The following is a 239,336-nucleotide window of genomic DNA, read 5'->3' on the forward strand; positions in this document are numbered from 1 at the left end:
TTAAAGAGATGCCCGATAGAGAGGAGTTTTCATAGACTTTTCGGAGAGGTGCAGTTTCTCTTTTTGGACTTTTAAAGCAGTTTCCTTGAGAGCGGACATGAGCCGGCACAGGTTTTGTTCAAATGTGAGGAAGTGAGGACTGGGCCAGAGCTCCACCAGGATTTTGGAAAATCAAGACGGGTCACAGCCTTATGCTTTGTAACAAAAACCTCATGTAAAGGTTTTTTGACAAACAGACCCTACAGTGTTCCTCGGACCAAAATTCCCAAAGACAGTGTGAGCAAAGGATCTAACCACCTGGCCCCTGACAGTCCTCTGCTCACCATGAATGACCTGCGCTCTGAGAGCTCTGAGGAAGAGCATTCTGAGGTTGAGGAGAGGACGCAGGAAAAACGGATGACCAGGCTTCCGATCATTCAGCTCAGGCCCAGGTCCAAAGCCGGCTCACCGGGAGGATCCCCGAGGAGCTCGCCCAAGGATTCCCCACGGGGGTCTCCCCGAAACTCCCCGGTTCTCTTCAGGAAGCTGCTAATGAACCGCAGCATCAACCTCCAGCGGCGCCGCTTCACCCTCGCCCACACGCCCAGGTAGATTCAATAATGCTGAGGTGATGATGACACGGATAACAGATCTGTTCCATCGAACAAATTCAGCTTTACCCTTTTTCCATATTTAACAGCACTCACTTGCTCCTGCACCTGCACTGGACTGCTTGAGTGAATATTATAGACGCAGCTATTAAGTGGTATCGGACAAGGTAGATAACAGCATCAATATACCAACTTATATTAATTTTCCAATATTTTAATGCAAGAATGTTTGTTAAGATCCTCCAATTTAAAATATGTGGAGGATGCTCAATATATACAGTACTGTTGCCGTATTCATTTTGTGGCCCTAACACGTCAATTGCAAGACTTTTGACCCGAGGTTTGATTCGAAGAAGACTAATAACTGGGGTTTTCTTTTTTTTTTCTCTGTCACTTACTCTTCAATTATACCTTTTTAAAAGCTCTGGTTAATGTCTCAGTCGATCTGTTTGTGCTGTTGAAGTAGACGATGGCTCCTTGTTTCATGGCCAACGGTCCCTCAGCTCTAGATGTTATATGTATTTCTGTGAAGGCAGGCAGGCAACAACCTATCACACTGGAGAAGTGTTTACCCTTAAGCTTACGTTATGAAATTGATCGTGACCAAAAGACGCTCATGTACTGCTACATTTCAGTTAAACCCACTGTCCTCTACTGAGAATAAAGTCCCTCCGCTTCAGGCCAAAAATTAAATCCTATTCATTTGAGTATTTTATACGTGCTCTTTTATCCTCTGCAAAATGAATAGGTGATATTGAAGATATTACACAACAGATGCAGGGTTTGTACGTGGGAGTGGGCTTGATTTTCCATTATTTATATAGTTGATCAACATAGTACTCACAGTGGATGCTCAAAAGAAATGGATACGGATATGTGCTGTCGGTTTTATTGCTTCATTTCCTACAGGTGTGAGTGTTTTCACACCTTTTGTCAGTAAACACACAGCTCAGTGACACTGCTGCTGGATCAGCAGTTTGCTGCTCCACCTCCTTGTCAAGCAAATGCTCAGTTACAAAAACAACACGTTTTAATCAACCACACAAAAATGATCCACACTCCTCGAGTGTGTAACAGTTTTTTCCATTTATTCTTAATTTGTCACACTTCTTAGTGCATTTAACTCTTGTTTGTATAGAGCCCAGCTGTCTCACAAGCTCCACTCGGGTTCCTGTTGATAGCTTTAGTTTTATGAGGAGTTGTTGCATCAGGCTCTGCCCGTATTTCCAATGCTAATTAAACATTTACATGGTAAATGATGTCAAGGCAGGAGTCGTATGATCAATTTAACCATGCATGACTCCAACTCCTTGAAGGGAAGAATAAATAGGGCCTTATGTGTGGATGGATATAGAAACAGTCAGATACTGTACGTGTTCTCTTTTGCTTCAAGCACAAAATGTATTTCTTTCTGTTTTAATACGTCTAGGTTCCTTCAAAGGAAGGGTCTGTTATGGACGATTGTAAAATCCTGCAAAATCGATCGCTGCACACATGTTTCTTACCTTCACCTCTTAACATATATACACATTTACATGTAGGCACATGCAACTTGGGGCTGGTACAAGGTGTTTCCAGCTTGTTGAGGTGATGTCAGATCACGTGCACCGTGGTGAAACAAAGTTAAAAGCCTGGAAGAAGCTCCAGCCAGAGCTGTAAAGCCCAACTTTACTTTTATTGGCAAGAAAAGAGTATTAAAAATTCCTAAATAAGCCAGGGCCTACTTGAAAACTTAAAGTGTTTACAAGTTCAATCACCCTTTATAAACATGCAATGGGGCATTTAATAGTCTTGGATTTGAGATTGGTGGACACGTGTAACTGTTCAAGTGTAACTCTGCAGCCAGGGTCTTTCATTAATTTCAGGGTGTTTGTTGAAAATCTAAATATCGTGGAGCAAGAGTCCATTCAAGGGGATTTCAGTCAGATGCTTGAAGACAGATATTCAACATGCCATTATACAGCTCTGAGGTCTGGCCAGGGGAAGTTTCCCTCTGCTGGGTCTGTGCAGAGTCCTATAATGTCAGTGCCGAGATAAATGGACAGGGATGAATTACTGCAGGATGGCTGGCAAGGATGAGGAATTAAACAAACTGGGGGTCAGGCGGAAAATGAATGTCGCAGGCAAGTTCAAATATAGAACGTAGCCATGAAGTTATTTTCACTTAGTGTCTGATTTGATTAAATCTCTTTTTCCACTCAACAGACTCCTCATGTCAAGTGGACTTTCGGATGAAGAACATTTTGTGAAAATTGTTTTTCGTGAGCCAGGTCTGGGGTGACGGACAGTTTTGTTTCCGTTATGTCTTTCATTGATAAATTAAAGAAGATTTTGTGGATTGGCAGAATTTAGACAAACACAATAATCATCGCTTTTATGTGCATCCTCATCTGCAGTCGATCGAGAATGTGGTGTTTTTCCAAGGGGAATACAGCAAAGTTGACATTAGCATACCGGAAATACAAATACAGCACATACCACTATACATTTCCTCTCTCTCTCTCTCTCTCTCTCTCTCTCTCTCTCTCTCTCGCTTTCTCTCTCTCTCTCTCTCTCTATATATATATATATATATATATATTTTCAACATACTATATGTTAAACTATATAGCAGTATGCATTCATATATGTAAATGCCCGAGGCATTCTCCAGCTAACTGGCTAATTTATCAGTTTCATACAATAACAGCCAACTCAGTCTTTGCATGTCACATCTTATATTTACAACGTCAAAATATAGAAAGCAAAATGAGACCCGTTCTACGTCATCTAGACGGCACATAAGAGAGATCCACCTTTGGTCCCATGAATTGATGAAAACACCTGATCTAAGCTAGGCTCGGCTTTTTGGACAGTTTATATACGACATAGATTATAGATATTAAAGTTAAATGTTTCTTAAAGAGTTGCTTGCAAATCCAGTTGTACACTATGTACACTTGTACAGCTCCTGAAGCTGACCTGGATGACTGAGAAGCTCCACATATAGTTCTCTGTACCATATTCCGTTTTGATCCTTGTGGAAATACACCATTTTGGTGGCATCCATATATCGCTGGCCCACTGTCCTTGGCTTTGTGCAAACAGCTCCTCTAAACAAACAAAGATTAAACTTGTCATCGCCATCCCTATATCAGAGAACAATATGTACACATCTGTAGACCAGGAGCCAGGCACTTGTTGGTCCCAGATAAATAGTTGTCTTGTCATCCTGCTTTCTACCGTATCAAGTTACCGATTCCATAACTGAGCTATACATATCTCAGGTCTCACATGATTCCCATCCCATGTCCCCCACTATAGGCAACTTTGACGTGCATTTATGTTCACCTAGTTCTTATAGCACTTTTTTGCACTGATTCACAAAGACCCCACACAGACTTGAAACAGTTTTGCATGTATAGTTTTACTGTGTTGACAAATTCTAAAATAGAATAGAATCAAAAATGATTTACATATGAGATAAGAGGCTGCGGGAGATTTGTATTTGAATGATTCGTTTTGTGAGGGATTAGAAGTTGCTCAATAAATCGAATATAATCTGTGTAAAATGACAATGTGCCAAAGTATAATTCGGCAACATGTTTTTAACTAGCTTTACAAAGTACAATGGTGTTGTTCTAATCAGTGTCAGTGATTATTTTGTATTGTTTGGGGGTTTTACAAAGTGTCATCCCAAGCCTGAAGAAACCAGATTGTAACTCCCCAGTCCGACTCGGGCGCATGTTTCATGTTTAGATTTATTCAGGATGCCGACACTTTCTCCAAAAAAATGACCTTGTATTTGCTGTTGTTCTCCAGTAGAGGCTGCTGTGCTGTGAAGCGTGTGCAGATTCTGTCAGGGGGATGGGTTCAGTTTCTCTGATGGGCCACAGTGGAGGAAAGAGACGCTGTACTTAAGCTCGAGTTTGGTCCTGTGGACTCAAATATTTTATAAATGATCATAATAATTTAGCTTTTGAATGAGAGTTGGTGCAGTTAAGGAATATTAGTATCTTTATCTATATGCTACACCTTTTCTCAGAGTCAGACCGAACTTACTCTTGTAGATAAATAGCAGTTTCAAAAAGTGAAATCATGCAAAGTAACTTTAAGACTTAAGCTTATTGAGGTGAGGTTTTCCAACCTAATTTGTGTCTTTTGGCCAAAAGGTTTAAAAGTGGAGCAAGCACATGCAGCTGAACTTAATACCTTTGATGGACAGTAATAACTTCACATCTGTCCTAACAGACACTTCCTGTTTGCTCCTCCCTGACATTATTAACAATGAGAGGTTCTCATCTCTTTGCTGATCACCTATTTTCTGCTGTATTTTCACAGTCACGGGTTTAGTGGCACCAAATATTTGTTTAACATTGTGAAGGATATTGTGCGAATCTGATGGATTAGAGCACAGCACGAGAGGAGAACTAAATATCAATTACGGGAAATTAAATCACACACACACACACACACAATCACACGCTCACACTCTCACACATTATTGAAGTATTGATTGACCAGAATGCTATTGCTGCTTCTGCCATGGGAGCCGGCTGATAGTGTACACACTATCATTGCATAAAAGGTACTGTTTAAAACGTTGTACTTCTAATATTCTAATGTAGCACAGTGTTAAAATGTTTTTATTTAAATATATACTCCACTAGTCCACTTTCTCATCGCGTCAGTCTGTGTTCGCTCTCTCTCTCTCTCTCTCTCACCCCACCCCTTCTCTCTCTCTCTCTCTCTCTCTCTCTCTCTCTCTCCCTCCCCAATATCTCTTTCTCTCCCTCACTCTCAGGGGAGATAGTGTTGTTGTTTGTTGTTTTAAGCCTGAGCTTGGTCCCACCACTCTCAGGAGAGACGAGAAGAGAGAGACAGAGCACAAGTCTGTTATGGCTCGCTGACGGGGACTACATGGGACGGCCCACTCCGGGGAGCATCTGATGGGATTATAACACTCTTTTCCAGCTCACTTTTTTTCCCTTTCCCCTCCACTAAGAATAACTCAGTGTGTGCTGGTGGTGTAGCATCACAGAGGCAACTCTGTGTTCAGAGGGACAGCTCTGTGTCAAGGTTACTGGACCTGATTTTTGGGGGTTTGCGGCGCATTTGGAAGAATTCAAGTTTGCAGTTTCCTATTTAGGAGTACAAGAAGAGGACAAAGAGAACACACACACATACTCATGCACAAGAGAGCTGCTTATCTTGGCACGTCTGTGATGGTGAACTGAAAGAAGAATGAGAGAGGATCTAGTCCCAGATGAGCACTGACAGCTGACACCATCCTCAATTTGCCTTGATTTGATTTGGCACCATACTTCCACTGTCAGTGAGGTGATATACTAACTCGCTCTGTGATAGGTCTCTAACAGCCTCTTTGCCTTTTTAGGCTGTCCACACACACAAACACACACACGAGCGCACACACACACACACACACACACAAACACACACACACACAAACACACACGCACTGTGCTCTGAACCTTTTGGGTACTTTTTTTCCCTCCCACAAAATACAAAGGACATATCCTTGTTGCCTGGACCAAAATCTGAACTGCAAATCAAATTTCCAGTTTGATGCACTTTTATTCCGCACTGAGCTGGAAGTGAATTGCTTCTAGCTAATAGGTGTTATCTAATAAATACAGAAGGGGGACCCAGCAGGTTTGACTCACTATTGGGTTCACTCTCAGACTTGGTCCTACCAGGTCCAGCTGCAGAGACTCTGAATTGACTTTTGCTGTTTTGGCCCCTGTCACTCTTGGACCTGTTTTTTTCCTGCACCGTCCTCTCGATAGGAACTTTCTCCCCGGTTCCATAACTTGTGACCATAGATAACGTAAAGGAATCCAGACGGTTTTCCTTTCTGATTTATGACAGCATGGGGATTTTTGTTGCGCCACAGATGTTAACTTTGTGCATCTCTCGCCTCCCAAAGCTCCTATTTTGATGCTTCCCTGAACTCAACTCACGTCTTTAAAAAAAAGAACACATACAGCCTAAAAGATGATGAACAAAGACTCTCGCTTCTCAAGGAAGATGCAAGGCAACTTCTCCACGCGCAGACACTCGTGCATTGGGTATGTATCCGGCTGTGTGGCTGTGAATACAGCAGCTGATGTAAAGTGAAGGCAACATAATACATGTGTTGGCAGAAGTCTGCAAGTTTGCAGTATCTGGGCAGTTCTGCCCCTTTTTGTCTTTTACAGACCGTGAACCATGATCAGCTGATGGTTATTATTTGACAGTGCTGCTCTGTCTCTGTGTTTACTGTGGTATTGTGTTGTGTTGTTGTGTTTTCTTTGACTAGTTGCTTTTGTGTTTTGTTAGGTCATGCAGTCTTGATATTTTGAGCCCCTGTCAGAGTGAATTATTTAACACAAAATATAAATATTATTATATTTGCAGTTCTCTGTCAGTTTAAACCCTGAACTCAGTTTGTTTCAGTGATATGAAAAAAACATGAAAACAAATGTCCGCCAGATGATTGGACATGTGCTGTGGTGAAGCCAGTGGCTGTTGCTGTTGGTGAGCTGCGGTTGGCAGAGCAGGCCTCGGGTGGTATTGCGGATCAATGGCCCTGTCCACCAATGTCCCTCCTTAGGGTCCGTGGACCTGAGCCAAGCCGATGCGTCCGTGTTAGGCACGGTATGAGTGTCATGTGGTCCAGGACTTTTGGGTTTCATAAGCAGGCTGAAGAAGTACTGTCTCTCTTTGGAAATGATTCATGAAACACAGATTATTTTGTCCTCTCAGAAATGAAACTGAGAAAAGTAAAGTAATGTTTCAAATGAACTTACTTTGAAGAGGTACATAATGGTGACAGGCTCCCCTGTTGGCAGGCTAATGCAGCTGATTGGCCTAGCTGTAGTTGAAACTTAAAATGACTGTTTGATCAGCAGACCGGTTTATGGGAAAACATCGAATCTATTACAGGTGTCATGAGATCCCTGCAGCACAGGTTGTTACAGAGACTTAAAATAGTGCCAATGTATTAAACAAAAGAGCACAGATAGGAAAGCCCAGCTTATGAAAATGCAATCACGCACACAAACTTTGGAGGCCAACATGACTCCAGCGTGAAAAGCTGCAGCATTCAAATAAACTCACATTGATCAAGGGTCTCTAAAGTCAGATCCCTTGTGGGGTAATTTTCAGTGCAGTGTGCGGTGTGGCCAACTGCTAGGATCTCTGGGCATAAGGCATGTGCCTCGCGAGTGTCATCCGTACTCCTCCAGCCGTGAGCCTGTTTGGATCATATGAGGAGATCAAAGCAGGAGATTTTAGACCACAGCCAGAAATACAGCAGTACAGAACAGATCTCTTTTCTCCTGTTACCTGATTTGTGCATCACACTTCCTAGCTGAACAAAAAAGAGCATATATGGAGTCATTCTCGGGGGCTTCAGCTCAAAGCAAAGTTCAGAATAGTTTTTTTTTTCATTTTCAGTGCCAATAAAACAGCCATCTATTTATTGTATGACGGTGGAGAGGATAACATACTGAACGAGTACTTACATTTGTCAAGGGAGTCGTTAAATTCATTTTTAGAGAATAATCTATCGTCATGCAGCACATCCATACACACCCACCGAAGATACACATACACTCACACACAGATACATACACAGACACACACAGAGACACACACTGACACAAAGCAGTCTCTTGTAATCCAGACGTGTCCATCACAAAAGACAGCTCTCATCTTCACTTGTACTAACAGTACCAGGGCACTATTCATCCTACCTTAAGACTTGTGACACACACTTACACACACATACACATACACTTACTACACACACAGATGTAAACCTACACGAACATATATACATTCACACACATATGCCCAAACGCGCACATATTCACATACACCTAACACACCTACCACAAAGGCACATTCTCACACATATTCAAATACACCTACACATACATACATATTAATGCACATGTACACAGACAAACACAAACACACACCCACTTAGTAACCTTCTCAATGTTTTTTTAAGGCCTATATGTGGTGTCTATTTAAACAGCATAGTGTCAGTGCATTTAGCCGGACACGGCTGGAGACAGGAGCGCTTGGTATCAGGATAAGGTAGTTGATGTTGCTCTGACAGTTTGAGAAGATGCCATTTATTTATCTGAAGTAGAGGATGATAGGAAGAGACGTTGAGAGGAAAGACGCAACAGCCGACTGGCTGGGAGAAGGAGATAATTTGGACAAAGAGGGTGAAAGCGCAGACGAGAGGGCGGTGAAGGAGTGCTGGAGACAACGTGGTTGCGATAGCGCTGCTTTTAGTGCAGAGATAAAGAATGAGTGGAAAGAGAGGGTCAGTCGAAGAGATGGGAGAAGTGGGGGCGTTAACAGACAATTAAATAGGTTTTACTGAAGTGGAGAAAAAACAGAACAATATAGTACTATGTTTAATTCTGTCAAACTGAGAAATAAAACAAAGTTAAAACTTTTTATACATTTATTGTTTTCACTGGGAGGAAGAGATCTTTGCCGAATATGGTTCAATTTCCTTCGTAAATGACAAAGAATGAAGTTGTTTGTAAGTTAACATTTATGAAAGTGTAATTTGGTAAAAAGTAACCAGAATAGAAATTAGAATCATAAGGAAAAATACATTATCGTCTTTATAACTATAACTTTACTGAGATATGACAACATATACAAAGAGTTAAGAGCAAAATCTTAGAGAGAGTTGTAAAAACAGTAAAAAAATTATGAACAGCCTTCCACAATTCAAATGTTAAATCTCAATACCAAAATAAAGCATAGAGCAGGCTGAAATCTATAAAAACATTGTCACCAGCTGAAATGATTTTGTAAAGAGGGACAATACGAAGTATTAAAGGAAAGCAGAAGATAAGTAATGTCAGACAGGTGAAGACAACAAAGTACAAAATATTACTGACTGATATTTTTTTAGGGTTAGGTTTAGAGAAGTCATTGCCACATAGTGTTCCAATTTGTTTTGTTTGAAATTTTCCGTTCATGAATATTTACAAGAAGTAAACATTAGGTTCATAAGGAGAAATGCATCCTCGTCTTCATCACTTTAATCGTCACCAAATATTTAGAGAGTAAAGAGTAATATCTATAAAGATAAATGTTGTCAACTATAAGATAATCAACAACTTTCCACAGTTCACATGTAAAATGAAAAGACCAAAACAAACTTGAGAAGGTTTCAGGATGAACAAAATAAAACATCTTCACCAATCTTTAACCAAAAAAAGTGTCAAGTGAGGCCATCCCACTAAAGGGCAACAGTGTCAATGTCAGAGGTCCTAATATAGCTGCCACCACCCCCTCCCCAAACACACACCCAGATTAGTCAATAGGGCCTGTGTGGCTGTGGCGGGCTGGCTGCTGTGTGCGTCACTGCTGTACTCCATATTTTCAGCATGACTGATTTCACCAATCGCCTCCAGAGCCTCATCGATTCCTGAGGCTGGCAGCAACAGAACAGCAGCACAGCACAGCACAGCACAGCACAGCACTAACACTGCTGAACTCACGAACATGAACGGCTCCACTGTGTGAGGGGACATTAAAAGTGTGTCTGTCCTTTAACCAAAGTTCACAGGGACTGTGGCAAGAAGCAGAAAGACATTAAATGAAGAGGAAGTGAACGTTTTAATTGATTAATTATGATTATTGTGGAAACTGAGCAGAGCGGATAGGCTGCTGCTGCTGAAGTTATTTGTCTTTGCAGAGGATGTGGCTTCAAAAAAGATGTTGTTTGGTCTGAAAGGTCTGATCAGATGTGCTTCAGTTCAATTATATTTCATATGTGGCACCAAATCAAAACTATGAACGATCACAAGACTATGGTAAAGTGGTAGGTTTTATATTTTACAAGGAAACTTGACATATTATTACATGTTAGAATGACACATTTAAAGTTTTTACCATTGATGAATATAGAGTGTTTAAAATTATGTAAAAACTGTGAAAACCATTGTTCTATTTCAAACATCACTGCTGGTTGTTAGCGCTGCCATGCAGTCGAATCAGAACGACTGTCCATTGTGACCACTAGAGGGAGTACCTGACTAAGCTTATGCTCAGAGACGAGCTGATCAGAGAGCTGAGACTTGTTGACTAAGCACCATAGTTGGACATGAGGGGAAAAAAACACAATGTTTTGATTTGGTAGATAATCATTTTATTTTGTGAAAGTGGAAACTCCACATCCTCTCAGCCTCGAGGTTCCAGCTCCTCACAGCACAGCTGTCTTATGATGAGATGTGAAAATACTGAGAAGCACAACATTTAAAGTCTTTCTTCCAACTCGGTGACGCAGACACATAAACAAACTAATAGCTTATTTGTCGACATTGAATGTGTGAAAATAAGTATCAACAAAAGGATAATATTACAAAGCAACATAGATGATATTTGTCACTTTAACTATATGAAATAAAATGACAGCCTAACCCAAACTTTAGCCCTTTTTCACGGGGAGACTGCAAATTTGAGAAAGATCGATGCTCCTCTGCCCCTCCTGAGTTGTCCATATAAACTTTAAAGTTTTTTTTTACCATTTTTCCACTGCCCAGATTTGAACCTTATAACTGTCGTAACAGATTTAGCTTTATAAAGCATTATTTCTAGGTGTTTTATATGCATTTGCTTCAGTGCCCGTGGCCCTCGTAGCATTCATACAGACTGCTGCATTTTGACCGGATCTAACCTTCACCATGAACAATTAATATAACCTTAACCTAACAACAATTCATAACTTACCCCTAAACTCTTCCAAGACCACAGAAATTAAGTTTAGCCTTATTAGTAGCAGGCGTTGATGCCCATGGAGACTACTGTCAAGGTCAGTGTTAGTAATACAAAAGGTCCTGAAGATGTAACAAAAATGTATAAACATACACAAACATGCTTGGCAGCCATCTAACTAACTTGTTTCATAGGTGGGAGTGTGTGTGTATGTGTGTGTCTGTGTGTGTTAAGGTTAGAGTCAGTCTTCAGGAAATTAATGTAAGCCAATGGTAAGGTCCTCCGAAGTTACTGAAATAAGACCCTGTGTGTGGTTGAGTGTGTGTATGTGCATGTGTGCATGTGTGCGTGCGTGTGGCTGCATTTTGCTGCCCACAAGTCTGTCATCCGTGCAATCCCCAAGTCAGCGGAGATCCAAAACCCCACCGTCATGCGGGCAGATGGCGGCCTAATGCATCATGAGGCGACACACTTATAGCCTTTACTATACAGTACATGCTGTAACAAGACATTTGACGTCACTAACTCAGTTAAACAGAGGCTGGTAGCAGCAGCCACATGCTGACACCCGGTGCTAATGCTTTGTTACCTAGACTCAGTGTTATAGACAACGTTTGTTTCACCAAGACATTTGATTTAGTCTGAATTAAGTGCCTTGCTGTGCGGGCAAATGCTGGAAGCCTATTCTTCTCCTATTTCCAATCTGGATACTTTGCATTGTTGTGTTGAAGATTGTTGCAATTTAAACAATGTGTTTTTTTAGGAAAAGGTGTTTTTGGGAATCAGTCTTTTCCTGGAGACTCTGTTACAGGTCTTGAAACTAGAGCCGCGACTATGGGCAGCCCTGCTCCTGAGAATGTGCCTGTGTGCGTTGTATTGCTGTGTTTGTGTACCCTTTTCTTCTGCCGCTGTGCCCAGCACTCTTCTTTTTGCAAACTCACATTGTTTAGTCCAGAGTGGTTAAAACAGACAGTTATTTCTAATTCTAGAGTTTTTTTAAGACCGCAAACAGGCTGAATTTAGAAGAATGCAATGTGTTGGGTTTTGATGTATCAGGCAAGTTTCTACCAAAGTTTTGCCATGCACTTTTAGACTCTTGTGAAATAAATAGTATTTGTTTGTTTTTTATCATGTGGCTGCAGGGAAAGTCTGTGCTGGCATTACATGGGGAAAGCATCACACAGTGTTAACAACTGCATGTTGATGAATTATGCAATATGAATTATGCAATATGTGTTCTATGCAATATGTGTTCTATCTTCTAATGTGAGAGCACACTTTGTATAATAGTTATGTAAGAATTTGGGAGAAGCAGGTGTAAGGTTTGAAAGTGTACTTTGTTGAGACATCACTGTTGTTCAAAATGAGGATGTTTGTAAGTTTCTCTGGTGCATTAGAGCAAACATCTGGAAGTTTGTACATTACTCCAATTATTTAAAAATGATTATTGTGATCAATAACTGTGTTTGACCTACCTGCGTTATATAATCTGCTATTTCTAGACATATTGCCCTGATAAACAATGCTTAATTGTATTCCTAAAATCTATATGTTACTGTTTTATTTAAGATTTCAATATCAGTAGCAGAGGACACTTTCATCTGCACTCTGTTGCTTTTCAGACACAAGCAAACACATCCAGGCTGAACAAGCTTTATTCCTTTGAAACCCGACTGTGATTCATGGAGACACTTTTAGTTAATACAAACGTCATAAAATATTAAGTGTGAAACTAACAGTTGTGAGAACAAGTGTCCAGGAGAAATTCATGTTAATAATCAGTTAAATAATCGACCTTCACTCAGGGAAACTCTTATTTTAGTCGACTGGTGTTAGACAAGGATTTTTGATGAGCAGTTAGTGTGTTTTTTCTCTTTCTAAATTCACATTGTAGTTGTGATTGATTGACATTTAGATTTTTACATTCTTGTGTAATTCACTAACTCGATAATATCCTAGCCCCATTTGTTAATTGATGATTTGGTAAAATCAGAGCTAAAATTGATTGTGTCCTTTATGCAGAAGTTTCTGTCCTTCAGTTTATCAGTAGGTTTTAGTAAGCAAAGTGATACTTTGGAAAAAAAAACAAGGGAACATCGAAAATATTACCGTCAAATCATTATCACGCTGTTGCATGACTTAAAATAGAAGAAACACAAATTGACAGAGCTTTGACCGACAAAAAGTTGTTGCATGTTCTTTCTTCATTAACCCACACGAGCACAGCTAATCCTGTCGTTTCCCAGCTGAAGTCAAATACTTTCATGTAAATCGAACCAACGTGTTTTCGAACCGAGTCCCATTCCCTCCTCGTTATGCTGCTGGAGCGTTTAATTCCAATGTAAATGTTCTTGTGTTTTGATTCTAACCTCACCAGTTGGCAGTGGACAATATGACAGTGGAGATTAATCAGTGTCAGCTCGCTTTACAAAACAAACCACAAACAGACGGTGTGTCCATTGTCGGGCGGCAATGCTGGCGAACAGCGCTCCTTGCTGACTTCAAAACAGCTCGTTAAACAGGAATGCTTACCATGCCTCTGTGTAGCCAACACATGATGTCATGAGGCCCCTTCGCAAATAATGGACTATTAAACCCACAACTTGGGGGTCAGCCAGAATTTATGATGCCTCCCTATTTCATGAGTTGTAAGAGATCACCACATCCAGCTGGCGTCCAGCGCCGCGGAACACGTCTGTCTTAAGATGAGATGTGAAGATACTGAGCAGGAGCAAATGTTTCATGTCTGTCTTTCCTCAGACGTCCGCTCTCTTCCACCACACTGACGCAGACACATGAAACACTGTGAGAGCCTCTGTGTTCCTGCCAAACTACGTGTGTGTGTGTGTGTGTGTGCACGAGTGTGTGTGTGTGCATGTTCACTCTAGATAACAAGGAATACTTCACTTGAAACATGTTATTCCTCTAACTGCACATGCAAACAATTTTCCCGTCATGCAAATGTGTCAAACGTGCAGGTCGCTGTTATTCCCACTGGAGATAAACTCTCCAGTTTTACATATCCAAAGTCAGATTACAGGCCAGTGTTTGTACTGTGTGTATTCACAAAAGATAAGCGTGAACTAAAGCCTGGAAACTAAACAAAGTGAAAGTATTAAGTCTATCAGGTTTCACTTGAAGCGTCTCTTAATCAACCTTAGAGAGGCCGGATCTTGATTCTGATCCTGCACAGTCAATCCTGCTAAACCCAAGTAGCTACCATTTAAGTCATGTAGTCATGTAGTCATGTGATTGGATTTATAATCTGTTCTCCAGAAAACTATAAGACACAGCAGTGTTGTAGGTCTGTTCGGTTAGTGGTTCTGATCTGTGTGCGTGTGCGCCTCTTCAGATTTCCTTACATGGCAGTCTTTTCTCTTGACCACTGCAGAACACAGAGCCTTTGTATAATAGTAGAGGATTATATCAAATCGTTTTATAGAGACAGCACCACAGTTGTGAGCTGCCTTTGTGTTGCAACCAACATAAATATAAAAGTGAGAAATAGAACCATGTCAGATGAAACTACTGCTTCAGATTAATAGTAACAAGGCTTTCACATAATCTAAAGGGCCTTTTTTTATATTCAAGAAACCTGTTGAGCCTCGTCTGTGCATATGTTCCTACTTTTTCTATTCTGTTCTTTGTCTGTTGTTGTCTCTCTGCCTGACGTTTGGTGAATTCCATGGTGATGAAGTGATGCCGTTGATTGATCTGCCAGTTTAATTGAACCGTGTCGTGCAGAATGTAGGTTGGGTTCAAGTCCATTTATGGAGATGTTTTCTGTGGGTAAGAGCAAGCTGGATGGCGATTGATCGTTTGTCCAGCCCCAACACGCCTGTCAATCTCTCTGTACTCGCGAGGCACGTACAGTACATATCAGCTGTAGCTAGCACGCTATATAAAGCTTATATTAGCTCCACGAGTTGGTTAAAAAAGCAGTCTCAAGTTTCCTGCAGCCTTTTTATTAATGGCAGTTCTTTAAAAGGATGTTGAGTACGAACTTGATGAAATAAGATGTCCAAGATAAGCTTCATGTCCCAGAGTTTAAATCCCCATGATGATACTTGTGTAGGACGTGAAAGACAACATTGTTCTTGTGTTGCAGTGTGGAGCTAGTCAGCCCTGGTTTTATTGTGCGAAAAAAAATATCAAACTGTCATTTCATTCTTGCATAACTCTCTTTTGCCGCTTAGCTTACGTACATATTCATATTTTTAACAGTATGTTTTCACTTAGTGTTACACAATGAGGGCAAACTGATGTGTAATTTAACGCTATATTGTGTAACCTTGGCTGGAGTTGTAATTGCTCCAAATGCAATGAAGAGCCGGACGGCTTCTGCTGGGGAAATACTACACAGTGTATATGCTTGTTGCTAACGTGTTGTGCGTAGTGTTATGTGGAACCCGATAAAGTAATGTAGTTTGTTGCTCCTTGGCCTTGGAAGCAATACTTAGTTACTAGTAGTTAGTAAGCACGTTAGCCAGACATGCTAACAGTTGTAAACCCTGTTTGTTTGGTGGCTTTGTTTGTTAGTTATCAGGATCACACTAAAACTACTGAACCGATTTCATGACATTTTGTGGATGGTCGGGGAACAACCCACGGAGGAACCCACCACAGTTTAGTTTGTGAGAGAAGGGCCTTTTACAACATTCTCGTTGATTTGTCATGGTATGTGCAATTTGTTACAGATCCAATAAAACATTTGGATCTAGAGATAAACGTTGGTTAAGAAGGGGAATGTTGGGCCTTGGCAAAAGTATGCACTCTACTGGGAATCATTGTAGTTCCCTTTTATTTTAGTTATGGAAAGACTAAAACCAAACACAGATGAATTCTTTAAATATAGTATAGTCTAGTATAAAGTATCCATCTCATTACAGCCCCATTAACACCAGGAGAGATCTGAAGCTTCAATGACAGGCCTAGTTGTGGTTACCGTGTTTACAGTTCAGTGAACCTTTAATAAGTCAAAATAGATTAGTTATCACTTAATCCTAAACGCACACAGTGCTCAGTGCTAATCACATATTTCACTATTATATCACTCCCCCCTCAGGACTCAAAGAGGTATTTTTCTCACATATGTCTAATTTGAATGAAATATGAATATATGAAAACGTGTTCTCTGCTGAACACTAATCCATGGTAGGACTCCTGGCGCATTCTGCTGCTCAAGGTTTCACATGAAGCATACACAAGGTTTCGTATTTACTTTTCTCATTTCAGGTCTTTAAAAATACACTTCCCCCGGCCACTTGTGACCTTGCACGCTGGTGCCTAAGCCTGTGTGTAAGAACATACTGTATACAAACAAGTGTGTGTCTGTGTATTTGCATTTGTGTGTGGGTGTGCACATGTGTGTTTGCACATGTTCTTCATTCTGTGCAAGCTGTCCCAAGAGCTACTTACTATAATACCGTATCATACTCATCCTGTCATCAATCTCTTTACCTAACATAGACGAGACATACTTGACACACACTCACACACACACAAACACACACACACACACACACACACACACACACACTTAGAAACACACACTCCATCTGGAAAGGATAATGGCACTGTGTACAAAGAGAGAGTGCAGTCCTGCGAAAGTTTCAGGGCTCTGTGTGTGTGTGTGTGTGTGTGTGTGTGTGTGTGTATGTGTGTGAGTGTGAGTGTGAGAGAGAGAGAGAGAGAGAGAGAGAGAGGAGGAGGAGGAAGGGGTTAAAATGGTTCAAACATTTGAAGAAGGCAGCGACCAGTCTGCTCTGACCCCGCCCCCTTTCTCAGCTCTGACCTCACTCTGAAACTTGTTCCCCCTTTTGTGTGACATGCGTGCTCACCGACGTACACACTCAGTGGCTCACACACACACACACACACACACACAAAAACACACATCACATACACTTTCTGTGCACTTTCTGTTGCGCGCTCGGACACACGAACAGTAAGCTCACGCAGACAGAGTGGGGGGGCTACTGTGACAAACTGGCTCAGAGGAGCAAGTTTGCCTAGAGAGAGGAAAGGTCTCTAAAGGTAGAGCGAGAGAGAGAGAGAGAGAGAGAGAGAGGGAGAGAGAGAGAGAGAAATGGAGAGGGCAGCAGTGGTGCGCCACATTTAGACCCGCAGCAAAGACGAGCTGTTCAAGGGGAACCGATTAATGGAGCTCTGCAGGGAGCGATGAGAAGCTTCTTTAAGGCAGGAGGGAGTGAGCAGCTCGCACCAGGTGCCCAGAGACCAACACACAGCCAGCGAGAGAGGACGCCGACCATCACCAGCTGTCAGTGGCACGTCTCACTGGAGCCCCTGGTCCTAGAGCGGGGCGCGCACTCCTGCCAGGGGTAATGAGAAGTCCCGGGAGGCCGTGGAGAGCCGGACAGCCCGACAGAGCGAGACACACGAAGGAGCGGGCCGGGGCTCACAGGGATGAGAGGGGCCACAAGCTGAGAGGAGCCGAGCGAGGGGGAGCGGCGGAGCAGCCCCGAAGAGGAGGCGGGTGAGGGCGCGTTACTGCGAGTATAGGCTGCAGAAACATGAGTGTGCCACCGAACTGTGGGTTCTGTTACTCCGTGGAGCGGAGTCTCACTGTGCGCAGTGGGGACATATGGGGATCTCCGTGTGCTGTCAACAGGCCCATTGACATCATACAGAAACGCAGGCGGTAATTAAGCGCTTCCTCATTCACTCATAACTCGGTGCTTTTGTTTTTGTCTCAGTGTCTCCTTTCATCTCTCTCACTCCCTCCTTCACACACACACACACACACACACACTGTACATCCAGTGTGTAGCACATCATAGATCAAACTCTTTTTACAGAAATGACTTGTGCTGCATCAGTGACAACTTCTTGAATCAGTATAAACTTAAACAATATGGAATAGTTTATCTGGCTTCCCCTGTTTTTTGTAGAATAGTTTAACATCTGAAATCTTTGGACTGCATACTGTTTTTTATCAGCTGCAATATTTACAAAAACATTCTTTTTGCCCTTACCAGTTTTTGTTCATGTCTTTAACTCCCAAAATATTTCTTATCAAGTTTCCTCTTGTACACTTGTGTTACTTTTTTGTAAGACTAGGCACTGGTGGGGGAGGGGGGGGGGTCGTCAAGTTTGTTTAATCAATCATTAGTATAAATTATACTAATGATTGATTAAACAAACTTGACGACCCGTATCATGGCTGTTAACGAGAGTCAATATAATGAAGTGTAAGAGCAAAAGCATTTGAAATGATTGCATCTGCCATTGGAATGTGAATCTTTGAATTGATACTGCAATTTAGAACACAAGGGCATGGCTACAGTTATACTAATCCAAGACTTGACAATGAGGAAACAATCTACACAGACGTATCATTTTAAACCTGTGTGGGAGTCAGAAAAGCAGATGTAAAACTCTTTCAAAGGCAGTACAGCTTAGACAATATGTTGCAGATTATATACTCAAACTGAAATAGGATTTAAAAAATAAATAATAATACAACTAATAAAGCAAGATATGATACAATACGACACAAGATGCTTTATTTATTTTTTGAAGGTTAACTCAATGTCACCTTACACATTGGACAAACAACAGTCAAGAGAAAATCCTACATGTTAGATAAAGAAGTGAATTGAGACACTGATCACTCATGTGTTTTAATTGTTAAATTCTTAATGTGGCTTTAATCAGTGGCCAGTCTGTAAAGTCTTAACAGCAGCCGTAGATCATTGCCCTGCACTGTCACTTGGCATACAGTCCCAATAACGTGAAACAACCACATTCATACACCCTCAATACCAAAAACATTAGTCCTGAATGCGTGTGATTGTGGACTGTTCGCACATCTTGCACATCAGTGCGTGAGGAATCGGGTGTTTCTCATGAAACTATCTGCCGTGTAGCCCTGATGCTGCTGTTCCCGACACACCAATGTTCTCACAGGAAAAGTCCAACATAAGTAGCTTCGCACATAATCCTTAATGCCAGTGGGGAGGCGGCGAGGGAGGACTCTGAGATAAAGTCCTGTTTACATTATGCTCTCTTTCTCAGGCAGGATCCTTGTTTATCAGATGTAATGCAGTACATTTGCAAGCATGGGGGTTTTAAAGGGCAGTTGTCCTTTCAATTTAATTCCCCTCAAGACCCATGCCAAGAAATGTAATTGACTTCTGCTCTTAAACAAGCAAAGCTCCCCTCTGTAGCGGGATCTTGAGGGGTAAGGACGGAAATGTTAGACAACTACTTCATGCACAACTGCTTTGATAACACCCGCCATGTCTAGAAATTCTCTGCCTGCTGGATAATATTTTTAAGGGCAGAGGTAATTGTTGAAGTCGATGTGCAAAGGCCTTGCAAGTCACAGACAGGGAGGGAGACAGGGAGCAGGGAAGGTCTCGTTTTGGGGCACATTGGTGACCAAAAGAGCAAAGTCTGGATGGATGAGAGGGTGTAATTGACCTTGCCAGTGTATATTTGGGAAACTATTAATAACATATTCAAGAAAGAGATAAAATCATTAGATAAAGGTATTCACTGGTGTAAATCGTAAATTGTCAGGCTTCCGTATGCTTTCTTTACTTGCTCTTGGGAAAAGTACCCACTTTGCTTTGCCCTTTCCCCCTTGTGCCAGGCATCGATCCATCCATATAAAGTATAACACAATGCTGCTGTAGTCAAAGTGGTATCCAGAGAGCTGATTTTTGTATCTTTGAAATATGTTTATACTTTAGTGCATCCTCACATAGGACTGAGAAAAAGCTGACAGGATGAACCGTCGAGGAAGGATATAAATCGGAAGCTTTGGACATCAGACACCGAACCGTCTGTGTGCTGCACCGTTAATCACAAAAGACAACAGGCAGACAACACAGGCCCTTTCTCCTTAGATGGACATGTGGAAAGGGTATGCAAACTTTTATGAGTATGTGAGCATAACACGTACCATACATATTGAGACCTCTGCTCTGGATGCTTCTCATACTTACCTAAAAACCCTCTGGATGAGAAGTGATGGTTTGTTTTGCCCAGGGGCGGTTATTGTTTTCTCCTTTCAACTTTCAGGTGAAAAGGTAACACCTGCTTTTCCTTAAAGAGGACGGATAAGGGGATTCTGTGAGACTTCCTGGGCCAGTGGCAGCTTATTGGCTGCGGTGTGTTATGCTGCATTCATTTATCCTTTGATTTCAATTTTATGAACCTAAAATTGCCTTTAGGCTGTGAAAGCCGCCTGGCAAAAATGAAATTTAACTGTATTTGCCAACTAAGAACAACATAATAGAACTTGTCTTTTTATATCAGCAACGTCGCTCAGTGGATGGCAACATCAATCGATCAGCTCACCATTTTGGTTCAGACAAAAATATCTCGTCAGTTGAATGGATTAATGACACTTGTTACAGACATTCACTGTCATCAGAGGATGAATCCTATTGACTAGTGATTCCCCAACCTTTCTTTTGCACAATCATGACTTTGTATTAAATACCAGTAAGTCACATTTAAGTTTATCTAGAGCGCTGGTTCATGACTATATACTGTACCGGCAAAGTGACTCACATTTCCACAAGTCTCTACTTTCTGCTTAGTGTTAATAGGTGAGTAGTTGCATGCTAACATGCCCAGCTACACGGTCACCATGAAACCTGCTATACATGCAACATGTTAGCATTGTTAATTAGCATGCTGCTGTTAGCATTTAGCGCAAAGATCCCATTTAGTAGTTCAGCATAATATTTTAACTTGACATTAAGTATTAGCATAATTTTAAATCAACAAGTCAGTCTTGGATAGAGTTAAACTTTGTAACAGATCAGTTTTCTGACGTCACATTGAAAATTGAATGCCAATTAATTAGCTCTATTGATTTGAGTGACGGTACTCCTCTCCTCGGCTCTCACCATTTACAGTCTCCTGTGGGCCCACATGGCCACTGATCTAATTTTCCTCGGAGCTGTCTGCAGTGAGCCAAGTATCAAATGAAGTGGCACTGACACAGAGCATTACACATGTTGCTACAGCCAGGAAAGGGATGTAAAAAAAATCCTCAAAGATTATTTCAAAATGAACAACTGACAGCAAATACAAGCATGAGCTTTGTTGCAAGCTTGGGGGTGAGAGAGAATGATTCATGCACAGAGTAATTTAATATGAGCCATAAGTCTTACCCAGAGGGTTTTGGCAGGACGCATTTGAGTGAGCTAAGGGTTCAGGTTTATTAAGTGTATTCCTAGAAACCCAATACACTCCCCTGTCAGTTGAACCTGGGAGGAGAGGAGAGGAGAAGTGAAAGTTTTATCTTCCCAATTTATCAAAATTCAAAAAGTGTGAAAGTTGGATTCATTCTTGATATTTAGATGCCACAATTCTATCCGGCAGCTTTTTGCTTTGGATTGTGTTCACAGATCAAATTGTGTATATAAAGTGTCGTCTTTGAGATAAATGAAGTGCGATCGTGCCAGAGGTCAGTCACTTTCTAAATTTGCCAGGTCAATGTGGCCTTGACGAATCAATCCGAGCTTTAAATTTATCTGCAAATATGATAAAGTCATCCCATTGCCCTGCGGCGTAACTCTCACTGGTCCTGGCATAGGAGACGAGGGCGTGGCAGCCAAAAGACATTTTGAAGTAAGAAATGTGACTAAAAGTGTTTCCAAGGCATTTTTCTTAAATCATCAGTGTCATCTAATGGAGGTCTGGGCTGCAGGGATCCTCATGGACCTTCATTTGTCTGCCTCACAGACAGGAGGAACAGATCCCCCGGTGTCGGGTTATAGGCCTCACGAGCAACGACGGTTTACTGTACTTGTGTGGGATGAGATTCATGCACGAACACTCAAACTCAATGTCTGTTGCTGGTTCATTTGTAACCTTCACTCACTCAGAGTGAAGTCATGGCCGAGTGTTCGCAGTGTGACAGGCGTTATGGACTTAATGCTCCTCTAAACCCCATAAATGTACTGTCCAGTGATGAGCTTTCCAGATTCGCACACAGCAATATTTTTCATAGAATGACAGAGTAATTGTGCAATTATATGTGTGTGTATGTGTGTGTATGTGTGTGTGTGTGTGTGTGTGTGTGTGTGTGTGTGTGTGTGTGTGTGTGTGTATGTGCTAAAAGAAAGTTATGGCTTTTTTTCCATTTGACATCCAGACTGCTCTTTACTGTCTAGATACTTTACGCTTTATAGAAGCAGGAGAGCAAGTTTTACATGTTACATTGCTTCACTTGCATTTAAACACAAACATATGGACAACAGGATAAGTTTTTTTTTTTTTTTCAAAATATCCTCCTCCTTAACTTTGTTTCAAAACTTCTTGCTGCATGGCATCTTTGTGACAAAGACAAAATCTTTACCCACAGTTCTAAAAATGTTCACATATGTAAATTTAAATCCACATTATTTTGAAATGTGGATTTAAAAGGCTTTTAAACGTTTTTTGTCATGTCAGAAAAAAATCATAATCTTTTAATTTTGACCGGTACTGTAGGCTAGAATGAAATCACTAATATTTGAAGCAACTGTACCAACTCTGGTTGAACTTTTTTTTTTTTTTAGAATTATTTTTGGCATTTTTATGCTTTTTATTGATAGTGCAGAGAGAGACAGAGTTGAAATGGGGCAGAGAGGGGAGTGACATGCAGAAACGACCGCGGGCTGGAATCGAACCCGGGTCGGCTGCTGGCCTAGGCCCATGGGGGGGACGCCCTACCAACTGAGCTAAGGGCGCCCCTGGTTGAATTTTTTGATGGAGGAATATTTCTTGCAATCAAACATTAAAGTAAGTGAATTGAGCCATTAGGATCATATCTAATTGTGGATAAAATAGCTCTCACAAGCTTTCATAAGCAGTCATCTCTCAGGAAAAACACTGCATCATACGATACAACTACACACATTCATATTGGAAATGTAATGTACTCTCTAGTAATAGTTTTAATATTTAATTTCATATAACATTGTTTTGCTAATATAGCCTCGATAGAATTTGAATAACAAGTTTTGCTATGCTGTCGTGACATATCGAAATGATGAGATGTGAAAAGACCAAGTTCTGAACTTTTCTCCCTCCTTTTTTCCCTCCTCTGTTCATGTGTCTCCTCATGCTCAGACCTTCTGCTCATTTCCCCTCTCCCTCCAGTTCTTCCTCCTCAAACTTCACTGTTCTCTCGGCTGCTCTACTAGATCCTGGAGGATAACACAGACTGAAGTCTTTCATATGTGTGTGTGCGTGTGTTTCTGTGAATGTGTGTGGTCATTTAGGCTAACAACATTGTCGGAGTAAATGACGCCCTTTAATTTGACACATTCAATCTTATTTAGGAATGAATAGTTTTTTAAATATTTGAAAACATACTTCATTAAAAATGAAAAGTTTCTCTGTACTCATGTCAAACACTTCCTGTCCCCAAACTGGCAACAGAGAAACAGTGGAGTCTTTGTCACATCACCACCTCTATACAAACCTAAAACATTGTCTGTTTTTTACGTGGCTCATGTAAAGGTCAGTGACCTGATTCGGTGTTCCTGCCTTTCTGTCGTGTCAGCTCCGTTGTCTCACTTTCTTTTAAAAAACATTTTCATTGCTCGATTGTGAACAATGGGCATACATTTATATCGCAGTTGCATAAGGTCTATACTTAGCTATCATCTTTGTTGGATGTGAAAGGATGCACTGTCTGACAGGTTATTGTTGCTTTTCATGAGTCATTTCTGAAATAATAACAACTAAAATCTACTTTTAAATTCTGTCTGACTTGGTTTGTTGGATGCTTTGAGCCTGATCTGCAGAATAAATGCAGCGTGCAGTCGTCTCCTCCATGTTTTTTAACAAGGGGGATTAGTCAGTAACAGAGACGAGGGCACAAACAGAGAGGACCAGGAGCCAGATCTCGTGTTTTCAGCACGCTGCCGCTCTGACAAGAATCCTGTAAAAGGAAGTTTGACATCTATTGTAAATATAAGTATTCGCTTTAGTTGCAGTTGTTTGAAAACCCAGCTAGTAAATTAATTTTTCATTCATGTAGTGACAGATTAATCTAAAAAAAAAATCCTCACTGCGAAAATTCTGGTGAACGGCAACTCAAGCTGAAACAACTCGGAAAAATGTTTTTTTGTCGTCATCACTTATTAACAAATTAACACAATGTTACAATCAGCTCTAAACAATTGCGTTTAATGTGAAATTTTAGAATGGTTTGTCACTTGTTGACTGGATGTCAATCGCACACAGTCACCTGACATCAAACCTTTTAGCCAATACAAACATTTTCATGACTAACGTGCATACATGTTAAATTATTTAAATGTATTTTTCTTTGTTCCTTTTTTATTACGCAAATACAGTGTCAGAGTGTTGTTTTAAGGCTCCAAAAGCATAAATACAACATATTTTGTTCACATATGCCTGTTACACTTAAACGTGTCACTACTAGTGTGGACCATAGACTGTATGGGTGTGGACATACAAGTGAGCAACTTGTGTGCTACAGAACAGATCAAATACTTGGATACCCTTGGATGGGTTACTCTGAACCCATTGTCTGGCAGTCAGTTCACTTTATACATGAGGTTGCATGACTTCAGTTGACAATTATTTGATGAAAGTTTGATATTGACTAATTGCTGATGACACCTTTAAGGAGGAGGGAATACTTTACAGCAATTTGAAAAAGGGAATGCTTATACTGTCAACAGACACTGCGTACATATCATTTACAGAGAATTTAAAAAAAAAATAGGAACAACAATCCATCAGAAAACTGGACCTACTAAGTAGCACATGAAACAAAGATTACAGCTAATCAGTAAAACACACCATCACCCTCAAGTTTGCCACACGACCAAATAGTTTGATGTCACAGGAAGGGAGAGGAAGGACAACACAGACAAACAGGGTGGTTCTCCCTCTGTGTGCGAGGGGCCGCAGCCAATCACAACCAGACAACTTTCATTGCAGAACACACACTGTCGGGATGAGAAGTAACTGAGACTGAAAATGTCACGTTGAAATAGAAAATTCTCCCAAGATAATACTTTATAATCTCTGATTATCAAGTCCGACCGCCCCTGTAGTCCATTCATTGTTCTTTTTGGTTTGTGTGTTGAGCTGCAGGTCGTGCACTCTGAGCTGCTTGTGTGACCTCTATGGTCTCATCAGGTCAAAGCTAATCCCTCCCTGAGTCATGTGTGGATGCAGCGCAGATACATGCAGCCTAGATTATAAAAGTTTCAACCACAGCAGGAAAAATAAGTTAGAGTTTGACACTTGGGCCTTGCAGTTCTTCTTTTGCTTGTTCCTATAGACTCATTACCAATGGGAACACAATACTCCCAGGCGTCACGACCTGAGATCTGTGTTACGTGTTATAAATGTTCTGCACATCTCCTGAATAAATGGCTGAACCGGTCCCGCCAGTCGGCTCCGGTGTAACCAATTCTACCTCTGGTGGTGTCACAGTAAAGGCTGGGGAATGATGAATGAAGGTTCAGATGACAGCTTGCCCCGGTTTACAGGCCTATCTCCTCTCTCGCTGCCTCGCTCGCTCGCTCACGTGCTGCCCCGTAGCTCCTGTATTTTAATGCTCCCCAGATGGTATTGACGTCGCCGTGACAGGCTGGTGACGCAGGCAGGGTGTCGAGTATCATGGCCACTGACAGGTTACCATCAATCACGCTTCTTAATAGCCAGCCACTTAAATAACACATGCCGTTACACACCTCTGTCTTTATGCTTTTATTTGATTTTGTTATTTTTTGGGGAAATGTTTTTATGATGCCCAAGATTATTGGCTCCAGTTTGGTCTTTAGAGAAGAAAAAGTCATTAGGTGTGTGTGGGTGTGTGTGTATACAGTGTGTGTGCGTGCATGTGTGTGTGTGTATGTGCCTCTGTTCGTGTGCATGAGGCGGATTTGAATGAATTCCAGTGTCTGAATTCAGAGGTCAAACTAGGATGGATGCACTTAGCCACGTTCAATATGAAATAGGTGTTTTATTACATCTTTGTCCAGCTTTTCTGCATCTTTTAATCTGTCTCACCGATCACAAAGTTTTCTAACTTAAAGGGATAGTTCACTGAATTCACCAAATGAAAGAATGGAGCGATGGATGAAGGTTATTGAATTGTTCATTGTCGGTAAGAAAATCGTTTCAATACATCACGTTGGCTTTGGCAAATTCTATTTATTTTTTACTTTTCTATGGTATTTGGACAAAAGATTAATGGAATTATCAGAAAAATATTAGAGAAAAAAGGGTAATTCCAAAACATCTGCTTGAAATAGAATAAAAGAAAAAGAAACAAACAAAACGTGTAAACTTTACTATAAGACAAAGACATTTATGAAGTTTGAAGCAAATAATTCTTTATTAAAGACTTCAGTGTGTGGTCGACGATCACAATTATTTGATGACAAATGTTCTAACTCTTCTAACTGTTTTATCTCCGCAACATAACTTTATTCCATTGTCTATAGTGGGATATCCAGGATGCTCAGCTCTTGCAATCCCCCTGAAGTCCAGTAGAGGGTCCCTCTCCTCAGGTTGAATGAACAGGTTTAATTCAGTTCTCCAGACAACAACTACTCACACACATCAGCCTTCAACAAGTGTGTCTGTTGTATTGTCAAACAACACCCTCCCACTCAACAGGGTTATTTTTAAAAAACGAATTCTGTTTTGTTCTTTTTTGTTTGGTGGATTTGTGGGGAAAAGCGTGAGGGAGGGCGAGAGGGAGGGAGGGTGTTAGGAAAGGAGAGAAGAGGTGGGTGGGTGTGAGAGGCTCCCATGTGAAAGACACAAAGACAATGCAGGCGTTTTTTGAAGACTGACCATTCAAACAGCCACGGAGCTACTGTGGGAGTTTCCTGTCCGGGCGACATGCACGCTGAACGCTGACCTTTGACCTCTCAGAATCACAAAATGCCTCAGTTGACACATTTTGCAAATACTCTGTAAATTGTGTGCTTAAAGCCTGTGCTCAATGGAGATGTTAAAAAGCATTGGATGCAAGTCATTATTCCCTTGGATTGAAAATATACTGCCACTGCTATTCAGTTTGCATCTAAAATGTAATAAGTTAATAGTAAAATATAAGTTTTGTCACTATAAGAATGAAAATCCATATTCAAAGTTTATCTTATCCAATTACTTTATTTTCAATGATCCTGTGACTAGATGCAGTTGGTACACAATATAACATAAATATTATGTAACATTTATAAACTGGAATACACACAAACAATGCATTAAACCAATAACAACAAAACTCTCTGACACAGACATTTTCACTATTTGTTCCTCAATCGTTGTTTCAATGTGCTGCTTATTTGGATCCCCATCAGTTGTAACCTTGGCAACAGCTACTCTGAGGTCCCATGCTACTGCGTTTATTATCCATTAGAGTCTGTTTCATATAAACCCAAAGGGAGAGCACTGCGATTGTGCCAGTGAGAATCATGTGAGGCAGATATATTGATCCAAAAATACAATATCATCGTGCCTGAGTGTGTGCAAGTAAAAGATAATTAGTCCAATGTCGTGAGTAAGTCGGGACTCAATGTTCGCTACCCTGCGCTGAACTCAGCTCAGCGAGCGGGAGAGAGAGAGAGGGAGAGAGAAACTGGAAGGGAAATAGCAGCGAGGGAAAGACGTGGGCTATATTTTGATCTGTGGTCTAATTATAGCTCAGCGTCGCCTTCAAATAGAAACGTCTCCATAAATATTCATGAATGGGGGGAAGAATCTGCTGCTCTGTGATGCAGAGGGAGAAGGCAGGGGAGGGAGGGCTGCTCTGTGTTCTACCTTAAAGTCTATTTTTAGCTGCATCGCTGCCTCATTGGTCTATTCCCCCCATGCACGGGGGAGCTAAAATTAGCTGCACGGAGACAGAAGCGTTGTGCCGAGACAAAAATAGAAACGGGTTTATGGTCAGAGCACGCAGGAACAGCCAGAGGTGCAGCATCATTAGGGTCGACGGGGGGGAGAGAAAGTGTGAGGAGTGGGTGAGGGCTCCGAGCTGTGTGTGTCCTTGTAGTAACTGGGCAGGGATCATGTGTGTGCAATGATCAAAATGCACGCGTTACAGGTGTGTGTTGCTGCACGTTGCACTACTGTGATGCATTTACACACGCAACTTCACCATTTTACTATGTAGAAATACACATTTGCAGGTGTGCACACTACAAACCAACAGGCACACAGTTTGCAGTTAGGACCCCAGACCCCCTTGTGTATGTGTCTCAGAACACGCTGTACTCTTCCTCATCACTTCCTTAAATTTTGTTTACGCTCCGTCTCTCTTTGCCCTATTTTACCTTGGACGTGCCCCCACTCACCCCACAGTCTCCACTCCCCTTCCCTCTGACTCCTCGCCTTGGCTATGTATAGTGCAGTCAGTGTGTCTGAATCAGTCACATTAAAGGAGGGATGGGGACTTCTGTTTGGCTGGTGGTTATGTAACAGCCTGTAAAACAGCAATATCTTGCCCTCACGCGGCATCCCTAGCACGAAGGAGGAATGAATGGGGTGATTTCATGCTGAAGCTGGTACACTCCTCATGTGAGAGCCTCGTAGAGAGCTTTATTTTTGTATTATTTTTGAATAGCGTTCCCCTTGCTGTATTTATTTAAACAATATTTGATGTGTGTATGTGTGTGTGTGTGTGTGTGTATGTGTGTTAGCATCTGCCCATCCAAAATCCTCCACATTCTGCTCGCGGCTGTTTTGCCAAGGCGTGGAGCACTCCATAGGAATACTTCAGACTGTATAGAAAAGCAGAGGTGTGGCATAACGCAGCTCGAGGCTGACAGAGCGTCTCCGGGCTCTCATGTCAGTGTGGGAAAATTGAGATGTAGATCAAGGAAGACACGTGCCGACACTGTGAAGAGGAGCCTCTCTCCCTCTAACTCTCTCTCTCTCTCTCTCTCTCTCGGCCTTTATTTGGTGTTTTTCTTCATCGTCGGATCGTGTTTGATCAGGAGGAACCCCCTCTCACCTGAGCGCCCGCCTATTTTTAGATTCTCACACTCACATGACCCCCCCCCCGTCAATACGCTGATGCTAATTTTATACGCGCTGTTCAGTCCCCAGTCCACCACATGCACACACACGCACACAAACCTTTCACCTCTAATGAAGTGCACATAATCTAGTCCATGAAAATGTGTTAGTTTTCACTTCAGGTAGTAACTCTAATGATCGTGCAGCCACAGTACAGAGACCCACATCAAGCCTTCAGAATTAGAAACCATTCGCTGTCTCAGACTTTCAACACCCTTTCATTGTGGTTCCAGACTCTCTTTTCGTTTCCTTTTCTTGGCACCTATTGTTTGACACATTTCAATACAGTGCTGATTTTTTCTGTTATATCAGATCAGGTTTGATAAGGGCCTTCCTGCATATTTCCCACAGTGATATCCTTTCTGCAGCTCGCTTAAATTTGTAATTTTTAGCTCTTATTGTGGTCTTTACTGCTTTATAATGGTTATTCTTCCTTCCAAATTACACCACTTCCTGTTCAAAAGATAAAAAACGGCTGAATGCTGTTACCCACTGATGAGAGCTTGTGTTATTTTTAGATGTGGAGTATGGTATGTTATATTCCTTCTCTCTGTCTAATTGTTACAGGAGCAGCCATAGTCTCCTATGAGTGGAGGAGAGTCTGGGGTTTTCTTTTCAGCTATGTAGTTCATTGGACAATCTATAGAGGCACATTTCCATTGTTAATTGAAATCGGAACTTTATGGATCTTTGATCATTGTTCCATTTATCACATATTCGCTAGAGTTATTACTGACAACTCATTTAGTCAAAAGGACACCACAATAACAGCTCAAACTGTGTATTTCTTATAACAATATTGACGTTGCTGTCTGATAAAATTTGTCATCGACCTTGAATGAATTTCCTCCCTCTCTCCCATGCTCTTCCTCCACAGTTTTGATGTGGAAAATGGATTATCGGTGGGCCGTAGCCCCCTGGACCCCCAGGCCAGCCCAGGCACTGGGATGGTTATACAGGCCAACTTTCCCCACAGCCAGCGGAGGGAATCCTTCCTCTACCGCTCCGACTCCGATTTTGACCTTTCACCCAAAGGTCCCTCCAGAAACTCCTCCACTGCCAGTGACCTGTAAGTCAGTTTTCAGACAGTGGATGTGTTTTCTTTGTGAAGTATCATATCATGCACAACGGCAAATAGTTTAGGTCTCAACTTAAATTTGATCATTTGGAACTATTCTCTGACATCCGAAGCCATAGGACTACAGTTTAGAGGACGTGCTCACGCTTTTATAGCTTTGTTCACTGATGATTTCAAACTATTCTGTACATGTGCATTTTTATTATTGTAAAAATATTGTGAACCTTTATGCTTTCTTGTCTCAGTATTTCAGTGTTACATGCTCATAGACCTAATTTAAAACATGCCCTATGGGGAAAAAATAAATATTTCCATCCAGCATTTGGCCTCCAGCATTAAAACGCCCTCATGCATGTGTGTGATATGTTTAGAGTCTGATCCAGAGGCTCAGAAAGAGCAACAATTACCTCTGTTTCTCCATCACACAAGGCTTGCATGTTAAATCTGCTCCACTGCGACTGCAAAACATTGGAAAGAAGGAGGCAACTTTTTAGTCGATAGTTCTCTCTCACTCAACCCCCTCCTCAAATTCATATTCTCTAAACACCTTTACATTTGTAACGTAAGCAGTCACAGGTGTCCTCATCGACTCTTACCTATCTGTGTTTGAAGGGAGGAAAGCTTGAAGCACTGGGAGGTCAACTGGTTGTCGACTCGGTGAGAAGAACATGACAAAACTAAACAAAATAGATAAAAACACTGACTGTCTCCCCCTGAAGCCCCCTCCTGCATTCCCTGTAGATGGTTCTGTGGCCATTTCCCCCCACCCTTCTGACATGACTAAATATGAAGCACCTCACCCGTGACCCCTGTGAGACACCTTTAAAACACCCAGTTCTGTTTGGTTTGTTTTTGCATGTAACGCTTAAAATCAACTTAGTATAATAACACCCTGTGGTTTTCTTTTTTTGTGAGTGTTCATACCTCTATCACAAACCTTAATACCCCACCCAGTCTGTTTCCTGACCAAGCAGTGCACTTCACTTTTGTTTTTTCTAACAGCTATGTTTTTAATAGAATAAGGATGACGGGAGTGACAAACGATGATATCTGACAAATAAATGTAAAAACTAAATAATGTCCTATAGATGCCTGGCTGCACAGATAACTGGTTTGATGTGTCATACCTCCTTTGTCTTTATTTTGTCATGAAGAAGTTAAGTATGGTTTTTCTTTTAATCTAACACAGATGAAATATAGAAATTAAGGAGCTTGTAGATTGGTCATCTGCGCAGTGTCTTCGTCTGACGCCCTTTCCACCCGTGTGTTCTCTTTTCTATTTCAGACACACAGAAGACATGATCGTTACACCATTTGCACAGGTGAGTCCTCATGGATATTTTTCCATTCAGCATTTTGAAGCTATATTCCAATCTGAAAAAAATAAAATAATTGCCAGGTGGCCATATAAAAATAAATTTATGTTCACTTGTTCGTTAACGAAAGCAGGTCTTAAAAAAGCTCCAGATGGTTCGAGACCAGGCTATTCTCCGGCACCGGAAAAGCCCATAGCGTTGTGTTGGCCCCGCGACAGGACCAGGCATCCTGCTGCTGTTGCCCGGCTCTTGCGTGGGACGTGCGTCACACTTTTGCTCACTTTACACAGTCGAATAAGCCGCGAATCTGCTCGATCACGCTGTTTAAATTTGCATGCTGGCTGGAAGGACTCGCACACGCGGGGTCGCACACTGGATACTCCTGTGATCTCCCTCTAGGCGCTGAGTCAGTGTTTGGCTGCAAATGGAGTGACAGACATGTGTCAGTGATGTCACCAAAACATCAGACAGGGACAAGGAAGCTACAGGATCTGGTTTCAAGGGGTCTGTCAGCGCTTGATGTAGCGGCAGCTCAATTAAGTGAAGACGTGTGAAGAAGTATTTGTGTTTTTCACTGAGGTGACACCTGTGGTTCTGTTATATGACAGATATATGATGCTAGGTGCGCCACATTTGATGAACTTGTACATTCAGTCTCTTGTTCCTGTCCTGTAGGTCCTCGCCAGCCTGAGGACAGTCCGAGGTAACTTTGCCATTATAACTGACCAGCAAGATCGCCCAGCAAGCAAGTAAGTTATAAGCAAATGTCCTTGGCTGACAAATAATCATGCTGGATATACAGTTTGTCTTTTCACTTGCTGAATGGATGGTGTCTGTCTACAGGACGCGATCCTCAGGCAACAACCCACCATCCATGTGCAAGACCAGCCTTGCAGGTTGGTATTGGTATTAATATTGAATATATATAAATATTATACTGATCAATATCTCATATTCAACATTGTTCAGAAACACACAGAATATAAGCATGTTGCTCTCATGAAATGAGAAAGGAAAGTGAAGTAAATTAAGTCATTTCAGTCCTAGTTTAAACATCTTTTAGATATTTTAAAAGGATATGAATGCATACTACCAGCTGAATCCATCCCATAATGCCCCCCTGTGTTTGTGTGGTGCAGAGGAGCCTCACCAGCAGCTGGCCATAGAGACTCTGGATGAGCTGGACTGGTGTCTGGAACAGCTGGAGACGCTGAAAACGCGACACTCTGTCAGCGAGATGGCTTCAAACAAGGTGCTTCATCATGATACACAATCCTGACACGTGGGTCGACCACAGATCACACACACCTGTCAGAGAACACACCGCAACGCTGTGCGGGTTAACATTTAATACAGAGAGGTTACCGGCAGAGGTTTCAATGCACTGCCTCAAATCTGCACTGTTATTCACCACCTGAAGGGGTTTTCTTTTGTAGTCGGGTGCAGCCATTCAAACTCTAGATGATCCTTAATTCATAGAGGTAAAACTGCACTCTGAAGATGATGATGTACATCACATGGAAAAAGTTAAACCTCCTAACATCAGAGGCAGCGTATAACAAAAGTTCAATCTTAGAACCAAATTAGAGAAATATTTATAAATACCTCAGGATTCGTTCCCTGGTCTCACCCAGCTGCTGCTTCAGATGAGGCCATAGCCGCCAAAATTCAGTTTCCTTTTTTACAGTAAATACTTACGCAGTTTCATGTTAATTAATAGATAGGGGAGTTGTGTTTATTTTTGGCTACATGAATGAAATCACCCCCCCAGCCCCCATCCATTCAAAGCTTTTCCCTCATATCTTCTTCAAACTTGGTGCACATGGTGTTCACTCAACCTCCTCCTCTGACGCTGCCAGCCCCGCCCACTCTGTGCAGCCCCCTGGCCAATGAGGGACAACCGCCTCTCCCAGCCTCTGCTGCAGCGAGCGCCCGATTGGCTGCTATTCTTAGGCTCTTTTTTTTTTTGGAAGGAGGCGGGGATTAGAGTACCTCGTTCTCCCTCTGTTTACACACACGGGCAGCCAGTAACTGAGTGAATGAGGGAGAGTGAAGGGGAGCGAGGGAGTGTGGCTTCTCAGCCTCTGCATCCTCGCATCCCTCGGCGTTCCCACAGCTGTGCGTCCACTCTTTTGTTCGTCTCTGGACTGAAGAACTGTTCCTTTTTTTTTTTGCATCTGTTCAGCTCTCTCTGCTCTGCTCGCTTGCAGTGCAGTGGATTTTGCTTAGAGTCTCAGTTGCAGTCTGATCCTCTGTGGAAACAGGCAGTGTCCCAGGAATGACCAGAGAGCTCAGCTACCTCAGTTTTATTTTTTTGCTCCCATGCTTGATTTTGCGCTGAAATGCCAGAAGTGAGTTATTTAATCTCCGTGTCGTGGATGTTCCTTCAGGTAAGGGGAGTTGAGGGATGAGGGGAGGGGACCGGGGCAGCCCCAGGCTCACACGTTGCTCGTTTCGTGAATGAGTGTGAACCAACTAGTGGTTGAGATCCTCTGTGACTCTCGTCCGTGTAGATGTGTGGATGGTGTATGTGCAGCCTGCTTTGTGAGTAAAGTCAGCCATGCATTTTTGTCTGTGTCCAATCATTAGCCTCTGCACTGTGTGTGACATGCAACACATTTGTGAGCTCCCGAGATCTTGTTGATTCAACAATTCCTGGTAGATTAGGCTGTGGATGTGTTCCTCTTCACAGCTAATGGTTCTCTGTGTTTGAATGAGTTTCTCAGATAGTTAGGCACTTTAATACATTTGCTGGAACAGACAAAAAACCTCTTCAAGTTCTAGTAAGGTTTATTCTAATCTAATATAAAGTGACATTTGCTGCCTTTCAGAACTGGAGAGTCAAGAGTTTGTGTTTTTTTTTGTTGTTGTGCATCCTCAGACATATACTAAGAGCTTCATTCACTTTACACTTTCACTTTTAGTGCATTTTGCTTGCTCAAACTCACGGAATTCTTCATGTGCATGTTTGCCTCTCCAGTTCAAGAGGATGCTGAACCGAGAGCTCACCCAGCTGTCGGAAACCAGTCGGTCAGGAAACCAGGTGTCTGAGTTCATCTCCAGCACCTTCCTTGGTAAAAACCCTTTATTTGATACAATACAAAAGCTGCACAGAAAAATGTAATACATCTTTGATCTATAATATTATTGTATTTGTTTCCATCTGACAGAGAAGCAACATGACATGGACATCATGTCCAACCCCACCAAGGAAAAGGACAACAATAAGCGGCCCATGTCCCAGATCAGCGGCGTGAAGAAGGCCACCCACAGCCCCAGCCTCGCCCCCTCTACCATCCCACGCTTTGGGGTCAACACCGGCCAGGAGGCACTCCTCACCAAGGTACAACCATTTCAGTGCTTCATTTATCATTTCACTGCAACTGGTTCTACATGTTCTCCTTTGTAATGATCTACATCGTTCACCCGCAGGAGATGGAGGATGTAAACAGATGGGGCATCGACATATTTAGGGTCTCTGAGTATTCAGGGAATCGAGCGCTGACGGTCAGCATGTACACCATCTTCCAGGTAACACATGTTAACATAATGTACTCTTCTCCGAGTGTTGTCCTCGTACCACATGACCACGTGCACTCGGTACAGTCAATGAATGAACAAGAGTAAATGAATAAATGAATGAGGCAATGACTTAACAAATGTTAATGAATTATTAATCTCTACCTCGACTGACCCAGAGTGTGATGTGTACTCTCTCTCCTGCTCCCGTAGGAACGCGACCTGCTCAAGTCCTTCAAGATTCCTGCCGACACTTTCATCACTTTCATGATGACTTTGGAAGATCACTATCACGCGGATGTGGCGTACCACAACAGCATCCACGCTGCCGACGTGGTCCAGTCCACACACGTCTTGCTGTCCACACCTGCCCTGGAGGTAGACACTCACTCTTGTTTGTCCAAAAGACGCACAGACAGAGAGAGAGTTAGACAGAGAAACAAACACACACACACACACACACACACACGCACACACACACAGACACATGTACTGACGGTCCCTCCCTTCTCTTGTGTGTTGTCCAAGGCTGTTTTTACTGATCTGGAGATCCTCGCCGCCCTGTTTGCCAGTGCCATCCACGACGTGGACCACCCTGGAGTTTCTAATCAGTTTCTCATCAACACCAGTGAGTTTGCGTGGCTTCACAGTGATTATGTGTGGGTGTCAGGAGTATTTAACGACGTGGATGAGGTGTCCATAAATACGTGTCTGTGTGCGATATGATTTGTTAAACCTTCAGGTGTCTTGCAGTGCTGTCTGTAAACTTTGTTTTTTCAATTTTTCGCCTGCAGACTCGGAGCTGGCCCTGATGTACAACGACTCGTCGGTGCTGGAGAATCACCATCTGGCAGTCGGCTTCAAGCTTGCGCAGGAGGAAAACTGTGACATCTTCCAGAACCTTAGCAAAAAACAGAGACAGTCATTGCGCAAAATGGTCATTGATATGGTGAGACAATTTTGGTAGACAAGACGCTCTTCCTACCCTTTTCACCTATAAACTCAGATTTCTGGTTATTCAATCTTTCTGATATTTCCGCAGGTGCTGGCAACAGATATGTCTAAACACATGAACCTACTAGCAGACCTGAAAACTATGGTGGAGACAAAGAAAGTCACCAGTCTCGGAGTCCTGCTCCTGGACAATTATTCAGACCGCATACAGGTCAGAACCATGTTTCTATTCATACAAAAACAAACAAAATCAGTAAATAGGAATAATCTTCCTTCTACTTTATCTGATAGTCACACACTGTTAATTTGTCACCGCAGGTTCTTCAGAACATGGTGCACTGTGCGGACCTGAGTAACCCCACCAAGCCTCTTGAGTTGTACCGACAGTGGACGGACCGCATCATGGTGGAGTTCTTCACCCAGGGGGACAGGGAGAGGGACAAGGGCATGGAGGTCAGCCCCATGTGTGACAAACACAATGCCTCCATAGAGAAGAACCAGGTACAGTATAACAAACCAAAGTATTTCATTCATAGCACCTATTGTAAATCATTGTAATGCTAAGGATGAGGATAATTCCCTATTACCTACAGTTTATACCACTTTTCCCTTTTTTCTCCAGGTGGGTTTCATTGACTACATAGTTCATCCATTATGGGAGACGTGGGCTGACCTCGTCCACCCAGATGCTCAGGAGATCCTGGACACTCTAGAGGATAACAGAGAGTGGTACCAGAGCATGATCCCCCACAGCCCTTCACCCGAAACAGAGGCCCAGGAGGAGGAGGAGACCCTCCCTGGAGAAGCTTCAGCACTCAGTTCCGCCGTTATCGATAAGTTCCAATTTGAGTTGACCTTGGAAGAAGAAGGAGAGTCCGACACAGAGAGTCCGCATGAGGAGGAGGAGAGCTGCGATCGCAGGAGGGCGTCTCCACTTTCCAGAACTGGATCTGGCAGCAGATTTGATGCTAAGACTCGCCGGTTCCCCAAAATGCTCACCGCCGATTCAGACAGGACGTTTTCTATAGAATCTGATAAAGATATGGCAGAAGAACGAGAAACAGACCAGGAAGACATCTCCGGGGTACCACCCGTCAGACTCGGCACATAGCATAGCACATTGGAGCCTTTTTTGTTTGTTTTTCTTGATTTCGGTGCCTCATCCTCTGTCACTCCCCCTTCTCCCACTCTGACCAAACACCACCACCTCTGGTTTCCGTGGGACAAAGGGCGACAGCCTCTGGGGGGTGTGGAGTACGGAAGTGCACGCAGCTGTGGGAGGTGCTGAGAGAAAGCCTGCAGTTCTACACAGCAGTCACTTGCACTGGAGAGAGACAGATAGACTCAGAGAGGACGGGGAGTCAACTTTCTGACAGGTCCTTTTGCGTTCTGTGTCCTTCAGTCAGACTTACAGAAACTCTGAGAAGTTTATTTAAAGAAAACTTCCCTTTCTACCAGCCGACCTAAGGTCTTCTACTGCCAACGACAGCCCTGTCTTCCTCTTTTGGAGTACTTGTGAAAAAGTGATGAATGATCGTGAAAACATGCAAACAAGGTCTTGTGAGACTCTTGCCAAACTTGCAATTTACGGGGACAATGCTGTTTTACCTGCCTTTTGGTTTTCTGTTGGTTCATTGTGTTATTTAGGTCCATACACCATGGAAGGCAGTAAAGGAAGGTTAAGTACATGTCACTCCAAAGCAGCCTGAGCAAAGTAAAGTCAGAAAGGAGCTCTCCATGGTTTTATCCCGTACTCTTCAGATGTAGCAGACATTTTGAGTGGCTGTCATTATTGTTGTACTTACTCCTATAAGCTAAAAGCCCATTGAGTTATGTTGAACAGGAGGTCGTAGTAGGACATGCATATGCTTATGACGACTGGGCTTGCAGTGAATATTATTTTTGAGATTTCCAGTTGTTTCAGGTTTATTATTTCCATTGTTTATAACCCGAAACTCTGATATTTACAGCAACAAAACTGAGCCAGGGTCAGTGTCACAGTCACGGGATAACATCTGAAGCAATGTTGACTGTGCATATGGCGCCTCCCAGTGACAACAGATGGAACTGAACTGGCGAATAATTTGCGTGGTTTTGCATAGAGGTACATGGAAAATACATTCAAAATGTATTTAACTGTAGGTCTACCCAAAATACCTGTCATGATTCAGTTTTGTTGAGCTTTTTTATGTTTTTATTTATTTTTAAGTCAGTAATTTTTGTTAGCTTTCTTTTTATTTGTCTCCCATTTTATCAATTTGCCTTCAAGTGTAGCACTTTACAGTTTTGTTCATTGCCGGCCCTCACTATGGTTGTTAAGGGCTTGAGCCGAAACATTAACACGTCTGAGGCTGTTGACTGAAGAACAGTTTGTCATTGACTGTAAAGCAAACCAGCACAAACTGCATACAAAGAGCCCTTGCCATTCAAATCCATTATTGTTACTACACAATTTGTCAAACACAGCTACTGAAATGCAGATTTTGGTGACTTGCATAACGTACCAGACTGATAAGGGCCGTGTATTAGATGTGTGAGTGTTGCAAAGAATAATGCTCGCATCACTGTAACTGTAAAAAAAACAACAGGAGGTTACCGAGAGACAGTTTCCTGTGCCAGAACGTTTTTTTTTCTAATCTTTTTTTTCCCTCTCATCGATCAATATTTCACTCTTCACAAGGACATAGTCAATGACAAAACAAGTGCCAAGCAAGCGTGATACAACCCGTACTGTAATTTCCATTTTGCCACTGGCTACTTTCCATCAGTGACTGATAAAGTTGGTTGATTGTAGCACCCTGTGTGCCAATCTGACCCGACTGTCTCTGGTCCTTTTTTTTTTAAAACTCCTGTTCAAACAGTAACTGAAACTGATGTTGTCTTAAACAGTGATGTGGGTTTGTGTGTGTGTGAATGACGCGGTTTCATTTTTTTGAATGTATTACTAAGAGAGAAGGAAAAAAAACCAAAGCACTTTGTATGGTACTTTTACAGTTCTGCACTTCCAGTACAGTTGAACATGTATAATGTGACTGTTTCACTGTTTTTTCTGTCGGCTAAAGGCCTGGTGATCGAGTGGAACAGCACGGGCTGGTACCACTATAGCTCCTATAGTTGGATGTTGGAGGGACTGAAGTTGTTTTTTGCTCTTTTTATAAGTGACTGTACAAAAACATGGATTTCTGTGGAAATGAATGACGTCGGCTGCAGGACGAACGTGAGGAGTATAAACACAAAACTTAGCCTGTGGAGAAACTTTATTTTATTTTATTACCGTGAAACAGAAATAACTAATGTTTTAATGTATGAATGAGATGAATTTTTTCTTTTTTTCTTTAGACGCCTTATTTTGAATTTTGGTCGTAGATGTGTTCGCTGACATGCTGGAGTATAAAACATGTGCAATCCCTTCTGTAGGAACTCAAGGATGCCTTCACCATTAAGGACTATTTAACAGAAGCGTAACCAGCACAACATGCGATGGCTCATTTCTTACTCTCTGTGTGTCACTAATTGTCTGATTTTGTACATTTTCCTCACAGTGCTTCGTGTACAGTTTATTTATTATTTCTTTATTATCTGTCAGAAACAATGGGGCAGTCAACTTTTTTTTGTCTGAGGTTTAGTGCTCATGTGTGGCTCGACGCGTGAGAAAGTCAAACAGGACAGATTTCAACTATTACTTCAACTATTTTTCCTCCTCATTTAATTTCTCTATCTTTGCGAGTAACATTATACATAAGCAAAAAATTATCTGTTTCACGTTTTTCTTGTTTAAAAAATAGTTGAGTGACAGATTTCCGTCTTGGTTTTTCTGAAACACCTCGGAAGACATCTTTTCCTCGTCGTTCTCTGTTTCCATTGATCCACTCAGATCACATATTCATAAAGGATCGTCCAGTCAATGTGCCGATCCAAGACTTCTTGGATTCATAGTGAAGTTTAGTTTAGTCAGACAGCCTCAACAGTCATCCTTGATCAGTATTTCTTTTCCCAGAGATGTTATGAATATGGGTTGTGAACCAAGACTGCAGCTTTGACAATCTAAACTCTGCTGTTTGACTGCGAGAGGGTTAGCCCTCTCTCCAACTAGAACTGTATGCCTTGCAAATAAAGGAAAAGGTTTTCACTCTTTGCCGTCTTCTTCTCTGTTCTTATAACGAAACTGTAAAAGATATCGCCCAAAAATTGCACGCTAGAATGATCATAAAGCAGATACAGTGTTCCCCTCTGAAATGAAGCGACAACATCAGTTTTTATACCAAATAAAAATGAAATAATCTCTAGTATAAGGTCAGTAGAAGTGAGCATGTTTATTATGAACTATTTCAATCTTTTTACAAGCAGCTAACTGCTGATGAGTCGGTCTATCGCGCATAAATGCACTCAAATGTATTTAAAATTCCAATTTCCAAAGGTACCAAATAATAGATTAAGTCCAGAAGTCTTGGGATGTAAATAATTTTCATGTAAACTTAATTAAGAGATAATAGAAGATAATTTAGAAAGAAACGTAAATTATCTCTTTATAAATATACTTTTCATAGATTATGATAATGAGGATGACATTGCGTGATGATATGGAGGCTCAAAATGGGCCATTCTACATACTTTTACTCCATATTGATTAAGATAACTCTCTCACTATCATTCTCAGTGTAGCTGTTTTACATGAACACTTCACATTGTTTTATCACCTTCATACATAGTCACTGACATTTGCATGTTTTAAAGTGATTTTTTCCCAACATTGTGTTAAACCCCTGCATATGTGGCATCACCCTGATAGGACAGAACTTTATTAATCCTGACAGAAATTATTATTTGAGAATCTAGCTATAAATTTATAATAACAAAGAATAATAAAATATTACTAATTATAAGGGAAGTATAAGAGTATTAAGTTTAATAACAAGGAAGAGAGGAGCAGTGTTTGAATATATCAATCAGTCAAACAAATTTCATTTGTTAAGCCGATATTCACAAATCTCAATTTGTCTCATAGAGCTTAACAGGGTGCAACATCCACTGTCCTTAACCCATCAACAAAATAACAGTATTTAAAACACATAATGTAACATAATGGAAAAGGGTTTCAAAGTATTTGTACATAAGAAAATGTCTGATAGAGATGACAAATTAATCGATTTATAGTTACAAAAGTTACAAAATTCTACAAATTTGGAAGAAGAAACCATTTTCTATTTTTCGTTATAACTGCTTAATGGTCATTAAGTATTTTGCTCCATATATATCTAATTCCTAGGTTTTGGCCGGCTTAACAATGTAAGCAGTAATTGATCATAGTAGTATTAGTAGTATTTTATTAGTAGTAGTAGTAGAAGTAGAAGTAGAACTTTATTATTATTTTATCAGTGCTATTATTATTATTATTGGGTGCTTGATTATTTAGCATAACCAATAATACAGAATTTGAACCTGTGAACATTTTACAGAGTGGGCGGTGTCAGGGGCAGTATGGTGCCAATGAGCGGCCCCTCCTCTGTGATTGGTCGGCGGGCCTGTCCCTCATCCTCACGCTCCGGGGCTGTCACTCAGGAGCTGGTGCAGGTGCAGAGCTGAGATCAGCCGCAGAAGGAAGGAGGACCAGAGCTAAACCACATTTCAGGGTAAAGAACTGCGCTTATTTCTCTCCGTGGGGCTGAGTTAGCAACAGACGACTTGTCCGTAATTTATCGCTCCGGAGTTCTTGTGTCCAGACTGAGAATTCAGCCGTAAATAAGGAAGAGTAACCTTCATTTGACATAGCTGCGATGCTTAGCTAGCTGCTTTTTAAATACTGGTAACGGTGCGCCGCGCTAGCATCAAAGGTAGCGGTGCTAGCTTAATAACTCAAATTTGTAAGGGTTAAAGCTGCATTGTTTTTATTTGTGTCTCTTCCGCCTCTTCAACCCATCGCCTGGTGTTTGTTCGAGGTGAGCGGGGCTGGATCACACGGCTCCATGGCTCCGTGAGCGTCCTAGTTGTGTGTCTGCCGCTAACACGAAGCAGGCTGTCCACCGGCCGCTGAGGATGTAAAATGCAGGTTGAGGCCATTTAAAGTGGGATCGTGTTGCGTTCAGGGCGCTACGGTGGTTTGCGGGTTTCCCCTCATTTCCTGTGGCCTACGAGGTAAATTCGGACAAACCATATGGTAATTTCCCGAGAGCCCCTGCTGGCCTGTGGCTCCACGGTGGCTCCCTGCCCTCCCTGGACGGGAAGGGATAGTCCGTTTAGCCGACGCTTAGCCAGCTAAGCCCCGGTGCTTCCGTCCTCTTATCTCGCATCGGGGCGGAGGTGTTCCAGTCCCTGTCCGACCAGTATTATTGACATGAGGCAGAAATACTCCAGGCTGTGAGGTGGTATTGGCTGCTCGTGTTGACACAGCCTCACAGCGAAACGGTCCCATCATTTTATTCCCTGATAAAGAACCAGGCTGTGTGGGAAGCATATGTTGTGTGGCAGCAGATAGTGACGGTATTTAAACACATCACTGGCAGAAGGGTAAACACAAGGGTGGTTTACCCTTCTGTTACGAATTTAGATGTTTTATATCCTGTTCATGACCTCAATGTCTGCCATGATGTATAGCATTCCACTTACACGATTACAAGTTAGGGAACCAACCTTAACCTGTAAATAACAGCAAATCCATTAAGTACATTTTTGAGGGCTGCCAGGTTATCTCATTAGCTGCTTTGTGTCTTTTAAAAAGAAAATCAAATATTTACATTTGTTCTTCATTTCAAACGCATTGCAGGATTATGTAATTTGGTGTATTCCCCGCACACTTTTCTTTCATCTGTCACCGTCTGATTTGAAGCCAATATTTGTTATATGATGTTGACTCAAATACTTGTAATTCAGTCCACAGGTGTTAAAGATCTGTGGAGGTCAGAGGTGTTCGCGTCACCGTGTAGCTCCGGCAGAGGATGTGTCAAGCTGCTGTGTCAGTGAAAACATGCCGGAGGGTGTTTCTATGTGATATTAGTGGTTTGATCGTTCTTTTCTCCCCGTCAGTACTTTCCTTCTTTCATGTCTTTCGAATGTGGTGACACTGTGTGAATACTTAGTCACTTTCACCATCCATCAACCGTTTCCATCCAAAAAGTGTCATAACATGTCACATATCCTAAACCTGAACAGTAACAGTCATTTTCACCATTATATAATGTTGAGTTTATGCAGACACCGCCACAGTATTGGATTCAACTTCTAATTTTGTGTCGGTGGTATTGAATTGGGTTGTATTGTAAGTGTTATTGTTTGGTCCAGCCTCTGTAAATAAGAACATGGAGATTTTTTTATTCTTGTTTCTAACTGATCCCTGTCTGATCTCCATCCCTAATATAGATGGCGTCTGCAAATTCCACATATGGACAGAAGGAGTCCTCAGACCAGAACTTTGATTACATGTTTAAAATCCTCATCATTGGCAACAGCAGCGTTGGAAAGACGTCCTTCCTTTTCCGCTACGCAGATGATTCATTCACACCAGCCTTCGTGAGCACGGTGGGCATCGACTTCAAGGTCAAGACCATCTACAGGAACGACAAGAGGATAAAGCTGCAGATCTGGGTGAGGAAGTGGACACATGCTGTACACATTTACAGATATGTTGAGGTCGTCAGGTGAAGATCGGTCTGGTGGTTCCCAGGGCACGTTGAGCAGGGTGACCAGCAATGCAGAAAATATTTAGGGAAAACTAAGTTCTACTTCACTCTGAGTTGTAAAAGAAATCAAAACTCCTCTTTCTGTGCCTTTTGTTTTATCACTGTTTTGTATTTAACAGCCCAGAACTGTACAGTCTACAGTCAGGCTCCATTAACCAAGTAAGCTAGCACTAGGTATCCTGTGTTGGTGTGTGCCCTACGGCCATACACTTGACTTATTATTATTAAAAAAAATTGTTTTGTTAAATATTTACTACAGATGCCCCAGTCAGTGTTTCCTCACAATCGTCTGTCTTAAGTCTTATCGGATATTTAGATTTTCCTTCGCAACACAGTGCAATTAGAAATGCTGTTGTGTTGTACGTGTGTATGAAAGCTGAATAGGGAAATAAGAAAATCCAGTCTACTCTACATTTCAATTTCTTTCACTTTGTTTTTGTTGTGTTTTTCGAATTGTAGTTTTTAACAAGATTGAAATCGTTTCTGTACATGAACAATGTATTGAAAGTCAGAGGCAGATTTCACAAACATTCCTGATACAATATGAGTTGGTAACTAAACAGGATTTTAGTATCTTTTACTCAAATAATCTTTTAGTCTTTAAAATGCATGTCAATATATTTGGCCAATCAGATGGTGCCCTGCTACCCTAGATAATAAAGTGCAGATATTCAAGTAACAGCGCACACGCATACACACACACACTGACTCTCTCTCACACAGACACATGTAGACTCAGACTGGGTAAAAAATAAGAGCCAGAAACAGGGCGCGCTCGGTTTGGCTTGATGCGGTAGGCAAAGTGCACAGCGCAAATTATGGCGATGCAAAGAGGAGCAGAAATTTACTGACATAGCTTTAAAAAAACTGTTGAAATAATAACTAAATTCACATGTATGAAAAGAACCAAAATGAACACTGTAAGTGGACTCAGTATAGCTGTGCATGGCTTCCTGCATGTTTTCCCCGGACTTGGTGGCGCTGCGGCCGGGCTGTACACCTTCTCCCTCTGCCTTGGAGCTGTCCCTGGTCCCTGCGTCCCGTCGTAAGGTGGAATTTTGTTAATAAAACCATGTTGTTTGAATAGAAATAATGCATTTAATTTTTTCTCAGTGTCTAAATAGACCACTTACTGTGTGGGGTCTATGTTGAAAGTGAAACCAAAGCAGAAAGACTTTAAGACCGTATAAGCATTTGTTTATTTATCGCATATCATATCGTCATCGCAATATTCAACAACGTTATCGCATATTGTCCTAATATCGTGCAGCCCTAATGTGTAATCATTACCAGCTGTTAAACTGGCCTCTCCAGTGTCCAGTATCACTTCATCTGTGTGTAATGGCAAAACCCTTGAAGTGTAGTTAACATCTGCCATAAAGCATGACCCTGGGACCAATTGCTTAAAACATGCGACACCAGAGGAATACCTAATGCTCATTGGAGTTGGGCTGAATGGTAAACCAGCACAATCATTGGGTGGAACATGTGCAGCAGTTAATTGTTTGCAGGTGTTGATTATTTACACAAAAAGATGACAAAACAAACCGCACACTGCTGAGTTGTTAACGGGGCTTCTTAAATTCCATGTGGACATGACAGTCGAAGAGGGTCCGTGATAGAAATCATGTCATCCTTGTTCCCATGGTACAACAGACTTACAATAAAATCATGGAGACTCAAAAGCAACAGTTTAATGACAAAAAGGTATTTATGTGCATTTTTGCAGGACACCGCTGGACAGGAGCGCTACAGGACGATCACCACAGCTTATTACAGGGGAGCCATGGGCTTCATCCTCATGTATGACATCACCAACGAGGAATCCTTCAACGCTGTGCAAGACTGGTGAGTGACAACTGAGTCTGTATGGCTCCTGTGTATGAGGGCAGCAAATGAACACCCTACCATCAATCTTTAATTGGTAATTAAAATAGTACAGTAATCGATGTGAATAATGCTTAGTTAAATGTTTTATTTTTGAAATATGAAGTGAAAGACTGGGACCTTTTGAGGAATAAAGTGGGTCTTTGAGATTGAATGGCTCCATATAGCTGAGCCCCCACTTCTGTATCTGCCGACAGGTCGACTCAGATCAAGACCTACTCATGGGACAATGCTCAGGTGCTCCTGGTGGGGAACAAGTGTGACATGGATGATGAACGGGTGGTGGCTGCAGAGAGGGGCCAGCAGCTGTCAGAGCAGCTCGGTAAGTGAACTGCTCACAAAGACAACCGGACACCACATCTATCATGTGAATTATGTATTATTATGACTCATAGGACTGTTCTGTAAAGATGGGGGATAGTCGTCAGGCTCGATTATGGAAATAAAAATTTGTAATTATCTCCACCAACAACAAAGAGCTTATGTTTTAAACGGCATCTTTAAGTCTGTTTGTTAGTTGGTAGGATTGAACAAAAACTATTGGAGGGATTAACATGAAAGGATGCAGCACGGGTCAGGGAAGGACAAATTATTTTTTGTGGAACTGGATTAGGGGCAGATCCACATTTTTTTATTTTTTTTTAAAGTTAAGTTAATTAGTAATCATACCCTCCCTCCCTCCCTCTGTCACCCCCTCCCGGCAGGTTTCGAGTACTTTGAAGTGAGCGCCAAAGACAACGTAAACGTGAAGCAGACTTTCGAGCGGCTGGTGGACATCATCTGTGAGAGGATGTCAGAGAGTCTGGACAACAACGACCCGTCTGTCACTGGAAATAAACAGGGGCCGCAGCTCAGCGAGCAGCCTCAGAGGTCCAGTCAGGATTGTGCTTGCTAAACACAACTAAACACACACACAAAAAAAAACGCACACTCAGATTGCTATCCTGAAAACCAAACACCTTATTTTTCAGTTTCTCTTTTGCTTTCTCTTTATTTCTGATAAGCTCACACACAAATCACACACACACACACAAGCACTGCCATACAGAGTCACACAACCTGGCTGCTTCAATTCTCCACCCCTCTCACTACATGAAGAGCACCGGCCACATGAGTCCGCTTTCTCTAGGGGGAAAGTGTTTTCTGAGATGCTGTCCGAAGGTTTTTGTTCATTAAATGTGGTAATTTAGTCAAAGGGGTGAAGAAAGTTCAACAAAGGTTTCAACAATCCTGTATACACACATACATACACACACACACGCATGCGCACGCGCGCGTTCACAAGGCTGAGACTCCATCATTCCCTATTGACGTGTCTGAAATGGGGGTTTATCTTTAAAAGGTCCTGAGGGGAAAGATATTGTCCTCCAGGTCCCACTCAGTTCCAAACGCCTCAAACCTGAATGGATTAAAAAAAAAGTCATTGGCCGACGTTTAACTTCTAGTCCCATTGAGAATATATGTTTATTGCCGTGAATAGAGTTGATGTTTCTGTTGAAAGTATTTTGTGTTGGTTGGGTTTGCTTTTTGGAGCATGTGAAATCTCTCGTCCTTCCCAGTGTTGAGTTTCTACGGAGAGTTGTGGTCCAAGTCTGACATCCAAACGGGGTCATTTTGAAAGTTTACTTTTTTTGTTGAAACCTTTGTTAATTTTAGGGCTGAATGCAAAAAATTCCTGCATATCAATTTGTTAGTCATGTTGCATTGTTATAGGATCCATTCTGGGCCCCTTCTTAGATTTTTAAAAACTTTTTAAAACCAGTTATGGTCCAATGTAAAAAGCTGCATAGCCTCTGTAGCTGCTAGATTTTTAATTTCTAGTTCTTTTTTTTTTTTTTTACTTTTCTTACTATTTTTAAGAGGATAAGGGACCTTCATCACAAAGGGAAGAGTGTATAAATGTTTCAAAGTGAATAGATGTGCATTGCGAAATGCATATATAATATATATACATATATATTAACATATTATACAAATCTGAATGATTTAGGATATTGGATTCCTTCCTGTTCTTTAGTGCGAGGTGCATGTGGTTTGTTTTGAACCAGTGATGGTTGCCTGGATGCTTGTCTGAGTCACTGGCTGAATTTAAAACCCATCTCTGACACTTTCAGCACCAAATGGGGGCTCTGGGTTTCTCTTGTTAAGCCCACGGCCCCTTCTCATTATATTAACTTTCATCCATCCACCACTCACTGGAGAGGAATGAGACTCGTGTGAGTCCCACAGAGCTGCCACCTCCATCCCCTTCCAGAGAGTCTCTTACAGACTGTAATCATGAATGCTGTCTTCATCTTTATTTTGGAGGGAACATGTTTTTTTGTTTAAATCACGATTGATGTCAAATTATCAGTTTCATTTGTCTGTCTGATGCGAAGGTGAGGGATTTGTCTGCTCGTGTTCAACACTCTTCAGTAAATCATGCGTTCACAGATGTGCTGAGGCATGTGGAAGCATTTCAAGTTATTCCAAAATATAACTTATTTATTTTGTATTATTTATAACGTAATTTATTTTTAAGATAGTGTACTGCCTAGATTATGCATCGCTTTCTGCACTTGACTTCTTTATGAGATGTTCAATAGTACTCGATCGCTTAAACGGTTCCAGCTTTGACATGAGAAGGAGTATATTTGTGTTTACAGTGAGTACAACTTGACATGCTTCCTCAAGAGGAAAATTCAACATTCCAGTGTAAAAGCCTCTTTATCATGTCCACGAGGCTTCGGAGGCAAGTCTGTTTGTCTTTTGATATCAGTTATGTAACTTTTAAGGCTTGCCGGTATAGGAGCCGACTGTTTCTCGCAGATGATTAGCAGTCGTGACTCTCCACGCCCAAATGTGAGCGGTGTACAACCCTGCAGAAGGTTTACTGTCCTGCCCTGTACCTGGGTGTGTGTATGTACAGTTTGTATAAAGGCGGTGGTAATATTTGTTCTCTCCAAAGAGCTCTTGACAAACACAGTGGGAGCCAAAAAGAGTGCGTGTGGTTACACATTGTTTGACTTGTACTGACAAACTTGTGCTTTTCCTACTCGGCAGTAGCTTCAAAGAGAGGACGATGTTTTAGGAAGTTAACAGAAAACGCTCAACCTTTTATTCAAAAAGTGACGGTTCTCACTGCATTGGTTCACTTTTGACTTGTCTGTTGATTATTTTTGTTTTGTTCCTTTGAATGTTATGTTTTGCTACAGCTGTAAACTTGGCGGTGACTTACGCATCGATCCCGTCCTCCTCTTCCTCTTCCTCCTCTTCCTCCTCCTCCACCTCTCCCTGTCATCAGTAACCTCTGTAAATAGAACTTTTTTCTGACCGTCGGGTATTAGTTGTGTGAATTGTGCTGTAATTCTGTAATGCCAGATTTGCTGTAAATGAGGAATCAATAAACAAAATTTTAAATGCTGGCGTTTTGTGTTGGTTCAACGATTCTTCCCACAGGTCAGTGGGTTTTACAGGAAGAGCACGTGATGTCTGAGAAATGGTTCAGAGTAGATTTTATTGTGCCCACCAGAGGGCATGACACTACAATAATGTCTTGTTTTCTGCCTTTTAGAGAAGTTTGACCATCTATGGTTTTGTTGAGCTTCTCTACTGCACTTAAATGCAACTCCCACAGTGTAGGCAAGGTTTAAAATGTCACATTAGTCCCCTCGAAGTGTCTCTTCTTCCTGTTATAGAAACCAAACCCATTAAGTATAATAATGTAGTGCTTTAATAAATGTCAGGTAGAGACTTGAAAGTCCCTTACACATGGATACATAAGGTTTGTCAGCACGTACACATACATTCATGGGAGTCTGGTGACTGAAGAACTACACAGCGGCCACCATGACGATAAAAATACAACGTTTACTGTACACGAAAAAGCGACAGGACATGCAGTGTTTTTCCTTTTTTTTCAAAAAAATAATAAATGAACAACAACAGGAGATAAGACCATATGCAAAATAAGAAATGTTTCAGTAAATAAAAAATATATATATATTTGTCATTGCTAAGTGCTTGTAAACAAGTAAGGCATTATATTACACAGCGGGTGACAGCACTTGGTGACACCCTGGTGTTTGGTTGCACTCTTTGTTGAGATTGTCCAGCTTACACACACACACACACACACATCATATATGCACATCAGTCCACTGGATAGCACTTTGCTACATGGCTTCCCCCTCAAAAAAAAAAGGATTAGGGCAACAATAGAAGTCTGTTTGCAGTATAACACCGTCAGATGCTGTCTGAGAGGAGGCTGCAGCTCCTACCTGCTGCTGCTGCTGGTCCACCTGCCATGTTCCAGGTGACCTGCAGCTCGGCTCCCATCGAGGCCTGTTCTTCTCTGTACAATGCAAACTGCAAAGGTCTCTCAGGCACTGCATTCCATCTGCAGGGGGCATTGGCCTCACACGGAGTCTTTAAAGAGGATTTTAAGTTACAAAAGGCAAATGTTCATCACCCTCAGAAGAGATTCAGAGCTGGTTAGAAAGGAGCACCACAGGTCTAGTAAGCCTGGACCTGGTTTGGTAAAAGCTGGCACCCACTGCTGACATGGTTCATCACCTTCTGCTTCAGCTGGGCCACTTGTTCCCTGAGCACACTGGCTGTGGATGCCAGCTCGGTGTTCTGCGTTTTCAGGGACTTGACCTTGTCCTCCAGCCGAGAGATCCGCTCCAGCTTTCTCTTGCGGCACTTGGAGGCGGCTATCCTGTTCCGCAGCTTCTTCCTCTCCGCCTTGATGCGCTCCTGGTTGTCCATGTCGATGGGAGACAGCGGCGGGCTGTCCCCGAAGCTCGACATGTCCGGCACCGTCTGCGGCTCGTCCTTCACGCCGCCGGCGGACTGGAGCCGCGACAGAGCAGCCACGGCCGCCGCGTGTTGATGCGCCGCGCTGCTCAGATGGGACGGCGGCGGAGGGAAGGGGATGGTGTCCGTGGAATAGTTGATGGTGGTGCCACCGAGTGGACTGGCAGCGTAGCCGTTCAACGTGGTGTACACGGGGAGGTCCGAGTTCTGGAGCCCGGCGGCGCCCACCGCGTTGGAGGAGGCGAGCAGCTCCAGCCTGTCCACGGAGACGCAGCCCGCCTCGCTCAGCTGGTTCTGCTTGTGCAGGTCCTCCAGCGCCTTGACGAAGCCCTCCGCGAACTCCTGCTCGTCGCTGGCGGACTTCGGGTAGAGGAACTGGGACGCGGGGTTGGCACTGGCCGCGACCAGCCCGTTGGACTGGATGATCAGGCGCTCCAGGTCCGGGGAGGTGAGCTTCAGGAGTCCCAAATCCGGTGAGTTGAGGAGTCCGTCTGCGTCTCGGAGCGGGTTGGATTTGAGCTCGGGGTTCTGGTCCAGGTTCAGGTTGATTTCCTTCTTCATCATGGTTCTCTGGGAGTAGTTGCCGGAGACCCTGGGAGTGTGATCGGAGCCTGGGTAGAGGGTCGTTTCCATTCTACACCCTCACTTGAGGGAGTGTGGAGCGTTACGCATTAACGACTGTTGACCAGGCGCATCCAAACATGAGGAAATCAGCTGATCCTTATTTGAAATCACCCCCCGCTCCTGTATATCCTCTTTATTCGGAGTGAAAGCAGCCACTCGATCGCTTCGTGTGTTGTTGTGGCTCCGGGGCTGTGACGGATCTCTCCTGCGCGCTGCTGATATTGTCTTTTCCCGATGGCACGACTGCTATGCGCAGCGCCAGACCTCGCTCGCTTTCTAGCCCTAAAAATTCCATTATGTCACTCCAGAGCGCGCAGATTGGCCCAAAATGACGTTGGTTTCCGGTTTAATTTGAATAAGGGGCCGAGCCGGTCTTTATTGCCATGGAGACTCTAGGTAAACTACAAACAGTGCAATGCATTGTGGTTTGATGTCATAGCATAAAAAAGCTCGGGGTCGCCAAAAGAGAGCAGAGACTGGGCGGGGAAGGTGTAAGAGGCGAGAGGCAGGGAGAGGAAGAACAGAGCAGAGGGCCCTATAGGAAATATCCCTTCAGCTTAGCGCTTAAAGAAGAATAGAATAGATCAGAATGGAATGGAATGGAACGGAATGGAATAGGTCAGGACTCTAAAGCTTGAGTTTATGATTTGATCCTATGATTATTTTACGGATTGAAGTACAAAGTCCACACTCAGACTCACCAGACTTTGGTTCGAGCTCTTTAAGGATCAGTGGCACAACAGCCGAGCTTCGGATGAACAAGAGAGAGGGAGAGAGAGTTGAAACGAGGTGTGTTACAACAACCAACGCCTATAGAGCTGAAAGGGCTTCCGGGGAAATTGAACGAGCACAGGGGAAGGAGGCCGTGACAGTGGAATGAGGAAACGTGTGTTCGCTTTGATTGAAGGGAAAGGCTGTCAGCTGGGAGAGGTCGATGTACATTTTGTTCCAGAAAATAACGATGGATCCAAACATGGATCTCTCTTAATAAATAAAAGAGATAAGTGTAGATTATAAATGATCAACAATCAGGCAATTTGTGTGTGAAACAACAAATCCACAAGAATACACACACAAAAACGTTACGTACTATTTAAATGGCAGTAGAATCAAATTGAATTTAATATAGATGATAGAAATAATAGGATGGAATGGTCCCTTTCTCTTCAACGTGAATTACAGTATGACCACAACATACTTTAGAAAATAATATCCATTTAAAAAGTCACCAACATGAATTACATTATGACCACCAGGTAACACTCTTTGGAAAATAATATACATATAACAAGTTACCTTCTATTCAATTAGCTGTGAAAAAAAATGGACTATAAAATAGAATAGAATAGAATTATCTCTCTCTTGACAACATGAATATGACTATTAGGCTATAATACAGCGTTCCCTGATTTTACCTAATATACTATAGGTCTCATTGTCGTTTATTATATGCCTATATTATTGCAATGGGTGTTCATGCTTAGGTTGTATTTAATTTACTTTGTGAAGCACTTTGTAACTTTGTGCTATATCGATAAAGATATAGTTATTAATATTATTCCCATTACACGTGCAGTACGCAGTATGTAATGTGCTGGCCCCGTGGTGGAAACTACAGTAGAACATTATTATTCCGCCCATACACAGCGAGCACGTCAGCAGGAGCGTCTGCATCAGCACCACCGAGCAGAGAGGGCATCATTAGTTTCCATGGCAACACCAACATAGCCAGTGACGCAGGCGAGAGAGAGGGAGAGAGGTGAATGGGTTGAGGGAGGCGAGGAGGGGGCTGCGAGCGACTGCAGTGCAGGTTGTGTAGGTGGTTTGTGGAGGTGTGATATTGTGTGTGCTGTGGTTCAGAGGCACACATCTTTGGTGAAGCCGTAACCTCAGAGACTCTCCTGTAAGGACAAAGGTTTCATTTGTCTGAGACGTTCACCGCCGCCTAATATTCTCCCATGAAAAAAAAAAAAATAACTCTCCCCTATATGCCAGCTTTGGAACCTCATTGGAAACCGAATCCAGAATGTGTGAGTCATTTCGCAACCCAGTGGGCGTGTGCTGCAGAGTGCACAGCGAAGGAAAACACAAAAAGGAGTGTTCCTCAGGGATGAAATTAGATTTGCTCGGCCTTCACGACAGCATACTGAGAGGCAGTCCTGTCCTCGACACACTCAGGTAATTAAGTGCGCCGGATGTTGTGTAAGACACGGTTTCGGCTCCCTCGGCCAGAGAAGTGTCCTCTTGACTTCTACTCTCTTGGGAGAAACTATTATGTTCAGGAACGCCCTTGTGTAGCACTCACACCATTGCAATGCATACATTCACACCTGCCCAGCTAAACCAGCAGCACCACTGGGGCCACTGGAGTGGGCGTTACATGTTCTTTTATTAAAGGGAACTGGTCTTATTGAGAGAAAGGAGGCTGTGCTTTTAATTCCCTCATGAGATGGATGGATGGATTCTTTACTTGTCCTTGTGGGGGAATTGGTTATATTATTTATTATACCAGCAATACAAAAACACCATGATGTGACACTGTATCTCCAGCTTCTCTGGATTGTCTGGATTGGTGCAAACTTGTTTTTGTGTATGTTTAAAAACTTAACAGCTAGTGGAGAAAAGGAGATTTTTGATCTAAAGTTTGTTGTTAGAGGGGGAAGAAACATCATAGGAGCAGTTTAAACGCCTCGCATCACCCATAATGATTCTTGCTCTATTCATTGCTCTGTTTATACCAGTACATTCCATACTGGGGAACGTAAATACTAACAGTTTACAGGTTGTTGTAACTGTTATTCTATCATGCTTTTATTCTGGGCTTCACCAGCATTACAATAGAAACCTACATGTCAAACCGAACATCGAAATACTTGCAATAAAAGCGGCAGGGGCGGATCTAGGATTATTCAGGGGGGCCATAAAGGGGCCATTGTTTACACAGAGTGGCCAAATATATGTCCAACATCTAAGTCATTCCTTGTTTGCTTTTGCTCTGAGCTCTTGAGCAAAGCCACACACTAAAACCCACAAACATCTTTCTCTGTGTGTGTGTCTACATGTGACTTGCATATCTCACAAATTCATGTTATCTGCTGCACAATTGGCATGTGTGTGGTTAATGGCCCAGGGAAGTGCTTGGATGAATCTGGTGTGACTTGGACATGCGATGTGTTCAATGATAATAGCGATGATTGAATAAAGTAGCAGTCAGTGGGGGCGGGGCAGTTTACCTTCTCTTCTTCTACGTTCACGGATAAATTACAGCAGAGGTCGGCAACCCGAGGGCAAATCTGCACGTTAAAACCTCTGTCTGACAATTTGATCATTTGTTTTTTAATTCACCATGTCACACTGATGCAGACATTCTCGGATGTTGTTGGTGCTGATCTCAGTCATGGCAGCAACTTTCATACAATCACTTCCTCAAAGTAAAAGCACAATGTTCGTCCAGTTGCTGCAAAAGCTAAAATAGCTTTTATTTTGATTGGAACCTCTGATTGAACAGCAGATGATTGCTTTTCATTTTCTCAGTAAACACATGCAACTTCACTCATAATCTATTTGATCAAATTATATTTAAACACTTGGATTTTCCTCAGAACTGTCAAATACACTGCTTCTTTCTTAAAGGCCTTCTTACAGCGATATTCTTTGGACAGATACATGCCTGCACAGTAGATGGCAGTGTGATCAACCCAGATCGGATGTGCTACTTCCTGAAGAAGAAGCAGAAGAAGAGCAGAAGAAGAGCAGCAGGCAACCGCGGACAATCCTGGGATTCCCGGGCACAGACATTTGTTGCCTCATATTATAAACCTATGAGGGTGTTTGTTGTGAGAGCTGAGGATCATGGCCAATAAGAAGAAGGTAATAGTGACAGGTGAGAGGCCATGTGGGGTGAGAGGAGGAGAGGAGGGGGACAGGTGATGCCCTGAGGATGTTTACTACACTGCTGTGACATGTCAGAGAGTTCGTCTTGTGTGTGAGCTGCACAGACTTGATGTGTGTTTTATTGTCCAGATGTTCTGCAGATAAATAGTGTTGCCGTCTGAGGAGAAGAGTGTCTCTCCTGCTGCAGATAATGAAACATGAAGAAATGCATCTGACTCTAAAATTCAACTTTTTCTCGTAACACAAATCCTCCTACATCTTGTGTCTTTTCTCTGTATCATGGGCTTCACGACTGCAATCAATGTTTAACCTGATGTCACCTTTAGACTCTGAATGCATTTATATAATCTACCTTATCACTTCTCTCCATGCCAGATAACCATCCTCTGTTACTTTTTATTCACCCGGCCTCACCATGCACCATCTCTGCAGCAAAGAATATAGTTGATCTTTTTACTTCTTTGTTTTACACATGTGTTTCCTGCAGGTTTTGAGCCTTTTGGAGCATATGCAGTCAACTCCAGCTGGGTGGCAGTGCAGGTAATCAGTAATCAGGGTGTCCATGTTTAACCAACGTGCCACTTCAGTTGTTTCCTTATCGGTAGCTTCATCGAAATGAAATGTGAAAAAAAAAAAAAAAAAATGCAACGCACTAAAATTAAAGAATAACTTAGAAAAAAAGCCCGATTTAAATTTTTAACTATAATATTATTCCTTTTTTTTTTATATAATTCTTTAATTTTTTTCTTGTGTCTTCCAAACTTTCAGTTCCAAGTTGTGTTTCTTATCATGTTTCATTACAACCGCACCTGTTCCTTATTTGTTATAATATAATATAATAAAACTTTATTTCTATTGCGCAAAGTTGCAAAGTGCTTTATCATATACAAATGAGTAAAACGACACAGAGCTAAACAAGACAAGACCAAAATAAGAAGAAGAATGTTACCTGCAAGTGTGACATTACGACTTGGAGCATAAAGAGTTTGTAGCTCTGTAATATAACTAAGGGTCCGATCATACTGAGCCTTAAAAGTTATTAAAAGAATCATAAAATCAATCCTAAATTTAACTGGCGAGCTATGATCCCAATACACTTGGTGCTGGTGAAAATGTGAGCAGCAGAAAAGAGAGTGCTGATTTGATTAGGGCAAAAATTGTCTTTGCTGAAAGTAACAAAATCTAATAAGGGTTTAAGTTGACATGGCCTTCAAATGATTTGAATGATACAGTTTGTTGATCTAAGCCATATTGTTTGTACATTTGCTAAGTGTTCATTTGATAGAAACCTAAAACTTACTGGGTCTGTTAATGGTCAAGGAGTTTTGTTTTTTGTGTCTGCAGCTGCAGTTTGGAGCTTTATAAAGTGAACTGTGTGTTTGTCTACAGGCGCTGGAGCGATTAGGTCTGGGTGAGGCCGTAGAGCTGCATGTGTGTGAGGTGCCTGTCGAATACCAGGCTGTTCAGAGTCTACTGCCGTCACTGTGGAGAGAGCGCCAACCAGAGGTATCCAAGGAAATGCACAACACTGTACATTTAAAGTGGAGACGTTCAAATACCATTTTTCCTTCCTGACACAGATTGTAATCCCTGGACTTTATAGTTTGGCCTGAGAAAAAAACATGTATATAACATATGTTAACGGCTCTACGCTACTAACCCTGTATGGAAGTGATGGTGTTTGAGCATCTCTCACACACTTTGTCATCATATTGTAAAATCAATCAGTCTAAAAATATAAACCCTACCTAACATTAACCACGTCTGTCTTTTGCGTTCCTCTGAGTAGTTAGTCGTCCATGTTGGTGTTTCTGGATTGGCGACCACGGTCACTCTAGAGCAGTGCGGCCACAACCGGGGCTACAAACGCCAGGACAACTGCAGCTTCTGCCCATCCTCACAGTGCTGCATGGAGGATGGCCCCGACTGCATAAGCTCAGTGTTGGACATGGAGACAGTCTGCAAACGGGTCAACAACTCAGACATCGGGGTGGCTGTGTCAGTTTCCAAAGATGCTGGAAGGTCAGTGATTTAATTTAAAAGTTCATGTTTAGAGGAACTACTCAGTTCACCCTGCTTATTGATAGAACAAGAACTGATATTACCGATAGCATACATTTTTCTAACATGAACAATATCAGGGCTCTGAAATGAAAGCAGCAAAATGGAATGCAGCCATCATTGATTTGATTATTGATTAAATGTTGTGGAAAAAGGCTGATTCTTTTTTACCTAGTAGTTTTAGCTTAATCTTTATTTAGAGATAAACTATAATAAACAATATGGAAATAGCACATTATAAGAAACAACATTACTATGTCTAACCAGGGTTATTTTATACAGGGAAGCCTAATATCAGTCTCTACAATCATCCAAATAAACAGAATCCATTTTCATGGTTGCTCTGATTAAAGTTTAGGAGCTTGGATCTGACGTGAACAATAAATACAAATATAACCATATCTCTTTTTTGATTTTAAACCGCTGGAATTTCATAATTTATTTGGGAAATCTAATTCCATGTTAAGACCCTGTTTGGTTTCGTTCGTCCATAACTACTGTTCAATATCACTTGACCTTGTCATCACAGTTAACACCCACACTAACACATAAGTATACATACTAATCCTTTTCACGTGGGAATGTGTATACAAACATCCACCTCCCATCTCTCACACACACACACACACACACACACACACACACACACACAACAGAAGAAACAGGATATGACAGACATGAAACACAGGGTTGCCTTGAGGAGATCTTGTATCTCTTCTCAATCTACAGGGCTTCATACATCACACTTTAATAAAATTGTTTCTCTCTCAACTAGAGACAAATGTTAAATGACTCATCTTCGAATGTCTTAGAATTTAATAAAGCCAGAGACCTTTAGTTACATGTTTTTCCCACTGGCTCTCAGTGCGCTACACATCGATGTTGAGAAAGCAGGACTGTGATAACACAAACTTTACATAGTCTTAACAACCATCCTTTGCCCCTGGTAGGTATCTGTGTGACTACACCTACTACACATCTCTGTACCTGGGGCAGGGCCATGCTGCCTTTGTCCACGTGCCTCCGCTAGGGAAACCCTACAGCAGCCAGGACCTGGGTCGAGCCCTTCAGGCCGTCGTACAGGAGATGCTGAACCTGCTGGAGCTGGAACATACAGAGGAGGAGACACACAAACACAATCATCACTGAAATCACAAGCATCAACAGCAGCATGAGCACCAATGACCTCTTAACAACCTGAGCCGACTCAGATTCCCATGAGCAAGATGAACCACTGGCTTGTAGTAACGGTTTCCTCAATATAAATGTAAAGGCACATGTTGATTTGGTTGTGATGCTTAGAAAATGTACAAGCTGTGACTTTTACACAACAAACTGACTGAGGACACCATCTGTTATTCTTGTTTTTGTGTGCGACTGTGAGTTTGAATGTGTCTACTACAGTTTAATGAACACAAGTAGTTGGTATCAGTGAGTCTTTGTCAGCCCCAGATCTTCTAAAAGACAGTGAAAATAGACCTCACTACTTAATGTTCATGTTTTCTACTATAATAAAACATGTAGTCACCTGTAGCAGGCAACTAATACGATAGTGTCTAGAACACTAAGTTATATGGTGACACATTGCGGGAATTCTTGCACTAACATGTCTCCACTTTACAAAATCCTCCTGTATGGTTTGGAGTTATGTTGTCATTCACTGTTGTTGTTGTTTGTATTCGCACCAGAGAAATGAGATGACTAAGAAAGGAAGGGAACATGATGTAAAGATTCACACTTGATTATCTCAGGGAATATATTGCACTTGCAATTTGTACTTGCAGTTGGATTAACTGGATATGTCTGTCCCTAGCTGTGTAGTGCAGCTTTGCAAAGCAAAGCCAAATTAAATCTGTTTATAATTAAAACACTTTGCTCACACTTTGTTTTGTTTTTCTTAGTCTAAACTCTTGATTTCCCTATTACAGCAGCATTTATACTTTTTAAGTAATTTGTAACATTCTAAAAGATTATTTTAGTTTACTGTGGTTTTAAGGTTTAAACATTTGAGAAAACTATAAACTATAATCTCAGTCTGTAATTCAGTTTATCAATTACTTTTTTATCTTGGTAGAATGATAATTCCTGATTATAGCTTTACTGTCTTGAAAAAGGAGAAATATATATTTGATTTGTGATTTTCTCCTTTGTTGTTTGAGAATTTATAGGTCTGTAAATTTTAAGTCTGCAGTTATTCAATGTTAAAGACACTTAGAATTATTATCAGCTCTGGAATTTATCCATTGCATCGTCATGTGTGGTTCTTCATTCTGTTGCAGGGTGGATTTAGCTGGGTGTGTACGTGGTTAGACAGACCTGCTGAACTCGTTCTGACCTGTCGGCAGACAGAAGAAACGTGAAGTTAAAAGAGCAAGAAAATCAGTTTGAAAGCCTAAAATGAATAACTTTATTAATCCAAGGTCTTAAAGTAGAAACATGTTTCTACCTGAATTTGAATGAATGAAATTGATTGCAAAGATTCTCAAACTGAATTATAATATTCCTATAATATTTTTTGGCTCAGGAGTAAACCAGTTTTGTAACCTCTCATAACCTACCAGTGCCCATCCCAGAAATAGAGACGGTGCCAGAGCAACATCCAATTAAAAATAACAATACTTGATTAAAGTTAACAAATAAAATCATATATTATTAAATATCTTTAAAAAAGATAATGATGTTGAACAGTTTTTTTTGGATTAATTTTATAAAAGACACATTACAGGGAATAAACATTGACACACAACTAATATATCAATACCAAACCAAATAAAGACAATAATATCATCATAACAATTCAAATCAATCATATTACCTATTTTCTAAACAATATATTTATGAAACAATTATTTGAATTCCCTCACCATGAAATCCAAGGCTCCATAAAAAAGCCTACATTTACAGTGATCATCAGTTCCACGATGACAGTTGTATCTATATTTTGTCTCTTTATGTGATATTTTATCATACAGGGATATTGTTAATCAGTGATAGTGAACCGTATCATTTTGTACACATTTACTATATCTTGTTAAAATTTTACTTTACATGAATAATTCACATTTTTTTAAATATGAAAAGTATCTTTGACTTCCCTTCTACATTAACTGCACAAAAATATGAGTAGAAAATATACGATTTCACCCGGTTGAAATACAAATTTCTCTGAGTTTATAGTAGAGGGCACTTGTGACCATATAAGCTATAAAGTACATGTTATTATGTTGTATTAACTGTGCACAATATATTTTTTTTAAAACAAGTAGATGCACTTCTTCCCTTTCACTCGCCTCCTACATCTGCTCCAAAAATTGTAATGTACATGTTAAAGATGTGACCTTGTGGCATCATAAACCAATAATACAGGACTTTTGTGATTATATCGTTTTCAAGTTCATGTTGCTATGTGTTAACATAAAACATCAGTATTTATCAGTGGCTGTTTTCATAATCGTCGTATTGAACACTCAAACTATGTAGTTTCATCGTGTGAAATAAACTGATAATAATGAATAAATTATTCATTATTTATTCATTAAAGGTGCTGCATAAACATATGAGTAGTATAAGTAAGAAAGATGTGATCTTGTTACATACTAAGCTGTTCACACGTGTCTCATTGTTGCCCTCCCACGCCCCCCTCCAGGTGACTTCCGGTAGGGGGCAGGAGGTAGTGAAGGACGTAAGGAAAGGAGAGGAGCGGGGGAGGAGACGAACGGGACGCAGCCGCAGTCACCGCCTCTGTCTGTCATTTCTCCATCAGCACAGTCTCCGTTATTCGTTCCCTCCAGCGGAGCAGCAGCAGCAGAAGCCTGTGGAGTATCCGTCGGATTGACCGGGAATAAGAAGAGAAGGGCCATGAGTGTGGAGGCGTACGGGCCGAGCTCCCAGACCCTGACGTTCCTGGACACGGAGGAAGCGGAGCTGCTGGGAGCAGACACCCAGGGCTCCGAGTACGACTTCACCGATTTCACCCTGCCGAGCCAGACCCAGACCCAAGGCCAGACCCAGAGTCAGCTCGACGGACAGGTGCGTGTGAACAACAGCGTCCTCCGCTCGAATAGCTCAACGTTAACTCGGCTTACCTGGCGGGTTTAGCACGGCGACGCCTTCCATCTGTCACCATGCTTTTATCCCCACTAATTGGCTAGCATGCTAACTGGCTAACTAGCTCCCATCAACACAGTTAGCGATATTGACACAGCTAGCGTGTGAGGATTCACGACTTTCACAGCAAAACAAAACAAGTGTGTCAGAAATGAGAAAATAAAGAGCCACAGATACACAATACATGACATGTACTTCCACTTGTACGTGTTAACCACTTACACTGTGTAGTGACAACAACAATCACACAGGTCAGTGAACACAACTAGGTTGGTGAAGTCAGTGTGACATATGACAACACACAGATGTGACACCTAGCAGTTTAGACGTCCTGGAACAATATGATCACCAATGCATTTATCTATATGTTTGACTATCTGGTCTTTGTACAATGCATTATTTAACATAAGTTTATCCAATATGAAGCTGACATAAAAGTTTCAGTTTATAAATCTGATTCTTGTCTCCTCAGGTTAATGGTCCTGATGGGATCCTGCAGAATGGAGACGACCCTGTGTTGAAAGCCGGTCATCTGCTGGCAGAGCTGAACTTTGAGGAAGATGAGGAGGATACCTACTACACCAAGGACCTTCCTGTTCATGCCTGCAGGTAAAGGATCGGACTAATATGTCTGGAGCACAGACACTAACCTGTGTTTTTTTGATTGTGGTTCTCTTTTGTTGCATCCATTGTCTGTCAGCAATCTCTGATCTTTGATTTGTTATAACTTCATTTAGACACTTTCTTTACACTCAGTTTCAATGGGTTGTTGACCGTAATGTCTCAATTTATATCTTCATTTCCAATCTTTTGCATTCAATTAAATGCCACTTTGAACATAATGAAATTGTTCAATCGAGCATGCTGAAAGCAAATGCATTTCTGCTTCCATGTGCTGGTCTGTGCTACTTTCCATTACTACAAAGCTACTGTAATTCACTTAAAAACTTTTTTTTTGTATTTTTCGAAAAAGAAAATTCAAATTATTCAACATATGTCTTCTCTTTAGATATGTATGAATCTGCTACAAGATGAATTACTGCTTCTCTTTTTATTTTAGTTTGATTAATGAATGATATGTTTATGACATGAGATACATTTGCTGTCTGTTTTGAGAGTTTATCAAGATTTATCTGATTTTTAACTTGTTGATGGTCTAACGGTCTTGTTTTAATTGTTTTTTCAATCTGACTCTCATTTTGTTGTAGTTACTGTGGGATTCATGATCCAGCCTGTGTGGTTTACTGCAACACCAGCAAGAAGTGGTTTTGTAATGGCCGTGGAAACACATCCGGCAGGTAAGATACAGCAAAGTACACAATTACTTCGATAGCATTTCTTTCTGATATATAACTTCTATATGATGCATAATATATATAAAATATGTATAATATGTAAACAGTCCAGGTTAGCAATATGTCCATTACAAAGAAAAACGTCAGTGGAGTCCCCTCCTGACACAGAAGATAATCATTAAATTAGCAATTACACTCCAAAATATTTGTCTTTGAACTGTTATTATTTTTTGTTTAATATTTATATATATAAAATAAAAAGGATTCAAAACTGGACCAACCGTATAGTAAATCAGAATGATACTTCGTATTCTTTTCACATTAGACAAATTAACAGATGGTAACACTGTTGGTGATGATGTGAATGTAGTTACAATCACTTATAGTCATTTTAGCTGATGATTGTCCCTCATATGTTTTTATAAATTCAACTCATTGCTGCTTCGAGGTTTCCTATATATGTTGATCCATATCAAGCTGTATGGATCAAGCTATTGTAAACACCCTCCCTGTATATAGGACATTAGCTTTTAATGTTTCCTCCAGCAGGGACATTAATTATCATTCTCTTCACTTTCAGCCACATTGTAAACCACCTGGTGAGAGCAAAGTCCAAGGAGGTGACCCTGCATAAAGATGGACCTCTAGGGGAAACGGTGCTGGAGTGTTACAACTGTGGCTGTCGCAACGTCTTCCTGCTGGGCTTCATCCCCGCCAAGGCTGACTCAGTAGTGGTGTTGCTGTGCAGGTGAGGGCACGTTTACGCAGCAGACTGTGCACTCTGATCTCCCTGCTGGTGGAGTCAGTCAAGAAGTTTCACATTTACATTTGACATTTTTGCTCTGGTTGTAACACAGGCAGCCATGTGCCAGCCAGAGCAGCCTGAAAGACATCAACTGGGACAGCTCACAGTGGCAGCCTCTCATCCAGGACCGCTGCTTCCTGTCCTGGCTCGTCAAAATCCCGTCAGAGCAGGAGCAGCTCAGGGCCCGTCAGATCACCGCCCAGCAGATCAACAAGCTGGAGGAACTCTGGAAGGTACAGTCAATACAACTGTCTTTGTACACACCCATCTGTCATTTTACTATGTAAATGCTCTAAACCCACATAACTTACATTCCATCGTGGGTTGGGCTTATCTATGCAGATAACCAGATATACTCATACAGATGTTTCTTACTGCTCAGTTTCAATGCCTGTTTCATTATTGTGGTGCTATTATCTGTAGCTTCCTGTTGTTCCAAGTTCAGATTGGAATTTTCCTTCATTCATTCCTTCCTTTTGTCTGTCCACCCTTATTTTCTTCCTTCCTTTTTTCCATGTTTCCTTTCTTCTCTCCTTCCTTCCTCCATTTCCTCCCGGCAGGAAAATCCCACGGCGACCCTGGAGGACCTGGAGAAGCCAGGTGTGGATGAGGAGCCGCAGCACGTCCTGCTCCGCTATGAGGATGCTTATCAGTACCAGAACATCTTTGGTCCTCTAGTGAAGCTGGAGGCTGACTATGACAAGAAACTCAAAGAGTCACAGGTGAACATACACTTTTAAATAATTTTTTTCTTTTTCCTAATAACATTGTATTTACATGATTTAGTGTTTGTCAAATCAGTAACTGATTAATAATATTTAGATCAAATTATCCTTTAATCAACACATTTTTCAGTGGTAGTTTTATTTAGTTTATTCACCAATACTTTTTTTGTATTGTACCAATGTTTCAACCTTATTCATTTTTTCATTTGAATAGTTTTAACCTCAATCTGGTTTCTCCTTAAGTAATATATTTATTTTGTAATGTTGCTTCCTAACAGACTCAAGACAACATTACAGTCAGATGGGACTTGGGACTGAATAAAAAGAGAATTGCATATTTCACTCTTCCGAAGACGGACTCAGGTACTGAATCGTTGTTTTGCTTCAAGTTTGGTCTAAGTAAACATTTTCATGTTATTCTCATACAATGATCTATAATTGACAACATTTTTATATTGATAATCATTTTACTATAGACCATCTTGTGTTGGATCACTTCAGATGCAATGACCGTCAACACGTTCTGAGCCTTGAGTTCTAGTAAAACTAACCTTTTGAGGTTCCTTTACTTAATGTCGAGGTGTATATTTAACAATGTGATTGTTTTTATGTATATTGTCCTCTAGATATGCGACTGATGCAGGGGGATGAAATTTGCCTGAGGTACAAGGGAGATCTGGCACCTCCATGGAAAGGCATTGGACACGTCATCAAAGTCCCTGATAGTATCCTTATGACTGTTACAATAGACAAACTATATCTAACAATTTACCTGTTATTCACACTATCATCACTTCATCCAAAGTTTCCCTCTTGATTAATTTTTAATTCTTCATAAATTAAGATACTGACATATGGGTCTTTGGTAGCATCTAGTGGCAGCTGCAGAAAACTACAAAAACATTGGCAAACGTTTTTCTCTCTCCACAGTACCATTCAATCTTTTTAAAAAGTAAATTTTATATGTAGATTTCTCATACATTTAAATACATTTACCTTTACTCTGAAATGTATTTATTAATTTTGCACTGAAGTTCATCTTTGTTTTGATGAAACAAAACCTTGTGCAGAGATGTTATCTGTATTATAAAGCTTGAAATGTCTGCAGCAGGTAACAGGAGTAACTGGAGAGTATCAAATATAACTGATAACAGCTTTTATCTGACTTCAAATCATGAATAAAGAAAGGACAGTTTACATGCTGTCAAAGCATTTACCACAGATATGATAATAGGTAGATATAGTACGTATATTCAACAGCCAATATTTCCTTGAATTACTTTATCAGACTATGGTGATGAGATCGCCATTGAGTTAAGAAGCAGTGCCGGGGCTCCTGTGGAGATCCCACACAATTTCCAGGTCGACTTTGTGTGGAAGTCAACTTCCTTTGACAGGTATTTAGACACACACACACACACATTGCCTGCTCCTGGTATTTCATTACGGCCTGATACGATGATGATTTAAAAAATTAACGTGAACGTGACTTTCACTCACGTTCAACAAATTAAAACTGATTCGTTAAGTTCGCGAAAAATATGCGCAACATGCACAACACTGCACAGGGAGCCACTGCAGAGGGGCTGAAGAGCCGCAAAAGGGTCCGGAGCCGCAGGCTGCCGACCCTGCTCTGGAGGATGACGTGAAGCGTTTTTTTACAGTGGTATCGAAATTGGCAAGTATTTTAGAACGTAGAACAATATGGAGAATACCCCTTTTGAAGGTGTACTGCACTTCAACTACAAGTTTATTTTAGCGGATGTTTGCAGACCTCCCAAAGGGGGATCAGACCTGGGTTTGTGTCCCTAACATCTTGGTGCCCGGTTGGGATCTTTCCTAAAACAGTCCTAAAACATTGATTCAGTCAGTAATTTTGAAAATGTTTCCACTCAATGATGGCTCTTGTTTTTATAATCCAGTAAATCCTCTCTCAATATTCCCACCTTTCCATCATCCAGGATGCAGAGTGCCCTGAAGACGTTTGCTGTGGATGAGACTTCAGTGTCTGGTTACATCTACCACAAACTGCTGGGACACGAGGTAGAAGATGTGGTCATCAAGTGTCAGCTGCCCAAACGCTTCACTGCTCAAGGCCTGCCTGATCTCAACCACTCCCAGGTAAGTTAGAAAAACAACCACACATTTGTTTCCTTGATTTGCTTTGGTAAAGTATCATCGGACAAATGTGCCTGTGCCCACACCGGCATTACAGAAACCACAAACATGAAGGAGATAATTCAGAGTTTTAGGATTAATGTCAGTCATATCTCATAAAGCTTTTTCAGGCTAAACCATGTTACTTTATAGTGTCATTATTTAAACGGTTTAATTAGTTTCATTATTAAACATCTTAGTTTTTCAGGAACATTGTCATGGTTTGATGTTATACAGGTGTATGCTGTGAAGACAGTGCTGCAGCGCCCCCTCAGTCTGATCCAGGGACCTCCCGGCACAGGCAAGACAGTAACCTCTGCCACCGTTGTCTACCACCTGGCTAGACAGGGTAACGGGTAAGACCCACACTGAGTAAATGGTTTCAATCTTTTTGTAGTATATGGCCCAGTTCAGACCTGATGGTGACATCAGCCTTTGCTGATCCTGTCACAAATGGACATTTTTATTATCATCAGTTCACACCTGCCATTAGAATGTCCTCATGTGTCTCAAGTGACCACATATGATCAGATCTCACTTCTCTGCTGTATATATATGCAAATAAACATGCATGTCATCTCTCTCTCTTTAGGCCAGTGCTAGTATGTGCTCCAAGTAACATTGCTGTTGACCAGCTGACAGAGAAGATCCACCAGACAGGACTCAAGGTGGTGAGGCTGTGTGCCAAGAGCAGAGAAGCCATTGACTCGCCTGTCTCCTTCCTGGCTTTGCACAACCAGACCCGCAACATGGACAGGTAACACATAACTTACTTTTATCAATTAGACCTTTCATTGGTTATTTAAGTTGCAGTTCTCCCAATAATTTACAACTTAAGTAGGATTTTACGAATTGTGTAGTAATTAACTAAAACATGGGAAGTACAAATAACATCACTGGTGGCCTATGTTTATTCCAGACCTTTAAGTTATACTTGGAAAAAAATACTAGTCATTGCTCTCAAGGACAAAACTGATCTGCTTTCAAACTTGCAGTATGCCAGAGCTTCAGAAGCTGCAACAGCTGAAGGATGAAACTGGTGAGCTGTCATCCTCAGATGAGAAGCGCTACCGAGCTCTGAGACGTACCGCTGAGAGGGAGCTGCTTATGGTATGAACATTTTTTAAATTAAATTTAACGGTTACTATCAAGTGCCAAATCATTCTTATGCTAATCCGACATGCCATTGTATGAGTTTTACCATGAATCTGAAAAAAATTGACATGGACAAGTCTGCTTTAATCCCTCTCTCTCTCTCCCAGAATGCTGATGTGATTTGTTGTACCTGCGTTGGGGCAGGGGATCCTCGTCTGGCTAAGATGCAGTTCCGCTCGATCCTGATCGATGAGAGCACCCAGGCCACTGAACCAGAGTGCATGGTGCCTGTCGTCCTGGGGGCCAAGCAGGTCGGAGACTCATGAGTGAAAATACACGTGAATCATTCTATGACATCAGCTATCTGCTTCAAGTGCTGTCAAACCACAGGCTTTTCCTCTTAACTTTGTAATCATCCGTTGTTTTTTCCGTAGTTGATTTTGGTGGGGGATCACTGCCAGCTGGGTCCTGTGGTGATGTGTAAGAAGGCAGCTAAAGCAGGACTGTCCCAGTCTCTGTTTGAGCGTCTGGTAGTTCTGGGGATCCGACCAATTCGTCTGCAGGTCCAGTACCGCATGCACCCGGCCCTCAGCGCCTTCCCCTCAAACATCTTCTATGAAGGCTCTCTGCAGAACGGAGTCACTGCTGGTAAGTTGCCCATCAAAACTCCTGCCAAATCTTCAGAATACGGCTAAATGTTCTTTCACTTGTTCTTTACTGCTCACTTCACACATATGGCCACAATGCCTGCTGTCAGACTTCCTCATTTGAGAAACATGTTATACAATGTACTTCACTGTACATCCTCCAGTATTGAGCCACATGTATTTGGTTGTTTTCCCTACAGCGGACCGTGTGAAGAAAGGCTTTGACTTTCAGTGGCCGCAGCCTGACAAGCCGATGTTCTTTTACGTCACACAAGGCCAAGAGGAGATTGCCAGCTCCGGAACATCATATCTGAACAGGTATATACATGTCTTGATTCTATTCTTTATCCTATATGTTTAACATTCAATCTCAAAGGATTGTATCTGAAAATTGCATATGTTCTTATTCCTACTTTAGGTCAGGTGTCAGTTTGAGAACCATGTTAAACATTTATCTAATACACAGGCAGCCACTATTCTTTCCTTATGTGTTTAAATATACATCACACTACTATTATGCACATACTTCATGTCCATAACATGTCATAAAATGAGGGTTCTTGTTCATGTAGGACAGAGGCAGCCAACGTGGAGAAAATAACTACAAGGTTGCTGAAGGCCGGAGCAAAACCTGATCAGATTGGCATCATTACTCCATATGAGGGCCAGAGGTCCTACCTGGTCCAATACATGCAGTTCAGTGGCTCCCTCCATACAAAGCTCTATCAGGTACCGTGGTTTATTTTTTGCATTTTAAATACTGAATTGAGAACTTGAAAAGAAATGTCAAATGTATCTCAACCATTTAAAATAAAATACAAACAAAGCTGCTCTAAGAAATGCACTGAATTCCAGACATTTTGCTGAAATTTTCCAAAGGGGCTGTGTGTGAGAACAACAGTCAAGAGTCAGTTGCTCTGGACATTTAGTTGACCCTGATGATCTCCTTCTGCATTTTCATTTGTGAAAGGCCAACTGCAGATGTCAACACCTAACATTCTAGACATTTTCCAAAAAAAAAACGGTTTGGTTAAGCTTAAACTAAGAGGAAAGAGGAGGCAGAAATGATTCCAGAACCTTAAGTCTGTAGCCATTTACCTCAAACAGTCTACCATTTCTAAAGAAAGCACAACCACATTATGTCTCACAATTAGTAAACGAATTATCCTTTAACATCAGTCAGTATTTTCCACTAATTTCTCTTCATTCTTTAGGAGGTGGAGATAGCCAGTGTGGATGCGTTTCAAGGCAGAGAGAAAGACTTCATCATCCTGTCCTGTGTGAGAGCCAATGAGCACCAAGGCATTGGCTTCCTTAATGATCCCAGACGTCTAAATGTGGCCCTCACCAGAGCCAGGTAACACAACATGAAGTGCAATACTGATATTAACTCTTAATCGTGAGGTCTTTGTTATTAATCATCATCTGCTTCTGTCACGCAGGTATGGTGTGATCATTGTGGGAAACCCCAAGGCCCTGTCCAAGCAGCCCCTGTGGAACCACCTGCTGAACTACTACAAGGAGCAGAAGGTCTTGGTTGAAGGCCCCCTCAACAACCTGAGGGAGAGCCTCATGCAGTTCAGCAAGCCACGGAAGCTGGTCAACACCATCAACCCTGTGAGTTTAATACATGAATCTGTCTGTATATGATTCATAAAGAACGCAGAAATCAGGTGTGATGGAAATCTGGAGATACAAGAGGCTGGAAACAACAAAGTTATCTACGTGTATTTAATAAGGGGCTTTCTGCAGAAAGGATCAACACAGGGAGACCACAAGGATCTCAGAGTGAGGATGAAGAACAGTCAAAAACACAGATCTTATATAGGAGGATTTAGGGCTGTCCTTCTGAACCAATCCAGGAAGGATACATGGGTGGGGGAAGGAGAGGAATCTAAACATTAGCAACTGATTCACATGTGTTTCCTTAGGTGATAAGAAGACATCCACTCCTTCCTTTGATGGGTAATTAAGTAACAAATGGTCTCAACGTATTTCAACACTAACAGTCCCAACCATAAAACAGCTCAAGTCATAAAAGTCTCTTGTCAAGGCTTCAAATGCTTACTATCTAAATACAAAATAGTTTGTCAACCTTGCTTAGTTAATTTTTCTACTACACAGGGTTTCTTATCTTGGTCATGAGCTTCTTTTTTTTCTTGGTCAAATTTAACCGAATGAGCAATTAAAAGAAAACTTAGGTTTAAATGCAAGAATTAATGAGCTGCGGGCTAAAAACATTAAATAATGTTTCTTGTCCTGTTTTTTTTTTCAGGGGGGTCGATTTATGAGCACAGCCATGTATGATGCCAGGGAGGCACTCATTCCTGGATCTGTTTATGACCGCAGCACCAATGGTGAGTCATTCTGAAAAAACAAACTTATCCCAAATGTTAGAATGTTTCTTACCAATTGTGAAAGATAAAGGAAGTATCTACTCTGTGGTTTATTGTGAACAGAGTCAATGTTTTTAATAAAGAAATTTAAAATCAAAAATAGGACCCATGAGCACTGTAATGTCAATACAAGCTCTGCAAAGAGTCAAATCATTTAAAGGAGGGTAAAATTAACCTGTAGCTCTTTCCGCTGCAGGACGCATGTCCAACATGTATTTTCAGACCCATGACCAGATCGGTATGATTGGCACAGGATCCAATACCATGACATCAATGAATATCCCTATCCCCTTCAACCTGGTGATGCCCCCTATACCGCCCTCTGGATACATGGGACAGGCCAATGGGCCCACAGGAGGTGAGACACATACAACTATTAGAGCTAACTGCTAACTGCATAGTTCTTGCACCTGTCTAAGCTGTGATACCTGACTCCATTGTCGTCCAGGTCGTGGTGGAGGTATGAAGGGGAGGGCAGGGAGCGGAGGTGGAGGCGGGACTCGAGGTGGCCGTCAACGAAACCGTGGCAACATGGGTAACCATGGTGGAGGGAATGGAGGAGCGGATCGTGGGCATGGAGGACATATGAGCGGCAGCCAGGCCAGTCAGGACCTGGGCTCCCAGTCTTTCTCCCAGGGTCCTCTGACGCAGGGCTACATCAACATGAGCCAGCCTTCACAGATGAGTCAGTCCGGGCTCTCACAGCCTGAACTCTCCCAGGTTTGTTTTCCTTATTAAGAAAGAAATGTTTAATACAAATTCAGCATTCAAGAGGTTTAATGATCTAATAACTAGTTGCACTTAAAGAGGCTAGCTGTTTATTCACTGCATTTATTTTTGTAATGCCATAGCTGTCTGCACATATATTCCAACGTCTTGTCCAGTTTTCCTCCTCAAGTACAGACTCCATCGTGTCCTCCGCCACTTACTCCTTTTTCTGCCTGGAAAGACGTGAGGGAGCAACTGTTGACTGGTCTGTCTCTGTTTGTCCCATTATAGGACAGTTACCTAGGAGACGAGTTCAAGTCCCAGATTGATGTGGCTCTGTCCCAGGACTCCACCTACCAGGGGGAGCGGGCCTACCAACATGGTGGTGTGACTGGACTGTCCCAGTACTAGACTGTAAGAAATTCCACTGTGGACTCAGCTGACTCACAGAAAGTTAAAGAAATATTCTGTCCATTTATTTTCCTTCTGAGAATTACATGAAATTACACAAGGGTTCAGGTTTCTGTGGACTGAGTCCAGCAGCCAGACTTAACTTGTCGCAGCTCAATTACTGTTGGTTGCTTTTGAAGTTTCAGAAAGAAAGTATTGCCAGTGGCCAAAACAGATTTATAAATGATATGAATTAATATGTACTTGAAAATGAGCATATGTCAATAAATGTGTTTATTGATCTTTTTCTTTCAGGTTGCTGGAAAGGAGCTAGGCCTGTGTGAAGCTTAGTTCATCGGTATTTTAATCCGGGTAATAACAAAAAAGAACAAACATGGATACCCGTTTTCGACTGCTACAACCGAAGCACCACTGTGTGAAAGTAACAGGAGAGAGACCGTGAGAAACCAACCAATCACAAGAGTGAGAGCAAAAAACATGGGAGTAGAGCTGGACAGGAAGAGAGCAAGAGACCGGAGTGGGAGGTGGAGGAGAGAAGGCACTGCTGCTCACGTGCAAAGACATGGCGAGGGAGAAAAGCTTGTCGTCGTTGGAGCAGCACAGGTGGAGAGGCACGACCTTGGACAGGTCAAGGAGGGACGGAAGGTCCGATCAATGCTGGAGAGGGGAGTAGGACAACTGTGTCATCTTGTCCCTCTTGTGCCCCTGAACCCTCCGGCGTCTCCGGGCGGTGTGGTTGGGATTCTTGGTCCAAAAGCTGAGAAAGATGGAGAAGAAGAGGTGTCTTACACAAAAGTTCTCCACGCTAACCCAACAGGATGTCCTCTGTGACTTGGAGAGAAAGAGAGAAAAAAGGGGGACACAACCCTTGAAGAGGTTGACATGGCAACTTTTTTAAACTCAAAGCTTGAATCGAGGCTCTGCATTTGATCACATCTAAGCATCCAGGAGAGACGAGTGTCAAAACGCTGTTTGGCTGTAGGAGTGAACTCTAAAGCGCTCGTGGTGTTGTGCCTCAAAGAGCTGAAATGATTATTTGAGGATTACACAACAGCCGTGGATTGTTCGCTTTACTTTCTCAGCTTTGAGTTGGAAAGTTTTCTAAATAGAAGCTGTTTCTATCAAGGCTTTTCAGTGATGTAAGCTTTTGTCGTCGGCCGTCTTACAAGGCTGGTCTGTGTAGGAAATAGCTCTTGAAAATTGTAAACGCAAAAAAACAAACATCTTTGTCTCCAGATCTGAGGACGTCGATGAGTCCAAAGATCTGCAGAGAGGGAGACAATGTTGTTTTTGTTCTGCTAAATGTTTTTCTTTATTGTAGTGCAACAAAGTGAAAAACACCATAACCAGCTTGAAACCAGCAGGTAGGGATCATCTTGAGCATATTCACGGCAGCTAAAAGCATCAATAAAGCCAAATCAAGAGGGAGGTACTCCCCCCAAACCTTTGCCCTAAAACATGCTTACAATTAATGTGCAATAAAAGAAGCTTACTCTTTCAGTGATAAGAAAAAAACGAGAACTTTTATATGGGAGAAATCATGAGCTTGTGTTTTCATGACTCCTTGCTACTAAGACTTCTAACTTCGAAGCCCCCATCTGAGAAAAAAGAGTTGAAGAGAAACTTGGGTTTTTGGTGAAGGATATTTTGAGAAGTATTTGAACTGATATACCTTATATAAGTTATATGTTGTCCACGCACTGTCAAATCAGGCTTGAAGACATCTTTAAATTAAGCAATGATGACCTATGTGTAATGTATATGTAGGTTGGACCTAGTCCAGAAAATGACTTGTGTTTTCGTGTTTGTTAGTCTGTTGTCCTGAAGTTTTGAGCTCATAGAAGAGTGAAAGAGTAGTTCATGTGAAAAACAGAACAGTTAGTTTAGTAAACATAAGTTCTTTTAGTTTCAGTTATATGTTTGTGTTTCACTTGCTATAGACATGTGAAGTTTTCATGTAGCTTGTATTTAATCAGTAACTCTAAATTTGACTATATATAGCCTTTACTTTTTTGGTAATCTAAAGGGCTTTTATTTTCACATCATGAAAGTGTGTGACACTAACCCCTCCTCACTGTCAGTGCAGCTGTTTGTCGTGAACGGTTCTACCATAGCCCGTCATGATTGTTTCATCTGCAGAGAGAACCTAAGCTCCTCCTCAGGCTGCAATATAGACAGAAGGCAACCACAACTATCGGAATATGTTTCAGCAAACAAGTCACTATTAAGTTATTTGTATTTATTTAATTTTTATTTAATTTTAATAATGAATTTTTAACAAACGCAGGTCAGTTTGTTTCCAATGTGCAATGATGATAAATCCCCTTCCTGTACAGAAAAACAGATTCACATGTATACCCCCCCCCCCCCCCCCTTATCTGTGGAGCTGTAGATCATCTATTTACTCAAGCACATGGATGAGATAACCATCAGCATCTGTCTTTAAGAAGACATGCATCTGCCTGTGACCACCTCATCCTTCATTAACACATATTTCTGCATGCACTGTGACTCGAGGGTAACTCTTTGAGTCTCTGCTATACAGATTTTCTTTGCCCTGATTATTTTCGGCTTATTGATTTGGCCTGAACTGTGAATGAAGACATTTTGTGTTTGCCACATGGCCGAACCTGTCCGCCCACTAATTTATGTTTCTAGTAAGGAAATATTACTCACAAAAAAGTCTCTTGTGGATTATGTTGGGAAATTAAAGTTTGCTTCTTTTGCGTGTTTTTAACTTCTTAAACTCTGTTTTTTTAAGGACTCCAAGTCTTTTGAAATGATCGACAGTTCAGCATTTATCTTGAACTTGCGTGAATTGATTCGGCAAATTTAAGCTGCGACTATCAGTAAGTGACATGCTTTACACAGGAGATTGTACCTGCTCACCAGTTACATAGAGCAGGAATGAGCATTCAGAGTGGGAGTGAAAGCAATCACAAAAATCGTGAAGCTGCTATGTTAAAGTTTAGAAACGTTACATTGTGTTGCTTTAAGTAAAGGTCCTGCATTTAAAATTATGCAGACAATGTATGGAAAATCCAGAAAAGGTACCTACGTTTAAAAACTAGTAATACCTGTATCCTGTGAGTGCTAATTTATATACTACATTATGAGATTATTATTTTTAAGTAATGTACCAGCACACATGTATCCTTTTACATGGTCATAGTGGCACCAGTTAAAACTCCTTTACACACAGTTGGCGGAGCTCTTCAGTTCAGTTGGGGTCGACCTCCTTTAAAGGGTCAGAGGATAACCTGTGAGATGATTCATGTTGTAGGAAAGAAGAAAAACAAAGTGATAATGTGCAATTTGGTAATAATTCCAGGCATATTTCCTTCCTCGTAATCTTCTCATCTGTAAAATGGTATTATTACGTCTCTGAGCCTGTAACTCAAACCTTGAGAGATGTTTTAAAGTTACAGCTCCATGGATGCAAGACAACAACAGGTTTTATCTCTAAGAATATATTCCCTTTCCACAGGACAGAACTGTGACTTCAGTCATAGAAATATCTGCTGATCTAGATGTCAGTCTGTTGCAGCTATAGGCTCTGTCTGAGCTGTAGGATGACACTGGATCAGTCTTTTTAGGTCATGACTTCTCCCCCGGGACGATGTTTTCATTAAGCCGCGGAGCTGGCAGCCCCTCGCAGACCTATAAGATCCGGTCCTGCGGTCAATGCACACATGCACACGGAGGCTGGTTGGCTGCGGGCAGACTGACACAGCTCCCCCCGCTCCTCCTCCGCCTCCTGCTGCTGTAGCGGCTGCTCGGAGCCTCTGGAGCCAGCAGGTGGTACTCGACCGTCGGCTGTGTCCCGCTGCTGAACGCGATCAGGCGGCTGGATGAGGAGCTGAGGAGGCACGGAGAGAGAGGGAGCTGTAACAGGAGGAAAGACAAAGAGAGAAGAGGGAGGAAGGAGGAGCTGTTGCGTCTCTTCTCTCCGGGATGGACACAGCCGGGACCGCGGTCATCCAGGTCAGCCGCTCCTCCTCCTCCTGCGCCGGGCTGTGACTCTCCGGCGGACCCCGGTCACCGGCGGGACAGCGTCGACACTTGGCCGCCTGCAGGAGTCTGTGCGCGGCTGTTGGCTGTGAACTCCTCCGGAGCGAAGCGTCTGCAGCGTCACAGTGAACCAGCAGCTTCAGTGTGGAGTTACTGACGGATAACCGACTCAACAGGGTTCTAACACCGACATGGGGTGAGTGTGTCTGGGTCAGTGCGTTTAATTAGCTGGTGTTTAACAGGGGGAATCTTTTAATAACAATTCCTCTATGATTTGTTGAGTTAATAAATCAACTTTTTCTGTTTTTGTAGAAGAGAAGTCTCAGTCACCTTGTAAGATGTTTCCTCACCACAGAGAAAGGTAACAACATTTAACAGATTTGTTCTACATGTGACCTTGATATATAGTCAGGATTATTATTATAATCTTTATTGTATTATAATAAACTTGATCGATATAGCTCATTTTCAAGGGAAACTATGGAAAAGCAGAAAGTTATAATTTAAAATCAAAATACGGAAATAAAATGTTACAGATGAGAAAAGAGTTCAAAAAAGATAAAATTACTGAAATAGACCATTAGTTACTTACTGCTTTACGAGATTATAAAACAACAATAAAAGAGCAATAAAATGAAAAGTATATCTCAAAAACTGCACTGTGCCAACCACTTCACATTCACCTTTCAACAACTTTATTATCTAGGTCTTAATACAAAGGAAATGTTTCTATTGTGATATGTATCGTAATTGTAGTAATGCTGCAATGCAGATTATGGAAACTCGTTTAGGGTCAGTCCTCTGATGCACATGTGCACATCTGGGGCAACGTTCCGGTTTCTTCTTCACGTTGAATGAGCACAGGTTCTCCTGAATCCTTGCAGAATTGAATTAATGTTGATTGTAGACTTTAATCTGATAAATTAACACCATTATCATTCTGTGAAACTATCAGAGTTTTCAAATGATTTCATCTGTAATTCCCGGTCATGACCATGCTGAGGATGTCAAGTCAAAGTCAAGTCAAAGCTTATTCTTATAGCAAGTTAAAAAAAAAATGCAGTGGACCAAAGTACTTAGGCTTAAAATAGAAATAGATAAATATAGAAATACATATAAAAACAAAGAACAAATAACATACATATTTGAGAATTTGAATATTAAACAAATGTCTCAAATTGAAAGCCAGTGAGAAGAAGTTGTGTTTTAAACGTTTGCAGGGTCTGATCGGTTCTGATATGAAGAGGTAAACTGTTCAATAGATCAGGATTCTTTAACTGGAGCTGCAAGTGAAAAAGATGGGCAGAGGTGCAGAGCATTAATGTATGAAGCTGCTAAATCCTTTCAAATGAATGTACAACCTTCAGTGTGATTTGTTCAATTTATTTGATAGAAAGTTAAACTGTCCGCATTTCTTTTGTTTAGTTAGGACGTATTTAACGTGTTAATCTGTAGTAGCACAGCTGCGAACTGCGTTGACAGCTTACTGAAATCAGACCGCGTTGCACCGCTGCCTTTTACACAGATAAGTTAAAAACTATACAGGTTACAAGCAGCCACTTCTTTTCCTTCAGCAGCAGCAGAAGTGGAGCATCTGCACCAAGTGAAAGAAATAACACAAGCATCTCATCAGAGATCAGGGGGCAACTGGAGGAACTGGGTGAAGCAGATTGTGGATATTGTGGTTGGAATTAGTGGGGTTATTCATCCTGAAGTGTCGTCCAATCACTCTCAAGCTTTGTTAGACTTAGACACCCCCATAAGCCCTGGTGGCCACCTCCATCTGCTGAGGATGACGGTCGGGCAACATTACATATTACATATCCTTGAGCTGACGCCTTTATCCAAAGCGACTTACAATAAGGACTCTCAAAACATCCTTGAGAAGTGAATGACTGCTGGACTGTCACACAGACACACACACACACACACACACACACACACACACTCACACACACACACACACACACACACACACACAAACGAAAGCAACATGAGTGCCTCAACAACTATTTTCACACACAGTAAGGAAACAAGTGTTGACAGATATACACACACACATGCAGCCTGTTATTCTCTGTTCCAACGTGTGGTCCTGACTATTTGAAACTCCTAACATTACCTCAGGGGGGTTGAAGGTTTGATTCCTGGTTGATCATGAGTGTCAGACAGCAGACAGACGTGTGGCCACTTCAGACAATGAATGTGACGTGTGATCTAGGTGAGGTGTAATCCTGACGTGAACCTAAAGTGGCCCATGTGGTAAATGGTGACTATGGCCCAAATAGTACAAAACTAATTTTGTGTGGGTTGTTGCTGTGGCTTACTTGTGGCCCGGATGTGGTAAAGAGGAACATATACCCCACGTATGTGGGCCGGATGACAGTGTGGGCAAAATCAGGGCCAACACAGGTTTGCCTTGTGGGATTGGCCCCTCTGTATAAACTGGGGCCCCTTTATAGCCCCTGATTTAAAAAAGTCTTGGATCCACCACTGCTGTTGTTATCAGACTGGAGTGCTGTCGAAATGCCACTGTTCATATCATATCATATCACCATCACCATCACACTGTGCATGCAAGAGTCAATATGATGTTCCGTTTTGTCACCATCTCCAGAAGACCTGCTCCTGGATTTGTGTGCCGCTAACGGGGTCAGATATAAAAGTACAGTGACTGGCCAAAATCAAACAGTACTACAGGGAACAGCCACAGCAATTCACAATACACTATAGAAGAAGAAGAACAGGAAGAGGCCATTTAGAGTCTGTATGTGTTTGGACTGTGGTAGGAAGCCAGTGGAGCTGGAGAAAACCCAAGCAAACACGAGGAGAACATACATAATCCACAGAGAGAGACACTGGCCAAACTGGGATTCTAACAAAGATCCTTGTTCCTTCGAGGCTCCATTTAAATATCCACTGATCTATTAACATAATGAAGTTAATATTTGTTTTCTCTAAGGAAATAAATCTGTTTGAAGGTGACTGGGTGGATGGTGGATTTTTGGCAAATATATTGATGTTAAAAAATAAAGAATAATCAGGTCAAAACTTCAGCAGTGAGACTGGTTGCATTCTTAGATTAACACAAAGTGTGGGGATACACACTGGTGTAAATCTGCTTTCTAAACTCCATCTGGAGAGGAAGAAGGGAGTTAAAAGGAGATCTTTAGCAGTCTTGCTATTTAAACCACATGACTATGGCTAAACCACCTCCCTACACTGGAGACGTTGTTGCTTTATTTACCTTGTATCCAGGAGACATCCCTACAAAACACTGCCAGGAGAAGAGCAGAGGGCGGAGGGTGAACGACTGGGGAGAGGGTTTCAGAGCTTTTAGTCCTCAGCGTCAGTCTCAGCCTGTATATGGCTGGTGAATGACGCAGGGAACAGTGAAGGAGAACGAGCCAAAGGACGAGTCCAACATTCTCCTTGGATGAGGGACACACAGAGATGTCCCATTATGAAAACCGTCAAGGATATACCTTTTAAGCAAAAGCAGGACACATAATGAGGATTTCACAATAACCTTTTCTTCTCCTCATAACTCATCATATCTCCTGCGTCTCCTCCTCCAGGGAGCAGCCGATCTTCAGCGCCCGGGCCCATGTTTTCCAAATCGACCCCACCACCAAGAGGAACTGGATCCCTGCCAGCAAACATGCCGTCAGCGTGTCCTTCTTCTACGACGCCAACCGGAACGTCTACCGCATCATCAGCGTGGGCGGGACCAAGGTGAGAGGGAAAAAACGAAGCCAGAGTTTTCAAATAAACGCCAGATCTTGATACATATCTAGACCATTTGGTCACTCCGAAGTCACATGAAAAAGATGGATCTTTCATAATCAAACGCATATTTCTGAGGGATTTTTCATAAAGCTACACACTGTGAATCCAGTGAAGCTGACGGCCTTGGCACCAAAACAAGCTTTTCATTATTTGTGACAAAAGCCGAAGGTAAAAAGAAAAAATCATAAAACCTGAGAAATATGCAACAAAGCCAAAGCACAGTGGGTGTCAACAACTCAGCAGGCCTGGGGATATAGATTATGAGGAACAGGCCCCATCAAGCATTGGAGTGGAGTGGGGGGGTCTATCTGATCTCTTCTTAGCACCTCTGGTCTGACCCACATTTCTGCCTCCCCGCAGGCAGCACGGGGGGGCGGCTGGTCGCTCAGCAGCCCAATCCTGCCAGGGCTGGTGTCTGCCTCCAGAATAATCTTCACTGCTGCCGCCACCGTCCAACATGTTATGTCAAAGCGTGGAAATGCAGTCCGCCGGGTTCACGTAATCAGTTGTTGGACGGGAGTGAAGGAGGAAAACGCCTCCTCCTAAGCTCCCACTGCCCTGCAATTCTGGGGTTTTAAATCAGTCCCATTATTGTAACCCTGGAGATGACGTAAAAAGGTTTATAAATAGGTCTGTTCTAATATTTTTCTCATGTGCTCAGGGGGGAGAGAGGTGGCTTCATCCACTTCCCTGAGAATGAGGCGCTGAACCTGCCGGATGCGCTCTGTGTCCCTTGGGCACAAATACCATTTTAAGTTGCCCTCTGCTCTCACACTGAACAATAAGAGCTTGGGGTCTGGCAAAGCTTTGGATTTGGATCATGTTCAAAACATTCTTTAAAGAACAAACACGTCTCGAGGGAGAACGCGCTTGTCTGAACATCTGATTGTCAGGAATCCCAGTGGAGAAATAATTTTTCACATATGTCTCAATGAGCAGATGTTTTCCTGTGTTCTTTACATCTGCAGCAAACATGTGAAACGTGAACTTCTTTCTGGGTAGACAGGATTTAGTAAATGCAAAAACCAAATAATGATGCAAAATGAACATTTATTTTAAATAAAGTGACATTTTTAATTTAATTTATTCAATTCAAGGGAATGACGGACTATATATGCCTTCTGGAAGTAAGCATCTTATATGTTAAATAAAAACTCAAAACTCAAAACTGTATTTAAAAAGATCACAAAAGTTTTGTTCCTAGGTGATCTATTTCTTTATCTTTACACTTCTTTTGCTTTCCTGCACCAGACTTGAAAATGAAAAAGAACACAGTGTGTTAGATGCCCCCTCTATGAATTTGAGATAAAAAAGATTAAGATTAAAGAAGGAAAAATACATGATTGTTACCTCTCTCTGACCCTCTCACTCCAAGGATCATTTTAATCTGTGGGGAAAAATAATCAAACACCATAGATCTGCTTAGTCATGCTTCAACTTGTGTGTTTTTTTGTGTTTGCTGCTGAACTCCCAGAATCCTCTGTTTCATTCACATGCTGTGAACCTACTTTATGAGTATGATCACTGATGTCACCTCTGCATCTGCAGGCAATCATCAACTGCACCATTACACCCAGCATGACGTTCACCAAGACATCCCAGAAGTTTGGGCAGTGGGCTGACAGCAGAGCCAACACTGTGTATGGTCTGGGTTTCGCTACAGAGCAACAGCTGCACCAGGTAAATAAGACAACAGAGGTGAAAAACACTCTGCAAATAATTCTGTCACGTATTATGTGCATCTCCTGTGGTTAATTGCTGCATTATTGTCAAGTTTCTTGTCTCTTGTCCTGTTTTGGAAAAGTTCTCCGATAAGTTTAAGGAGGTGAAAGATGCAGCTCGTCTCTCTCGTGAAAAGTCGCAGGATAAAGAACTGGCCCACACAGCACTGACCATCGCCGCTCCTCAGGTGAGTCAACTAAAGCTTTTAGAAAAGACAGCGTGAACGTGAAAGTAGAGCAACCCTCCGCAGGTCTCCGGCAGAAAGTTAAAATGTCATGAAACATCTAGCAATGCAATTTTTTTTAAGGGGCATTTGAGGATAGAGGAAACACCAAGTTTGGATGCAGGCACCTGTGTGATTCTGCAGCGGCTCAGCTCTCAGTGATTGAATCAAAACAGGGGACGGAGGGGAAGGAAAGAGAGACACGAGCTGGGTCACTCGTCTCAGAGGGAAGTGAAAGTGAGGGAAAACTAGGACGATGGTAAAATTATCCCTCGCCGCTCGGCAGCACACCTCATCCGCACACCCTCTCCCCGCTGCTGCCGACAAGCCTCCAGCACACTAATAATAAAAACGTAGTCAGCGTGGGGCTCCTCTGATCAATAGAGACTAATTTCCCATCAGTTACGTCCGCCTGGTCATGAAGAACAGGCCCATTTCCTTTAAATTCTACAGCCGAGCAGATTCCAAGTGTCTCTCACGTCTGTATCGATTAGATGAACACATCAGAGGAGCCAGAGCTGCAGAACATCGGCAACTGCGTCATCCGTTTTGTACGTGACTCTCGCTAAGCATCACTGTGTTGTGTAACTTATCACACAGCCCCGTGTCATGGTCATAATGTATGTTGTGCCTTGTGTTGACATGTTTCTTTGTCTGTTCTTCTTCCTCATGGACTTGCTCTGTAGTTCTCACAGGTGAGTCTCTCCCGCTTGTTTGAACGTGTGAATCCTGTAAAGCCGTTTAAAGAACACGTGATGAAATTGGAAGATAGAAAATAGGAAGCATTTTTTAAAATAGTTCTGTTTTACACTTTAACTTTATTTGTGTATTTTTATTCAAACATCTGGATTCTCATGTCTAAAAGTAGTTCCTCTCTGAATAACACATTTGGCGTTGAGCTACACTGATCTGCTGTCCGGAGTGTACATTTACTGACGTGTCCCTCAGGACCTCGCGGACGAACTCCAGTCTCCACCTGTGATGTGTGTGAACGGACCCGAGGACAAGCTTTTCCGCAGCCAGAGCGCCGACATCACCCTGTCCTCGGAGAAGGAGCGAATCAAAAAGATGCTCTCTGAAGGGTAACAGAGTACACACAAGCACACACACACAGACAAACACGCACACACAAAGACCTTTTTCGGAGCCTAATCTCAACTTCTGTTTGAACACTTTGAGTAAATGTCTGAATTCCCTTTTTTAATTTATTTTTTATAATCGTCAACTCCCTGTTTCTGACTCTTCTGCGGAGTTCAAACTCGACGGCTGATTTAAAAACTAATGAAAAAGTTTTAAGGTCACGGCTTCATCCCTCGCCAACAAACGTGCATCTCCCAGTTTTCATCAGCGGATGCAGTTGAACCAGTTGTCATGCAGACGGCTCAGTTGCCGTCACATGACCGAGAAATGGAACCAGTTGTGATAGTGATAAACAACAGGTGATAACCGTCTCCGTGACTACTGAATTAATCCCCAATGACACTGAAAGCTCCAGTTAATCTTCAGTAAATCAGCTGTGTGCTAAAATAGAATTGTAATTTATTTTACAGTGTAATATCATTGGATGAATAATTCAACATTTGGATAATACTTTCATTCCTTTCCTTGCAGACAGAAAAATCAGATTGATACGGTTGTGTGCTAAATATGAAGTGTGGAATAAGCTTTAAATCTAATTGTATTGATATATTTTGCTGCAGTAATTTAGAAAACTGTACAAACTGGAGTTTATTGAGAGTATTTGACCTCAGTAAATTGAGAACTGGATAAACTCCATGTAGGTTTTTCATTATTTCATGTGCTCGATAATATTGATTGCACTCGAACAGGTAATCTGTAGGCGTTGGCTTCCGTCCTCCCAGCAGTGTTCAGAGAATCAAAATGGTTTAAATGATATGTTGTTCATTAGAGTTTACACGTGTTCGGTGGTTCTGCTTATTAAGCTTTTTTGGAAACGAAGAGGCCATTGTTGAGGGGGAGGCGACTTCACATGAGGCTTCTGAGCCCTTTGAGCCCTTTGAGCCTCCCGTAATGCTTCTTCATCTCACAGTTCAATTTTGCAACAGAAAGCTGCTTCTGAATGGTTGCCATGGTAAACTGTTGCCATGCAACAACCTCAAGCTTTCCAGATGTAGAGGAACACGGTGAAGACGAAGAGGATGAGAGATGAAGAGCGTCCGATCTTCTCTGCAGATTACACAAACCTTAATGGAAATTGATGACATTTAACAATCTCTTGTGTGCATTGAAGAATCAACGATGTTTAAGTGCAGCTAAAAACTGAGAAGAGGATCCTTTTACTGTCTTTATATGAATGAATGATGCATTTTGTTTTATTTAAATTAAAATGTTGATATGAGCTGTGCTCATTAATCAAAATACTATAAATGTAGCAGTTTAAGCTAATTTTCATCTGTTGTCCCTAGCCAGTTTATACAAAGCAACCTGAAATCAAATATAATGACAAATCTTATATATTTACTATTTTCTATGGATATTTCATATCGGGACTTAATACATTATATACACAGTCCCAGGTTAGATCAGCCTTAAGCCACGTTCAGCAGGACTGAATCAGGGTAGGGTCATGTAAAAAATGTATCTGACGAACTACACAAAAGACGCTTAACAAGCAGAACCTCTGTCTTCTTATTTGCTCTGTGAAGCTAACGAATGTCACATTATACTTATACTCATTATACATTTAACTTTCATATTCAGTCTCTAATAAAGACGACTTCCCTCCGGGATCATAGGATTACTGTGTTTAGTTGTGTTTGCGTATTTACATTTGAATTTGTTTTTGTTAAAAGTCTGTCGGTCTAGGACTGTAAGTCTTGGGTGTAGTTGTGCTGTTGTAGATTGTAGTCCATGTTAAAGTCTCTATTACAGTGTTATAGTGACTTGGGGGTAATGCCAGGGTTTTATTATGTTCCAAAGTTTAAGGAAACTTTTGCTTTTCAAATGTTCAGTCTCATGTCGCTCCAGTGGGTTGTCTATTCAACAAGTTCATGACTCAGCTGACTTTTCAAAAAGGCAACATCATGAACAATTAAATTAATCTCTGTAGTTTGGATTAGACACTTGACTACCAAATTAAGTGGTCTACATTTCAGATAGGGGACAATAGTACTGAGTATATAAACTATAGAACTTACTGTCTGTAAGCAGTAACATTAATTCCTGACGTTAAAACAAAATAGTTGACAAAACTGTTTCTCCTCCAGGTAAATTATAAATGATAACAAATATAGCCCTTAAAAGAATTCTTATCTATGTTACCTTTATATATAATTCCATGCCACATTATTATACAGTATTATATATATCATGTGAAATGCATCACTGGTTTACAGTTTTGCGTTGATGTTTTTTTCCCAGGTCTATTTGTGAGATGAACCTGGAGGCTGAGCTCTTCACTCTGCAGGACAGCAACTCCAAGCTGGTGGCAGCTTTGCACGAGGCTAATGCTAACGTGGAGCAGTGGAAGAAGCAGCTGGCGGCGTATCAGGAGGAGACGGAGCGGCTGCGAGAACAGGTGAGCCTCCGCTGCAGAGGACGCTCTGTTTCAGTGGGTTCACCCTGAAGACTGACTTAGCCCTCGTTAAACAGGCTTCTTAGAAACTTTGCCCTTAGAGCTGAGTATTTCATGAATTACAGAGACTATTTAAAGCAACACCACGTAACTTGGCTGAGCAGCCGTGCCCTCTGCAGCCACTCGCAATAATCATTTATTTTGGGTTCCGTGTCCGAGCGATTAAGTGGTTTTCATGTTGAGGAAAAGAACAAAGCCTAAGTGGAGTCCCTCCGAGAAACTGAGAGGCAACTACACAGTGGATATTACCCATGATCCCCGGTTTCCTACACGAGAAGAGCTGCCGATATGACAAATGTACACTATGTATATAATTATTTATATTTGTATCTTCCTCAGGTGAATATCTAGGATAAACACAATTGTTAAAGTCTTTTAAACTGATCTATTGTTCAGCATTAATCTTGAGCTTGCTGATGGGTCTGATTCTGGTGATATAATCTGCAACTATCAGTCAATTACTCAGGAGATTGTACCCAAACACCAAAGTTACATAGAGCAGGAACAGACTTTCAGGTGGCACCAGTCTGCCCTATTCCAAGTCAGTGAACCTTCAAACTAATTTTGCAGCTGGTATTTTAAGGTAAAAAGGTTCGACAGTGTTGCTTTAGCTGTTCATAGCACCAGTTCTGATCGTAGAAAAGTCTGAGGCACAGTTTGTCAGTGAGACATTAATTTAAGCCGAAAAACATTCATGCATTGTTGATTAAAAGTAGTGGATCTTTTGGGCTCCATGGGCAGCCAAGTGCTTGTTTATTCTGCAGGAACTTGCAGAGCTGAAGGTTTAGGTCAGATCTTATGATCAGTGCTGGAGCTGTTCCAAGAACAGACACTCAGTTTGTTGATGGAGGAAAGTTTTTCTCAAACCAGAGCAAGGTGAGGCTGACGGGACTGGGTCTGTCACTCTGTTGCTCTCAGTAATGACAGCTCCCCTGGTTGTACTTTGGGTCGTCGCCTTCAGACACTTCATTTCCTTGGTTTTCCCGCAGCAAGAAATAAAGGACAAGTTGCCCAGGCTGGTTGTACTCTTCATCATTCAGTGACATGAGTTGTGCTGCAGGCGTTTCCCCTGCCAAGCTTTAATCGAGGTGTTCTCTGCTGGCTGAAGTCGTTCACCATAGAATGCATATACAGCAATGTCAAATTTCACCACAGGGGAATTTGGTCTAAATACACAGAGCCTCAGGAGGATTTTTACTATTGAATTACCTTTCAGGTTCCAGTGGAGGCTGATTCCTCCAGGAACGTTCCCACCTCAGGCTGACAATTGCAAACCTCTCTGATTCAACGCTTTAGGAGCTTGATCCCTTTCCATTATAGCCTGACTTCACAGTATCGATCACTGCTTTGTAATTCCCAAGCACTGGATTTTACTTTAGTATTTCACCCCAGTGACTGTTTTAGTCTGAATGAATTCATACAAGTCAGATTTATGTTTCCTTTTAGGCTATAAGATCTCTTTCCCTGTGTCTGAAGAAGGGGACCAGGTGGCTGAAAATGGTTCATGTCTCTGGGGTGGTGTGAGAGGAAGAGGGGTTTGTAGGACAGCAATATCCTACTTTCAATGCCCCAGTTAGGCAGAAATGAAAAATTACCAGAGGGAGCTGGCATCCACTCGCTTCTCTTTTTTTCTTCTTCCTCTTCTTCTTTCTGCTTCTTGTCTCAACCATACATGGTTGAAAATGACCTGTCTCTGTCAGACAGGGGGGGGGGGGGGGGGGGTGGTGGAGGAGACCGGCTGTTTCTGTCTTGGTCACTGCAGTGAGGACGTCTCTCCTGTCAATATGATAATGGTCTCCAGTCGGCCTGTTGATAGATCCTTGCTGTGGACCAAGTCGCAGTCAATGGAAATATGAGTCATGACGAGCAGAGAAAGCACATCAGGCTGAAGACTCTCATAAAGTCATTCAGAAAGCGCAATGTGTTTTTTGTGTTTGAACATGAATACAATGTTGTGCAGACTAGTTTTCATAATATGACTGAATATAATGAATTATGTTGAAATATTATTAATATAATGCTATTAAACACGTGTATTACAGCCAGATTTTACCTTCAGCACAGATTTACAAACTGTAAATCATTTAAAGGCTACATTAAATTCAACATAAGACTAAGAGATGGGTTGATACGAGCCAGGTTTATTTGTAAATGTATGGTAAAGATTTATTTTAAACTTGCTTCACGTTTAAGTAATTTAATGCGAAAATATCAAACAGAAAAAAAAGAGCAATAGATCTTAATAGAAGCAAAACAGATGACTGTTTTATGAGAGAAACAATTTCAGGTTGTTCAGGAACTACTGTTGATAGGAAATAATAATCAGATGTGTGTGTGTTGTCCGAAGGTGTCTGAACTGGAGGCCCATGGGGGCCACGGCCCCAGTGACCTGCTGAAGGACGAGCTGACCCAGTCTCTAGAGGAGCTGGAGGCGCTCCTGAAAGCCAAAGATGAGGTTGGTTCCATTTTCACCTTTGGCTTCAGTCAGAGGTGGAACGATGTCATTTTAGTCCATCATTAATCATTAATGAATGATGCATCTACTCAAACTACTGTGAACCTTTCACTCTGTTGCAGGAGATCCACATCTTACAGAACAAGAAGGCTGACTACCATGAAATGGAGCATGATAGAAATGAGGCCATGCACAGACTACGGGTACGAGCGTGATTATCACAACAGTGTGGCTTTCAGAAGTGATGTGCACATTTGTTGAGTAGTGGAATTAAGTTGTTACCTTTTCCTTGGGTCTCTGCAGGAGATGGAGATGCGTAATTCAGATCTGGAGCGGCGCATCCAGAACACAGAGCAGAACCTGGGGAACTCTCTGGAGGATCGGGATCGCATGGACACTGAGATCCAGAGAGCCATAGAGATTCTGGACATCAAGATCTTTGACCTTAACGACCTCCGCCAGAGCCTGGTCAAACTCATTGACAAATAAGAAAGAAAGAAAACACAAATCCATCAGAGAGCTGGAAAGAGGAGACTGAGTAAAAATATGTGTTGGCAGCAGCTAGTAAAGGAAACAAGATGGAGCTGGTCCCTGTCGTCTTCAAGCACAAGAACCACCTCGGCTGCAGGAAGGCCCCTCCACATGTGCGTTGCGGCGGTGGCTGCGCTGTGCTCACCAACACACTGCCGGTGTTGGCCTTTAAGCAGCGGCATATACACGGTATTGCTTGTCCGATTCACTTCATGTTGCTTTCAAGTTTAACATTCAGTGCAATAAAACCAACATAAGGTAAGTGCTTAACACTGCTAGACATTTACTATTGAGAACTGGTGCTTGTAGTTTTTCATGTATGTTTTTTTTTTTTTTCAAGTATGACTTTTGTATTTAAAAAAAGAACACACAAACAGCGATGCAGTGTCAATATCAACGATAAGAGGCCTTGCTTTTTTCTTTTCTTTTTTTCACTGACAGGGGAAAATTTACCAATGAGATGAGTTAATGAGAAATAAATAAAACAGTGCACAAGACAAAAGTACTTTGAAGAGATTTACCTGTTTAACAACCTGCATTCAACATAGTAAATTAACATTGAGTTTGATTTGTGCAGAGATTAACTTGTGTATGGTCTTGTCGTTGCCTGTGCATACTGTAGCAGCTACAATGTTGTGTCGGTGAAAGACAGAGAGGTTTTCTAAGTAATGACGTGCGTAAAAAAATCTATGATATAGTTGTGTTAATACTGTTCAATATAACAGGGGAGGCATGGACACACAACTTGAACTTGGATCTGCATATTGACACCAAAGATCAAATGTTAAAAGCAGTCCTTGGCAGCAGCTTGTCTCTCAGCCCATCTTTGTTTAAACTTGAGAGGAACCTTTAGATATAAAGTAAATTACAGAAACTCTAAGGTAAATGTTAGTATATGCTGTATTATGCAATTAGAATAAGTGTTTTTAGAATAATATATATCAAATAACGCTACAGTGGTTAACGAGCAAACATAAGAAATAAAATTCATCACTTAGATTAACAGATAAGTTTAACTGACCTTTGCATCATCTCTCAACTTAGCCAATTATTAATGATCGCTGCCCCTCTGAATAAACACGCTTTTAATGCTGTGACACATTCAAGGACACTTAGGAGACATCATTGGCCTTCTGTCGTTTTTCAGCACGTTACCTTTATCTGTGGACATCACCATTTGCCATAGGCCTTGAGAGTGTGGCTCTACTGTGTGAAAAAATACACTGTTTGTATTGTACAACACTGTCTGTATGCTGTTGTATTAAATTATTGTTCAGGCCTTACTGTTCAGTTTAAGGTTGATTGTGGACAGCGACGCCAGCTCTCTGAGCTTTGAACGACGGTTTGGAAATAAAAACAAAGAACACAGTCACTCTATCATCTGAATGTGTTTTTTTTTCACCAACATGTTCCTAATGAATTTTTATTCCAACAATAAAAGTAATATGAATCCTCAGAGCGATTAAATGACGTTGATGTGTATTAAACTTGATTTTCTAGGAGCATTGTAGAGACAGTGATTCAGTGACTGTGACATCACATTCTATTGTAGAAACATCAGCACAATTGTTGCGTTTGCTTTGTTTATTATATTTTCCATTGTAAGGTCAGATTGTGATCGGTAGGTTGTCGGTTCGATCCCTGTGGAAACAGCATGATAAATGTGGGGTGGGAATAGATAATTCCTGCACTTAAAATGCAGCGAAGCATTGATTCCTCAAACTGAATCCTCTTTAAATAGTCCAAATTGTCAATATACAAGAGGCCTACATCACACCGTGCAGCTCAATATAATCGATGGTTTGAACTAGATGTCCTGTTCGCTGGCAGCTACACATGAACATGCAGAAAACAGATTGAACTGAACATTTCTTGCTTGTCAAAATGTTTTTTTTATAGACGTCACTTGAATGTCATCTCATGACATAGGGCCACATGGCCATTTCTAAGTCATGAGATGACATTCTAAAGAGAATAATGGTTTAGTGAGAGACTCAGTGACCCACTGCTTAGATTCAAATTAGAGAAATTAAAACAAATTAGAGTCTGTGCGCTAGAGATTAGCAGATGGATCTGCGGTAACAAGGGGCCACCAATATATTCGCTCAACCAATCCTGAGTCTGTCTAAACCGTCAATCATGACTTCACCTGTTTTTATAGCATCAAATAACTAATAAACCAGTGAAATAAACCAGTAAATACACAATTAAAACCAAACCTACCCGGAAACATGAGCACCGGTGTGATGAGAACTACCTCAAATGACTGAATGATGGGCATCACATGTTTTAGTCTGTTAACGTAAAAATAAAATGAAAAGAGAAAATAAAAAGAAGAAAATCTCCCACTCATTGGCAGGAGGAGATTTTGTATTTGAAGTATTTTGTGGCCACAGAAACAAGCTTGCAGTTACACCTTCCTCTCTGAGATTGAATTTGTCTCACTCATAAAACAGTGTGACACCTTTGTGCAGACCATCTTGTCACAGTTGTACTTTTGAGCCAGCAGTCCCCGGCCAGCAGGCTGTAGTCTCAAAAGCTTTAATATTATATATATGATTTTATCAATATTATCTCATTTAATGCATTTTATTTTTCTACTTTTTGGAATAACAGACTCACAATGTTTGGTGGATTTACACAACATATGTTATTCTTTACTGGACAACGAGACAACATTTATTTAAAAGGCTTTATAAGATAGTTAGATAAATCTGATGTAAAGAGAAAGCTGGACTTAACTCTTAATGGCCGTGAGTGATAAGTGATGAAGTAACTGTGGGATTGGTGCTCTTAGAGCATATTGTTCAATTATAACATGTTACATTTTCCTACAGATAAAACTAGAGATAAGTGTCCAGGCAGCTATTTGTATTTTCCACCACCTGTTTAACTCTATGACAGTTTAACACACTGACAGTCAAAGGAGACAGAACTCCTGCAACTTGCTAGAAATAAGTGCATTTTCCTACATAAAACAACATAAATGATTGTTTTATAGGTTATAAAATGTTCACTTGAACCTGATGATGTGATTTTGTTGTTTGTCTGCTCCACTGATCAATCTGCATAGAAATGGAGACATGTTGTAGATCTCCTGGCACTGAAGAACCAATGTGTTCAAATAATAAGTAAACCAAGCTAAATTAAGAATGAGTCACCACTGTAATCATGTAAAAAGAACGACAATGAAAGGAGTAACGTCCATGCGTGGACTCGAACCACCAACCGTTCCGTTTACGGCAGAGCCGCTTCATCTTGCGCGGCCAGGATGGTCTCTCCGAGCTCAAACCTCTTCTTCAATCGTGGCACTCATTATTATACATGACATTAAGGGTAGACCTATCATTCTTTACGGGATTACATTCGATGGCGTTAACTACTTCACAGCTTAACTCATTCGTAACACAAATAAAATCAGTTTGCCCATTACAGGCTTCCGCGAACGTCTCTGTGGCGCAATCGGTTAGCGCGTTCGGCTGTTAACCGAAAGGTTGGTGGTTCGAGTCCACCCAGGGACGTGCTGTTTTTTTTCGTTTACCTTTGTACCATTTTCTTTTTAGTTTATTATCACGATTGAAAGCAGTCGTCCTAAATTAGTCCTCACGGTGGAGAGTGAAGGTTTAGTCTTTAGTCTCTATTGTTTAGACCAGAGGTCTCAACAGGAGGTACTGAGGGGGAGGGGGGGCGCGAAATAGATTAGGCAATTGTTTTCCCCCACATGTTTAAATCACTTTAAATAAACATTAACATGAATCTGTGAAGTATTTTAATAGATCTGTGTTGTATGTTTTTAAATGGCAGTGGCACGGCCTCCCTGTGCCATGCAAAAACATGAATATATGAACCTGTGTATTATTTGAATAGCTTAGTATTGAATTCACAATAACAGTTAGCTATGTTTATACATGGCACTAGGCCCAGTTTAACATAAAACACAATTTTATGTACTGTATAAAGTAGAGGGTCCCTGCTCCATCTCTCCATCAGCTTGGGGTCCTTGGCCTGAGAACCGTTGCAGACCCCTGGTTTAGACACGATCCTGCGCGAACATCACACTTTTCCAGATGTGCTATGTGTGATGTAGGTGTGTTGTCTGCATGTACACAAGATTTCAAGAGGACACCTAAACACAATACGCGATATAGTATTAACAGATGGGTTTTGCCGGCAATCACGTGGATCGCCAGTGTAGTAGCGCTCCCTTGTGGCAGTGACGACCCACAACAGGTGTTATAAAGCGACAATGTAAATACAATCTGAGTTTAAATTAAAGAGAAACATTACAAGTTAGCGATTACCAAAGTGAAGTATTTATGTTTACAAAGACTGACGTCACCCAGACTGAACAGCCCCTGTTCAGACGAAGTTTAACATGATCCGTATTTAACGTGACACTTCAAATGGTTGTTAATCACAAAATACTACAAAGTAGTACATAACACAATTAAAACTTGTGGTTTGAAATGGGCACAATAACACTATGTACCATTTACGTGTATACACAACTTGTTAACCCGAAGTACAGAACTTGTGGGTTCACCTCTGTGTATTCAACTCTAAAATTATATTATGTTGGGTAAATCAAAGTTAGAAATAAAGCACCCTGCCTATGGATGGAACAACCACCAGATGTCGCTGTGATACAGGAGTTTCACTGACTACACATTTGTTTCCATTTCAATCTTGAGGAATGTTGAGTTTCATTTAAAACAAATTCTTTATAAAGAGATCTTGCTCGAAATGTTGTCATTATAAAGGGTAAACCTTTAGTTTCTAGCTGAGAGTGGTCTCAAACCTGAAAACATGGGGAATACAGCAGAAAACTGCACTGAACTACATATTATAACAGTTTTATTGTTTTAAATGACAACCAGAAAAACAGACAAATAATTTGTTGGCATTTAAACGTCTACCATAAATGTTGATTTTTAGATATTTTAAAACTTTAAATAAAATCTTCTCTCTAAGCTGTAAGTTACTTTTTTGCAAACACTATTTGTTTTGTTTTGTGAAGTTTGCTGTATGAAAAATCCTGTAAAAAATTCTGCAGTGTCAGTTACAATGAGCATCATCAGTTGGCACAGAACAGCGACTTTAAAAGGATCATGTCGTCAGGGTTACTACCACTGAACTCTGACTCGAGTCGTCCCAGCAGTAGCAGCAGCAGCCGCAGCCCCAGTGGGATCTTGAGTCCTGTCAGCAGAGGTGCAGCAGAAACAGCCGGGGCCCATCACCCAGTCGCTGCTGAATCAAACATGTCCTCTGCTTTGTCAGCACTTTTACAAAGATGAACAGTTAAACTCTCACCCACGTCCTCATCTAATGACACTCTTAATTAAAAGTGAAACACGGCCCCATCTGCGTGCCCGATTGTCCTGTCCAGTGTGATGACTCATATTGATGTTATGTCGTTCGATTTATAAATCCCAAGGCCGTTGTAACCTTGAGATGGAGAGAACAGGGCAAAAAGTAAAAAGGTCGAGCCTCTACTGAGCTTTGCGCATCCTGTCGACTGCCGATGCTCTGTGGTTGGTCAAGTTATTCAGGACACAGCTGTTGGTCAGCATAGACAGCTTCGAGTTCAGGGCGTCTTTACTTCTCTCCCAGCAATAATCTCCCCCTTGCTCAGCGGTGTCCTCTCCTCCCTTATCCTCCTCCTCTTCTTCTTCATCGACCTCGCTCTCGTCATCACTGCGCTCATCTTTGTCCATCTGAGGGCGCGAGCAGATACAGGGTTTTAATGTGTACAACAAAGCTGAGGATCCAGTGTAACTACTGAAAGTTCGGTCTAAATTAGAAATGGCCTCTCTGATTCTCACCTTGCCTTTCAGGAACTTGTAGACCATGCGTAAAATTAATCCAGCCCAGAAGATGTGGAGAAGCTGCAGCACCATCAGCAGGATGTTGAAAAAGTAGTAGCCGACAAAGGGCTGGAAGGTCTCCATGGACAGCACCAGGGTGGTGTGGATGAGTCTGTGAGCGGGCAAATAATTACAGTCAACTGGAAAAAGTGTTTAGGACTATAGTCAGTAATGTAAAAGATCCTGTTCACACCTGGCATTAACATGTGTCCTGAATGTGTCTCCCAATTGTGATGGGATCCTTCATATGTGGCCCGGGACCCATTGGACTCCTCATAGAAAAAAGAATGTGGCCCGCACCCCCTCTGAATGTGTTCTGAGAGTTCAGATCTCAGGACGCATTCAGGAGGGGGTGCATTCAGACCTCAACTCAGTGCTGAACACAATGTGATGGGATTACTCAGGATGGATGTTAGTACCAGGTCTGAACATTGTCTAAAAGTCCTCCATGCGGCATTTGAGAAAGTTGTTATAGGCCTCCTAAAATGAACACCTCGGGAGAGAGGAACTTACTTGCTGGGGAAAATCACCAGTCGAGTCACAAGGAAGACCAAAGCAAACACAACAAACAGAGCGTCACACGTTCTCCTCCAGCCTGTGCCGTAGTTGAACATCTTGGCGGACTGCAAAGATATAGATAATAGACTTCTTAGAATAAACAATGCAAACTGTGTGAGGTAACATGTTCACATTAGTGATGACAGGGGACTCAGATAATGGATAAACAGGAAAACATTTACATTTAATAAGGGGGGAGGCATGTGTGGTTATACTGAATATAGATAAGGGCTAACTACATTTAGTCTCTGTGTTGATTCCTTCCACATGTACAGTGTAGTTCAAATATAACCACAACTTGTACTGTTTTTTGTTTTGTTCAGGTAAACAAAGGTCCCCTGAGGTAGAGATCAGGACTCAGTCACAGGACATGCCTGCTCAAGCAGGTTCACTTCCCTGCAGGCGACGACCCAGATCTCCGGCTGGATACTAAGTTTCTAAGAAGAGCCCGGAGCGCGGTGTGAACCTCTGAGTGCAGACAGTCAGCTCCTCTCTCTGTGGTGTTGAAGGGGATGAATCCATGGTGACTTGTTCTGAAGAGACTAATTCTATTTGTGACGTCCACTCTGCCTGTTGAGCTGCGGCTCTAGAGTCTCACATGACTCGCACCTTTTTGGATCAAGCCACAGTTTAAGTAAAAATGTTTTTTGGGGGGGGGGTTTACCTCCAGCAGGATGTCAGAGAGGTCGTGAAGCGCTATGACCAACGTGCCGATGCGGATGTAGTTGGCACAGTAGGAGAAGGTGAGCAGGAAGATGGTGGCCAAATGGTGCATCACCTGTTCTTTAAAATCCTGGAAAAATCGAACGTAGAAACACTCAACAACATGAATGCTTTGTCACACATGTTAGCATCTGTCCTCAGACATCCCATCATAGGTGGACAGCTCTAGGTCTGTCAGTTCAGACCTGGCATTAGAATTTGACTCCAGTGACCATGATCGAATCTGTGGTATGCAAATAAACACAAGGTAATTTCTGTTCACAGGGGGCTGAGTGAACCAATCGTCTCGGGAGAAAAATCTATATGTTGCGGTCAGTGTTGATATTGTGGCTGAAAATAAAACAACGTGTGAGAAATGTGATGAAGTGTAAAAGTAGTTCTGGTTCATTGTGAAACTGTGGCAGGTCAGAGGACGTCAGCGGAAAAGTAGATCCTTCCTGTGGCCCAGGATGCATTTGCACACACACCAAAAGAAAGTGTGTGGTGGCACTGTGGAACAGTGGTTACTCCAGCTCCCTCCCACAGTCCAAAGACATACAGGCTGGTGTAAGGTTAATTGGAGACTCTAAATTGACTGTAGGTCTGAGATCAGTCCGCCTCCCACCCATTGTCGGCTAGAATTGTTTTTTCACCTTTGCCCAGAGCTACCCACTTGTGATTATATCACTGAGACGAATGTTAACTTCACAACCACCTTGATATGTCAACAGTCATGTGAATTTCTATTCAACCACTAGTCAATAATTCACAAAATACCAAAGAGGTCCTCACCTTCCTCTTGACGTCAACAGAGATCCGGAGCAGCAGAGAGCCATAAAAACCCAGCTCCATCATGTAGTACCAGTAGTGAGCTCTCTCCACGGGCTGTGGAGGACGCATATTTAAAAGTCACACAGGTGGAGGAGATACGATTTTTGATCTATAATGCAGCGTACCACCAGGTGGCGATCAAGACACCTTGGCGTCACTTTTGGGGTGCAGTCATAACATCCATTTTTATATGCAGTTTGTGAGAGGCATTTATGATACCAGTGTGTGGTATTTGTGACATGTTTATCGGAGCTTAATTAATACTGCAGGCATCCCAGGACTACTAAAATTTATATTTTACCTGATATTTTAATACACCAGGCAATTTATTGTTTGAGACCTTACTTAGCAGATAATTCTTAATATAAGGAATTATTAGTTGCAGCACTAAGATAAAGTTTTTGTTTGTAGCTACAATAACAATAATACAATAATATTTGTAACAACCTGGAGCTGAGGTAGAAGTCTAATCTAACTCATTCCTTCTTTATCATGACATTCCTGATCATGGGCCTCTATGATTGCCTTATTAGATCTATTACCTAGAAAATAATTAAACTAGTGTAAACAGGGGAAACCTTGCTCTCTGTGATATGAATGCGGAAACTGGTGCGGTTTAGTTTCCTCTTAACAACCAACTTGATGTTCCTTCAAAGTCAGATTTCACTGGGACAAATATTATATATATGTAGAGAACACAGTTAACCACCTCCACATATTTCAAACAAGGCTTTCCTCATTGTTGGACCTGAACATAAATTCAGACCTGTTCACCTACCTGGTGAGAAATAAAGAGCATCCGGAAAAACTATTCTAACAGAACAAACTCGGTGACGCGAGGTAAGTAATATATTCACCTGTAATGGATACTGTCTCCAACATTCCCTGAGGTCCCACAACCAGGGTTTCTGTTGAGAAAAGACGATTCAAACAGAAACCTTTACCAGAGTGAAGGACGACTATAACGTTAATGTTCGAATTATACTCATAAGCTTTAATTCACTTACAATTAATGCATTTTTTATCATAATCGGGTTGTTGTCTAGGTATTGCTTTAACACTTTTTCTTTTCACTCACATGAATCAAGCTGGTGAATGCAGCCGTGAAGGAAATGAGGTAGAAGAAGAATCTCCAGCTGCAAAACAACACATGAGATCAGAAACTCTCGACACTGGAATGAAAAACACTTCAGTGTCTAATCTTCTGCCCACTTTCGAACTTCACTGGGTTCATGAGGATCTACTTTGTCAGTCTGGGTTTAGCAGCGGGTGTTCTTGAGGGGAACTGATCTGTGAACTAAAGAACTCGATGGGCTGTGGAGAGACGGCACTTACGCAGCTTCGCCAAACTTCTTGGTCTGACTCGGCCGGTCTTGGTTCCTGCGACGGTGGAACCAGGTCTCAATCTGTCTCTGGGTTTTGCCGCAGAGCTTCATCAAACCAACGATTTCACTCTGAAACATAGCCAACGCAGGGAGAGAGAGATTCTTTCATCGAAATCAAAATCCTCCCATCTTCACCATCCACAGCTATGACACATAATGCATGAGAGTGTAAGCAGCATTTTACAGTTGTCGCTGGTCGGGGCAGACCCTCAAAACGGTCACAAGATAATTAATGGGGAGAGCGTGGCCTAGGGGATAGAGCGGGTGCTCTGCAACAAGAAGGCAGCCGGTATGAATCCCACAAAAATGTAAGTCGCTTTGGATAAAAGCGTCAGCTAAATGAGATGTAATGTAATAATTCTAGGGGTTTGAGAGATGATTAATGGTGGAGGAGAAAAGAAAAACAAGATTATTTCATATAAATATGTATTCCTTTGTTTGACTTCTTTTTTAAACCAACATTTAAACTTGTATAACTAGTGCAGTGCTCTTTCTAAACAAGGCTGCTCTTTTAAACTCTGGTGATCCTGGGGAGCTACTTTAGAATTATTCCTTGTTATTAGTGAATTCTCCTCAAATAGCTCTACAAATTTACCGGGTGAAACCGCTCTTTGGAGGAACTGCCAAGTAATCACAGACATCCGATATGAGACAGGGGCCCACAACTAGGTGCTGCCTTGTTTCGAGGGGTCATATGACGAAATGAATGGGAACCACCTCTTCTTTCAGCAGCACACTACATTTTGTAATCTTATCATAGGTGTTTGACAAAGGATCTTCTCCGGCACAGAAACTACTACGTTAAATGTCAAAAAGTTACTTTCCACGGGTGCTGAAAAACATCCCCCAAAAGAACCTGAGCATGTTTGACTGAGTGTGAGAGTCCTACAGTCTAACCTGCGTCGGCTCTCTGCTCCTCTGGGTGTAAAACGACTCCAGCCTCGGGGAAGGGGCAGCGATCACCTGCAATCTATTCTTCACCCCCAAACATCTGCCCATTGGTGGGGCAACAAACCTTGGGGCGAGGCGAAAAAAGAGGAGCTCACACGGATGAGGATAAAAACACAAGCAGTGGGACAGTCATGGGGCCAGAGACTTGTTGTATAAACAGTTTTAAGCCACAGGTAAACAATTGAGCTCGACCAGTGTGTGTTGATTTAGTGTCCCTGTGTCCTGGTGTGCAATTAGCATAATGAGAAAGTAAGGTAAATATAATACAATCAGCATATTTGGAAGTTATGTTACTACAGTATATGATGTAAAAGTTAAGATATGTCACATGTAGATACATAACTGTCCTGTGATAACTGAAATATTTATCTTCAAATATCTGACATACTGGGCTGCAAAAATTCTTAGGTTTTTTAAACTCAATATAATGGAAACAAGACTAAACAAAACAAAAACAAGTTTTCACTGGACAGAAAAATGGGGTCATAGAAAAAACCAGACTAAGGCAGTTTAAAGTAAAAACGTTACAATAGTTTAAATAGATTTAACAAACAATTATCGCCTCTTCACTGGTGTGTGTGTGTTTGTGTGCGTGGGTGTGTGTGTCTGTGTGAGAGATAGGCTTGTTATGCTCTAAACAAGCCCACTGCTTTGAACTTAATCTTTTACTTTGGACTAAATACTAAAATTAAGACCTGATGAAAGAATAAACTCTTCCATATGAGCAGGACTTGTTCTACAGCTATAATTGAAAGTATCTGTTGAAAATCCTCATATCAGCACTCTCCTCCCTCTCTTTCTTTCTTTCTGCCGGGCTCTCTCTCCGTTCACGCCCCAAAGGATTTCTTTTCCTGAAGATAACAATGCCTGCTCTGCCACCTGTTCACTCCCCCCAGATCAGATCCTCTTACAAACACAACAGCCACAGTACAGATACGTGAGGATTTGTTGCCACCCAGAAAATGCTGCATGAAAATTTGGGGCAAATTTGAATAATACTGGCCTTTTTCACATGTGATTAAATGCTCAGATAGTCATGTTTGTACATGGCCCCCTCTGCAATACCGACAATATCCCCAGCACATCCCCCAGTTCTGCACAGAGACCGACATCAGGTCTGACACTACCTCTCGAACGGGTAGCGCAGGGCGACAAAGCCCAGCGCCAGTGGCAGACCTAAGAGAAGGTCCAGGGGTCGGGGTCGGTCACAGTCCGCCAGCTGCTCCATGTCCTCCCAGGTCACACCCGGAGGGAGCCAGTATTCCTGCCTCCACAGGTCAGGCAGCAGGTCCATTCTACTGTGGGTGGATGTGGAGGAGAAGAGGTGAGGAAGACAAATCAGGCATCTTGAAGATGAAAACTGCTGCTTCATTTTACTATGTTATATGTTATATGGTATCTCATTATTCTTTAATTTTGTAAAAAGCCTGTCTACTGCGTAGATGGTGCCTGCCATGTCACAAGAATTTCACCAATGACGCTGTCATTGGTGCATGTGAAAATCAACTTTGATTTGATTTGATTTGATGTCTAAATCAGATATGTCCACACATCTGAGCTTTCAGACCAATCAGATATGATTCATCCACTGTTTCAGCGAGGTATTTGGATTTGATGGAATTCAGATTAAGAAGGACAGCATAGTTAAAAAACCAGCCACAGCAACCTGTCTCTGCCTCAACTACAGAAGTACTAAATACGAATAGTAATTATATCATTCATAGGTCCCAGCAAATTGTATTGATAAATATTGTACTTTTGTTACATTACTATTGATGAAAATTATATTGCGATACATGTAGATATTGTTTTATCGCCCAGCCCTATGAAAACAATACATTTAATTGATCATCTCTCAGCTACATAATGTAAATAAATCCATAAAACAACTATTCATGTAGTTTACAAAGAAGTGAAAAGCGAGTTCCTAAAATAACTTTCAACTTCATCGTAAACACCACAGTAAAACCATGGACTCAAATAGAAAGAACCAAAAAATCTAAGTCTTTAGGTTGTGTATTTTGACCACACTGAAAACTAATAGTTGAGAGCAGCTACAAAGTAGAAAGTGAATTCCAGTTTAAGGTAAACTATTTGAAGAAAAGAGCCAGAGAGCATGAACCCACCTGTGTTCAGTGGAACAACCCAACTGACCAGTCTCTGAATCACAAAAATAAAATCCTCTTTATTCGGTGGATTTCACTCTTGATTTGTTGTGGACGAGCGTCAGTCCCGCTGCGTCCTGACGACGACTCAGCACACAAGTCGCTCAGGCATTCATCAAGTTAGACGTGATGACAGGAAGCTGCGGTTACTCAAAATAATAGACTTTGTATATTGGGGTAGGAAAATGACGAAAACAAAATGCAAATAAAACTTTGATATAAATTATTATTCCTCATCTAGAAACACGTTGATTTACTTCAACCGAAGCGTCGTCTCCATATTTATGCACAGCCAATCCTCAGTAATACTACGGCTGACTACTTTATCGACCTTTATTTCGTCAACTTCCGGTGTTTGTCTGTCTCTGGCAGAATGATACAGCTTGATGGTTGACCGGCCGATGAAAAACTAAGGGCGTCTCCTGTGCAGAGCTACAGTTGATGTGAGACATTAACCGAATCATACACCGATTCAGGCTGAATTATAAGCAAGATCAAAGAGTAGGATTTTCAAGTAGAGGTAAAGTGTAGGGGCAGCAACAGAGAAGCCATGAATATGGAGAGTTGTGTTTGAAAGCAGTTACAAAGGCCTTTACTATCCAGTTAGGACTAACTTCTCCATAATCATATTCAAATAGAAGCCTTGATTTTGATCCTTTGAAACTCTACAGCCTCACCAGGTCTGGTTTGAGCAGCATGTGGTGGATCATTGTGAGTTATAAGGTCATCAAACTTAATGGAGATGGGCAACTAACACTGAGTTTATGAACCCTCTCTACTTGTATCTATTATAATGCGACTAATCCTTTAGCATTTCCTGCTATATGAAGCCTGCAGCCTCATTGGCTAAACAGACTTGCTTCCAACCTCACTATTTACATTCAGAAGTTGTATTTTATTGCCTCTGAGAAAGAGGTCACGTTTCCACTATAGTTCAATTCCTTAACTGAACTTCACAAGGTTTTTGGGGCCTTAGCAGATGTGTGCACTCTACTTTACTGAGATCCCATTCTGGCAGGAAACACAGGATATTTGATGCTTCTTTATCATCAGAGTATCTCATTACATTTCCTCAAACTCTATTTGTCGGTTATACTGAAGTGGGAAAGTCTCCTGCACACGCTAAGAACATATACATCGGCAAGGACACCTCCAGGACGTCCTAGTTTGAAGGGAGTGTGTGCACAGCCTGCTATTGAACTCACAAAACCAGGCCCTGGACAAATATGTGTGTACACATCATCCTCTGTGTCAGACTGCATTGACACAAACGCACCACACCATCAGAGAGACACACTTGCACCTACATCCAACACAAACCCCAGACGGGCACACTGATCCTCTTCAGCCCATCCTCCTCTTCAGCCACCACTCTCAGCTGGTAGTATTGTCATGGGGGGAGACAGACAGGCTGTCTGCTGATAGCATCGCCACTGTTATGCAGATGAGCAGCTCTTTTTCTCCATCATGCACATCAGTCAGGAGACTCGGGACTCAAGTGTAGGTGTATTATTGACTCATATATATGTTCAATGTGGGCTTTTTGTGTTGAAAAGGCTTTGTATACATGGTGTGCTGCAGAGCGACTATGCAAATATGATTTGCATGTGCCTCGATGTGGGCTATTTGAGGGTTTGTGGGATTGTGTGTGTGTGTGTGTGTGTGTGTATGAGAGGGAAAGAGAGTGAGGGGGGGGGGGGGACTGTTCTTTGACTCCTGAAAATTTGTCTGTGCACATTCATGGGGGTATTTCGATTCTATACACACCTGCCTATAGTGAAACATACGCCAGCAAGACCAAACATGAAATTTGACATATATCACAACTGGGCCTGCAACCCTTGCTCTCACAGTAACACACTTATTCATTCAATTATTATTACAAAAGTAAATTCTCTGTATTTCTGTGTTAGATTTATGCAATATAAATTCATTATATTGTATTTTTCTGTTTCACATAAATATGGTAACACAGAACATTGGCTGTCATGCATGTCAGGCTGGAGCTTATGTTTTTGGTGACCCAGCCTTATTTGCATTAATGTATGTACGTGTGTGCGTGTGTGTGTGCGTGTGTGTGTGTGTGTGTGTGTGTGTGTGTGTGTGTGTGTGTGTGTGTGTGTGGGAAATGGAAACCGAGGGCCTTTGTTGGTTAATCAAGGACGTGTTATTGTTGGAAGCCCCTGAAGCACAGTCGTGTTAGTTGCTGCACAATGAGGCTGAGGTTTTACTGAAACTGAAAACTGTGGAGGCTTGTTAGTGAAGTTTGTTTCCGGGTTTGTGTCCACAGATGACTGAGCTAAACATTAATTTCCTCACTAATGTACATTTCTTACTAACAGGCCGTCCTTATCCTGTGCTGGCGTCCCTCTTTTGCTAACATGATACTCTAGCTAATATACAATATTAATAGAGGATGGAATGGACATATAGGATCTTTAAAATTTAAATATAAATGTCCTAGTTTTGAAAGAGAAAGTCCAATTACTTTTCTTTCCATATGAAAACATAATAAGTGAGCACTAATTGATCCCACATTGAACAGGTCACTTGTTCATGCAGTTCTCTAAGTATCCAGAAGAGGTCACATATAAACAGATGGTTTACCTCCTATTAGGAAAGTTGATCACTGGATGAAACCACAGGGGAATCTACCAGGAAGAGGGAAGATGGAAAATTCAAATGACATGTCATTAGCGAGTTGTAATTTAAAACTGCACCTGAAACAGTGTTTTTCAAACAATACTCTGTGGTGCATTCGCTATCCTCATAATGGTGACTGATGTGGATCTTTGACAAATGTTGCTCATTAAGTCTGAGCTTATGTTAGTAATTTGACTGCCCCAAATAATCGCAGTGATGAGGTTGTAAATTACTCAGCGTGGGGATATATTTCTTGTGAGTGTATGTGTGTTTGTTGCGTGTGTGTGTTGGCGGGGGGTTGCTCTAACTCTGTGATTGCCGACCCTCGTGAACGAACTCTCTGTGTTTCTTTACGAGCATCCGATTGATTAGTTGATTGATTTAATTTGCTCTAAATCTTCCTGATATTGATCCAATGGGCAGAAGGGAGGACAGCCCCATGTTAATTTTACTGCGGTCAAGCCAGCCGACACAGAAATTCTACTTCAGTCATATACTGACACTTATGGTAAACGCATTCAAACTGCCCAGAAAGGGGATGGCAACGGAGTACTCGGAGTTAGAGGAAGATCGCATGTGGGCCTACGTTCGGTTTTCAATGCATAATTGAAAAATGATTTCTTGGATTAAATTCAAAAGAAGTATATATTGTCTTACATGTGTCATTTTTATTAATAGCATTTTAAATTTTATCAATAGCACAAATTTCTAGCTTCAAGTAGGTAATTTCTGGATACTTCAAAGTACTGTAAAAACATTATGCTCAATAAGTTCAGAGTGAGACTGATATGCCTGTGTTCAGGACCTCTCTGACTACCTACATACAGAATACCAACCATTTGAAAGTTTTTTTCAAAGTAAAGTCCAACTTGTGTACAATCTAATCAGTTCATTTCTGAATATGTGTGTGTGTGTGTGTGTGTGTGTGTAGATCTGTAAAGTAATTAGACTTTGTAAAAGCATCACCAGACAAAAGCTTTTATTTCATAAAAAAATAGCTAAATGCCACTGTAAAGAAACATTAGGAAAATATCATTTTACTTTGTTACAAGCAAACATTTACATCCAGGAACAGTTAAGTATCTTCTCATTAAAACAGTTTTTTAAGGTCATCATTGAGGAATCAAACAACTTTTACACAATCAGCAAAGTATTGTTGATACTTAACTTTATAAAGAGCCTCTCAGAGCCATATTTAAAGGGCTTTAAAAGCACAAAAGTGATGTTACAAAACAAAGGAGCAGACATATTCTCAATATGAAACAGTTCATATTCTCATAGTCCTACAGGCACTGTTGAACATATTTGGCTGTTGCACTGGACAGGGTCTAAAGGCAAGAGCGGGTCAAGGGGGAGGAAACTGGTGTACAAGCGTTTTTTAATCATAACTTCCTATGACACGTATTCATTCGAGAGTCTTGACCCTCCTCATTAAGGATCATAAGCTTCTTAAAGGGATGGCGACATGAAACAGCAACGGCCAAAATAAAATTGACTGTATTAACTGTTCTGTATTATAAAATTTTACACAGTAAACTTGACATGACATACACAGGTACAAAAGTTTCATGATTTTACCTGAGGGTCACCTTAGGGACAGAACAAATGCTACACGATATCCAGCATGGCCAAACAAACAAGAGGAAGGTTTACTGTCTCAGAGAATCTTGTATGACATCTATTAAATGTTTTGGTTCAGCTATACTTTCAAAAATAAAAACATTTTAGATATAACATGTAAAGTTTACTCTCTCCACTGTATATCTCCATTTACAGAGTGTACTAGTTCTGTCCAAACGACTTCTTTGTCTGTTCTAAACTCATTAGATTACTTTTTCTATTCAATGAGGGCCGCAGCTCTGCTCTCTATTTATAATTCGGCCTTGGATTTGTAAAAACATTATAGAAATACAAAACGACATGATCAACATAACGCTACGGTACTGATCATTGTCTTCCTGCAGTGTTTGTCCCGCTGAAAGCTGCAGTGTTACATCGGTAAGTTTTGTTTTAATTAGTTATTTGATCATATAAAAACGGGATAAAACGTCATGATTGACAGCTGACTCGCAATTGGCTGAGTCAGAGTTCCATCTCTCGATCTCTGCTGCACAGACTCTGGTTTTAAATGATCTTGATTGCAGCATTTATATCCGGGATATTTCAAATCATGGCGGGGGTGGGGGTCCTGTCATCCATCGTTATAACCAATCTATTGTTTTGAAGATGACATCTGGCAGCTTCTATGACCCCAAACAAATAACAAATATGTAACGATAGCATCTCGTTACTTTCATTTCCAGGATTCTTTGATTTTTCAGGAGATAAAAAGCTGGAAACAGAAGCTCTTCACTTCCCCCCCCATCTTTACACCAATGCATAATCAAACTGTCCTCTGTCCAGCCCCTCCTTGTGGTCTGTCCACGAGGCAGCCGGCATGCTGCCGTAGGGGTCCAACAAGATACGGATGCAGCGAACCATGAGGACGAGCAGCAGAATCAAGAGGAGGCCCACGAAACACAGGGCTGTTCCCTGCTCTGTGTGTGCCGCCATGGCTGGCTGCAGCACTGTCGGGCCCCTGGGGAATACAGGTGGAGAAGGAGAGGAGAGGTCATAGTCCACTACCCAGTAGTTAGTTTCGCTCATTCTGGACGCTTTGATCGGTAGAAACTGTTCACTGGGCGCGTTTAGTGCAGCAGTCAGAAGATGTCTGGACTGGCATGACTCTGTGGGGTCATGTGTTTATAAACCCAGGAGGAGGATCACATAGTGAAATCTGGCAGCAGATGGAACTAAATGCAAATAGTGTTCTCCCACAAGCCCCAGGGCAAAGCAATAGTTCCAGCAGAAACAACACCGGGCAAATCAGTGGTAAATGAATGAGCCCTCTGGTGAGATGCTCAGTGAGGTTTTATTAGATCAAACTGGCTTGTGTTTGTGTGACCCTCTCTGGTTTTCACTCGTTCTTACACAATCATTCTAATGTTAACAGTATGGACACAGTGGTGGTGACCTCAACTTCAAATCATTTGCATTGTTCTTGATTTCCTTGGTAATATTATAAGTGTCATCAAACAGTGGCGCTGCAGGGCCCTTTATCAAAATTACAAATTAAAGTATAAATCTCTGTTGAATGGCTGAAGACAGATCCTTTAAAGTGCTCACAGGCTGTAAATGATCCGTGTTGTGTTGACTTCAGAAAACGTTTTTGTATTTGAATCACTCTAATGGTTTGGTTTTGTTGCCCTGAGTTCTTCTAGTTACACATCTTCCTCCTGAGGTACCTCTTCATTTGGGGGGAATCATTCATGAGAAGACCTGAAAGAGAAAAATAAAGATGAGGCAACATAAGAGAGGGAGTTTGCAGCAGGCAGAAGTGCTGAGTCGAGGGAAAACTGATTGATTCAGGGGGTTCAGAGCTGGACAGTCCTTGAAACATGAAAATAATAATAGATTTTTACAGTTTCAGGGCCCAGAGAGAGAGGCTGTTCATGAGGCTCCATGGCCTCTTGAACAGCCCCTGCCAGCACAAGTCGCTTAAAAAATGTTATGACACACTCTGTCCGATCGAATAATTTTCCTTATGAGCAAATAACTGAGACGAGGCAGACGCACCCCTCTCCTGAACTCAGGTACAGCATAGTACAAGATAAATAAATCAGACCCTGATGACGGATGAGTAAAATGTTGAGGAACCCCTCAGAGAGTGGCAGCTCTCCTGCACAGGAACACTCTCCGTGGCCTCTGTAAGGGGCCGTGGAGTGGAGAGATGTTTCCTGTGGTAGGTGCACTCCCCCAGTCAGCAGATTCTATTCCAGGAGGCTTTGTCTCTCCTTCCTCACCGCCCCGTCCTTCCTCACAGAGACACGTTGATCGCTCCCCTGCTCTCCGGATGAATGGACTAAAAGGCCAAGTGAAGCTTTAATAGGGGACTTGAAGACCTAATGAAAGAAACTGCCTGCCTCAGTATCAATTATCAAATGGCCTGTGGTTTCATCAGGCTGGACAGATGGTGGTGGTGGAGGAGACGAAGCTAAATGAACAAGCCAGACTAAAAGTCAATGGAGAGACATGAAGTAGACATGAAGTTAACACAACAGGATGACACAAGCGTAAGTCAGAGTGTGTAAACTGCTAATGCTGCTTAAGACTTTACATTAGTAGCTGTACATTATATAAAGCTAACAGCTTTTTATAAACACTAACTGCTTAATTAGTTACACAACTAAAATTACTACATGACAGGGGCGGATCCAAGGGTGGGGCCAGAGCGCACTAAAATCGTATTGGCCCCTGTGAGTCCCCCTGTCTGGTCAGTAATGTTTTTTAATTTAGAAAAATCCTAGATCCACCACTGATCATACAGGTTCCATCCATACTGCCTCTTTCGTAAGTGAGTGAGTCCAACATATCACAAACTGTCATTGTTCAAGCAAACAGCAGACGTGTGAGTCTAATGCACATCTGTGGCTTTAAATGTTGACCTGAGGAAGTGGCTTTGTGTTTCCAGGTCATTTAAAAACTCTGGAAGGTTACCCAAGGTCATGATGATGAACAGACTCCACCCGAGCTGAGGGCAGGGATGTTTGGTTGCTGGAGAGGCAACGCAAATACAGCTGTTATGAACGTGAAAGATTGAGCTGCATCAATTTCACGGCTCATCGATCCTCAGTGAGACACCTGCTTTGGTTTCTAAGCAGCGGATAAATCCCGGTGAACACGACTGATTTAGATGAAATGAAAACAAAAGTAAACTGTACTGAAAAATTGAATATGGACAAATGTCTCAGAATCTCAGTTTTCCATTAAAAAACGCATAAAACAGAGTCAAAATTCAGATTTACGAAAGCAACGAGTAGCCGTGCATGTGAAGGCTGATGACAGAGCACATGTGGTGACATATGGTGTTCCCTCGTGGACAAAATACTTATAATACCTTTCATTTATACCTGTGGATGATGGCAGATGCTTTGAAAACGTCAAGGAATTGATTGAAAAGAAAGGGGGAAAATATGAAGTAAATAACGATAGTCGGACTGAGAATTCAATAAATAAAGCAGCCCTATCTCTCTCAATAAGCTTTGCAATTTATAGCTAAGTGGTGTGTAAACAGCTCAGATGTGGCGCCTCCACCTGGAAGAGATCGCTGACTTTCTTTCTACTTTTTCTTTATCACTTTTTAAATCACAGAAAGCAGTGGAGTGAAGTTAGTTTGGAGATTCAAGACAGGTGCTTTCAACTTTTTCACTGTCTGCTCCCCAGAGAGGAAAAAGTAAGAATCCACAGATTTGATATATTCCTGTCCGTTCTAAACCTCCATTGTACCAACTGCATCTTAAACTATTGCACTGATATATCATACATCATGCAAAACATTAGACAGACATCAGATAGAACAGCAGTGGCTAATATAACTGCATTTACATTATGAACATCTGCACCACATTTTAAAACTTAATTCAATTCATCCATGAATCAAAGACCAGCCTCTGTGGAGAGATATGTAAAGTATACTACTATTCCCTGGTGTCAATGTGCAGTCATCTCCTTTGCATGACTTGTTAATGGGATAATTAGCTGAACTCATCCTGTATAAATAAGGAGGACAGATGATCATTGTTTTCGGGGAGTACAGAACAAACAGTGATCACAGTGTCATTATGTGTTATGAAGTTACACAACAAACATCTTGCAACAGGACGACCTGTGAGTGTTGGAGTCGTGTAGTGACGTGACGGTCCTAGGAACACGCTGTCATCTAGGTTCACTCCAAACAAACAGAGGCTTCATTATCACATTGATCCAACAACAAGCAAAGAGGACGATCAGCTTAGAGAACTTACTTCAGCAGCCGGTGTCCCAGGTGAGGACATGTAATCGCCAACACAGGGGGATGAAGATGAAGATGATGCTGGTGATCCGGCAGCAGCTGCAGCAAATGTGCAGCACAGCGGACAGCTCCCCCCCAGCCCACTCAGCCTGCCTCAGGACTGAACTCTGTCACATCCCGCAGAAAAACCTCCTCCTCTGTCTCTGCCGGGGGCTTTTAAACTCTCTCTCAGTTTGTGGGATCCGCCCCAGCTCCCCCTCCCCTCCTCTCCCGACCCTTCCTCCATCACTCCCTCTCCACCCCCTCCCTGTCCACTTACGACCGGCCCTGCTTGGACTGCAAACATAATCTTTTGTCATTTGGATGACTAAAGCGCCCAGAGCTGTGTGTTGCTTTTGCTTTATGTAAGAAGGCTGTGTGGGGCACGGACAGTGGGGGGCCTTTACAGCCATTCGGCCAATATGTTGTAGCACCGGTTAGTTTCTGTGTGTGTGACCGTTATTTAACCACATATAATAGTTCCACAGTTATATAAGAAGTTTGAGTAAGAGATCATTTGTATACAGCAGTAAGAAAAGTATCGTGTGACAGGTGCATGTAGAGAAAAGAAAGAGGAATGATCTACCACACAATTTATTGTATAAGTAAAGAGTTCCCCTGTCCATCTAGGGTGGATTTTTGTACTTTTTCTGTCGCCTGAATCTCCTGGAGAAAGAGTTATATGGTTTTGGAGCCCTCTGTGATGAATGTGAAGTTGCCTGTTTATTTCTTGTCAGCACAAACTGGCACATTTTCACATTTTTTCATCACTGAGAATTTTCTTTCACTTTTTAGGCTGAAATGAAGTCTCATTGAATAATGGTAGGAAGTTACAAAAGACAGTTATTTATGGAATATGTTCAGATTTTATATAATGATGTAGAAAACAGAATATTTGATTTTACCAGCCCTTTTCATTTAAATGTATATACTGTACTTTAGTGCTACTTAAAAAACAAACAAACATGCAGTTCCAGCAAATCCTGAACAGCTTTTGAGAGTAAATGACAAGATCAATATTTGCCTTTACAATAACAGGTTTATGAGGTTGGATATGATGACGTCATTAATCCGGATGCATTACGATTACATGATCAATTCGGGTGACCTGTCTGCACCCGTGGCTAAGCTCCAGAAACTCACTGGGAGAAGTAATTAATTGACACAAAAGAAAAACTGTACAAACACTGGAGCAGATTGCAGTCCACACACACACATACACTCACACACACATCCACACGTCCCCTGCCGTAGGCTGCAAGAGATCTCCCTGTTGGTTTAATTAATGGTTGGTGAACGGTGATTGTGTCCGGATGGGGCTCCTGCAGAACTCCCACTGCGCTCATAATTGATAAAGGTCTCCAGACAGGGTTATGAAATTCCACATTTCCATCACGATCCTCACTGCTACAGATGGTGCACAGGGAGGTCAAGCTGTGGTTCAGGCAGCAGACATGGGTCACCACTGTAGGATACCTGGGGCCCGTGACAGCAGGGGATTCTGGGTGGTTAATAAGCTCAGGCCAGTTGAATACTAGTGGGCCACTAGAGTATTCTCATATAAATAAGTAGCTGCTCTGCTGAGCATAGGGACTGTTAACAAGGGGAAACATTATGGATGTGTCCATAGGTGTCACTCATACAGTAGGTGTCTAACAGCACTCATTATAAAAAAGAAAACTTGAAGTTGCTCGCATCAAAACAACATTTAAATTAAGTAAAAGAACATTGAATTACTTGTAAACTTACTATTAACTTTTATTTGTAAATTTGCCCTCAATACATAATTTTATAATTTAATATCGATCTGAACAGTGTGGAGTCCAGGCAAGTTAAAAACAATTCTCCACAGGGTTTCACCCATGAACCATGTAATGTAGGATGATTCTTCTAGACAAGAAAGATTTCAAACCTGAAGGTCGTGGGTTCAATGCCCGGCCCCTCTGATTCACCTACCGAGGGGTGCCCTTTTGGTGACTTGTAGCGTAAAGCACTTTAAGAAAGACAAGAAATGTACTTTATAATTCCAGACATTTATATCTCGAATTTAATTTGGCAAATATAATTGTTAAGAGTGAGAGACAATTATTCTGAATTCATATGGAATATGGCTAAATTCCTGAATCATGCAAAAAGAGAAATGTTACATGTTGAGTTCAAACAAATGTGTCTCTGTTTATCAAAGTTGTTCACACATTGACGAGTTGTTCATAATTTATTTAACTGGAGTCAGATAACTAACTGTTCTTATGTTGTTTATTTTTAAACTATAATATTTCCAAAAAAGATAGAAGCAAATAAGCACTGAAGTTTCAGCACAGATGATACCTGCTTATGTAATGTTCTGATGTTGGATAATACGCTGCATTGAAAGCCTTATGTAGGTTAAAGCACAGTCCACTATGGATAGAGTAGAGGACAAAGCAAAGAACAGCACTGCCTCCGAGGCTTTTCCTGCTCCCAGGCTATTGTGTTGGTGCATCCAAGCAACTCAGTGGTGCGAGGACAAAGCAGGGAGCTTTTTACCTCTGACATGTTTTCCTGTCTGTTCGTTTGTGTGTTGGTTTGTCAACAAGATTACGCCAAAAACGACCAGAGGGCTGTGGTTTGGGTCAGGGAAGAACACGTCAAAACTTTGTAGAAGATCTGCATCAAGGGAGTGGATCAAGGAATATTTTTTATTTTGAGATAGGATGTTTTTCAACATTTTGACTTTTTTTCTCAGGAATAATTAACGAATTCTAATGAAAGTGAGGGAAGTGATATCTATGATAAGAAACTGTTGGCAGAGGTAGCCCACTCTTTTGAGTGACATTCTGTTTTCCCAGGAGGATGCTCTCACCATCACCTCGACTGTTAACTTGTCCCACACGTCAAGTCAAAGTAGAGTTTAGGTGAAAATGTTCTGCAGAAAGGAAATAATCATGGATTATTAAAAGATGAACTTTCATTGAGCTTTTCTTTGTCCACACGGAGGCATGAACTCTCAGTCAGTCAAGAGGAGCGACTGGACTTTGGAGGACAGAGGGAGGTTAGTTAGTATAAGGACGTCCCCGGTCATTCATCACATCAGACAGCTGTGGGATGAGGTCCCACATATATCGGTCATGTGTGTGAATCTCCTCTCCTGGAACCGTCCCCTTATCGTGGTGGAGAGGTTTGCGTGTCCCTATGAACCTGAGGGCTGTGTTGTCTGGAGCCTTGTGCTCCTGGTAGGGTCTCTCATGGCAGAGTGGTCTCAGGTGAGGGGCCAGAATAAGAATGGTTCAAAAAACCTCAATGAATAATGGAAAAAGAGGAGATGTGACCCGGCCCGGAGGAAGCCCGGGGCCCCCGTCTGGAGCTAGGCCCAGACGGAGGGCTCGATGGCGAGCGCCTGGTGGCCGGGTTTGCCACGGAGCCCGGTCGGGCATAGCCCGAACAAACTACGTGGCACCCCCCCTCTCTTCATCCCATGGGCCCACCACCTGTGGGAAGACCCGTTGGGGTCGGGTGCGCAGCCACATGGTTGGCAGTGAAGGTCAGGGGTCTCGACGGACCAGACCCGGGCGGCAGAAGCTGGCTCTGGGGACGTGGAACGTCACCTCGCTGTGGGGAAAGGAACCGGAGCTTGTGAGGGAGGTGGAGCGCTATCAGTTAGATCTGGTGGGGCTTACCTCCACGCACAGTCTCAGCTCTGGTACCGTTCTCCTGGATAAGGGTTGGACTCTATTCTTCTCCTGAGTTGCTGAGGGCGTGAGGCGCCGGGCGGGTGTGGGGATACTCATAAATCCCCGGCTGAGCGCTGCGGTGTTGGAGTTTACCCCGGTAGACGAGAGGGTCGCCTCCCTGCGCCTAAGGGTTGTAGGGGGGAAAACTCTGACTGTTGTTTGTGCGTATGCACCAAACAGCAGCTCAGAGTACTCGGCCTTCTTGGAGACCCTGAATGGAGTCCTGTATGGGATTTTTATTTTAATTTTAAATTTTAATATGTGCTTAGCTTGTTTATTAAGCTAATATCTCGAGGTAAAACCATGTGTGTTTTGTTCATATGCCGGATATAAAGACTGTGGTACTTAAAATAAACATTGCTGTGTCTGTAAACAAATTATATATAGGCCTAGGGTACTCTGTACCTGGTACCAGAGTACCCTAGGCCGAAGATCAATGATCGATTTTGTGATTGTGTCATCTGATCTGAGGTCGCATGTTTTGGACACTCGGGTAAAGAGAGGGGCGGAACTGTCAACCGACCACCATCTGGTTGTGAGTTGGATCAGGTAATGGGGGAAATTTCCGGATAGACCTGGTAAGCCCAAACGAGTAGTGCGGGTGAACTGGGAACGTCTGGAGGAGGCCCCCGTCCTAGGTATCTTCAACTCACACCTCCGGCGGAGTTTTTCTGGCATTCCTGTGGAGGTTGGGGGCATTGAGCCAGAGTGGGCGGTTTTCAAAGCCTCCATTGCTGAAGCTGCGGTGGCTAGCTGTGGCCTCAGGGTCTTAGGCTCCTCAAGGGGCGGTAACCCTCGGACACCGTGGTGGACACCGGTGGTCAGGGAAGCCGTCCGATTGAAGAAGGAGGCCTTCCGGGATATGATATCCTGGAGGACTCCCGACTCGGTTGCAGGGTACCGACAGGCCCGAAGGGCTGCAGCTGCTGCCGTGTCGGAGGCTAAGCAGCGGGTGTGGGAGAAGTTCGGAGAGGCCATGGAGAAGGACTTTCGGTCGGCACCAAAGTGTTTCTGGAAGACGGTCCGGCACCTCAGGAGGGGGAAAATGGGAACCATCCACGCTGTGTACAGTAAGGATGGGACTCTGTTGACCTCAACTGAGGAGGTCGTCGGACGTTGGAAGGAACACTTTGAGGAACTCCTGAATCCGAATAACACGCCCTCTATGTTGGAGGCAGAGCTCAAGGTTGATGGTGTTTCGTCGTCAATTTCCCTGGTGGAGGTCACTGAGGTAGTCAAACATCTCTGCAGTGGCAAAGCCCCAGGGATTGATGAGATCCAGCCAGAAATGCTAAAGGCTCTGGGTGTTGAGGGGCTGTCATGGTTGACATGCCTATTCAACATCGCGTGGGAGTCGGGTACAGTGCCAAAGGAGTAGCAAACCGGGGTGGTGATTCCCCTGTTCAAAAAGGGGGACCAGAGAGTGTGTACCAATTACCGGGGTATCACACTTCTCAGCCTCCCTGGTAAGGTCTACTCCAAGGTGCTGGAAAGGAGGGTTCGGCCGATCGTCAAACCTCAGATTGAAGAGGAACAATTGGGTTTTCGCCCCGGACGTGGAACTACGGACCAGCTCTTCACTCTCGCAAGGATCCTGGAGGGGGCCTGGGAGCATGCCCATCCGGTCCACTTGTGTTTTGTGGATCTGGAGAAGGCGTATGACCGGATCCCCCGGGAGAAACTGTGGGAGGTGCTGCGGGAGTATGGGGTAAGGGGGTCTCTCCTCAGGGCCATCCAATCTCTGTACTCCTGAAGCGAGAGCTGTGTTCGGGTCCTCGGCAGCCAGTCAGTTTCGTTCTCAGTGGGTGCTGGTCTCCGCCAGGGCTGTGCCTTGTCACCAATCCTGTTTGTGATATACATGGACAGGATATCGAGGCGTAGTCATGGTGGGGAGGGGTTGCAGTTCGGTGGTCTGAGGATCTCGTCACTGCTTTTTGCGGATGATGTGGTCCTCATTGGATCATCGGCTTTTGACCTTCAGCACTCACTGAATCGGCTGGCGGCCGAGTGTGAAGCGGCTGGGATGAGGATCAGCACTGCTAAATCTGAGGCCATGACTCTTAGCAGGAAACCGATGGATTGCTTACTCCAGGTAGGAAATGAGTCCTTAGCCCAAGTGAAGGAGTTCAAGTACCTCAGGGTCTTGTTCGGGAGTGAGGGTACTATGGAGCGTGAGATTGGCCGGAGAATCGGAGCAGCGGGGGCGGTATTGCGTTCGCTTTACCGCACCGTTGTAACGAAAAGAGAGCTGAGCCGCAAGGCAAAGCTCTCGATCTACCGGTCAATCTTCGTTCCTATCCTCACCTATGGTCATGAGGGCTGGGTGATGACCGAAAGGACGAGATCGCGGGTACAAGCGGCCGAGATGAGTTTTCTCAGAAGGGTGGCTGGCGTCTCCCTTAGGGATAGGGTGAGAAGCTCAGTCATCCGTGAGGAACTCGGATTAGAGCCGCTGCTCCTTTACTTAGAAAGGAGTCAGCTGAGGTGGTTCGGGCATCTGGTAAGGATGCCCACTGGGCGCCTCCCTTGGGAGGTTTTTCAGGCACGTCCAGTGGGGAGGAGACCTCTGGGAAGACCCAGGACTAGGTGGAGAGATTATATCTCAACACTGGCCTGGGAACGCCTCGGGATCCCCCCGTCAGAGCTGGTCAATGTGGCCCGGGAAAGGGAAGTCTGGGGCCCCCTGCTTGAGCTGCTCCCCCCGCGACCCGACCCCGGATAAGCGGATGACGATGAGTGATGATGAGTGAGTGTGTGAATCTGAAGGCATGCGTTATTTAAAGCCTGATCTATCATCCCTATACTGCTAAATCCATAGGTTTATCAACCAGCGTCTTCTGCCGGATCCATGGACATTTATCAAAGCATGTCATTTTTCAAATGAGAAAACAAAGGACACACACAGGGTGCCTAGTTCTCTTGTGAGCACAAACACACAAAATGCATACAAAGCTGCTGACTCTAAGGAAGCTTGGATGGAGCATATCATTATACAGCTCGTTTTACTCTGCAGAAATATAAATAGAAAGGTCATGAATGTTTGCTCTTTGGTCAACTCAAAAATGCACTAATGTACAAGCTGAATAATGGATTCATGTGTCAATCTTAGAGGAAAACTACACAGGGTAAAGTAAATTTCTCTTAATCATGACAACATATGAAACGATTTCTGAGATCATAATAAACACCATTTTCCTCCAATCTTAAGAATTAGTAGATGTTTTCTGTATTCCATTCAAGAGTAAATAAAAATAATCGTATACATTAACACATTTTGGTCAAACTAATTCTTGCAGTTGATTAACAGTGAATTATTAAATTAACAACACAGGCTGTAAATGTCACAATCATCAAATGTGAGATTCGCTCAAGATTGGACATAGGAAATTTGCCAAATGAAAAAATACTTTGAAAAACTTTGATATTGTTTGGTAACCAAAAGTTGAATATATCAACACTGACACACATAGGTCTAGGTCTGCCCTAGTGATCTAGATCTACACAAAAGTTAAAGGAGTTTTTTGTGTGATGAATAAATGCATCATCAGAAAACAACAATGTGACCATCAGGGATAGTCATGAATTTTTGTATAGTTATTACCAAGCCATCTCAAATAGTTGGAATATTAAAAAAATAAAAAAACACGCACACACCATGTTCTCTTTCTTAATAAATGTTGTTTATCAGGAGCTCAACTTCTCTTCACAAGAATGGACGTCTTTCTATTGTGATAAAACAGTCATGGCAAAACACAAAGTAATCAATCATGATTTCAATCTACAGTGACATGAGTAGAGACTCATTTATTCAACTTTCTGTCTCCAGTCTAAAAAAAAGCCACAAACACGACAGTAAACCAAAGAGTTCAATGAGACAAACAACAGGAGATGGTGGATGATTTGCAACCAATAAAGCTGCCATGACGAGGTCCCAAACTTCTAAAGAGCCAGTTCTCAACATTTGATTTCTGTACATAAAGTTAAGAGCGCATTAATATGTAGACACATCTCTTCTGACTGAGGCTGTACAGACTGTACATTGTACATCAGCACCACGACTGTAAAAAACATAAACTGGGTTTCAACACAAACATAGGGACATGCTGTCTGTGCTTACTTGTGGTCCTCTGGTTGTGATGCATTAAGTAGAGCTACATAAAACAGGATGGACTCATTACATCCTACACTATATGGGCCAATCTTATCTTCAGATGAATTATAGGCGAATGCTTGGATTACTCTAGATGCATTTCTTTTCATGCTCAATGTTAAATAAAAAGAGGCTGAGATATCGACTTTGAATCCATAGAATGGAATGAACTTTGGAAAACAGTGGAGAGCTATATTACAATTCTAAAGGCATCTTCCATTCAACCCTCCCTGTCTGAAAAGTTATAATTTCTTTCAAGCTACACATCCCCAGTTGGTAACACAGACTTTCTGTTAAGTCTCAAGATCAACCAGAGGTAACTGAACATATTATGGGTTATTTCATCAGATTTCAACATTCAGAAGGCATTATACAGCAGACTCTTTATGAGAAGTAAACCAGTTTTCATAAGTAAAATTAGTGAAGTCACAGGTACAACGTCCACACCCCAAATGAGCCTCTTGGATTTAACCACCAGGCTGGAATAGATGGACTGTACCACTGGAAAAGGCAATGGGGGTTGGATGACTCCTCTTTTAGCCAAATGTTGAAATGATGGTTCCAGCCACTTTTAAAATAAAAGTAAATGTTTTAAATACAGTTTGTATCCTGGAGTCACAAACACTGAGCTTACCAGAGCAAGAGACATGTTGTACACACAGTTTTCTATTCATGTTAAGTATCTTATACCGTCAGTTTATCTCCTTTTTCATGTACATTTTCAAGTATACTGTTATATATACTGTGTGCAAATACTGTCTCTGGTGTAACACGGCAGCGTTCTCTGCCCTCGGATGTTGATGAATAAATATATGAGTCAATATGTGTATTCCAGGCACATCCTTGTATCTTCTGCCCTTGTTCACAGTTGGTCTCAGATCCCAGCTGGACCTTTTCACCTGCCGGCCTCCTCCTCCTAGAGGACTTGCTCAGTGCTGGAGGCGGAGATGTCCAGGAGTCTCCAGGCCGCGTTGGGGTTCAGCTCCTCCTGGTCACGACACAACGCCCAAACATACATCATCCTCATCACCTTCTCCTGTTAAGGGAGGAAAGGAGCACAGGGTCAGGAGATAGTAGAGGACTCTTCTAGACTTAATTCAGATTTCACAACTACAGCGGTGCACAAGCATTACTTATTAAGCGTCTTTCTGATTTGGATTGTAATGAGGATGCAATATGTAACTTGCTACAAAGACTATACGCAGTAGTTTAATAGTTATAACAAATCTTTTACACAAACGTGAAACAAGCCAGAGGGTGCTCTTTAATCAAGCCTGTGAAATTCAGTGCAATAGAATGGATGTGAACAAGGTTCCCGAGTGCTGATATTAGTCGTTCTCCTTGAAATGACTAATTCTATCAATTAGATTCATTTTTCCGGTGCAGCAGTTGGGAGTTGACTGACCGGATCTCCCTCCACAATGTCTCCTTTGGGGCTCCGGATCACCATGACGACCTGCGCCTGGAAGGTGATGATCAACACTGGGCCCTGGTCCATCATCTTACCCATCGCTAACTACAACACATGGGGGGGGAGAGGGGGGGAGAGAGGAACAATCAAATGAAAGGAGAAGAAAACATTTTACAAAGATTTTTGAAAACGCAAAGAAGAGATAACAACAGGTATTACATTGGATATTTAAGACCTGAGTACAGTTTGACATAGTGTGTGTGTAAATGCACTTACATCTATATTATCAATATCAAGTATTTTGGAGTGGAGGAGCAGCCCGAGCGCCCTGGCTTGTTGGATGGGGTGGGCCAGCTGACTGTACGTCTGAGAACAGGCACAAGAAAACACATGGCAGACTTGCATACAGACTGAAATGGATGGAGCAACATATTAGTTAATTTTTGTGAAGATTTTAAAAAGGGGAGTATGTCTCTTTGCAAAAACACATTGATTAAATACAAGTATAAATGTGGAAGTGCATCACTTACAGCTTCATAGCACCAGTCCTTCAATACTTCCAGCTCTCCACGGATCATAGCCTGCAGAACGAACAGTCATTATAAATGCTTGTTGTAGTGCTCCACCGATTATTTTTGACAAAGGGACAGTCCTACTTTTAAACAACACTAAATTCTTGTTTCATCCTTTCATGCAAAACAGCATCAATGGTTTTTATTCTGTGACTGTGAAGGTCAAAACCATTTTGTTCAAAGAGAGTTTCCTACCATTCATAAGTTCAGTTGGTTTTATATTCCCTTGCTTTGAAATCTATTCATAATTCTGAATGAAAGCACTAGTTATGAATGTGATGCAGACTGGCATTTATTCAGAGAGAGAACGAGAGAGAGAGCAAAAGAGAGAAAGAGAGAGAGAGAGTGCAGCAGAGTGTGTTTACCTCCAGTATATTCGGTATGATGTCTTTCTCACACTGTTTGAGGAAACAGTCTTTGTCAAAGTTGGGGTCTGCCTTCAGGATCTCTGTCAGCACCTCAGACATTTCTGTCTTGGAGAAAAGACCACCTGGAAAAACAAACAACATCAGCATGGGCAACAACAGAGAGAGATCCCTTGTTCCACTGAAGGCAGAGCTTTTTTATTGTTTATCTCGAGCATTAGAAACTTCTCTTCGCTAGTTCTGGGTTTTTCCATCATATTCCTAATTGCCATAGCCAGTTGGGTCTCTGTCGCTATGGTTGCTCAGGTCTGGCAAACATATCACTTGACATTACTACTGGTGTCCAGCAGGGTCACAATATGAAAAACTCTGATAGGTGCTTAAATATACACATTTATCTAAAACCACACTATGAACACAACGTAGACAATGTCTTTTATTGTCTACTGTGAGTTTGGTTGATCATATAAAAAGGTTTATATTAGCAAGGATAATCATTAGTAAGTCAGCATTACCTAGAAAACCAGTGACTGTGTCAGTTACAGCTCTGGATGCTCTGATGAGGCCGTTTTCACTTTCATCATATTTCATCTTCATCTCAAAGAACCCTGAAGAGAACAGAAAGGAAATGAGGTGAGGATTTATAATTTATGAAAACACATATATACACAGCTGTTTTTTAAGTTGTGGATCAATCCTACACACTTGAGGGCACACAGGCCTCTCAACTGTTCCCTGAACTACTTGAGACTGTTCTATCTATTGCAAATATTCTACTGCCACCTCCTGCCTTTAAAGAAAACTACACATGTGCTTACAGTGAGTGATCTATTATATAACACTAATTCCACAGATTCTTACTGTTAAAAACTGCGTTGTTGTCCTTGAAGTCCTTCCACTGCTGGAACCACTTTGAATCCTTGTGGAGAACCACACCCATGTCCTCTCTGGAACACACAGATCACTCACATTATTACAGATCAGTGTCATTATTATAGGATGTGATGCTCTTATTAGACAGTAGTGTTGAAAATATTTTCCAACTCACTCATTGGCCTCAAACACTCTGTCGTCACCGTTTGCTCCTTTGGAGGAGAAGTCGCTTCTCTTCCTGAGCTGGGGGGGGGCTCTGTAGGGACCGGCATCACCGTCATCGATCTCCTTCTTCATGGTCTCCACACCCTGCTCAGAGGACAAACTCTTACAGTAACTGCAGTCTAGTTCTTCATTTTTGTAAAGCCTAAATTCAAAGGTATGGAATTTGACCCAATGATCTTTTAGTTGTTTTCAGTTTGACTGTAATATTCTGCAGCTGTGTCACTGTGACAAAAGAACATTTCTGAGTAACTTATAGCAACACTGGCCATCCATTCATTATCTACTTGCTTTTCCCACTGTGCTGAAAACATGCTCTTGAGTCACAGTCACAAACTGTGAATGTGTACAAACTGCATATGTATTCTGTTATTAGAGTCAATTCTCAACCATATACTATTTGTTCCTGTATACAGTGAGATGACAAAATAATAAATGCTTTTTCAACAGTGCAACAGTTCCTGTCATATTTGATCACTGACCTGTGAGATGGCTCTGAATGCACTGGTCCTGCCCAGTTTTTCTCCTCCTTTGGACACAGACTCCGCCGAGTGCATGGCCGTCCTGGCTGCTCCCTCCACACTTTCCTTAATCTTCTTCCCGATGTCAGTGCGAGTCACCTCCTCAAGACCCTACAGCCACAGCGACAGAACAGAACACGACTCTTTCAGAAAGTGAATGGGCAAGTTTATTCTACCATTAAAAGGACATGGGCTTTTGACGACGAAAAAATACCTATATAATTGTATACCCAGATTTTCAAACTGTAACCATCAGAAATATAATAAATTGAACATGCATTGTTTTTGTTTCATATATAATGGATTAATGTGTATGAATCTCAAGAAAACAATCAGTTCACTATGTTCACAATATGTTCCGATATGAGGGTTCAATTCATTTACTGAGGCCAATCTGCACCCACTGAAGTTCAAACAGTTTTATTGATAATCAGAGGAAATGCAGGCAGTTTACCTCTTTGACGGTTTCTGACAGGGAGCCAAACGTCTTCTTAAACACCTCGGAGGTCTTCACTGTCTCAGCTTCAATAGTTTTCTATTGAAAGAAAAAAGAAAGAAAGAAAGAAAATGACATCCACAAAAATAACAAATGGGGGAATGTTGCAAGAAATGTACAACAATTGCTGATAAATAATAGTTAAATAATAGTTAAATAAAAATATTAAGATGACATATATGGTTTAAAATGTTCTTACATATTTCCTGCGGGCCTGCTGGAGAGCGTCCGACTCGTCAAGCCTCTTGGCCTCTTCTCTGAACTTCTTTATGTTGTCCTTCATTTCCTGATTCTTACCGAACTCCTGACGCAGGTTGTCCACAAACTCCCCCAGGAAACCTTTACGTTCTGAAGCATATCGCACCTAATGACACAAGCAGAGAGTAGAACATACAGGAGATATAGTGAACAGATCATCCACATGTTGCAGCTGGAAAGCCTTCCTTTAGAACAAATACATTTTTGGAGTAAAATCAATGTCTAAAGCTAGTTAGTGACATTTTTTATAAATTGAAGGTGTTAAGGTGATGTCGGTGTGTACCTGCACAGCTGCAGCTGGGCTTCTGTGTAGCCGGAGCACATCTTCTCTCCACACTGAGGAGACCAGGGGGCGGGAGCAGAGGGCCAGAGCACGTCTGCCAACCAGCTGCAATGAGGAAGAGAAAGTCACTGTAACAAATATCAGCTCTGACAACAAAGCAGTGGTCGGACAATCAATTAAAGACGCTTAATGAGCAAATAATGAGCCCTGTGCCTACACTAATAAGCAAAGATATGAAATAGGAAAATGCATTAGAGGAGATGGTAGAGTCCTAACTTTAGATGTTTTTCTTTTGTGATCTGATCTGACAAACGATGCATCTCTGACAAATTAACAAAGTCTACATGTCTGGAAACATCCGTATTTGTGATGCTTCTCAGTTTATGTGGTCGATTTGTCTGCAGCGCCATGTGCAAAAGATTTCCTCATGAGTGGTAACATTTCATCATTGTAAGTGAGAAGCTGTGAGGTCAAGTTTAGTAACCCTCCAGATTCTGCGGCTCGAGTATATATTTCAGCTGTGTTGCTCATGTTTTTAACATAAATTTCCATTGTGCTTTACTAAATAATAATATACACACTTTACATCTAGAGCACCTTTCAAAACCAGAGTTACAAGGTGCTTCACTAAATAAAAGTGCATACAAAGCAAACCATAGAAAAGCCAGATCATACTCACCAATAAAATAAAACAAAACAGCTAAAACATCAAAACAAAAAAATTGTGATACTCGAATATGCAAATATTAGACTATGTTGCTCAGACACTATTGCAACTCTTGAAAGGAGGATTTTATATTTTATAGATATATTTCAAAGTAAACTGCAGCAAACTTGACATTACTGATCATTTCCTCAAAACGCAATGCCCTTCAACAATCAACAAAATAACTAGTTTGCCCAGAGGTTGCACAAACGTTTCAAAAGAGTTGTATAACTCAATCAGAAGTGTGGTAAAGTGTGAGAGAGCACCATGCTCTGTGCTGCTTAGATACGTGATTAGATCATAAAAGCCTCATTTGCACTGAGAAGACAGTTCTTCTGAATGTTCTGTAACACAGGAGATGCACTGTTGTGCGGTGGTATTGAAACCTTTCACACCTGATGTGTTTTATAACCACTGGTCACTGGATCGATGCTTCTGGGTCTTGACGGTTCACGTGTAAACCGAATACAAATATAACCTTTAACACAAATCGATGGGTCCAGCATCAGGGACACATTTCCCCTTCAGACCTCAGACTGAAAGTTAAACCCAGACGTTTGTGTCTCTGCTCCTGATGACAGCGGGCCTCCAGCGACGGAACATATCGCCCCACATTTGCATTGAATGAACACGCTGCGTGTCACCTCCGCACATCTGGACGGTAAAGCACCGACAGTAAACCCGGTCTGTGCCCGATCCGCTAAGCTCTCTGTCTGTGCGCTGAAGGACATGAATGAACTCACCTCGTAGCACCGACACAAGGAGGCTGCCATCTTGATCCTGACTAAATGCACGGAGCTCCACGTGCTTCGTCCCTGCACCAGCTGACCTCCCTTTTGACCAATAGGAGCAGAGCTTAGGGGGCGGGGGGCGGGGCCAGCTGTCAGCACGACACATACAGGGAAATCAGCCTAGAAACGACGAGTAATTAAATAATATGGTAAATAAATAAATGCACATCGTGCTTTGCATTCACATAGTTTAAGACTTTGTTAGCTCTAGTGATACCGACAAGTTTATCATATTCAATATTTTGATAATTGCAAATTTTATATCCAAGTGTACGTTTTCAAATAGTAAGCAAACAAAAAAAGTGAAATCAAACAATTCTGCATGTATTAAGGTGTTTTTTTCTTGTAATCATGTAATGTTTTGTCTAGCCTTTCCCTTGTCTTATTTTTTGTTTGTTTACTCCGATTTACTGGTGCTTTATGTTATTCTACACTTATATGTATATGCTCTGGGCTGGGAATTGTTGATTACTCACCTTTTATTGCCATAAAAGGTGAGTGAAGAAGAAGAAGAAGAAGAAGAAGAAGAAGAAGAAGAAGAAGAAGAAGAAGAAGAAGAAGAAGAAGAAGAAGAAGAAGAATGATTCTATTTATTCTATTTGAGTTTTCAAAACCGCCATTACAAAGCGTTTCACAAAGAGGACAACAAAAACAGACAACAAAACAAAGATACCTGTCGAAATAATACAATATAATAATAATAAAAAACACAGCTAATGAGGCGATTCAAGTAAAGCAACATAAAAAAATAAAAAAATAAAAAATGAATGGGAAGAAGGAATAAGAAAAAAAGATTAAAGTAAAAGCCACTTGGTGAAAGTAAGTTTTTAAGATATACATAAATAGCTTTTCCAACTATGAACATGTCAAGGGGAACTACACATTAGTGATGCAAACAATCCTTCATGTGCCCTCAACTTATTCTCCTCATTGAGAATCTCAGTATTAACACAACTCGTGTCAGAATATGGTTCAACGCATCTGAATGGTATAGGCATGTCAGTAAAGAGCGCCCCCTGTGGAAGGTATTTGAGGCGCAGGGACTCCTCCCCTCCCTCTGCAGAGTTGCAGCTCGCCCCTGACAGCCGACTCTGGCGCAGACTCCCAGCGCAAACATTCACCTTTATTTTGATTCTCCTGCCGCACAACGACCGTCCACAGCCGCACTCCTCCGCACATCCTCTACCGGAGCAGAGCAGCGTCGGAGCGGCCTCGTCTAGAATGGGGAACCGAGACGATGAGTACGATTTCTTGTTCAAAGGTAAAGAAAGAAAAAAAAAAGATGACTGCAATGCATTCCCCCCTCTACTCAGTCTCACACAGACAAAGCTGTGCTGGGTAAATCTGCCGCTGTGTCGTTGTCGTTCTCCATATGTGTTTCAAATTGTAGGGAAACAGGACTACTGTGTTTTTTCCCTGGAGCTGATAATCGGTTATTACAACATACTGCTGTCATTGTGACATTAAACCGCCTGCAGCTGTATTCATAGGAGCGGAGGATGCAAAACCCTGTCGGCCTCCTTCTTTTATTATTAAACTTTCATCAACTCACACAGCAGCATTAGACTCATGTTTCTCATGCTATTTGGTGTTTTCCTCCTCATGTGGCTGATTAAAGGCCTGTTATCCTCCACCTCCTCTGATCAATAAGCTCCATCCTCAGATCACTCAACCCCTTTTGACAGGGGAGATGCAGCAACTCATAACTCAGTGTAGTTTATGGTGTTATTGTGACAATCATAGACTTGGGCCTGCACCAGACTCCGGTCCATGCTTGCACCCAGAAAGCCTCCCTGTGATCGTGATATCAGCTCCTGTGGCACATTAACATCCTGGGCCTGCAGGAGCCAAAAGGCCATTTAGATGTAACAAAGTATCCTCTGTGGGATGAATAGGGCATCTGCCGGAGGCTCTCTCTCTCTCCTTCCTCCTCGCTGTGTCTCTCTACCTCTCCCTCTGCCCGAGCCATCTTCTGTGTGTGCCCGGCTGGAACAGGAAGGGCAAGGCGGCCCTGAAACTGTCGATTCAGGATTTGATGGAGCCTGTTATCAGCTTCCTGCAGCCCCGAAACAGCACCATGTCGACAGGGACAAAGTTCGGCTCTATTTCCTTTTGTGGATGGAGGGAGGGAGAGAGGGAGTAGAGAAAACAAAAAGAAGAAAGCTCCACGTCTCTCTGTTGTGCTGTGATCAGCAGCAGCCTCCCGAGGTCCTGACACCAGCACAGCTCCTGGTCAAAGAGGCCTGATCAATCACTTCTCCTCCCATAACTCACTTACCACAGCTTTAGACCAGGCCTGGATGACTGTTGTTGTCTGGTTACACAATGGATGCTGACTAGTAACTGTTCAGAACCACTGCTGCTGCTCCACAGAGACATTGTGGTCAACTCGAAGTATTTGCAGCTGTTTTCTTATTTATAATGTTGGTGTCAACTTCCTGCAGCGCTTCCTTGTACAAACACAGAGAATCTCCCCCTGTATAGTGCTTTCAGAAAGGTTTCAGCAGTTCCCTATCTGATAATCAACACTCTCAGAGTGATGGGGCCATGGCTTATCTCTGGAATCGTGATAGGTCAAGTTCATACATTTTAAAGATTGAAACCTGACTGATGTGGATTTTTTTAGGGAGAAAAGAATTTTTATAACAAGCATCGACTGATATATATACATATTGTAAGGGCCATGCAATGTATCAGTCCAGCTCTTTTATGGACGCATTGTGTAGGTTAAAATGATTTATTCCCGTCATTTCAGCTAAGCACATTCTGCTCTGTGAAAAAAGGATTTAAAAAACCTCCCCTGTGCTACATTATTTAGCTTTTTTTGGTAGTTTGCAGAGAATGAAGAGACCAAACCACCTCTTTAGTTGATAATCCCTTAGGCCCCAAAATGCTTTAATTCCAGTGTGAGATATTTCCGATAGCTTAAGTTGAAAAAGTGTTGTTTCTACTCATTTGCTCTATATAAGTCATCCTCTACAGTCACACCCAAAATATGGTGATTATGCAGAACGCTTCCTACCAAAGAATGGGGAAAGTTAATTCACCGGAATTAACTGTGAAGCCCTCAGGTAAAATCTAGCAGGAGGTATACAGAGCATTTAGTTCATTGCAGCACACATGAATTATGGGTTTTTGAGGGAGTGCTGCAGTACAGACCTGTGTTTGTACCTGGGTCCCACATTGTTCTTGATATATCGTGAGGCCTTACTGTTGTGTTGATGAATAGTAATGAGATTTCATTTTTGCAATGTGTAAGAAAATCCATTGTTTATTTCCAGAGACTCCAAAATGATTCTTTAAGTGAATCCACGAGTTTAACTGAATTGAAAATGAAAAGGCACACTCCTGAACTTTAGTGACTTTTAACAGTGAGGTTACATAATTATTCAACACTTGTATTTTGTTATTTGTTGTAGTCTGCTTTAGAAGTGTATGTTTTTCACTTCCCATAAATCATCTGACAAACACAAATATGAAGCCCCTGTGTTCTGTTGAAACATTTAGGGGCACTGCTTTGTGCGATATCATCATTTCTTGGAATCTATTAATACATATGGCCCATCCCATCACACATACAGCAGGACACACACATCTCACCCCTGCCCGTCTCCTTCTCTTTCTCCCCACAGTCGTGTTAATCGGCGACTCAGGCGTAGGGAAGAGCAACCTGCTCTCCCGATTCACACGGAACGAGTTCAACCTCGAGAGCAAGAGCACCATCGGGGTGGAGTTCGCCACACGCAGCATTCAGGTGGACAGCAAGACGATAAAGGCTCAGATCTGGGATACGGCGGGACAGGAGCGCTACAGAGCCATCACCTCTGCGTGAGTTGGGCCTGTCACCCAACACCCCTCTGTATGGGGAAGAAGTTCAGGTGCACTCTGCACAATTGACACCCAATCCTGAAGGCCCCTTCAAATGGTGGCGATTGTTGGCTGTGTCCAAGATGGCACTTTTAAAACAAGTAGTATTGTCACAGATGAGGAAGGTGTTAGCTGGTGGTTTGAATCTTTTGAGTTAGATTTAGAACATTAGGAAGAACATTTGATAACTTGACATTAAAACATCTTATAATCTTATCATATGCCAACATGGGATATATAAGAATAGGATCGATTGATGCTTTATTAATGTATCATGCACATTATGTGCCCAGCCTGAAACAGGCCTACAAGACACCATTATTCAGAAAAATAAAAGTACAGAAAGGGAAGTAGCAGCATCAATACCACAATTAAAGATTTATAAACAACTTCTTAAATTTAATTTAAATTTTAATATTTAAATACTTTATATTTGCATCAAGAGCTGGTCCTCTCTAAGGACGCAGCTATGTTTTAGTCCAAACTGGACAAACTAAACACTTTTTGAGTATTTATGTCAACTGAAGGGGTATTCAGCTGCAACATGAACCTTCACCACTAGATGTCACTAAACTCTACACACTGATCCTTTAAGATTTGTAGGACACAACCACGACACAAAGTCCATTTAATTGCTGTCTTGAACTTTTCTTCTAACATGATTATATAAATATATATATATATATATATATATATATATTTTTACATAATCGATTGGCAGAATAAGACACAACATATTTGTATGCATGATAGTGTGACATTCCAAAAATTTTAATTGATGGAATGCAGTTTTGTACAACTACAAGCAAAAGGCAAGAAATGTGACGCCTAAATACTTGAGTCACCTGCAATATTTTTGGCCATCAGCCTTTTTCATGAAAGACATTTGGACATGTCACAGTTTGGTATAAATAATCAAAATGCACCCTCAGGTGGTTTTTGAGGACATTTGACTTAACGGGAATCATCTTAACTGTTATCAAATGAAATGATAGTAGCGTGGATTTTCCCTGCTACAGGTCAAAATCTCTGCTGTGAAATGATGCTGTTTCTAAGGTTTATCCTGGTCTGGTTACAGATACTACAGAGGGGCGGTGGGAGCGCTCTTAGTCTATGACATAGCCAAACACCTGACCTATGAGAATGTGGAGCGCTGGCTGAAGGAGCTGAGGGACCACGCCGACAACAATATCGTCATCATGCTGGTCGGCAACAAGAGCGACCTTCGCCACCTCAGGGCCGTGCCCACAGATGAGGCCCGGGCCTTTGCAGGTACAGAAACTAAGGAGACACAGGAAGGTTAATTTGGAATTTGGGAAAACATCAGTGTTTTTTTTAGATGTTTGTTGCATCTGCTTTTTCCTTTGTGCTGCTATAACAACTAAAATCTCCCTCAGGGGCCAACAAAGTGTTTTGTAACCTCCATTATGAAAGACTCTTTTCCATTGTCTGTATGCTTTGTAAATTAGAAGAGAGCATCACAGAAAAAATTGCTTTGTTCTTCTAAAGGTGAAAAAAAAGAAAAGAAAATGTAACAACACTATAAATTTGTGGTTTCCTTCTCACTCCACAGAGAAGAACAATCTGTCATTCATAGAAACGTCAGCATTGGACTCAACAAATGTTGAAGAAGCCTTCAAGAACATCCTAACAGGTAAGCTTACAAGCATAGCTAATAATTACATGATTTAACATCAGACATGAACTGTCTGAGTGTCCAGACAGTTGTGTCCAGACATTCCGCGGACTTTCTCTTTCACATATGGAGAATGCAGCAGCAGATTGTCTGGATCAGACACATTGAAAACAACAGGAAAATCTCCAGAACTTTCAGATGACGATGACTGGGTATAGCCAGGATGCAGGAGGCCGGACATTATGTCTAGATTCCTCTGTGGAATTCATGTGCTTTTGTTTCTAGAACATCACTAGTGCTGTCGGTGAAAATTTCTTAAATACGGTTATCTTTCCAAGTAGAAGAAACCTCTTTATCATATTTGGATATTTGTATTCTGTTTGCCCACTCACTCACAGTGAATCCTCTGGACATTTCCTGCTGTATTCTCACATGGACTCATTTGGACATTATCCAGAGCTTTTACTAGAGGGATGGCTGTAAAAGCTAAAGATTGTCAGGAGCAACGGGCTCAGACATTGTGTGATGTTAGAGATGTCAAAGAACTCATTGTCTAGAAGGAAAGCAATTACCTGGATTAAATGACACACAAATGTTATAAATGCTGTGGATGAATAATTCGATGTTAACCAAACTTGTGTATAAAGATCTTCATCAGCATTTGGATTCAAAGAGTCTGATCTGTTTGTTTTCTTCCGTGTCATCAAAAGAAATCTACCGCATCGTCTCGCAGAAACAGATTGCCGATCGGTCTGCCCACGACGAGTCCCCGGGAAACAACGTGGTGGACATCAGCGTGCCACCAACCACGGACGGCCAGAGGGGGAGCAAACTGCAGTGCTGTCAGAACCTGTAACACATGGCAACCATCCCTCCTCACCTGGGTCGATTATTAGTTGAAATCCACAGTGTTTGTGTGCGTCCATCAGCCTGGGTTATGATATCATCTGAGTCTGCACCTCGTACATCAGTGGAGTCAGCTCCGTGACTCCACAATCGATCAATCCCAAAATGAAGTGTTTGAATTGATTTCAAATAGTAATCGGCCACAGGTACAATCTGCTACACCCTAATGCAAAAGAACAGGACTGGTGGTACCTTGTAAGTATCTACCATAGTTACCCATGACAGAGTAGCAGAACAGGCTTGTATGCCCAGATGTCTCCCTGGTAGATGGTTATTGCCACATGCTGGAGGTGTGGGTTTGAATCCCGCCTGTTTCAGTCGTACCAGCAGTCCTGTTGTTGGACTCCCCTGCTCCTCCGGTCATCATCTCAAAAGTGGTTGTGACGCTACTGACGCTTATTTCATTTTGTGTAAAATATATTCTTTTGTTTGTTTTGATTTTGTTAGTTCGTCTGCGCACATTATATTAATGCCATGAAATAAAATTTTACAATATTATGTTCCTGTGGTCTTTTTTGTTGTATTTATATACACACTACAATCTATTCAAAGCCTGAAGATACAGTTCTATATTTTATATTATTACATTGTTGTGCCTTGCTGAGATTTTACTATAGTGACTATTGTTATGGTTGAACTGCTATCTACTTTATAGGGATGTTTCCCCCAAAAATGAAAATTCACTCATTATCTACTCACCACTATGCCGATGGGGGTGGGTGAAGTGTTTGAGTCCTTTAAACACTTTTGGAGATTCAGGGGTAAACAGCATTGCAGCCAAGTCCAATACAATTAAAGTAAATGGTGACAGATTCTTCAAATGTAAAAAAACAACCGAAAAAATACATTAAATGACTTTACGGCTCCTGTTGTGTCAGTGACTGTAAGCCCTGACATCCACATTTGACATGAAATGGTGTTATCTACACCATGGTTGTAGCCTAAATGTCCTGTGGTCCACGCACGAATGCAGTGAAGGATATCAGTGGACATTTTGGCTAAAAACATGGTGCTAATGACGCGAAATTGAATTTGAATGTCTTAAGTGTTTTGTGGAATCAAAATCTTCACCCTCCTCTATCGGCGTAGTCGTGAGTAGATAAGTGAATTTTTGGATGAACTGTCCCATTAAACAGTATTAGGTTGACAGTGAATGGTAAATGCACTGTATTTACAGTATATAGTACTTTTCCAGTCACATCCATCTATATTCATGCACTGCTTCTATTCACAGCACTTTTTCTATCACACACTATGTATGAATTTTTCCATCTATCCATCATCTGTACAACTTATCCTCTGAGCGTCATGCGAGGGCTGGAGCCCTTATCAGCTCAGATTGGGCAACACCCTGGACAGGTTGCTCTTGTAACGCAGGGCCGACATACAGAGACATATATTAATAATGGATACCACAGTACCAAATTGTATTTAAGTGTAGTATTTGAGGAAATACTGTTAACTTAAACAGTCAATCATAAGATATATTCCCAAACATTACACGGAGCTCACAATAAAAATAAACATCTAAAGGCACTGGACAAACCACAGCTCACACTGACTGAATCCAGGAGTCCCTCTTGTTTTATTGCACAATAACCCAACTTTCCAGGGGATGCAGCAGGAAGACTACAAGAACACAAAATACTTTTGTTTAGCATATGCTGCATACATTGATTGACATCTCAATACAAATTCTTGTTTTGCACCTGTACTGAGTATCAGCCTACTTTTGATACATTTCCGTGTTTTATATAATTAGGATAAACGTCTGTAACCTCACTAGTCAGAACACTGTTTCTCTTCTATTTAAAGTTGCATCTTTTGTCACGTAGGTCATACTACTGCTTGTTGCTAGGCGGTTTTAACTCACGAATGGTGCATTTACAAGTGGAGCAGGGCCATTTGTGAATGCACTTTTATGACAGAAGTAGAAATGTCATCCAATTGGAATGTTAACACTTTTCCACATGTCAATACTATGTCCTGACACGTTGCAGCGCTGCCGTTTAACGGATTCAGTTTGTGTGATCCCATATATTACAATCTTCCCTGACCCTTTGACTAGTGTGATCGATGTGCGCCGCTTCAGCTGCTGTCTGAAAAGAAAAGACATTATTTGAGTCTCACCATTTATGAAAGCTTTACCTGGACATTTTGAAAGGGTTCAGATTATAAACAAGAGCGACTGTTGCCCTTTGCTTGTCGAGAAAGAATGTTCACAGATAGTCAATCCTGCTTTTGTTGATTATTGTCCTCTGCTGGGCTATTGGCTACCCATTGTTCAAAAACAGCTAAATACATTGTGAAGGGGCATGAGGGAATAATAGGTTGTGTGAATATGTTTCATATTATACTGTAGTAGCATGCTGATTCAGTTATATCCTGCTACATTAGCTTGTGTCTTAGTATTTCATAGGTTTGTGTCACAGATGTACAGTCGGGCTGGTTAGTCCATCGTCCATGTGTCCAGTCGTTCAATTCCCAGCAGTGGCTGTCCGATGACATCTGTGTTTCAACAAATATGACTCCGGAATGGGTTCTTCCCTAAACCACTTCTGTGGTCGGTCAATACCGTAGTAGTTTACATCAAGTGCTTCAACAAAAGAAAACAGAAGGAGAGAGTAGCTCTCCCTTCTCAGAATGGTCCACTGAAGTGCAAAAGTTCATTAATATGATTAATTTTGTTTTTAAAGAGCGCTTCCGAGGGCAACTTTTTTTTCTTTATATTCCTCTTGCTGCTGCTCCGCACTCATACGATGGTCTCATCAGTCATTTTCTTGGTCGACTTGGTCGGCACCGAACGCTGGGTGGTGTGTGCCCCCTTCATGTCAGGCATGAGCAGACGCACTTTCTGATTGGTCCTCCTCCACTCCGAGTACAACTGACAGTGATAGCGAAAGGACACCTGAGATAGGATGGAGGAGGGGTGGGCGAAACAGGAGGTGATGGTGGAGAGAAAGACAGTCATCAATTACACTGACACCCAGATATTTGAGACAGAGTAGTACGACTGCAGGATAGGAGTTAAATGCTGTAGCTGCTGCTTGACAGGTGCTCACAAACTGAACGCAGAAACTCTAATCTATGACAGTTTGTCATTTTTATGGTTCTTCTGATGAAGATTAAAAGGGCTGTTTTTTTTAGTAAGATTCCAGATCCACTGCACATCCTACTTTTTTATAGAATATGATCCACTTATGTTCAGATAAACAACAGGGACCAGAGCACAATAACACAATTACTACAATAATCAGGAGCAGAAGATAAATCTGTGTGGCTGGTGTTCTGTGTATACGTCTGCTTGGGATCGTTTTCCGAATTAAAGTAATTAAATCAAGATAAAAAGCATCTGAGCAGTATTGCACATCCTGCATGTGTGCTGTAAATACCCCGGTCAGGTAAGGCCAACTTTTAAACCATATGATGACGAATGATTGGTAAAAGTGAATATACAGTAAATTGTGTCTCTAATGTTATTTTCTACAACAGTTAATGCTTTACTACACTACATCAGTTTCTGATATCATAGCAACATCATGATGACATTTTAGCATAGCTTAATTTTTGTTGTGTACAAGATCCAGGTTGGTTGTATAGTATAATTTTTGAAACATTGCATGACGTTTTCTGGCTTGATTGTGATCACTTTACTTATATGATGCCATGAGATGTGGAATCACTTTCTGATCAATAGAAGATTAAGATTATCACTTTAGCCCTATAACTTGAATGAGACATCCTGGAAAATTATTTTTCAGACCATTTGTATGTTATCTGAGGATGCCTTCTCAAGTATTATTCCCTCCAAGTTCAGTAAAAAGTCCAGAAACCATTTTTTTTTTAAGTTACAGGAAAATTATTTAGTGATTGGTTACCAGTGTCCAGAGGATGTAGATGGTGAAGAGAGCGATGGTGAGAGCGATGAGGCCGACCGCCTCGAGTCTGCTCTTCAGCTGCAGGTGATCCTGGGCTCCCCTCAGACACAGCCAGCCAGAGATGGCTGCCAGGGGCGTGATGAGAAGGAAGCAGGCCATGTCGCAGAGCAGCGTGCGCTTCTCACTGCGAGGCCCAGGGTCCTTCAGCCACTGAGAGAGAGAAAAGTGAAAAAATCATTAGTGGATCTGAAAATGATCTTTACTACAACTAAGTTACTATTATACAAGGTAAAACTTCTCTAACCTGTGTGAGTGGTTGCGGTCGCCGTTCGATAGTGAACTCTGTGTGACAGAGCTCACAGTAGCTGGTGTTGGAGGAGGACAGCCACTTCTCCAAGCAGCTCTTGTGCACTTTACCCAGCGTGCCAGTGCAGTCGCAGGGCGAGAGCAGCGTCTCTCCTCCAGCTCCCTCGTGACAGATCCGACACATACCCACATCACTGTGCAGAGACACAGACAAGCAGAGGGGAGCAATGATGTGATGATTAAGCAGCGCACAATTAAACTAGAGTTGAATCATTGGGCACCCAGCGAGTTCCTCCTTCTCTTACCTCTGCAAGCTCACCGCTTTGACAACAGTGGAGAGTGGGCGGCCATCTTTAGCCGTAACCTTGGCAATGTACTGGGCCTGGGCTGTAGAATCAGACTCCTCCGAATCCTTGGAGGCGTCTGATTCAGCGTTCCCAGAGTAATCACAAAGGGAGCCAGGTAGGTGGCAGCACCCTGATGAGGACATGGCTCAGCTGAGGGTGACAGTGATGGCAGTGCTGGTGGAGGCAACTGTAAACTAAGTTCTGTCTCCTCTGCTCCTCTGACCACCTCTAGAGAAAGTACCTGGTGGAGACAAACAGGACACAAAGTTTTGAGTGAAGTGGAAGGAGTACATAAGAGGAACAGGATGTTACAGAGTGTGAGCCTCTGAGGAGAACCGTAAAAAATATGTCATATTTCATAACGTCTTAAAACTCGGCTATACTCATTTTCATCTTTGTTGTGTTGATACTTGTTTACTTATTACCACAGCCAAGGAGGTTATGTTTTCACCAACCTTTGGCTAGTTGGTTGGTTTGTGTTTGTTTGTTTTCATGTTGCATTAAATCCTGATATGATGATAATAATTAAGCTGTGTCAGAAATTAAATACATCACATTACTAGACAGTGAGAAAACGGTGACATTTTTGGTGGCGCTTTGAGACCGTGGGGAGGAAGGGGGGGCCTTGACTGTTTACTACTACTCCCAATACTACGGCCTGCATCCAGACTGATGTTGTCAATGCGCTGTTGAAACTTCCTTTGAAATGTAACAGATGACATGTGCCAATAGAAACACATGAATTGAGTTTAATGCCTCGGACGGTCAAAACAAAAACAAACCACAGAACCGTAACAGCGATTTTAATGCGCATTCAGCCTCCGGAAGGTTAACCCATCAGATCCCAGTGTTGGAAATCAGGAAATGCAAACCTCCCTCTGTCGGGCAGCAGCATCTCTGTAAATCTACGGTTCGCACTTTAAATTACACGATAAACATTTGACCTGTCACCGCTCCTCTCGGCCCAGACACACACATGAGCTGTGCAGCGTTGTTGTCGTTAATGTACCGCCGCGGACAAAGACCCCGTTTGTCTCTTAAGCAGAAACCCCCATTTAAGCAGCTGTCAGACCCGCAGACTGATGTGTGTGACGCTGGTTTGCAGAAAAGCTCGAAAACGACGTGTAAATCAGATGTTAAGGTAAAATGTACTCACCCGACGGCCTCCCCCCCTTTTCCTCTATTGGCCTTGGCCTTGGCCCTGTGCTAGCCAGACACAGGCTAGCGGAGCTACCTAGACAGCCCTAGCTCCAGACTGTGACATTGACATCTAACCGAAAGCTGCCGATACAAGGGGAAACAAAAAGCGGCCACATTCGCGGTGTCCTCCCCATGTTCCGTGGATCATCTCTCCTCGGCTGGTTCTGTCTGAAAGCGCGAAAAAAGACGGCTGCTCCTGCCTGGATTTACCAGACGCGGCTAACGCAGCTAGCAGGCTAACATCGGACAAGCCTACCCCAGCGTCCGTCAGCTGTGCTGTGGTCATGTGACACGTGCTGCCTTCACGGACATTAGTCATAATGGAATAACTGACACATCGGTCATTAAGCTGTTATCACTGTGACAAACACGACTGATGTGTCTGAGGGGGGTGACTGGGATTTCCGTTATTGCTAAGTGTGATGTCAGAGAGGTGAAGGAATTCTGTAAAAACTCATGTGGTTTATTTGATCACTTTTTAACAATTACTTTACATAAGTGAGTTTAACAGCTTAAACTATATTAAACCAAAGCATCAATTACAACTGCATGGTCTGTGTAAATGTGAAACCCTTAAGAAACATTTAAGTATTTCATATTTCAGAGCAATGACCATGGATTGCATATAAAAAGACACTGACCAACCTAACCCTAACCCGAAGGCAATGACACCCCCCCTGCAACAGCACTTTACAAGGAGGCGTGAATGCAACGCACACTACAAATAGCAACACATCTGTCTGTTCGGATTAACAAAAGCTAAAATGTTTCATTTTTTCACGGCTGATTAATTTTAAAAAGGAAACGATCAATGCCCTCCAGAGAAACATCTGGCGCAGGTCACACGTCTAATCCAACCCGCTAGGTGGCAGCATTCAGTGAACACTGCAGGGATGTGTGTCCTGGTCTACAGGGGCCTTACATGTTTGGAGATGTTGACCCTCAGGTGAGGAGCCCACACACTCTGAGAGATTCACATAACGACTCTGGAAGAGACTAATATTATCTTATTTTAGTGTTTTTTATAATGAGAAAGTGAAGGGACACTGAGATCCATAGTGCTAAACATTTGGCTTGACCTCTTTTTAGACATATTTTTATTTAATGGTATCCTACATGGGGAGGACTTTATCCACATGCCGGTACATTATATTTAGGATTTGTTGTTTATTTATGGTGGTAACTGGTAATATATTTTCAACCATAGGCTGACCATAAAGAAGGATGACATGGGTGCTCCCCAAAAGTTAAGCCAAAGCACCTCAGTTGCCACCTTGTGGCTGACTGCAGTATATGTCATGAGTCCAATCTCCTCAAGGTTAGTTGTTGTGATATGGACCAAATTAATGCGTAATAGCCCACGTTACACAAGATGATTTCTGTCATTGCAAGTAGGTCTTTCCACAGTCATGTATGTCCAAGTAATTTGTCCCAGAAACTTGGTTTGAATTGCTATTCGTTAATATAAAAACAGCATGATAGGGAAACGTCATGATTGACAGCTCAGATTGACATTTGATTGGTCATGTGCAACTGTTGCCGGTACCCTGCCTCCATTCCATGATCGCTAATGCGCAAACTTCCAACTACACAAGATGGCAGCGTTCTTATCCAGGATATTTTGGCTTCATTTCTGGATAGTGGCAGAAGTGGAGACACATCAGTGTATACAGATAAAATGTACCATAAACAAGTAAACAAACAAATAATAAGCGAATCAAGTAAAGGAAGCAGGGAACCCACATGGACAGGCCTATGTTTAGTCCTTCTATTAGCTCTGTTATTTAAATCAACAAACAATAACCAGCATCCAAATTTGTAAGATTACCACCCATGATTGAATACTGCGTACAAGTTAATACAGCAGTGATAATAGTTCAATTCTGTTGTTTTGATCCAGGTCATTGACATTTTAAACCTTTCTGTTTTTGGATACAGTCCCTGGAAAACAAACAAACTCAATGACATTGGTCTGCAAAAGCAAATGTTTTGAAAAATGTTTCAGTCCGCTCATCCTCATAGTCTGCCCTCCCCCTTCTGGAATAAAACTGAGTGTTTTGTTGTGTGTATATGCAAAAAAAAAAATATTTAAATTAATTATACATTATATAGTAACATGCAACAGATGAAGACTTATAAAATGTACCAATCAGAAATTCTTAACGATCCCTTTAGTGTAACCTAAAATAGTAACCTCCACATGTCTTCGTTAATCATTAGTCAAACAAAATCTATTTTGGTCAAAATGCCCTGTGGTACCTTATCCCCCTGTATCTTTCTTCTCTTTCCCTTTGAACTCAAACACTGATAAAGAGGTAGTCCACTCGTGGTGTGATCCTGCACATTACTCGGAAACGTGCACATGGGGTCTACTGGTCCCAACAAACCCAGTGATCAGTGTTTATACAAGAAAGGCCACATAGAGAGGCAGGTCAGCCATTAGAAAGTCTGCACAAGGGGACAAAAGTGTCCACATCAGGGCCCTCAACCACACAAATGCACTCCAGCACCAACAAAATAAATGGACTCCTGCATGTAGGGGAGGCTACTTTGTGACAAATAAACAGCAGAACAATATTTACAGCCCTATCTCTGTTTGTTGTCAGTCTCCACTGTTGCCCTAGCTGGCTCTCCCACAGCAGCTTGTTGTCTACCTCCCTCATCTCCCATTGATCTCTTCATCAGGTACAACTGTCCTTCTTAAAGCCTTCGAATGTTTGGAACAGATCACACATTGGTCAGACTGTTCAGCTGTACCATGTGTGTTTTCTCAAGTTTATGAATCATCTCTTTTGCCAATACCTCTTGTCCTCTCCTAGACTGCATAGATACTTATGATATTCACATTAAATGATGGGGCAAACATTCACCGTAAGAGTTAAAACATTTACATGGAGGTTATCTCCACTTGTATGCGCAAGTGGCAGCAGGTAAACCGACTGTCTTTAACAGGAAGTCTCCTTCCTCCTGCATACGATCACGTTTTGACTGTGTTATGACTGAGATAGACAGACATCTGATTGGCCAAGATCGTACTGCGTTTTCTACATATAATTATTTATCTATAACGCACACACGCTTGTCTCAATAGTTGTGAGGAAACTCATTGACATAATACATTACCTTGTCCCTTACCCTAATCTAAATATTATTCTAACCCTAACCCTCAAACCAAGTCCTAACCCACAAACGGCTCATTACATTTGTGAGGACCAGCAAAGATGTCCTCACAAAGTCAGAATATCCTCACAATGATGGCCTTGAAGCAAAACTGTCCCTCATAACTTTAGACATGTGCAGTCTCACACACACACACATGCACACACACACGGCTCCAAGATCATGTCTCTCATTAACTTCCCCATCCAGCTATTTGGTCAAAGTCCAAAAGAAATCATGAGACACTACCTCTCCGCATGTGTGGGATGTCATGAGACATGTGTTAGTGGACTTTAGCATGGACAGGCACACAAGTTCACGTGCAGTTAATTTACACACCATGTTTTATTGTAGAAATCCAAGACTATAACATTTATATATTAAAGTCTTGATAGAAAACTAAGCATTTAAATGTATTTACTTAGAAATGCAATACTATAACATTAATATATGAACGTTTCTATTAAAAATTAAATAGTAAAATATGTGTGTGTGTTGTTTTTAAGGTCAAGGGCATGTTTTTTTTATTTCAAGTTTTTAGTCAGAGAGCCAAAATAAATTGTATATGCATTATGCACACAATCCATTAAGTTTAATAAATTCAATATGTTTGTGGATAGGTTTGTATTGTATCACCTGTCTGTGACATTAGGACTCACCAGTGTCTGTGTGTCTGTGACATTAGGACTCACCTGTCTATGTGACTGTGATGTCAAAGGTCACCTGTCGGTGTCTTTGACTTATTTTTACTTCAGTGCTACTTCAATTCATTTATCCATGCATTTTCCTCTGCTAAGCCAAGAACAGTAAAGTGCATTTTCGAAACCTTTGTGAGATGTGTATCCGTATCCCTACATCATTAAACTCAAACACCACAGAGAGAAATAGGGACAGTGAGACACTCAGAGAGTGAGACAGGCAGGCAGACTCATAAAGACAGGCAGATTGCATAATTTATTCTCAGCGTTTTGCTTTCAATAACAGCATAATTCAGTTGCTGCAGTTCCATCTCGTGATCCTTTAAACTGTCACCAGGAGTCCTCATGAGCGGGACGGCAGTAATTTGGTTTCACTCATTTTCCGATGGAGTCTGGTCCACGTGAGACGGACACTAACTCGACCGTGCGGTCTTTCTCACGATACGTACATACACTCAACACACAGCTTTTTGCCTTTTTGGATGAAAGACCTGGTATTTCATTTAACACCCTCAAGCTCTTTGATGCTGGTCAATATGAAGCAGACATAATGATATGTGGTGATATCTGGAAATACGTTGAGTATCACTTTCAGCTATATTAATAGGGCTCACTTAATGTATTTTCTGCTTTGATACTTTATTGGTGCTGCAGGGTCTTTTTTGATAGGACCAAATTTAGTAAGGTCCTGGGAGAGAGATCCCTCACATGTGGCTCTCTCTGATGTTTCCTGTCCTCCGTTAATACTTATATTTTGGCTAGCTTTTCTCTTGTTGATGGTTAAGGACAGAGGATGTTGCACTTGTTAAGCGCTATGAGACAAATTGTAATCTCTGAATATGGGCTATACAAATAATACTTATTTGACTGATTATTGATTATTCATAGTGTGCATTTACCAAAGTACCAAAGAGTACATGGAAATGAAGAGGGGAGCCTGATAGCTCACCTGACTAAGTGAATGCCCCTCCAAAGTTTAATAGAAACCCCTGGAAATATGTTTGATGACCCTATTCTAATTATCACTGTCTGTCTTCCAGTGCTTAGTTTGTACCTAATAAATATGATATTGACTCAAAATCCCCTCAAATACTTGCTAAAGCTGCATTGGGTTTCCATAGAGATTTCATCCAGGACCATTCAGAGTATCATCAGGTGTTTATCTATCCATCACAGTTATTATTTTTGATGTTTTGGACTTTCACGTTGCTCTTACTGTATAGATTGAAAGGTATGAATAGTCCCACTGGCCAAAAACAGAAGGGAAAACCTGAAACTGATAATAGTTAATCTCCAAATTTATGACACACAGTAAAAGTTATCCAATTTAGACCAATCAAAAGCAACCTCTGTCAATCTCATAAGTAGATGAACATGTTAATTTGCTACTGCAAATGCTTTTACTTCACAAATCTAATAATACAACTTTTAAAATAAACAAGACTCAATTGACAAGACGCACCTAATATTTCACTTACGTAAATATTAGGCAGCATTTCCCCTGGATATGATAAATGTTTGTTTAAAAGAGCAAAATGTTCTTATTTGCATTTCGAACAATGTTATGTTAAAACCAAATTTGTATGTAAATATTTGGATATTCAATCTTTATTTAAGTACAACCCACTCATTTCCATAGTTCCGAGATGAAACCCATCTTCCTTTCATCTCCTGAGTCTTCCACCCAAAATCGCTATGTCATGAGATCTGGTTTAGCTCTAATGCAGGACATAACATTATTGTGAACCCATGACTCCAACTTGTCATACTGTGCTCCCAATTACAAAACTGTGCGGATTCCTTCAGCTGCATAATCAAATCACCCGGCCTTACTATTCTGAATGTAGTCAGCCGATCACGATGATCACAATGATTGTATGTTAGGACCAACGTGCACTGGATTTGAAACAACCACTTGGGTTAAAGGGCTGACTCCCGGTTTTGTGTACATTCTGTAAATTAATTAAATTAAAATACACAATTTGTAACCTTAATTAGAAAAACCTTAGCTAATGTTTGTGACAACCATTGAAGTATTTTTTGAGTTATTAAATAATTTTCTTTTGTCAATGTAGGAATATACTTCATTACACTGAAAACCTTAAATCTAATAACCCTAAATAATGGCATGTACTTTAAGGCACACTACTGCAAAAATACATATATGTAGAAATAATAAAAGAAAAAATTGTTTAGTATCATCAGCAGAATAAAAAACTGTAGGAATTAAAGACTTTTTGCACATGAACAGTATAATAGGACAAGAGAACCTGATGACCTTGCTTTGGTGTTTGGTGAAAGGGAATCTAAGAACTTAGTGCTGCAGTTCAAGGAGATGGATAATGACAGGAACATAAATGTAAGAGCAAAGTGTGAAAGCACAATCAAATTAAATATGTAAAAAAAAAAATTTGATGTCTGCAATATGAAAATATGTGTTATATGACACAGAGGTTTGTTTGAGAAATATAAACAAAGGAAACAAGAGCAAAAAGTGAAAAGAGAAATCCTACCATACAAAAACAATTAACTTAAAAAAAAATGACGACGAGTTTTTGAAAATATGTGCAATAAATGACAGATAGTCATGGCTCTGTACGATGAGGGCTATGACTCAAACACTGTTCTCTTAATTTGAATTAAAACACTTAGAACAACTGCTATAAGTACTTATGATCTCATTAAAACTCCAAGCAGCATCGTATCCACAGATGAAACAGAGTCAGCGTAAAGTCAAGGCACCTCGGCCCCATTCAAGGTTTGACCATGTGAACAGTGCATGTTCGGGGCGGGTAGCGTGACGTCACAGGCCGTGCGGACCAACGGCAGCGCGTGTTTGCTCGGCCTATGACAGTACAGTAACTACTATGAGGTCTGCCTCTCTCGAGCTGCAGCGATCACAGCGAAGGAGTAAAAAAAAAGACGATGAGCTATAAAAACGATCGTCGGTGCTGAAGAATTGTTTTGTCGGTGACTCTCCCGCTGAGGCTCACGCTTGTCCGGAGGTTTGTCCTGTGGCCAAACGGGGGGTATCTGTGTCAGAGGTAGGGGGACACGCGGAGGACACTCGGCCTCACTGCAGCGTGATTCACCGGAGACTCGCCCCACAGCCCTCGCCGTCACAGCCGCCGTCAGCGCCTCTTCAGCGCCTCTTCATCGACGCCGTTGGCCCGTAGGTCGGTCGCATCCTCTCGGCCCGTGTGTGGCCCCTCTGCCGCGGCCCCTGTGTGCGCTGCTCGCGGAGCATGTTCAACGATGAGCCAACGGGACACACTGGTTCATTTGTTCGCCGGAGGGTGAGTCACACAACCTGTGTCGTGTTTTATTTTTTGGGGTCGAAACACAGATGTGCTGTTTGCTTTTACTCATTATTTAGCAATGGATGCTTTTTCTGCACAGCGCGTGCGCGTTTTCCAGTTACAACCAAGCCAGCGGCGTGCACGTCAGTGTCAAACCCGTGTATTTGAGTGACACTTCCTGTCAAGCCCTTCAAAATATGTTTATTTGTTAATGGAAAATATCACAAGAAAAAAGTGATTAAAGCTTAAATTTGGATTCAGAGTTTCCACTTTGTGCCTTAACTTGGGTTTGTTCATCAACTCTTGAATACCGTGTTTTTACTTAAGTGGCAGCCCGTTAACACTTTATTTTGAAGACAAGTTAAATCCATTTCCGGGTTCATTGCTACTCTGACTGTAACTTGATGCAGGTCCTCTGCAGTCTGACATTTTCTCTGAAATTTAGCATTTTAAGGACATAATGGATGAATCAGGTGAATGATGCAAATTCTATACATATATTGAACCAAGATTGGGATTAATAACTATATATTGTGTTTAAACATTATGAATAAACATTATATATATAATATAGATGCTGAGACCCCAATTTCTGTAACACTTTTTGGGTTATTTAGGGGTTTCAAAATGTTTCTTTGTCAAGGACACTGAGGTACAACAGATGTGCATTAACCTGCAAACATCCTTCTCATCATTTATGTTCCCAAAACCAATAAAAAAGACATACTGTTATGTAACTTTCCACTGTTGTGTAACTTTCCACGATCTGCAACAATTTTGACTCACAATTTTGTAAACAGGCCAAATCGAGAAGTCATGAAGGAAGTTAAGGAGAAGCAAGATTGCTGCGTTTAATATGTCTTGTTTTCAATCAAACTACTCTTTCTCTGTCTGACACCTTTTATTTTATTTTCACACCAAACCTTAGATATGCAAATATGCTAATCTTATCGCACCAGGACTCCACTCTTAACTCTTTAATGAGGGATCTAAAACATAAAAAACAACTCACACTGTGTTGCTATCTATATAAAACAGAATCTGATCTGAGCTGGCAGCCTGGGCACACAGCTTTCTCTATCACAGCCACTGTCAGACACATACATGCAGCCGCCGCTGTAGCCCCTGGAAGTAGGACAAAGGTCATTGCTGCCTGTGAGCATGAAGATATAGCTGTTGCTTCTCTAAAGAGAGAGCAACGCGAGGAATTCGCTGCCAACAGGACGTTAGCTCACACCAGTACGACTAAAACTAGTAACTTTTGTGATTTGTCACAATAGTCAACAATGTCTTATTGTGGAAAGCACAGAGCCTTCTGTTAAAGCAGATTGGATCAACTAATGGCAAGAATAACGTCTGCGGGTCTCTGATTTATTTGGCCTAAATTAGCCCACAATTCTTTGTAAGCCAGATAGATGGTACAATGATATATTTTCAGAAATTGACGGATCATGTGTTGACATAATGAGGGGGACACTGATCGGAATGAGATCCGTCTTAGTTTGTTTACATGCTGCTGGTGGCATCTGTCAGAGTGCAGGTCAAAGTCTACGTAATATGATCACCAGTTCCTTTGGTTCCTTGGTTCCACTTTATTTTGGATAGCCTGGCTAGAGTGAGTTTACAGAACATTTGTAACATTTCACTGATCACAATGTTACATATACTCTCTGTAGGTGGACTATTCAAATACCGGTTCATTTATGAACTGCAACGTATTTGTTTATTTTGTGTTTGTCAGCAACTAGGCAACACTCTTGATTATTACGCCTCCTCAGATGACATAGGTCAGCACACGGGTTACTAATACACTGAGCATTTATTGAGATCTTACACATTGCAGTATCACAACAGCAGGTCACGGTGTAGGCTTGAGTGGCTTCTCCTAGATAATTTTAGAGCAGACAGAAATAATAGATTGTGTTACCGATGATTGAGGAGACCAGTGTTGAGGAATGGTTTAACAAAGAAAACAGTGAGAGGAAACAATAAACATTTGCACCGATTGTTTGAAAAATAGAAATTAAGTGATCCTACAATTAATTACTAAACTACATGCACATCATTTTTTTCTGTTCCTTCTCACTTATGACCGATGCAAATGCTAAGCAAGAGTGTGAATGTGTTTATTATGTTTGTCCCTCCTTTCTTTTCCTAATTTCTTCCACCAACCCCTGTGTTTCTGCTCCCTCTCTTCCTGTGGACCCCTTCCCGCTGTAGATGTGGAGGTACTGTGGGGGCTATTTTGACTTGTCCCCTGGAGGTGGTGAAAACCCGACTACAGTCCTCCTCCGTCACCTTCTACATCTCTGAAGTGCACCTCAACACCGTCAATGGAGCCAGTGTGGCCCGTGTCGCTCCGCCAGGGCCTCTGCACTGTCTCAAGTAAGGACAATGACACTGAAATAAAATTTTGACAAGGTATAATTTAAAAAGGAACCATATTAAGGTTAGTTCTGGTATCAGATATGGGTGTAGAATGCTAATGTACTCTATGTCATCAAGGATTTTTAATGAATATTGTGTGGGATATTTTAGTATTATAACATATACTATAACTGATACATCAGAACTTATTCTGCCCGTGTAAGCAAATTTTCAAACAAAGTCTAGCATGTTAACAGTTTATAAGTAATTAAGGAAATCCTGACGTGTTGCCTTATGCCATGATCAGTATGGGACCAGGGCTTTTCAAAGTGCAATACTGGTAACCAAATCTCACAGGTCAATCAATGCTTTTAACCAAACGGAAGCTGGTCAACATGCTGTCTTAAACTGGAAATGGAGGTTGTTATGACATTAGTGGTAGGTTTTAGGTTTTTTGTTTTGATTGTTGGTGAAATATTTGACAGAGGGTTAGGGTTATCTACCAGAATCTACCACCAAGACATGTGAGGAGTGCAACAGATGAAAAGTCAAACCTTTCTTTTTACAGTTACTGTGTAACAAATAGACACAGGAAATGCAACACAATGTGTCACATGTTATTACTCTTCTTATCAAACACTGTGGAAAGTTACCAGTAAGATATGAAGTGGGAGTATAGGGGAATCAGACTCTGGTGAGGTGTTTGTATTGAGCCTACAGATAACTAATGAAGCTGGATTTAGTGTTTTAAATAAGTATTCAATGTATTCTGTGTTACAAGCTGCTGTGTGAGGTATTTTCCACTGCCAAGGTCTTGCATAAATTATTTCGCTAATTAGGCGTCTTTGACAAATTCTAATCTTATGCTTTAATTCTTTGTCACATGGTTGATGTTTTTCTTCCATTTGTTTGGCTGAAGAATTGATTTGTTCTCACAGGCTGTTGCACTAAATGGGACTTTTATCTGGGTCAGTTTTCCCTGCCACGACGAGCCTTTATTAACAACACTATCTTCAGGATTTTGTGTTACAACACTGCTGTGATGCCTTCCTTCCAGAGATTGACGTTAATCTGGGTTTTGTTTTGGGATCAACATTGGTCTTGTGCTGACAAAAAACAGCTTCTGGTGTTGTCCTTGAGACAAGAGCATAAACTGTACACCACTATTATATGATACAGAGGGGAACCAAAGACGTTTTAGGAATAGTGGTGGGAAAGAAAAAAACACAAGTCAAAGTAGCTGGACTTGTTGTAGGGGGCAGGCCTGGTTCCATTTTAAAGCTGGGTATGTTCTAAACCAGGGTGTGTTTTGAGTTGTAACAGGGGAAAGCAGTGACACTCTAACCTCACTTGGCTGGAAGGCTCAGCTCAACCAAACCACAAGCCAAACAAAATACAGCTACATAACTGCTCCAAGAAAGATTGGTATTGTGTCTTGCTTTATTGGTACCAGTGCAGCGCCTTTTCTAAATCTGCATGTTTGGAATGGGCTGTTAGCTTGGCCTGTGGTAATGCTCTTTGCAGCTTTCTTTCCGAAACTGTAACAGTGACCAACAGTAATTGAGCGGAGGAATGTACCGACCGGAGATCTCTAAAATGTATCAGCTTATGTGAAAAAGTGCACTGAATCAAGGTGTACTGTAAGCCAGGACCTAACCGAGTTAAACTGGAGACACACGTCTTTGAACATAACAGAAAATGAACAAGATGAATCCAGGGAGTCTTCATGATAACGCTTCTAACCCTGTTGATTTTCAAGTCCAGGTGTCCTAGAAGTTATAATTTACTGGTGTGTTTGCTTAGGGCGCCCACTTCAGATTTAAATTTAGCTACCAACAGAGATGTTGTGCCAAATGAAATGCTGTCTCTACTGGTTGACCTCTATATTGTGATGGACATTCTCTCAATGTCCTGTGGCTCTGTGTTCCTTCTAAAAAACACAGGAACATGTACAGCAAAGAGCCCTCCAGACAATCGCACTATTATTTGCTCAGTTGTGTAAAAAAATATAAAGAACAGTACATGGAGATTTATCTATATAATGTACTGTATTCTTGCTCTGCACCAAGATTGAATGACCAATGAAACCCGAAATTAAATGTTTAATGAAATGCTTTCTGTCTCTGCAGGTTAATTCTAGAAAAAGAAGGGCCCCGTTCACTCTTCAGAGGACTGGGACCCAACCTTGTAGGTGTGGCACCTTCCAGGTATGTGCACATCTTATCTTCAGTGTTCTGGGTGTGTTCTGCTGTGTGTCTTCTCCTGCTGACTTTAGACTTTAAGCCTGAAACATGCTTCTGCGTTTTCACTGGCCCGTAAGTGCAAGAGCCCTTCCGGGTCCCTTACGTGCTTCTGTATCCCTCCTTACGTGCTGACGGGTGTCGACCCCCTTTTCTAAAATTTACGGCAAAGCTCCGCAAGCTCACTCAGCCCGCAAGGCTGTGATTGGGCTGCTCTACATCCCTTCTGGAGCTGCATTTCCGGTTTCATGCCCCATAATACCGGCAGAAATCACGGAAGATTTAGAAGAACGAATATGGACCAAATAGAAGAGCACTTGGCAGAAGAGATCCGAAAGTATGACCACTTGTATAACCCGTCACTGACTGGCCGGTTTGTCCGCCAGAAAAAGGCTACGAGGAGCCGCAGTGGCTATCTAAATAAACAATCGACGAAGAAGAAAGAAGGCGTCTCTAAGGTCGTCTTCGACAAAAAGCATTACTCCGCCTAGTGTTCTTGCGCGGAATTGCTTTGTAAGACGCGCAACGGTTGGGGAAGCATGAATGAAAACGAGTCTTGCGCCACAGCGGCGTGAAAAGACGCAGACGCAGTCGCAGAAGCATGTTTCAGGCTTTATGACCAGGTTGTCTTTTTTTACGATAACTAAAACATTAAAAAGGTTTGATGCATTTTGTCCACCTGTCATTATGGAGTAAATACATTTTTACATCTTTTACTTTACATTCAACATTAGATTTTGCATTTTGTTGTGTAGTATTTAGTAAGGCTGCACGATATATCTAAAATTGTCCATCAGACCGATATCATCACTGCTTGAACTGTGATTAATGTTGTTCCATGTGCCATGCATTCACACTCTGCATGTCAATGTATTTGGACAATCAGATGAAGCCCTACTGCCCTAGATAATACATTAAAGATATTCAGATCAGTTGTGAGTCGCATCTGCCTTCCAACTAAATTCTAGTACAGTGGAAACTGCAAGTCGCCGTGGAGCGTTCTGTGGTCCCTGCGTCCATAGCCAGGTGGGCTTTCCATTAAACCAAGCTGTTGAAATGGAAATAGTTTATATATATTTTTTCTGTGTCTGCATATGTCAGCAGCAAACCCAAAGCAGAAAGACTTTAACACTGTATACTTAAGCATTTGTTTATTTATCGCAAGTCTTATCATCATTGCAAAATTCAACAACGTTATCACATATTGCATGTTTTCCTAATATTGTGCAGCCCTAGTATCTTGATCTTATCTTTTTTACAAACTTCTTTCAATTGGAGCTTATGTTGGCTGCAATAGTACGTCACAAATACACAAATGAATGGCGTTAAACTGACAGAAATACTAACTATATACTACAGATACAATAGTCTATTTATACGAAATAAATCTCAATTTCAAATCCCAGTCGAATTGAGCAGGTCCTCCCGTTCTTAGCTTAGCTGGTTGCATAACAGCCTGGAGTCAGAATGGAGTTACAATCTGAATGAGACAGCAGCAGCAGCAGCAGGCGTCAGACAGCTATGACGCTTGCATCATGTGACTGTTGTTGTTGTTGTTTTTGTTGTGTATCATCGCATCAGGGTTCTTCATTTAGGCAGTTGTGCTGGTCTCAATCCCCCCCCCCCCCCCCTCCCGGAGCTGTGTAGTTCTCCCTAGCTACTGCTGCATCACATGGCCATTGTCATCCTCTTCCCGTTGGTTCGTTGCAGCCTCTGTATCTGAGTCATCCTTTACATATTCTCCATCTCTCCCACAGTGTTTGTCATGATTTGCCTGTATTAATTTATAAGTCTGGGCTCTTCACTGTCATTGCTGTCCGGCTCTGTCTGATGCAGACTCTCTGTGGGGTGGAAAATACCCGCGCGCGCATGTGCATGTGCATGTGCATGTGCGTGTGCGTGTGTGTGTGTTCACCCTGTGGGATAGTTGTCCAGCTGTGGAAGTGGTGGCTTGTTTTCTGGTCACGACATCTATAGCTAGCTGTGATATAGGAAGACATTTTTACATAAATTATTAACCTGGTGAACTCCTTGGCAACATATGTCCTCTTCCCCTGTTTTTTATGCAGTTTGATGTCGCCTGTTTTCCTGCAGTGCCAGGCTGGGTTCGGTATATCGTAACATATGTAATGGATACTTGTACTTGCCCCCACCACTTTACTCAAGCTGTATCACAGAACAGTGTACTTCTTGCGATATTAAATTTGAAGACACTGCTTTAATGAGGACACTGACATATCGAACATAAGCTTGTGGATACCTTTTAGTTACCCTCTATTCAGATGTTATTTTAATTCACAATAGCTCATTTGGCATCGTTTAGAGATGTCCTGATACCATTTCCCTTCTTATACAAATTCCAATACCTGGACTTTGCATGTGAAGTGCTGATCCATTTCAGTGCATTTAAAGAAATAACAACTTATATAATGTACTTTCACAGCTGTATGCCACTGTCACAAGTTTGTAAGCTGTCTTTCTAGCTTTTCAAAATCACTGCTTCCCCGCCACTTTAAAAACAGTACGCGGCAGTGCATCACCACTTTTCCTCTGTTTTGGAGCGGAAAAGAATATTGAAGTTTTTTCTGGTTGAAATTAAAATACTTGAAAGACGTGGTCAAGGATTGGTCCATTGATTTGTGTTCTCGACGATGTTCAACCTGTCATTTTCAGCAGTATCAGTGGCATTTTCATTAGTGGTACCAGGATTGGAACATCTCTATTATAGGGTTATTATATTATATTATCAATGGATACTTCTGGTTTTTAAATAGAAATTTGATTTGAAAATTGATTTGAAAATTTAAATTGATTTGCCTGTGGTGCAGCCTTTTGTTCCAAGTATAGGGAAGGATGCACATCAACATTCAGATAGACTTTTGCTAATTTTTTGATCTCTGAAATCCAAATGGAAATGTCTCAGACACACATTAAAAGCAAGAAGCAACATTTTCCAAATTACTGATCACAGTAATTTAGGTAAATGCTTGAACTTAACATGCAATATAACTTAAAGGAGTAGCAGATTTATAACGATATTTATGTGTAAGTAAAGTTCTGGGTTGCTGGGCTGCAGAGTCATTCTCTCCTGTTATAATTAGGAAACAGCACTCTGACGCTCGAGTGCTAAAAACATCTTCTGATGCTAAGGAGAGCGCGCTCCGCTGGGCATGCTGCTGGTGTTCATTAGCAACACACACGTATATATGAGATGCCCTGCACCAGCAGTATCGCTCATTATGTATTGGAGATGCACATGCACGTTCCCAGCCAATCACGTGATTCATGTGCAGAGCAGCACGTTTATGTTGTGCATGCAAGCTCTTGATTCAGAGCGAGGCCGGGGGAGTAGAGGTCACGAGGGTTTAGATCCACTCAGCAGGAATGACTAAATCCTGTGACTTTATTTAGTGTGGGACTCATGGGAGAATCATGGGAGATAAATCTGCTATTAAAGTGTGCCACACAGACGCACTAAAGCAGCAATGCAGGGATTGGAATGTAGCTGATTATATGCCACTAGTGGTTCAGTGGTTTAGTTTCAGTGGTATTGTCCGATTACTTCAGTAGCCTGTGCTGATCTCTAGTGGTATGATACTCGTGTTCCACCGGCACACTGCTTCCTTGTGGCACATGCCAATAGAAAGTGGTAGGCCACATCCAGATTGTGGAATACACAGGTTTTGTTTTGTGGGATTTGTGGCTATGCAACAATAATGCAATATGAATAATTCTAAATAATACTACTTTTTGGGAAATTGGCAAGAATATCAGAATCAGAATAAGGAAATTATTGTCATTTCAAAAGAATTGCACATCAACAACAGAACACAACCTGGCCTTTAGGATTGCACCTGAACAGCAGTAGCCCACTGGCATTACATTTGTATATGCATTCAGAGGCAGTTATTGTCTGGCTGTGGCCAACTGTGACATGGAATGTGTTGGTTTAACAGAAGCGGCAGACCACGAGGAATTGTGGCATTTTTGGCATTTGTGGCATATTAGCTGGCCAATTCATTCTATTGCATGCCCTCATGCACTATTTCAACTGCATCTAGATTCAAGTAATTTGGAAAAAACATCAATGCAATTTTATATATGAACCACAAAACTTACACAGTTTGTTTGCTTTTAAGTATGTAGCTAATGCTTCCAGTCCTTTTTTAAAGTGCAATTCACACTGAAGAATCTAATGAGGATGAATAGTGTTTTTTTTCCACGGTTTCATTACTGTGTAGCCGTAGTTGACCTAAGTCAGCTTATCCAGGGTTTTTAAATTTCTTAGAATCCCATCTCTCTCATTGTTTTAATCATGGTGTTATTTCCCACAGGGCGATCTACTTTGCGGCGTATTCAACAGCCAAGGAGAAGCTGAATGGCATACTGGAGCCAGACTCTACCCAGGTGCACATGGTGTCTGCTGGGTTGGCAGGTAATGACGGCTCCCTCTCCCCCGCCCTTCTGTCTGTCTGTCTATTCAATCTGTCTATCCCTCTCTCTGTTAAATCTGCCTGTCAGTCTGCCTGGGCAGTGTAAGTCATGTTGGGTTTTATAAAAAAGAAAAAACATGTTTTTCAGTTTGTCATCATGAGTTTTCTCATTGTTTTTAAACATCGCTAAATTGTCTCTTCATTTATCCCTTTACCCCTCCTTTATATACATGTGTGAGATGGTGGGATCTTCACAACAAAAGCTAAAAGTCAATACCTAAAGCATGCAGAAGCTAACGTATAGTATCTGTTATGACTAGATATTACGTTGCTCTTCTATGCCTAGAAATATTAAATAAAGACAATACTGGATTTAACAGAAAGCACAATTTAAGACTCTTAGGATCAAATTGACCTTTACCTTGGCCATGGTGAAAATTGGCCACAAAAGATCCATTTATCGATGTTTCAAACACTGTATTTTATACAATCAAATGATTTCACATGACAGAGTTATTCTCATACCTGGCAATTAAGAAAAACGGGCACCTTGAAACCAGCACATACCACTTACTCTCCTCATCTTTTTCTAACCCCCCCCCCCCTCTCTACATACACCCTTATTATTCGTATATTGTGTCTTCATGGTGTCTCTACAGCTCACATATGTTTGAGGATATAGAACCTTTACATCCGCACTAAAACCAGGTGAAACCCAGCAGCCAAGCAGTTAGGAGTTATAATGTCACTGATGACGTTTACCCATGTCTGTGCTGCATGTACAGTATTTCTATGTGCTTGACAAAAAGAAGAAAAACACGTGGTCCTCAAAGCTTAGGTTGTGCTTTCCTCCTCTCCTTATCCTGCCTCCCCCTATGTCTTACATTATTATTATTTGATCCTCCTCTCCCTTCTTTACTAAATATCTTTTATTCTTTAATTTTGAGGCCTCGCCAGAGGACTCTGTAAATGGTTTAACATCCCAGTTGTTACTTGAACAGTGTGGTCTGGGCCCCCTTCTTTGCTCTGTGTGTGTGTATAGAGGAGAGAGCACTGTCCCCAAAGGTCAACCGGGGCCCCTGGCACTTGGGCGGACACGTCAGGTAGCACCCCATTTCTTTACACTGGTATGATGAAAACCATGGTGATTATTTTATGAATATTAGAAAGTTCATGATGGTTATTCATTTGTATTGATAACACCATTGCTTGTTGCAGTGTGTTTGCTGCTGGTTTGTAGGTTTAGGTTCTTCTGCTACAGATTTCTTAGTCTTGACACACTCCTCCCCCCTTTCCCTCTGCTCATTTTCTCAAAAAAGTAAAGGTAAAATAATGACAAATAATTAGATTTTATGTTGACAGCCTAAAATAAATGCTAACCTTGTCACTGCTCCAGAAGGTTGTCATCACTCTGTCATCATTTACCAATACCATTAGTGTCTCATCTTGGTTTCTCTTAGAGGAGAATTGGTTTTGTTCCATCATCCAAAAGCCTTTCATGACTTTAATTGTATTTTCAGGGGCGTTGAATATACTGAAGATTTTACCATGAGTCTCCTCTCATCAGTTTTTCTATCAGATTTTTCTGATCGTTTTTTAACATCAGCTTAAAAAACACACAGTTAAAGCGCAGATACATAAAGCAAATTATGTAAACATAAGACATTGTATCGAGGAGGGATTAAAAATAAACATCATGCTTTAAGGATAGTGTCTTTTTCCCTTGATGTTGCATACACATCCTCATTAGCATGACAGTGACGCCCACAGGCATGTTTATATAATACCTCAGCCCATAAGCCACAAGTGGCGTACAACTGTCTTCTGGCGTCTTGAGCTACACAACTGCCTCATTGTCGTTCATATTCACACATTTTCCACACTCACTCTCCCAGAGCTGTTCAGCACTGGGAAGAAGCATAACTACAGAAAACCTTTGTGTCTGAATTGGTTCATTGAACGCAGATGCCAGATATCTTTTTCCGTGTCATAACTTTGAAGAGTTACTGCCTCTCTACTTTGAATGGTTCGCTCCATTTGTAGTCCAGGAAAGGGAGGCTTGGTTGGACTCTACTCCGACATATCTTCCTCTCCTACACCTAATCTAAAGCATATTTGCCTTGAATGTAGGTCAAACTCCCCTGTAGACATGAGACTCATTATGTTCCAATGCACATATATACGGTAGTATCTGCGTAATGCTTAAAGAAATGACTACACATGAAATCAAGTGAGGTTCACTTCCCTTAACAAAATAATTTGTTACTTTGTGTTGTCCTATTGACGTTTTTGAACATTAGCTCGAGTCTTTAGGTTTATATGGTAACATACATTCCAGCACACACACCAGCTAAGTCTTTGCTAAGTCACATTTATTTATATATCTATATATAGTTGGTTCTGAGGAAAAACTGGTGATATTTTGTAAACAAATGATCAGATCAGATATTAATGAGCACACGTTGTCCCATTCATAAGGTCACCTAATAAGATTTATACTCTAAGCAAAATAATCAAAATTCCATTAAAGAAATCAAATTCGAACTTGGAATTATATTTTCCCTATGAAGTTAAATTAAATGGGCATCTCTGTAATATTTTGCTTATAAACATGATGTTAGGATATATGTTTAGACAGACAATAAATGTTTGCATTCTGCAATTGCAAAAACTTATTTTCCCTTTTTACTCACGAGTGTCGTGTTCTGTGGCATTCAAGAGGACTTTTCAATTTTCTCTCAGTTTAAGGACATTTCTATGTTATTTTTAAATAAATCCCAGTTTCTCCAGAGAATCAGGTTTTGCCCTGAGAGCTGTATGGGGCAGACTTTGTTGTATTGATAGTTCCACCTTATTGTCTCACTTCACTTAGCTATACCTCATCACATGGTCACAAAATTGACTCCTTTTTCATCACTATCATTCCCCTCTTAACGACAAGGTTAGCATTTTAACCTGCCTCTAATTTTCTTCCCTAATTTTGATTTCATTCTTTCACTGATGTGTAGACTATAAACTGATGATGAAGAATATACAACTTCAGTTTTTATTTCTGCCTTTGTATTTGTTGTGTGTTATGTTTTTTTTTTTACTCGCTTCTGTGATACGGAGCTGGAGGTTTGGATTGGGTTGGCTTCTGTTCAGTCAACATTTGCTTTATTCCAGTTGATAAAGAGTAAATTCTTATAATTTGAAAAATAAAATAAATTCAAAACCACTTCATTCAACAAATGATGGTAAATTGGAGGGCATGGGGCTTAGAGTTTAGGGACAGATGTGGGGAGGTGAGTTCATCATCTCCCATCACTTCTCCATGTGCAGTACCAGTGGGTTTGGGGGGTGGGTTGGTGGGGTTGGGGTTTGGATGTGACTGCTGCTTGTGTGTGACTGTGGTACAGAAAAGCCTGTGTCTATTTTAGGGCTTTACTGTAAAGCTTTCACCCCTGCGTGATTGGGTGGGACACCCCCGCCATCTGAGCCCCCCATATCTGCAGGCTACTAGCTGCAGCGGGGAGGAGCTGGAGGAGCTTTGCCCCTCCCTCGTGAGTACACACCATAGACGCTACTTCCTTCTTTTTTCTCCTTCCTCTTTTTTGTTCTTCTCTACCTCTCTGCAACAGACCTGTGTCCTCACCTCTTCTTCACGCAGTTGCCTTAACGTAGGGTTCCTCTGTCCCACTGATAGACTAGATGCACTCAGGCCTCTTTAGAGACTTGCTCCTGTCTAGCAGTTTTCCACAAATAGCCATGTTTGGTTTCTCTGTCAATCATCAACATCAGAAAGTTTGAGACTTTGTGTTATTTCCTTAATGATACAAAATGCTCACTAACTAGTTTTACACACTACATAATAAACTCCACATTACTATACATTGCCTACTGCTCCTGCTTAACAAAGTTACTTCCCCTCTACACAGTCCAAGCAAACACATGCACACACTCACATCTGCTTCATATACTGTATATTCTGTGCACACATAGCATTCTCAATGCATTTGCAATGCAACCTACATTTCGAGTGACCTCTTGTTTCAAACTAAGCAAACATTGAGGTTGGCTCTGACGACAGATGGATTTAGAACAAGTTTGCCTGCCACCATTAGGAACTAAAGGCTACATGACATTCCACACCAGAGACTTTCCACTTTAGTCCTGCTGAATAATTGAAGAATCTCCTCCAGACCCCATCTTGTATCTCCCTGCTTTTGTAGTTGGGCGAGTATCAGGCCATCAGCCTGTCTGTAGTATCTAACCAGTTAACCACTGGTTTGTTAAATGTTGTAAATAAATACAAATTGAAACATTCATCGACTAATAAGTGTGCCCCTTTGGTTCATATTGCTTAACTTTAAAATGTTGAGCAATGTCAAAACCCACTGTGTTTCCTCTTTGCAGTTATGTTATGGCAGATCATGAAATAAAGTCAGGTGAAAATGAATTCTCTGAAATCCTCCTCTGTATGCTCTTTAGGATGAGATCATGTTTTAATTGTTAAAGATTTTCAATAGAACCAAAATCATCAGCATTTAAAAATAAATGAATCAGACGGAAGTTTTATAACATTTTGCCAAACTAAGAGGCCACCATCAAGTTTCTGCTTGACCTCAATACCCGCAGATGTCCCAGGTAGTTATTTTTGAAAGATGAATAAAAAAAGTACTGACAGCGTAGAGCTGCAGCCTTCATGCACTGTTTTAACGTTAGCTGTTTGGTTTACATGCACCTGCAGAGCATTTCACATGAAAAGGATCAATATGATATGTGTGTATCTCTGTCTGAAAACAAGATACAAATTTAGTCATCAATACAGTGATTTTCTCTTGAATAACATATTCACAGATCTATCCATGTATTTGCACATTTGTCCACAATTCTCTCAGCAGAGATTTGCGTGTTCTTTTACTTATTTACACAGGCAGATTATGCACATCTGGGTGGAGGTACAGTTACACACCCAGATAATATTGCTACCATAAGGACCCAGTAGAGATAGCTTGGTCAAAAGTGAAACACGGAAGCAAGTTGATCCTGTTTAGTGAAGCACTGTCTCACTGTTCTTGCAACATATCGAATATTTAGTTCACTTGATAAGATTGTGTTCTTCCACGTGTCTCTGCCTCTGTCTGAACCTTTGACCCCCTCTGAATTTCCCAGGGTTCACCGCCATCACAGCCACCAACCCCATCTGGCTGATAAAGACGCGTCTGCAGCTGGATGCCAGGTGAGGAACTTCACTCCTCTTCACAAAATTAATGCGAATTTAAACATGGTGTTTGTAGACTTGATTTAAAAGGCTATTTATCCTTACAGAAACCGGGGTGAGCGGCCAATGAATGCGTTTGAGTGCGTGCGGCGGGTGTACCAGATGGACGGCCTGCGAGGCTTTTACCGGGGCATGTCAGCCTCATACGCTGGCATCTCAGAGACTGTTGTCCATTTTGTCATCTATGAGAGCATCAAACGTAAACTGCTGGAGTACAAGGCCCAGAACAGCATGGACGAAGAGGAAGAGTCGGTCAAAGATGCCTCAGACTTTGTGGGCATGATGCTCGCTGCAGCCACCTCCAAGACCTGTGCCACCTCCATAGCCTACCCTCATGGTACGCTTCTCTCTCACTCACCTTTTCCAGAGATAAAGCCAATGATATTCCGTATATATATTTTTGTCAACAAACCCCATGGAATGTGGCCTTATTGTTTAATAATGCAGTTAGTATTCTATTGTGTCAACATTTTTAGTGCTTTTAAATGCATAATGTATGAACAATATTGAGATGTATAGATGTTGGGGTATTATTATGCCAACGACGTTTTGAGCACAACGCTCCTCAGATTTCTGATAGAGAACCAGAGTTGCCATCTTAAATACCCACAATCCATTTTGAACTACTCTGACTCTCTCTAACATGTATAACTAGTGAGGCGACTCTAATTGTTAGAATCTGTTATGGAATACAAACTGTCACATGGCATTGTAGCATTATGACATGTTGCATTTTGAGTGAGGCAGTGACTCACATTTTGTGACTGGAAAATATCATGCTCCACCTATGCTATAAATAGCACTCTCATTCTCCACCAAGGCTGAATGCAGAAGTTCAGATACCTCCAGTTTGGCTTGTGCAAAGGCATTCTGGGACATTGAGTCATCCGTATATCTAGCAGCTTGTTTTGTAAAGGACTAGGCAGGTCCAGGAGCGTACACTCACAGTTGATAAGTACGACGACATCTAACACAATTTTCTTTCTTTCCTCTCAAATTGCAGAAGTGATACGAACGCGGCTACGAGAAGAGGGCAGCAAGTATCGCTCCTTCTTCCAAACTCTGCTCACAGTACCAAAGGAGGAGGGATACCGGGCGCTGTACCGCGGCCTGACCACCCACCTCGTCAGACAAATCCCCAACACTGCCATCATGATGTGCACCTATGAGGTGGTACTGTACCTGTTGGGCCGTTAGCCACCTGGCACGTGTCCTTCCTGTTTAAAGAGGGAGACGGTTTGCAAATGACTGAGAAGGATGCCCTTTGGCAAAATGAAGACCAAAGGAAAACCGAAGAAACTCTAGTGGACCAGGAGAGGACATGTGGAAATCACATGTAGACCAAGGGTGGGGAAAAAAATAGTTATCATATCAGCATCACCACCCCCAGTTCCCTTCATCAGGCTGCTGCAACGGATAGAGGGCGCCATAGGTTACAGAAACGGTAATAAGGGTGGGGACAAGAGAGTGAAGGACACAGACAAAAACACAAGGTACCTCTGAAGGAAAAAAATTACGCACATTTCAGTGGCCTTAAAAGAAAAGTGTTTTAGCTTGCTTCCTTTAAGTGAAGGATCAAAAACAGTTCCTCACTTTCATAGAGATATCGGGGGGAACTGAACTTGACAGGAAAGATGGTTACTAAATATACTGTTGGTCCGTTTCAAGAGTCTCTCCGGGTGCAGACAAACTGTCTGCCCCCGCTTCAGTGCTGTAAGACTACTGTATGATGAGATAGCTGGCAGTTGAGGAATGTTCATTTAAGGTTGAATGTGAGAAACAAAGACGTCACTGTTTTCACGTCACCGAAACCCACTAATTTTTGCACTACAGAAAGTGTGGTTTCAAGCATTTCCCTCACAAACGGCACTGCCCCCTCCCCTCCCTTCACGTCTTGTGACGTCCACAGACTCTAGCTGGTGTTTATGAAGAGTAGCTTGAAAAGCTGACTTTCATTCGGTGTTTGATTCCTCTACAGCTCGGCCCGACGGCGACACGGCCCAGCGGAAGTTGGCCTGCAAAGTTGATGGTTTGTTAAAAGCTGAACAGAGATCAAATACCAGACTAGCATAGGACATACAAAATATCTTGTGTGAAAGTACAAGAGCGTTGTGTCCTTTGTGGGGTGTCAGTGAGTATCCACAAGGCACCGATACTAAGTAACTACATTGTGGCTTACTTGAATATAATGTGACGTGTCGGGGAAACGTTTGGAGTGGGAGAATATTTATGGGGTTTCATCTGTGAGTTTAACACATTAGTCACTTTCACGCTCATTACTGTGTGCGTGTTGATTGTGCAACTGCAGTTGTGTGTGTGTGCCTGCATGTCTAATAAATATCTACTCCAGATTTCCCTCCTCTAATTATAAAACTAGCAAGACTGAGTGTAGAGATGCTACCCTGCGACACCGGGAGCCTTCGCTCCCACTCTCCTGCCAGTCCTTCCTTCCAGTGGCTTCCATCTGACCTGATAACATGCACTTTTGTGGCCTTTTAGGGGCTTGTGCTTTGCATTTTATTGTGTGGACAGTTTTAACTTGTACATTGTAAAAGAAGGAAAACAATTATTGCTGTATATTAAAATGGTATTTTGCGCAACTGTTCTTATAGCAGATATATTTTAGAGTTGTCAGTAGCTGTGAAGGATGTCCAAATGTGTTTATATAATATAGATACTGTATATTCATATTATATATAGTATTTTTTGTTTTTGTTTAGGTCCATGTATGATTTTCATTTTGTGCAATTTAACCTTGTTTTGACATGGACTGTTGACATGAATATTGACATTGCGTGACTTCTTTTTTTTTCTTTTTTTCTTCCTGCACTTGCATGTTGCTGTGAGCTGCCATTCAAAACATTTGCTTGTACAGGGAACCTGAGAAAAGCTGCAGCACAAATACGTCTCGTCTACGGTTGCGTTGCAGTGTTGATTCATTATTTTACAGCGTAATCATTAAAAGTGTTCCATTTCGCAACGTTAGGATGTTTCTGTAACGTGTTTACAAAGTTCTATAGTGTCTGACAAGGGTATTTTGGGGTCTCATAGCAACCTGTTTGAATATCCAATTGGAAGTGTTTTAATTTGAGAGTTCAAAAACTGGAATGTGTGCAGGGTACCTCAGCTTAGAGTGGATTGTTAAAGATTGAATCCGAGAGATCCAGAAATTGCACCTTCTCTGTTACTGAATAGAGTTGTGGGCATGGGATAGTAAATGTACAATTCAAGCTATCTCTGAAAAATTTGATAATCATTTTTACAAATCGATATCATAAACCTGATAATGGCGTTCCTTGATTACTATTGGCTCTTTGAAGTTATCTCTTGTTCTAAAATCCCTGTAAACCGCCGCCTTTTTGGACAAATCCTTGTGTCATGTAAAATCCTGTCTCATTGCACACTCAATCTTCAAAGGATAATTTGAAAATTCCCACCTTTCATGTTTTAAAATATTTATTTTACCAGTTACAGAAAACAGGATGTTCTTGAACGCTCTAATTTTTCCTCTTCCTTGCAGTATTATGTCGGAGGCAAACCGAGGTGCTGTAACTCGTAATAGTTATTGATTTCCAGTCTCCGGTGACTTGTTGCGACTGCTGAGTTGAAGTTGGTGCTTGAGAAAAATTGCTGACTCACTTTAATGTCCATGCTTTGCTAAAAAACACTAATGGCTTTTTATGTCTTCAGTTTTATCGCAGTAACACTTGAGGCCAAAATGTGACATGAACAGACAACTGGACATTTCATTTATTTTTATTTTTTGTTTTAACCTAATTTCAGTGTCTGTATGCAACTCTGTCTCCTCAGGCTGTAGACAGGATGCAGCCTCATGCAGGGTCGAATGAAACCTGGAAGATTTGTTTTTAGCCAGCTGAGTTGTTGATGTGTTTTTTGTTTGTTTGTTTTCAACAACAAAAGTAAATAAAATCCATTTTCAACCATAGTATCCAATTTATTGTTGCATTTCTTTACCTACGTAAAAGTATTGCGTATTTGTTTGTAACAGTTAAGAGTTGTCGATATGATGGAAAAAACACTATTCTTGAGTAAAACATTTTTTGTTTTGTTGATTTAAGTAAAGCATAGAGGAAATCTTTTCCTTTTTTTTCATTTTATAGATAAAAACACAGCTTAATTAATCCCTGAGGAAATGTCTATGCCATAGATGCTGAGAATCCATCCATCATATACAGTTTATCCCGAGGGTGGCGGGTGAGCTGGATCCAATCCCATTGGACATTGGGCAAGAGGCAGGGTTTCACCAGCAACAGGTCACCAACCAATTGCAGCCCAAAAGATAAAGACACAAACAAACATTTATTGTCACATTCACATCTACGGTCAATTATAAAATACAATTGACCTAAACCCAGACTAACAACCCAAAACTAGATATATGTATATTTTTCCTTATGTTTATACACACATATTAAATACCATGTATTTAAACAGACATAGCAAAAAAGTAGATTGACAATTTATTTTTATTTTATACATATAATGTTAAAATGATCAAGAACCTAAAGGAATAGAAATGAAAGGATTGAAACCAATGACAAGGAACTGGCTGTTATTACCTACCAGTACCAGAGGGAGGAGCCAAATAGCTGCTAATAGAAAAGCAAAGGTGTAATTTTGGTTTTAATGTCATGATGTTATAATTAAAAATTCAGGTAATTAAACAAGTCGTGTAAGATAAAGCGATGACATATCTTCACTCTGACACACACACGCACACTCTGCTTCCTCATGGCTCATATCCAATTTTCATGCTCAGACATTAGAGGCCAATAAAAGTATCGATTTGTGTTTATCTCTGTTTAGTGCTTGTGTTATACCTGCAGCCGAACTAATCAATGTATGAGAGTAGATGGATAATGGGAATCATCTATCATCATACGTGGTCATGGTTGGACAAAGCACTAACAGCGCCACACACATTAACACACACACATGCACACTCACACAAACACACACACTGACCAGATGCAAATCAATCAGCCCTGCTCTGTTTTCCTTAAGCTAAATATATTGAGATCCAGATTTTACAGCACATCACTCTTGATTTTTGCAGTTATGCATCTGAACTGACTTCATTCTGACAGGCCACTGATTGGTTGAGTTGTGAAATTGGTGCTGAAGGCCAAAGTGTGACATGTACACAAGATCGGAGAACTTAAGCATGGGGAGGATGGCACCTTCCAGGTATAGGTGTGGACATTGCTTTTTATCATAAAACACTGATCATAGGCCAATATATAAATATGAAACTATTATAATAATGTATGATATAAAACCATTATAATGACATTGTAAAATTATTCACAGTGATCAAAAACACGACTTTCTAAAAATATAAACTCACATGCCACCTTAACATTAAGTCATCAGGACAAAGGTACTGGTCAATTTTGTGCAGGAGGGCCTGCTTCATTGAAAGCCTAGTACCTGGAGCATTAAATACGAGTTTGTACCACTAGCCAGCTCTTTTGCTCTTGTTAATGACACATTCTTGATTACTGTTTCTATTATTATTACTATTATTAATATTATTATTATTTCATATTGATGTGTCCTGTTTGCTTTTGGTGTTGCTCTGTTGCAGGCACGTGGTTTGCAAGAATAATTGTGAATGTGCATTGCTGTGGCACTGAATATCCCCCTATCTGTTAACTAACTAACTAACTAACTAACTAGAGTGTCTACTGGTGAAGGATATCAAATTATTGAATCAGTGACAGAAGTTGAAGATGTAGAGGCAGTTGAAAGTGATTATCTGAAATAAAAGCAGCAAAACATCTGTTGAACTTATATTTGATTTGGAGCATAACATTCGAATGTAATACATTCGAATGAAATAAAGCAGTCATCATTGGATAAAACAGATGATCTCAATAATACATAAAAATTCCAACAAGATTATTCCCAACATGGATCTGAAAAATCCCAAAATAGTTATGCAAGTTATTGAAAAAGCTCACTTATGAATTGTATCATTGTTATTATGCTTCAGTAGTTGGTGCTACTAGTCGTAGTAACAGCTGTATTAGTAATAGCAGTAATAGTAATATTGGTAGAATTGGTATAAACCAATGATGCACAATGAGAACTTTTGTATCAACTTACATAAACTTTTAACACATACAATGGCATGAACTCCTCTAGAAATGGGTTTGTTGACTTTCTGAGAAATCGTGAACGCACCACGAGAGTCTCAGCCAATAGCAGGAGAGCGTGACGCTATGTTGTGGTGTAGGCGACCAATCAGCGGCCGTTGTGCGGAGTAAATGGAGACTGATCCTCGGGTTCCTCACTACCTGTGACTGTGTGAGCGGAGCTGCTGGTTTAACGCAACAAAGGATCCGTCTCTCCTCGTCTCAGACACATGTTCCACCGCTGGAATAAGGCTGCTGTCACCGGCCGAGGAGAGGACGGGTCTCGGTTCTCTAGAAACCCGAAACCGTGACGGCTGGAGTTTGTTCGGTGAGTGTTTCTCTGTTTGCACCGGATGAAGTGGATCCGGTGGAGCGCTCGGTTGTGTGTAGTTGCAGCGCGGAGGCGAGCGGCGGGATCCCGTGTTTCCCCTTCAGAAAAAAGTGTCTTTACTACGTTTCGTTGTTTTGTGAATGTGATATTCACAACTTGTCTTTGTTTACTCACTTGTAGTGTGTGTGGCCTCTTGTTGTGTTGTTGTTGTTGTGTTAAAGTTCTCACAGCTGACACAAGGAATCCTCAGGAAGACACGATGAACCTGAATGTGCATCTGCATCTGCACATGGTTACATGTTGTTATACTGATGTCACCACATCTGTCATTTCACACACACACACACACACACACACACACACACACACCACCACACACTTCTTGTACTTTCTATCTAATCTTTCTATCTTTCTATCTATCTGTCCTAACCCTAGGTCACTTATTGACGTAATACATTCCCAAGCCCCTTACCTTAACCTCATCCATAAAAACCTAACCTCAACCTAACCCTGAAACCATACCCTCAAACAGCCCTTAGGAAAAGTGAGGACCTGTAAATAAAAGTCCTCTCATACCAAAAATGTCCTCACTCTGTAAGGTCTTGGTCCTCACAAGTACAGTAAACACACACACACACTGAAAGTATGTGTGTGACTATTGGGTGTCTTCACCAAATAGTACAAAAGGCTAAAATAATCCGAGGTAAATCATGCATTTCTTTCCAGAAATTGTTAATTCATTACTTCTCAATTAGTGTTTTATCTTTGTTTATATTTATTCATAATAAAGTTAATGGATAAACGGTAAAATTTCTTTGTCATAGGGGTTTGACTACTTCTTAGGATTCATTGACAAATATGGCCAGATGTTTTGGTATCAGAAATGTTTTACTCCCTAATATCAGTGTCTGCGTCAGCCCACAAATATCCACAACACTCTGGTTCTAGATTTTACCCCATGTTTTGAAATGACAGACTGAAACCATTGAACTATCAAAGATCTAAAAGCAGAAAGTCATTTTTGAACCATGCATTGTTCCAAAGTGATTGTTCTCAAATGAATTACGATGTATATAATTCAAACGGAGGCCCCAGCAGGTGTTGTAGCTGTGTAATAAAGTGGATTGTCTTTCCTCACAGCACTCTGTGACTTATCACTTCTCTCTGTGACATTTACCTGGCTAAGATGGGTAAGGTGACAAGGACACGGAAAACAGAGAGCAGATGGTGGGAGTTGGGAGGAGATGAGAGGAAAGAGGAGTAGATGGAGGTGGAGTTGAAAAGAAGGGCAGGGGAGGGAGAGAGCAGAGAAGAGAAGGGGAGAGAAGAGGGACCTGGGAAATGGACAGGGACGAGTGTGACGAGAGGAGAGGTGACATGTGCCCCCTCAGATGTGCCAGGTGCAGCTTCGCTTCATTTGGAATGATAACAATTAACAGGTCAAAATGTGTGTGTGTGTGGTGGGCCGAGTCTGCTGGTTGATGGATGACCTGTCCTAATAGGGTGGGGTGCGGGGGGCTTGCTCGGTGGGGAGAGAGATGGAGGGGGAGGATGGGATGGAGCATTGTTATGTTGACAGGGGGTCATTTATCTGTCTGCTGGATCTGACCAGCCGGGCACCATGGGAGATCGAGCTGCTCACCAGCGTCTCACCCTCCTCACCACCTGTGTCTCCTTCCCTTCTTCTCTTTCATTCTCTCTCCTCACATTCCCCATCTCTTCTTCTTATGTTTCCACACCACTTCCCCTGCAACTTTCCGGCTCCCTCCCCTTGTTTCCAGCACATTACATACCACTCCTTCATCTTCTCCACTTATCTTTCATCACCACTTTCAGACTCCTGTTCACACCCTCAAAGGTAATTTGTCACTGAAACACTTTATCTTATGTGTCGAAATCCTCCTAATATCATGATCACCAATGATTAATAGAGTTAACTAAAAAGAAAAGCGAAACAAGGCAGATGAACACATCTGTACATGCACCACAGAAACGGAGATTACAACCAGAATTTAGCGAGCGAGTCACAGAAAAATAGGCTTCTAGCAGTTGCCAGGCAATGCCCTTTAATTTGTTTTGGGGGCGCAGCTTCGATAATAGGGCTGATGGGAGGGGGTGGGATTTATGGGTTGCATATTGTAACACGCTCTTGCTAGCTTTTTCAGGATTACCAACCCTAGCTTTAAAGCTAATTTGTGAAGCCGGTGTATACGACCAGAGATACGTCCATTTCAAGCAATATTAAGATTAAGATACATTTATTTATCCCAAACACATGCACAGACATGCACAGGCACACTCATGCAATTGTAGGGAAATTTAATATCTGCTTTTGACCCATCTGGTGCAGGACACACAGAGCAGTGAGCGACCATGTATGACCCCGGGGAGCAGATGTTGGGGGAGTAAGGTGCGTTGCTCAGGGGCACTAGACAGGGTAGGGAGAATCCTATTGGATTTTTTGGGACCGATCAATCCAGGTTCGTCTTTTTGTTTTTTCTCCGTGGAGTCGAACCAGAGACGAACCAGAGTCGAACCAGAGACGAACCAGAGACCTTTTCTGCCCATAGTCCAAGTCTCTGCCACTAGTCCACCGCCACCATCTGTTCCTGCGTATGTCCATTCCTCCTCTACAGGGCAGCGCAGAATCAAGAGTTTCTAGCAACAACAAATATGACTATGTTGGAGGTGCTTCATCAAAAAGTTCTGCCATTTTAGAAATTTCTTCTCCTACTTCTGCCTCTTCTTATTTGACTCCTGGAAATTTCCCCCAGTTATAATTCTGTTCAACTGTTTCCTGCTCTACATCCAAACTGGAAATTCAACTGCTGAAAGAGCCTTAACTTGAAGTAAAAACTTCAAGTGCTTTCTGGGAAAACACTTGACAACAATGTTTTAACGGATAACATTAAAACATTTCTTACCTGTTTTTACCTACATCTTTTGCGAGCTGCACCCTGACATACTGACAATTTTGCCTTTTCCAGTCTTGTCGTATTTCCTTTACACTCAGCCCTCTGCTTCTTAATCTGTTTTACTTCCCTCTCTTTTTCCCTCCCTTTTCTCTCCCTTTCTTAAAATCTCCCGCTCTCTTTATCCCTCCAGTGGGACTAATAAGCGGTGTCATGAGTCAGCGTGAGCAGAGAGCCAGATGGCATTCAGCTCGTAGGCCAGATAAGAGTTTTTAACTCCGCTATGTCTTATCACACCCTGTCACTGCTCCTTAAACTGAACAGCCACTGACTGCCATTATGTTTTGGGATTGGTAAAAAACAATCCTTACAATTGAGATAGTGCAAGTTATGTCTGAGGCCTGCTGGTGTAATCCCTGTGCAGAAGGGTGCCAGTGACGTCTGTGTGCTAATTTAAATGCAGTGATGGGTGACAATGGAAACTCTAGACTTGAAGTTGACCCAGTGCATGGACCTATCAGCATCTTTGTCACAGAAATACACTTTTTAATTTTGTTTCAGGTTCACTTCTCGCCAGTTCTCAGACATATTGCTCATCTGCATTCTCCAAGGTGCAATGTGCGTCACCGCGCTCGTCCTGTGGTGACACATAAGGTGACTCAGTTAAAAGACAGACAACATTTGTAGCCGATAGGAGCTGCTCTCCGTCAGCCATCATTAATTTTAATCACTTTATTTTCTCTGCCCTCCCCCCACTGGGTTTGTTGTGTGCCACAGCGGAGTGTCACAGGAAGCTGGCTCCAAAGATGTAAACCTGTGAAGCCTCACATTTGGCTCAATCAGGGCGCAAAATAGATCAGAGTGCCGCGTTTCTAATGATGAGAGTCACATTTCTGGCAAGCCTGAGCAAAGTGTTGAATTGATGCTTTGAAATGATTAAGATCAGATGTATGTGTGTGTGCAGGGCTGAAACTAACAGATATTTGCATTATTCATCACACGTCAGCCACATGCACACTGCTAAAACTGAATAGTTTGGAAACGCTGCCGGCCGAATTAGTTTCAAATTTCCAGGGCTTCATTGTATTCCAACCGGCTGAAACTGAGATGTTTGGAAGCAATGACATGGACACTCACAACCACTTGCTGATTGGGTCTTTCCGGATACAACATAACCCTCGCTGATTCGTCATGCTCCTATCACATGACCCCCTTCTGGACGAAAACAACCCGGCATTAGCCTCGGCTACCAGCATAGAATGCATCATGAATAATAAATTACAATTACATTACTGACCCTGTTGTCTTTGCTCACAGGTTTTGTGGAGTTAAATTTTGCATTTTACAATGATATCCATGCTAAAGAGACAATTTCCATGTCATTGTGATCACGTGAAATGCATTTTCAGGCGTGCCAGCATGGAAGGGAATTAAAACTGATCCAGATCTTAAACACATGCGAAAACAAGTTGATTTTGGTGTGCAAACTAAAACCTAGTAGTATGAATACAGCCTCAGTAGTTCACATAGATCTAACAATCCCAAATGTCCCCTTAAATTAATAAAAAATGCTCATATATATCAGTCTCCTAAATACACCTCTTTTTTTATCATCTATGAAGATCCAATAATCCATAATATTATCTTGTAAACGGGTGAAAATGTCAAACTAGTTTCGATCTACCAATCTTATAAAGTAAAACAATTAATTCGATTTTTTTTTTTCCAGGCCCATGTCCCCTCCTTTCCCCAAGATTCACCTAAACCTGTTTACTAATTTTTGCACAATCCTGCTGAGAGACAAACAAATGGACATTCTCTCTTTTGACATGAGAGATGATATCCATGAGATATTAATTTTGTTATCATGCAAGATAACAGCCGGCATCAAATCCTCCCTGGAACATAACATTTCCAGCCATGTGAGCCGTGTAGCTCCAGGGTTGGAAAGTCAGTTGGGCAGGCGGTTGACCAAACTAAAATATCTCAACAACTAAATGGATTTCCATTAAATCTGATACAGACATTCATATCCCTTCAGGGATGAGTTGTAATAAATCTAGTGATGCTTTGACATTTCAGCTAGGTTAACATTTTATGGGTCTCCAGTTTGTTCCCTGAGAGAAATCATCAGTCGTTGATCCTCAGTCACCTGACATCCTTTTAAGGTTATTTTTTTTTTTGTCAGCTTCTCATTTTCACACTGCCCCCCTGGTAAAATCCTTCTTTTACCTCAAGTTTTCCTGTCCACTCACTCCTGGGAAGATGCCTGTGGCAGCTGGAGGCAGACGTGGACCCAGGTCAAGATTGAGAGAGAACATCTTATACCTCTCTCTCTATCTGTTTTCTTTGATGTCTAGTGCCGGTATGTTGTTGCACATTCACGATCCTTCATCACCGTAACAAGCGCTCATTCAAGCAGGGCGATTAATGGCAAATAGATAGATCCACTGTATCTATAAAAAGCTTTTCAACAGCACTTATCAACCACTCAAAGTGCTTCATAGTACTAGTCGCTTTCAGCCATTCATGCAAAAAGTCGTACGGCACAGCTTTGTTCTGCACTTTTACTATCGCACACTTTACACACACTGCCGGCCAGGACACCAATTATGTGAGCGGGGATCGAACCAAGGACGTTTTTGTTAGTGGTGGACCCACTCTACCTCATGAGCCAAAGTCGACAACTTGTTCGCTTCACTCCATTGCGAGAATGTTGCTGTCTCGCTGGTTGTAGCTGATCAAATCACCAAATATTTCCACTTTAAAGAAAAATCAGATTTGACCACCAAAATTTCAACTCGGGCTTCATACCTACATGAGATGACGTAGGTTTCTTCATTGATAGGTCACATTTTTTTGCATGTTCAGTTGAAGTACTGTGTCCTGAAGAAATACTGTCAAGACAGCAATACACTATAGTTAATTAACTGGAGGTGTAGTAGTAGCTCATTGCCTATTTTCTTTATAAGTACTACCAAATCAAATATGTGTGACTCAGCCGAGTGTTTAGTGTTAAAAATGAAATTATATTCATCTATCTGTCTGTGTCGCTGCCACAGTCATAACAAAATGTCTTTCTGTCCTTGGACCATCATGTATCTTCTGATGGAGTGGGAATAAATTTGTATTCAGCAGCCAATTGGGAAGTCAGTGATAGACTGCTGAGCTCACAAAAATGCACACAGAGACACACACACACACACACACACACTCCGACGTCACTGTTGGAAACCAGCACCCTGGTGCACTCACTATACTCTAAAGTCAGTGACAACAGCTGCAGAGTGAGGGAAACACAGAGTAGACGATGTGTTGCTCCTGCCCATTACAGGTGCTTAGGGTCTAGGGTACAACCAGTGTGAATGTGTGTGCGTGTAAACGTACTTTGTGTGTTTGTGTGTAGGCAGTGTTTAGCGCCTGCTGATGCACTGGGGACTCACAGAGGCTGTCGCAATGACAGGAAAGTCAAGCACTGACTGAAGTCATACAGAGCTCCTCCTGGTGTCTAGCAGTACAGTGAGTGACAGATGAACTCAGAATGTCAAGGGTCTCCCAAAACGAAATCCAGCCACTCTGTGCAACTCCTCCTGCCTCTTCTCTCTTTGTGTCTCAGCTTGCTCATCAGTTTATCAGAGGCATGGGTGGCGCCGTTCGTCAGCTTGTTGTCACCCTGCTTGATATGCGTCAATTAGTTTGGGAGCAGATTGCGGTGGAGAGTCGTTAATCAAAGTCGCCCCGGGGGGGCATACGGCCTGACAAACTGACAGAAGAGTTGTAGCCCTGAGGGACACCACAGGGAACAGGAAATCATCAGGGATGTGACAAACAGACCTTGGTTCCAGCTAATGTCCGTTCCCCGTAAACCATGTCATCTTAGCTCGTTTATCCCATTGTGTCCCATCCCGACACCTATTCTTTGACTTCCTGTCATTCTCATGATCTTGTCTGACATGTTGTCTAATCTGATGTGCAGTTTGCTTTATCTTTTTGTTTACCAGATAGTTAACAGATTTGCATGTAGCAGTATTCATATTTACATATAAATGACGGAAGAGTGTGAGGTGCACCGCTTGTCTCATTTGGCTATTTGCAGTGATTCACTGTCCACTCCTATGAGTGTGTTTGGGTGTGTGTTTTCTCAATATTAATACATTTCCTTGGTTCTGTGCGTGTGTCAGTGCAACGTCATCGTGTGGGACAATCATTTCTGAGTCAGCTGCCTCATGCTGCAGTCTGCTGCTGAATTCTCGGCTTTCTGATGACTTTTCCAGCTGGAAAAAAATCAATAGAATCTTCCTGGAATGTAAAACAGTGCGTGTGATCACTTAGACTTAACTGAAAATCTTCATTGTGGGAACATTTTGGACAGTAAAAACTGAAAGAGGGTATTCTCTTCTCTGATATGCTCTGAGTACAAGTGTCTGGTTTGATGTCACACTATTTGACATTGGCAGACATAGTATGTATGTAAAGGTGGGACAGTATGGCGGACTGCCTCAGTGTAGGCCATTAATCGAAAGCAATAGAATATCAGCTTGTTTGCTTTAAAAGGGAAATGAAAGAAGTTCCTGACAGTGGCTCTCTTTGAAAACTTGCGTATCATTTCTCAGTGTGTTACAGGAAGCCTTGCTGGCTTCTCCATCTATTAACACAAAAAGCCCAAAATAAACCAGACAGCACTCTAAGGCCTGCTTACCACACATCACACTCATATTAGATGTGATATTAACTCTGGCCTCAGGCTTCAGAGGGGATAAACCCAGTGCTGCACTGCTTGTGGGAAACCTGACCAACGATTTTTTTTTAAACTCTAACATGGCCTTATTAATGAGCTATTTAACATATAATAATATTATAATCAACAACTCATTTAAGAATTATTATATTTTAGAACCATTGTCAATTTTATTTATAGAGCACATTTAGAATAACGTTGTTGAGCAAAGTGCTTCACAAAGTAAAAGGTACAACAATAAAAACATTGTTTCAGAAATATTAAAGAAATGGGTTTACTTATTTGAATATTTGCTGAGAGTTGGATGACAGAATCAAAACCACTCTCATGTCTGTTCTGTCAAGATGTAGCTATAGCTTGGGGCTAAATAGCTTTGCTTTAAGACCCGACTGGTAAGCAGCCTGGCTATGCAAAATTGCCCATTTCACCGCCCTAGTGGCTGGCTGCAATATAGGTCACAAACCCCTGCACTATGATTGTGGATGGGACATGGGGCAAAATAAAATAGTTTAAGCACTCATCAAAAGTGGTTTCTATCATTTTAGGCTCTGCTTATCACACTGATAAATGTACTGATGTAAATTATTCTGGTAAGCTTGGTTTTAATTAGTTATTTGATGTTATACAAATTGAGTAAATATGTCAGGGTTGACAGCTGAGTCTGACTCTCAATAGTTCAAGGGCATGTAGCGAAGGGATCTCTATACCATGGCTCCATCGCCCATCACTGGGCACAGGACGTCTTCTAAATATGTACAAAATCAATAAATGGCCTCACCCATATCTAGATTATTTTTGCTTCATTTTTATACAGCGGAAGGAAGAAATGTTGAATCCATATGTAAATACAATTTACAGTCAATTGTAACAAGATCAATTTTTTGTTTTTATGCTAGATTAAGCCAAGACAATAAAGCTGCTTTCAGACATGCACTCAACTCCAGAGATATGTGTCTTTGAACAAAAATGGCAGAGTGAGAGCTTCAGGACTATCTGCTGAATTTTTTCAGATGCCTCCCCCAGTATACAGTTTGCAGAAAGCCCGGAGGAGTTAATGTTAGAACACATCAGGAAATACGAAGGATTCATCACGAGCAAATGGGTGTGTTGATGACGTTCCCAAGAAGAGGCAGACATAGTATGTATGTAAAGGTGGGACAGTATGGCGGACTGCCTCAGTGTAGGCCATTAATCGAAAACAATAGAATATCAGCTTGTTTGCTTGAATAACACCTGATGGGTTTTTATTTTATGTAAAGGTGATATTGAAATTTTGATGCATTGAGAGAAGTGATGCAAAACTTGAAATCTGAATTTCAAAGAGTTGATATTATCTGCTGATAAGATGGGTTAGCGCGATTTGTAAAAGCGTGTGTGTCTGTCCCGCTCTCTCAGTTTTTCTCTCTTTGTCTCTGCCTGTATATTTTCTGGCCATAATTACGGAGCTCATGAAAGCGTTTAGAGTCTCATGAATATTTAGATCTTGGAGGGGAAGTGTCAGGGGAGACCCATGTGTGGCTGGTCTGCCCTAATTATGGAGATAGGCCTACACACGCACGCTCGCACGCACACACGGTTGGAAGGAGGGAGGAAGGCCAGGAAATGATCAAAAGCTTCCAATTTGGGTAAAGTTAATATAGGCTTAAACAAAGGTGTAAAATAAAAAAATGATACTCACACGCACACACTCACTCACAAGCACACATGCATACACACAAAGGCACATACCGGCCCAGCAGGGAGATAATAACAGCACAGCTGTTCGTGGCTTGCAGCTGGTTCTTCCTGCTCCCTATTGATTAATAGTGATCGAATGATGGACATGAGCCTGGCAGACTAGTCAATAGAGTGTGTGTGAAAAGGAGAGTTATCGAGCAGTGTCAGAGCCGGAATTTAATGTAAAGCTAAGTAAGGGCAGGGATGAGCAGAGACGTGACTAATTTACTCGCTGATGGATACCAGTGAGACAGGAAGTGGAAGTAATGCTCTTTGGCTGGAGTAAGCTGGAGAGGAAGGAAGGGGTCTGCGTGAACAGAACGGCGTAGAAACAAAGTCATTGAGGGATGGAAGCAGGAGTGAGAAGGATGGGAAGTCAGACCGAGGAATAAAAGGTGGATGAGACAGATATGGTGGGTGGCAAGAGGGAGGAAGCGAAGAAGAGGACAGAGGAGATAGAGGGAGCAAAGGATGAATGTGTGAGAGAAAGAAGACTGGTTTGGAAAAAAAGGTGAGAAGGAAGCAAATGAAAGAGAGATAGCGAGGTGAGAAGAAAGGATCGCTGCGTTTCTGAAGGAGGCTCGTATTGTAATCAGTGAATTCAGGATGGGAGGCTGGTGAGGGATGGAGGTGTCTGTCGAGAAGAGAGGAGAGAGTTGTAAGGCAATGTGGGAGAAATATGAGGAGTATCAGAGAGGAGGAGAGGAGTACAGTGAAATGTGTCTCTTCACTCTTCACTCTCTGTAAAGGTGAGGAGCGAGGGAATTTATACACGTGTTTAGTTCCGGACTAGAAAATGTTACATGATAAGGGATTGATTGCTGCAGTCGGGTGTGCAGGGTTTTTTATGAATGCTCACATACTGTAGCTGAACTGGGATCAAGAGTTAAAATGATCCCTGAGGCAATGACTCACATTAGCATTCATTACAGTGAGATCAGAGAAAACTCAACACCTGGTTATCCTCAGACTCCAGATCAGTCACATGCAGAGAGAGATAGAGAGATGGATGAGAAATTACAGTACAAACAGACTTTCAGTGTGGGGTAACCTCCTTACCTCCGCCAAGGAGGTTATGTTGTCATCCCTGTCCGTTTGTTTGTTTGTCTGTTTGGGTCTATATTTAGCTAGATTGAGCCAAATCTACTGGATGGATTACCACAGAACTTGGTGGAAGGATGCGGTATGAATCAGGCAAGAGCCCATTACGGGTGGATCATGAAGTGTTTTACACTTTCCTTAATATGGCGTTTTTCTAACCACTTCCTTGTTTTGGAAGAGAATAATTCATGAATCTTGTTGAAATGAGATTGTGTGCAATATGGTGCAGATCCCCCCCAATCTTTTTAACTCTAATAAGGATGGAATGTTTTTATCCAGTGACAACCCACCTTGACGTCACCCATTGGTTAATGAACTGCTATGTGGAAGCCTTGAGTTTGGCATTGGCTTTGGACACCTGCACCTACGCCCACCTACACCCACGACCTGCACCCATTGCCATTGCATACCCGGCTAAATGATAACATAATTTACTAAATGCTGTTTTGACGATTACTTGAAACTAGCGATTGAGACCATACGATCTGTATGGAAGCATTTTCTGACGTTATCTGTCTATAGAGAATTATAATGATATACCCAGAGGGTCATTTTCTCATGGACTCCCATAGAAACTGACTTGTTTCTGCAGCTTGTCAGTTCACCCTCTGCTGGTCCACGCTCAAATGCCCTCTTAAATAAAACAAATAACAATAAGTTCATTGAAAAGGTCTGAATGAAAATACGAACTTTGCTATGTGATCATGTAAATGTGGGAGTTCAGCCCAGGTGTGATAGTGATGATAACAGAAGAAGGAATCATGTATATAGCGCGTTCTGATGAAACTTGAGGTGAAAGTCTTAAGTGTAGTTTTTCTTGAGCACCTGATTGAGTCAGATCTACATAACGCAGAGAGAGAGAGACAGAGAGACAGAGAGTCAGGGCAGAATTCCTCTACCAGTCGTTTGAGCGCTGTGGACCCGTCTGTCGGGATCAGGCTCGTCTCACCGCCACCATGTGTGAGCTTTCATCCGGCCACTTCACAGCCTTCTGAGCGGAAACCAGACCACCACCACATGCTGTGTAGGCACAGTACTGCTGCACACACACACACACACACACCGTACACACACACACACACACATACACTGGCACCATTATGAACACCGGCAGACACTCAGAGACACACAAACACACGTGTCAACGCCACTTAGAAGAAACCACAGTCTGATGAGGTGTGTCACGAGTCTGAGAGGAGGGGAGCCCACTCTCGCTCTCTCTCTCTCTCTCTCTCTCTCTCTCTCTCTTTCTCTCTTTCTCTCTTTCTCTCTCTCTCTCTCTGTGTATGTGTGTGATCAAGGGAATTATTTAGCAGTTAGTAATCACTTAATCACATGATATCAATCACTGTTCATCAGGCAACTCCAGACACTGCCCTCAACCTGCTTATATTGTGATTAAGCAGCTGTGTGTATGAATATGTATGTGTGTATATCTCCCAAGATGATGGATATAAATATATTTATTTATACATCTTCATATTTATTTATACATCTTCATATTTATTTACAGTGTGTGTACTATATGTTAACTGAGGGTTGAAATGAATAAACCATTCCTCTTGCAGTGTGTCTGAAGTCAGTGCTGTATCTCCCTGACACATATCTCACAGCGCTCAAACTTTCACTGTTTGTTTCTTTATTTTAGATATGATGGAGAACTTTTGCCATTATTGTTCATTTTTAGACCTGGGTTGGGGGATATTTTTTTAGCCCGGAGGGGGAAAAGTAGTAGTTATAATGAAAATGTCAATCTGTCTTTGTCAAATATCCACACTCCATCTCTCGCTTTCACACAGAACACACAAAGCCGGCAGTACAACTGATAGGAAATGAAAACTGTTGTGTTCTCACAGGCGAGTGGGAAAAGTGTGCAGACCTTCACGTGCACAGTTTGTGATTTGGCTCATGAAGCTTTTAAAAACTTGCGTGAGACCAGTCTACAGCTGCAATATTTCAGATACAGGCTTTTTAAAACAACATTAAAGGATCAGATAAAGGATTTATTATCAGCAGATACCCAGAATTAAAGGGCTCAGATAAAGATCGGGGGGGGGGGGACCAGAACATCAATAAGTGGTTGGATGAAAGCTAACATGTGGCAGCAATGAGACGAGTCTGATCCAGACAGTCAGAAACACAGTTTGAAGCAGAAATTATTAGAAACTTGGTGTATGACTCTATTTATATAAGAATAATTCATAATTCAATATCTGCCAATAGATTCACCTATATCTTTCACACTGAACCTTTTAAATACATTTATTACAATGAAAGAAACTTGACAGGATTATATATTGAGTGTGACAGCCTCTCTTCAGTGGACAAACAATGCAATTGCGTCAGTTTCTAACAATCATCTTAAATTTCACCAAGAACTTAATTTTACTACAGAGTCTGATTTACCTGCATTAATAATTATAATTTATTGGCTGCTTTATCCATGAAGCTCAAGTTTAGAGTATTTTAGAATAACTTCCAATCAAGTTTAACATCTGCAGTTATTTCGACTCCTCACGTAGAATACACAATACTCCTTTATCCAGTGTGGAGTCTCTCTCCATAGTTTGGTGAACGTACAATTAACTTGTCTCGTATTTGTTGTTGCTAAGAAAAACGATACAAGATTTTACTCTCTTCTTCCTCCTGTATTATTAGCAGTGACTTTCAGCTCAGCCCGGTCTTGTGTTGGCTTTGTTTTGGATCTCGCCATCAGGATTATCTTCAGCAGCATCTCATTTTCATTGTGTTGTAGAGGAAAGACCTTTTGTGTGACGTTTGCACTCGGCTATACTCATCCAACACACACACACTTTAAGCGCACATCAACCTTGATTTCAGAACGAGTGAAGAAGCTCCTAGAGTACACTCGGAATAAAAAGCACTTTGACATCGGCTTGTAGGTTGTGCTTGAATACCGAGATGATTCAGTATGAAAAACAGACTGCGTGAAGAGGATGTGAGGGAAATACACTACCACTTGTGAGGAGACAGATTCAGCACTCACTCACTGTGTGTGTGTGTGTGAGCTAGATGTGGGTAAAAAGAGCATATGAAGAGACAAAGAGGGCATCAGGTTCTTGCAACATAGAGGGCATACCCTACTTATGATTTATTTATTCATTCAGTTTAGTTTTTCATTAGGTAGGGATCTGGGTCAGACACAGGAAAGTGTGTGTGTGAGAGGACAAGACGAAGAATAACCTGTTTCTGTGCAAGCCTGGAAGAAGTAGACGCTGTTTGCAAATCAGTGAGCAGATGCAGGATATGACACTAGTAATTGACAGGGACAGTCGGACACATGTGAGTCACCTTCCTGTCCATGGCCCCTTGGAAGGAAACCATACGGTGTTTGTATTCAAATGACAGATGCAGACAATTTGTGGAAACATGTTTTGTAGCAGGCACGAGAAAAACATCAGTTTCAGTCCGTCTGGTTTACCTTCGCCTGTAAGAGATCTGACCAACTGCCTTGAAACGCGAGTTGGCTGTGAACAATACTCTGTGCGTGTGTGTGTGTGTGTGTGTGTGTGTGTGGGTGGGTGTGTGTGTGTGCAAAAGAGAGACATAGAATTAGATTCTGAGTTAGTGCTATAGCAAGTAACTTGTTTATTTATTGATGGGGAATTCATCTGCATTCGTCTCCATAATTGAATAATCATCTGAGCCCTTTTTTAAGCAGGAAGGCCAAATATACTTGGTACAAGCTTTTCAAATGTGCAGATATTCTGCTTTTCCTGATGATAGTGAACTGGATTATTGATCAGACAAAGACCTTTGGCCTTTTGGTGTGGAGGATTTGCGTTGGGCATTTTCCGTTAAATGTGAAAAGTTATCTGATTATAGGAATAAATGAAACCTTCGTGCCTTCGATATTCAAGATTGAAGAGCTTTTGGTGATAAGAGCCAGTGTCGTTGTGTTGTAAACAAAAATCTCAATCTAGTCTCCACAGCAGAATTGATGTCCTTCCTCCTAAATGCCAACACTTGCCTGACTGTTCTGGAAATGTTGCTGTTTTGAGAACACGTCCGATCCGGACGATCGACTGTGTACTTTATATGTGAAAGGCAAAGCCCGGAAAAGGTCTGGACACTTGGGTCTGAAAATTATCAAGAGCTCGTCTGAAAACATCTTATGTTTGTGGTTGACTTTAACTTAAATGAGAGAAGCTGACTTCACACAAACTATTTCAAGCCTTGAGTTTGTGACCAACGACACAAAAAGTATTTCACAAAAAGAGCAACGTCACACATTTCAAATGTATCCGTGCTTTACGTTTTGATATGAGATACATTTTAAGGAGTGAGTTTAAGTCTGAGTGTTTTGTGTTCGACATCGATGCTGATTCAGTTGTTAGCCGGATGTTCTTCCTGTATCTTATTTATTTATTTGTTTGTAAAAGCTTGCATCCATCCCTTAATCGAAGGTTCCCGCCGTAATAGATGGTTTTACTCAGCAGAGGGGCCCATGGGAAATATTTGGTCCAGTCAAGGTGTAAGGAGGAAGTGGAAAAATGACAGGAAGATGAAGCGTAGAGGAAAGCAGAGCAGATATGGAAAACAATAAAGCAGCTGATGAGGAGCTTGTTATTTATCATATTCAGCTCTGCGTGTTCTCTCTTATTCTCACACTTTGGTGGACACTTCCTCACTACAGGCCTACATCTGCCTGCACGCCTGGCCGTCTCTCAATGTGTGTATGTGTGTGCCTCCTCACTACTGATGTAGTTGTCATGGCAACATTGCATCGTCTGGCATATATATATATATATATATATATAGGTTGTTTTCTGTAGGGTTGATGTATAATGAGCCGAGCTCTTTTGTTTTGAGAAGGACGTCAGTTTGACCTTTCCCCTCAGCAGAGGCAGGTTGGATGTATGGGGATTCGCTGCACTGAGTTTTCTCTCAGTTTGTAGTGGTTCTCCTCTCATTACCCAGGTCAAAGGTCTGGCTTCATTTGACTTGACCGCACAGAAGTAAAATGCTTCACTTTGCGCTTGCGGTGTTTGAAGGTTTACTGACGCTTGGTCACTCTCAGTGTGGATGTTTTATCAACCAATAAGCCGGAACCAAATGTGCCTGTAACCAACGCGCCGGAAACCTTGCTGTATTGAGTGTTGCACCTTACACGAAAAGGTATTACAACGGTACTCACTATGTGCTTGAAGACCCAGATTTTCAAAGCACGCCGGTGTCTAGACCGCCAAAATGAGTTTGGAGAAATTGCTGCGTTCACCAATGTGTCATGTTTCCTTCACAGATGTTAGTGGTGGTTGGTGGGGTTTTTGATTAGTCGAAAATGGGCTTTAGCAACATGGTTGAGGAACTTACATGCTCCAGAGTTAACAAAAGAACTGCAAAATGAAAGATGTAAAGGAGGTAACTCACGTGATGGGGAGGGGAGGACACATTTATAGTTGAAATATCTACAATGTAACATGTCAGAGTAAAAAGTTGTGATATTTCTGAAAACTTGAGAATGATGAGCAGTCGGCCTCAGGCTACTGACAGTGTTAGCTCGTATTATGTGACCCGGACTCAGTGCCAGCAGAAGGAAGAGTTCACCTTCATCTAATGTTAATTGCATTGTGAATGCAAATCACTATTGATTTTCTTAGTTGCTATTGACATAATGATAAAGTAGGTTGTTTTTTAGCTTGTAGTCGTTTTTACTTCAGCAGTTGCAGCACAACGAGGAGCAGACACTGCACTCCCACACAGAGAAAGGAAAACTGAGCTGAGGCAGGGTTAATGAATATCACAGAGCAGTGATAAAGTATGTGGTGAAAACCCTGCAGTGCTTCGGTGAAATAAAATGTCCATATAATATTGGTTATAAGAGGTAGAATAGCTTCTTGGGTTATCAGTCCTTTAATTGCTATTGAAATGATCCGTTTAATAATTAAAATGACGAACAATAGAGAAACTATGTCCTTATAAAAGCCTGTCCCTTGTGTTGGACAGGAGGGAAAAGGGCAGAACTTTTGGAGAATAACTAGACACACAAACGAGTGCATAAACAACTCTCAATTATTAAGATAGTAATTGAATAAGCCAGGGTTTCATGCCTCAAATGCCACTGACTCTGGCCCAAAATGTGCATGATTCAGGAGGTTTGTATCCAGGATATTTTGGCTTCATTTCTGGGTACTGGGTGGAAGTGGAGATGGGATATCCATCTCTATATACAGTCTATGCAAGCTACAGACCAGTGAGCATTTGTGTTTGTTTTCCTGTAGAAGTACACTACATCAGAGCAGAACTATGAGAATGAATGCTGTAGTGAAGGAGAGAGACAGATATGGACAGATAGATGAAGAGACTGACACCTAGCAAAAAGCTGCTAATCTCAAGGTAAAGTAGATTACTGTGAGGGCCTGGTGCTGACTACCAGTCTGTCAAGGAAGGAAATGGAGCTGCCATAAGCTGCTAAGTTGCTGTGGACTGAGAAAGTGCTGGCTGTGCTGCTGTGTTTTCCAGAAGGCTGCTACGAACCAGTTAGGTCTTCTTCACACGTCTGTCATCTCCTGTGTGTCCAGAGCTGAGTCCTGTGCCATACCACGTCTGCCTGTGTGGCTGCTATTACTCAGATATTTACTGTATGCTCGTCGTGTTGGCTACTTTTAAATTTAATCTTTTTCCTGTTATAATGTTTTTTTCAGTTTTCAGGCTATAGTCGGATCTAAGTCGAAGGAATACATAAATATTTTCAGTTTTGGGTGATGAAGATTACAGAGAGCCAGGACATGCTGGACATGCTGGGCTTGACCTGTTCGATGTCCGACCCAAACATGAATTTAAAAAGATTAATGTTTGATAGCAGGAAACTTTTTAAAGCCATCATTGTGGCAGTGGTACAGATTATTAAATGAATGGATGAGAATGGTGTTTCTACACTTACACACATAAACTCAATGTTTTCTGCTTTGGTCTATAGCATGTAAATATTAAAGGTTTGACGACAAAAGATAAATGCAAATATGCTCCGCAATTTCTGTATGATAGTGAAGGAAACACCATGGCCTTGAGCCTGAAAGCCTTTTGTTGTGCTTGCTGTCTAGTAGCTTGTTCCTTGTGGGTGTGTGTGTGTGTCTGGGTTGAGATAATGTATCTCTCTCCAATGACTACCTCTGACCCTGTCTGTATTTCTCCATCTGATTGCCTGTCTTCATGAATCTAACCTAGTGTCTTGATTTTAAAGGGGACATATTATGCCCATTTTACCACAGTTGATATGGTTCCTTGGGGTCTTAATGAAATGTCTGTAACATATTTTGGAAAAAATACCACAAGGATAATTTAAAACAGCACTCTTTTTACCCTGTCTAAAACAGCCCTCCTCAGACTGACCTGTTTTGAGTGCCCCACCCCCTTCAGCCTGTTGAGTCAACGTTTAGAGGTGTCACATGGGTCTCTTGTTTATGCGGCCACTTAAATGTCTGACAGGTAGCAGCAGCGAGCTAACGCTAGCCGGGGAGCGGGGCACCCCTAGCCGGGGGAGCCCCTAGGGAGCTAGGGGGAGCTGAGCCATTGGAGCCCTGCTAGCGCTAGCTCGCTTGTCCAAGGCCATGTAGCGAGACTCCCTATGGTGTGACTATGATTTTTTAAACAATGGCTGATTCATTAGAAACACAACTTGTGCAGAAACACAATACGTGTGCAATTGAACTCGTGGGCTTGAGGCATAGGCATGATCGGTGAGGTGCAGACACCGGGACCAGGGAATGTGTTGGTGCTTTGGATGTGATGAATTACAAAAATCAACACTGAACTTTTAGAGAACATTGATGCAGTGGTAATCAGTAGCGCAGTCGCTTTTGCGTGTTCTCCCCTTGTTTGCATGGGTTTTCTCCAGGTACTCTAGCTTCCATTCAAAGTCCAAAGACATGCTGATGGGGTTAGGTTAATTGGAAAATCTAAATTGACCACAGTTGGGAGTGTGAATGGTTGTTCGTCCCTGTATGTTGGCTCTGTGATTCACCTGTCAGGGGTTTACCCCTCCTCTCACCCAATGTCAGCTGAGAAGATGGAGGATGTACCAGAGGATGAGTCCTGTGGGAAACTATATCTTTTGATTTGTATTTGATTTAAATGGATTTCTTACACATAGTGACGTAAAAGTATTTGGACAGTCCATTGCAACAAATAATGAGCTAGAGATATTGTACATATTAAAAAGCTGCTGTATCTTATAATATGGTAGAAATGGCTTTTCTGTTACAGCCTGATGTTCGCTGAATATACAATATGATTGGCCGGTGAAACCTCTGGCTTGCAGGTTGGTCAGTAGATTTATATTACTTCCTCTGACAAAGACACCCTTAAGTTTCCGAGCTAAGTTGGGGACACCTAAAGTACGTGATCTATTTATTTTGTTAAACAGCAGAAACGTTCAAATTAACTGATCTCAGTGTGTTTTCTCACAGCGTTGAGCCTAAACCCACTGTCAGTGTGTGAAGCTGTAATCTAATAAGCTTCTTTAGAATGACAATTTTGAATCTGTTGAGATTCTCTGCACATGTCGTCCAGGCCCATTTAATTAGAGGATTTGGCCTTTATAAGACATTTAATTGATACAAATGATACGGCCATGTAAACGAGAGTCTACAATCAAAGGTAGAATTTGTGTGCTTTTCTCGCTCACTGTGGGAGGGAGAAAGCCACCAATCACCATTTGATCTGTGTGTGTGTGTGTGTGTGTGTGTTCGTACATTTTAATGATTTAAGGTCTCTCTGGGACCCCCAACGGAGGATTTGGCACGTGGCAACAAGGAGTCATCAGCAAGAGGCGCAGACCAGCAGATGTTGGAGAAAAGGGCAGAGAGAGGGCAGAGAAGGGAGGAATAGGGGCACGTATAAAAAAGATGGGAAGATTAGTTGTGGAAAGAAAAATGGTGGGAGGATAGGAGGTGCTGGATTGATGGATGAATGGGCAGAAAAAAGAGTTAGAATAGAGGGGGAAAAGAAAGGGAGGACAGGGGAGAGATGAAGGGCTGGAGGGAGGGAGAGGAGGGCAGGGAAGAGGAAGGGGAGGAAAGACCATTGGGCAGCTATAAAAGTGAGGGAGAAATTAATTCAACAGAAGGCCAGTGTTAAACCACTGAAAGAACATGTTCTTGAAAAATGGTCATCGGTATAAATTAGAAATTTAATTTGGAAATACTGATCCTGTGTAAACAGGAAATGCTAAGATATGATACGATATGTTATATGATCCTGTGCTGTCATACAAAAAGTTTTGAGAATTTTGCTATATAATTTGTATGAATATCAGGAAAAGAAACATGGTCATGTTCGAGCATATCTGTAATTATACAAATCAATGTCTGTATAAGGTCCATATTGACCAATATTACCAGCCAATCAATCGGTCTGGCTCTACATGATTGGTTATAATGTTTTACCTCAGATGTGTAAAAGGTTTTGCTCTTCATCAAGTGTTGTGAAGAGTTTAAAACCACAATCTTCACTTAGACAACTTAGAAAGAATTCATAATTTGACTTTTATTGTGATAATCATGGATATTGACAGATCGACTGAACTTCTGGCCATATCACCCAGCCCTAAACTAGCAAAATACAGTTTGGTGAAAATTGGCTTAAGTGCAGTAAAAAACCCAAAGATTGTAAAACTACAAACTTTGATAAAAGTTGTTGCTCCAGTGTAGATAACAAACTAAGTACATATACACATGGTTGCAGAGAAGTCTTCATTAGTGAAGACGCGGCCTCAGAAGAACAGAGATGCTGCATGTTGCGCAGAGAAAAGCGACTGATGCCCAGTGATGGTGTCATTGAAGAGAGAGAAAGCAGTGTGTGTGCTGTACAAAGTGAGACAGTGAGTCATTCAGCAAGCTTCCCTATAATGACAGAAGACGTGGAAAGGTTTTGTTTTAATGGAGAGAGAGGTGGGGGTGGGGTTGGAGGGCTGGGGGGTGAAAGCAGCAGACTGCTGTCTGTCCCTCCCGCTGCCTCCATTTACCATCATTGATTGTGCAGCCAGGCTGTATTAATGCCTACCTGCTGTACTGGGATTGGCCGTGCGTGTGTCAATGTGTATGTGAGAGGGAAAGGAGAGAAGTGAACACTCTCTTCGGTGTTCACATGATATAATAGCTCCATACTGGTGTCCTCCTCTCCTCAGGAATATCCTCACAGGTAGAGAAAGACAAGGCTCCGATAGGAGGACAGGAATATAAATGTTTTTGTGTATTTAGATACACGTGTCAAAGGAACAGCTGACTGCTTGAACGCAAACTAACCCAGAGTGTCCTCAATCGCACCTTTTTCATATTACCTTGACCCGACTGTTGGTGCTTGTGATGCTCTTTCTCTGCCATCTGCTCAAGGTAATTCTACCATCGACTGGTTTCTCTCCCTCTCACTGACCTCACCCTTCACCCCGAGGCTGCATGATTCTGACTCCCTTTCCTCCCGTTTCCTTTCTTCTGCACTCCTGTTCCTCCCCTCGGTCCATCTATCTATCCGTCCCTTCTCTGTGGATCTGGCTCACTCCCCTGGGCCATGTGGACAGTTGGATGGCTTTGTGTTTGACACGTGTTGGCAGAAGGCAGTGCACACACGCATTCTTGTATATCTGTCTTAGTGAGGACATGCATTGGCATAATGCATTTGCCAGCCCCTTGCCACAACCTTAACCTACACTGCTAAATGCCTAACCTTAATCCTTACCCTAACCCAAACCTAATTCTAACCTCAACCTTAAAACCAAGACTTAACCCTCAAATAAGCCTTTGAAAAAGTGAGGACTGGCCAAAATGTCCTCACTCTGTAGGGTCTATGCTCAAAATGGTCCACACAAATATATAATTACAAGTATACAAACACACACAAACACTCACACAAACACACACACACACACAAATGCACATGCACACACGCCTCCAGTTTCTATTGTCAGTAAGCTGCTCAGCTGTGAGGCCCCAAGCCCTAATTTTGAGTGTGTGGGGTGGGGGACAGGGCCCCCATTGTCCTACAGATTAACTCACACACACACACTTACGCACACACACACACATACGCACATGTCCCAAGACCCCATGGGGTCCCTTAAGTGTGAATGTGCCTTGAGGTAGAAAATCACGGGGCAATTTATGGCAGGTTCCAGCTGAGATGATGGGGGATGAACCACAGATTCCATCCTCTGTTTGAACCTTTATCTGTAGAGTCTCATTCAGGATGATAGACGTAGGGTTGAAGCACTTTATTAGGCTGTAGAATAACTGAGAAATGTACAGTAGTTTGTTTTAAATTGATGAAGCAGTAAACTGATATAAGCAAGCGAGTGGGTGTATTGATGAGATCTGAGAGCGTTTTGATGATAAGGGCCAATTAGAAATATTACATGTAAGACTACACATAAACATCTACTACTACTACTTCTATATCAACTTTTCTCTGTGAACAGATAATAAGACAATACACAGTTATTAAACTTAAACTAAAGTTTTTAAGTGTATTTATAATCAAATAAATGGATATACAAAGCATTACAATGGTCAGATAGACCGAGGAATCTACCTTTTTAGATGTAATTGTTTTTTTTTAACATGAAAATTACATTCTTAAAATGTTGGTGATCACTGGCTTGAAGCAAATCCTCACAAAATTAAACCCTGGAAAGGCCCTAATCTATCAGAATTGGGAGGTTTATATTCTACATGTAAATTAAACTATACATTTGTAGTAAACAATTGCATAAACCTGAGGATGTAGTCATTTGTACTTGGAGTCTTAACATTTCTTAAATGCTGATCCCATCGTGTCTAATGCACTAAGCTTCCACATCCTATATGACTTTTAGGCTACAACATTTAATTGGCAGGATTACACATGGAAGTGATAGGATTACAGCAATTAAACTAGTGTAAACAAGCAATAATTAAAACATATTTCATGTGCATTCATAAGAGATTCCTCAAATCCCCAATAGGGCATCACTTACAAAAAAAAGGGCTAAACCTTTATTTCACGGATATAATCACCAGTGAAATATTTCCCCCAAACTATAAAATCTGAATTTGCCGTCACAGCAGCGTGACTTCCTGGGCCTCAGAATCTTTGTCAGATTTCTAACATCCATTCAAAAACCCCTCCTCACCCCTCCTCCCTACCTGTGTGTATTATGTTAATCCTACACTGACTGCTCACATTCAAAAGCACTGACCGCAGCTGCTGTCGAGAATAATGAGTCAGATAGGAGTTTGAAGTGTGTGTATGTGTGTGTCCGCGAGGGTGTGTGTTTGTGTGCGTGTGTGTGCGCGAGCTTACTTATGTGTGTTGTGGGGGGTAACGTTTACGAGTCTTACCCACATATCTGCTTCAGGTGATCCATACTGCCTGTTTGTGTTTGTACAGATCGACACATTTCACTTTTCCAGCTCTCAGTCTGAATGATGCCAACTGACTGATTTTTTGTATATTTAATTTAGTTTTTACGTGAACATCTGTGTTTTAAGTCGAGTACACACCTTCTGTTTTACTTTTCTTTTTACATAAAAGTTTGTGTTTGCAAGAAATTTAGACATACATTATACATTTACACGATGCAATATGCACGTACAAATACATTTAATCAACATCTTTGGAAACCAGATGAGATTACTAGATGGGAAAATCCAAGGCATGTTTATCAAGAGTGTGGATACCCAGTAGAAGCCTTTGGCTTGGTTCACACTTATTTTTTTTATATTCTGGTTTGGTCACTTGGATTGTTTACACTGGTCGTTCCCGTAACCTGGAAAACATCAGTCTCAAGGACTGTTGGGTTCAGGTCAGGCTCGGCTAGGCCCAAATTATTTTACATGTTCACACAGGTCCTTTAATGATGTTAAAAATATATGAAATACCTCCAGTACGCGGCTAGCGTAGCTTAGCACAAACACCAGAAACCGCTATCCTGATTTTTCAAAATTACTGAATCTAACTTGCAGCAACTCTTAATCAACTCAGCATTTTATTAAAGGTTATGAGTCAGTCCGTTTCTTGGCTCTCAACGATAACCAGCCTGCGGACACCAGATTCTAGTGGTCCTGGCTGAGAAATAGTCCGGCATGTACCACAACTCCTGCAACTCTCCCTGACTGCGTATTACATTTGAATGCCTCAGCGGACATTTGATGTCATGGTAATGTGGGAGAGGTGGTGTTTCGGAGTTTGGTTCCCTGATGGTTGCAGCCCTGGGAAAAGGAAGTCTTTACAGGAAGTCAGCTGGCTGGGCCTGACTGCAGACACTGATGTCTGTCTCACCACTGTAACTGTTTGTGTCTGCATGCAAAAAGAACAAGCATGCACATGTGGCCGTGAACTACAGAGAGTGTTGGTGTTTGTGTGAGCGTGCCAGCATTTGTTCACGTTTCTGTGGCTTTGTTTTTATAATGCCACAAGGTGATGTGAAGCTCTAGTTGAGAGAGAGAGAGAAACAGAGGGAGAGAGAGAGAGAGAGAGTGAGTGCGAGTGAGCGAGCAAGCATGTGCTTTTCCAAATCCTCTCCTCACCTCCCCAACTTTGTGAATGACTGATGTAGCTGCGGGAATAGGATGATAAATCAACTTAGTCATCACATCACCTCCGAGCCAAATTATGCAGTAATGTTCAGATGCGGGCAGATACCCAACATGACAACAGGAAAGAATGGAGAGCAGGACAAAACAGTGCAGGTCCTCGCCCAGACAGGACAGGATGTCAGGTTAATTGCAGAAATGTTAAGTGGGGAAACAGGAACAGTTTGTGCCCTGCAACAAAAACCTCATGATGACAGAGCCTTTTCTCTCTATTACTTCTTTACAAAGGACTGTTCCTCTGGGATATTTGTATGTTTGAACTTTAACCTTAAAATGACTTCCGTTACTCACCCTAAGGATTAAAAAGTGCACACGCGTCACTCGTGCAGCAGGAGCGACACATATAGGTGAGTGTGTGTGTGTGTGTGTGTGTCTGCACATGTGTGGCAGTGTGTTGGAGAGAGGGGGTAGTGTTGGGTTGGTTTTGTTGGTTGGTAAAAAGAGGGGAGTCAGGAAGGGGGGATGTATAGAGGAGTGGAGAACCGGGTGATTCTCTCCCATGCCTGTCTGTCTGTCTGCCTGCCTGTCTGCCTGCCTGTCCGTCTGTCTGTGTGGTTGCTGTTGGAAACTTAGCTTGATGAGATCAGAGGGGATCGGCTTTCCGCCCTTCATGTCTCTCTCTCTCTATCTCTCTATCTCTCTCTCTCTCTCTCTCTCTCTCTCGCTCTCTCCGTCTGAGAGACTGAAGAGGGGAACTGAAAGCGGGACTGAAAGTCTGCTCTCAGCTGTAGTTGTCAGCGGCCGTGACAACGGTTCCGTGGAAACACACACTTAAGAGTTGGAGGGAGGACGGGGGTTGAGGAAGAAGTGAAGCCTCAGGACAGATAAGCTCCAGGGAGGGGAAAAGAGGGAGGGAACAAGGGAGGAGGAGGGAGAGAGAGGGTGGGCAGCCCTCTGAGGAAAGAGGGAGTCTCTCTCTTTCTGTCTCAGACTCCCTCGCTGGCTGATGGTCTCCTCTTCCTCCTTTCTGCTCGCACTTTTCCTCTCTCGCTGCCGGCAGCTGGCTGGAGGAGTTCAGGCTGTGTTCTTTGGCTGCAGTCTGGATCTGAACATGGACTCTGGCTGGACGGCTTCACGCCGAGAGACATGAGACAAGACACCGGGGAATCACTGTGAGCGGCTCCATCCGTGGTCCTGTCCACAAGGTGTAGGGTGTCACCGCTGGAGTTCTTGTGTGTCTCCTGTGAAAGAGATTGTTGCTATTTCAGGAACGCGTGTGGAAGAAGTGGACTAACTGCACTGGGATATTTGATCCACGCCTCTGGGTTAAAGTAGCTGTGAGTGTGAGTTTATTATTCTGTTTACAGTAGGGCAGTTCAGCCCTCTCTCTGCTGCTGTTAACCTTTGTGACGATTCACTCTGGAGCATATTTGTCTCCAGTGGATGCTGCCGTGCACTCAGCCTCTCCTCCTCCCTCCCACCCACCCTCCCCCCCTCATCTTCTGTCACCTTTAATTTCCTTAATGGTCTCGAGGCCCCAGCTGGCCAACTGGGATACCCCTGTGTGTGTGTGTGTGTGTGTGTGTGTGTGTGTGTGTGTGTGTGTGTGTGTGTGTGTGTGTGTGTGTGTGTGTGTGTGTGTGTGTGTGTGTGTGTGTGTGTGTGTGTGTGTGTGTGTGTGTGTGTGTGTGTGTGTGTGTGTGTGTGTGTGTGTGTGTGTGTGTGTGTGTGTGTGTGTGTGTGTGTGTGTGTGTGTGTGTGTGTGTGTGTGTGTGTCTCTGTCTGCTTTTGCTCGGTAGAGATAAAGAGAGTGGAGGGTTCTGGGATAAGCTACTGTAGGATTCCCCCCGCTCACTCACAATAATAGGATAGATCTTTCTTTCTATTTTTGAACACACTGTTTGTCTATATGTTACAAACACCCCTAATCTGACTGCTCACTCCTATGCCGGCTGCAGTAGCCTCATTTCACTGTGCTGTGTTTAGTCTGTGGATTGGGGGGTGGAGGGGGTGTATTTGTGTGGTCCATCCTGGGATAGAAAGATAGCAGCTCTCCTTTCTGACTTTATCCTTTTGTTTTGTCAGCTGCTGACCCGTTTCTCTTTTTCTCCCTTTCTCTCTCACGCCATCTCTTCTATTGTTTGTGTTCTCTCTAGCTCTTATTTCACTCAAATCCACCAAACCTTTCTTCAGCGCAGCCTCTGCCTATTTTGAGTTAGTCCCTTCATTTAAATAATCGCCCTGTTCAGCCACTGTTTGTAATTTCTTTTCTCTCTTTCTCCTGTTGTAATTTGAGAACAGTCGGGAGTTGTCCTGGTGTGTGTGTGTGTGTGTGTGTGTGTGTGTGTGTGTGTGTGTGTGTGTGTGTGTGTGTGTGTGTGTGTGTGTGTGTGTGTGTGTGTGTGTGTGTGTGTGTGTGTGTGTGTGTGTGTGTGTGTGTGTGTGTGTGTGTGTGTGTGTGTGTGTGTGTGTGTGTGTGTGTGTGTGTGTGTGTGTGTGTGTGTGTGTGTGTGTGTCTCCAGCCTATGTTCCACTTTGCACAGAGAAATTCTGATTCTACAGTGTGCACAGTAGCGATCAGGATGGAGCTGTTGTATTGAGTCTCAGCTGCCAATCATTATGTTTCTTCCCGTTTTTATAGCATCAAATGACTAATTGAAACCTAGCATACTCCAAAAAAAGTGAACAAGCATCATTCTTATGAGAAGTACCTAAAATGACAGAAAACCTTTTTTTGGTCTATGTCCCATCCACTTACATGGAGGAATCAGTTTACGACCTATATTGCAGCCGACCACCAGGTCAGGATTGATTTGTTTTGGTTTAATGTACAGCTTGTCCTCAATCAGTTATTGAAGAGGTTGGTGTTAAATTATATCTTAATAAATAACTTAAACTCACTATCAGTTAAGTTTTATGACTTAGTTACTCAACCTCCCTCTCTCTACAACCGTCCACTCCATTCCAAGGAAAATTACAATCTGAAATGCCATGTCGGATGTCATAACGTACAAGTGTGGGACATTTCATCACACTCTTGCGAAAGCAGGTTTATTGAATGATGCAGAGGCAGCGCCTCATATTCTGGCAGCATTTGATTCAGGTTCATTGCTGCCGGGGTTATTAATCTGCCTCCTGAATCTCATGCAATTCCAGAGAGCTTTATTGATGGCACCGCCAAGGCCATATATACATAGGTGTGTATGTGTGTCTGTGTATCCGTATCCATATATGTGTGAGAGACAGATTAATAGGTTTCTGTTAAGGGGAGACCATCACTGTAGCACTAATGGTCTCCCCTTAGGGCACCATGGATTTTAAGGTGTCACATCAGGAATGAGGGAAATATAAGAAGTTAGCAGCACAGAGCTCCTAACTGTGTGCTCATATATCTTGTGTGTGTCAATCAGTAAAAATAAATGTCTATCTTATTTAAGGGAACTATTAACTTTCATTTCCTCAGACATTGAAGTTCAGTATTCAAGACAAAGAGCGGGGGAAGTTTTCACTGGAATTGTACAATTTCAAGAGCAGATTAATGCCGTCACAGGGGGAAGATTAGTAGGAGGGAACGTGATTCATTAGGGAGACGATGACTGGAATTATTTCGCAAAAGAGTTCAGACTGATGGAAGAAGGAGGGAGCTACTCAAGTGGGAATATACACGAAAGTGATCCATCAGGGAATTCACGGCAAAGGCAACTATCCACTTGTGTATGAAGGTTATTTCCTTCACAACACATACATAGTTAATTTAATATCTTTGCCAGGGATTCGGTGGCCGTCGGTGAGTAATATATAGGAATGCAAATGCGTACGAATTTTTTTGTGTTCTGTGTTTTGCAGACTTTGCTTTTCCTGCATGCTGAGCTTGCATTGACAGCCGGCTGGTAGACGCTGGGGCATTTTGTGTGGCAATTGATGGCAGGCCCCAGAGAGCAGTTGATAGGATGGCAGCTCTGCTGTAGTATCCATGGACTTACTTGTACAGTAAGGCAGAGAGACGGAGAGACAGACACACCGAGAGAAATGGAGCGGAGGACAAAAAACGAAAGCAGCAGAAAGATGAGCGAGAAAGGGTGTAGAAAGCTGGTGAGATAGAGGAGGAGGATTAATAAAAGAGCGGTGAGTGGACTGCTTCTTCTCATCAGCTCTAAGATGAGTCTAAAGTCGCCCTCGAGAGTCCCTGTCTATATTTTGACATCATGTTAGGATTCAGACGGCACAGTTTATGTCTACCTCTGTGCCTAGGAATGAATGTCAGCAATGTAGAGAGGATGGTAGCTTTTTTAATATGGTGGGTACAGTTGTTTGCCATAAAAATATATACAGTTAGTGTGTGCGTGTGCTTGTGTGTGTGTGTGTGTGTTGAATTGGAGCACTGCTTTTTATACAATATGTTGCCAATATGTCCCCCCCAGGATTGGAAAGTGGAAGAAGTGACCACTATGTGATTCATTTTCAGACGTCATCGGAATCGAGACAAAGTGGCTGTAATTGAACATGACAGTCGAAGTTCAAATAAGGTCGCAGTGGTTTTAAAATCGGTTATGTAATGCTAGGGATGAAGTGATATGGTCTAAGTTTAGGCCCACGAGTAAAAGTCTTTGTGTAGAAATGCAAAACAAGAGGAGAGGGATGAGTAAAACGCTACAATCAATCTATTATAATGAGGCAGATAAAATTAGCTTGGCCTTTGCTGTTGAAAATGGTTTCCTTGTGAGTAGAGTTCTGCGGTTTTTCATGTTGAATTTTGAGCTTGGCCAATCGGCAAGGGAGACATTGTTTGCATAAACACAAGTTTATAGCTCTTTACTTAGAGAAATAATAGGTAACAATTCTAATGTCGAAAAACACGAGACCTATGTTATATCACTTTTTGACGTGTGTACTTACGTTATCCAAAAGGTTTCCAACAACTTTCAAAACCTAGCGAAACAGGAGGTTTCATTTAATTGTGTCGTATCCGCTTTAACCCTGTCTTTGTCTGTCTCTGCTATAACTTCTTGGGCAAACAATGTATGATGGAGGAAGAACACACTGCTAGCCAGTTAGCCAGTGGGCAGTTTTCCCCTTCACTGTTTGTATTGGTGACTGGTAATGATCACAATTATTCGTTACTGATTTCTGTGTTAATAAAACAATAATACATTACCTCATGCGTGAACATGATTTGGGCCTGAGTCGCATCAGATAGATTATTATTGGCAATGGCTGTTAAGACAACAGCTCCCACGATCGTAATCAAACTCAATTTGTTTATGTGTACATTGAGAGCCCCCTTGTGGCCCGAAGTTGCATATTGTACGTTAAAAGTCACATAGACACAGCCAGACCCCTCACTATGTCAGAATGAAACTACGTGATAAATGAAACAGAAACATTAAATGTTTTACTTGCAGCTCATCAAATGTCCCATTGTGTGACTATCTTTGCAAATGACAGCGCCTGCTGTCTCACTGGCCCTGGGGGCAAGTCACAAAGTTTTGCAGATATTGAGACAGCTTTTGTTGCAGGTCGATAACTTTTTTTCCCCAACATGAATACAATTGTTTCAAATGAATGCAGTGACATTTAGGGGAATATGGCTCTATCTCTACTATCTGTGGTGGTAGCTGCCTGGGGGGAGGTTTGCTTTTGAGTTGCATGATGTCATACACATCAGCTGCTGCCACATTAAACAGAATGCAAATATGTTCAGTGCCTTTTATTTACTTTTCATGTCCTGAACGCTCTCGTCAAACGACTTGAAGGCCTTTGCAAACTCTCTGGCATATTCAGATGTCAAAGCAGCCGTTTGTTCTTGCAGAGCAGGAAAATAAAAAGTGCAACTACAGTTGCACTTGCCACATCATGCATGCCTTGCAAAGACGGCAATCCTTTTCTCATATCAAACTTGGCATGGATCCAATATCACAACATTTCTAAAAAGGGACCCCTTCACGCTTTCTCCTTCTGAATGAGGTTTTAGCTTCTTAGATATTGAGCTGCTCATGCAAAACCTGCCTGCGCGCTGGTCTGAGATTTGTTACTTGGGAGGTAATAAACGTTTGACATGTTTTCTTTTGTCTCATAGAAAAACCTTTCTGAGAATTTGTCTCTTCTGAGCTGCTTCTATTGCTCAGAGACTGATTGTTACCACCCCTGGTTTAGGTAATTAATGAGAAACAGTGATGTTTATTATCTTTCTGGCCAAGAATTAGATTAGAGGAAACAGCACATGGAGATGGGATGACTGGGGAGCCTATACTCCTGATTCTCTGGGGCCTTGAAGGTCACTGGTTGTCCTTGTTTGGCCCACTTAAACAATAGCGAGCAGTCATACCCGTACACTACATACTGCTCAACATAACCTAGAAAACCTGGTTTCTGTTGGTCATAAGTCCATATTTAGACACAGAGCTTTAGATCCTCAACAGGATTTTTGCAAGAAAAGCCCACATTTATCTCTTGTGTGTCCACTGAGCGTGCGTGTGTTTGCATGTGTGTGCGTGTGTGTGCGCGTGCGTGCGTGTGTGTGTGTGTTTGTTTGTGTGACTTTGACTTCAAAGTCTGTCTGCCCCAGTCAAAGCTCAGTGGACACCCACACACACTGTGTCTTGGTCTTTTACAATGTTAGACACACACCCACAGTGTAGTTACTGGAGCTTGTTAGTTGTGCAGCAGGAGAAGCCAGATGAAGCCAGGCCACACACCAGGTGCACACTGCTGTCCATATAAGTTGATCGACAGACCTAAGTTATGACAGCTAATGTATATTCTCATTTTGGCCTTATAGAAGCTGACCAGTCAGCAAACTTTTCTTTATCCGATGAAATATTTATGGTTGGATAAATTAACAAATTGAAATATTTATAATTGAGATTTTCTACGTGGTAACTCTTAAAAATTTTCTTCGCAAGACCAAATGATGAATCATGTAATCAAGAAAATAATTTAATTTACAGGTAATAAAAATGATAATTAGTCGCTGCTGTGAACCATAGCAACACTTACATTTTGTGTGTGTGTGTGTGGGGTGGGTGGGTGGGTGTGTGTGTCTGTTTGTCTGTGTGTCTGTGTGTCTGTGTCTTTGCACATGTGTGTGACATCATGCAATCTTCTGTCTCCTCCTTGCCTGTCTAACTCAGCGGAAAGTACAGATGAGGGGAGGGCGAGCGAGCAAGTGCGGTTGTTCCTAAATGAGTTGGCTGTAGAAGAAGAGAGAGATGTAGGGAGGGAGGGAGAGTAAACAACAGATGGTGGAAGCATGTTGCCGCTCTCCGCAGCAGCAAACACCGCAACGGCCCACCACCGGCCTCTTGAGATGTTACTACGCAACGATGACCGTGACGACACGGTGTCCGAGGTCAAGTGCCTCCTTGATGACAGTCAGTGATGCCAGATTGTCATCCACATGCGGTGCCAGCTGAAACACACACACACACACGCACCCACACCCACTGGGAGTTTGTAAAGTGTAAATCGTGCTGTCTTTGGCTGAAGTTTGGCTGAGATGACTCGAGGAAACTTCCATGCAGGGTCCAGCCTAAACCCACCTGCCAGCCGTCATGACACACAGTGAGACAGCTGTTCTTGTGTGTGTGTGTGTGTGTGTGTGTGTATTTCTATGAGTCCGAGCGCTGACCCCTCTTGTGCTGAGGACTGGCTGAACTGTGGCACATATTGGCTGCCAGCTGCAATGACCTCACTCACAGTGCGAGATAGAGAGAAAGACAGCGAGGGAGGAAAATGCTTACAGTCAGAATGAAACAGAAATGTGTGTGTGAGAAACTTCACACAGTTTGACACCACTACCCCTCTGCGGTTGCTGACTGGCTTGATGGGAATATGTTTGCTTCTGTCATCAGCAACTGGTTAAAAATATAAACATATATTTTTTTAATAACCTCACTGCACTTGACATGTCAGAGAAATACAAAGCGAGGACTTTGTTTTGAATGTATCTTTTGTATTTGGTTTAATGTATTCATGTGTAGATTGAGAGGTTATCTTGATACTTTCACTTCTTTTTTGAATTTATGGTCAGTGCAGTGCGATGCATAAATAATCCATGCATCACTCCCCTCGAGATATGAGTCAGGTTTACAAGAATTATCGTCAGTTCAGTTCACAAATAAGAATAATGCGGCTTGTGCATGTGGAGAGTTTCCTCATCCACTTCCCGGTCTGTCTGAGGTTTGACCGTCTCTTGTTTTGTGAACAGGAAGCTGCTGTTCCTGGAAGAGATCGCTTTACGTCAGTTAAATCAAGAGAGTCATGAGCTTCAAATGACCCTTAATGGAAGCTGATGAAAAACAAAACTAAAACCCACACAGGAAACTAAACAGAAAATGAGACTAAATCGCAATATCAAATATGGTTATTTATAACAAGAAACAGGGTTTGTTGTGAATGAACATGAACATGAACCGTTCTCTAGATGACGGAACACAAACTGGTTGCTACTGTCTGTCATTGTAACACATGATTTCTGTCAAGTGAGGCTAAGCTTAAGTTAATCTGACTTTTTGTATTGCTACAAACAGAATTGTAGATAAATGAATACCTGGTCTTTTGTTTTTTTCTCCCGACGTGTTGATATTTCTGCAAACTCAGGCGATACTCATTAAAATGACATTACCAAACAGCGAGAGCGCCAGCATCAGATCTGGGCAATGTTGCACAACCGGGGAATGTTTGGAGGGGAGCGTGCATGTATTGGCATTGGCACATGAGTTTGTTGGGAGGATGAGTCAGAGGACATGTGCGTAATTTGTGTGTATTTACGGCTTTGTGCGTGTGTGTGTGTGTGTGTGTAAGCCTTTCATTCTGTCCATTGTTTTAATTCTATCAAAACAAAGCCACACGAAATCTGTGAAAAAAGTCATTTTTGCCAACAGTCTTCTCGCTCTCACTTATTTTTCAGCAATCATCTCTCTGTGCATCTCTTTTTTTTTTGTTTTTGTTAATTTCTGACTTTAGTCTGAAAACTAGTGGTAAATGAGTGAATGCCAGTTTTCTAATCTTCTTTTCTCTGTTCCTTCTCTCAACAGGTGTGGCACCCACTCGGTCTCTCTGAAGACATTTGTGGCATGAAAACAGATCGCGCTCATCTTTCATTCATCACCTCCTCCTTCATCACCCTCCACCACTCTCCAGTTAAGGAACTCTCTCCCAGCTCCACCGCATTGATGAGGTAACGTCAAGCTTCACCCAGCGCAGCACCCACCTGCTCAAACACCACAATCCCCCTTCCTCCCACTTCCTTCTGTCAGCCCTTCCGTTGTAGCCATGGGCCAGAAGATTTCTGGAGGAATTAAGTCGGTAGACGGTCGCGGGGAAAGCGGTGGCTCCCCGTCCTATCGGCCCTTGGCTCATCGCCGGCAGCACCCAGAGCTGAGGGGACAAGATTTCTCCAAACCTCCCAGGTTGGACCTACTTCTGGACATGCCATGCTCTGGACTAGAGACTCAGCTACGTCACGCATGGAACCCTGATGACCGCTCGCTCAACATTTTCATCAAAGATGAGGATAAGTTGACATTTCATCGCCACCCGGTTGCTCAGAGCACAGACTGCATCCGGGGGCGCGTTGGATACACAAGGGGTCTCCATGTGTGGAAGATCCACTGGCCCACCCGGCAAAGAGGCACCCATGCTGTAGTTGGTGTGGCAACCTCAGACGCTTCTTTACATTCTGTTGGGTACACAGCGCTGGTGGGGTCGGACTGTGAGTCCTGGGGCTGGGATCTGGGACGCAACCGGCTCTACCATGACAGTAAGAACCGGGCGCACAGCTCACTGCCCTCTTACCCTTGTTTCCTCGAGCCGGAGGAATCATTCACTCTGCCGGACTCTTTGCTAGTGATTCTGGACATGGACGAAGGAACGCTGAGCTTCATGTTTGATGGACAGTATCTAGGAGTGGCATTTCGAGGGCTCAAAGGCAAGAAGTTGTATCCCGTTGTCAGCGCTGTGTGGGGACATTGTGAGATAAGCATGAAGTACATCAACGGCTTGGATCGTAAGTATCATACACTGCACAAAAAACACATAAGCATGGCTGAGTAGTGAAGGTCTTGATGGTGATGTATTGTTGAAGAAAAGCCAAGACTTTCTTAATATGACACGACATTTGCCATAGGAAACCAACTGTGGAATCCTTATTATGACATGATGCCACATCTGATAGGTTTTAGAAAGATTTATACCTTTTCTATGTATTCATGTGTTTTAGTTTCATTTGCAGAATGAGAAAGGAGGTGTTGATGAAAAAATGATAGTTCAGATGGTGGCGGCCGTGGGTTGCGATATGTTATGGAAATCTATATCCTGGTTTCAGTTTTTGTTTCAGAATTATTTCATCCCTGTTTGACTTCATCTCTTTATAGACACATTCTGTCTATTCTATGCTGTTGAGTTCTTTCAAGCTGAGCAGAAAAGATTTAATTTGTCATAAGTAGTGTGAGTTCTCTATGAAGCCCATGTAGGTAATGACAACATGATGTACAATGTATTTTGTACAACGGTCGTCCCTTAAATTGTAATGTGAAACCAAAACTAAGCACATGAAACAGAGACATGAGCCTTGTTTAGGACCTTGGTGTGGAGGGTGGGAGGTTTGATTCCTCCACTCCATATGTCAGATTATAGAACCTCACATTGCCCCTGATGTACTATCTGAGTGTATGTGAGAAGAGAGAATTTCAGATAAACTCAATTGGTAACCACCTGGTAACACTGTGGTACTTTGGCAGTTTCACTATCATGTTCTGCTCTAAATAGTTCGAAAGTGTAACAACATCCCGTCTCGTTGTGGAGCTGGAGAGGTTGTTGTGTCTGTGTAAAGCAGCTGTGCTGTATAGTGGATATGAGAGGGAGAGACATTTAGCAAGAGCACTTTGGATGTTGCTCTGCATGTCTTGGGTTTAGTTATTTAAATAAAGTGTGCCTTGTTCTCAGGAGACTCTGGATTATGTTCCAATACTCCCACTGTCTGTCTCTCTGCATGTGTGTGTTATGAGAGAAGAGGTGGGCTTTTCCTCCCCTCTTAGGTAAACAGTGACTCTTTGAAGAGGCTGTAAGAAGAGATCTTAGACACACATCATGGACACCTACACACATGCACACGTAGCTGCCAGTTAGAGAAATGTGTGTTTTGAAAACACGGCTTATGAACCAACTGGCCATCTCCCTCCTCCTCTGTTTGCAGAACCCCATGGGTGTTATTTGATGTCACAACAGGGTGTTTTTTGTTGCCTGTTACCAAGTAGCAAGCAAAAGAGAAAAGAAACCCAAATCTCTGGAGTTTGTTGCGTCTGATTTCACCTCATATTTGAAATTTACTTAGAATTTCTCTAAGCTTGCCCTGGTTGGCGCTTCCCATCAAAATTAATGAATTATTCCGAGAAATCAATGATGTGAAGTCATGAACTCTTGTGCACGTGTAGTAGAAGTATACCCGTGAAAAATACCCGTCTTGTTATCCAGAAATAGCTGATGGTGGTGTTGCCAAGATGGCTGCCGAGTGGCCAGACGTTCCCATCAGGACTTTGTCTCTCCACTCAGGCTTACATCAAAGCACATATTTTAGCTTTAAAAAGCAACCCACTTAAGCCATTTTTCCATTTATGGACCCATCTTCCGGATTTCATGGCGAGTGATGGGCCACCTAGAAGAATATGTAGAATACCAAGGCCCCTCAAAGTCCCCGTTTCTACAAGCATGTCGACGTCACGCTGTGAAATGAGGTTTGACTGTAGAAAATGTGCAAAGCTTAATGCAGTGGGGGGGGGTAGAAGGTGGAAAGGCTCATCCTGATAGGGGTTTCTATCTGAAGGAAAAGGATAAGATGCAGGAGGTGGAGGAAGGGGACAGGCAGGAAGCTGTGTGTGTGAATGAGAAAGAGAGGCAGGAAGACATTTAAAAATACACATTTGATCATATTACAAAATGCAGTGGCACAGTGACATTAATCTGTGTCTGCACACAACATCTGGTTCTCGGTGCCTGGTGACATAGGGACTAATTGCACTGCTACTATGTGATTTACTGTCACTGCTGAGGAAACTGCCAGCACATTGACAAGCCTGAAACCTTTTCTACTTTTTCTAAATATATAAGAATAAGGGTCTGTGGATAGTTGGCTCAGTAGTAGTTATCGTAATAGGAGTTTCTATTCAAAGAGCCCATGGTTGAATATAACTGTGAAATACAGCTAATAAGCTTAGATATATTCCTTTCAAAGTATCACCTCCAGTAGCAGTGGAGACTTTTTGTTTCATCAAATAATTCTGTAATGTATGGGACTATTTCTCCAAAGATGGTGGTGTCTGCAATACAACTGTCTGCAATACCTGCAAAGCAAAAAAAGAAAGAAAGAGATCTTTATTATGGGCAGGGATCTATATTATATTTGCAGTTAGGTCCCGAAATGAAAATACTCTGCTGAATAAACAACACAGAAAAGATCTGAATATATTTTGTGTGTACGTGTGTGAGCAGACAGAAGTTACTTTATTATTAGAAGACAGGCCTCAGGTAGATGAAATCCACTTGGACCACTGAATCTAGAACAACGCTTTTGCTCTTCTCATTAAATTCCCACGTTCATAATGGAAAGGTTTTCCTGGGTTATTAGTGCGGCAGTTGTTGCTCTGAAGCCGAAACAATTACCGCAGTAAAAGCAATATCTCCAGATTTCATTCAGAGGGTGAGGTAAATAACCTCGAGCACACGCTTTCTGTTTTTTGCAGACTGGGCAAACCTGGTGTGATTACCATCTGTGTGGCGGCTCCGCTCAATAACAGTTTTGATTTGAATCGCCCTGTCTGCCCCGAGATGACTCGCATACTGAGAATGAAGTCATAATTGACGACTGTCTGCAAGAGTATGAGCGTATGTGAAGAGCAAACCAGCTGAATATGATCAGCCAGACTACAGACGTTGCATCTTATAGCCTACCTGTCCTTTACTGTTGTTTTTTTTATGAAGCATTTAGTGTATTATTTGTGAAGTGTGTGTGTGTGAGGCTCAGTAAGTGGAATGTGTAAATCTATTGTGTGTTTATGAGAGTGTGTGTGTGTTCGTGGTCATGACAAATCCTCTGGGTAGCTCAGTAATGACTTTATCTAACATGCTTTTCTATGAGAGGAGACTATTGGATGGTTTGTGAGTTATTGTTGTGAGGGGGAAACAACATGACTGCGGGGTATTAAAAAAAGAGATTTACAGATGCGCTGTCTCCTCGCCACAAACTGTTTGTTTTTCTCATCACTCCGGCTCAGGCCTCCTTTCTGCACCCGGAGCAGCTGATCATCGCTTTGCACCACCCTCTATCAGCGCTCCCGTTCTTCCAGTAACACAAAAAAGCACCAGTGAGACATAAAACCAACAGCACTCCGAGATTGCTGTAGTCTGCAGTTGATCACTCAGTTGGGGTCGGATCAGTAAGTGTGATAAGCACTAATCCAAATAAATGCTGAGCCAGGTTCAAGCTGCATTATACAGTAAATGCGATGTAAATTATTCATCCTCCCGGCGCTCTGACTTCAAAGATTTTCTCCTCTCCTACCGAGAAGTTAACATATGAAGTATATTTAACTTATTTGGTGCTACATAAACAGCATGTGAGGCAAATTAATATTGTTACCGTGAGGTATACTCTCATCCGCCTCTGTGTAATGTGTTTGTTTCCCTCAGACACATGTACAAATGCAGCTCTGTATTCTCTCTTGTCCTGTCTCTGTGATTGTACCAATTTGCAGCACTTTGATTTCCTACAATGGGAGCTGTCCCAGCTTCAGCCCTGATATGTGCCACTTGCTCTCTTTCTCCCTCTCTCTTCTCTTTGTACTCGAGCGCACATCACACCAAACTCCATTGAAAAATCTAGCAGTTTAATGTTGCCCTCCCTATCGGCTAATATCCATCCACTCAGAACAGAATTCCAGGCCGTTTCTTAATCGTTAGCACTCTCCGTCGGCCACATATCACTGTTCAATATCATGTGAGAACCATATAAATCCAATTCAAGACTGGTTTAACTTCAGTGAAAGGATTACAAAGTCTCTATTTTCTAAGCTCTGGTGGTGAAACAAGTGTCAGAACAATTGTTTTTTTTCCCCCTGGTTGCTTAAAATTTACACTAAAGGTCGTTTAACCAACAGCTGTGATATGAATCACCAGAACAAACCATTTCCAGCCTGCAGACAGTTCACCTGCACGGACGACAGGACCAATCATTGCTGTCTCAGAGACAAGTTTCCTGCTCCCTCTCCTCCCTTAACAGAGTGGAACGGTGGAAGTTGGGTTGAAAAGATGGGAAGACAAGTAAGAAAGATGACAGGTAGAGTAACAAAATGGCACAAAAAGTGGCAAAGGGAGAGTTACAGCAGTGAGAATAAGTATAAGCTGGTAAAGATCTAAAAGTGGCAGGGAACATGCAGTACTTACATTGTATATGGGACCGGATGGAGCCAGAATATAAAGGCAGCAAGACGGAGGGTGTGAAGGACAGAAAGTTGTGTGGAACAATGACTATGTTTACATGGAGACCAAAAATTATAATATTAACCCGATTTAGACAAGTTAATAATAAGGTCCGTTTTTGCAAAAAGAAGACATCCATAATGGTAAACGCTAACATTGTAGATGAAACTGTTTCAGGTTGGGGTTTTAAATCAAAACAACTTCAGACATCGTAGTGGATGTGATGGGGTGAGACATGAATCAGACTTTGTTATGTAAGATATAAACGGGAATATGAATGGAACTCATGTAAAGGCCATAGTCAAAATAATGTCTTATTCAGAATAAGTTCAATAGTTTGGATATTGGTTTTCATGTAAACTTAGTCGATATAAATGAGGCAGCATGACACCTACCCTCAAAAATAATATCTTTTTTTTTTTTAAGTGTAAAAACTGCATTAATACAACCCCACCCCTCTGCAGCGTCATTTAATGGCTTTACGTTTTATGTGCACTGTGTGAAAAATGACAAACTCTGAACTTCCAGGCGAGCTGAAGGAGCCCTGGCATTCGCAGCATGCAGACACAAATACTAACACTGGGTTTTCATAGGCAAAGATTAATTCATACTTCATAGTTAAAATCACAACTGCGGGCTTATCCAGGCGTCACATTCCAGCAGTTATGTCAACGAGAAGTGACCCACTTTTTTTCCTCTGATACCCTGACCTCCCTCCCTCTTCCCTACTGTTTAGTCTGCATCACATGAGCCTACACACTGCAGGTCTGACCGAAACCAGCTGCTTCTGCTGCTGCTGCAAGCAGCCACCCATTCACTGAATCTGCAGAACACTGAGATCCATTCATGACTGGCTTGTTTACATGAAGGCCGTGGCACCCTGAGGTACCATACATTAGTTCACGTCAGAATGTAGGGTCAGTGTAAATGGTCAAAGTCATTTTATCTTTCCCTCTAGGGCACAATACAAGGGTCCCTGTACAGTTAAGTTCTGGTTACCTGCTGTCACAAGTTCATGTTAACACAAGAGGAAAGCAGCTGTTGTATCTGTTGACAGGAAAGCATAGGTCAGGAATCTGAACCCAGGGTTGAAATGACACACTCCCCTGTGATCGATGAAACCCATGAGACCTACTGACAGAAATAAATACATTTCAGGAAAAACGGCAACTTGAATGTTATTTAAAATCGAATATAAAATTGCCATCTTTTGGTGTCTTCTAAGTGTATTTCTCCTCTTTTTCATGTTGAGATATTTATATTATTTTTGCCGGATGTTAGAAACATCACCATTCGCTTGCAGTCAATTCTCTGGACAATATACCGCTGTATTTTCACATGGGCTCACTCAGACATTCTCCTGAGTTTTTACAAGGGCGCTGGGCAGAAAAACTCAATAGAAGGTCCAGAGTGTCCTCATATACAGCCCCTCCTGAGACTATCAGGAGAATATGTGGAGTTCAGTCCATGCTTTGCAGACACGTCAGTATAAAAGCTTGGTTAAATCAATGTCTTCATTGTTGGAAAAACAAAAGTCCCTTTTAGATTTGATCTGAAGTCAATTATTTCTGGCTTCGTTGTTCTAACTGACACACTATATCGACTTACTAGTGCGTTACAGATATTTATCTTTTCTATAATTTCTATAATTATTATTGTAGTTTTGTTTCTAGATAATAATTTTAGGTAACTCTCAAGACAACACTTCTCCATTGTCCCTTTGGACATGAAGTCATTCACATACTTTCAGAGTTATCTGCTCAGGCTTTGAAATATTTATCTCTCAGACTTTTGCCGCCACTGCAATACAAAGATGGTTAAAAAACTTTCATTTGTAGCAGCTCAAAGTACTGAAAATGACAAAAAACATTTTTTCTTCCTGAAACAACTTTGTTGCTGCTCTCTACAGATACTTCCAAATAAAACTGTCACAGTGACGTCTGTGGAACTGTGGGGAAGTGGTTTCTGGAAAGCTTTTTTTCTACATATTGTATAAGCCCTTAAAACTGAAACTGTCTGTGTGTTTAGACGCCACTTTCAGTTTTGATTTGGGTAAAGTGATCCTTTAATAACAGTTTCTGTCTCGAGGTTCACTTCAGTTCAGCTCTGGTTGTTTTTTGCAGTTTCACTTTGTGATGGTTTGTTCACCATCCTCCCTTTCTTGTTCTTTCCTCTCAAGTGTTGACCCATTGCACATATAGACGAGCCACCAGCAGCTCCTTGTCGGAGCCCAAGCACACTACAGGCACACAAAGAAAGGAATAGACTGTGTTTTGTCTCACACTACTCAACCCAGACCCAGAGTGCATTGAAAACATGTTTAATTAGTTTGATAAATAATAATAATTTTACCCAAAGGTGAGAGAGTACTTTTGTGTTATTGATGGATGGATGACACAATTGTGCAAAAATGAATCGTAAATATTCCGGATACGTTAGTCCCCATCTTGCACTGGTGATGTTCTTTGGACCCAGAGGCTGCACAGCAATGATTGTGGCTTGGAGCCATGGATTTTAGGTCCCACCAATGCTCGTCTTTGATGAATTGCGAGTCAATCTCAGCTGTCAATTATGGTGTGTCATTCCAATAGCAACTTATAAGAAAAATGAAGATACACTTTTGGAAGCCATCATGTTGTCCACCTTTTATATTATACAGTCATTGGCCTGCACCTTGCACATTACAGACACTAATTGTGTTATTGGAAGCTGCATCAACACAATTTCTCTTCAAATTAAAGTCCTTTTTTGGGCTCTTGCCACTGTCTTTTCAACTGTGCTCTGCAGCCTTGCTTCTGACATACTGCCCCAAAAAGTTCTGTGATTGGCTGTTCTGAAACTGCACTTTGAGATTATGTGACCCTGAAAGAGGCTCAGATTTGTTTTTGAAATTGCTGCATGTTTCCTTCATTACCTGCTGCACTGGGATGCGACAGTGGTGTCATGTCATCATGCTTATAATCATGTATTCAACAGTAGAGATGAATAGAGGAGGGGGGGGGGGAGAGGCAAAGAAAAACACAAGAAATCAAACAAGATGGAGCAATACGGCAACAGAGGAAGAGTGGGGGATCAGGCAACATATAGAAGAAAGACTAGCAGAGAAACATGTATGAAACTGAAAAGTGAATTTTTTTATTCCCTGTCGTGTTTCCTAGCATGCAGGAAAACAAACAGATGCCCACATGCAAAAGAGGAAATTATTGATATCAGAGGCAAATGCAGATAATGTGAGATGATGAATAAAACAAAATATATCAACAATGACAGGGAAGCAGCAGTGAGATGTGTGGTCCTGGACAGTAGAAAGGGAAATGGTGAATGAAGGGCAAATTGCAATCCGATCAATTGACCCATTCAGGTCACTCGTGTGGAGATGACATGAAACGATACAGCAGGTGATACTGGATGATAGATTAATGCTTAGCTGCTCACTGATTATTTACACTTTATTGGATAAAAATGTTTTATCCTTGTAGGTTTTGTAATCACACATCCTCATAATACTTGAGGCATTTCACTAAATATGGTCCTCCTTGAGGTCATTAGGACTAATCCTCTCTTGAGCAAAAATGTCTGAACCAAACCAGTAAAATAGAAAAAGAGAAATTGAAATGTCTATTTACCTGATCAAGCTTTTGGTCAGTGCTGACAAAGTTCACCTCCTGAACTTTAGACTGATGCATGAAACGTGATGTGGAATAGTCTTTGATTCAACCTGGTCTTGAGGCATCTAAACCAATTTCTTCGACAAATACTAGAGGCATCAATTATTTGGTGGCAACACACAACAATTTTCTCTGTTTTCACTGTCCTTTTCTGCTTCCGTTGTTTTATCCATTTTCTACTCTCTGATTCCCCCAATGCGCTTTTTATTGATGCGGCCTGAGGCCACAGCTTTGTGTACCTGCTCTCACTCATGAGCACAAACACAGGTATTTGACATGAATCTTCTTTAATTTACTGCAGGACATCATTTCAATAAAAAAATGAAGAAAAGCATTACATTTTATCTCAGAAAACCACTTTTCAAACCAATATAATTTATTCTATATTACATCATGATTTTATTCACACCCTCACCAGGAAACCAGTGGCACTGTCACAATAATCACTTACAGATATAGCTGTCTCTATAGTAACCTGACTGCTACCACATTCACATGTGTTGCAGTTGTTAAAAGTAATAAATCATGGGATATTTGCAGCCTCAGTTTGATGATTCTTATATTGACTGGTAATCCTTCACATTTTACTTATGTGTTACAGCAATATTCTCATATCGTTTTGTACATTATTTAGTGTTATGAAATATATTCATCGTATTATTTGTATCTTTTACACACATTTTAACCCATCAGTTTATGCTCTTAGCTTTTACCCCCATCATTTATTGTAAGTATTTTGCCAATGTGTGCTTTTTTTCCATTTTATATATCTCATTTTTAAAATGCTTAATTGTTTTTCAGACATCGTTAGTCCTTATGTGTGCAGGCAAACCTTTATTTAGTTATTCTGCAAATAGGAGTAATAAACATCCAGGTCTTGGTAATTTCGTAAATTCAATAGGTTTATGGCATTCTAAACATTTTAACTATAAAAAACATTCCTTTGCAGTGATAGGCCTTGGTCTTTAACATTTTTTTTTTTTTTTCTTCGTTCCAAACCTGTTCTAAGTGTCTGATGAGTCCATGTGCAACATCAGATCTACTGTTGGCTTTCTGCTGGTCTGCTGACAGACAGAGCCAGGCCTGCTGACTTAGTTACCAGCTGTCAAGTGAATATTTTTACCCAAAATGATTCAATGTTGATTAACATTCAAATGCAAAATTCAGGAACACACTGTGTTCAAACAAATCTGAAGTAATTCGACTTTGCATCCTTTTTTATTTTGTTCTATATAGCCTCTATTTTGACTATTCACTATAACAGCTGTGCTACAGAGACGTTGCAAAGGAAGGAGGGAACTGGATGGTGTAGTGAGAGATTAACCAGGAGTTATTTAGAGGAAATTGATGATCAACAGAATATTTTGCATCTGCAGGTGAATAGGATTATAGGAAGATGCCACGGTGGGAGAAGTTAACAGAGAAAAAGAATGAACCTCCTCAATTCTTGTGCTCTCCTGGGAGAATAGTCACAAATCTGAGGGCTGTAATAGTTTTCACCACCGGCACAGTCGCTGGGAGATACTTGGAGAAGATGAGGCACAGACTGAATCACATCACAAAGAAAACCAGAGTCATTTCACATATACTTACTGCCCCCATTTTACCCTGCCGCTTTGTCGGGATCAATCCATTTCCCCTCAGTTCCCACAGCTATGCGGATGTGTGGAAATACATAGCATTTACTGCATATGGAGACATTTCCTCTGTGTCATTTATAGGTGTGGGTCAGTCTGTTGGACACTCATTTGAAAGTGATTAATTTCCAGTATTATGGAAAACGGCGAACAAAACCTTGTGATGGATCTGTTTTGCTTTGCACCGCAACTCCAGCCAAGGGGCAGATGCAGAGAGAATTCATGAGTGCGAGGAAAAGCTGAGGAGCTGAAATCATCTCAACAGTCTCTTTTTACAAACCCATGAATCCCATGTTTAACGCCGCCACAGACTAGACTATAATTGTGAGCCACATTTTCCCAGACACAAGTGGCTTCTTTGGATGAGTTTTTATTATTTTTAGATAAAATTATATGAGGAAAGAAACAATTACCGTATACCTTAGTGACACACACTGAGGAAAACATTTTGACATGCTCAGGTTATTTTTCACAATGAAAAATGTACATTTGTAAAGAATGCTTAAGTGTTTGATGCCCAATGATTCACAATGTCAGTGCTTTCTTTGATTAAATCCGCACACATACACACACACATACACACATGTCCGGTATTACGAGCAGGGGCCGATACAATCACTGTTCATCATATAATGAATGAGAGCAGTAATGAATGAAAGCAAGATAATCCCTCCCCAATCTTCACCTCCTTCGCTCTTTGTCCAGGAAGCTGTAACGTCATCCTCTAATCAGCACTCCTGACATTACCAATTTACAGACAGGCTGAGGTCCTTTGTGTCCTCCCATGGATTCAGTTCTATTGAAAGGTCTCACCTCTCTCTCTCTCTCTCTCTCTCTCTCTCTCTCTCTCTCTCTCTCTCTCTCTCTCTCTCTCTCTCTCTCTCTCTCTCTCTCTCTCTCTCCTTCGCTTTCTCTCTCTGTGGTGCTGTTCAGCCCGGGGAATGAGACTCACCCGGTGTATTCAACTGTTACTTCATTCACTTTATTTTTGTGGTTCCAGTTTGTGTTTACAGTTCCGTTAATGAACAGACGCCTGGAATTCAGTCGCTCTCTGTATCTCTATCTTCCCCGACTGTGTGTTTCTCTTGCGACACATGAACCAGAGTCTTGTCTGTGAACTCACTCTGAATCGCATTCGTCTGTTCCCGCTGAAGACACGTTGCACCGTTGCCATGACAACACTTCTTTTAACATCCTGTTGGCACATCTTGTGAGGATGATGTCATGACTTCAGTCAGGTGAAGGGGGCTTGCATTAGCGTTCAGGAAACCTGTCGCCTTGCACTACGGAGCAGAAACATGATGCAATGTGGGTTCGCTTTATTGTCCTTGAAAACCCCTTTTCTTCAACCCTGCGAATCGGGGAAAGTTGACAGATCAGGCGTAAGTGTTTTCCAGCCACTCCCACTTTCCCACCTTCACACATGGGTAGTTTCTTCACCTTGGGCCATCATGCAGCTTTACTTGAGCTGTTTAGGGTGGAGTGTGTTGTTCATCCTTTTTCTTGCCTAACCCGCTGCATTACTCACTCGCTTTTTCATATTTTCCCTGTCAGTCATTTGGTGAGTTTTCATGCGCACAATGCCTGCTGTCCACCATAGGATTTGAAAATCTTAACTGACCACAGACATAATGACAGAAGTAACCAATTTGTAATCTTAAATTTGTACATGAGACGATCCAGCTGCGTTTGGCGTTTAAACACACACTTTCTGGGTGGTAATTCTAGAGACTTGAGAAGTCACAGAAACTTGTGATCACTTGTAAAAACAAAAGTGAAGACTGCCGATGACGTCAGGAGGTTGTGCTTTCTTGTGTAATTTTGGGGTAATGCTGTGATTCCGTTTCGATGTTTCCCAGTCAGTACGCGCAAATTGGCTATTCTTGGTTTCTACTCACTGTCTCAATCTCTGTTTATTTCATACCACACAATTCTCCTGAGGTTCAAATCGAAACCTATTTGCTCTTATGTTTTTTTTTCTAATTATACCGATTTTGAATTGTAAATATCAAACATGTTACAGTGTAACATAGGGGATCACGTTTACACGTACTGTAGTGGCCTGGTTATTGTGAATCTGCATATACACACTGCAGGACAGTACACGCCCTTATTTTGGAAACATTACCTTTTGAATTTAAATGTTACAGTGAAACTCTCCTCTCATCCTGCCGCTCTGTTGTCACAACAGGTTTAAAAGTTTTTGTCACGAACATTTCCAAATGAGAAAAGCTGATAAGAGACTAGGTTACATATAAACATGGCCAAGATCCTGGAGCTGGGAAATTCCATTTTCTTTGTTCCTTTTACGTAAACTCAGTGTCTTGTATATGAAACATTTATTAAATCAGATTACTGCAGAAAGTAGACTGGTCCATGTAACCACACTCTAATCTGTAAACCACTGCCTGTCACAAACAACAGTTTTCAGACTGATTTGGGTTTTATTCTCAAAGTCAGCACAATGTCGGTTTTTTTTCTTTAGCTCCCATCAAGTTGTATTGGGCCTGTGATAAATCATAGACATATGCTTACCATTTCCACATTATAAACCTACTTACACCAGACTGTGTGCTTTTTGCATTGTTCACACCTCAATATTTGATTGTTAAATAAAAGTAAATCAGGAAATGTGATTATAAGCAAAACATCTGGGGCGCAGTGTGCAGCTGAGCGACACTTTCTGTTTGTTTTTGTGTTTAAAAGCTCTGGGCAGAAGAGTTGTGCACACAAGGCTACTCTTCACTAATGTCTACACTCTGTGGTGGTTTCAGTGTGATTATTCCAATAACTGTTTTGGCACATCTCAACCTAGGAGACCAGCAGCTCAAAGTGGCTGTGCTCTGGCCTCTGCCACATCTCCCCTCAGGGGGAAATAACGTCAGGCTCTGTCCTCGTGCTCTCCCTCGGAAAACAAAACAAGGCAAAGAAGCTGAAGACTCTCTTTTCAGGACAAATAATAACCCACAGTTTCTTATGTCTTTCACAATATGTCAAGTGTTGGTCAGTGGTGAAAACATTCTAACATTGTGTCATTTGTCGCCTTCAGCCACATATGAGGAAGTCAGTTGTCTAAATGGAGATCTAAGGGCTGTGATGAAAATGGAAATGTTTGTTAAATAAAATGCTCTTATTCTGTAAGAATTGAATTAATCTTAAACGTATAATGTGTAACTTCAGCCAGTCACAAAAGCACCTAGTTTGATGGTGTCGTGAAGCAGCACGGGATCATGGTTGTTGTCCTCTTTACCACCATTTATTCCATAATTTCACTGGGTCTCTCTCCTGTGTGTGTTTTGCTTTACTGGGCAGCTTCAGCATAAGAACGAGCAGAAAACGACAATGAACAATCACAATCTATTATGAATTACCTTACTGGCTAACTGGCTAGCAGTGGGTTTTTCCTCTGTCATACTTATTTGCCCCGGAGGTTATAGCAGGGAAGACCAAAACCACGAGGCATATCCAAAGGGCTTATCTACATAATGATAAAGATCACATACTTTCTAGCTGTTTTCATATCTTACAATGAAACACCAGAGAGTATTGCCTCACTGGCTGTGTAACAATGATGCCATATACGCACAAAGCTCATAAGGCCTTGTGTGCTTCCCCCGGAAATGTAGAAATCCCCTTCTGAGTCCTGAGCAGTTAAACTGTTGAAGTGCCCCTTGTAGAAAATTGACTGGTTACTATTCCCTCTTGTCACAGAAGCGTTTAAAGATGAAGGCACATTAGGGAAAGTGGCTTCTGAATTGGTCATCTAAATGTAATTTCATCTCTCATCTCTGACAGCTGCCGTACCTCCGAAATATAGTCATCTGAGTTTCATCCGATATATTCTCCTCATGTCTGAATACACTTGTCAACATTGAAGTTGTCCAAGTATATTTGTCTCTGTATTTTTGCTGCTTCTGTGCGTTTTACAATCTTATACCTTCAAAAGTTGCTCTCAGCTCAAAATATAAATGTTAGACTCAAGGCTTTCCTTCCTCCACACAACTTACTGTGCAGAGCGAAAGGTTGTATTATAAGTGTTATGAATCATTTCTTCGAGGATATATTATTTTACTAGGTGATGCCAGTCTTTGGTCTTTCTTCAGTGTTATGATCTCCAGTAGAATCCAACCGTGCCTGTGTTTCCTGGGCACTGTGTCTCTCTCATACGTTGTTCATGTTTTCTCGCGCCTCAAAACACTTCCATCGTTTGCCTCTGTGCCGGTGGCAGCTGTGAACTGAATACTTATGCTATTAGTGCATCAATTCATAAATCAGTCTGTCCCATTCTCGTGAATGTGATATCTTTGAAACGCCTCGAGGGAATTTCGTAACATTTGTCAAAAAAGTCAATTTGGACTGAAGGATGAACTGAATAGCTTCTAGTGGTCAAAGGTCAAGATCCCACTTATGTCACCAAAGATGTTTATTTGGCCATAAATAGAAAATTGATTTGCTAACTATGACACATTTTCTAGACAAATGTCTAACAGGTTGTAATAAAGAACAGACGTAGGTCAACTTCACTGTGACATAATGTTCGCTCGTTATTTGACGATATATCTCAGGAACAGAAGGGTTGTCATCAGCGTCCCACTCTCCCTCTGTGCGTATTATCTGTCTTCCTGCCTCAGACGATTCACTTCCATACTCCCTCTGTAATAATACATTTTATTTTAAAAAGCATCACAAAACAACGCTACGCTGGAATTTGTGAGCCCCTAGAACAGACACATTTAGATACACTGCGATGCGTTTTAGTCAAAAGACGGTTAGAAATTTTTGGATAACAAATTAAAAGTGCTGCCAATACTTTGAGTAACAGATCCAACTTGAAAGGAAATCCAGAATGTCACTTTCCACTGGGCCTGTTCCTCTTTCATTCCTCAGCAAGTTAACTTCCTGTTTATGCTGATAGGCACATGACAGATGCACATAATAGGGTCATGTTGTATAAGATGTCAGATGTGTTAGTAGGGACTCAAGTTTTTCTGATAGGGAAAGCATTATTTGTCAGATTGGGAGCCTTCCATTTCAAAATTAATCATATTAGAGTGGACTTAATCTCCATCTCACTGTTTGAGTCACCTTGCCCCTTGGCCCCCTTACCCTCCGCTGGGCTCTGTGTCCAGCCAGCCTCTGCAGTCTGAACTCACTCTGACTGCTGAAGTTGGTGAAAATATTAGACATGCTGAGTTGAGACTATCATCTATCTCTAATCCATGTATAAATGTTATGTTTATAGACTAGGTGGTTGCTGTGATGGTCTATAACTCTGAGCTTGTTCTATACCGGGTGCAGATCTGTTGTATCATGGATTTTCATTCTTTTATGTTGCTTTTTTTTTCAAGATTTGATCGTAACAAAATCGGATCAATGTGCAATTTTGTATACGTGTGATAAATTAATTTAGCAGCCAAGGCTTCCATTGTGGAGGGAGCTAGGGTAGAACAAGAGTAGAGGAAGTCACCTTGCAGTAAATCATTATAGGCAAAGTATGTAGCTGCACTTTGGGTTGTTTCACCTCAGCGGTCTTAGCAAAATATTGGAGGACTCGTTTATGAGCACAAAGGAGGTGAACGAGAAAAAGGGGGCATGTCAGAGAAATGTTATGGTGTGTTCCCTAGTCTCACCTCGAGAAAGGACAACAGTTACTGCCACATAAACACAATGAAAAACACTGGGCAGTGTTTTTTAGGTGACAGAGGGCGGTGGTTAAGGGCACAGGATGGAAGTTGCAATGTGTGACACAAAAAGAGTTTGTGAAGCAGCTTTTTCACTTTTCTTTGTGCAGTTCAGTACTGTTCAGGTACTAATAACTTCTGATGAGTGTTGGTGTTGATGGTGAAAACGTAAAGCACATACACACATTAAAGAAACTAAAATCCATCTCACCGTCCAACACAAGCAATTTGCCTCCTTTCCTCTCGCTGATGTCATGTGATCAATGACTGTTTAAACTATCTGTGTTCGGTGTAAACTGGCTCAGGAGAGAAAGTGCGTTCTTTGTACTTGTAAAGTCTAAGAATTGGCTCAGTAGGTCAGTGGGTCACGTCGTCATGCAGGAGCGTGTTTCTCAGCTACTCTAGTCAGTGTCTTGTGATTATGCTGCATGCTCGGAAACAGGCTTGCAACATGCAAAAAGGATTAGTTACATTTTATCATGTGAACACCATCCTGCTCCTATTCTCAGTCGACCACACTCGGGGAAAAAAAACGCTCCAGAAAAGAATGTAAATTACAATAAATTGTTAAGAAAATTAAACGTAATCATTGTGAGCCCAGTGTCCGATAAATTCAGTTGAATGTTTTCATTACCATTTGATATTGTAAAGATGTGAAACTTGTGGGTACATTTATATATCAGTGAGATTATCTTAAGAGCATTTCTTGCACTCGGAAGTTTGAGTTGTCAGTTGTCTCGTAGCAACAGCAGTATCCATGACAAGTACTCCCCCATGCAACTGTTGCTCTGGAAAAGGATAAAAGATACCTTCATGGATCCAAGTTGATGTTTTTAGCTCATCATACACTTTTGTTTAGATAGCAATCGGTTACTGTTAGTGTTCTGTTAGAAGAGAAAAGCCATTGCAATGCAAGATGGGTATTCCCTGTGATTATTGAGAATACTTGTACTCTCACACAACACATTAGTTCCCCTTATTTTACTGAGGAGTGCAGCAATGCTGATCGTTAACATCACATAAGACAAGATTGCTCTGAAACACTCATTCAACTGAGCCTAGATTACATCTGCCCATATTGTGTTATGCATAAAACAGGTTATCCCCTGTTTAGGAAATTCAAAATGTTATCTCGTGCAATGAGGGCATATAAACGCGACATGATATCCAATTCCATCTTATTCTTGGTTATGTAAGAAATAGCGACGCAAAGACCTTGAGGAAGAGGGAGAAATCAGTCATGCACTGTTGCACTGGAACCAGTATGTCAGTTAATGTTTGAGTTTTGCAAGAAACTTCTGTTCCGTTTACAGACTTAATCTGTAGACTAAAGGCAAAGGTCAACTCATAGTTTGTTGGTTATCAAAGTCTTAAAAGCTATCTCAGTCTGGGATATCTATATATATATTGAACATTCCTGTAAAATTGTAATTATTCATGACTAAATAGCAAATTTAGGTGTAATCTATATTAATACTTTATGGGAATACTCAGATTTGACTTTGTGCTTTTATGACATTGTCAAACCCAAGATGGACAGTTGATACATCAAAAAAAGTCAAAAAATCAATCAGAGATAGGATGCGACCGATTCAGGGGCGGCGTCTGTCAGAGGAGGGAATCTTTGCGGCTTCCTTCCACGGACTGGTCTACGTAGACTTCCACCATAACTGCGGTCGCCTAGCAACAGAGCTGCAGTTGGACACAACAAGGACGTTTTAATGCCCCTTGGTCCTGTGTCCTCTTTGCTGTTTGGTTGAGTTGGAACATAATACTAATGCACTGGACGTCTCGTTGCTTGCCGCTGTCATTAGCGCAATGAATCCTGGGATTGGTTGAGTCAAGATGGATCCTTTCCTGAGGGCATTCGCTTCTCTGTGATGGAATCAGACGCATTTGTCAGCTCCGTCTGAAGGAGGTTTCACAGAGAGACAGTCTAGTTGCGCAGATCTTCAAATGCAGCCTCTATAGGATGTGGCCCCTGAATTGAACCACATCTGAAGTCTTTTTAAACATACTTTTTTACCCACAATGCAAGTCGACCACAATAAGGCAATAATTCCGGTTGTAGAAACCTTGCCCTTAGGCTTTATCCATCTTTTCCCACATATGCTGTAGTGCTCTCCAACACCTGTAAATCTAGGTATCTTTTAAAACAATTAAATACATATGTAAAATAACCCAAACTGTGCTGACGCTGGCAGATCATTGGGTGTTTGACTGAAACTGTAGAAAGAATCCGACTATTTAAATGTGTTTTCAGAGCCATAATCATTTAAAGGTTTAAGTGGTGCAGAATACTTTAGCTTAAAAAAAAATAGAACACCCTACTATTAAATGATTTCTTTTCATACCATTTTGGTAGCACACTTTGTCATGTGCCATCCAGAGACTGTGTAGGCTTTGATCCCAATCAAACGCACTCGCAAATACATTCCCTGATCACGCGGTCTGAGTAGAGAGGAAGCAAGGGCTGACAGCATCTGGTGTAGTGTTTGGCTGCAGTAAAGCCCTGTAAACACACTGTATCTCTCTTTGGCTGCGGTGTGGGGACGCACAGCAGACTACTTCAGCCAAATTAGTGTCACAGCGGCTTTCCACATCTAATTACAAGAAAGTGTTGCGAAAGAAAAGAAATGTCGGCACCCGCTCGTTCTTCTGATGCCCTGTTCACTAATTAAGTGTTAACGATTTTGGACCACAAGCTATGAGCATTTAGTCACTTGTTTTTTTATAATTATTAATTACTTTTTAATTTGAAAGAGTTGAATCTATTCCAGTATGCAGGATCAAGAGATACTGTAATCTGATTTTGTGCTTATGAATCGGCCGATGCCTGAAGTCTCGCGCTGAGACTGACCTCGCCGGTTGGAACATGACTGACCTTGCATGGCATCATGACTGTGAGCCAGGAATGAGGATTAACTGTCTGTGTCAGCCGAGGAGAGGCAGCAATTCCCTGAAGCCAATTGACAATTTGCTCAGATGTAATGAAATGGGTGGAAGACCAAACGCCCCTCAGCTCTGCAATAAAAACCTGCATGCAATGTCAGTGATTGCCTCGTTTTCACAAATTGAAAACATAAAAAGAAAGTATAAGAGAGAAATGACAAACTCGGTGGATAGCTGATAACTTCCTCCGCAAAGAAAATTATATTTTAATTACATTAGTATGAGGGAATGGTACATTGTCTCATAAGCATCCCCAGTGTTTGGGAACGTACTGTACATAATTAGGGAGAGAGAGAGCTGAGGTCTGGGATCACACAATGTTTCACATTCCTGATGATTTTAGTAGCAAAATCAATTTAAGTTCATCTCTCCTGCATGGGAACTGAATGTGGGACCAGCAGCTGCAGCATCACAGACCACAGGGCATTTAACAGATATTATGCAGAGCAGATATATAATAGATGGTGCATAGCAGAAGTTTAAACATCTTAAAGATTGGCTGCAAATGACAGAGATGACATGAAAAAGACTTTAAGCAAGTGTTTTTCAATTATATAATAAATCCTCTTGCAGTCGAGATATTTGGCATTTTGGAAAATACACTTTCACATTTTACACATTCCTTCCACTAGCATTAGGGTTACTATACTTAGGATTTTTTTTTTCATGAGAAAACTCATGCTAAGTTAACAGGGTGTAGCTTGATATTTACAGCATACAGTAATAGCTATTTTCAGACATGAACTCAGAAAAATTGTCCCTGGTCTTATCATTTTCTCTGCATTTTTATTTATCCGTGCATTTTCTCTCATGAAGAGCACAGCAGGAGATTGATAGAGATGGATGCGTCCATGACAATAGGAAAATGTCCTATCCATGGGTTGCGCATTCATGGGTAGAGAATTCAGGAGGCAGGACATAATGGATCAATTCTGCTGGAAGGAAAAAAAACTCAACTCATCAGCCATTATCAAAAAATGCTACTGAATCTCATGGTCTTTTCCATGTTGACGTCTTTGTCAGCGTCTTGTGTGTATACCTCTTTTTCATCCTGAGATAAATCGGTTTTGCATCAATCCCATGTTGGTCATCATTTCCCTGCTGTATTCTACAGTACTCGGGGGCTGGCAGGAAATGTTGCAGATCAACTGATGTAGACATTTGCCTTTTCAGAAACAGCCCCTTTAGAAGATTTCAGTGAAATGTCCAGACTTCTGAGAACAGCTAATGTAAAACATTAGCAGTGGGTAGGTGCAGCGGGTTCTGAGAAGCAGGACACCGCCACAGGAATATTATAAATCTGGCCCCTAAAAAAATCACATGACAAGATTTAGCCTAAATGTGTCACTGGTGACTACAGATGTGGGTACAGATATACTGGTTGTAACTTCAGGCAATTCTTCTGATTGGACTAAAGACTGACCTTTGACCCCTATTAGGCCAATTTAGAGCCATTATTCCAGTTTTCTCTCATCCACTGTCACAGCATGCATCCCCCCCTCCTCCTCACTACTCTGTCTGTTAAGCTCCACCTTCACTCTCTCCTCTTTATCTTCTTCTCTATTTAGCATCCTCTCCGCACATTCCCCCCCTCTCTCCTGAGCTTTCCTCAGGCTACCTCCCCTCTCTCTGTCTTCTTCTCCTGTCGATAACCTCTGCTCCTCCTCTGGTTCCATGTTTATCTTCGCCTCCGCTATCTTTTGTTTTCCTCTCACTCGTCCCACATGGGTGTCTGCCTCCAGCCGAGCTCTCAGCTGCTGCTCTCTGCGGCTCCATTCCTCCTCCATCCCCTGGTAGATGTGAAGAGAGAAGTGCAACGACCCATTCTCCAGCAACATGTCCTTTACTTTTCTCAGCAGCTCTCTCACTTGCCCCTGCTCTCCTTCCTGTCTGTCATCTGATTCACCTCCTCTGTTCTTCCCCCCTGCCCCCTTGTCATCGTTCCTCCACCAATTTACTTGCTGTTTCTTCCCACCTCCCTTCACCTTCTGTGGATGTATTTCTCACTGGGAGATGACGGTTGTCTTGTTATCCAATACGTGGTATCGATAGCGACACTTGTCCATTTACCTGAACATCCTCAGACAAACCCCAGCCTTGTGCATCCACAACTGGTTTTATGTGTGTACATGTAACAAATATTCACTGGAGTGTAGACAAGGAATAGGTTTAAATATGAGTCCATGATATAACATTTGTTGTACAGTGAGTGACTGCATGACTGGTCTTAGATCTAGACCTGGTTGCCAAACCCATTGCTTTTGTGAAGGTTAAAAGTGTGGCCTAGGGGGATAGAGCGGGTGCTCTGCAACAAGAAGGTTGCTGGTTCGAATCCCACCCTTTCCCATCTGCATGCCTAAGTGTCCTTGGCAAGATACTGAACCCCTATATGGCCCCTCATAAATGTTGAGTGTACTAAAAATGTAAGTCGCTTTGGACAAAAGCGTCAGCTAAATGTAATGTAATGTAATGTAATGTATCACCGACATGTCCGGCTGTCCAGGTTCCCATTGTCAGAGTTATTCCTAAAGGCTGCAGGTGTAAGATCCCTTCTCAATAACGGTGCCACCAGAGATTCCGGAATCCTAAGACCCAAGATCTTGAAACAAGATCACTCTTCTTCTTCACTTACTTCCTATCTGGTGGCTTAGGGGATAAACGTTCCTCTTATCAACACTTAAAAATAAGCACTTCCTCGTTTTTATTGCTGTCTCGACATTCCCTAGGATCATTAAGCTATCAAAAGTTTTTATGATTCCCATCAAATACTCTCCCTGTCAGGAAGGCTGTGAATGAATTATAAGGCCTTTTGGAGCAGCATCTATCATTGTTTAACTTGAGCTGCTCACTGTTTACTGGCTTTTGATGAGCAACAAGGACTGAGTCACAGTGTACTTTCCAGGATTGTGGAGCTTAATAGGTCGTTTTACACATACATTCATATTCATATATACATTTGCATTTGTTAATGTAAATATACCTTCAGAAAAGTGGACATGTGTACCTGAGATATCATAAACTACATATCTGAAACACATTCAAATAAACAATTGTGGTGTATGAACTTTGGGCTTAGCCAGTCAATCGCACCAAAAATCTAAAATCAAATTGATAAATGACGTTTTTTATTAAATTCCATTTCAAATAAATGAAATGATTCAGTAAAAACAAACTTATCTTCTGACTCCATTTCCTGGACATGGTTGTTTCCTCCTGCAGCCTTGTGCGTCATTGTTCTACAGCCGTCATAACAACATTTCGTTGTTACACTTTTCTTAAAAAAAGCAACAGATCTCTGAGATTTCTATCACATCAAACCTCTAATACTTGATTTGTTTGTCTGAATTTTCTGGCCTCCTTCTGCTGCTCAATGTATCAGGACTCACATGTTTGGTCCGTCTGCAACCTTGATCTGTGCCTGTGCACCTCACAGATTATCGTTACTCTCATCTCTGAATGTGTGTGTTTGTGCATGTGCCTGGGGTCATTGTTGGTTATCTCTGTGCTTGACATTTTGACATTTTATGTGTTAGCAGATGGCAAAGTGTGCCTCGTGTATGCGTGTAAGCATGTACCTTTATGGAGGCTGCATGGTGCTGTAAACTGTTGTTTGAGCAGCACTGTGTGTTTTGTGTGATAAGAGTAACAATCAGCATGATTGATGACAGTAAGATATCAGAACTAACAGTGATTATCTATGCAATATCAAGACTGTCAGAAACAATCTTATATTTCCATCTGTTTCTTGTCGTAGAAAGACATGTAATCAGGTTGGCTCAAGTCTTAAAACTAATTTATTTTCTACGCTAGATACGTACACGAAAACGGACGGAGCCGTCTGTTCTTATACTCTGAATATTCATTTTTAATTTGTGCACGTTTTGCGAAAACTTGTAGCTAAAAGTTCACGCAAGATGACCATAGGAAAACTGGGAACGAATGCTACCAGACAACAGATATCAACATTATGTTATTTGTCTGGGGCACGGCCACAAACAAATGTTTTGCCTCTTTCTTAAAAACGTATATCATTACAACCTCCTCCACCGCAGCCACGTTTGTCGCTGTCAGAAACTACTATGACCCTCTAGTGAAAGCATTGCTTAACAACCATGCCCACATAAAGAATGCATATAAGTGTACGGGCAGTTATGTTTAAAAATGTTTACGTACGTCTTTTTATTTACATAATATGTAATATTTGGTTCCAGTGTTTTTGGAGACTGGCGTAATCCAGGAACCAAAAGTCGAGAAAACACAGCCTCTACATCATCAGTTTTACTCACTTTTTACTATTCTTGTTTTCTTTAATTTAATCCTAGTACAAGAGTACTAAATTGCTGCAGAGCCACTTAAAGGGTCTATGCTCTGATGCAAGTTTCTAACATATTTATGTGTGATGACATCCTGTATTCTTCATACCTGCTTCATAAGGTTACTACACTTTGTGAGTGGCAGAATGACTCGAGGCAATTTCCACGCAGCAGGTATACACTTGCTGCAATTAGCTTTAGTGCTTGTACTGCAGGAAGAAGTGGAGGGGAGCACGGGTGGTAATGATGACATGTAAATATACAGCTGTCTTCTACACTAAAGTAAATGTCTCCAACCTCCCCCTGTAAATCAGCTGATCTTTCATTTAAAAGCAGGCAGGTGGAGTGTTGCACTCCAGTCTTACACCTTTCTTTCTCTTCTGTCCAGCTTCCCTATGCTTCTTACTTCTCTCTCTCTCCCTGGGTTTATGTCCAATGATCTTCTGCTGCTTATGGGTGTGTGTGTGTGTGTGTGTGTGTGTGTGTGAGAGAGAAAGAGAGAGAGAGAGTAAACATGCACCCAGATAAACACACACTCTGACCCGACCGGTAAGGCCAGAGAAGGGATCAGCCGTTTTTATCTTGGTTTGCCTCCGTCACACTGAGGTTAGTTTAAAGCCTGCTTGCTGCGTGAGCGCACGTGTGTGAGCTCATGCTTGTGTTAATGCACCTGCGGTTTTCCTACTTTATACTCACACACACACAATCCACCGTAGCTCCAGAAAAGCTCGCCCCCTCGGTCTTTCCTTTATGTTGTTTTGATCTTTCTTTCTGATCCTGATTCTGTCTTGTCTCTGTCATTTTCACCTATTCTGCCTCTCCCTTAGTACTTTTATGTGATACACAGATACACATAGACACACACACACACACACACACACACACACACACAAACAATGTATTGTCAGGCAATTGTCCAACTTATTTCATTTGTCTTTACTTTAAACCACTTTTACTTTTTGATTGAAAAGCACCTCGCAATAAATCCAGCGCCTCTATGGACAAACCATTGCTACGTTCTTTGGAAGACAGTGTTGCCCTGGCAGTGGGATTCACACCTATCTGTGAGTGTCATGGAGGCGGGGCAGCAGTTTGTTACCCAGACAGAGGCTGTGCACGGCGGAACTTAAAAGCTGAACTTCTCGGAACATTACGCTGAGGAGCTGTACGTGTGAACGCATATGTCCGAATCAATTGAACTGGACTCCACGACCTCATGGACATGTGGATATGTAATGTGGCTCCACAAAAGTTTAACTACATCCTCACTTTCATTCATACAAGGTCCAGAAATATACACCCCCCCCCCCCTCCCTCAAATCCACACTAACAAACTGCAACAGTGGTTCAACCTTGGCAGTTCCAAATTACTCCCAGGAATGAGGGATGTTTTATTACTTTGCTTAACTGCATGCAAGCAGGAATATGAATTGATTGCTGTGCTTGCAACATATTTTCTCTAATATTGACATATTTATGAGTGAAGTCCACCTCCCTGCCGTTTGTAGCACTCAAGGATGTCTGAGGGTCAGACAGAAGGCTCTCCTCTCTCAGTGCGTCCTTCTCCTCTCATCTCATGACCTCTTCTCCTCCTCCTCTACTTCATCTCTTCATCTCGTCTCCTCTTCCTCCCCCCAGTCCTCCGCCCCCAGTCTTTTACTTTTTCCACCTCTCCTTCTCATCTTTCCTCCTCCAGTTTTTTTCTCTCATCTCTCTCGCCGCCTCATCCCAGAGGAGACAGCGAGCAGTGGATTTACAGGAATGCAGGGGGAAAAAGAGAGACAAGGGCTTTAAAAAGAAACAGCGCCATGGCTTGTATTACCACCAACTCCTCTCTGTAGTATACTCCGCTCTGCCCACAATGCCCATCTTTCTGTGTGACACTAATGTGGCAGATAAGATGCTGAATGACTCATAATGCTGGATATGCACAAATACTTGAGCCACCAACGTTTAGCTTTAGCCAAATATCTCAAGATTGAGAGTTCACAGAGGACTTGAGGGACATTTTTTTTTATTTTCACACCCTTAATCTGTGTGGGCTGGACTTAGTGCAACTATGTTTGCAGCCATTAGTCCTCCCACGCCGTGGCTGCATCCTTTTTTTAGTACAAAAGGGTTTTCTAACAAATCCTCCATGGATTGTCGCAGCAGGTCTGCTTAAGGTCTGAATAACAACTGCTGCAAACTGTCTTAAAGTGTGATTATGCAAGAAAAACTTCTGTGTTGCACAATTTACTGTGTAAAAAGATACATGACACCACCGGAGGTACATTAGTTATGGATAACAGCGACTTGTCTTTCCTTGTGAAGGACGTTAGTCTTTGGCAGAGTTCAGCGTCTCGTGTGTTTGCTCGGAGAATAGAGATGCACCTCCCACCAGTGCTCCCTTTGTTGTGTATGCTCTTTGTTTAGGTGAGGTTTGAAAATGTTCTGTTTCTATCTTAATGTGCAGAATTAACCTAAATTGTAATTTAGGACATTATTTATCACCTTTTACTGCACTGCTGACCCCTGTCAGTAGATGCAGGCTTCATATTAATACAGTGCATAGTGATGTTGTGCATACAGTATGAGAGTCACAGTCATAGCAAGAGCCTGCAGTGCAATAGCTCACGGAAGTCATATAAATTATAACTGGCAGAAAGATTCTAAGTTCCGTGCTTATTCTCTTTCCCTTTGTTTTGTTGAAACAACAACACATCCAATGACATTTCAAGCCTTTGGACTTTTCTTGGATGTTGTTGCACCCGCTCATTCTGAACACACAGTCCTTCCTAAGTTCCTGCTCCCTAAAAGTGCGGCCCAATCACCACCTGGTGGCTGGCTGCAGTATAGGTTATATATCCTGCCTCCTCCATGTTAGGGGATGGGACATTGACCAAACTAAAACTACATTTAATAATTAGAGCCCGAGGGCTTTTAACATGCTCAAATTCTTACCAAAATTTGCAGAAAATTAGAAAGTGGGGAACATTTTGGTATTCTGGAGGAATTTTCAAAATGGCTCACGGTGCCCCCCGAGCCCCCTGGAACGTGTTCACATTGACCGGTCTTCGCAAAAATCAGTACACAGGTTAATCATGACCAGACAAGCAAAACAATTCATAGGTGCTATTTGTAAAAAGAAGGAACAGGAAGCCTTCTATTTTGCCTTTAGTGGCCATTTTGGCCATATTCCAATTTTTTAATTGTTCATTTTTCCCACAAAGTCTGGTTTCAATTAGTTGTTTGATTATATAAAAACGAGGTGAAACTTCACAATCGACAGCTGACAGCCAGACTCCTGATTGGTTCCAGCTTATGGTTCGACCACAGACATATTCCAGAGTAAATATTAAGTCATGAAGTTCAGGACCCAGCCCTACATGTGACTTTGTTGGGATTATTTGCCCTCGACTGAGCTCAAAGCCTCCGTTTATGCACATGCAAGGAGCTCTGTGTGTGTGCATGCGTTTCTTTTTGTTTATTTCATATTGCTTTATCTGATCTTCCATAATTTTTAAGTTTGTCTGTTTGATTTCCTGTATTCGTGACCTTGCATATGCACCTGCTCTTTGTGTCTGCATGTTTTTCTCCACTGTCGAGGTCTTTACCAGACAGGTTTGTGGAGTTCCTTTATATAAATGTTTGTTCTCGTTTCACGTTAACAGGACAAACATGATGCAGCTGCTGCAGCCGGCCTCCATTGTGACATTAGATCAGGAAAGAAAAAGCTTTGTGTTGGGGCGGGAGAAATACACCAGAGGTCACATTATTGAGCTGTGTGTTAATCCTTTAACTATTTGTTTGTCAAATATATATGTACACATCCATATGAGCAGACATATGGGCTTGTACATTAGTTTCAATTGTAAAACTGTTGTCATGGAAAGCCTTGTAATTACATTTTTATTCATTTTTCTATTACATTGACTTTAATTAAAGGATTACAGGATTACATGCTCCTCTAATTCCTTAACCTCTCGGGCTTTGAAGCTTCTCCGAAAATCAGGCAGATAATGATAAAAACTGCATTGTCATCAGTCTAAACACACACACACACGCTTTTGTGTCTCCTGTTGACAGTTTGGAGATAAAAGCAGTTTTCACCCAGTTTGTGATGTGCCAGGGAACGATCAAACACTTCAACCTTGGAGAGTGTAGGAAGCCAAACAGTATGGAGAGTGTGAAAGAGGTTTCCTCTTTACAGGTGGAAAAGCACTGCAGGAGGAGAGAGAGGTGTTCTGTTACAGATGAGATGTGGCCGAATGAGAGACTTGAGAGAGAGAAAGAGGAGAGGATCATGTTGAGCCTGAGCCGTCCATTCTATATGTAACGTTTGTGTTTGTCACCGCCAGTCTGAGGCCGTTTGAGAAGCTTCATCATCTCAAATCGAACAGATTTTTTTGCTAAGAAATCAACATATATAAAACATTTCCAGTTTGTTTTTATTGGTTGAAATCATAGACTGTATATAAAGATGGATGACGTTACTCCACACCACCAGGTAGGAACAGAGCTATTTTACACAATTGGTTCAAGCGTCAGGAAATTTAGATTTCAACTGACAATGTTGGTCGTGTAATCAGTGAATTGGAACAAATATAAGTTTGTTAAATTGCTTCAGTGCCATAGGCCCCAGGTATTTTACATAGATGGTTCTCAAATGTCAATCAACTATTACCATGGAAACCATTCAACATTTGAATCCATCTTAACATCTTTTTTTAAATTGTCCCTTGTTGTAGTGTCATCATACTTCATCATTACCGGACTTTGACTTTGAGTACTTTTTCTATGACTATTCTCTTCCTCTTAAAACACTCTCTGATGGCGTCTCGGGCTTTATATAGATCCCAGGCCTCACCTCAGGTCAGTTTTTACATCCATCATCAGAGTGATGCTGCCGTTGCCATTTTCACCTTCTCTCCCATTATCATTGTCTACAGACAATAACTCCTGCTCTGCACTGCTGTGCAACTGCATCTCATTACAGGCGTCATGTCACTCTGTGTGACCCTATTACTTCTTGTTCCCATCCCAGCAGACCCAGGGTCACACTTCATATCCATATAAAATGTCTCATCAGGGAAGCAGTCCTTCACTCGCTGAGATCCCTCCGCACAATGTGTCAATCTGATCTCACCAAGTAGTCGTCATCAGTTTACACTCTGAATTTATAGAGGCCTGTCACTCTCGTGCAAATAGAGCTGTCACAGCAGAATGTGGAAAAAAACATTAAAGGTTGGTGGTTTGATTACCAGTGCTTACAACATCTGCCTGAACAAGCACTCTGAAAGAAGGAGGAGAGAAATTACTTTTATTTTTCTTTATCATTATAATAATATAATTTGTATTATATATTTATATTTTCATTAAAAAAGTCCTGTGGTCTAGGGGAGGTTTTCCCTCAGGATTTGTTCTGGTTTCATCTTGCAGTTTAGCTCTCAAACCCTCTGAACTCATTTTGACGACCAGTATCTCAATTAGAAAGTTATTTTAATAACTTGAAATAATTGATTTCAATAAAAATGGAGCAATTATACTCTGAGGAAATCCAAAATAACTCATTAGGATCCACTGTGTATACTGGCTTGCATCTTATTCATCAATGTGAAGTATCTGTGACGACCTACAGGTAAATCTCTTCACCCACAGTGATATTCATTCTGAGGCATCATTCCTCTTAACGCAACGAGTGTGTAATGATGCAGAGGTAAATGACCCAGTGCTGATCATCCACAGTGAATCTGATCATTAGCTTGGGGAGCTGCTTATAGGATGAAACATAATGGAAAATGTGTCATTAAGAATTAAACCTTATTGTTAATGCACCGAGAATTGCAATGGAAGTCATTAACCCTGCTAATTACTTGTATAATGCAACACAAGGCCACTGTAGAAATGTAGAGGGCAGCTTGTGATTAACCTGGAGAGAACGGCAACTTATAGAAAGGATCTCATAAATATAGAATAATATTATGAGCTGGTATGTGTGAAATACCTTCTGTCGCATTACACTGTACAGCTACATTAACACACTGTAACATGTGTAAAGTCATTAAGGTTTAGGAAGTTTCATTTGTACAGCTCATTTCATACGCAGTGGTAGAACCAAGGTACTGTGAGAACAATACAGAGACAAAATGTAAAGAAAAAATTCTTAAATCATGAATCTCAGTTAAAAAGAACTTCCAAGCAAAAGAAAATGTGTATAAAAGAGTAGGATATAGGTAAAAGATTAGAATAAATACAAAAAAATAGAAAAATAATACAAATTAAGTAGAAATTAAAATAATCGCATAAAAATAGATTAAAATATTATCGTATCACTTTGTAAACCAGTTTAGTTAAAGGCACTTTTGAATAAATAAAATTCGAAGATGGCTTTAAATATGTCAAAAGCTTTTCTGATGCAATATGATGATTTTAATAACCACACTTATAAGAAGTTTATGTGATTAAAAAGGTAATGCTGCTTCCTGTGTGTGAGAGGGGAGTCTGTGACGAACACTGATAGTTTCCACTTGAATCTCTGCGGCTCTCTGCGGCTGTTGTAATATCTGAAACATCTATAAGACTTAATGCATTACAATAAAGGCTCATAGAAGCTATTACAACACATTAGGTTATAATTAGAATTCATTTTGAGGGTATTAATAATGCATTCTAGAGGCTCCATAGAAAGTATCCCTGACATTATGGCAGACAGAGCTGGGCTGTTTCCCGATGCTTCACTTCTCACTGAGGAAGAAATGACTCCGGGAGGTTTGAGTGTATTTTGATCTTTTACTCTCATTCCAGTAACAGCGGCCAATTAAGAGACGTCGCAGTCTATTTTTCATTTGTATTATTTGAAATTGTTTTTCTGGAGAGGGGAAGACAGAAAGAAAGAGAGAGACAGAGAGTTTGAAGCCACAGTATTGTTTGCTGAAACTGTCTCCACATTATTGACCACTAACGAACCCAGCGCTCTAATTAATGGGATTTGGTGGGAAATTGCTCCCTTTGACAGTTTAGTGCACACAACTCACACACTGTACACGTCTACCTTTGTGAGGACACTCATTATGCATTTCTTACAGCCCATAAACCACGCCTCAACCATCTCAATCATGGTTGTCCACTTGTTCTTATCAGTTCAGGAAGATGAAAAGTAGCCAGCTTGTGGGCTGCAGCACACACAGAATTATCTGCAGAGGTCTGTGTACGAGTCAGAGCAGGTAATTAAACCTGGTAAAAACACTTTTCCACGACTCGCTTGATTACTTTCAAATTTCCTCTCTGCTTTCATGTCTTGTTTTTTCTGCATCTATCGGGAATTCAATAAATAAGATGGAAAGTGTCTCAGAAACAGATTATCTGCCCTTAACCCTTAATACCACACACCGCAGTAATCACGGATGAGACTTCAAGCGGTACAATGAACAACATCCATTGATCAACCAGTCCCTTAAACATTCTTCATTTTAGGAGTCATTAACCAAGTATGTAGATTAAAGAAACATCTCCTTCTGTATAACATTTGTACAGGGGAATATGTTTCACTGCAACTTGAAAGGGAAATATAATCCAATTTGAATTGAACAGATCCAAATCCCAACTAACATTATCTCAAACATCTAACATATGGTTGATCCCTCACAGTCTTATAGAAAACCTTGTGCAGAGCCAGCCTCTATGTGGGCGGCCATCTGCCTCGACTGGTTGGGTGAGAGAAGCCAAATGAGGGAGAGGGGAGAGAGAGTAGTGGGATTATCGTCTTTTACCTAAATTGGTTGTCATAATGAAAACAATAAGAGTGATACTTGGATGTAATGGTGTTATTAATGATAGCAGCAGCAGTATATTGCTTTAGTTATAATAATAATAAAATAATTTTGAGCAACCACTCTCAGCTTATCTGCAGAGCTCAACATCTGCACTGTCTCTATTATTACCTCTGGGACCACAGCAAGTACAATGTGCTGTCATGTTGGGATGGGTTTTTGATTGAAACATAACATTCACTTTATCCTGCGAAAAATATGTGTCAGATTTATAAGAAAAATTACTATATGGATTTATGTGTCGTGTTGATGGCTCAGGCACCGCACAGCAGCATTCATCCAATGCCGCGTGTCAGCTGTGATGAGAGCAGCTCTCCTAATGGAAGAGTCAAAGTGAGGTCATACTTAAAATCAACTGTGCTCTTATGTCATCGTGACTGTGCACAAGTGTTTCTGTGGCGAGCGGGGATGAGCATTAATGTGACAGAGCCACTGCAAGGACACAGTTAGCGCATGTGTGTGTGATTGTGTGTGATTGTGTGTTTGATTGTGTGTGTGATTGTGTGTGTGTGTGTGTGTGTGTGTGTGTGTGTGTGTGTGTGTGTGTGTGTGTGTGTGTGTGTGTGTGTGTGTGTGTGTGTGTGTGTGTGTGTGTGTGTGTGTGTGTGTGTGTGTGTGTGTGTGTGTGTGTGTGTGTGTGTGTGTGTGTGTGTGTGTGTGTGTGTGTGTGTGTGTGTGTGTGTGTGAGAAGGCTGGACTGTGCTCTGTCCTTTTGGTTTAACCTTGAACACAAGCATCAGTAGAGGACGTCCAGAATTACAACAGGTGATGGCTGTGTGTGTGTGTCCTGTAAGAGAAGCAGGGCGACTCAGACTCTCAGACTGTGTTTTACTGTCACTTCAGGATCCTCCTCAGCTTTTTACACCTCAAGACGATGATCCACGCCACTATTTACCGCCTGTTTCCATATAAATACTTTATCTCCGAGGGTATCTCCCCTGTCTCTGTTTTTTTTTTTCTTACAACTTGACACATTTACATTTCAAACATTTCCTGCCAGTTACAGTCTCTCTGTCTCCCAATGATTGACTTTCACTCTGTCTCTTTCAGCCCTCCTCTTCATTGTCACTGTTTCTGTCACCCCTCCCGTTTCCATCTGAGTGACTTCCTTTGTTGCTGTTCTGCTCCATTTCTTAATTTCCCTACATTTCTTCTCCACCGATGGTCGGGCGCCATTGTGTTGTTGTGGGAGTCATGTAGTTCAAAGGCTGTTGTATGTGCAGTGCAGTAAAGCATGTGTGTACACAGGACAGTATGTGCCTGCCGTGGAGCGTGTGTCCTCTGTTGGGGGGGGGGGGGGGGGGGTTGTTGGATCACAGAGTTCATCTTTGGATGCGTCTCCTCTCCTCACCCTGAATCCTTCCCCTTCCCCCTCCCACTCCGCTGTGCTGCTTAATTAGACCGATCAGATGTGATCATTATCATTAATTCAAAGATGACATTATAAAAGCAAAGCTGTGAGGCCAGGTTGCTAGCACACAATGAAGGGAAAAGGACAAAGAGTAGGGAGCAGAGGAAACAAATAAACAGCCAGTTGGAAGTCAACCATTCATCTCTGCGAATGCCTGTTAATCACTCAGCTTCTGGAGGCAGATTTAGCAAGTTGTTTTTGCATCGTTGTTTTATTTAGATTTTAAATTTTGAGAGTTTTTCTATTTAGAAGCTGCTAAAATATTTGCAGTTGGATGTGCTCAATAACATCAAATGTGGCAATTCTACAACAATGGACCAAGAGACCACAGCTACACCAACATTGGTTTCAGACAGGTTCCTTCTGACCATAGTCCTTCCTCCTCCTCCTCCTCCTCCTCCTCCTCCTCCTCCTCCTCCTCCTCCTCTCTTTGGTCTGTGTCATTCAGCTCAGACCGCAGCCTCTAGTATCTGTTACCTCCTTCATCCGTGTGTGAAGGTGAAGGTCAGTGAAGAGAGGCTGACCCGGCACTCGTAGAGATTAGAAAGTGGCTGTGTGACAAAAATATTGTGCTTCAGCACTAAAGCCCCAAAAGCTCTTGATAAAATTTTCCTTTGAAATAGTTTGATTAGAATAATCTTTTCAGCAGGACAGAAAGTCCTTGTGACAGATGGTGTTCTTTATTCAATGAGTTCAAATACAGGTGCCTATATAGATCTCTCAGGAACTCGTTCATGCATAACAAATGTAAGGATGTATTATGCATGTATAAAAATACAGAGGTGCAAGTACCAACACAAACCTTCAGGCAAATCAATTCATGAAATATCTCAAGTTTGCTCTCAGACTTATAGCATCTCTCTCTACTTCCCTTTCTGCAGCCGAGCCTCTTCCTCTGATGGACCTGTGTCGGCGGGCCGCCCGCCTGGCGTTGGGTCGGGAGCGGCTTCAGGAGATCGAGAGCCTCCCTCTTCCTCAGTCCCTCAAAAATTACCTCCAGTACCAGTGACTGACAGCAGCAACTGAACAACTGATCAACGCCACGAATCAGACCACCAGGAAGTCGAAGGGTGGACTGATGAAACACATTTATTTAAAAAAGATGCAGACACGGAAGACGGATGGAAACATGTCCACACTGAGAGCGCCAAAGCTCAACACCCGATGGGTTTATACCAGGAGGAATGGATGAACTGATGGTGGATGAACTGATGGCGGAGGTCCGACCCTTCATGTGGAGGACACGACAGCTCCAGATGCTTTTGGATATTCAAGCTGCTCTTTCATTAGTTTTGGATTTTTGGAAATAAATTATTGCTGATGGGCCCACCTCAGATTGAGCCCATCCTCTGGGAGACGGTGGTTAGATGAACACCCCCACCTAGTGGTGAGAGTGAGAACTGCGACGAGAAAGCGCACTAATCCTACCCTCGGAGGCCTTTCTGACGTACAGTCAGGGAAAGTGTGTTTAAGTTGGAAACCACAGAGTGTGTCCACAGTCTCCACTGGCAGAGGTGACAGCCCAGACGTCCGACAGCATTTTAGCACTGATGTCATTTGTATGAGACGACTCAGGTTCGACCTAAAGCTCCCACTGCTCACAGAGAAGATGGAAACATCCGGGGGAATGAGCTCCTGGCTGCATGCAGAGATTTGGTGGTAGTTTAGCTCCTTTCAGACATGATATGAATCTAATATTAAGAAACGAAAGTACCAGACAGCAGATGGAGACAGAGCAGTGGAGTGAAAAAGTAATACAGGAAATAGAAGTGTATCAGTGATGGATGTTAAAATTATTTTCGAGTTCTAAGTCTAAATGTTTCCCACTCATTAATTGGATCATTTATCAGTTTATTAGCATGGCCTGTCCTCTACTGAAACATCCAGCGCAGCACCAGTACAGACGGACAGGATCCTACATTTGCTGCTTCATGAGTAACACCTGAAGCATTAGGGATCACTTTTTGCCACATACCTGAGGAAAAGAAAATCTGATCTGACTTGAAATAATTTTAACGAGAGCTGGTAAACAACCTGACTTCAGATCTTAAAATTCTCCTCTCTAACTTCAATTTAATCAAAGTTGAAAAAAAGAGGTTCAGTTGTTATTTATTGAGAGTTTGATGTTCAGAAACTCACCTGATCCACTGTATCAAAGCTGGGGACATGAGGTTTGATCAGATTTGATAGGGAATTATTTGATTAAAGAAAACAAGCATTTGAGCACAAATGCTACTTGATTCTGATTGGTGGATGGAGATACTGTACATGGCATCAACTGGTTCAACACAGAAGAGGAAAAAAAACATATTTCTAATGTGGACCATAAATGTCTCATAGCTAAAAGCTTTAAATTTTAATCTGCACAGTTGGGCTGCTGCTGTCTTTATGTGACACTGACGATATTCAGTTCAGACTTGCACTGTGTCCCACTGTGGGTGCAGCTTATTAAGACTGTTGTCACTACATGTCTGAAAGAGGCACGAGTGGAGCTGTGGGAGCTGTGGGAGCTGTGGGTCAAGACGTGCCGCTGTGGAAACAGTGCTAACATGCTGTGGGCAGTCACAGGAGCCGTCCTCCCTGCTGATGTTTGTGGCGCCCTGCTGTAGCTCGCTGGTACCAGACAGTGTCTGTCTGCTGTTCACACAACTGTCTTAATGACCACAAACAAACAAACAAACACACAAACATACAAACAAAGTAACAAACTAAGCAGATCTAGACTCTTGATCTAGGATAAAGGCTTGCGCAGGACACAGATGACCAACACAAACACAAACACACACACACATTTTCTTTCCTAAAGAAGCTTGAGTCACTTTTTTTTACTTCTGAGTTTGTATCCTACATTATTATTATTATCATTATTATTATTAATAATTAATATTATTAATGTTATTTTGAGTGTGGAGTCTGATGGTGAATGCTGATGATGGTGATGTTTACTTATCACAAACTAATTCTATGTTTTTAAAGCTGATCAGTGATGGTTACATTCAGGTAAATGTAATACAAAGATGCTAGTGATGAAGGGAGAGAAAAATCTGAACTAGTTGATTCAATGCTGCTTTTATTATTATTTTTTTAAGACTATTATAATTATTATTGTTATTTTTTGTGATGGCGGTGGTCCCACCTCTTGTCTCCATCAGTTAGGATGGGGAAGAAGGACCATTTCAGAGAAGTTGTAGAATGTATGGACAGACGGAGCTGTGGAGACGTCAGCTGATATGAAATGTGAATAAAAAGCCAAGTGAATTTGAAAAAAATGATCTCTGTGTTTCTTTCCCTTTGACATTTGTGTCTCAAAACTTCACAGCAGAGGATTTTGAGGAATGTGGGTGATAATAGAGTTGTCCAGAAATACATCTGACACTTAGAAACAACACAGGGTGCTGCAGTAAGATGCAAATCAGCCTGATGGTTCATCCGGGGGCCGACCCACTCTCAGCATCGAGTGTCTGAGGGAGTATTTCATCCACAGAAGGAGCCACTGACAAGGAAAATTGGGCCGTAAACTATTTGGCCGTAAGTTCTCCCGATTGTCAAGTGTGCAGTTTCCACTTGAGAAAGTAAGCAGCTAACGTGCAGCCCATCAGCTCCTGCAGCTGTAAATACAGCTCGCACTCTCACACTCAGCCGGGGACATATTGATGCGCTAGACGTCTGAGAGGGGAAAACTGCAGGGAGCCGACCGGGTGAGAACACGGACGGTGGGGAGTGCTGCATGGTGAGTGTACAGGCTTCATGTCTCTGCTGCACAACGTGGGCTCAGACGCTCACTAAAGCAACATCAGGTCTGGCTCGCCCCGTCTGAAACACACGAGGACCTGATGTTTGAGAGATCAATAGCAGACAGATGGAGTAATGGAGCTCCACAGCCTCACCATCCAGACACTGTACTGTAGATCAGACGCTCACAGTTTATCAGGACTGATCAACAAACAGCTTGATTTATTTCACACTGACATGAATAGTGTGCAGGACGCAGGAGCTCGACTTTGATAAGGTCGCACAAGAGAACCAGGTTATTTACGACAGAGCTGTGTGTGTTGACAGATGGTGATAAACCAACAGCAGCTCACAGATGCTGCAGTCTCAAGGTAGAAAGTTCTCTAAATGACGTTAACGAGGCTGTAAACACAGACCGAGCTTGGTTTCCAGAGCACGTAGCTGTTTCATTTGCAAAGCATAATTATAGCTGTACATAATTTAAACAGAAGTTTGACTAGTGTTTGGGAATATGAGTTTCACGTTAATTCCAATTAACATCCGATATTAGTAAGTGACTTTCCAATTTATGGAAATGGTGCTAATGGGAAGCATTCAAAGGAAACAGAAACAACAACAATACTTCCATTCAACCAGAAACCAATCATGTTGAAATAAAACACTAGAAAATAAAAACCTGGCCAAAGGTCTCCTCATGAAACCACGTTTAGATTCACCACATCCAGATTTTACACACGGTTCTAAATATCAGTCCTCTAAACTTAAATGATTTTTTACAACAAGATCAATGAATTAAATATTGAAAAACCTTTAATCTCACAATATTAATGAAAGTGGATCATTGCCAGAATTACATAGAAATCGGTTGAGTAGCTTTTGTGTGATTCTGCCAACTATCAAACAAAAACAGGGCTGAATAAAACATTATTAATCCTGGGCAGATCCACTGCTGACTTCACTGTCAATACTCACTGTAGCTCATTATGATAGATATCGATCAAACCATTCATTATAATGGTTTGATATATAACCATATCTCTGTGAGCTCAGTGGGAGTTTAGTCCCATCTCTCAGAAACTGTCTGTGTGGTAATGATGAACAAGAAACCTCCTTTCTGCATCTCATCTCATCTCATCATCTCATTTTCATCCGCTTATCCGGGGTCGGGTCACGGGGGGAGCAGCTCAAGCAGGGGGCCCCAGACTTCCCTTTCCCGGGCCACATCGACCAACTCTGACGGGGGGATCCCGAGGCGTTCCCAGGCCAGTGTTGAGATATAATCTCTCCACCTAGTCCTGGGTCTTCCCCGAGGTCTCCTCCCCACTGGACGTGCCTGAAACACCTCCCAAGGAAGGCGCCCAGTGGGCATCCTTACCAGATGCCCGAACCACCTCAGCTGACTCCTTTCTAAGTAAAGGAGCAGCGGCTCTAATCCGAGTTCCTCACGGATGGCTGAGCTTCTCACCCTATCCCTAAGGGAGACGCCAGCCACCCTTCTGAGAAAACTCATCTCGGCCGCTTGTACCCGGGATCTCGTCCTTTCGGTCATCACCCAGCCCTCATGACCATAGGTGAGGATAGGAACGAAGATCGACCGGTAGATCGAGAGCTTTGCCTTGCGGCTCAGCTCTCTTTTCGTTACAACGGTGCGGTAAAGCGAACGCAATACCGCCCCCGCTGCTCCGATTCTTATTTCCCAATCTCACGCTCCATAGTACCCTCACTCACGAACAAGACCCCAAGGTACTTGAACTCCTTCACTTGGGCTAAGGACTCATTTCCTACCCGGAGTAAGCAATCCATCGGTTTCCTGCTAAGAGTCATGGCCTCAGATTTAGCGGTGCTGATCCTCATCCCAGCCGCTTCACACTCGGCCGCCAGCCGATCCAGTGAGTGCTGAAGGTCACAAGCCGATGATCCAATGAGGACCACGTCATCTGCAAAAAGCAGTGACGAGATCCTCAGACCACCGAACTGCAACCCCTCCCCACCACGACTACGCCTCGATATCCTGTCCATGTATATCACAAACAGGATTGGTGACAAGGCGCAGCCCTGGCGGACACCAGCATCCACTGAGAACGAAACTGACTGGCTGCCGAGGACGCGAACACAGCTCTCGCTTTGGGAGTACAGGGATTGGATGGCCCTGAGGATAGACCCCCTTACCCCATACTCCCGCAGCACCTCCCACAGTTTCTCCCGGGGGACCCGGTCATACGCCTTCTCCAGATCCACAAAACACATGTAGACCGGATGGGCATACTCCCAGGCCCCCTCCAGGATCCTTGCGAGAGTGAAGAGCTGGTCCGTAGTTCCACGTCCGGGGCGAAAACCGCATTGTTCCTCTTCAATCTGAGGTTCGACGATCGGCCGAACCCTCCTTTCCAGCACCTTGGAGTAGACTTTACCAGGGAGGCTGAGAAGTGTGATGCCCCGGTAATTGGCACACACTCTCTGGTCCCCCTTTTTGAACAGGGGAACCACCACCCCGGTTTGCCACTCCTTCGGCACTGTACCCGACTCCCACGCGATGTTGAATAGGCGTGTCAACCATGACAGCCCCTCAACACCCAGAGCCTTTAGCATTTCTGGCCGGATCTCATCAATCCCTGGGGCCTTGCCACTGCGGAGATGTTTGACTACCTCAGTGACCTCCACCAGGGAAATTGACGATGAAACACCATCAACCTTGAGCTCTGCCTCCAACATAGAGGGCGTGTTATTCGGATTCAGGAGTTCCTCAAAGTGTTCCTTCCAACGTCCGACAACCTCCTCAGTTGAGGTCAACAGAGTCCCATCCTTACTGTACACAGCTTGGATGGTTCCCCGTTTCCCCCTCCTGAGGTGCCGGATAGTCTTCCAGAAACACTTTGGTGCCGACCGAAAGTCCTTCTCCATGGCCTCTCCGAACTTCTCCCACACCCGCTGCTTAGCCTCCGACACGGCAGCAGCTGCAGCCCTTCGGGCCTGTCGGTACCCTGCAACCGAGTCAGGAGTCCTCCAGGATATCATATCCCGGAAGGCCTCCTTCTTCAATCGGACGGCTTCCCTGACCACCGGTGTCCACCACGGTGTCCGAGGGTTACCGCCCCTTGAGGAGCCTAAGACCCTGAGGCCACAGCTAGCCGCCGCAGCTTCAGCAATGGAGGCTTTGAACACCGCCCACTCCGGCTCAATGCCCCCAACCTCCACAGGAATGCCAGAAAAACTCCGCCGGAGGTGTGAGTTGAAGATACCTAGGACGGGGGCCTCCTCCAGGCGTTCCCAGTTCACCCGCACTACTCGTTTGGGCTTACCAGGTCTATCCGGAAATTTCCCCCACTCCCTGATCCAACTCACAACCAGATGGTGGTCGGTTGACAGTTCCGCCCCTCTCTTTACCCGAGTGTCCAAAACATGCGACCTCAGATCAGATGACACGATCACAAAATCGATCATTGATCTTCGGCCTAGGGTACTCTGGTACCAGGTACACTTATGAGCACCCTTATGTTCGAACATGGTGTTTGTTATGGATAATCCATGGCTAGCACAGAAGTCCAATAACAAACGACCGCTCGGGTTCAGATCAGGGAGGCCGTTCCTCCCCACCACGCCTCTCCAGGTGCCTCCATCGTTGCCCACGTGGGCGTTGAAGTCACCCAGCAGAAGTACGGAGTCCCCTACTGGAGCCCCATACAGGACTCCATTCAGGGTCTCCAAGAAGGCCGAGTACTCTGAACTGCTGTTTGGTGCATACGCACAAACAACAGTCAGAGTTTTCCCCCCTACAACCCTTAGGCGCAGGGAGGCGACCCTCTCGTCTACCGGGGTAAACTCCAACACCGCGGCGCTCAGCCGGGGATTTATGAGTATCCCCACACCCGCCCGGCGCCTCACGCCCTTGGCAACTCCGGAGAAGAATAAAGTCCAACCCTTATCCAGGAGTACGGTACCAGAGCTGAGACTGTGCGTGGAGGTAAGCCCCACCAGATCTAACTGATAGCGCTCCACCTCCCTCACAAGCTCCGGTTCCTTTCCCCACAGCGAGGTGACGTTCCACGTCCCCAGAGCCAGCTTCTGCCGCCCGGGTCTGGTCCGTCGAGACCCCTGACCTTCGCTGCCACCCATGTGGCTGCGCACCCGACCCCAACGGGTCTTCCCACAGGTGGTGGGCCCATGAGATGAAGAGAGGGGGGGTGCCACGTAGTTTGTTCGGGCTATGCCCGACCGGGCTCCGTGGCAAACCCGGCCACCAGACGCTCGCCATCGAGCCCTCCGTCTGGGCCTAGCTCCAGACGGGGGCCCCGGGCTTCCTCCGGGCCGGGTCACATCTCCTCTTTTATCGATATTCATTGAGGGTTTTTGAACCATTCTTAGTCTGGCCCCTCACCTGAGACCACTCTGCCATGAGAGACCCTACCAGGAGCACAAGGCTCCAGACAACACAGCCCTCAGGTTCATAGGGACACGCAAACCTCTCCACCACGATAAGGTGACGGTTCCAGGAGACGGTTTCTGCATCTTTGAGGTTCTATTGGACATTTAATCCCTGTGGGTATCACACAGACTGTTTCTGTTACCTCTGTTCAGTTTCTGGGCTCAACTATTCCACATGTGACAGTTCATTTGTGAAGCACATCATTAACTAATATGATAATCACGATCAGAAACAGTTGGTCATGGCCACCAACAGTGTTGTGAAATGTCAGAGTAAATGAATGCACATGTTTCACCACTCAAACATTCACGAGTTTGATCAGAACTGCTCAGAGGAGGAGTGAGTATCTTAGGAAGCCTTCTCCCCCTCACATCTGTCACACGTTGGATTAAGGTCAGTAACACATCCACCCACTTCCTGCAGCGACTGATCAGCTGTCAGAGATGAGGAAGTACAGGCTGATTTCAAAAGTGTCTCCAGAGGTGAGTCCCTGCTGCAGGAGCTCTCTCCAGGGAACAGGAAGTGTCTGAGGAACTCATTTCTCCATCGGGGGAATCAGGGTTTAAATTAAGTTCTGGTGAGATCAATGTGTTTCACCTCCCTAGAGATTCTAGATCCTGGATTCTTTTTTAAATTCCCAACACCAGCATACCTACCATTTTTCATGTGAACACTAGGTGCTACATCATGAATGTCTCAAAGGAGATCATAGAACTGTCTGACCTTATCCTCATTTTTTAACTATTCTACATTTTTGTTACGGTCTCACCGCTGTAAGAAGACCAACTCTTTAATGTAGTCAAGCAACATGAACATTTTAAAGGTGGAAAATTCTTTTTAAATAGTCAAAGTTCTGCAACATAATTAACAATTAAAAGGTGAGATTTAGGTGAAAGGGATATTTTGGCATACACACACACTCACACACACACTCACACACTCACACTCACACTCACACACACACACCCTGCTGCTGCATTTGCTTCATTTCAAACATTTAACCCTGGCAGTTGCCAAAAGGCACCAAAGCAGCACTTTGGTTTCTATTCTGGGACTTGAACAGGAAGCTGAGGTGTGAAGAGTTCCACAACACCCAACACGAGCAGTTTGTCTTCAGATCACGATACAAAAGCCACATGGACATTTTCAAGTGCTTCTGATGAACAAATGATTTGGAGAAACTGCAGAATAAACAGCAGTGATGTCCTGCATTGGTTTCTATGAGTTATGAGTCCTGTCTGTATATAAAGATGGACAATATGACTTCTCCCCAAAGCCAAACCATCACCATTGCCCCCTGGTGGCTGGCTCTAGTTAGGTTAAAAAGAACCCCTCCCTCCTCCTTGTTAGGAGATGGGACAGGGAGCAAAGGAAAAAGGTCAAAGTCAAATGGATTATTTTCAAAGATGATTTATCAGTTAAAGTAGTTCTTAACACACTGATGTATGTCCAAGCGTTCATATTTCTGAGGAGTTTCTTTATAATTAGTTATTAGATGCTGTGAATACACGGGGAAACATCCTGATTGGATCATAATTGGTTAAATAAAATGAGGAATAAAATAATGATAAGAGATTCAAGCACGAGATTCCACAACCCAAGAAAACCAGTCAAGTAAAAATCTGAACAGTGATATTAGCAGTGAGTCACATCGGGTCCATTAGGGTGGTATTGAACATGCTGCACTCATCAGTTCAAAAGGCCCAATAAGCTGCTAATTAGCTGATTGTGTTTCTCACGTCCTCGGGGAGCTGCACAGTGTCGACATGAGCACTCAGTGCTGCTTCGAGCGGAGCTGCAGAGTCTGAGAAGTTCAAAGTCTGAGAGTCTGAGAGATGAACTCAGAGAAAAACAGCTGAATTCATTTACATCAAGTGTCTGTAATGGGAAACGTTCTGATGGAGAAACACTCGTCACTGCAGTTTGTTGTGTGTGGTTTAAATACAGGAGAGATGATAGTGAAGACACAATGTCACATCTAATAC

The 239,336-nt window shown here is 42.0% G+C and overlaps 13 protein-coding genes and 1 non-coding gene across 17 annotated transcripts; 9 read left to right on the forward strand and 5 right to left on the reverse strand.

Annotated features, from left to right (window-relative positions):
* The first annotated feature begins 17,207 nt into the window (after nucleotides 1–17,207).
* On the forward strand, nucleotides 17,208–40,370 carry pde4ca (phosphodiesterase 4C, cAMP-specific a). Of its 2 annotated transcripts, XM_062404492.1 has the most exons (16): nucleotides 17,208–17,985; nucleotides 30,247–30,438; nucleotides 31,060–31,104; nucleotides 31,733–31,769; nucleotides 32,439–32,512; nucleotides 32,607–32,659; nucleotides 32,903–33,015; nucleotides 34,744–34,837; nucleotides 34,934–35,106; nucleotides 35,196–35,294; nucleotides 35,496–35,660; nucleotides 35,811–35,910; nucleotides 36,077–36,231; nucleotides 36,325–36,447; nucleotides 36,555–36,737; nucleotides 36,859–40,370. In XM_062404492.1, the coding sequence occupies exons 1-16, from the start codon at nucleotides 17,858–17,860 to the stop codon at nucleotides 37,345–37,347; spliced, it is 2,223 nt and encodes a 740-aa protein (XP_062260476.1). In that variant the 5' UTR covers nucleotides 17,208–17,857; the 3' UTR covers nucleotides 37,348–40,370. The 2 variants fall into 2 exon arrangements, with proteins under 2 accessions (XP_062260476.1, XP_062260477.1); XM_062404493.1 differs by lacking the exon at nucleotides 31,060–31,104 and having other exon boundaries at nucleotides 17,209–17,985.
* A 1,425-nt stretch (nucleotides 40,371–41,795) lies between these two features.
* On the forward strand, nucleotides 41,796–49,201 carry rab3aa (RAB3A, member RAS oncogene family, a). Of its 2 annotated transcripts, XM_062403934.1 has the most exons (5): nucleotides 41,796–41,866; nucleotides 43,590–43,814; nucleotides 45,639–45,757; nucleotides 45,994–46,118; nucleotides 46,501–49,201. In XM_062403934.1, exons 2-5 carry the CDS (start codon nucleotides 43,590–43,592, stop codon nucleotides 46,689–46,691), a joined length of 660 nt encoding a protein of 219 aa, XP_062259918.1. In that variant the 5' UTR covers nucleotides 41,796–41,866; the 3' UTR covers nucleotides 46,692–49,201. The 2 variants fall into 2 exon arrangements, with proteins under 2 accessions (XP_062259918.1, XP_062259919.1); XM_062403935.1 differs by lacking the exons at nucleotides 41,796–41,866; nucleotides 43,590–43,814 and adding an exon at nucleotides 43,842–44,954.
* A 289-nt stretch (nucleotides 49,202–49,490) lies between these two features.
* Nucleotides 49,491–51,488, reverse strand: LOC133968104 (transcription factor JunD-like). The gene has a single exon (XM_062403933.1). The coding sequence runs from the start codon at nucleotides 51,224–51,226 to the stop codon at nucleotides 50,291–50,293; it is 936 nt and encodes a 311-aa protein (XP_062259917.1). The 5' UTR covers nucleotides 51,227–51,488; the 3' UTR covers nucleotides 49,491–50,290.
* A 3,445-nt stretch (nucleotides 51,489–54,933) lies between these two features.
* LOC133968835 (pyroglutamyl-peptidase 1-like) lies at nucleotides 54,934–59,053 on the forward strand. The gene is made up of 5 exons (XM_062405054.1): nucleotides 54,934–55,100; nucleotides 55,599–55,651; nucleotides 56,501–56,617; nucleotides 56,901–57,133; nucleotides 58,123–59,053. The coding sequence occupies exons 1-5, from the start codon at nucleotides 55,070–55,072 to the stop codon at nucleotides 58,319–58,321; spliced, it is 633 nt and encodes a 210-aa protein (XP_062261038.1). The 5' UTR covers nucleotides 54,934–55,069; the 3' UTR covers nucleotides 58,322–59,053.
* A 1,911-nt stretch (nucleotides 59,054–60,964) lies between these two features.
* LOC133969001 (regulator of nonsense transcripts 1-like) lies at nucleotides 60,965–74,272 on the forward strand. Its single transcript, XM_062405302.1, has 24 exons — nucleotides 60,965–61,201; nucleotides 61,752–61,888; nucleotides 62,488–62,577; nucleotides 63,155–63,322; nucleotides 63,432–63,612; nucleotides 63,940–64,101; nucleotides 64,383–64,467; nucleotides 64,731–64,829; nucleotides 65,393–65,501; nucleotides 66,066–66,225; nucleotides 66,499–66,617; nucleotides 66,854–67,018; nucleotides 67,257–67,371; nucleotides 67,524–67,667; nucleotides 67,791–68,004; nucleotides 68,204–68,321; nucleotides 68,576–68,732; nucleotides 69,218–69,360; nucleotides 69,446–69,620; nucleotides 70,279–70,360; nucleotides 70,596–70,757; nucleotides 70,848–71,119; nucleotides 71,399–71,521; nucleotides 71,813–74,272. Exons 1-23 carry the CDS (start codon nucleotides 61,031–61,033, stop codon nucleotides 71,516–71,518), a joined length of 3,348 nt encoding a protein of 1,115 aa, XP_062261286.1. The 5' UTR covers nucleotides 60,965–61,030; the 3' UTR covers nucleotides 71,519–71,521; nucleotides 71,813–74,272.
* A 970-nt stretch (nucleotides 74,273–75,242) lies between these two features.
* On the forward strand, nucleotides 75,243–89,216 carry LOC133969050 (homer protein homolog 3-like). 2 transcript variants are annotated; one of them, XM_062405376.1, is made up of 10 exons: nucleotides 75,243–75,725; nucleotides 75,842–75,890; nucleotides 79,108–79,264; nucleotides 80,867–80,998; nucleotides 81,123–81,227; nucleotides 82,212–82,345; nucleotides 84,645–84,801; nucleotides 87,206–87,313; nucleotides 87,436–87,516; nucleotides 87,617–89,216. In XM_062405376.1, the coding sequence occupies exons 2-10, from the start codon at nucleotides 75,868–75,870 to the stop codon at nucleotides 87,800–87,802; spliced, it is 1,083 nt and encodes a 360-aa protein (XP_062261360.1). In that variant the 5' UTR covers nucleotides 75,243–75,725; nucleotides 75,842–75,867; the 3' UTR covers nucleotides 87,803–89,216. The 2 variants fall into 2 exon arrangements, with proteins under 2 accessions (XP_062261360.1, XP_062261361.1); XM_062405377.1 differs by having other exon boundaries at nucleotides 82,233–82,345.
* A 2,075-nt stretch (nucleotides 89,217–91,291) lies between these two features.
* On the forward strand, nucleotides 91,292–91,365 carry trnan-guu (transfer RNA asparagine (anticodon GUU)). Its single transcript has one exon. It is a non-coding gene; the product is annotated as a tRNA-Asn (tRNA).
* Nucleotides 91,366–92,134: 769 nt separating this feature from the next.
* Nucleotides 92,135–100,372, reverse strand: LOC133969043 (ceramide synthase 2-like). Its single transcript, XM_062405370.1, has 11 exons — nucleotides 100,262–100,372; nucleotides 99,263–99,433; nucleotides 98,082–98,199; nucleotides 97,135–97,253; nucleotides 96,878–96,935; nucleotides 96,657–96,707; nucleotides 95,761–95,853; nucleotides 94,931–95,059; nucleotides 94,222–94,331; nucleotides 93,667–93,820; nucleotides 92,135–93,558 (listed from the first exon to the last, which is right to left on the reverse strand). The coding sequence occupies exons 2-11, from the start codon at nucleotides 99,427–99,429 to the stop codon at nucleotides 93,334–93,336; spliced, it is 1,224 nt and encodes a 407-aa protein (XP_062261354.1). The 5' UTR covers nucleotides 99,430–99,433; nucleotides 100,262–100,372; the 3' UTR covers nucleotides 92,135–93,333.
* A 3,287-nt stretch (nucleotides 100,373–103,659) lies between these two features.
* On the reverse strand, nucleotides 103,660–108,940 carry LOC133968622 (cortexin-1-like). The gene is made up of 2 exons (XM_062404768.1): nucleotides 108,787–108,940; nucleotides 103,660–106,261 (listed from the first exon to the last, which is right to left on the reverse strand). Exon 2 carries the CDS (start codon nucleotides 105,587–105,589, stop codon nucleotides 105,311–105,313), a length of 279 nt encoding a protein of 92 aa, XP_062260752.1. The 5' UTR covers nucleotides 105,590–106,261; nucleotides 108,787–108,940; the 3' UTR covers nucleotides 103,660–105,310.
* A 7,240-nt stretch (nucleotides 108,941–116,180) lies between these two features.
* On the reverse strand, nucleotides 116,181–123,198 carry LOC133968616 (mitochondrial import inner membrane translocase subunit TIM44-like). The gene is made up of 13 exons (XM_062404764.1): nucleotides 123,123–123,198; nucleotides 121,674–121,778; nucleotides 121,332–121,496; nucleotides 121,091–121,171; nucleotides 120,598–120,747; nucleotides 120,069–120,202; nucleotides 119,882–119,967; nucleotides 119,536–119,628; nucleotides 119,021–119,145; nucleotides 118,614–118,664; nucleotides 118,360–118,449; nucleotides 118,078–118,188; nucleotides 116,181–117,708 (listed from the first exon to the last, which is right to left on the reverse strand). Exons 1-13 carry the CDS (start codon nucleotides 123,150–123,152, stop codon nucleotides 117,589–117,591), a joined length of 1,341 nt encoding a protein of 446 aa, XP_062260748.1. The 5' UTR covers nucleotides 123,153–123,198; the 3' UTR covers nucleotides 116,181–117,588.
* Nucleotides 123,199–124,240: 1,042 nt separating this feature from the next.
* Nucleotides 124,241–130,077, forward strand: LOC133968617 (ras-related protein Rab-11B). The gene is made up of 5 exons (XM_062404765.1): nucleotides 124,241–124,431; nucleotides 126,803–126,998; nucleotides 128,116–128,309; nucleotides 128,611–128,691; nucleotides 129,384–130,077. The coding sequence occupies exons 1-5, from the start codon at nucleotides 124,392–124,394 to the stop codon at nucleotides 129,527–129,529; spliced, it is 657 nt and encodes a 218-aa protein (XP_062260749.1). The 5' UTR covers nucleotides 124,241–124,391; the 3' UTR covers nucleotides 129,530–130,077.
* Nucleotides 130,078–131,145: 1,068 nt separating this feature from the next.
* On the reverse strand, nucleotides 131,146–135,587 carry LOC133968631 (E3 ubiquitin-protein ligase MARCHF2-like). The gene is made up of 5 exons (XM_062404777.1): nucleotides 135,267–135,587; nucleotides 134,069–134,351; nucleotides 133,762–133,957; nucleotides 133,458–133,667; nucleotides 131,146–132,487 (listed from the first exon to the last, which is right to left on the reverse strand). Exons 2-5 carry the CDS (start codon nucleotides 134,251–134,253, stop codon nucleotides 132,332–132,334), a joined length of 747 nt encoding a protein of 248 aa, XP_062260761.1. The 5' UTR covers nucleotides 134,254–134,351; nucleotides 135,267–135,587; the 3' UTR covers nucleotides 131,146–132,331.
* A 6,438-nt stretch (nucleotides 135,588–142,025) lies between these two features.
* On the forward strand, nucleotides 142,026–160,715 carry LOC133967991 (solute carrier family 25 member 36-A). The gene is made up of 7 exons (XM_062403750.1): nucleotides 142,026–142,463; nucleotides 144,687–144,851; nucleotides 146,963–147,040; nucleotides 151,408–151,508; nucleotides 156,661–156,727; nucleotides 156,817–157,106; nucleotides 157,773–160,715. The coding sequence occupies exons 1-7, from the start codon at nucleotides 142,423–142,425 to the stop codon at nucleotides 157,964–157,966; spliced, it is 936 nt and encodes a 311-aa protein (XP_062259734.1). The 5' UTR covers nucleotides 142,026–142,422; the 3' UTR covers nucleotides 157,967–160,715.
* A 2,352-nt stretch (nucleotides 160,716–163,067) lies between these two features.
* On the forward strand, nucleotides 163,068–231,882 carry LOC133968875 (SPRY domain-containing SOCS box protein 4-like). Its single transcript, XM_062405116.1, has 3 exons — nucleotides 163,068–163,255; nucleotides 196,287–197,257; nucleotides 230,078–231,882. The coding sequence occupies exons 2-3, from the start codon at nucleotides 196,525–196,527 to the stop codon at nucleotides 230,203–230,205; spliced, it is 861 nt and encodes a 286-aa protein (XP_062261100.1). The 5' UTR covers nucleotides 163,068–163,255; nucleotides 196,287–196,524; the 3' UTR covers nucleotides 230,206–231,882.
* The last annotated feature ends 7,454 nt before the right edge of the window (nucleotides 231,883–239,336 follow it).

This window comes from Platichthys flesus, chromosome 14, assembly GCF_949316205.1.
Source record: "Platichthys flesus chromosome 14, fPlaFle2.1, whole genome shotgun sequence".
NCBI classification, from domain to species: Eukaryota; Metazoa; Chordata; class Actinopteri; order Pleuronectiformes; family Pleuronectidae; genus Platichthys; species Platichthys flesus.

Coding starts and splice junctions, on each gene's coding strand:
- LOC133969050 (XM_062405376.1), top strand. CDS start 75,868: ATGTTTCCTCACCACAGAGAAAG. Junction 81,228..82,211: donor TGACCATCGCCGCTCCTCAG/GTGAGTCAACTA, acceptor CGTGTCCCTCAG/GACCTCGCGGACGAACTCCA. Junction 87,314..87,435: donor TCCTGAAAGCCAAAGATGAG/GTTGGTTCCATT, acceptor ACTCTGTTGCAG/GAGATCCACATCTTACAGAA.
- LOC133967991 (XM_062403750.1), top strand. CDS start 142,423: ATGAGCCAACGGGACACACTGGTTCATTTGTTCGCCGGAGG. Junction 142,464..144,686: donor GTTCATTTGTTCGCCGGAGG/GTGAGTCACACA, acceptor TTCCCGCTGTAG/ATGTGGAGGTACTGTGGGGG. Junction 157,107..157,772: donor CTCCATAGCCTACCCTCATG/GTACGCTTCTCT, acceptor CTCAAATTGCAG/AAGTGATACGAACGCGGCTA.
- LOC133968631 (XM_062404777.1), bottom strand. CDS start 134,253: ATGTCCTCATCAGGGTGCTGCCACCTACCTGGCTCCCTTTGTGATTAC. Junction 133,668..133,761: donor GACCGCAACCACTCACACAG/GTTAGAGAAGTT, acceptor TCTCTCTCTCAG/TGGCTGAAGGACCCTGGGCC. Junction 132,488..133,457: donor TCTACATCCTCTGGACACTG/GTAACCAATCAC, acceptor ATCCTATCTCAG/GTGTCCTTTCGCTATCACTG.
- LOC133968875 (XM_062405116.1), top strand. CDS start 196,525: ATGGGCCAGAAGATTTCTGGAGGAATTAAGTCGGTAGACGGTCGCGGG. Junction 197,258..230,077: donor GTACATCAACGGCTTGGATC/GTAAGTATCATA, acceptor CCCTTTCTGCAG/CCGAGCCTCTTCCTCTGATG.
- LOC133968616 (XM_062404764.1), bottom strand. CDS start 123,152: ATGGCAGCCTCCTTGTGTCGGTGCTACGAG. Junction 120,748..121,090: donor TGTCAGAAACCGTCAAAGAG/GTAAACTGCCTG, acceptor CTGTGGCTGTAG/GGTCTTGAGGAGGTGACTCG. Junction 118,189..118,359: donor TTGATATTGATAATATAGAT/GTAAGTGCATTT, acceptor CATGTGTTGTAG/TTAGCGATGGGTAAGATGAT.
- LOC133968104 (XM_062403933.1), bottom strand. CDS start 51,226: ATGGAAACGACCCTCTACCCAGGCTCCGATCACACTCCCAGGGTCTCC.
- LOC133968617 (XM_062404765.1), top strand. CDS start 124,392: ATGGGGAACCGAGACGATGAGTACGATTTCTTGTTCAAAG. Junction 124,432..126,802: donor GTACGATTTCTTGTTCAAAG/GTAAAGAAAGAA, acceptor TTCTCCCCACAG/TCGTGTTAATCGGCGACTCA. Junction 126,999..128,115: donor TACAGAGCCATCACCTCTGC/GTGAGTTGGGCC, acceptor GTCTGGTTACAG/ATACTACAGAGGGGCGGTGG.
- LOC133969001 (XM_062405302.1), top strand. CDS start 61,031: ATGAGTGTGGAGGCGTACGGGCCGAGCTCCCAGACCCTGACGTTCCTG. Junction 64,102..64,382: donor AGAAACTCAAAGAGTCACAG/GTGAACATACAC, acceptor GCTTCCTAACAG/ACTCAAGACAACATTACAGT. Junction 64,468..64,730: donor TCTTCCGAAGACGGACTCAG/GTACTGAATCGT, acceptor ATTGTCCTCTAG/ATATGCGACTGATGCAGGGG.
- LOC133968835 (XM_062405054.1), top strand. CDS start 55,070: ATGGCCAATAAGAAGAAGGTAATAGTGACAG. Junction 56,618..56,900: donor GGAGAGAGCGCCAACCAGAG/GTATCCAAGGAA, acceptor TCCTCTGAGTAG/TTAGTCGTCCATGTTGGTGT. Junction 57,134..58,122: donor GTTTCCAAAGATGCTGGAAG/GTCAGTGATTTA, acceptor TGCCCCTGGTAG/GTATCTGTGTGACTACACCT.
- pde4ca (XM_062404492.1), top strand. CDS start 17,858: ATGAGTGTGCCACCGAACTGTGGGTTCTGTTACTCCGTGGAGCGGAGT. Junction 17,986..30,246: donor ATCATACAGAAACGCAGGCG/GTAATTAAGCGC, acceptor CTTCCTCCACAG/TTTTGATGTGGAAAATGGAT. Junction 35,911..36,076: donor TCAGTTTCTCATCAACACCA/GTGAGTTTGCGT, acceptor TTTCGCCTGCAG/ACTCGGAGCTGGCCCTGATG.
- LOC133968622 (XM_062404768.1), bottom strand. CDS start 105,589: ATGAGCGAAACTAACTACTGGGTAGTGGACTATGACCTCTCCTCTCCT.
- rab3aa (XM_062403934.1), top strand. CDS start 43,590: ATGGCGTCTGCAAATTCCACATATGGACAGAAGGAGTCCTCAGACCAG. Junction 43,815..45,638: donor GGATAAAGCTGCAGATCTGG/GTGAGGAAGTGG, acceptor GCATTTTTGCAG/GACACCGCTGGACAGGAGCG. Junction 45,758..45,993: donor TTCAACGCTGTGCAAGACTG/GTGAGTGACAAC, acceptor ATCTGCCGACAG/GTCGACTCAGATCAAGACCT.
- LOC133969043 (XM_062405370.1), bottom strand. CDS start 99,429: ATGGACCTGCTGCCTGACCTGTGGAGGCAGGAATACTGGCTCCCTCCG. Junction 97,254..98,081: donor GGAGCAGAGAGCCGACGCAG/GTTAGACTGTAG, acceptor GCTATGTTTCAG/AGTGAAATCGTTGGTTTGAT. Junction 96,936..97,134: donor AAGAAGTTTGGCGAAGCTGC/GTAAGTGCCGTC, acceptor GTTGTTTTGCAG/CTGGAGATTCTTCTTCTACC.